General features: G+C 35.3%; 5 protein-coding genes across 5 annotated transcripts; 3 read left to right on the top strand and 2 right to left on the bottom strand.

The window, feature by feature from the left end:
* Window positions 1–4,259: 4,259 nt before the first annotated feature.
* Window positions 4,260–38,381, top strand: LOC149805970 (suppressor of SWI4 1 homolog). Its single transcript, XM_089950767.1, has 10 exons — window positions 4,260–4,361; window positions 8,757–8,927; window positions 13,995–14,318; window positions 17,726–17,802; window positions 18,584–18,694; window positions 21,449–21,559; window positions 29,104–29,247; window positions 33,508–33,665; window positions 34,822–34,890; window positions 36,671–38,381. The coding sequence occupies exons 1-10, from the start codon at window positions 4,341–4,343 to the stop codon at window positions 36,883–36,885; spliced, it is 1,401 nt and encodes a 466-aa protein (XP_089806893.1). The 5' UTR covers window positions 4,260–4,340; the 3' UTR covers window positions 36,886–38,381.
* An 8,338-nt stretch (window positions 38,382–46,719) lies between these two features.
* Window positions 46,720–57,560, bottom strand: LOC149805971 (large ribosomal subunit protein eL18-like). Its single transcript, XM_089950769.1, has 7 exons — window positions 57,488–57,560; window positions 57,276–57,362; window positions 55,119–55,226; window positions 52,544–52,642; window positions 50,808–50,931; window positions 49,302–49,371; window positions 46,720–46,846 (listed from the first exon to the last, which is right to left on the bottom strand). Exons 1-7 carry the CDS (start codon window positions 57,488–57,490, stop codon window positions 46,771–46,773), a joined length of 567 nt encoding a protein of 188 aa, XP_089806895.1. The 5' UTR covers window positions 57,491–57,560; the 3' UTR covers window positions 46,720–46,770.
* A 94-nt stretch (window positions 57,561–57,654) lies between these two features.
* Window positions 57,655–85,824, top strand: LOC149805972 (sphingosine kinase 1-like). Its single transcript, XM_089950768.1, has 6 exons — window positions 57,655–58,057; window positions 63,660–63,809; window positions 69,813–69,907; window positions 72,385–72,500; window positions 74,850–75,073; window positions 78,218–85,824. Exons 1-6 carry the CDS (start codon window positions 58,021–58,023, stop codon window positions 79,186–79,188), a joined length of 1,593 nt encoding a protein of 530 aa, XP_089806894.1. The 5' UTR covers window positions 57,655–58,020; the 3' UTR covers window positions 79,189–85,824.
* A 16,852-nt stretch (window positions 85,825–102,676) lies between these two features.
* Window positions 102,677–231,493, bottom strand: LOC149805973 (fas-binding factor 1 homolog). The gene is made up of 29 exons (XM_089950770.1): window positions 231,401–231,493; window positions 224,406–224,436; window positions 222,979–223,032; window positions 220,262–220,299; window positions 215,906–215,943; window positions 213,340–213,445; window positions 208,753–209,071; window positions 202,147–202,230; window positions 195,032–195,229; window positions 187,924–188,028; window positions 184,806–185,060; window positions 181,491–181,614; window positions 179,633–180,160; window positions 173,642–173,731; window positions 170,912–170,994; window positions 168,140–168,642; window positions 163,106–163,186; window positions 153,550–153,650; window positions 152,526–152,573; window positions 148,948–149,106; window positions 148,228–148,335; window positions 142,863–143,002; window positions 137,278–137,396; window positions 131,827–131,949; window positions 130,542–130,904; window positions 128,781–128,918; window positions 127,957–128,053; window positions 108,386–108,543; window positions 102,677–107,283 (listed from the first exon to the last, which is right to left on the bottom strand). The coding sequence occupies exons 1-29, from the start codon at window positions 231,407–231,409 to the stop codon at window positions 107,197–107,199; spliced, it is 4,287 nt and encodes a 1,428-aa protein (XP_089806896.1). The 5' UTR covers window positions 231,410–231,493; the 3' UTR covers window positions 102,677–107,196.
* Window positions 231,494–231,598: 105 nt separating this feature from the next.
* LOC149805974 (nucleoside diphosphate kinase 5-like) lies at window positions 231,599–241,070 on the top strand. Its single transcript, XM_089937163.1, has 5 exons — window positions 231,599–231,834; window positions 235,370–235,575; window positions 236,478–236,578; window positions 238,293–238,411; window positions 240,585–241,070. The coding sequence occupies exons 1-5, from the start codon at window positions 231,688–231,690 to the stop codon at window positions 240,666–240,668; spliced, it is 657 nt and encodes a 218-aa protein (XP_089793289.1). The 5' UTR covers window positions 231,599–231,687; the 3' UTR covers window positions 240,669–241,070.
* The last annotated feature ends 6,244 nt before the right edge of the window (window positions 241,071–247,314 follow it).

Raw genomic sequence — 247,314 nt, forward strand, 5'->3', positions numbered from 1 at the left:
ATTTGAGTTTTATTTGATTCTGGCAAACACTAAATAGTCTCTTTTCGAGTGAGATGGGTAACCCTGAAAAGGACCGTTGTTTTTTGGGGGTTTTTTTTGGTTTGTTTAATTTTTTTTTTTAAAAAAAGAAACTCAAGAACGGGAAGTAATGAGCTTTAAATGCCTTATCCATTTGTTACGGCCAAGGCCTACCTCTGGACCTGCTCCTGTCGATGATTTGGTAGAAATCACTAGGGATTGTATCTCAGGCGTAGTGGGAGTTGTAGACGGGATTGGATTGTTCGGCTCGAGAAGGTCTTTTTCTCTTGGGTCGTATTAAAGAAGTCTGATACATTTCTTTCAGACTCCTTAACTCAGCCAAAATGTCTAAGAGTACCGTCACCGTTTGACTTGCACTGTCATCCTTCTCCCCTAGATCATGTTTCTTCTCTGCTTTCTCTTCTTCCTGTGGTTTTCTTCTTGCCTCATCTTCTTCTCGCTGTTGCTGTTGAACGAGAAAGGCTTGTTCTGCTTCTTTCTGTTGTTGCAAAAATTTCTCCAATTCTTCTTTCTACCTCTCCACTTACGGTAAGGAAGGATAAAACGGCGATTGTGCTTGTACCGGAACAAATTCATGTGAAGAGAGAAAATCAGATAAATCCCAACTAAAATCGTTCTCTTCTGGAAATAGAATTGTGGTTGTTTCAGTAGCCGCTGCTATGCCATCATCTTCGTCTCCACAGCCGGTGCATCCCAATTCATTGTCTTCTTTGTCCCGTCATGTTCTAAAAATATCACATCGATTCACGGCCCACATACGCTAGCGCACCTATATAGGGAATGTGACGTCACAGACTCCGCATTGTGACTGAATTTTGTAACGTGTGTTAGGATTGGTGAAAGAACTCAATTCATTTCGATCTGCTCTTCCACTATAAATAACCGCGGTTCACCTCATTCCATTCACCTGTTATCGTCACAAGACGTGCACTAACGTATAATCGTCTACCCTCACGTCGTCGATGCTGTTCAACCCAGACTATGCCATGTATGTCAAATCATCAATGGGCAATTACTAATATCGTAGAGATGTCCCTTTGGAAACGAATGATCTCTGTGGAGAGACAAGGCTGTCGGAAGCGAGTCTTAATTTACGGTCCAGATGTCAGACGAAGTTTGAGGAAGAGAAGAAGATCCGTGCAATGTACTCTGTGTCAACTGAATGGTTTTAAGAAAAAACACCAAAGACCATTTTCAGGGCCCTTCCACTGTCTCGAAAAGATGCATATTCTCTCTTGCTTACAATGTTTTTAGTCGGTTGTATTTTTGTTTCTTTGATAGGTTTAAGTCCATAAATATATGTATGTCTCTATGTCTCTAACCCTGTCTCAATGTATATGTCTCTATGTCTATGTCTCTATTTGTCCCTTGTCCCTCGAGAAACGGAAATTCAGGTCAACCCCTTGCAATACTGTTCCGCCCGATTGAGGTCAGCCCCTTGCAACATTGATGCCATTGTTTCCCAGTGTCCAGTACCGTGACGTCACCCCTCTGCAATTTCCCTTGTTGCTAGATAGCCCCAATACATTGTCGCTATACATCCCTATGTTAAATTCCCCTTGTCGCCAAAGTATCCCACCCATGTTAAATTTCCGTTGTCGCTAAGGTACAAAACACACTATTTCAACATTAAGGTCCAATTGTCGCTAAAGTATCTGCATTCGCTACTCTCATACTAGCGAAAGTTTCCATTCGCGTAGCTATGTCAGTCAGTACGAAACGGCGTGGTTGCAGGCTACAAATTTCAACCACAATTCGCTTATCGTAACTAATGTAGCTAGGCGAATCTTTGCGAAATGGCCTGACTGCAGTTTTGTACGTACTGTGCTAGATCAATCAGTACTAAACGGCGTGTTTTGAGGAACACTTAACTTCAACCACTGCTCGATTTAATACGTAAATGTGTTCAAATCAATGTTTATCTTGATTATTATGAAATAATACTTAAGTGATTCTACTTTCTTTGTTCTGTGCTAGCAGTAGAAGGTCAAAATAATCCACGAGGCAGGATGAAGGTCATAATAGTCCACGAGTCAGGATGAAGGTCATAATAGTCCACAAATCAGGATGAAGATCATAATAGTCCACGAGTCAGGATGAAGATCATAATAGTCAACGGGTCATGAGAAGGTCATAATAGTCAACGAGTCAGGATGAAGGTCATTAAAGAAGTGATTTGGTGAACATTGTGATTATCTATTTTCTTTACTCAGAAACAATGTGTGCATCAATAGCAAAAATGCTACTGTACTAAATGATTGTATGTTTGTTTATGTCTATGTTTATGTTTACAACAGAAACTTAAAAACCCTTGCACCTCTTTTATGTGTGATTGCATTGTATGTTTGTGAGAGTATATTAGTGTAAATGACCCAAGTGATCGAATACTATTTATTAATCCAAGGAACGGAATGTCACATTCCAAGGAAAATATTATAATATATAAAAGAAAAAGTCATGCTCTTTTTTATTGATAATCAATATGTTAAGCATCACAGATAAATTACTTGATATACATGTGAAGATAGAAACTTTCAATGAAGTTTTACAAAATGCATTTTTTATTGATGTAACTTCAATTTATATCATTTATTTTTTAATAAAACTGTGATTGCTTCTTAACTGCAACAAAACGTATAACATTGTATCAAAATACGGCCAAAATCCTACTGTTAGCGAATTCCTTAACACGATACAAGATATGTCAGGCTGATTAAATAAATTAGAATGTTGGCTCAGCGACTGCCGATTCAGTCAATTTTTCCAGGATTTTGGCTAGACGAATTTTTGTATACTACATGACAAGAAGGAAAAAAAAAAAGACTTTGCGAAGGGTAATGAACTGTGAAGTATAGAGCTGACAAACTATAGAACCACTTATGAAAATGGAAGATGATATCGTACAAGTTCGGATGTTTCCGTAAATCTTCCGAACCGGCATTGTAATTTTTCTAAACTCAGAAGGGCAGGGACGAGTCCAGTATACCCTTACATGGGAACGAACTCACATTCCAAGCTGCCACAGATTACAATGTAAGTAAAACCACTCAAGTCTTTTGCAATAGCTTTGTTCAAGACTTCACAGCGTTCGCCTTCCTTTTCCTACAAGTAAGAAAAGTTACGTACTACATTTTAAAAAAATTCTTTTAAAGCCGCAGTCGAATAATATGAATGTTTTAAGACATTAGGTTTAATTGACTTTAGAAACAATTTAATTCTGTCGAAGCATTTGAAACATTTTATGTTATTTGTATTATATACTATTAATCATAAAATATATATTGTGTTTTGGAAAGTTAAATTGTATTTAAAATGTATATGTATTTATAACCGTATTATTGATTTATTGTAAAGAAGATTCTGCTACCAACGTCATGCTCAGTAGTAATTAATTCAGAAAATAAAATACCTTTGAAACAACAGAACATGATATATTTATATTTAAAGTCAAACATTTAATACTTCACAAATACTACAAACAATTTTGGTGTCAAGCTGAAATATTGAAACTCATTAGGATGTTTCGCTAATCGTTAACTTTTTCGATATTTAATTAGTTACATTATATTCTAAAACTAAAGAAATTCTAGAACTGTATGAAAGTTGGTATGCTTGAAGGAATATATTAATTTTATGTGTTTTTGCATCTAACAGTTATGAATATACAAGCCACATCTATGCTACCCAATAAGTTCAACTCAGAAATTCACAAATAAATAAATATTTAAGAAAGGAAGACTGACAGACAAAATAAATTAGCGGTTTGTTTTTATTCTTTAATTGCATACATCATTGAATAACCGTGTGATTATTGGGAATGAACGTTAGCAATCTGCTAATTATTGTTTAAAAATCATTTTCCTCTTTAATGAAAAATTTCAGCGGGTGATAAATTTTATTTCTTTTCATTCAAATCGACATGCATTCATTAACTTAATAAAAGTGACTTTAATTATAATTAAGTGTTGACCTTTTTTTCGGCGACTAAGCGGTGTGTTGGTATCTTCATTAATTGCATACGTTAATGAATAATTGTGTGATTAGTGGGATGACCATTGGCAATGTGTTAATTATTGTTTTAAAAATGCATGAATTGGTGTCAGTTTGCCTCCTGGCTGGGGTTGAAATGTCTTTGGGTCGAAATGTCTTGGGAATTTTCTTGTTGAGCTAAAGAAATTTCAGCGACATCGGTACATAGGCTTTTGACTGGTTTGCAGTTTTCACTTACATTATGCAACAAGCTCTCGCAATACATTCGAGATACGTTGAACACCGGAAACACGAGTGTTTCGTCAACAAAGATGGGGCGAAAGGGAAGAAAGGTTGTATTTTTCCCCTGTACTTTCTCTGTTGCCAGCAGATTACAAATAATATTCATATATATCAAAAGTCGACGCTTGTAATACATGTTTAGATTCAGTGTCTTATCTTTTAAACCCAGCAACTGGATAAACGACATTTTGATTGTGACTTGTCACATTGCTGACTAGTTTATGTCCTGTAGTCCTACTTGTAAGACTCGGGTGCTCGACACGAGCTTGATGTTGAGAAGAAGAAGAAAAAAAAACATAATCTGAAGGAAAAAGTCATACAGAGGGACAAAAAATACCTTAGATTACCCTATGACCCGTTCTGACATAGGACCTTCTCTATCATAATATATGAGAGAAGGTACCGAACTTCAAATACTTCGTCCCACCCATGACCCTCAATTTCCTTCTGCTACGTCTTTAAAGGCACACGTCCATACCATGTGGCTTGTTTTACTCCTAGATATTTTTCTATTCATCAAGCCATTATTGACATTTCTGCGTTGTACCAAACTGATGTTACGGGCTCCGAAACGTGCGATTTTTGCGAATTTTTACTCTGAGACAAGTCCGAGCTCATGTGATAATAAGTATAACCTTTTGAGCCAATCATGTTTCGGCGCTGACGTGTGTGCCGCATAGTTTACCTATTTGGAAAATAGAGTCGCATGTATGTGATGTCTGTGCAGTGAAGAAGACAATGTCTAAATCTTGCATGGAACAGGATTCCTAAAGTTGAATCGAGTTAATGGTAAGTAAAAACTTACTTTTGCATAGATCTACCACTGTTCTGTGATTCAAGAAGGGATGCATTGTAGAGTCGTAAACATGGTACTTGTAGCTCTTGTCACTGGTTTTCACATATGCATGCACTTGTCTCAGAGTAAAAGTTCGCTAAAATTGCACGTTTCTGAGCCTGTAATTTCAGTTTGGTACAACACAGAAAAGTCAATAATGGCTTGATGAATAGAAAAATATCTCAGGAGTAAAACAAGCCATATAGTATGGTCATGTATCTTTAAAGACAGAAATACCAGAAGGAAATAGAGTTCATGGGTGGAACGAAGTATTTGAAAGTAACGTAACTTCTCTCTTATATAATTATGATAGAGATGGTCCTATGTCAGAACGGGTCATGGGGTAATCTAAGGTATTTTTGTCACTCTATGATTTTTTCCTTTAGGTTATTGGTTTTTTTTTTCTCAACATCAAGCTCGTGTTGAGCACCTGTGGTAAGACCTCAACACTGATATTTATGTTGTGGGTGTCTAAAACAAAAACATGTGCTATGTCTTACATTGTAGGACTAGGCTATGTACTGTAAAGATGAGTTATAACGACATTTATTTTCTTCCATTTTTAAAAAATCGAAAATCACAATTCAGATTTGGAAACTGAATGTACGCTTATTGTTGTATTAATCAATATATTAGTTGGTATATGTGGGTTTTTCTTAACGAAATCAGCCAGTTTATTGCCCTCCTTACACGCACAAGATATGGCCTCTCACTGATTGATGCTGCTATTATTCTTGTAATATCGGTGTGATCAATCTTTCACAAAATATAGCACCCTCAAGCGGTGTTTATCATCTAGTCTGGTTGTTTACATGATAAATGCTTATTGTTGGACAAGTAATTAAATCGATGAAAATAAGCATTCTTAAATCCCTCTCAAAAGGTGACTTAAAGATTGTTTTGATGCATGCTGCTAATATGAAGGTGACTGATAGTTATTAAGCAGTTGGCTATAAGTATTCATAAGCCATTCAGTTATGAGTATCAGTAAGTCATTTATTTATGATTAGAAATAAGTCATTACATACAGTGTAGCTTTGATTATTATTGTTCATAAATCATTCAGTTTTGAGTATAAATAAGTTATTAAATACAGTCTAGCTTTGATTTATATTGATATAGTTGAAGAGATGGGTTCGGTTGAATATCTGGGCAAAGAAAAGTAAACTTAATGAAATTTCTTATGAACCAGTTTCAAAGAAAAAGACTTATCTAATTTTTCTGATTTTAGGTCTTTTACCAAAACATCTCTCTCTGTGTCTCACTCTTAAAAGTCTTAAGTTTTTCAAAACCATTATCTATTTATTTACAAACAAGCTTGAAAAATTCCATGAAAGAGCTGAGATTTGTCTTCAGTGATTTCACATATTTTGACTCAAAACTCATGTCGGCTTTTGGTTTTTAACTATATACATTCTAACCTTTTCTTCTATCCTCATCCCTTTGTCTTACCTTCAGTCATGTATTATTTTCATTTTAGTAACTTTTTTTTTACCACCATGTTGTTTTAAGTTATGAAGATAAAAAAAAGATTCTTTATTTGTAAAATAATTATGAGATTTCCTTAAAAACAGTCCATATTTTATTTTATCAAGTTTTCATCCTTATTTGTGATATTATTTTGTCATATTATGGAGCAAGCTGAGATCTCCCAAGGACATGTTCAATTTTGCAGTCAGCTGAATCTCTGTAATTTGTAAAGCCCTATCTTAGATCCATTAAGGAGTAAATTTTCATGTTGACTTTTGAAATGTTAAGGAATTAACTTTCGAGCAATTATTAAGGTGAGTAATGGAATATGCATGTCCAGTGTAAGATCTCACCTTAAAGTATACCTCAAAATGTGAACTTCGAAAAATATACAAAACTTAGCAGACCAGGAAGAATGTCCACAGGATTGAGAACCATAAACCCTAATATTATTACAGATTAGAAACACAATACACTTTTATTTTAACAGAAACTGAGCAAAATTATGCTGGTTGTAGTATGACTTTATTAGACAGACCTAGCAGTATGACTACATTAGACAGACCTAGCAGTATGACTACATTAGACAGACCTAGCAGTATGACTACATTAGACAGACCTAGCAATATGACTACATTAGACAGACTTAGCAGTATGACTACATTAGACAGACCTAGCAATATGACTACATTAGACAGACTTAGCAGTATGACTACATTAGACAGACCTAGCAGTATGACTACATTAGACAGACCTAGCAGTATGACTACATTAGACAGACCTAGCAGTATGACTACATTAGACAGACCTAGCAGTATGACTACATTAGACAGACTTAGCAGTATGACTACATTAGACAGACCTAGCAGAAATCAGCATAACTACTTGCACTATACCCATTGATTGAACTGATTAAAAAATTCTGGGTGTTTTTCTGAGAACATTCAATGATTGGAATTTATAGTCAGTTATTAATCAGAACTGCTGAATCATCAGATGGGCCTTTTTATAAACATATTATGTAGGATCAAATTATACTAAAATCATTGCCAATACTGAATAATATCATTGAGGCTTTACATCCAAACCAGTTAGCATCAAGACTTATGTAACACAATACTTCATCGTCTGACTGATAATAACATTTTGTAACCATGATGTCCATGGTTACAAGCTTTATTATACTTCTGCTTGTAGAAAATAGTTAGAAAGCAGGTAAGGCAAAAAAGTGTGAGTTCATGGTCGGTCAACCATCCCTGTTTCTCATTGCCACCTATAGCACTTTTTCCCCCTTGGTAAAAAAAAATCACAAAATGTCTTATTAAATATACATAACGTTTTTAAAAAATTAACCTGTCATCCCTAATTTTTAAAATAATGCAATAGGAAACGCATATTTTGGCCTAAAGATAAAGTATTTAAGTAGATACCAGAAACAATAGGGCTGAAATTTGTTAAGAATTGTGTTGATCAAATATATCACTAGTAATACCAGTTCAGTCCAAAGGTTCTTCATGGTGAATTAGCGATATTTTTGTTTTTAATTTGCATCAATAGTAATAGTTTGCCTTGGGTAATTTTTGTTTTTTTGTGGTTAAAGTTTACACATAGTCATGGTCCAACATTTAAAAAAAAATCATATAGTGGCCCAAAAGGGCAGCCAGGAAATTAATGCACAGCTTAAAGGTAATAAATACAGAGAAGGTATACGTACTTTCAACTTTTTTCCTTGTTGTAAGTCCTTAGTAAAATATCTTTTTTTGTGAAATATTTTGTTAGTCTTGAAAACAAAGTAACATTTTGTTATCCTGACGTAACCCATAGGACTACCCAAATTTTTAAGATACAGTAGCCCAGATACAGCATTCTGATAGCCCTTCAGTCCCAGGCACTATATGGATTACATGAATAGAACATAATAGTAGAGCAGATAAATCATTCTAGTGGGCCCTGGGTCCTTGGCACTATATCATGTAGTAGTCCAATGGGTTACTTAAATACAGTATATAGTAGCCCAGATCCAACATTCTGGTAGCCTCTGGGCTCTGAGCACAAGGTTTGTTGCACCATGATGCTATGGAAATAATATTGACTTTGGACAACATTAATTATACTGTATTATATGTTTAACACTGGACAGAGACACGCACAGAAGAAGGCACGTAAAACGCAGTTGGCAGTACAAGAGGAGGCCTTCAAAAAAGCACCTCATTCATTTGTCTTCAACCGAGGCCATGTGGGCAATAATGTAAAGCAGCTGATCATAGATATGAGGCATGTAATGGAACCATATACTGCCACACATCTTCAGGTATACCAGTTCATAATTCATAAATATCTTATTTAACTGACCACTATAATGCCGATCTGACAATACAGAATACACCAGTAGACTAGGATCTTCATTAGTCATTTGAAATTATCAGATTGGTAGAATGAACAGTGTAGACCCAGATTTATCAGCCTATTTCATGAAAACTGTTTCTGCTGTTCATACTTTTGTGAGTTATACCTCAGTAGATACAGTAATGAGGATGATAAACTCATTTTGGCAAATGTGCATTGTGGTTGATTAAGCTGTCATGGTGGGCTGTTTTACCTTAAATAGGTTGGTAAATTAATTGATTCATAATTTTTCAGGATAAACTTTCTTTAGACTACCGCATTGTTTGGTGCTTCGCTGTGTATGCCAGATGACTGAGAAAACATTCTGTTAGCTATTGTTTACCCTAAATTGAGCAATTTTGTACATGGAATGCGTGACTTTATTTTTGTTGGTTCAGTAATAGTTATTAATTATCAGCTTTTAAAGAGGTAATGTCTTCCAAAATAATCAGGAAGCAATGATATGCTATTTTGTTTTCTTCAAGAATACAAGAGTTCTTAACAGGTTATGTAATCAAACTCTTGTTTGTTTTTGGCATGAATGCTTTGCACAGGTACTACTTAAAGAAATTATTGTAAATTTTTGGAGCCACACCACTATCATGTTATACCTGAATTGATGTTGTAATGAAGTGTGTTATGGGTGGTTTTAACTGTATTATTATCCATACACTAGGTGGTTTTCAAATGTGTTATTATCGATCCTCACTACCTTTTGGCATCGATCACCATCAGTGGGCATCACAAGCTGCTGACTGTGAAAGCTGGTGACATGTAGTTCACCGGGCCACTGCCGCTTTTGAACAAAACAGACAGGCTAGCTTGGAGGAAAAACAATGGTGAAGAAAAAACTGGGAACCATTGGCAGCACTCACCACAACCCAGACATTCTCCTGCAGCCTGTCTGAACTAACGTGCCTGTCACATGTTGGGCTCATCAGCCACCAGCGCACATGCAATAGACATGGACATACCCCTTCCTAAATCTTCGCAAGCGAAGTCAAGCCAACAATTATTGATCCATTCATGATGTGGTTTTCAATGTGTGCTTTTCCATCCATACACAAGTTGGTTTTCACTGTATGATGTTCATCCTTACACAAGGTGGTTTTCAGTATGTTATTATTGATCAATACACATTGTGGTTTTCTATGTCTGATTATCCATCTATACACAAGGTGGTTTTCAATATAACTTTACATTGCTGTGATCTTGAACCTTCTGTGTGTTATGCATTAGTAGATATGGAATTTTATTGATGCTAGTGCTGTTAGGTCCAAGGTCAAGGTCACTGGAACTGAACTGTTTTTCCTTTCTGTATGATTAGTCAAGTTTACTTGGCCAGATTTTCATCAAACTTAGCACGGGTCCTTCGAAACTACTTTAGATGGTTCCAATGAAACTTTCACACATTCATCCCCAGTTTTGTTTTTTTTTAAATGAAATAGTGCTGCTTGGACGTCTTGAAACTCTTGTTATAGCTGTGTTTCTTAAACAGAAGTACATGTTGACGTGTGAATATTCTGAAGTTTTCTTATGATCCCTTGTTGGTCCTAACTGAAAATGGCGCAGATCTGACATCCAGTTTGGCACCTTTTTAATGTCATGGCATGATGACTTATGCTGGGTATGCATGAGGGAAAAGTTTCCTAAATTTATGTTGGAGTCAAAACTCCAGCTGGGGTCTCAATCTACAAGTTGCCCCACATGCCTTAGGGACCAGCAGTGGTCTCTCCAAGGTAAGGGGATGTATAAAGATATTGTGTGATAATCTTGTAATTTAGTAACACCTTGGTTACATGCGAGATTGAATGTAAGTTTGTATGCATGTTTTTCTCTTTGTTTGTTTTCAGTTATACAGTGCAACCCCGCTCTAATGCGAATTTGGATATAATGTGATCTTGGCGTAGCTCCAGAAATTTCGTATATTCATTCTATAAAATAAAAAAGTCATCAAAGTACATGAAATAGTGTATAAAAAGTTTATTATCATTATGGGGAAGAGATCGCATATGAATTCGAATTTAATATGATCATGGGATGGTTCCTGAAATTTTAAATACATGTATGTGTATTTTCCTCGTACCAGTAAAAAAAAATTTTTAAGTACGACAAATAGTGTGTAAAACGTTTATTATCATTTTGGGGAAGAGTTCGCGTATGAATTTTAATGTAATATGATAGTGACGTAGCTTCTGAAATTTAACAATATCACCAGGTTCTTGAAGTGTTATGCCAAAATAAACATTATCGGAAATGTTACTTATTACTGGTCCATGAGTAAAGCCAGTAAGTCGTCTTTGTGATTGTCTTCAATTAATTCTGTATACAATCGTTGCTCAAACAAGAGCCAACATGTGTTTCTTCTTTTACTGCATACACAAACAAGCAGCAGACAATACGGTGGTTGATAAAAGATTCTCACAATTTAATAAATATAAAAAAAACGAAAGCCGCCAACATGTTTGCTGGGCTTGGCGGTGTTATTAGACGCAATCAGTTGTCCAGTAAATAATGTCCGCTTTATTAGCTGGAAACTGAAAGGGTATGAAATTATACATGTGTTCAGCTTTAATTTTTTTTATAAAAGTGACTTGTGACCATTGCAGGCCTTCTGCACTTAGTTATCAGGTTTTACATGTGTATGGGGTTTGCTTATAAACTTGTTATTAATTTCCTTTTTTTTAAAAAAAATATTTTACCATTATGGAAATGCAAGTTCACAAACACTGTTTGTTTTCTGTACTTTGCGCAACAGCAAAAATTATCATTTTGGGGAAGAGATCATGTATGAATTTGAGTATAATACAATATAAAATATGATCGTGGCGTGGTTCCTGAAATTTTAAGTACATGTATTTGTATTTTTCTCATACCCAGGAAAATACTTTTGTTAAAGTACAAGAAATAGTGTGTTAAACATTTATTATCATTTTGGGAAGAGTTCAAGTATGAATTCGAATATAAAATGATCGTATCGTAGCTTGGCTTCTGAAAATTAACAATTTCACCAGGTTCTTGAAGTGTTATGCCAAAACAGACATTGTCAGAAATGTTACTTGTTACTGATCCATGAGTAAAGCCAGTAAGTCGTCTTTGTGATTATCTTCAATTAATTCTGTATACAATTGTTGCTCAAACAATAGTCGACATGTGTTTCTTCTTAAACTGCATACACAAAACAAGCAGCAGCCAATGCGGTGGTTGATAAAAGATTCTCATGGTTTAATAAACATCAAAAAAACAAAAGCCATCAACATGTTTGCTGGGCTTGGCAGTGTCATTAGACGCAATCAGTTGACTAGTAAATAATGTCCGCTTTATTAGCTGGAAATTGAAAAGGTATGAAATTTTACATGCATTTAGCTTTAAATTTATTTTTCTGAAAGTGACTTGTGACCATTGCAGGCCTACTGCACTTAGTTCTCGGGTTTGACATGGGTATGGTGTTTGTTTATGAACTTGTTATTAAATTCCTATTTTGTATACAAATATTTTACCGTTATGGGAAAGCAAGTTCACAAGCACCAGTTGTTCACTGCACTTTGCACAATGATTAGTATATTAGTTTTCACACGTTTCTTTTGATATTCACAAAATCTGAAGTAAAAGTTATATGCACGCTGAAAGCATGTGTTGATTGTTAATTACTCTTGTTGTAGTCATTCAAACGAATAGGCATACAAGCGTTAACTATCGGAAATTTGTAATGGATAAATGTACACGGAAACGCATATGAGAAAATTTTAACAGTATGAAATTTGTACTGACACCGTTCATAGACCCGGGAACATAATGAACCGTATGCGTGCTTCATCTTTCATAACCTAATTTTGCTGTTAACTTTTCCCATTGAATTCAGACACATAATGATGTGTGACAAGATCATTGAATAGTTTAAATATGTATGCAGTTTTTGCAAAGGAATTACATATTTTATGGTTTAATTCCAAGCCCCAACAGTACGATATCAGACAGCAAGTAAACGGTGTTGATACTCTGTTCATGCTATATATTAGACGTTGAATTCAGACACAGTGATTTGGGAAAAAATATTAAATATTGTAAATCTGTGTGCAATTTTTCAGTAGAATTACATGCATTATAGATGAACTGAATGCCACGATTACACGATAGTAAACGGTGTTGATACCCTATTCATCATTTACATTAGACATGAATACACATATATGTGCCAATGAGTTGTTCTCTGAAAAAAGTAAAATACTGTAAAACCCCACATTAATGCGACCCCGATATTAATGAGATCCAATTTTTTGGACCCCAATTATCGCATTATTTTAGAGGAAATAGGATAATAACTCTCCATAGTACTGTCTAGGCCATGTTGTGTTGTAGGTGAATTTATATTTGGAAGCATTACAGTCACTGTTTCCCTGGTCAAGTAAGCAGGTCACTGCAATCTACTTTACATACCTGAGGTGACTTTGTTTCTGAAAATGAATGTTTCGGTATATATGTATATATATATATATATATATATATATATATATATATATATATATATGTATGTGTGTGTGTGTGTGTGTGTGTGTGTGTGTGTGTGTTATCAGCAGAGCAGTCACAACTCCTCACATTATGTAACCTTCATTCACCCTGCCTATTGGCATGTAGAAGCCATGGTGGCTTAGTGGTTAATGTACAGAACTCGAACCTTTAAGGTGCGCAGGTTTGAATCCCACCATGAAATCAGCCTTGTTTGTCTGCATTGGTTTGCCCTTGTGCAAGGCAGTATACTCAGATTGCCTTGGAACGAGGTAATTGCTTTTGCTGTTGTGTATTAAAACACAAAAACTTAGCAAATCAAACCTGTTGACACTGTTAGCCTAGCTGGAATTATCAAAGAGAAATGTTATTGGCAAGGGGATTAGTGTTTTGAGAAACACTTTGTTTATATGTCATTTTGATGTATTAGCATGGTAAACAGATTCTGTTTGAAGATGTCTGCAAATGCTTTTTTTTTTTATTTCAGTCAAGGAGAAAGAACGTTCTGAAAGATTTCTTAGTAGTAGCAGGCCCATTAAATATTACACATTTTATTATCTTCACTAAGTCGGAAATATCGACTTACATGAAAATATGTCGTCTGCCAAATGGGCCAACCTTGACATTCAAAGTTAATAACTACTGTCTGGCAAAAGACGTGATTTCCTTTCTGAAGAAACCAAACTTAGAGCAGAAGCAGTTTAGTCACCATCCGCTGCTGGTAATGAATGGCTTTTCAGGGGAAGGTCCCAACCTTAAGCTAATGTCAACCATGTTCCAGAATATGTATCCTTCTATTAATGTCAACAAGGTAAGAACAAGTATTGTTGTCCAGCATTCAGGTTGCATATATTCATGTTCCATTCAAGATGATAAAATTTGTGGTAAACTGATTTCTTCATGTGCTTGCATTCCTTAGGTTGCCCATGCTGAAGATTTTCGCAGAGAATCCTATAAATTGATTCATCTGTGGACAGTGGCATTAGACATTTCATCTGAAAGATGTAAAGGCAAGATGTGAATATGAAGCAAGCATTGTATATTTTCTCATTTATCATAATGTTTCTTGGACACTTTCAGACCTGCCAGCCCTACTGAAAAAAATCGGGAGAATCCCGATTTTTTGACCTATCTCCTGATTCCCTGATTTTTAAGAAAAACTCCCGATTTTTCAGCTCCTCGAGGAAAAAAATCCGTATTTTTTTTATCCAAAAATGGCATTTTCCATTTCCCTGATTCTGTATCTGGTTTTTCTGTTTCTGGTATGTTTCTTAGTACTTTACCATATCCGGCTTGATTTGGATCATTTCTGGTTTCCATCCGCCAGCTTTTAAGCTGGATTCAGAACAGTTTTGACAGAACCAACCAAGCTCTACAGCATGACAAGCCCCTAATTCACAAGACCAGAGACATTCTACTATCTATGTACTGAAAATTCCTTTCTATTGTTATTAAGCCAAAGTACATTGTTGACAAGACAGACATCACAGCAATTGATGTAAAAGATGAAAGTTTGTACATTTGTTCTCAGGACTTGTACTTGGGTGAGACAACCAACAAACTTCTAGAGAAGATGAATAATGAAGCACAGTTATAGATAAGAATGCACTGTAGGGCATTTCTGATCAAATCACTGTCATACATGAAGGAAAAATTTCCATTAAAGAATGACTTATTCATGCAAGCAATACAGATGTGGCTAAATGATCTCTAGCATCATTTAAGGACCTGGCCTTTTTCTCTAGCCGAATGGAAGGAATCAACACTGATGATCTACATAGAGAGTTTCAGCTGTACCAAGGCTACAATTTAGACACAGAATTGAATATGGAAAGAGCAGATCATCAGTGGGTTGCTCTCGGGGGGGGGGGGGGGGGGCAAGGATGGATCTGGCCAGCTGTTGTTTCCAACCCAAGGGAGAGTAATGATATCAGTACTTTCAATACTGCACAGCAACAGCAATTGTCAGAAAAAACAGAACTAGTCAAAGAGCCAGCCTGTCAGCATCAACCCTGGAAGCTATTCTTGTTAGCAAATTTGGCACCCAAGGACAAATAAATGATGAACTTTTGCAGAAATGCAAATCTGCAACATTCAGTGGGCTGAAATAAAAAAATATACATTGTTATCATGATATATACACCTTAATCTTGTACCTCCTGATTTTATATCCTGCCACCTGAATTTTAATGGTGATTTTCCTGATTTTGAGTTTTTCAATGTTGGCAGGTCTGCACTTTCAATATTCTGTTTAAACTCATTTCTGAACTGGAATTATGAATTGATGTGATTCATAGTCTTGTGCTCCGCATCATAACCTGTTGTAACTTTCTCAGTTTATATATTAAAAAATAGTTTCTTGATCAAACATTTCTGCAATCAGTGTTACTCGTAGTTACTGTGTTTTAATGTGTCTCATGACTGCTTTACTTTTAATGTTTCTCATGGCTGTTGTACTTTGATGTCTTGCAAAGCTACTGTACTTTAATGTCTCTCATGATACTGTACTTTAATGTCTCTTGGCTACTGTACTTTGAGAATAAAACTGTCTCTGGTGTTTTGAAACAAAGAACCTGATGTTTTTGTTTTTCGTGCTTCACCATCTTGTCTTGTCTGAACCATAAACTGTTTCCTATACCAATATTACAGACCTGCCAACCCTTAGATTTTGCCAAAAGTCTTACAAAAATTAACCTTAAAATATGGACTTATGGCATAAAAGCTAATACTATGAAAAAATGATCATTGCCCCCCAAAAATATCTGGATAATTGGTTCAGCCCTGTTTGATTTAGATCAGTTTCATGTTGGAATTAGTGAAATTAGTCAGTGAACCAGACTAACCTTACAGCAGCACCTCAGACACTTTAAAGTGCACCTGTTTGTTCATGCAAAGCGTTGGCATGATGAAACTGTTCATTATAGAATTTTTTAAAAACGGCATCCAGCAAGCAATTCATATTTAAGACAAAAGGGAAAATGAGCCTCTTGAAAGTGTTAATAATCAGCACAGAAGAATAAAAAGGAATATTCAGATTCTTGTGAATAAAAGCTGCAAGGGACACAATTATGTTTATTGGACATTACATGATGCTTTGAGTACATCTTATGGCGGGAGATATGATTGCCGTCGTCATGTGAAATGGTGGATGAAGAATAGCTATGCACAAAGTATTTAGAAAAACACATTTTCAAGCTATAACATTAACTTATTTGGATTTATCATGGTCTCATTATTACATATTTATATTCACCCCCATAAACCCTAAAATATTACACCAGAAGCTGCTCAGAAATTGAAATCTAAAACTGACTGGCCATCAAACTTTTCGACTTTTGGAGTTTAAGAGTTTTTTCCTCAACAACCAAGAATTTCCAAATATGTAAAATATGGAAACATTTTTATAATACCCTAGACTAAGTAAATGTTAAGCTATTAATGAATTTATACAAGTAAATAAAAGAGATTTAAAACATGTATTCAAATTTTATTTTCTATGTACAGTAATTGGAGCAACTTGCTGCTGGTTGTGCATTTGGGATTCACATTGCTTTGATTACTCCAGAATATTAGCACACTCCAGCTGAATCAAAAATGCATTGTTTCAATTTCATTGATATATGTTCCTAAACACTGAGTAGCAAGTTAAAAATTGAGACTATACTTAACAACACTTCGACAAGATGGCAAAGGGTTAAGTAGTATTTATAACAATGTAGGTTGTTGCTGAAAATCATGAAAGTAGCAGTACTGTTCATAAACTGGTGATCAGTCCTATTAAAATTTTGTATCTAGTGTTTGAAAAGTTATGAATTTGCCATATGCTGTTCTGATTTTAGTCAAAAAGCTTATATAAATTTGCAGCATGACATCTTCGTGCCTTGAGAATGACGTCACAACGTACCGTTACCACTTCCATCATGCTCGCAGTGCATATTCCAGTTTGGATTACATGTCTGACCCACTTAATTCAGAATTTAATTTCACTCAAAGCACATCAGCTATACTTTTCAAAAAAAGTCTTAAAAAATAGTGAAGTTGTTGCTCCTTTTAGAAATGTATATCTGGAGAGCCTATTTGGCTGAATAAAAGGATAAATGGAATCTAAATACTTCATAATGCCCTTGCTCATCTTAAAACACGAGCTAAAATTAAAATAATGCCAGGTACACAAGATTTTGTTTTTTTACTATATATATTGTGTTTTTTTTCTTTTAGGTAAAGCTGAATGACATCAGAAGGTGTGTGATGTTAAACTACAACCCTCAGACAAAACTTGTGGACTTCAGACACTAGTAGGATTCCCTGTTATTACTTGTTATTGATTACATTTTAATTAAGGTATAAATAACAAATTTAATAAGTGCAGCAGGGGCATTTTGATTTGGTCTGGTCTTGTTGGTTAATCTGTCTGTCCCTGAAAGAATGATTATTTATCAACCACTGTAAGCAGAGAAAATAAATTCAGTGTAAATATACGTAGATAGCCTGGTTGTGTTTTTATTCCTTTAAATAATTTTTGTTCTATTTAAAAATTAGAATATATGGTGTTTAGATAGATCATTATCTCAAATACTGCTGCTCATGTTGGTATTTAGATGTGTTAATCTGAGGTTCAAAGGAATAAAAAGACAGAAAATCAGTAAATACTATATGAATAAAAATATATTGATAGTATTCATTATTTGCAATCTGGCCACATCACCCTTGGCAATTATCTTTTCATCTAATCTGGCAATAACTCCATTGATGGTTCTCTTGCTATCCAGTTTGTCTATAGTACCATTAGCGGTTGTCTTCATCAGAAAGTTGCCTAATATACTTGTTAATTTTGTTTAAATCACTGCTGTGTGTTAAAAAACAAAAACATTAGTTTTAAAGAAAGCTTCATGTTAATTATTGGGTGGAGAATTTTCTGAATTTCAGATGAGTCGATGTCTTCTTGCTTACTAAGAAAAATGTATAAAGTTGCCTTCTTATGTGTGGTAAATGTGTAAACGAAATTCTTTATAAGCAGCCCTGTATTACATATAAATGTTCATATAAACTGGTTTCTTGCAACCTCTTTAATTACAGTAACATACGTGTTGTTCCTGTAGGGATGAGTCGCAGCATGAAGAAGTTGATGACGACTGACAAAGTTCCAGACATGAGCAGATTTAATGACATCAGTGATTTTATGATGAGGTAAAGTCTTTATGTAGAATTAAATCACCACCTCTAGAAAGGAATCTGTTGGGTTGGTCATTGGTTATTATGGGTTAAGCACAATTTTTCAGCACAAGATAGGCAATACATGGTGGCTGGTATATTTTGGTGGAGGAAGAACCCAAGGAAACCTGTGCAGAACCACTGCCCCATGTGAAGCTACAGTCAAGCTCTCTTATGTACCTACATTGGCCAAGTCTGGGACTTGAACCCACGTGGACACAGGTGAGATGTCAGCGATCTTTAAAGTAAGCCCCTTATAGCACTTGACCTCACAGAGTCCAGAACCTGTTTGATCATAAAGTGTGAGTGTGATTTGGATTTTAACGTAGCTTTAACAATTTTTTAGTCATATTGCTACGATGTCTGCATTGTGGCAGTTTATAGTAATGTCAAGCACTGAGGCATCATGCCGCAGACATGTAGTATGATGTCCCACCCAGTCACATTATCCTGACACCACACCGATCAGTCCTAACACTAACCTCATAATGCTGAGTGCCTAGTGAGGCAGCTGTTAGTACCATTTTATTAGTCTTTGGTATGACTCGGCCAGGGCTTGAACCCGCGACCTCCCACACCCATGGTGGATGCTCTAACCACTATGCCACTGGAGCGGTCATAAAAGTGGTCTGTTTTCAAGACTGTATACACACAGAAGTCATACACAAAGTTTGTTGACATCAGTAAATTGTAACATGGAATCCACATTTCTTATCAGATTTGAGCAGGTTTGATATAAGGATATCTTTCAGCAAGAGCTCAGTTGAGTTTAATGATCATGTTACAGTTATAGCCTACTTTCTGCATATAAATTATAATACACCAAGATTGTATTCTGAGTGTTTCCCTGCTTTTTCCTATATTTTTGTCAAGACTCGCTCTTTTTTATATTCTTTATCCAAAATAGCCCAAGACCCTACTATTTTTCAATTTTAATTTGAAAATTGATTGCACACTGTGAATGGCCATAGCAAATCAAATTGAGATTTGGTCTCTCTGATGTGGTGCAGTGTATAAGACGAGAGACACAGTCTGGACTAAAAACAGAAAATATTTAAGAGCATGCTTTTTGTTTAAGTTTATAAATGTAAGTCAAATAAAGGTTTATTTTTTCAGTAAGTTTAGATAAATTTCCTGCTATTTTTCTTTTTTAAAATACCTTTTTATGTCCTACTTTTTGATTCATTTGTTTTTAAATGTAGCTCTATTTTTTTCTCTAAATTTTCAGTTTCTGGAAAGACTACATTTGATAAATTCTATGATGTACATTTTTTTCAGAAGAGAACCAAATGAATTATATGGCTATTTTAAATTATTATGTCCAAATAGTTTTAATAAAAGTCAGCATTTCATATACGTTTTTCACAGAGTTATGACCCTTCGATCAGATATATATGAAATCATGTGACAAAATTTGTCAGAAATGAATATATATGACATAATAGGTCACAAACAACTAATTATTTTTTGAGCTATGGAACCTTTTCTGAGTGGTGATTTTTTAAATAGCATGTTTAAAAGAACAAAGGTCACTGATTATCTGAAAATAATTAGTGGAAAAAATTAATGTAATTTTTCAGAATTGGTGAATTGTATGCTGTAGTAGGGTCAAGGTTAATACTGTTTTCTTTTTTATCGCTGTTACAGCACTGGTAATAGCAGATGTGAATGGGGAGTTATGACAGGGTCAGATTTGTATAGGTGGCACCTAGAAAGGAGTTATTCTCAAAAACCAGCTGCACAGCACATATTTTTCATCATTTTAAAAGATTCCTCATGGATAAATCATTAATTGGATGTAAGCTTGATTTGTCTCTCATGTGACAAAAGTATAGTGATTTAGTCAAATGTTAACATTATTGTCCATCGGAGCTGAATTAGTTGCATGTACCTTAAATAGCAGGATTTAATCTAAGATTCATCCTTATGGGACCATTGACCCATCCAGATTTTCCAAAAAGGCCACAGAGAATTTGATGTGGGCACTCCCTTTTCTTAAAATCTCAGGTTCAGGTTACATGATTAGCTAATAAATATACTATGAAAATGTGTTTAAAATATTATTTATTCCTCTAATAATGGAATACAGTATTATTTTGTACATCAATCAAAAATGAGTTACAATATATGCTGATTGTTGCAAGAATATAAACTAATAATTAGTTGTGTCTCTAAAGCAGACCTTCAGTAATCAGGCTTCGTATGCCAACTGGTGACCTCTTTCAAATGACCAAAATGTTTGGTCTCTGTGTGACCGGCTTTAAGATGTTTTACTGTAGTATGGATGTAATGATGATTTCTCCTATAGTTGGCATGCACTTTTACACCAGCACATCTTATATATTTTGGTATATATTACATTTTTGCATTTTATATATTAATTTAATCAGTTCTTCTTCATATATAATTTTTTACAAGATTCACTTTTTGAAATGAAAATCTCTTAAATGGCAGTGACTGATTAAGAAATTGAGTACTTCATTTATACCTGAAAAATATACAAATACCATTAATGCTATGTTTATTTGTTTTATCTGTTTCATTAATTTTTGTTATTGTGAGTAGGTCTATCATCTAAGATGTTACATTACTTTTCACAAACCAGATACATAGACTAATCAAGGACAGAACATGTCATTTGAAATGATTATCCTGTTTCATCGTATGTCATTTATAGCATATAAAGCTAGCCACTGAAACAAAGATTGAAATGTTTTGATTTATTTATAGGGAGGCCTATTCTTCTGAGAGCGAGGTAGAAGAGGGAGCTCAAAGTCAGGTTGTGCTTCCTCAGGATATGAGTCGCAGAGGAAATATCAAATCAGCAAAAAGCGCTGTCAGGTAACAGATACTGTGACTTAATTTCTTTTCATGTGTATAAATTTTAATAGCAGTAATACAGTACCTGCTATTGTTTTGTTGCTACTCTTTCAGGATGCTTAGTCCCAAAGGCAAGCTAATAATTCCCTCCTCAAGATAGTAACTGTAGTGTCAGAAAAGAATAGAGTAGGGTTCCCATTATGATGCCTTGGTCATATTCAACATACAGAATATCTTCCTCCTTTTATGTCAGGACATTCAGTGAATTTCATCTTGTTTGTCTTCAGATCACCTTTGGGCAAACATATCATTTTGGTTTTGTATTAGTAATTTTTGCCAGTCCTTTATCCATTCATATGTATCTCTGTCCCTTTTCTTAATTTTAAGGGTTATTACACCTTGTTCAGCAGAGTGTTGTCTCACTAAATTATATCCCTTTCGTAGGATCATTGTGAGGGTATCACCAACCCCTATTTATAATTCAGGTTCATTTTTCTTTTTCTTTCATATTTATTTTGTCACATATTGTGTGGAAGTGCTGACATAAGAAAGCCCCATGGGACATTCATCCTACCAGTTTATCATGTACAAAGTGTGCATGTACCAATGGTTGACATACTTGTTGTCTGTGGGAAGATTCTGTGTGGAGCTTGGCTGAAAATTGCTGCACTTAGAGGAATGAAGATAAATGCTTCCTCCTCTTCATCTCAAGACGACCCCCTCCATTTGTGGGAGGGGTCCAGGTCACTTCCTGTCTGAAGGATATAAACTCCCCCATATGCAGTATGGAACAGAAGCGCTTTCTGTGGTTCAAAAATCATTTAAAGGATGTTTGCTCTTGTTATGAATAGATTAATAACCATGCCCAAGGGAGGAACTGTATCTGTGCCCGATCAGTTCAAGGCATCCCTTCCCGAAGGTAGGGAAGAGATTGGCTCTTGCAGAAACAGATCTTGTGCTGATTCTGGTTCACTGGACTGTGCTCTTCAAGGAACCAGACAAAAGGTTTCGATCAGTTGTCTTGGGTCAGGGATTGGGTCAGTATGTCCATCCCACCCTTTTCTTCACTGATGGTTTGGGAACTTACTCAGAGGTTTTTTTGGAGACAGGAAGCTGCCAGATGGCAGGTGGGGTTTATAGCCCTTTTGTATGCTTCCACTTCAGGCTATAGGTTTCATCACCATGCTTAGCCTCTTATATGCCCCACCCCCTAGGCACTTCCAAAGCATGAATATTAACTGGTTCCTGGGTTCATCTTGTAGTGAAATCTTTAGAGGCCTTGAAACATATGGCTAGGACTATGGTTACAATATCCTGCATGCTTGTCTCTTATTCTCTACCTTCCTAGAGATGCTGCTTTGGAGTCTTCCAAGATTTTGCAGGATAACAGCAAAAACCAGTTGAGTTCTGCATAATTTTACGTAGAGACACTCTTTGATATTGAATCCTTTCTGTGGCATCACAAGACACTATGGACCAGCAACACCTGGCCCAGAATTAATGTTACAATATGTACCAAAGTTTATAAATTTTAACATACTTTACATTGACTGATATGATGATTTTTTATTGAAATAATTAGAAACTCACCCTTTCTCTATGCCTACCCTGTCAGACTTACTGGACCAGCTGTTATAATGTGCCTATCATGCCTCATTTATCTTGTCACTGTTTCAGTTTTTGTATGACTTCTACCACAGGATTCAGTTTGTAAGACATGTCTTTATTTGACAGGTTTAGTAAAACATCACGGGGATTGTCATGCTCTTGTTTCCCACTGTTACATATATGTATGTAATGGAACCAGATGTATTGCCAAGACATGCACATGATGTACTTTTCCAGGATATATAATGTTTTGTGGCTTATACACTTGAACGGTGTTTCTTTAAAATAAAATATTGCAGAGCAAAGGTTTTGCTAACAAACATGTTGTTGAATGGTAACTAATATGCTTTAGCATTATCAGTAAAGCAGCCTGATGTTGTGTTTGTACATGATGTATGTACATGATGACCAATATCATATCAACTTCTGCATTTACCTAGTGATACCAAGTGATGTAAATAGAAAGGAATTAACAGAAGCATCTTTCAAAACAATCCACTTTTGCAGAGACGTGAAAATATATAATTTGATTTGAAAGTGTAGTTCTGGATCAATGACATGCACAAACACGTGTAACTACATGTTTACTGGTTTTGTAAACATTTACAAGCGGTAAAGAAATTTCTTTGGGAAGGGCATTTTAAAATGGAGACTGCTGCCTTGAACAGGAACATCAATGGCTGGGCATTCTTCTTTGATCTTCACTTTCTACCTTTACATCCCCATCTTTCTGGCCTAGGAGGTATTTAAGTTTCATCTCATTCATTTGGCCTTCACTAGTGGCTCACTTCCGGTCTTAACAGGTCCCCATCCTCCACTATTTCAAACACTGTCCTCAGATATTCTCTGTCCCACATAGACGATCTTTTGGACAAGACTTTGTTTTTGTTCTTGTCTTTACTTCTCTGTCCTGGGAACTCTGAATGCAGCTGCAGAATTAGTTCCCCAAGGGAAACATGATTTGTATCCTCCCCAGTTTCTGTTCCTAACTTTCTGGGGATCACACAAGGACACTGTTGGCTTAGGTACCCCTGGGATCTGATTTTCATCACAACCTTGTTGGTGGCTTGAACACGACCAGTTTCTGGTTCACACCCTGGAAACCACTCTGTTCTGTGCATGGTTGCATCATACAAAGACCCACTGTTACCCGTGGTATCCAGTTTTTGGGGATTTAGCATCCCAGAAACTGGTAACAGTGAAGTAGTAGCAGGTAAGTAATACAAAATTAAATTAATTTTACCCCTGCTCCCTGCCACCATTTTTCAGGTCTTGTGAAAAAGTACATTGTTGCTACTTAATTGTGTGGATTGGAGTTCTGTTGTTTCCACGATCATTGATTGTTTAGTCTTTAATTTCATGGTTTGAAGCAATGACAGAATTCACTAAAATTGATATACAGCTTGAAAAATAGTGAACTAACCATAGAATTCTTTTGTAAATTTGGGTACATAAGATAGGGACCCCAAGTAGCTGAGTGGTCTGTAGTGGGTGTGTGTGATTTGGATTTTTAACGTAGATTTAACAATGTTTCAGACATATTGCTACAGTGTCTGCACTGTGGCAGTTTGTAGTGATGTCTAGCATTGGGACATTATGCCACAAACATGTAGCCTGATGTCCCACCCAGTCACGTTATTCTGACACCAGGCCGACCAGTCCTAACTTTAACCTCTTAATCCTGAGCGCCAAGCGAGGCAGCTGTTGGTACCATTTTTGTAAGTCTTTGATATGACTCGGCCAGTGATTGAACCCTTGACCTCTCGCATCCAAGGCGGATGCTCTAGCCACTAGGCCACCGGAGCGGTGTGGTCTGCAGTGCTTACCTTTACCAATCACTACCATCTCATCTCAGTCCACATGGGTTTGAGCCTTGGGCTTGGCAAATTTGAAAAAGCTGCCAGTAGCTTCCTGCGAGTCAGTGGTTCTTTCTGGTGTTTTCTAGGGTTCTTCATCCACTGGTTATACAGGTTACCATGTATAGCCTATTGTTAAAACAACAACAGCAGCATAAAAATATATACTCAGATTCCATGCCACACTAAAAGATGACTCACATGGGTCTTGAAAAACCCTTAAATTTGGTGTCAGGTCTTGAAAAACCCTTGAAAATTTGGAAGAAGTTGAAATTTATATTGACAGCTATTTAAAAACCTTTGAATTTCACTGACAGGTAAATATTAAATATTTCATTTTTACTTATTGAATTGTTTTGGATGAAAACTGAGTGTTTGTAATCATTCTAATTCATTTTAAACCACATTATATTTTATTTGAAAAGTATCATAGGAAAAAATTGTTACATATCTTGACATTTGGGAGAAAGCATTTATAGGCTATTTAAGAAAATAAGTTAAAAATTTGTTGTGTTAGATCACATTATGTACATTCGATCAATCGAAAAGGAAGTAAGAAACAAGTTTACATGGAAACGTCTGTTGGAAAACGAACGTGTATTTGTGTTTTTTTATTTGAATTTAACATAGTTTTAAAAATTTTAGTCATATCTCTATGATGTCTGCAGTGTGGCAGTTTATAGCGATACCTAGCACTGGTGCATGATGCTGCAAACATGTAGCATCATGTCCCACCCAGTCATATTATCCTGACACTAGGCTGACCAGTCCTAACACTAGCCTGTGTTGCTCTTTGTCTCATTTCACAGTTGGGTTAAATTCTAACCCTCCGCCATGGAATAGAAGTCTTTGGTATGATTTGGCCAGGGTGGATGTTCTAACACTTAGACCACTGGAAGTCCATTTTGTTGTTGTTGTTGTGGGGTTTAACGCCATTTTTCAGCACACGATAGGCTATACATGGCGGACATTATTAATGGTGGAGGAAGAACCACCGACCCACGAGAAGCTACTGGCAAGTTTTCTCACATACCCACATTGGCTGAATCATGTTGTTGTAGAAAAATTTAATTATATTAAATGAAAGTCAGATACTTTTTGTAAAAACCAGCAATCTGGCCAGACTGATTTATCAAGCAGAGAACACATGTCAATGTGGTAGTCCTGTGATACAACAAACTCCAGAAGTTGTTCTCGGAATATATTAATATGTTAATTTTGTGTTCTTCCATTTTTATATTTTTATTACAACCAGCATACAACTTTCATTTAATATTTTTGTTTCTCAACAACATTTGAAAATGTGGGTTGTTAGATTTGTGTACTCGTGCAACTAATTTATGTTCATTATGTTGTTCCCACTTTGCAACAAAATGCAGGTCAGCAAAATAAAGTTAGAATTTTTATTTTGTACATTGAAATGACTTTACACGCCAATTTATAGGAATATAATCAAATTTGTTTTGTGATTCATTTTGTGGTTTGTACATGATCATCTTTTCTGGCTTAGATGTTTTGGAGAGTCTTGAAAGAGAACCATCTTTAAATTTAGAAAATGCATGTTTTATAATCTAAAATGTTCTTTAATTCCATTCAGTAGTGATCTTATGTGAACCTTGGAAAAATTAATTTCATCCTGGAAAGGGGCCCCGAGTGGTCTAAAGCACTCACCGTTCCACATCACTGCCATCTCACCTCTTTCTGCGTGGGTTCGAGTCCAAGGCTCGGCTAGTGTGGGTACGTGGGAAAGCCTGCCAGTAGCTTCTCGTGGGTCGGTGGTTCTTCCCTGGGTTTTCCAGGGTTCTTCCTCCACCAGTTATACTGGCTGCCATGTATAGCCTATCTTGTGCTGAAAAATGGCGTTAAACCCTAGAACAACAACAACAACAAATCATCCTGGGAAAAAACCTGGAAATTTATCTTTAGAAAAGTGTTGGAACCATGCTTTTAGAAATCAAGGTTGTCGTCAGTGCCTTTGATGTCTGGAAGGATTAACTCTTAGGCAAAACAGTCCCAATTATATCCAACAACTCTGTTGTTGACCTGCCTCCACAAACAGGGGCACCAAATCAACCAACCTGTGTGTTCTGATATGACAGTTTTCTGTATTGGTGTGACAATCTCCATATCAACATACAAATCAGACACATTCCCAGCAGGCTCAATGCCTTGGCCAAACACTATCCAGGAAAGGTCAAGTCCTTCACATGAAATGGTCTCTCCATCAGTCAGTCTATTTTTAGATCTGCACACTTTGTGGGGTGTTTGATAATAGATCTCTTTGCGAAAAGATGCAGTCATAAGTTGCCCACCAGAAGTTTGGGTCTTGGCTCTGTCATTCATTTGGGAGGCGTTGTGGGCATTTGCCTACCCTCCCACAAACTTAGAACCAAAAATAACCTAGAAGTTACAGGGTTAGACATGCAAGACGATTATGATAACCCCTCTCAAATGGGACAAGCCCAGGATTATTCTAGTCAACTAGAATGTTCTCAAACAACCAATGGTCATGGGTGTTTCATCCCTGCCCAAACAGTTTAAACCTTTGATTGTGGAGAGAATCTTGACAGCAGGAAGGCCCTCCACTCTGAAGGCTTATGAGAGTTTTCAGGGTCTAGTCCCACATCATTAACATCATCCCACTGACTTTTTTCCTATCTCTTCATGGGGAAACAATTAGATGTGACATTGGACATGATAAAGATCTGTTGGATCATTTAACCAATTTTGAACTCTATCAACCAAAATCCTTCACTCTGTGTCCAAAATGGAATTTGTTCTGGGTTTTAACATGGCTCAGTTCAAATAAATTCAACTCTTTAGCCCACACTTTGTTCAGGTTAATATCATAAAAAACCTGTTTCCTGATAGCTTTAGCTTCAGCATTCAGGTTCAGTGATCTACATGCCCATTCCATCGACCTGAGCTATCTTCATCTCTGGTTCTTTTGACACATCTAGGCTTTGTAGCCAAAAACAGGTTACTGTCTGTCTGTAATCAAAGACTAATGGAGTTGTGGCTCAGTGGCTAGCATGTTGGAATCATGTCCAAAAAGTGTTGGTTAAGATCCTACCATCAGACCAACCTGAGTCAGCTACCATGGTGTCTTTGACAGGGCAATTTACTCTAAAATTTCCTTAGCATTTAGCATCAAACCAAACCAGTTTTCAGTGTCATTCACTTGCTCTCTTCCTTAGATAGGTCAAGAACAGCAACCATGTAAGATCCTGTCTTGCATTCAAAAACTACTTGAAATGCAGGGACAAGTCATGGCACATGCAAACGCCTCTTTCTTCTTATGAAAACTGGGAAACAGGATATCACCCCTCACACCGTTGCTTCGTAGCTGAAATGGGTTCTACGCTTGACGTACTTGGAAGTCTCAAAAGATCAGAGGCGCCTCATGAAGGTTACTGCTTATGAGGTTAGAGTGATCTTGGCGAGCCTCCTGTTTGAATGTAACATTCTGAGTCAACCTTCTCGAGTATTATCTAAGCAGTTTAACTTTGCAGAGGCAAACTTTGAATCTGGTATGTCTGGTGTCCACAGCCCAGATGACCACCAGACCCAATTAAAACAAACAACACTGCTTTTGCTGGATTCACCAGAGAAATTTATACATAAGAAGATTTCAATAACTATCTTCTTAACAATATGTCGGGTTCGTAGATCAATTGACCCTAGGCTGTATTGCTTATGTAATTATGAGAACAGGTTATGATTCACATGGGGAATCCAGCCATCATTCCCTAGAGTGATAGCTGTGGCAGAGGCTGGATGCATAGCATTCCCACCTATTCTCTATTCTCCTAACATAATGTGATTGGGAAACATATTTCAAGGAGAAAACAAATTTTTAAGTAAATTATGATTCTCCAAGAATACTTACACATGCACATTACTTAAAAAACATCCCATTGGCAATAGAAGGTAATGTGCAAGAGTTATTACCCTTTGTCTATATGAGATAGAAAAATACAATGGTCATCGTTTAGTAGGGCTGAATTCACGAGGTAGCAGGCTAATATTCCTAAAGTATTGTGATTTGATAAGTATTCTCAGATGAACACAATTTACTTTAATAATTGCTTTTATTTTCAGATTGACAGAGCTAGGTCCCCGTCTGACTCTTCAGTTGGTGAAGGTAGAGGATGGTGTGTGTAGTGGACAGGTTATGTTCCATGAGTTCATTCAGAAGACCAAAGAGGAACTTGGTGCCATGAAAGCCTACAGACAGCAGAAAAAGTATGTTAATGCCCATATGTTCTCTCTGAGCAGGACCTAAAAAACATAACTACCAGGCTTAGTTTTACATAATTTTTAAAAAAAGCCTCAGTGAATTTTTATGATCACATTTGAAGTATTTTGGCATAATTCCAGGTTGAAGAGCAATTGTGTATTTTTATAGTGAGAAAATTTTATAATATATCTCTGGAAATTAGTTAGTGGCTGCTATATTGTTTCTTCAAAGATGTTATGTGATCATTATTCCTTATTCCATCCACTGCTTCACAAAACCAGCCCTGCAACAAAAAAAAGATGTTTACCACGTTTTGGCTTGTTTTAATGCTGAAAGGTCATCTGCTTGCGAAGGTAGAAGTTAGATTTGACCATTGAATAGATTGGCACCAGTTCCATCAATTTCCATTTGACCATTGAATAGATTGGCACCAGTTCCATCATTTGCCAGTTGACCATTGAATAGTTTGGCACCAGTTCCATCAATTACCAATTGACCATTGAATAGATTGGCACCAGTTACATTAATTGCCAGTTTCTAATTCTGCTTTTGCTTATAAACATACTCTTTCTCATAGCCTTACAGATATCAAACATTGCATGTGCTGTTTTATTAGTTGATCATGGTGATTAATTTTCTTGGCATACCCATTCCACAGTGCAAAAGTAACCAGAACTTGTCATATTGGCACAGACTACTTAGCTGGTACGAAAATGGCTCACTTGGATCAGTTCTGAAAATTTGATCAGAGACCCTAGTACTAGCTATGGTGATTATTCACGTCATAGCTGGTGCCAGACTCAGGCAGCAGAAGTCATCTGGCCTCATACCATTATTCTGATTCTAGCAAAGTCTCAACCAACACCATCTGCTGTTAGAAAACAGTATGGTGAATTGTCTTCCCAGTACACCCAGACTCCAACCCAAATTACAGGCATCATCTGACATATGGTCATGTACTGTCCAGTACGGGACCCATGGAAATATCATGGACTAGCACTGAACAGGTCCAATACTATTCCTGGCTATTTCATGACCCAGTACAATTTACGGTCCCTCCCCCTTTCCAAACATGCAGTACCTGTCTTGAACCTTTGGTGACTCTTAGAGTGAATAATTGTAGCAAAGCTAAGATGGACTCAAGTCTTTGTTCACCTTCCCTGACACCACACTTCATCTGTTTGGCCATCACTACTTTCACAGGAGGTTTCCATGCCACTCCATTCTTATAAGTGTGAAGACAATATAACAGGTACCATCTTCCTACCTTGGCCTGATGTTGTCACCCAGCATTACATGCATCACTTGTCTTCTGGCCTCTACTTCTGCCTGCCCCATAATGGACTTCTAAAGAACTCGCACACCTGGAAGACCAGCTAGTGTCAAAAGGCCTTTTTCACAATGATGATTCCCATCAGACTTGAACCTGCCATTCTACAAGAAGGGCATGCTGGTCTTTCACTCTGGAAATATTGAAACCTTCCTCTTTTTGCATTGACAAGAACTCCATATTCACAAGCAGCAGTCATTTTTGAACATCAGAGAGTTTGGCTTTATGCTGGACCTGCTTTGAAGGCTATATTTCAACAACCTTGACCCCTTCATTGAGAACCCACACTGACATATCTGGGAGTCAGTCTTGCTTATAGCTGCATCCATTGAATAGGGTAGCTCATCACTCCCTCCTTAATGTTACATCTACATCCGTTACACTATAGCTCACAGAAGGCAATGCTTTCCTTTCCTGTCCACATTCTGAAAGGACCATAACAAGACCATTCTGAGATATTAGCCTCTATCTTCCCACAACTTATTCCATGGCTTCTAAAGAGGCAGACTTTATAGACAAACCATGTTCCCTTACATAAAATGATGCCATGCCTGTGTTGCTCTTTCTCTTGTTTCCCATTTGGGTTAGATTTTAACCCTTCACCATGGAATAGAAAACTGACTTGATGACCCTTAGCTTTCATTGGAATATACACTTTTATCTTGAAAAGTGTGGTCAAGTTCCTTCACAACATAACACTAACAGGATCTGACTCCAAACTTTTTGAAGATTATAGATATCAAACAACACCTATTTTAAGTTGAGCATGGATACACCAAAATCAGTCTCAGCACCATTTGGGAGGGTGAACTTGCAGGGCAACAAGTACATCCATTTTGTAGCAAGTTATACAGTCCTTTGTTTTGCATTTGCTTTGTCATGACCTCATTGTTAGCAAGGATGAATCCTATCTCATTCTGTCCAGCTCTTCATTATCTCTTCTGGGCTGCATTACGACAGATTACAGAAAGTGGTGACAAGTTCAAAAGACGTGCCGCCACTAATCCTTTCTGTGATCTGTTTTCTTCAAGGTGTTAATAAACAATGTCGGTAATCACTGAGCTGTGCTTACAGAGATCAAGCCACTAATCTGCTGGGATGCCTTTAGTGCTAAAAGCAAATTAGGCAGTCATGTGTAATTTAGCCAAATACAATAGTTGATACAGACCAATGACAATTATGGCTTATTAGAGACATGGGTAATTTCGGGTACTCAGTAGCCTGTTTGGAATACAATAACTTAATCTAGCCTGAATGCATCAATGGCTAATTAGATTTAAACTATGACCGTAAAATTCTAAATTAAGTAAAGTAGTTTTTTTAATGTAAAATCTTTCAGTGTATATATATATTGAAAATTATTTTTTTTATATAAATTTACATTTTTATAATTTTTACTTTGGGGTCCATTATGCTACCATGTTATATCTGGAATTGCACTGTAGTGAAGTGAGTTATAACGGTGGAGAGCTGTACTTTCTAGTCACCATAGCTACAACAGACAGGATCAGTGGTAATAGAAGCTTTGTTTGTTGACCTGATCTGCATTTCTGCTGTGATGCTTTGGTATTTCTTATTACTGTTCAAGCTAATATAGCCAAAAACAGGATTCTGCTTATGGGGAATCAGCCAGTTGTCTTTAACTGAGTTAACTTCTTCGGACACTTTGTCCCAGGGTTATCTACATATTCCTATCTGGTTTCCAAAGTGGAACCTGAAGCGAACTGAAACAATCAGAACTGAGAGATCTTGCTTGTTCATGTACCACTCAAAGAAGGAAAGGACACTATTTCTGTTGACTTGGATATAATGGGTTACATGCTTAACCTTCAATGTAACTTGCAAAATATTTTTCTAAACAAGATAGAGAGAAATGGCAAAATGTAAAGATCCAAAAAGCGCACTTCATAAATAGGAATCTGTTGTAGTACCTACCTAATTCTACTCTCTCACACTGCATTATCTGTTGTATTACATACCTAGTTATACCATACCAGACTGCATTATCTCTTGTATTACCTACCTAGTTATACCCTTATCAGACTGCCTTATATGTTGTGTTCTCAGAAACGTTGGTATGTTTAAAAACGTTGAATCTTGTTGTATAATAATGGTAAAACACATTTGATAAAACTTTCAGTCAAGTAAGTATTTCTGACACATACATGCAAAATGTACAACCATATGACATTGCTATCTCTCAACGTAAACCCCAACCCTGAACTTGCACATAATCACTGAAAATGTTAGTACAGTGGAGTGACACTTGAAACAAACCCTCATTACATCTTTGGTTGACATAGATGTGACTAATACAATGAAACAGTGAGCAGTGACACAGCTGGAAGTAACTGATTTAATGCTTGATCTTTATTTGCAGGGTATTTTTCTTATACTTATGTCATTTTCAATATCTCCATTGATATTGACAGTGCAGAGCATCATGCGAGACCAGGGGTTTTGCATGGTAATTGATGCACTAGTAACTTATTTTGATTGGGTATTGCTAAACATATTGGACTCAAAAACATTGGTATTGCTTTCTGATCAATTAATGTAAATTGCATGTACAGTGTCTAAAGCAAGACATAGCTGAACAGCATTCTTAGCTGTATTGTGACACCATCAGATAACACTAGAGTTCATAAGCTGTATTCTAATACCATCATAAACACTACAGTTCCCGAGCAGCAGTGTGAGACCATTAGATAACACTGCAGTTCCCAAGCTGTATTACAATACCATCAGTTAACACTGCACTTTCCAGGCTCTATTATAACACTATCAGTTAACACTACAGTTTGCATGCTGATTTGTTATACCATTAGATAACACTGCAGTTCCCAAGCTGTATTATAACAGCATCAGATAACATTACAGTACCCAAGCAGAATTATAACACCATCAGTTTTCTAATTTCATAATTTCCATCCAGGATTTTGAAAGAGCAGCGAAAGCAGCAGCAGCAGGAGAATGTGGAGAGGAAGAAGGCACTGAAGGAGGAGCATAAGCAGAAGAGTCTGGAGGGGATGAAAAAGAAAGGTCAGCTGAAAGTAACAGCAGGAGAGGCAGAAATTGAAAACCCTGGTCAAGGTTAGTGCCATTCACAGGAAATTGATGCCAAAAAGAATATTTCTGTTTAAGATAAAATATTGAAACTGTTTAAACCCAGAACCAGATTGTAATTAAATAATATGAAGATTGTAACCCATAAGTATTTCAAAGTTTATAAAAAGCAAGGGGGAAGGGGGCATTGGTGTTGGTGGTCTTCTGTTATTGTAAGAATTGTTGTGCCTGAAAGGGATTCAGTCATTAACCTGGGGCCTGAAAGAGATTCAGTCATTGACCTGGGACCTGAAAGGGATTCAGTTATTTACCTGGGGCCATTGATGAGATTGAAAGTGAATGCGATGACTTGCATTTTTTACTTGAAATTCTTGAATTGTGAAGATCTTTAATTTGGTACTATGCTGTTACATTGTGATTTGTTACTGTAGGAATTCACTTTAATTAATTAATTAATACCGCTCCAGTGGCCTATTGGTTAGAGCATCCATCTCGATCGCAGGTTTGAACCTCTGCAGAGTCATGCCAAAGACTTATAAAAAGTGATACTAACAGCTGCCTCACTCATTGCTCAGCAGGACTGGTCAACCTGGTGTCAGGATAATGTGACTGGTTGGGACACACACACACACACACACTTTAATTTGACTCATGTTTAGCATTGGCATGAGAGAGCCATCCCAAACATTTTTGATCCAGTCATAAATTGGTTGATGAGAATAATTAGATCATCGAGTAATAATGTTATGATAGTTGTACACAGTAGTTATGTTTGTGTTTTATCCAAATACTGTTATATCCCCATCTCTTTAGAAAAAACATGAAATTCATTAAACTTCATTTGTAGATAACATGCCAGGAGTTTTTGGGGAGTGGTGAAAACTAAGTAACAGTATATATATACCCTAATTATAAAATCAATATCATGCAGAAATTCTCAAAAATATAATTCCAATATGATCAAACTTTTCATCAGTGTTTGTGTGTTTATGCTTCATTCCTAGTTACCTTGGAGGAAACTCAGCATGCTGATGTAGAAATAAAATACATTGTTTTGTTTGACTTTTTCATATAGTAAGTTATTAAGTGGACTTATATGCCAGTTGGGTCTAGATTCAGGAAAGATGTTTTTTGAATGTTGGATTTAAGCCATAAAGCTGATTTCCTGTCCTGCTAATTTCAGATGACAGTGCAGATGAAGATGATGATGTGGAATACTACAGACAGGAAGTAGGGTTGGAGCCAGACTCTGGTAATTGCTCAGAAGGCTTGAGTGAAACCTATTAGGCAGCAATTAATTAAAACTTTTTTCTAGTTTATTGGAAAAATCTGAACATATTGGTATTATACTCTTATTTATACAGCCCCTAATCTTTTTAGGTATGTTCCCAAAATTGTTCTTGTTATCTCTTATGTACTGTCTTAAATCCCAGCATGAAACAAGAAATTATCAAATCTCGGATCATCACAAAGTTCTCGAAGTGCTGTCCTTTTGTGGTGTATTTGCTGCTTTTGACTAGCCTTAGAATTCTGTTTTTCTTTTCTTTTATAGTTTTAATTTCCGTTTTGAGCCAACAAAGTGTTTAAATTATTGTTGGATGTATTTTATAATTTGGTCAGATTGCAAAACAGTTCCAGATTATAGATTAATTATAGTCTGTCCAGCTGTATGTCTAGCATCAGCACATAACATAGACTTGCTTATTTTCTTCCACAATTGTTTGTAGAGACACAAACATTGGTATTTAGGTGTTGTGTGGAGTAGTTCACTTTTTATTTAAAAGTAGGTAACAGTGATTTGTATCACAGTCTCCAGTTATCTGTGCTGATCTTTTGCATTTAAGTAAATTTCTCGTGCACTGTTGCCTATGGAGTCAAATAATTTGTCATGTAATTGCATTATGGGTACTACAGCCATCAGTAGGGGCCCCGAGTGGCAGAGTGGTCTAAAGCACTCTCCGTTGCAGATCACTGCCATCTCACCTCTGTTTGCGTGGGTTTGAGTTTTGGATTTGGCCAATGTGGGTATGTGAGAAAGCTTGCCAGTAGCTTAAAGTAGCTTTTCATGGATCAGTGGTTCTTTCCGGGGTTTTCCCAGATTCTTCCTCCACCATTAATAGTGGCCACCATGTATAGCCTATCATGTGCTGAAAAATGGCATTAAACCCCACAACAAGAACAACAGCCATCAGTGAAAAGTTAATCACAGTAATCCATATATCATGGTCTGCAATCCAGCTTTACCTCCATTGACAGTTTTAATGCCCAAATTGTTTAGGTATTTTTGAAGTATTTGCCTGATACTGCAATAGTTGAGTCATGCATTTGTGGGATTTGGCATACGGGTGTTACTTTTCAGCTTTAACAGTAAAGGGACAAGACATGTAATTATAGTGATGACCTAATCATTACACTAATTCACATTCAGAAAGCATATTGCTACAATTATTAGAGGTGAGTAATCCTTGTCAGGTAAGTAATCCTTGTTATCTGATGTTCCTTTATAAGAACAACCAGGTGTGTTTGATGCACCTGAAAATATCTACATAAAAACATTTTTAATCTTTACAATTAAGAATTGCAACATTCATATGTCAGAGACACTCCAACTCAAATGAGTTTGAAAGTTTTCAAAAACATTTTGTGACTTTTGTGCTATGTAAATTTTATGGTCAGTAATGGATGAGAAAACACTAGGTTTTGTTTTGATGGATGTATCTTAATTCAATTTTGATATTTCCAGAGTAAAACTGAGTATTGCCCATACTTTTATCACAGCTTTTGGCATCTGAATGTATGATATATTTAAATTAAATGATGCTAATCCTGGAAACGCTTTGTGAAGAAAATAAGGGACTGTGTGATCCTAATTTGGGGTTTATGATTTGCAGGCATATATGTTAGTTTTAAGAAACCCTTATGTACCTCTTCAAATGTACTTAGGGGTGCAGATAGATGCTGCTTATTTGTTGCAGATTTTTAGTGTTTATCATCATTGTGTTGCACTGATTGTGTTCTTGTTTTTCCTGCAGACTTGCTGCTGAAGACTGGAACAAAGAGGAAATTGCCTCAAAAGGGAACAGGAGGATCCTTCAAAAAGAGGAAAATATTGACTGGAAACTCAAAAAGCAAATATAGTCAGAAACAGAAAAAAGACAAAGACAATAAATACATGAAAAAGGACATTATCAAAAAAGACAAACTCAGAGGAAAAAATAAGAAGTTCAGGAAAAATAAAGTGCGATAGAATCGGAAGTTTTAACTGTCCCAATTAAATTTTGAACATGATAGAAGAGTCTGTTTTCTATTCAATACATGATCTGTGATCCATTTACTGTAAAACTTATAAAATTAAATCACGGGTTTAAATGTGGCATATAATGAAAAATTGGGAAATGGTGTTGAAATTAGTCCAGAATCTCCATCTACTTAGGTTTTTATCTGTACTTGTTGAATACTGAAAGAGATTATGTGATCATCCAGCATCCATTTCATTCAAATTAGTTTATTTTACTTAGAAGTATGGCACACGGATCAATCCTGAGGGCTGGTTGCTCCAAAATAAAAATGGCTCCACATGGATATCCAAGATGGTTACCATGGTGTCCATCTTGAAAATCTGGTTATGGCTACTCCTCTAAACAGATAGTTGTTTTGACATGGTGTTTTTCTATAAACAAGATGACAGTTGGCACTCTAACATTGACTTCGAATTAATGGTGTTGACTCAATTTTTACCTGTAATGACCTATGGGCATATATCAGTTTTTACCTGTAATGACTTATGGGCATATATCAGTTTTTACCTGTAATGACCTATGAGCATAACAATATCAACATATATAAAAAATGTATCCAGCCTGGTTTGTGGATATGTATTAATAATAGCATGGTAATTTCAAAAATATATCATTACAGAGTATCAGAAAGGAATTCAGTGATGATCTTTCCAGTTTATCAGGTTCAAGGTGAAAGCCAGTGACAAGAATTTTGTAGTGTATTTGCATATATCTTGTTAAGTCAAACATACAAGAAAATATATTTGTTACAAAATCTGATATGTATCAGGAATATCTCGTGGGCTCTTCCAGTAAAACATACTTGGGACCCAGGGAAGGAACTTTTGATGTGAAGTAGTCAGCCATAGAGGCAATTTAGAACTTTATATCATATTCACACAAACATCTTGAGCAATCATTAAATTCCTGAAATGTCATTATTTAGGTTAAAAATAAAGTACTGCACAAAAATCTTGCACTTGCCAATTAGATTTCTGTTTCTTTCCATTATCACAAAAAAAGTAATGTAATTTCTCCCATTTGGTTGGAACAAACTTTTGATTGCCACTGTTGAGAACAACAAGCAAAAGAATGCCGACATATTGTACTAGAGATTATGAACTAGAATTCATGTGTACCTAAATTATTTTGCATAGGTTGCATTTTTTTGTATAACTCTTATGCTTGCTACAAACCACTAATTTTTAGACTGAATCGACTGTAATCATTCTGTGGATACAGAGGACCCAATAATCCCATGTCAGTAATTTGAAATACTTTCAAAAATGTGATTTTTCACCAAACCAGTTTTAATGAATTCAGCAGCATTACCAGAGTCCTTGATTTGTTTCAAGAAATCTACACTAGACTTCTATCATTTTCTGTGTCTTGTTTTCTGAAGCATTATGTCATATATTTTCTCTCAGTGGAAAAGTTAATAAATCCTCAGCACTTGAGCAAGACATTTAATAACTTCCTTTTATCATTTTCCAGTCTTTGGCTATTCAGATTGTTGTCAATGTTGGAATCATCATCTGTCCATCTGTATAAACAAGGTGCAAACATATTGGTTTCCAGTTTGTAATGATCTATTTATAACATGTAAAATTCCAGTGTGTTAATTTTATTATGAATTATGACTTTTATGTTTCAGATTGATGTGCTGAACATAAGAATGTCCTGACTTTATTGACAAAACCTACTCCTAAATATGTACCTATTTTTGGACTCATCATCATTAGGGTTTTACAGTACTCATATTTAAACAAGCTAATTCTAAGAATTGATGCCCCATGCTTTTCATTGGAAGTAGTGGAGTGCAGTTTGTAATTGGAGGAGAGTGATTGGTAGAGAAAAGATCTTGTATATTTAGTAAAGGAGTTAAGGTACGTTTGTAAGAAAAACACTACAGTGATTAGAACACTAGCACTTCCATCCACCCGAGGTCAGTATTAAGCTACCTACAAAATTTGCTTTAAATAACAACATGAGAGCCAAAAATAATGTGTCCAATAAACTGATAATCAAATCTCTCGATGTTTTATCAGTATAGAGCTGCAAATAAAAAACAATTAAATACAGTAATAATAATTCCAAGAATTATTGTGTGGAAGAAGTATTGGGGTCCATAAGCTAAATGATGCTGCAGATCAAATGCAGAGGAAGCAAAATGTGGCCATGTTGCATACCAGATTCGGTTGAAAGCCAATATAAATTAATTGCAAAGAAAGACAAGTGGTCAAATCAAACATTCAGGGGCTGTAGCTCTGCTAGAAGATTGATGTTACATGCAGAACATGTAATATATCAACACAGACAACATTGTTGAGCTGTCTACTTAATTTGTTTAAAATGCAATAAAGAAACAAGTTGTTGGGTTGGACAATCATATGCTGTAACTCAGATATATGAAATGGTGACAGTTGAACCGAGGTCTAATAATTATCAAGCTGCATACCAAATAGGGTTGAAATCCAGTGCTAATTACTGAATTTATTTTTATGAGGGTCATTCCAATTTTAAGAATGAACAAAAATATTATTTTTCACAACTGTGACAATTGTATATCCCTGAAAATAAATGAATTCACAGTAATAAAGTTATTTTACAGAATGGAATGTTATTGGATACGACAGCCTGGGGTTGTATCTCTGCTAAATAATGCTTTTAATTGTACTAAACCAACTTCTTGTGAATATGAAACTGTCAACCAAATTTAGTTGAAATCCAATCACAAGAAGGTCTGGCCACTTGCTTGTGCATCAGGCATTGCTACTAAACGTGTAACTTTACTTCATGGTCAAAAGGTGCAACTTGACTTGAAGGTCATAAGGTTGAGTAGGTATAATTGCAAAATGAATCATCAAGCTTTATAATGATTCAGCCAGAATATATAAGCAAATACTTCAAATGGTTTGGGAACTGCAATCAAATTGAAAAATGGGAACCAAAATCTTAATGCAAATTTTCTAGGACTGCTGATCTTGTTGCCCCCAAGGACAATGAGGTGAGTACGCATGTCACAGAATGACTTGTCTTAACTTTACCCCATATATGAAGAAAATCCATCATGAGGTTTGGAAATGTAAGCAAATTATACAAGTTTAACAAAAATCTAAAAGAACCTTTTCAATGACATAACTTCAACCTCGAGGTAAAATGGGCAAGCATGTGACAAAAGGATTCATTATTTTCATAATGAATCATCCCAATGAATAAGAAAATCCAATAACAGGTGTAGGAAATATTAGCAAAGAAAAATACAACTGATGCCCTAATGCAGATTTTCAAGTATTGTGACCCAGACCCCAAGGAAGGTCTTACGAGCAAGTGAATGTAACATAGAATGAATTGTCTTAGGTTCATAATGATGCCTGCCAAATGCAAATGAAAAACTTGAACCAGAGCTCTAATGCACATTTCCTATGAGGCAACCTAGACTCAAAGATCAAATGGGTAAGCATGTAATGTCAGTTTTCTACTTGTGTGAATATGACTCAAAGTTCAAAGGTCAATTTATCGTATTATAGAGTTAATGGTCTTTGACAGGATACTGTCAAATATGACATGTCTTTTAAATTTTTATGTTTTTTTTAACTGTGATCATATTTCATGGTGGATTTGCAATTTATATGCACTTGAAAGTATTTGTCCTTTGATGTTTTTTGCCAAGTTGGCTGAAATTGGTCTAGTGTGTTTTGAGAAGTTGAAAAGTACAGATGTTGAGAAATGATGGATGGGTTTTTGTTTTTAATGACCACATCTATATCTGAAGGTGGATCAGCATCATCAATACAGACTTAACTGTCTTCCTGCCAGGATACTTTCAAATTTGATAAAATTCTGGTCAGTGGAATATCTGAAATACAAAATTCAGATAGAGCTGCTTTTTAAGAAAGAAAAGAAATTAGAGCAAGAGTGCTGGAAACACATACTATGCCTGTCCCATGTTTAATTTTCCTCTTTGTAGATCATGGTTGACTTTATTTTCCAATGGGTCTGATAGACCTAGACCTTTGCTCAAGGTATGCAGTCTGAAACTAAATTTACTATGCTGAAATTATCAGTAACAATTTTCATTCCAAGACCCCAAAATCAACAAACATAAAATGCAAGCCATCCATACACTTCGGTCAATGAATATTGTCTACAACAAACATCATTCAAAAGACTTTTTTCTTCAGTCACAGTGATGTTTTGATTACCAAATTAAAAGGTTTCTTACTTACATAAGGATCAAGTCATCAACAAACTCTGGTCAAGTTACAAGAACTGAAACTTTTGTGCACAAACCACTTCTAGCTCTGCTGGTCCTGGACCAAAAGAGCTAGTGGGGTGGCCAGTTGTCCATCATTTAGTTATCACACCACTCCTCCTGAACTAAGCTGAGGTCTGCCATGAAACTACACACACATTAATCCCAAAATCTAGTTGGTCCCATGAAAATAGTGCTGCTCAAGCATCCAATATGGCTGCCATAGTAACTATCTTATTGCTGAACAGAGTCAAATTGACTTGGATTTTTCAACAAAAGACATTTTATGTCTAATGGTCCTAAAGGTACCTCTCTTACATGTAATATGGCCATGCAGAAAATCTTGTTATAGATACTTCTTTAGAATGGATGGTCAGCATGGTGGTTTCATCCAGACTTCTTGTAATGCATAGGTGGCCCTAAATGAAAAAGGTGCCAATCTTTTTTTGACTATTGCCATTACTATAGCCAGCTTGAAAATCTTATTACATGTACTACTACTTGTGAAAGAAAAGTCACAATGTCATGGGGATGGTACCAAAAAAATTATGACGGCCAGTTGGTCATAAAAAAATTGTCATTTGAAAATCCATAGAAAATTATGCAATTCTGACATCCAAGTTAGGGACATCTGGGAAATATTTTATCCCCATTTTTTTTTTTTGATGGCTGGTCTTGCGAAAATTTTCCTTTCACCACAGACTTAAGAAAGCTAGCTGGTCATGACTAGAAATGGTTCGCATCAGATATCCAGTATCGCCACCATTATGTCAAACAAAAAATGAAGAAAAAAAGAAAAGAAAAAGCAAGTCATATCACATGGGGTTTCACCAGAAGACTTCTTATAATGTCATGTTGGTCCTAAATTAAAGGTGTCATGTATATCAAATGTTGAAATCCAGTATCGCCACCATCATGTCAAACAAAAACAAAAAAATGAAGAAAAAAATAAACAGCAAGTCATATCAACATGGGGTTTCACCAGAAGACCTCTTATAATGTCATGTTAGTCCTAAATTAAAGGTGTCATGTATATCAAATGTTGAAATCCAGTATCGCCACCATCATGTCAAACAAAAACAAAAAAATGAAGAAAAAAAATAAAAGAAACAGCAAGTCATATCAACATGGGGTTCCACCAGAAGACTTCTTATAATGTCATGTTGGTCCTAAATTAAAGGTGTCATGTATATGAAATGTTGAAAAATGGCATTAAAACCGGTTTGTCTGATGTAGGGTTTTCACCAAAAAACTTGTGACATCCGGTTGGTTCTAAATGCAAATGGCGGCATCGCCAAACAATAGGGACAAAAAATGTGGTGGGGTTTTCTCCCTTAACACTGTTACATCTTTTGTAAATTTAAAACCCTTGCAAGATGCCCCTCTAGTTGTATACACACTTTGGGTGTTCTGAGCTTAATGTTCCTTTTACATGTATGAACAGTGATCTGTGCAGAGAATCACTTCCGAGAGAGGCTATCTCTGCACAAATCACTATTCATACACGTTTCTGAGCTTCATGTTCTTTTTACATGTATCATACAGTATGAATAGTGATCTGTGCAGAGAATCACCTCTCTCTCTCTCTCTATATATATATATATATATATATATGGAGAGTGTGAGAGTTGATGCAATTCTCTGCACAGATCTCTATTCATACACGTTTCTGAGCTTAATGTTCTTTTTACGTGTATGAATAGTGATCTGTGCAGAGAATCACCTATAGAGAGAGAGAGTTGATGCAGTTCTCTGCACAGATCACTATTCATGCACATGTGTGTGTGTGTAAGTTAAGCTCTTGTCTGGTTATTTTTGGAGAATTTTGCACAGTACACCTGCTCTACAATACAGTACAGCGTATCATGTTCATCAATGCCAATGCCTGCTTGTTCATCTTCACTCATATCAGGTGTCCAAGTACTAGGCAAAACACTGCATCTGATGCACCCTCCCTCCCTAAAGCCTTTGCTATATTCATTTTGTAAGCCTTCATTTAAATCTTTTTCTACTGCTTCAGATTCAAAGGATTTATAAAATTTTCCTCTTCCTGTTCCATTAAAACATACATACTGTTGACATGAGCAGATGTTTAGTGGGGGGGGGGGCTGAAAATAAATTGAAATTTCGCATACAAGTGACATTTTTAAGAGATGACCTGTACTCGGTGACTAGAATTTATGCAGAGAAAAATATATGGAAATTTTGATTACATAAAGACAACTAGTCTGAAATACACTTGTATATTGACAACTTAGATTTGTGTAGTACACTTCACAGTGTGTTAAATAATATACATGCATGTGAAAAATTTGAGTATTCGATCATGTAAGAAAATTCATATATCAGTCAAATCCCGTTAGAAAACGTATATATTAAAAGGTAGTCTACCATTGTCAACAAACACGTTTCCCGAAACAGTTCACCCTATTTATTATCCTAGTAGCCCGTGGCTATATAGTTTATATGCTACATGTACATGTAGTTAAATCAGCCTAGATTTTGGTCAGCCGGACAACTAACATGATGCCGAGGGGATGAAGCTATTCATAGGTAAATGAAAATGTGAACAAATTAAAAAGTTTCATATTCTTGCGTGATGCCCCACTTTCATTTAACTCACAACCAGATATCTACTGTTTCAAGATATTGGAACTTTAATTTAGGTTTCACACCGCCATTGGTAGCAATTGTAACAATCAGGAAACTTTCACGTCACAATAAATATGTTCTAATCACTATGAAAAATGAAACAATGCTTTAAGTTTGTTGCTGACTTCCTTTGATCAAAGGTCTTTGGCTTGCTTTGATGAAGGTTCATGTTATTAAAGGTGCCACAAAAGGCACTCTTTGAAGGACAGAACGATCGACGCTTCAAAGGAATTCAGTTTTCTTTGACGTTTCAACAATTTTTTCTGGTACATTTTTCAAAAAGAAAAAAAAAATTGCCATCACCTGGTAGATTGTATTAATTCCAGTTCCTGCCTTCAGAGGTGGTCGATTGTAGCTAGTCATGTAGCAAGACTATTTGGGTTATATTAGAGCACAGAGTACTAAGGCCATACATCAGCATAAGCAGATTATGTTATAACAATGCCTTGTTAGGGTGGTTTGTCAAAATGAACAAAGTTTTTGTTTATGTAACAATAGATTTGAGGGCAGTTTTATATCCAAGTTTGCAGCTACCTGTCATAGTGTCTTGAATTTCTCAACTCCAAACACAAGACTGTATATACAATTTTTAACAGCCAAAAATGTTGTTGCCAGAAAGATCGCCAATATATTTTGTCATCAATAAGGAGAATTTTTTTTTGCAATTTGCGACATTGGCGAAGTTCAGCATGATCCCTGCTGGTCTATAACATTTTTCATCTCCTGAGTGGTCATAGAATATCATTTACAGCAGAGGAGTAACTGTCCATGCAAACAGCATTTCAGATGTGCTCAATGTTTTGGAAAAAAAAAGAGGGTATAAACAAAAATGTAGACATTGTAGCAATCCTGTATGCATGTCATGGTTTTGCAATATTCACCTAGGCATGTTAAATATATTTTCTTTGCAGCCCTGACAACTTTTCTAAACACCAATCGCTCATATGTGCCAGTTTTTGACTCTCGACCAGAAATATTAACTCTAACAGCCAGATTTAGGTTTGTATTTTATCTTGGAACACTTTGACTATCATTTTTCTGGCAATGGGCACAGCCCTTGTACATGATGACTAACATAATGACCCAGCTGGAACTGGTCTTCTAGAGAGTCATACAAAAATTCATCAAATTTAGAACTATTATCTTGAATACAGTATTTACCAAAGTAACACAAGTGTAGTTTATAAACTTTAATTACAGTTACATATATATGTACACAGGGTTTCCACTATTTTCTGACATTATAACAAATGTCCTTGTGTACCAATCTGATTAAAATCAGATCTCCACTATCCTATGTGAAGATCTGACAGTGACTGCTTAGGGGTCAGGTTCTGGACACCTTTTAATTTGCCAATGGAGATTCAACTTTAAAATATTTGAAAGTGAATCAAAACATTGATTGATGTTCTTCAGCTGTAATGGTCGGTCTCCCAAACGTGAAGATACAAGACTTCATCTGAGTGGCTGATAAAATTACCATGACCCCTAAGCCGTCACCATAAGATCTCACTGTAGGACAGTGGAGATCCAATTTTAATCAGAATACTTAGGTATATGTTCTTGTAAAATAAGAAAAGTTATGAGTTTTAAACTTTGTAAACACTTAAGTTAACTGAAAGCAGAGAAGACAGTTGGATAAAGTGTTTTTATTGTTGTTAAAAGGTCAAAGTTTAATTTCAATGGCCAAATGCAAAAGACTTTGTTATAATGTTTCTTTGTTACCAGGTTTATTTGGTTATGAGTTTGATTTATGTGGTCAATTGAAGGAAATTACCTCAACTGTACTATATTTATCACCCGACATGCTGAAGCCAGGTAAACAAGGACAGTCATTTAAATAATAAAGGCACACTAATAACATCTTATTCATAACATTAATTTAAAATTGCAGGTTGCTGATTCAGTGCAATTCAAGCATAAATAGAAATGTTTTTGTTTTTTACTTTGGATCCAATAATTTATAAATTTACCAGTAAGTTCAATAATCAAGCAGAGATCATATTGACACCCGATTTTCATTATGAACTTCTGCCCATCATTCAAAAAAGTATGAACAATTTTGGTCCATCCAAATAAATTACTTGCAATGTTATTAAACAGACATTTCAACACGTGATTTTTACAATTCACTGGCAAGTAGATGCGTTTCCATTTACTGACCCATGTAATATATATATATATATATATATATATATATCCCCCAGATAAATTCTATTGGTGGGTGATTTTACTTTTAAATAAATTCTGAAGGTGGGTCCAGAAAGGCCTTAACATCTTAGGGTGGCTACCCAATTTAAAAACTGCCTTCCCCAAGTCTCATGCATGTTTTAATGGAACAGCCCTAATAGATTACAAGGTGATGGTCACATTGCCATCCTTGTCCTCAGGTGTTTAGTTCTGCAATTCTTGCTGAATATTTCATAATTTTCCACTCAGTCATGTTCATCAACTATTTACTATAACATTTCAAGAATTGAACCAAATTTTGTGCATATGCAAATGGCAGAAACTGCAAAACCACCATAGAAAAAGATTTCTGTTGTAAATAATTAGAAGGATTTCCAAGCATCCTTTCGAATGGATGTGTATCAGTGAAATAAGTAGCTTGCTTTTTTAATCTTTTTTTAAAAATAAACTTTCTTATTGAAAAGTAGGGAGAAATTACATGAACACTGACATGCCCACCTCCCATTCTATAACAGCCATCATGAACCTGAATTTCTTGAAAGCATCCAGTTTGAAAGTTATACTGCACCCATATCAAGAATATTATTAGAAATGGTTATTGTTAAAAACAATGTATTAATGTTCTAATGGATGCAATATTATTTTTTTTTGTAGTTTAGTGAACACTTCATCAATTCATTTAATGACAACACAAAGAAAGCAGGTCTTCCCAAGGAGACTTTATTTTCTTAAGATGGCGATAAACAGAGCAAATGGATTAAACTTTGAATCCCCTGCTTCTACGTTTGCCTCTGGCCCTCTCAAACTTCCTTCCTTTACTTCGCACATAAGGTCTGAAAAAGAATGGATGAGCTTTAGTGAACATTTTTGAAAAATTCATAAATTACAATCTGAAAAATCTCTAAAAATCCATTAACCCAATGAAACAACTACTAAACATATTTTACTTTACAAAAAATAAACTCTTCCTCAGGCAGCTATTAAATAAATATACAAGATTACCTAAATCTGACAGCCTAAAAAGTTTTCCAGTACATTTTATGATCCTTCTTACATCTAATAATTACAAAGTTACACTGGTCATCTCTCCCAATGGCAAGTATTTATTAGTGACAGAGATCAATGGGCTTGTATTTGTATGCGGGTACTAACTTTTTAATCAATGTGTGCAGGTGTATATATACACACACATACACAATTAATTCTGATTCATGAGTCGATGAAAATGTACTAGACATGTAGCCCAATGGATTGAGATATTGGACCTGTGCATCTATGAATTCACGTTTTAAATTTTCATTATAAACAGGTTTTATTACCAATGCATCTTCCCAAATTTTACATAAAATTCTTTAAATCCCATAGAACTTGATGCACCCAACCAAAAAAGAAACTTATTCTGACGACAAGTTTATCAATGTAAACATATACAACGAAATCCATTAGGGCTTGAGAAAAGTAATGTTAGTTTGCTACACAATCTATGGTTCAGTAACCAACATATTTAAAGCACAATATCAGCTTAAACAATAAACTCGACCTCTCAATATAAACAAGGACTTGGGTGTGAGAATCAAACCTTTGTTGCATGCAATCTTTATGTACCATCATCACCATGATGATTAACTAATAGCAACATACTGGTTACGACTGCACTGGCCAAAGATTTAAATTATCATGTTTACCTTGGTTCTGATTATAATTTGGTCAGAACACCATCTTACAAGTGATCAGATACAAGACTGCCTCATTAATATGCACAGATCTTGCTCACAATAAAACTGATTGGATGGCCATGATTTTTGAGTAGATATAACAAAATATATCAGAGTGAAGTGGAAAACAGTAGTCACGAGTGGCAAAGCCATGAATGACAATACAAAAGATTTCTTTTCAGTAGTGAAAAACTTCCTTGCATCTACTAAAAAAAAAAAAAAAATTATTTCCTTGTATTGTACTCTTAAGGCGACTGGCATGGATTTTTTTTTTACCTCTATTCAGAAACAAAGTGATTAATGGCTGCATTATTGCATCAATAAACAGAAGTCCCAAAATCGTAGTAATTTTATAAAAGCAACCTTTTACAAAACAGCTTGTATATATAATGCTTCAAATGGTGTATTTTGAAAAATTAATGAACATGTCAAACTAAAATGATGAACTTTTTATTTTCGTTCATAAATTTCTTGAATAAATTGATACAGTGAACACTGTTGTCAGAAAGTGGTCACATCTCAGAGATTTTGGAGTGTAACATCTTTAAACAAAAGATTGAACGATTCAGACTTGTATGGTTTTGGGTTTTTTAAGACGTTCGCTTCTGCATTAAAATGTGAATTTTTGGTCTCAGTAAGAATGCAGTCTAGATTGGTAACAAATGCTGCACCCAATTTCAATGGTCACTTAATTTCAGGTGGTAATCAACATTCATAAATGCCCTACTTCTCCATCATTATCAATCATGACAAACCGAACCAGGAGTCTTTCTTAAAAAATATGTCTGTTGTATATTGTAAAAGGCACATGATCCTGTAAGAGTGAAAAAATTGCGAGCAGCAACAGTTCATGTAAGTTCATTCACAATTTGCAGGATTCGTCCTGAAATTCATTTAAAAAGGTTTATAGCCGAAGCCTACTTTATATTGTAAGGAGTCAATTTTTAGTTGCACCTCCTTAATAAGGAAATAAATGTATACACTTAAGAGGGACTAGTCTTGATAAATTTAAAGATTTGTTCTACTTGATGAGAGAGAGCACACCAAAAAATAATATAATTACCTAAATAAAGAAATACAGATCTGAACAGCAAATATTAAGCCTGATTTCACATGGGTGAGAGAGAAACATTTCCAATGTGATATCATCACTGGCGACATATATTTTCAACATCTCATTATGATAAATAATAAATGGATAGATACTCTAAAAGTAATAATCCAACTGAACCTCAGATGGGACACAAATTCTTGACATGATGTAAATTGCACATGATGTAAATTGCACAGGTTGTTTTCATGAACAACTCTAGAGATATTAACCTGACAAGAGTTTAATGCAAAGACCATATGTAATACAAATGGACGTAACTCTTAAAATGCTGATTTCATTCCTAATAGAGCATAAGAAGGATGCATGGACAGATTACTCGAGTCACTGCTGCAATAAATAGTGCTATATAATCAGCAGTGATTTTAAACTTGTTACTTATTTGATAACAATAGTTCAAATATATTGTCCTTATGGAAAAAAAACAAAACAAAAACATTTAATTTAAATCATCAAACTTACGCAGTCTTGCTGCCAGGAACACCTGGTGCGGGTCCAAAATGTCTCTGTGCTTCACGAGACTTGCGAGGACCTGTACCAAAACAAAAAAAATAATGCATCAATGATCTGAGCAAGTTTATCAAATTCAATTACAGGTGTGTGCATGGACCAAGTACTGAAGCAAATAAGCGAATTACATGGTGTGAACATGTCTGAAAAATCCAAAAAGAGAAGAAAGTGCAAGATATTATTGACAAGCTGTTATATCCATTCAATACATATTAAATCCAATGTTCCTGAACTAAAGAAACATTCTACTAAAATATACTATGGTGACACGTAGTCATTTGCAAAATGTCATAGTGGTAATGGATGAAAAACACTATTTTCTAAATGAAAAAAGGAATACAAGTAAATTTCACTATCGCCATTATCCGTACATTGACTTTCAGTATTGGACAATGATTCCATCACAGCAGTTAGCCATACCTTGATTCCAATATAGGGGATTGCCTCCACCAAATATCTTAACCATATTTTGAATATCAATATAGGTCACTGCCTCTACATACATGCCAACCACCTGTGAGATAGAAGCATAATTACTGCTATTATAAGTGACAAAAAATAACTTGGGCATGAAAAGTTCAATCTATATATAACTTGCCAGAATTACAGCATGTATGAAAAATATACATTTATTTTTTTACGACTAACCTGGTTCTGCACCTGGTCAAGAATCCCATCTGTTTTCTTCTAAAAGGGTCAACTGCCAAAGTTGTATTGGTGGGCATGTCTACTAAGTTTGATGAATATACTGGGATTGGAAACTCTGCCAACTGTGCAAGAACCAAAACTACAATCTTATCTCCATATCTCTTGAAATTTGATGTACAAACCAACTGGGTTACTGCCACTATCTTGGTGCAGTTCAGGTCAGAAATTTGAGAACAATGGTTGCAGGAAACTTGATTAGCTTCACAGAAACCATGATCTCAATGTCAGCTATGTAGCAACTTTGACCACTGAGCCATTTCACCTTCAAATCACGATACTTAACTTTTATCATGTAAAAACCACTCATCATTAGAGCTCAACTTTACTTTCAACAGCGTAATCCTATATTAATAAGGTTCTTCCTCCTGTATTCAAGGGTAAAATGCAAAATCTCAGTATCATGTCAAACTTGCAATCTATGTGTCGTGGGTTTGAAAAGTACCCATGCCAGCCTGGGGCTGTCCTTAGGTTAAACACTCAGCTCACATTTCCTTGGCATGATACAGGCAATGAAGTGTTGCCCAAACAAACAAAAAAACTTTACTAGGTCTATCCAACTATGGATTTTAAGCAAGAAAAATGTTGACAGCAAAGTAACTGTACTGTGAGTGAAACCAGCTCATCTATGGAAGGGGCGGGGGCAGATGGATGGACATTACTATTGCTATAATGGAAGTGCTACGGGACCAAAATCATCTGTTGCTGAAGCCAGACATTAAATCCTGAAATAATAGTTTTAGCTTTCCTTACCCTGTATCAGCACTGTATTCTGTCCTTTAGGGGCTCTCAGGGCCAACTGATCAAATGTGATGATTTCTCCACCTGCTTTCAAGATGCGGACACGTGCACGCTTTGTAGCTCTCAAAGCACATACCTAGCAATGAAATAAAAACAGCATCTTCAAGTAAAGACAACAACTGTCTATGGTTGAAAGTCTCATTATCATTCCAAATAAAACCTAAATTGTACCCATCAGGTTACAAAAGATAAATATCAGCAAGGGTAATTGTTGAGGGTCAACAGAATACAAAAATTAGATCAAAAGTCCACTATTTGCTCAGAATCAAACAGATCCCTAATAACTTACTGTTATGTATATTTGATTTAATTTTTTGTTTGTTAGTTTTTATTAAAAAAATTATTTTAAATTCCATTACATGCTATTGTATTGTAATTTTATTTAATGGATTTGATATTTTCCGAAAATTCAGTTCAGTTTTTCGAAAACAATATTACAACTTTATCAAATGTTGACCTAGTTCCTGACCTTGATTCAGAATCAGTAAAGTAAACAACTTTTTAATATTTTTCTCTATTCATTCTTAGTGTGGGGTTTATAGAGTGAAATCGAGGCTGTACTGGGAAAATGTGAATTTAAACATGTAATTATTCTGAAATTCTGTTTTTACCGGAGGGTTGACCCTTATCCAGGCATCTGTTTTGCATAGCAGCCAGATTCAATAGTGAGGTTTTGAGAAATAATTTCAGTTGAGCTATAAACTATTAACACTTGGAGGTGTTTTATTGTGACCAGTTTGAGTTGAAATTCTATTTTATGGAATTATTAATTCTTTCTCCTAGAAATATTTAAGTGCTCATATAGAATTCTTGGAAAAAGACGTTTATTTAAATTTTATTTGGAATTCATCACTGGAATATTATTTTCTGTGTTTCAACAAAGTACTGTTGACACTTCATTACTATACTATGACATATATCATTGCCTTCCATTTTGATTTTCTTTGGGACTCGAACTCAAATTCATGAGAACATTTTATTACTAGGACTTCTAATTTTTAGTTCTTGGATTATTTTTGGATTTGATTCTTAAAACCATAAGTTCTTTACCTCAATTTTACCATGTTTTTCTTGGGAAATAAATTATTTGTTAAATTTAAAAAAGCTCGTTGTCTTCACTTTTTTCTTGTTACTGTTTATGAGAGCCTAAACACATAATATTACTTCTGATCAATATAACACCAACAATTCCATTATTTTGAAGATGGTGTTTGTCTAGAAATGTTCATAGTGCCCCTCAATAGTGAAGAACAACTTTTCAATGTAATTTGTAAAGGGCCTGGGCCCATTATTTTAGGTTTCAAATATGTTGGGAATAGCAGATACTGGGAATTCTGCATGATTTGAAATGCACTAAATTGGGGTAGGGGTCTATTATCATTTGCACACCCCTGCAATAATGTCCATGGGAAAAGTTTTCCATTAAAATCCAACAATTTTATACAGAAGCTGAAACATAAACGGATCTTTTTATATAAAAAAACCTTCATTAATAAATTATAAATTTAAATAAATCTTAATTAGAAGAACGTGGTCCAAGTCATGAAATGATTTTCGTGACTATGGTCATCAAGATAATTGTTTAATAAACCTTTCTAACAAAAACTACATAAAAAAACCTTTACAGTGCCAGTTGAATATATCAACACAATTTTTAAATTTTTATTTTACATATTGCTTCATTGTACCTTCAATTTAGGTATATCCAGAATCCTTAGATCATCTGTGATTGTTCCAACAACAACAGCAGTCTTGTTATCTCGTCCTTTTTTCTTCATATGTCGAACCTAAAATGAAAAATAAAAAAGAATTAGTTTTAAAATTGGTCATTAGTATCATACCCTGTCCTTGTAAATGACTCATCCGCAACATTTCCACAAGTTTTATCCTAATATTGAATGCATATTATTTAAAAACATTTAAATAACTTCTGAATGAATGCTTCAAGAACATTAAGATTTGTTACATTATTTTGAAGCTTCCATAATGAAAAACAACTTTCCATATATTAAAAACAATCTACTGAATAGTTTAGAAAAGTTTTCCACACTAAAGTTAAAGTGTGCACTGTCATCATCAAATCCTTAACCCAAGAGGTCATCAGGGCACCACGGTTGACTTTACAGCCAATTCTCTCCATCTTTCCCTGTTCTATACTGCCCTTTGGGAATCTCCAAATCACATGCATGTCTACTCCTTAATGTTGTCCTCCAACCTCTTTTTCTGTCTGCCTCTTCTTCTGCACCCTTGCACTGTGCCTTGCAAGATTGTTTTTGCCAGTCCCGATGATCTTGAGACATGACCATACCATTTAAGTTTACGCTTTTTTACAGTGGTCAAGAGGTCTTCTTAGGATCTGATGGAACGTTTTGTAGACTTCTCTGTTGATTACATGGTCAATGTATGAGATGCCCAAGATCTTGCGGTAGCATCTCATTCAAAGATTTGAATCCTCCTTTGTAGATCTGATGGGAGTGTCCATGTTTCAAAAACATACATAAAGCTGGATATGACAATCAAGTGCATCAGCCTTATTTGAAACTAAAAGCAATGTTGGTATCTTTCCATATTGGCATCAGCCTTGTTATAGCTGTTGTTGTCTGGGCAATCCTGCAAAGTAGTTCTGGTTTTAAGCCCTCATCTGTGACAACTGATCCCAAGTACTTTAAACTTTTGAGTCTTTCCAGCTTCTGTTCACTGACATTTATTTCTGCACTGATACCATTGGTGCTGTTTGTCATCAGTTTGTTTTTTTCTGGTGCTAATCTCCATACTGTATGCTGTGGTCAGAGTTTAATAACTTTCACTTTTAAAGAAAGAAATTTCCATTTATGTGATGAAATGTTTAAGTTTTGTGATGATTTATTCCAATGTTGGAAATAGTACTGCATTTTAATCATGCAGACAAAACTTTTATAGAATTGATGAAATGCCTTGTTTATCCAGGAAGAGGTATATTTAATGTCAAGTAATATTTTGGTCTTCATCTGGTATCTCATTTTCTTCATGGTTCATTTCGCTTTGTGTATGAATTCATAAAACTATTTAACCTATGCTGATAATGTTGTGGACTTGACAATTACCTCCAGTCATAATCATCACACTGCCATCAAAACTCGATGAAAATATCCTTGACACCAATTTCCTGTAAATGCCTGCTATAGTAGATAACGATGTAATATTAACTGGATTGGCACATGTAACAATGTACTTTAGCCAACATTTCTCTAAGGAACGAATACCCGACATTGAGAAAATTGCATTGGGAGAGAAAATTGGATTACTTCACCATATAAATTAAGTAATGGTTCTGAACACACATTAGATACATGGCCACCTGTGTGGGGCAATTTGACATTTTTGGCCTAAAATGCTGCTGGCATGCTGCCATGAGAGGGTGCCCACGAGGGGTACTTTTGTACAAAATTGATCTGTATTGAGAAATTTGCCATGTGAAGGAGATTACAACAAAAACTATGTGCTGATATTAGGGTGGTGACAAGCATACTTTAAAAATTCACAAAGATATTCATTTCGTGATGAAAAATTCACAATTCTAAAGATGGTGTTGTTGTTGTAGGGTTTAAAGCCATTTTCAGCACACGATAGGCTATACATGGCAGCCAGTATTAATGGTGGAGGAAGAACCAGGAAAGCCCCAGAAAGAACCACCGACCCACGAAAAGCTACTGGCAAGCTTTCTCACATACCCACATTAGTCGAATCCGAGACTCGAACCCATGCAGACAGGCGAGATGGCAGTGATCCGTAACGGAGAGCACTTTAGTCCACTCGGCCACTCTAAAGATGGAGGCCCAAGAATTGTATTGTAGGGATCATCCCTGGGAGCAAGAAGATTTTTCAAGATGGCTGCCATGACAGATATCTGACATCAATATTGGCACAATATTCATTTAGAACCTACATCATAAAAAGTATTTTGATGAAAATGCCATGTTGATATGACCATCCATTCAGAGGAATAGCAAAAACAAGATTTGCAAGATAGCTGCCAAGATGGCCATACTGGATGATTGAGATGCACCAATCTGGTTCATCTAGACCATGGGATGAATGTGCTTGTCAAGTTTTATGCCAATCCTCCAAACTGTTTGGGAGGAGTAGCGATAAAAAGTCTGTAACAGATGGAATAGACAATCACATAAGCTTACCTGGACTATAACCAGTAGAGCTAAAAATATGGAAGTAATGAGCCAGCCTTAAGCTGAATGTACTGTGAATGTCTTACTTGATGTAACTTACCAGCTTGGCCAGGGAAACGGGAGGCCTGTTGATTTTACTCATGAACAGTCTCTTCAGCACAATCTTGTTGAACTTTGCATTTGTACGACGGGCCAAGAAGCGATAAAGCTGCAAAAGATGCAAAGCAAAACAAGTTATTACACGAGTAACCCACTCCTACAGTGATTACATATATTAAGCTGCTAATGCCATCCAGTAGCCAAGTAAAAATTAATCATTATGCAGAAAACAGATTCAAGCTAAATTGATCTTAACAATGAAGTCCACAAATTTTACAGTTAGCATAAAATGTCCTCAAATGCATGTTCTTCTTTTCAGATCTGTAACACATTTATAGTCGCAAGTCTTTCTACCAGACTCCATCAGGAGGAAGTAGCTGATTCTACCACGGGATGAATAACACCTTGCAAGTAATTTCACAAAATAAAATGTTTAATTTGCTTTTTATTTCAGATTTTATCATATGATAATTTTATATAAATTTCCAGAAGAGAAATATTGTAGAAATGACACTTCAAATATTAAAGCCAAGATGGATACTGTAGTACTGAAAGACAACACAGACTCTACACCATGTTTGGTACGACTATTAGACCCTAACACTTAGTTACTGCAGGGTAGAATCTGATAGAATTGGCTACTTCAGCCTGATAGAATTCTATAGAAAGACTTTGCGACTGTAATGGTGAAAATAAAGGTTATTTCGCCAGATTAGATTCATGTGGTCTGAGAGTTATGTGTTGGTACGTTACTGTCTCTTGAATGGAGATGCATAGCTTGTTCAGTCTTTTTGTGATTGTGAAGCAATAAAAGACGTGTCACAAAAGTCGAATCGAGCAGAGGGATGGGTCAGACTTGCACTCCTTGTGTTTATTTATAGCAGCGATAAGGTGATTTCATGTTGTCAGTGATTTCATCGTACTTTATTGAAAAAAAACCTCAGACTCTTGTGACCAATGAAACAATTTGTGGAAGAGTGTTCACAACAACTGCCTAGTCCTACAATGTAAATCACAGCACATTGTTTTGTTATAGTGCAATGTCTTACTATCCAAATGACGGCCTTGCATAGTGTGTTTCGATGTCGTCGACATCTCACATTTTCATGTTCCATTGATATACATTTGACTTTGTTGCAATGCAACGGTAGTTGAGGTAAGCAAAAGTATGTTTAAGTAGGGTCATGTGACGGATAAGTTTCTTGAATGAAACGTTGCTTTACAGTTCCAATATACATATTTTTATTTGTTTCGTTAAAGAATAATATTTCAACTTAACCAGATTTTGGCATTCTCTGCTTTCATCACTTTCCAGTCAAATGATTTTTTAAATATTTTATAGAGTTTAATGCCATTTTTCAATCCGCAATAGACTATACATAGCAGCCAGTATTAATGGTGGAGGAAGAACCCGGGAAATCCCCGGAAAAAAACACCGACCCTCGAGAAGCTACTGGCAAGCTTTCTCACATACCCATATTGGCAGAATCCGAGACTCGAACCTATGCAGATAGAGGTGAGATGGCAGTGATCTGTAACAGAGCGCTTTAGACTACTCTGCCACCAAATTAAATATAGGCCAGCGAAACTTGAAAACAGTTCCAGTTCTTTTGTGAGAATTTGAATTTATTAGAGAAAAGACATCGGAGTAAGTAAAGTCTGACAAAAATATTATGACTTTACTTTGTAGAAAAGCGCCGTTATTTTAGTTGCCGTTTGTGAGATATTCCTGAAGATCTGACTTTCGTTACGATGTTAGTCGACATCAAAACGCACTACACAGCGCTGTTAGTTAGGCAGCAAGACCCTGACGCCCAAAACATAAATATCAGTGTCAAGGTCTTACATGTAGGACTAAAGAACTGCCATTTGCTAAATGAGAGAAATTAGTGAAAATTTGACCTCTTGTTCTCCTGTCCATCGACCTGGGAATTCGCTACACAAGGCAGTTGTTTAGACAAACATTGCACTCAAAACTTAAATACGTCTTGCATTGTAGGACTACACATCAATATGCATTCTAGTCCAAATTTTGCATGGTCTAAAAAGTTGATACCATTCAGTTTCTTGCACGGGCTGATTTGCCATCTTTTCCGTTATACCTTAATGTAATTAATACATTATACTTTAAAGTTTCAATTCAATCCAACATAGTTACCTTCACCAACAGACGAAGGTAGATATCTTGACTCTTGGGTTCCGTGCGGCGGACCTTCCGCTTGTGTCTGTGGCTGATGTCCACTCCCTGAAATATTTAAAATCTAGTACTTAGAACACTCTACAATAACTTACTGTACCTAATTTCATTGTTAAACAAAAGATGCAACTTAATATTTCAGATTTTATTTCACTGCCGAAAATGTGGTCTACCATTTTGCTATCGGAACAGGAAAGGGAGTCTAAAGCGGATGTTATGAATATTCGGACTGGTTTTAAGAATAAGAGAGGAGAAGAAAAATAGATCAAAATCCAGTCTATCGATAGAGTGAAACCAGTTTGTCACATGATCTGAATCACATGACCTGAAGATGGCTGCTAGCAAGGCTTCGCCAAGAGACGAGGTGCTTTTGGAGGGAGAATTCGATTTATTTCCAAAGGACAAGCCTCTTTATAAAGTTACTGTCTCTCGAGGAGGAATAACGTACTATCCAATCATTGGAAGTAACAACATAAAAAACTCAAAGTACCTTCATTTTGGGGATATTATTGGTTGTCGATGTAAGAAAGCAAAGGATGAAAAATACCAAAGCAAGGCATACTTGTCAATATTTTTATATCCGTTCAAGAAAAAACTGTTCTCCTCCAAACTAATCCGAAATCGCGAACTTGTAACATTTGGTGCAAATGCAAGCGATAAATTTGAAGAGAATCGAGTTTTGGTGGAAAACTGGAGGAGAGTAATTATGCACCTTGCCAACAATTTACCAGTGGAATTGAAAGGTACGAGTCTAAGGCACATACCTAATGAAATATGAGGACTGGGTTCATCCGTGTTTTTGTTTATATATCTTTTTTATTTACTCTTAAGGTGATAGATTCAGTTGAAATTACAATGTTAAATTTAAATTTAAGACTGAACTGAAAAATTAAAATCCAGTTGGAATATTTTCTTTCTTTTTATGTTGCTTCCAATTTGGCATTTTGGAAAATTTATTTGTGTCATCTATTGTGAGAATTCAGTATATATCTTTGAGAAAATAAGTTATTTTTCTGAGGGGTGGTAGATTTGGAGAATAGTGGTTTGTTTGTCTTTAATTGCATACCTGATCTATTTCCAGACATTGTTGGTGGGGTTTGTTTGAGACTCAAAAAGTATGCTTTGAGGTCCCAATGTGGGTTAGTGCACATGACCCAAAACGCGTTGTCACCCAGTGGAAATTCAAATCTAAAAATAAATTTTCCATCTTGTTCAGAAGAATTAAAACACTTACCCCAACAAATAGTTGTTAAGACTTAGTATTGTCAGATATCATCACCATACCCATATGTGCACATACTCACTACCACACATACATTAAATAAAAACATACATCAAGTTTCTATCTTTAAAATCAGTTGGATGGCAAAAAAATATAGGCTTAATTAGATGCAGTCTTTGCTGCTCTTAATAGCTCAGTAGGTGGTTGATTTAAAGGTAATGCAAGTGTCATTAGTGTTTGTCACTATTACTCACTAGAGACTTTATGATCCTGGTGTTCAAACTAATGCTGGATTCTCTGAGAGAATCTTGATCAGAACCAAGTTTACATATTTCAGTATGTTGTTTGCAGTATGTATAAAGAATTAATTGTTTCTCCCTGACCATTTTTGTATTTGCTGGCGTGCTTTAAAAAATAAAACTCCATCGACTAGTTCTGAAATTAATTTTTGTTGGGCTTTGCTGATACTATTGATAGCTAACTGCTTCCTAAATCAGCTTCAGAAATGAATCACACTTGAACACTATTTTGACAACTGAAGTGATCATGCTTTGCGTTTTATACATGCAGTAAAACCCAACTTCAAAGAAATGATGTCACTGTTCACAAACTTGTCAAAAACCTTTAACAACGTATGGCTTAAATATTTTCATTCACAGCAATGATAGGTAATAGCTTTTGTTTTCTTACACTCATCTAGCATCTCTTTGATTACCTACTGTATATTGGATTGTTCCATGTTCTAAGTCTTACTTAAATGACTGATGTTCAGTTACATTTCTTCTGGAGTATCTTGAGTTAATCCTGGTCTGAACTGAGCTGTTCTTAATAAATGTAACTGGCATTGCAGACCTGCCAACTTGTATGATTTTGCTCTAAGTTTTTCAGAAATGACCCTTAAAATACTGACTTATGGAATAATAGCACAAATTAATGAAATATGATTGTATACCACTTTTACCAGTGCTGAAAGATACAGACCCAGGGCTGGTGACATGAATAAACTCAAGACTCAACTGAAATTCCACAAGCCCAGACTCCAATTTCCACATGCTCCAAATTTTCCCTCTTTTAATATTGTCACAGCATTGCAGTAGCTATAATTTGAATGTACATTCAGTAGGGTTAAAAGGGGTTTGAAGGAAATGCAGTGTCATTAGTGTTCATCACTACACTCACTAGAGACTGAATGGTCCTGGTGTTAATACTTATGCTGGATTATGAGTAAATCCTGGTAAGAACCAAGTTGACGTTAGTCGATGTATTCTTTGCAGTATGTGTTATGAATTAATTGGCCTCCCCCTTATATTTGTTTTTTGTTAGCGTGCTTCACAAAGTAAAACTCCATCAACTGAGAGTTCTAAAATTTATTTTTCTTGGGTTTGCTGATAGTTCATTGCTTTCTAAATCTGCTTCAAATATGAATTATACTTGAACATTATTCTGATGACTGAAATGATTATGCTTTGCATTCCATATATGCAGTAAAAGATGGCATCCAATAAACGTTGCCGCTGTTCACAGCCTTCTCAAAAATATATTCTTATTTTACACCCATCTAGCATACCTTTGATTTACCTATAATGGATTGTTCCACTTCCTGATCATACCTTTGCAAATTACCACAGTGGGCTCACCCACTGTAGCCTTCAAAGACATCTCACTGGCTATCGTCAGCCAATTAAGCAGTATGTGAAATGGTGGTTTATACCTGACCTCTTTGCCTTTAATTGCCACTATTTATGCTGCCCAAGGGATAGTTTTACATCAGTTCCAGTCATGACTGTTTACTGTTCATACATGCTACAATAAACAGGCATATACTGAAAGTAGTGTTTGGTTGTTGTATTTTTTTCTTCAATTTTAGAAGATTACTGAAATTTATATTTTCTCAAAACACACCCATGTCAGAGGGTTTGGAAGTGCACACTTATAAACTTAGCATGATACACCATACTTAAGTTTGATTAAAATCAGATCCCAATTTCATGTAGGATAGTGGTAATCTGCTTTACACTGCACCAGTGAATTTGGCCCACAGACAATTCGGCCTAACTCGAAATATATTCAACCAAACTTAACAGTTGTTTGTACATTCTTTTTCTTCAACAAACAAGTAGATGCAATGTAAGATATGTTTTTGGAGGGAAAAAACTAAATTTAAACAAACTATTTTGTTATTCTTTGAAAGAAAATAATCATACTTTGTAACATACATATTTATGAGAGAAAACACGAACTGACATATCTTGCTTGTTCTAATTAAAATATTTATATACATTTTGTATGCTAAAATATTATATGCATCTGCACAACAACATTCTCAATTTAAGACTTCCATTCAAATTTACAATATTGATTTATAAAACAATAATACTGAATAGATAATATTCTACAGAATATATACACATTTTGCTAAGGGTGGTGTACATGAGATATTGCAACATGGTTTCTTGGAAGGACATCTGAGTAGCCTTGGAGATGGTCAGTCCTTTTTACAAGATAACTGATAAGGATCAACTGTTAATTAGTCACGTTGGCTTCCTGCTTGCTTATGGTCTAGCCTTTAGCTATTTTGCAGATTGGCCATAGCTGACCAGATAAGAAGGGGAGTGTCCTGGGGAAAATGAGGCACATCACACAGAGATGCATTATTTGGCTTAGAATACCAGCTCATAATGCATGATATATATTACTTTTTAATTAATTAATAGTTTGGTAATTGCGGCTCAAATAGTGGAAAAGTAAGGTCATAAGAAATGAATGAAGGGAAGATCTCATATACTTGAATGGAAAATAGTCAGATGGTAAATCTTCCATATTGCTACATTTTGGTTTGGATCTACTTGCATACCAATGGGTGAGATGAAGTCTGGGGGTGGGGGAGAAAGTGTAAAATTCCTAGGGCACTATTAGTCTATTATTTGTATTTTTATAGTAGCAAGAGTAGCAATTGTTTTATTTATTGTTATTTTCCAAAAGCACATGAAACAAACTGCATAGTATGAATGGCTCTTATTTATTTAGTATGCTCTGAGGAAAAAACCATAGCTTGCTCAGTAAACCTAAGTGGGTGTCGCCATATGAATTTATGTTTTCTGTCTATCCAGATAAGTGCATTTTTTATCTTCCAAGTTTACCAGTTTTGAAAACATGAAGTGTTAAGTATTCCTCCATTTATATTTGAAATATTTTTCCAGCAATGCACAGCGAATTTACTTTTGGAATGTTTCACAGTATAAATTAGGTGATGATATTTTTTAATCACGTATTTCTGCATTCATTTATTACATTATAAATATTGTTGATACAATATGTATAATTAATATGTATTGCTGCATTAATGTGTCATCATTTTTATATGTAAATCTTGCATATTAAGCATACAACCCAAATCCAAATTATGTCTTTGACATTTGAAATTAAAATAATTTGGATAGTTTCATGATTTATATAATTAAAAAAATTAATGAGTTAATCATGTTATAACTTAGGAAAATAAAGAATACTGTGTAAAAATATATGTAATTATTTTTTATATTTCATTGATAGTAAAAGAATTTGTACTTTTATGATGATGTGTACATGCTTAATATCAATGTATGACACTACCATGGGCTTACACTGATACTTTAAAATTTTCTGCCTAGATTAATGGTTCCCAACCTTTTTGGGCTATGACCCTTAAAGATATTTTTTTCTGAGCCTCGTTATCTCATTTCCACATTTTGATACGTTTTGCCACCCTAACAAAATATCCTGGTGACCCTTCAGAACATTTCTTGTGACCCTGTTTTGGGTTACTACCTGGAGGCAGGGAACCACTGATCATTGCAATTTTATGTGCACGTGTCCATGCAGAAACAACCCAAATAGTATCCTTTTGTTTTTGTCATCTGACACAAAAAGCCAAAAGGATGAACTCAATAAACATTTTATTTTTTGCTTTGGTTTTAGTGCAGCTTTTTATTGAATACAAGTAACATTTTTTGCTGGTTAGCTAATTTCAGGGGAAAAATAATTTTTTTTTTTTAGAGACTGCAATAGGCTGCAGCCATAGTTGAAATGGTTCATTGATACTTTGAAGAGATGACAAAAGTTGCATCTATATCTGTAGTAACACTAGATGCTCCAGTGTACAGTTTATATCTCAAGAGAGAGAAATTTCATGTGATGCCATAGATGACAGATGTATGGTCCAAATGCAAGGGCTCATTTGCCATACTCGTCAAATAATGCAAGATTCCTCGATAGGTTTGAGCAAAGTTGAAGACATTTCCACAAACAAATTTAAAAAAATCATAAGTAAATACCAGGTTTATTCAGTTTTGGTATTTTGTTTCAGATTTCTATTTTTTTTTAATGTCAAAATGTTTGACAGTTCCACAGGTAGTTGCTTTGAAAGTAAGATGCCCCCAGTAAGTTTAAAATGGTACTTATAATCCAACAGTAAATGAATCTAAAGATAAGTACACCTCTCGTGTTCACCTAACGTGAAATATGAGAGCTAAGCTTTATAGATCCATGGACCATTTATGTAAATATAACTCCATAGATATTATTTGCCATTACATTGTATCAAACACTTTTCAATGAAAAAAGACTTAAATTGTAGAGAATGGTGAATTTTAGAACTGGATGCCATCAGAACCAAACATTAAGTACATTCTTCATTATTGACCAGACCAGGAGCCAATATGCAGTCCTGATTATAACTCTGTAATTGTTCATGGAAGGACAGATATAATCAGAGTCTTCATCAGGCAGCATTTCTGCAGATTCAAGTAAGAATAAATGGTTCATTTTCAACATTATTTTCTTATTGTAGAACAGCAGAGCCATGCAGATCTTTCATATGTACTCACTTTATGCACTGGCAGATCTGGGTCTGTGCAGTCTGTTTGCAGTAGAATAAACAAATACTTCTGTCTTCAGGCACATTATACCATAGCAGATGAGGATCTTTGTTGTTTGCAGTTTGACTCGACTTATAAGTGAGTACATATGGTACCTCAGATTTCATGACATTAAATTAAATGGTGGGTCTCCAAGGAGTGGGTTGATCATAAAAGAAATAATGTATAATGTAAACATATTTAATGCTGAATGATTATTTCCTGTAGCTGTGGATCGATGTCCAGTTCCACCCAAGAAGAAATTATTGGTGCTCATAAACCCCAACAGTGGACCTGGCAAAGCCATGCAGATCTTTCAGAATGATGTTGTCCCAATGTTGGATGAAGCAGAGGTCAAATATGACCTTATCAAAACAGGTACAGTTCTTGTACAGATAGCAAGTTCATACATTAGTGTACCTGGCCATAATTAAATTCTCCTTGCAGAAGTTCCATTGGCCATGACAAGAGTCAGTATTTAATAACACACATCATCATACAAATCAGAATATTCACATACCAAGAGTCACCCATCATTTAGTAATATCCAAAATTATGATTTAATGTTTACAGCTTTTTCAGAAATTTAAAATTATGTGCAATAATACTTATAGAATATGTTTGGAATTTTACAAGTCAGAACTTATTTATGGCTGGTTCCTGGTGTCTGTTTAGTCAAATATCATAATACAGGATGTTTCAATATTACTGTTATTATCAGTATTATTCTAGCTGTTTCTGTAAAGGAAGTTCCTGGCAGCTATATTATTGATCAGATATGGTAATGTAATCATTTGAATGTATTTGTTTCAGGAAATGGTGACAACAGGATTCCTGCTTTGTAAGATAAAGTTTATCACTAACTTCATACTTAATTATGACAATGAAATGCATGTCTTATCATTGATATATTATTTGTATCTGTACATCTTTCGTTTATTTTCCTTTTTAGCACACCTCTACAAAGTAGTGGTTTGCTATTGTACTACACATGGCATTAACATTGGTGTCCAGATAAAAGCAGATACATATGTACACCATCACTGAATGTCAAACCATTCTTTCTTCCTATGTCCCAGAACACAGTTTGGAGAGGGTTTCAAAGCATCTACCTCAAGGGGAGAGTGCTGAGGGGTCTAACTTCATACATACATTGCAGTTGTACATTCATGATTACATTTTTTGCATTTAGCAAAGGTAATTTGCACACTATATAAATAATGTTATACCTGGAATCAGGAAACTTTCCAAGTGGGAATCATTTTGATCTGTACTAAACTCTCACCACAAAACTAGTTTATTGTGACCTATATCTCACCTATAAGTCTCAGAGTGGCCATTGTGTGAGAGCTTGCCAATAGTTTCCCATGGGTTGGTGTTTCTTCCCATGGTTCTCCTTGATTTTTACTCCATCAAATATACAGGCCATCATGTAATGGTATTAAACCTATAAAAACCAAACCAAACATCTTGATGAGCACTACTCCGTCATTTTAGTAATATGTATAATGACACAGCTTTTACATTTCACTGGTCTGGGTTAAATTTTGTTTTGAATGCCAATTTCTCGGGCATTCTTCATGTCAGAATAATAAAATTGATAATGATAATACTATTATACCTTTACATCTGTTCATGTTGTTGTATCCTTTATTTCAACTTTTACTGGTTTTGCATGAGATTTTGCATTTAGCTCTCAACCACTTGAGGTTTTGGTATTTTATATGCATACTGACAAAGAATCATGAAACTTAATTAGGATATGCATCTTGATAAGTTAGTTCTACATCCTTTTTGTACAAAGAGATATCTGTGGCCTATTTTTCATGTGTTGGAGTCATTGTTGAAGTTTTGTGTTAAAAGTTCATTTATTGGGTTCTGTTTATATTCAGCTCTTGAAATTTGATAATTGGATGCATGTCTGTTATTACTTTACCCTTTAGACCAAACAATGTCACTGTGACCTACATTTTATGCTTTATTAACATAGGTTAAATATTTTTGTTTATGATCACATCAATTCATACATGCTAGACCTATATGCATCCTTGCCTACTCAGAAGGCACTTTCTGACCAATGTGGTTGGGGGTAGAAATAAATATGTTTATTCAATAGTAAAGTTTTCATTTTAATGACCTGCCATTGTATATTGTGATATATTACCCTCAGCAGGTCAGGTGTATGTGCTATATGTGAATGAATATAGGAATTAGACCCATGGACTGCATGCTGCATGTTTTTCATGTGAAGCTAATTAAGTTAATTATTAATGCATGAACTATGTACTGCTGACTGGCATTCTAAGGTTCCTCCAAGCCTGTTCCTTTCCCCCCAGTAAAATCATACTTCTTGGTGTGGACATGATAATAGTTGCTCAAGCAGATTTTAAGATCTACAATAATCTGAGCTTTTTATCAACAGATTATGTTTCTTCTTTGATATCATTGACAGTAATACTCCTCTTTTATTGTTTTATGTCTAGTATAACCTATGACAGTAGAGTAGGTACTAGGTAGGTTGGATGTACACACAATACAGGCTGATCCAAACTTAAAATTTTACATCTTCAAGAAATTTAAAGTTTAAATGTAAAGATCAGGGATATGCACAAATATCTGCCATTACAAAAGGGGCCAAGAGTACTTTAGTCTTAATTTATTTTTATTATGATAATTTTTATAATGGTTACTGGAGACTTGTGAGTAGAGATGAGATAAAAATTATTGATTTCATTCTGTATGTTGTTGTTGTTGTAGGGTTTAACACCATTTTTCAGCACACGATAGGCTATACATGGCGGCCAGTATTAATGGTGGAGGAAAAACCCTGGAAGGAACCACCAACCCACGACAAGCTACTGGCAAGCATTCTCACATACCCACATTAGCCAAATCCGAGACTCGAACTGACGCAGACAGAGGTGAGATGGCAGTGTATGTATGTATGTAATGGCATATACCACTTTAAAATTAGTCAGCCATATAATGAATTATATTATACATGCAGTATAATTTTACTACTGAATAATTAAATGGGATCCATAACTATACCTGCTTATAACAGGAGCTGTGTTATAATGAAGGGCTTTGTTAGAGCCTGTCCTTCATTTAGTAAGGGTTAGCCAGTCATATTCTCTATGTAAGGGAAGTGGGTGTTCCAATTTTACTACACTACAGTTTTAGCATTAGCTACATGATTTCCAGATATGTTTCTCCACTCAACCAAGTTTTACTGCTTGAGTGAGTGCAACTCACTTGGTCAAACACAAGCAAAATAAGAATTAAAAACTGTAATCCATAGCTGGTACATGCAGACAAGAGACAGAAACAGAATGAGATTTGTTTGATAGAACTTTCACAGGTACTTTCAGTTTCATGCATGGAGCACAGATCTTTTCCCCTAAGTTTATCAAAACACAGACAGAACGTTGACACTCTTGACAAATTTAAGAGAATACATTTCTTCTATAAATATGTTACTCGGTCATAATACCTTAGGAGAACTACTACTACCTGGCAAATCCAGTTCTCCCAGATAAAATGTTAGTTAAAAAGAGCTAAGTTATGTGGCAGTCAGGCAAAGTGATTTTCCCTTGATATAGGGATTGGTGGCAAAACCTTTGTATATCTCAGTTACTTCTGCTCATGCAGAGACGCTTGCCTTTACAATTTTACCACTCGTTTTTGTCTTTACAATTTAAATAGTGTTTGGCATTTTCACGGGTAGCTTATGTAACTTCACAGTAAGTTCAGGCTCTACTTTTATTGTATGTTTGTGAAAGGCGCCGAGACCCATAGAAAACTCTTAATATATGTATAATTAAACAATGACATATAGGTGCCTTTTCTTCGCTAATCACAACCATTGTCCTCTAATCTACTTTCTAACAGCCAGATCAAACGATCAAACCTCCAGAGAGAAAAATTTTCCTGCCCCTCAACCACAACACCAATATAAGGACGTTCGGGAAACCAACAAAAGGAACCACCAAGGGACACATCTCGAACAAAAACGTCTGAGTTGTCCTATTGTAGTTCTTGATGTCAAAACCCCCTGTTCTTATTAACCAAAGTGGACAAAAGACAGAAGTAGTGGTGGCTTATGTCAGTATTTCTGTACAATACCACCTCCATCTCTCAAAAAAAGATCATCTCCACACTGACGTTCCCACAGATCGAATTAGGAGAAGGCTTTGATTCTTTGCTGCAGAATAGGACAAGATCGGCTGCAATGTTCACTGGACCCAGCAAGTGGTTTCGGAGGGAGTCTGCATGACTTTCTAAACACCTACTACTTTGTCCAGAGTCCCATCAGCTACAAACATTTCAACTGGCCCTTTTAAAGCCACCACCTTGCAGTAAGAAATAAATGACATTTTTCAGAAAAGGCTGGTAGAAATTATTTGAAATATAAATTTCCCAGGATTTTATTCTAGACTTTTCTTTCTCCCAAAGGCAAGTGGCATGTTCCTTGGTTCTTAGTAGAAAGACCACAGCACATTTGGAAGAGGGAGACTTAGCAATCAGCATGGGCTTAAAAGATGCTTATCTTGACATCCCTATTCACAATTCATTCAGGAAGTTCCTGCATTTCACCTACAACAACATTATCGATTTCAAGCACTCACATTTGGACTCAGTATCACTCCCAAGGTTTTCACTCATCTAATCAACTGTATTATGGCTTGTGTCAGGACTATCTATAAGGCAACAATAATAAATTAACTGGACAACGTCCTGCAAAAGCATCAGGTGAGTTATATAACACAAAATGATAACCCTTATTACAGTGCTTGCAAATCAACATGGACAAATCCGACTTAGTACAATCTCAACAATTTGTTCATCTAGGTATGCAATTCAACAATCAAGTAAACAGTATGTCTCCCTCAGGAATGGGCATTGAATCAGGATCATGGTGGCTTCATTACTATTGAGGGAATCTCTGCACAGGAATTCCTTCTCCTTCAAGGCTTGCTCATCGTCACAGTGGACCTCATCATCCTAGGTCATTTTTATTTGCACCCATAACAAATGATTCTTTTATCCTAATGGAGGCCAAAAGTTTGCCCACGGAACCAACCTCTCCCCCATTTGTATAGATATGAGGTGCCATCTACAGACTTGGAGTGATGTGACCTGGCTTACATTGGGTATACCTGTGCAAGTACAAGCACCAAAGATCATAGTCTGTACAGAAGGTTGAGAGGCACACATCACTCTGCCCACAACCACCATCTATGTGGGCAGATAACTTTGAGCTCTTTTTAGCTACAGTTTTTATCTGGAAGGTTTGGATTGTAAGGTAGTAGTTCTCCTAAGGTGTTATGAGTGGGTAAGTATTCATGAATGAAGCATATTTTGCTAATAAAGATTAGTATTGCTGGTGTTAATATAACAGACTTTGATCCAGTGCCAGTAATCAGGAAGTGGAAGGAAAATTGAAACAGACATTTGTATGAATGAAACAAAGAGAAATTTGTTGCTGTATGAATGAACTTTAAGTGAGATGATTTACCAAAGTGCAAATGTGGCAAAATCAGCAACAGAAATACTGTAGCAAATCATTGGGACAAACATATGGAATTGCATGCTATCACCTGATGAGAAATATGGAGGGCTTGAAACATTTTATGAACAGAAGATTCAGGTGTGTCTCTGAATCCATCTAAGTGTCCATTTGAACTCAGGAGAATTTAAGGATTTCTGTTTTGACAAAGTCAAGGGCAGTATGAAAGCGCTTTTTGGTGATTTTGCTTTTGTAGATTTTGCAAGGTTTTAAATTTCAAAGTAAGTTTCCTTGTTCCAATACCAAAGTGATTCTAAGAGCCAGCTAGATTAAAATTTAGATGATGATCAGTTTTCATGCACAAGTTGAGGACAAGCAAACTTTAGATGTGCTTGAATGCAAATGATAAACTTACTTTCATCTACTTAAACCATAAGGGGCCATGGGTGGCCAGATGGTCTAAAGCTCTCGTGTTTACTGATCATTCTCATCTCACTCCACATGGCCTTGACTCAGCCAATGTGGGTTTGTGAGAAAGCTTACCAGTATCATTTTTTTGCTTGGTGGTTTTTCCTGGGTTCTTCATATATCCAATATCATGACTGTCATGTAGAACCTATAATGTGCTGAAAAATGCTGTTGAATTGACGAACCAAACCACTTAACCATAAACTTGAAATTTTTGTCATGGGTAGATGATTGGATAGTATAAACAGGGCATATCATAAAACTGGAAGTAGCTTGTAAAGATTTTGAAAATAACCCAGCGGGTGGGAGTGCAACTCATTTACATAGGTAATTTACGAAGTTAATGACATTTAGAAAATTTACATATAATGTCAGATTGTTAATTTTAAGACTTTCCATTTCAGAATATGCTGGTCATGCTTCACAGTTGGTGAAAGAGAGAAACATTTATGAATGGGATGGAATTGTCATTGTATCTGGTGATGGACTTATTTATGAGGTTTGTTACATACAAAACTAGCAGTCATTGGAAACATGGTATATGTTGTTGTATTATATGTTTTCTTCAGGCTTAATTTTCTTCTTTTCAATATTTGATTGAGGTTGAAACATGATAAATATTTTGGTCATTACATGAAGATGAGCTTATCAATGAATCACTTTGCTTTTGTTGGAGTTATTCTCCATTTTGTGATGTAGCCCAATTCATTGTAAGACTCAGTCTTGGTAGCATATCTAATCCTGTAGTTTGTGTTGCAATTTTATTTTTAATGGTGAAGACCACAGGAGCTTATGCTGTTGTCTGTTTTCCTTCATGTATTAGTCATCCATCCATTCATTAGGACAAGTTTGATACTCCTTCTGCACTACTTGGAGATTTGCCTTGAAACTTTACAGACACATTCATCGCAAGGTTTAACAGTTCCTCTGTGAAAATGGAGCTGTCATCCGTTAAGATCACTATGGCAAACAGTTGTATTGACATGGGATTTTCACTATTAAAAAATGGTGCTGATGTTACATCCAATATGGACATCACCACAGTGCCCATCTTGGAAATGTTATTTCTACTCCACCTGAATGGGTACCATGTCAGTGTGAGATTTTGACTTAAGAACATCCTGTGATGTCAAATTAGTCCCAAATGAAAATGGTGCAGATCTGTAATTCACAATGACTGCTGCAATAACCATCTTGATATATCTTCTCCTCTGCAGAAAGGCTATCTAGTTTGATCTCTATCAATAAAATGCTAATATGACATCCAGAATAGACACCATGATAACCATCTTCAAAAACTTGTTACTGCTACTGTTTCTTAAAGGAAGATTGTATCAGATGACCCTATAAACTATTATAATAGTTGGTCATAAAAGTAAATGGTGCTAATCAGTGGTAAGGACCTGAAAATATTATTATCAATAATCCTCATGAAAGGATGGTGATATTGACATGATATTTTCAGTTCTCACTAAATGTAGCGGGACATAATGAAAATGATGCAATACAACCTCTCACTGTTTGTAATGTAGTTATTCCTATATTAAAATGATATTGTTGTAACATTTCCATATTGTTGTAACATGTAACATTTCCATATAGTTGTAACATTTCCATATAGTTGTAACATTTCCAAAATGGTTGCCTTGATAGCCATACTAAAAATCTTCACTAAAACACTATTTTAGCAGTATGTAGTAAATAGTTCTGGTTGAAATTGTGCTTATTTGACCTGATTGCAGATGGTACTTATTTTGACCTCAAACATTGCACCATAGTGGCTATTTCAAAATACTTCTCATTCATAAACGGTAGTATTAACTTGCAATATTTATTATTGGTTCTGAATGAAATGGTTTATATATGACCACCAGTACATATGCTTTTTTGTAAACTAGTTCTGAAAACCAGTCCTTATTGACAATGGGATTGAATCAAAGGTTGTTACTTGCATTTTTGTTCTTCTTGAACTTATAAACATGGTGACTTGTACATATAAAAACGAATTTTAGTTGCATTTCAATAAACAAGTTGATTGCATATTTTGACAGTATATTTTAGGTCAAAGGTCTTTTAGCTGTATTGCTGTATTGCTTGTGGGCATGATAACACAAACAAGTACTAATGGATATTTATTAAACCCAGTTTGTGGATATAACTGAATGCACTGAATGATGCTAATTAAAAAAAAAGATAATTAAAAAAAATATTAGGTATAAAATAGCATGTTGGCAGGTCTTAGCATTTAAATATTTTATTTCCATGGTGTTAAGTTCAAGCTTAAAGGCTATGACAAAGAATTTTCTACTGCAATTACAGGTATCTTGTGAAATTATTAACTCTGGTGTAAGGAAATATTTTGGCTCCAAAATTGTTATGTTGAAGTTTAAGAACATCAGAGATGATTTTTATACTCCTCAATTAGAATAAATGGACAGAAATAACAGACTTAGCTTGGATTCTTTTAAATTCTTTTTGGACTACAGAGAATCAGTCTTTTCATGGGACTCTTGTTTATGTTATGGATCATTTTAAAACTTGGTACATATTATCATCATCATCTACAGATATCAACCAATCTCTGTGAATCCTTGATTTTTGTAAGAGTTATTGCTGTTTTTGATCACTTTTGTACCATTTTTCGTGAATTGCTGTGAACCTTAGTATATGTTATGGTCATTATGAGAAGATATACAAGTTGATAAACCATTGTAATTGCCCTGTTTCCTGAAGAGTTGTGTGCTTTTTATTTTAAGGTATATTCATCTCATTCATGCAGTAAGGGGAGATGCAGGAGATATTTGGAGGTATATTTACACAAGCAAATTGCTTACTATTCCTCTAGTTTACATCAGCAAACTAATTCCAGCCTTTTGACACTTGGCTTTTACAATAATCCAAGTTACTATTGTCATGTAATTATGCAAACCAGTTGTGGTTTAACCCCATCTCAGGAATCAATATTATGTGTTTCAGGTTGTGAATGGTCTGATGCAGAGAGAGGACTGGCAGAAGGCAATCAAGGTGCCCATTGGCTGTCTGCCTGGTGGCTCAGGAAATGCCCTTTGCTGCTCTATCAACTATTCAGCAGGGTAGGAGATGCTGCACTGTCTGCTTGCTACTACAGTGGTACCCTCTTATGAGACCAACCCTTTTGCATTGTAAAGTTGACCTTGTAAAAGAGGGTCTCTCAAGAGAGGAACAGTATTTGAAGCTTTGAATTCATTAAAAAATATAAGCTGTAAAGCAAGTTCTGAATTCTCATATACACTTAACAGCTTAGATACTGACATGACAGGATTTTTTAAGGCTAAGGAAACTGAAGAGAACCTCCTGCATTGGATGGGCATTTAATTTCCCTTGGACATACCAGGCCATAATGGATGAGCAACTACTTTCCCTTTCACATGCCCAAACCAAGCCATATTGTACGATTTATCACTTTCCCTTGGACAGACCCAAACCAGGCCATATTAGATGGGCAATCACTTTCCCACGGACAGACCAAAACCAAACCATATTGGATGGGCAGTCATTTTACCTAGGATATGTCCAAGCCAGACCTTGTTGGATGTGCAGTCACTTTCCCCAGGACAGGACCATATCAGGCCATATTGGATGGACAATTACTTTCCCCTGGACAGACCAAGACCAGGCTATATTTGATGGGCAATCACTTATCCTGGATGGGCTCAAACCAGGCCATATTTGATGGGTAGTCATTTTTCCCTGGACAGGCTTAAACCATTCTGTATATTTTCAAAACATTATTGTGCAAGATACTCAAGCTTAGATTTAAAACCTGAAAATCAGATGAGTTTTGTAAAAGTACATCTATAACTGTATATTCATTGTGGATTATTGGTTATCCAGTCTATCCAATGGATGTGGACGTAGGGACACCCGATGAAGTGTACACGATGAATTGTGTATGCCCACTACATCGGATTTATTTATTCCAAAACCATTTGGATAGCCACTCAATCTAGTGGAACTCCATCCATCACAGATTTTATTGCTAGCATAGTGTTTTATGGCACCCCTCACTGATTTTATCACATTTGCTTCATCAACACACTAAACAAACAGGTAGTAGAAACCTCTACATCCTACTCCCAACCATGGCAATATTCAGTCGCATACCTTGACTTGTACATATTATGTAGTAGTAGCATTTCTTGTGTTATTTAGCAATGACCTAGCAAAGCGCCATAGACAAAATACTGTTTTAAATTTTTTATCTTCCATCCTTGCCCTTGGCAGAGCACACATCAGAGATTGCCTAGCAACAAGATACATTCCTATTAATAATAAACTATGTGCATTCCTGTTATGCATGCAGAAATTACATCAGGTGGCACCTTCAGTGTCCTTTCTCAATAAATTATAGTTCATAAAAGTGATTGTTATACTGGTTATTAGTTTGCCATAGTTTCCCTTTAATTTTCATACTGTTTACAAGTTTCACAAAACACCATTCTTGTCTGAAAAAGCTTGAAAGTTCCTGTTTAAGACACAAAAGATTATAAATTAATCTTTATCCATTACTCTCCAATTACTTTAAAGTGTGAATATTTTGGAGAGTTTTTATTTGGGTTAAACTGGCAGAAAATGCAAAGAGGGCAACAATTAAGCACAATGAATAATATGGTAGTTTTTAAAACATAATGTTCTTTGTGGCCCATACTTTTGTCCCAGGTAAAGAGTTCATGAGATTGAAGGCACTTGATATCGGTATGCCATGTTTGAATATGTTGTGTGATTGATGTTGAATATTTGAGTGATTTTTGTTTGTACTGTCCAATCTTGACTCATTATTAACAAACTTGTGGAACACACATTACTTTGAGAAGGAGTAGTACCAAAATTAATCTCCACCAATATGTCAATTTGCAAAAGCTGCCAAAATTTGGCATGAGAGATACAAGTGTATCATCTAAAAAGCTAGTACATGGCTGTCAAACTATTAGCTACATGTAATTCAGTACTCAAAACACTTGAAAACAATAGGTGGCCTATATTAAGCATTAAAGATTTTTGTTTGGCTTAGTTTATTTTTTAGTTCAAGTCAGTAGCAGTGCAGTCTATACTAAAATCATTATGTTAGTGGGAGTATACATGCTATTTTCAAACACATTATCTAGTTCCGATTTTGCTGTTACAAATCATGAATTGATATAGTCTAACAAAACCAGATCCACTTGTGAATAAATATGATTTCTCTTGTCGGCAAATCTCTGTAATAAAGGATTGTTTAAAACATCATGCTGTGAGAAGTAAACCAAAAACAAATCAACTAATCCACAGCCACAGGTCGTCTTTAAATATCTTTTTTATCATCCCTTTTTTAATTAGCAATCATTTAGACAATAATTAGTCCTTTCATTGAGTGTCTTTGTTCTTTGTACTGATGATAAAATTAATGTTGTTTCTTTTTTCAGGGAGTCATTTAAGTCTAACTGCGTCCTTCATTCGACCTTTATTCTGGTAAAACATAAAGTTGTACCCATGGACTTGGTACTTATCCAGCAGCCAAACCTTCCACCAGTCTACTCATTCCTTGCTGTAACCTGGGGGCTGATTGCTGACATTGACTATGAAAGCGAAAAGTATCGGGCCATTGGTGAGGCTCGCTTCACACTGCAAGGCCTGAAAAGGATCTTTAGTAAGTACATAATTTTGGCCTTTTTAATAGAAGTTTTTTGGCTTTGTATATTTTTAATAGATGTTCTTCCAGAGAGTTTTTGGCTTTGTGTATTTTTAATAGATGTTCTTCCAGAGAGTTTTTGGCTTTGTGTATTTTTAATAGATGTTCTCCCAGAGAGTTTTTGGCTTTGTTTATTTGTCATGGGTAAAAACAATTTCTGCAAGTCTCTTAAACATTTCACAAATCCTAGGTTTTTGGGGCAGTAGATCTGCCATTAATGAAAGCTCAAAACTGATTCTTAATAAGACAATAGATGCACCAAGGTAATTTCTTTGCCAAGCTAGATATTTGACTTCAGGCTGTCAAAAGGAATAAGAGTTTACACCATAATGTTGATTAGACTTTTCTCCATTAACTGTATACTGTAATGCATTTTGCCAATTAATAATGAATTGATTTGGTTGTGGTAGGATTGATGTGGTCAGCTAATAATGAACCCACATGCTTGTGGTAGAATTTCAGGATAGTTTTGGGTACCAACAAGATTTTGGTCTTGTACAATGTCATGTTGATATTAGTTATTGTTGTTCTGCTTAATGAAACTTAAGATTAGTGTCCAATCCAGAACTAAGCATCAAATTTATTTTCAGATGTTCTGTAATTGTTTACATATATGTACTTTTATAAATATTATAAGCAGAGACTCTATACAACAAAATATGGTAAATTTTTTTGTAATTATGGTATCCAGTTAAGTCTCATGCTTGTTATGTACCATATATGCTTACAAAGAGGTCCAGCTAGAAACATCATTAAAAGGAGATTTTGTCTATTTTTTACCTTTACAAGAACGGAATAGTCCATGTCTTAGCTCAGGATTTATCATCCTGGATATGATGGGTTATTCATTCTGCATACAGAGAAATAACCCAAGATCAAATTAATTTATTATGCATTATGAGATTAGGACAAGCATTACATTTGAGCATAACTATTACTTAGCTGATATTATACAAGCTGTGGAATGGAAGACGAGTTTATTTTCTCTAGTTTCTGCCTCTAAACCACATTCCAAGCTCTTTCATTTTGAAATACTTGCTTGGACCTGTAGCAGCAGTGTAGCAGGCTACCTATCCAGGTCATGTGTCAGTTTTTCATTGATGCGGCAATACAACACAGCTGGATTTGCAGCATTCCTTTTCCCTTTCTCGCAAAAGCCACATCTCAGCATACGGAGTCCATGCTTCGGCCAAGTATATCAAAGATTTAGAAGCTGCCTCACATAGTTACAGGGTCCGTAGTGGACCTTGAAAAGCCTTGAAAAATGAAGTTGTCCCTCAAGGCCTTGAAAACACCTTGAAAATTCAAAATATTGTCTGGGTACCTTGAAAAGCTTTGGTTTTCTTGAAACTGAAAGGAATTAATGAATAGTTTTTGTTTTACCAATTTAAATAAAATGAAAAAGAAAAAAGAAAATTTAAAATCCCAAAAACAAAATGATCTCTCACTTGTGCCGGAAAGGAAAATTCCACATCTGGCCTCTGTGCAGTCGTACATTTGAACTTCCGATTGTATGAAGCCCGTATGTAGCCATGGTTTAAATTTGAATCATTTGTATACTTTGAATGTCTGGCTGCTGATTCAAACTTTGGTGGCTATACTAAGAAAAATATAAAGTTTGGATTATGAGATCTTTGCAAAATGCCAATTATGCCAGAAGGATATTGACAGTGCAATGGAAGAGAGTGCTTTTCGGTTACATGCAGCTGGAAAGAAAAACAGCCATTACAGCTAATATGGCAAAACAAGAAGCCTTCAGCATGAAAACTTTTTGACAAAAAAAAATATGTCTGTGAACTCAGAGTTTCAAGTTTTAAATTAGAAACTGTTTAAAGTCTTAATTATGAAATTAGTTGAATCTGGTTCTGTTTTTGGATCGAGTGGAAATAGGACAGAAAATAATTGCAATGAACACAATAAATGTAGAATACAGCTCAGCTGAGAGAAATATTAATATGATTTGAAATAGTTTAAAATAACCATATTCTATATTTGTATAAGTGATAACATAAATAAAACAAACATCTTGGTTACTTTTTTTGTTTTTTGGGGGTGGGTGAAGAAGAAAGGCAGGTACTGAAAAAGACATTGAGACAATGACAGCTACTGCTGATGAGTATGCATTGAAAGCAGAGACTCATAGGAAAATTTCCTTTATCACGACATCAGATAGTTTTAGGAAAAGTGTTAAGGAAAAAATTGCTGAACTTGGAGTGCTTGAAAAAAACAGGTTGATGACAGGCTACAAGAACTGAAAAATTCACTCTAAAATATTTTGAACTTTGTAAATAGTGTAGCATAGACAGAGTAAAATGAACATTGTTCAGTGACTGTACATTATTCTAATGCCCAGATGTATGATGTTTAGTATTAATTGGATTGATATCAATGATCATGCTCTTGACTTATTGGGTTTTTAAAAAAAAAAAATTTGCAAGAAATGTTCCTCGTAATAAGTAATAGTAAGTATTAAGTTGTGTTTACATACAATTTCATTGATGTATCCTTTAAAATTAATGTAAGAATGCACCTTGAAGAACATGATTTTAAACTGTGAAAAACCTTGAATATTTAACCCTGTACTTAGGAGACTGTAGATGGCCTTACTCTTGTGAAAGGGGATGTAACTCCCTCCACCTCTTACTTTTGTTCCTATGGTATTATGATTGAATACTGTATTTGAAGAAACCAATTTTTGGAGTAAAATATGTTTGTTAATACTTCTCTCATAATATGGATACATCCTCTCAGCCTCCCACAGTTAATTCCTGCATGGAAAGTGTGCATTTCACTCCAGTCTTAGCTTTTTTACAGACCAGAGTTAGTACAATCCCAATGTATATAAGGGGAGATCATTCTCTCTGACTGCCACCTATGTGGGCAGACAACTCTTTGCTTCATAGCCAACAATTTTAGCTGAAGATGACTGAATTTGCACGGTAGTGGTTGTCCTGCTAAGGTATTATAACAGGGTAAGTATTATCAAAGAAACATGTATTACTCTAAAAATGGGTTTCTATTGATTACAGTTTTTTTTAAAGAAGTTATATAAATAGCATTTGTCAGTTTTAGAAGCTAAATTATTTCATCCTACATTTGCAGATCTGAGAGTCTACAAAGGAAGACTGTCATTTTTGCCCATCACATCCTATTTACCTAAGTCAGGCAAAGGGACGGATTCTTCCAAGAAGGTTCCCTCAAAACAGCGTTTCAAAAGACTTTCACTACAGAGTGTAGGAGAAAATTTTGTGGATAACGGCATGGATGATGAGGAAACAAATTCAGAAAGGAGACCTCGTACAAAGTCAGTGCCAGACTATCTTTATCAAGAAGGCAGTGACTATGCATCTGTGTCACAAATGGAAGATAATGACCTGGATATTGTTTTAGACCAGGATAGACTGCAGAGCTTGTCTCTTAACATCAGTGAACATGACATTAGTACTGGAAAACAAAATGTTGACTTGGAAAATAGTTTGATCAGTGATGGAAAAGATGCACACCACTCTTTGTCTGATTTACAAAGAAGTATGCAAAAGTCAGATTCTATGAAAGGTTATGCAGAATCAGGGAAGTATGTTGATTCTGGTTTTGTTGCAGCCAAAAGTAGTGGTTCTCTTGATTCCCTTGACTTGATAGAAAAGCTCACAGCTACCAAAGTTCCAGGAAAGCCAGCACCTTCTCCCCTCCTGTTGCCATTCAATGAACCAGTTCCAGTGGACTGGGTCACTGTTGAAGAAGACTTCATCACAGTGTGTGCTGCATACCAAACTCATCTCAACTCTGACTTTCTTGCAGCTCCTGATGCGCGGATTAATGATGGAATTATCCATCTATTCTTTGTCAGATCTGGGATTGGCAAGAGTGAGTTGTTAAAATTATTTACAGAAATGGATAAGGGCTCTCATGTTGATTCCACATCTCCTTATATAGAGGTTGTAAAAGTCCTGGCATTTCGTCTAGAACCAGCAGAAAATCAGGGAGTCATGATGGTTGATGGAGAGAAGGTGGCCAGTGCCCCAATTCAAGGTCAGGTCTTGCCAGGACTAGCCAGAATCATGGGTATTCTTTAGGGTCAAATTTTGTTATGAAAGCCGTAAAATTAACTAAGAAGTACAACAACAGCATTATGGATGACTAGCTACCCATATCCAATTGACAAATTTAATTTAACCCAGGAGTAGTCAACTTATTTACCTTAGCTTTGTGTAAATAATTTCATTTTCAGCATATATCACGAATATTTATTTCAAAAAGATAAAGATTGCATTCCAAGTATTGTAAATTATACCATATGCTATGGATACAGCTGTAGCATACTGTAAAGTGCTATAGTAAATTACACCATATGCTATAGACACAGCTGTAGCATACTATATAAATTGTTATAAATTAGATTGTGTGCTACAGATACAGCTATAGTGTTCAATAAAGTGTTGTAAATGGCTACTGATCTTATGTTCTGTAAAATATTTTAAATTACACATGTGCTCCAGATGCTGCTGGAAAAAGTTTAGCTTTAGTGAAAATGCTGCAGTAATGGGTGAGCACAGACTGTTATGTCTACTGACTGCCTGCTTCATTTCTCATATTTAAGATGCTGTAGTTGTGGGTGAGAACAGACTGTTGTGTCTACTGACTGCCTCCTTCATTTCTCATATTTAAGATGCTGTAGTGGTGGGTGAGAACAGACTTATGTCTACTGACTGCCTCCTTCATTTCTCATATTTAAGATGCTGTAGTAATGGGTGAGAACAGACTGTTAAGTCTACTGACTACCGCCTTCATTTTTCGTACTTAAGATGCTGTAGTAATGGGTGAAAACAAACTTTTTAAGTCTACTGACTGTACCTCCTTCATTTCTCATACTTAAGATTTGCTTATGTGGACCATAGTTTTATAAACTCAGAAATGTACAATTACACTGATGGAAGAAGAAACTGTAAATTCAATAAGCCATGTACTGATCATAACTTAAAAAATTTCTTCTTTTCATCTATTTTATAAACAGTTAGTCCTTAATTCTCAAAATTTGGTTAATCAGGACCAGTCATAAGACTGCTTGCAAACCACAGTGAGTCATTATTATGTTTTATTAAAATTTTATAAAGGTCATATTATTCAAACTATAAGGGATATTTTTTATTCAGTTTCTGATAAAAATGTTTGACACGATTGTTCGAACAAAACTTTATTTTAATTGATCTCCATTCAAATATCACATGTGTGCCTTTATCTTTAGGTACATTCTGGATAAAACTCAGGTCAGGACCCATTGTCAGTAAATATCTCGTATGTTTTTGTTAAATTTGAGATTTTGGATTCACATGCTTTTAAAGAATGAATTTTTTTTTTTTTTAAATTGTACACTTCAGAGTCCTTCTATCATGAAAGCCGAACTGAACAGTTCATGAAATTTGAAAATATTATAAAGTTTGTCTCAGCGAAGACTAATTTCAGGAGAATACAGGATATTATGACTTTCTGTAATCCACTAAGGCTGTTTAATTTTTGGTGTAAAAGTTGTTGCTTCAAACCAAACAATGATGCAGAAATTGAAAAATATCAATTCAGGAGAAAAACTAAATGTTAGTAGTAAATTTGGAGCCAGGCAATAGAAACAAAACTGTGTTCATGTCCACCAATAAATTCAGAGAATTGTAATTCTACATAACTAACAAAAGTAACAAATTCTAGCATTCAAAAGTTATACTTAGTAGGATGATATTAGCAATTTTCAGAGCAGAGCAATAACATTGTAAAGAATTTGCATCAGTTGTTTATGGCCCAAAATCCAGCAGATTCTTCTGATTATTTTGACAATTGCAGGGCTTGAAAATACTTAACATCCAACTCACAACACGACATTTTGGACATATTTGTTATTGCATTTTATTGAAAAGTTAGTAATGGTGATATTTCCTCTGTATTTGAATTATTAGAAGTCTGTCAGGATTTCATAATCCTTGATAAAATATTGATTATGTTTTATAGATACATGTTGCTGAATGCATTGGTGTGTACATTCATGCAAGATTTATTTTAGTAATATTTGCTTCATATTTAATGTAAAAGTTGTTAATAGTATCAAAAATAATTTTGAAATTGTCTGTCGCTAAATCAAAATTGTAAGTCATGAATGGTAAACATTGTGTCACAGGTCATAAATGGTAAACATTGTGTTACAAGTCATGAATGGTAAACATTGTGTCACAAGTCATGAATGGTAAACATTGTGTTACAAGTCATAAATGGTAAACATTGTGTTACAAGTTGTGAATGGTAAACATTGTGTCACAGGTCATAAATGGTCAACATTGTGTGACGAGTCATAAATGGTCAACATTATGTCACAAGACATAAATGGTAAACATTGTGTCACAAGTCATGAATGGTACTGTACATATTGTTTTGCCATTCAACAGGCAGTACCGTATATACGCTCTTATAAGTAAAGTCAAACTGCAAACATCAAAGAACCTGATCTGCGATAGCATAATGTGCCTGCAGATCATAGTTGTGTTGTTTGTTCGACTGATTACTCTTTACAAACTGCATATTCACAGATCTTCTGGTGCATAATACAAAGGCAGATCTGGATATTTGCAGTTATGCATATTCTTTCATTTTCTAAAGCAAAGATTTTTAATGTATGTACTTGTTTAAAAACTTTAGTTTTGGGTCTTTTGTATTTGATTTGGATTATTGCCTACATTTTAGACGATTAAAATAGAAACTAGGTGCAGTGTTAATAGTTTTGATAGAAATGTATTTTATTTTGTTCATTTTTCACATTTTTCTTTGTTTTTATGATAAATCTAGGAGCAGTTAATAAAGAGGATCTTAATTGCTAGTAGATTTTGAACATTCCATTTTTCAAGACTTTGGGGGTTATATGTATTTTTACATTAATTATTTTTACATGCGTTAATCAACTAATTTAACTGTAGCTGGTCACTGATGTGATCATAATTCAAAGTGCACAAATATGCATGTTGTAATACCTTTGGTTATGGCAAATATCCCTGTTTTCTCATTGCTTTCAGTGTGGTCTTGATTTATCATCTTAACCTGGCAAAAGTCCTCAATATGTCTCTCTTACAGAGGTGGTTGGAAAGCATTATGTACAGAGAACCTTATTTTTGTATGTAATAGGAATTTAAAAAGGAAAGAAACATTGCTCTGTATGGAGATCATTTTATCCAGTATTACAAATTTAAACATGTTGTAAAATCTGAAATATTATATATATATCCGAAATGCAAAATAAATAATTATGCATATATTTATGCTGTTTTTCATCATATTATTTTTATATTATTGAACTTTTTGGGATGTTATTCTTGTCATTCAAATATACAAATAGTCTGGTTTCCTCTTTGCTATTGTTACCTGCTTGTTTTGTTGTTGTTATTTATTTACCAAATGAAGAGCTTAATGGGCTTGAAATGTTGGAGAATCATTTTGAACAGCTCTGATACCAACTTTATTTGTCACTTTGGTGATTTAATATATTGATTTGTATACAATGAGGTCTGTACAGTGATACAATGAATTCATTTGTGTATAATGATGTCAGCACAGTGATACAATATATTGATTTGTGTATAATGAAGTCAGCACAATGATACAATGTATTGATTTAAGTATAATGAAGTCAGCACAGTGATACAATATATTGATTTGTGTATAATGAGACCAGAAGTGATTTAATATATTGATTTGTATATAATGAGGTCTGTATAGTGATATAATGAATTCATTTGTGTATAATGAGATCAGAACAGTGATGTAATATATTGATTTGTTATATAATGAGATCATATAATGAGATCAGAACAGTGATTTTATATATTGATTTGTATACAATGAGATGAGAACAGTGATTTAATATATTGATTTGTATACAGTGAGATCAGAACAGTGATTTAATATATTGATTTGTATACAGTGAGATCAGAACAGTGATTTAGTTTATTGATTTGTATACAGTGAGATCAGAACAGTGATTTAATATATTGATTTGTATACAATGAGATCAGAACAGTGATTTAATATATTGATTTGTATATAATGAGGTCTGTACAGCGATATAATGAATTCATTTGTGTATAATGAGATCAGAACTGTGATTTTATATATTGATTTGTGTATAATGAGATCAGCACAGCGATACAATGTAATTATTTGTGTATAATGAAGTCAGAACAGTGATTTAATGTATTGATTTGTCTATAGTGAGGTCTGAACAGTGGTTTAATGTATTGATTTGTGTATAATGAGGTCAGAACAGTGATTTAATGTATTGTGTATACTGGGTCAGCACAGTGATATAATATATTAATTTGTATATATTGCACACCCAGTTGCAGTGTTGACCCTGATCTGCCATTGATTAATTCATCAGGTCCTGCACTGTTTGCTTGTAACCCAAAGTAGAACATCAATATTGTCCTGATCTGCCAGTGCATTATGCAGTGGTTGATCTCATATATGTGATATCTAAGTGTGAAAAAAAATCTCATAGAATTTAGACCATCTCTCAGTCATACTTCCAGAGTTCCGGCAAAATAATAAATTTCTTATGCAAAGATTTGTTCCATCAGCCTTTACTGTGTGCATATTCCAAACAATATGCAGTTTATTAACATAGTTGCAGTCCTATTAAGGATAGTTTGTTTGCATTTTGTATCATTGCACATGTATGACCTTGGTCATTTTGTATCATTGCACTTGTATGACCTTGGTCATTTTGTATAATTTCACATGGATGACCTTTGACCTTGGTAGAGAAATGAAATCACTCAGCAGTTACTATTTTGTTAAATCTGACAATCTGGTACTCAGAAAGTATCATATGTCTCGGTCTATATTTTGTTGTTTAGCTATATATTACACAGAAGTAACTATGTTACCTTACTATTGGTAGTATATTGTACTAGTGTTTTGTGGTGCAGGACAACTGGATGTCATCATCTCTTATTGAAACTATTGTAGCTCTGTTTACATTAACCATTATTTTTTAATGTTACTAGCAAAGATGTTTAATGGAATGATTTAATGTCTTCATGATTAAATAATGAAAACTCCAATCCAACAAAAGAAGACAAATACTTTTGAATTTGAATTAACTTCTCAGCATCTATGAGGGATATATTATTCAGCACCTATGAGGGGTATGTTGGTCAGCATCTATGGGGGTATGTTGGTCAGCATCTATGGGGGTATATTGGTCAGTGTTCATAATGGTATTAGGCATGTTGAATTCAATAAATTAGGAAAGTAATCTATATTAATCTGTTATTAAGGAAACCTACAGTTAGTATTAAATACATTGTGTATTACAGACATCGAACTGATTGACTTATTTTTTTAAAGTGTATAATATTTGTCATGCCCTTGTTGTATCAAAATTTGCTTCTCATTCAGGGATAGACTGTTATTTCATCTGTTCTTTTCATCATTTATGCTCATTAATGCCACTATGAAAAGCTTATTTTTGGTTATTGCTTACTCTTGTGTCCCCTGCCACAGTTTACTGTAATCAGCAACTATGCACAGCAGTTCATCTGTACTACATGTGATCATGGATCAGTTTTCAGTCTCTTCAGATTCTGATATTAAATTGTTTTTGTTAAGCTTAAACATGGTTTACTGGTTATGACTCACAACTCCATGATCTCTTCGTATGAAACTTTTCCTTCAGTGTGACCTGATTTTGTGTGAAAATATTTTTCATATTTTCAATTTTTCACCCTCATAATATCCGAGACTTATGACTTGGCACTAATTGAGCGGTACTTGCAGGGCTCGAATTTAACACTGGAGTACCTTCTCATTGAAAGGTAATTGTGGAAACACGTGTTCAAAAATATTAGCTCAAGCTTCTTTTTGCAAGCATTAAATTTTGAAATTAATGTACTGTAAGTCATTAATAAAACTCCTGTTTTGTAAATAATTCAATCAGATTATATGAGTGATTTCTTAAACATTGGAAGCAGCCCGTTTTGGTATTGACTTCTTGATGGTTTGATCAGCTGTTTAGGTTATAGCCTTTTGCAGCTGCCAACATTTTGATGGTATAGATGTTTCATTTTTGCCTGCCCAATCATTTCATCAACCAAATATGGAAGTGTTTTTCTCATAATATCTTTAGGTATGCTCTGTTACTGTGTGCCTTAAGACTTTTAATGTATGTATTGTTATTGCCTCAGGCTGAGCTATAATATTGTCACATAATATACTGCCCACCCCCTGAAAACAAAATGGCTGTTTCCAATGCAAATATTGCCAGTGAAATAATATTATCTTTTTATTTCTTGTAACCTTCTAGATCAGAATATATAAAGTTGGACATGTGTCATTTGCCTATAACCATAAACAGGAACTACTATTTAGCATTATATGTAGCATCATGAAAAATTGAAAGTGAAACCAAAAGAAAAGTAATTTCTTATTCTACAGTTTCACAAATACTCAGGGTTCATACAGTCTTTGAAGGTCTTTGACAGTTTGGGAAAAATGAGCAGATGACTCTAAGGTCTTTAAAAGTCTTTGAAAATTGAAATAAACTCAAACATTTTAATTTCTTTCCATAATCACAAATAAAATTGTCCAAGGTTGTTAGATTTCGATGTAGTCGAGTTTTCCTGGTTTTTTCTTTTGATGACCCGTTCAGTTTCATTTTATCATTAAACAATATTGTAGTATTTTGTATTCATTGTTTTCTCATATAACATAACTTGTATACAAAATGTTAGCAAAAATAGGTCTTGGAAATCCATGTTTGTGGTCTTTGAAAGCTTGGGAAAAGTCTTTGAATTTATCATTCAGAATTCTGTATGAATCCTGATAGTGTAAAGCTAGTTACACTAGAGATAAAATAATAGGCAAAATAAATATTATAGACAATATGATTTTGCAAGTTGAGTTTTTCTCCACTTGAAAAGAGATGCAAACAAAGCTAAAGAAATTCATATTAAATCTAACATTAACTTGAGAAACTGCTAGCACTTAGATCATTTATAAAAATGAGCAGGTACTTTCAACGTGAAATTTTTTAATATAATTATAAATTATACAGACACCCTTTGAAGGCATCAAGATATATTTTGTTAGGAGCTAAGTACAAGTTGCATGTTAAATAGGTCACAATTGGATTATGCACTTGTCTTTACAGCCCTCTTTTAAAGATGTACCTTATGTGACCCAGGTGCATGTTTGTCATGAGTAAGTGATCGATCAGTGCATGAGGTGCATGAAGGGGATGATAACTTTGAGCACCATGCACTTAATAAATGCTCTAGGCGCTTGTCGTATCATCTCTGGACTAACAACGCCTTTTTCATTGTGTCTATGCCTATTATGATGAATGCAATTCGTGAGAATTGTAGTATCTGGATGTTTAGGGTCTTCGTGTCTGGTATTTTTTTTCTCCCGTTTTTCTTTTCTCTCCTATTGTTGAAGCTGTAGATGTTGTCTTGTATATAGTTTATTAATTTATGTTTTATTCATTTATTCATACCTTTGTAAATTCATTTTGAAACATTGCAGATAAATTATGTAGTTTGTATTATGCAACATTGAGTACACAAATGTATCATTGTTACTATGGTCTTGACAATTAGCACAAGTTTACAGTATATGGTGAATGGAATATGTTAATTGGTAACACTTTATACGTTAAATGTTTATTCAGTTTGAAAATGATATGTTCTTTGGGTAGAAATCTAAGTATTTCGAAACTTATATAGCAAAGCAGTGTTGTCAAGTCTCACTGCATGAATGTGATTAATTGCTTTTTCTTCTTGTGACAATTTTACCCTTTATAAGATATCATTAATTAGAGTACTGACTTTAAATTTCAAAACAAAATGCATAGAATCTCTGTAGTTACTTAAAACTTATAAATTTCATTGCAAGTTTGAAAACAAAAGAAAATGTTGCCAATATGTGAAAAATGTGTTTTTGATTAATAATGCATGGGGTCATACTAAATTGTTTTCATGCCCTGATTGAGTGCATCCACCCATTAGTCAGACATTAACATGTTTGAATTAACTTTGACTCACTGACAACTTTGCTGACGTGGTGTAAGTGTTATTTAAATTACTGCCATGCTGAAAACTTACATCCTAACTAGTCAGAGCTGTTCCAACGCTATCATGTTGTCCACTATATAACGAATACAGATTCAGATTGTCATAACACTAACATCTTTCATCCAATTTTCATCATAATTTTCAGTATAAATATGCTAGGATTTTATTTTGGTTTAAATGGAAGTTTTTGTCCTTGTGATAGAGACTGATTTTTACATAGCTGATTAGTGGGTAGAACTGTCATGATAAAGACTGATTTTTACATAGCTGATTAGTGGGTAGAACTGTCATGATAAAGACTGATTTTTACATAGCTGATTAGTGGGTAGAACTGTCATGATAAAGACTGATTTTTACATAAATAACCATGGCTAATTAGTAGGTAGAACTGACATCTTGATAAAGACTGATTTTTACATAAATTGCCATGAATAATTAGTAGGTAAAACTGTAATGATAGAGGCTGATTTTTACATAAATTGCCATGGATAATTAGTAGATTTTTACATAATTGCCATGGATATTTAGTAGATTTTTACATAAATTGCCATGAATAATTAGTAGGTAGAACTGTCATGATACAGGCTGATTTTTGCATAAATTGCCATGAATAATTAGCAGGTAGAACTGTCATGATACAAGCTGATTTCTACATAAATTGCCATGCATAATTAGTAGATTTTTTCATAAATTGCCATGGATAATTAGTAGATTTTTACATAAATTGCCATGGATATTTAGTAGATTTTTACATAAATTGCCATGAATAATTAGTAGGTAGAACTGTCATGATACAGGCTGATTTTTGCATAAATTGCCATGAATAATTAGCAGGCAGAACTGTCATGATACAGGCTGATTTCTACATAAATTGCCATGCATAATTAGTAGATTTTTTCATAAATTGCCATGGATAATTAGTAGATTTTTACATAAATTGCCATGGATAATTAGTAGATTTTTACATAAATTGCCATGAATAATTAGTAGGTAGAACTGTCATGATACAGGCTGATTTCTACATAAATTGCCATGCATAATTAGTAGATTTTTACATAAATTGCCATGGATAATTAGTAGATTTTTACATAAATTGCCATGGATAACTAGTAGATTTTTACATAGTAGATTTTTACATAACTTGCCATGGATAATTAGTAGATTTTTACATAAATTGTCATGGATAATTAGTAGGTAGAACTGTCGTGATAAAACTGATTTGTCCATAAATTGCCATCGTTAGTTAGTAGACAGAACTGTCAGGATAAAGCCCGATTTTTACATAAATTGCCTTGCTATGTAGTACGTGTAACTGTCATGATAAAAACTGAATTTTATTTTAATTGCCATGGCTAATTAGTAGGGAAAACTCATCATATAGGCTGATGTTTGCATTAATTACCATGGCTAATTATTAGGTAGAACTGTTGCTGTTCAGGTAGTCTTTCAGCTAGGGGTTATGTAGCACAAGATCTTTTGAAATAGAAAGCAAATTCAGTGTCAAGAAAATATGTTCAAATCTGAAAGCTGTATAACCTTTTGTGATTGTTATTTATCAGACCATATGTTTAGAAACTGCATTTTTAGTCCGGCCTTGTTCTCAGATTAGATTTTGGTTTCTTGAAAGAAATTCCTGCAGTATTACAGTAATAAAAGGATGCATCAGGAAGGAAATTACTATATTGATGATATCGTATATAGTTGGCTGTGTGCAGACAGTTGCTGGAGCACAAGGGAAGACTTGGGAGTCTTAGTTTTTAAGTCTTTTCTCCAGTACTCTGGAAGCATTTGTTCGAACACAAGGCAAGACTTGTAGTGTTCAATTCTTTCCTGGAGTACTCTAGAAACATTTGTTGGAACACAAAAAGAAAACTTTAAACCTGAGGATTATAAGTCTTTTCTAAACACTTTGGGAAATGTTTTTTTCAGGAGCACGAGGGAATGCTCAGGTAAACTTTTGCTGATAACAAGCTTTCTATTATGATTATACAGAAAAGAATTTTCAGTAAGAAAACCACTCTACGATGCAAGTCTTACAAAATTATTGACATAATAATTAGGTCACTTAAGTCTTACACATACACACACACACACACACATAACATTCACTAACTTTCAACCACTACCTGAATGAGACTGTCCCTGAATTGGCACAAGTAAATTAAAAAAAGGGCTACTCATGTAACACATGAAATTAGCATCATCACAAAAGGTGCTGGTTGTCCAACCAGGTGTATCATGTTAGAATTATTACAAACATATATGCTGATTATGAAGTGTTTTTTTTTTCCTAATTGGATATTATGATTTAAATAGCTCATTTCTTGGATATCTTCAGTTTGTGTAACCATGGTTAGACTTAGATGTTGAAATTCATGATGTTTTTCACCAAGCTTGACATCTGGGAAGTTGAAATACATTGGATGCAAATTTGTATCCAGTAATGTATGCTGCATATTGTAGTTCTAATGACAATTGTAAATTTATGTACCTTCTTGAAGACTTCTTCCAACACAAGTGTGCACAGTCCTCAAACCATTGCTCAGATTGTAGTTCTAATGGCATTTGTAAATTTATGTACCTTCTTGAAGACTTCCAACACAAGTGGGCTTGCTCATAGACCTAAAACCATTGCTCAGATTGTAGTTCTAATGGCAGTTGTAAATTTATGTACCTTCTTGAAGACTTCCAACACAAGTGGGCTTGCTCATAGACCTAAAACCATTGCTCAGATTGTAGTTCTAATGGCATTTGTAAATTTATGTACCTTCTTGAAGACTTCCAACACAAGTGTGCTTGCTCATAGACCTAAAACCATTGCTCAGATTGTAGTTCTAATGGCAGTTGTAAATTTATGTACCTTCTCGAAGACTTCCATCACAAGTGTGATTGCTCATAGACCTAAAACCATTGCTCAGATTGTAGTTCAAATGGCATTTGTAAATTTATGTACCTTCTTGAAGACTTCTTCCAACACAAGTGTGCACAGTCCTCAAACCATTGTTCAGATTGTAGTTCTAATGGCAGTTGTAAATTTATGTACCTTCTTGAAGACTTCTAACACAAGTGGGCTTGCTCATAGACCTAAAACCATTGTTCAGATTGTAGTTCTAATGGCATTTGTAAATTTATGTACCTTCTTGAAGACTTCCAACACAAGTGTGCTTGCTCACAGACCTAAAACCATTGCTCAGATTGTAGTTCTAATGGCAGTTGTAAATTTATGTACCTTCTTGAAGACTTCTAACACAAGTGGGCTTGCTCATAGACCTAAAACCATTGCTCAGATTGTAGTTCTAATGGCAGTTGTAAATTTATGTACCTTCTTGAAGACTTCTAACACAAGTGGGCTTGCTCATAGACCTAAAACCATTGCTCAGATTGTAGTTCTAATGGCAGTTGTAAATTTATGTACCTTCTTGAAGACTTCCAACACAAGTGTGCTTGCTCACAGACCTAAAACCATTGCTCAGATTGTAGTTCTAATGGCAGTTGTAAATTTATGTACCTTCTTGAAGACTTCTAACACAAGTGGGCTTGCTCATAGACCTAAAACCATTGCTCAGATTGTAGTTCTAATGGCATTTGTAAATTTATGTACCTTCTTGAAGACTTCTTCCAACACAAGTGTGCACAGTCCTCAAACCATTGTTCAGATTGTAGTTCTAATGGCAGTTGTAAATTTATGTACCTTCTTGAAGACTTCTAACACAAGTGGGCTTGCTCATAGACCTAAAACCATTGTTCAGATTGTAGTTCTAATGGCATTTGTAAATTTATGTACCTTCTTGAAGACTTCCAACACAAGTGTGCTTGCTCACAGACCTAAAACCATTGCTCAGATTGTAGTTCTAATGGCAGTTGTAAATTTATGTACCTTCTTGAAGACTTCTAACACAAGTGGGCTTGCTCATAGACCTAAAACCATTGCTCAGATTGTAGTTCTAATGGCAGTTGTAAATTTATGTACCTTCTTGAAGACTTCTAACACAAGTGGGCTTGCTCATAGACCTAAAACCATTGCTCAGATTGTAGTTCTAATGGCAGTTGTAAATTTATGTACCTTCTTGAAGACTTCCAACACAAGTGGGCTTGCTCACAGACCTAAAACCATTGCTCAGATTGTAGTTCTAATGGCAGTTGTAAATTTATGTACCTTTTTGAAGACTTCCAACACAAGTGTGCTTGCTCATAGACCTAAAACGATTGCTCAGATTGTAGTTCTAATGGCAGTTGTAAATTTATGTACCTTCTTGAAGACTTCTAACACAAGTGGGCTTGCTCATAGACCTAAAACCATTGCTCAGATTGTAGTTCTAATGGCAGTTGTAAATTTATGTACCTTCTTGAAGACTTCCAACACAAGTGTGCTTGCTCATAGACCTAAAACCATTGCTCAGATTGTAGTTCTAATGGCAGTTGTAAATTTATGTACTTTCTCAAAGACTTCCAACACAAGTGTGCTTGCTCATAGACCTAAAACCATTGCTCAGATTGTAGTTCTAATGGCAGTTGTAAATTTATGTACCTTCTTGAAGACTTCCAACACAAGTGTGCTTGCTCATAGACCTAAAACCATTGCTCAGATTGTAGTTCTAATGGCAGTTGTAAATTTATGTACTTTCTCAAAGACTTCCAACACAAGTGTGCTTGCTCATAGACCTAAAACCATTGCTCAGGTTGTAGTTCTAATGGCAATTGTAAATTTATGTACCTTTTTGAGGACTTCTTCCAACATAAGTGTGCACACAGTCCTAAAACTATTGCTCACATGTTTCACACTATTGATGAAAATGTCATTGACCCAGCAATGGCTGGTGGTGTGCAGTGGTGAGAAAACAAAACTACTGAGATACAATAGACCTATAGAGATCACCTTTGAGTCAGTCTGTCTCACTGTTCAATGCTTTCACACTTCATTTAAACCACCATAGCTCTGCAACTTTTGGGCTTAATTCAGTGCCACTTGGCAGGTGAATCTCCTAGGATGTGTTGATGCACATTTCAGATTTCATCTTTTTGCACACAATTTTGACACAGTTATTGCCCTTTTGTGATCAATTATAAATCTCTGCAACAGCAGATTTTTGTAACTAGAATAACTTGGGAACTGTTACGTGTGTCCTTGTCCAGTTTGGAGTGTACATTGTTTTATAGAACTAGATGTGCTTTTTACAGTTTTATTGGTTTTGATTTACAAAACAGGTTCTTCTTGAAGGTTTTGTTGAGTAAATTGTAGTGAATGGGGAACCTTAGCAATGGACTCATCTAATAGCTCTAGTTCATAGTTGAGTGCATGTGAAGTACTGTATCTCTTTGTACTGTCTTGAGGGATAATGATTTAAATTATTTTGTGCTAGTGATTTCACTTCTGTAGATAACTCAGAATTTAGTTTACCAAATGGACTCGCTTATAAGTCGAGTCCAACTGCAAAGAGAGATCCAGTGCTGCAGTTGTATAAAGTGCAATCACATCAGGGTCTGTCTTGTTTGTTCTACTGATTACTCCTAACAGACTGCCTAGACTTAGGTCTGCCATCACATTATGCAGTGTGCAGGTGCTTGTAAGAGTATATCCAGTACTGTCAAGCTAGCCTTGGTGGATGCTTCAACATGGCAATAAGTTTGGTGTCTGTGTTGGTATCTGTAACCATCCATCCATCCATCCACACCATAAATTAACATCAAGGTTTATGTTTTATATTTTCTTTTTATTTCTATACCATTTTATCCCCATTTCTTTGGACTTTGAATATAATTTTGATGTGCACTTAAATTTTTCTTGCATAATCTAGGTTCATGGGTTATCCCATAGGCTAAAGATATTTCCTTTCTTTTGCAGTTGTGGTACGTATGGATACATCTTGATGTGTACATCATTTTACCAGAAGTAATACATTGTGACCTGCATTTCAAACTTATCTGAAACCTCATTTTTTTTCCCTCTGTACTGTTGGTTAGGGGGTCGTGCAAATTAGTTTGTAGATGCATCTTGTTGGATAAAATAGCAAATCATCAAAACTAGGTCATTTTCACCTAGATCTCATGCATCAGTGATTGCTTTCATGTGTACTGATGGCCACAGTCATGATAATATATATCTCCATATGTCTTGGTAGGTACAAGACCTTTTCACCACATGTTGTAAAATATGACAGGTAGACCATGACCACCTATTTGTTTAATTATAAATACAGACAATTTTTATTTATAATTCTAATGATTATACATTGTTTCCAGTTTTATTAGATTCTAAGCTGAAGCCTATTTTCTGAATTTTATTAAAGCATATTAACAAATACAAATCTCATTGTCACTTGAACTTTTCAGCTCTTTTCTTTTTTCTTAGCTCGTCTGGCCCAAAAAAACTAAGTGAGCTTATAGTATGGTTCTTGATTCATCTTCTCGTATATAGTGTATCATTTTTTTAATGTCAGCCATCCACAATTGCTATTTACAACTTCTAAAAGAACTCTTGAAGAATTTCATCAAACTTGAAAGAAAAGCATCATGGAATGAAGTTCTTTAAAACAAATTAAAATTTTAAATATGGACACAATTACCAAGAATAGAAAAATCTTCAAATGACTTCCTTTTTAAAACCACTCAACAAAATTTGACCAAATTTGACAGAAAACATCCAGGCATAAAATGTTATTAAGATTTGTTGAAATCATGCCAATTAGCCATCAAATATGGTTACCCTCAATGTAAAAAAAATCTTCCCATGATATTTAAAAAACAAAAGACTTGAACCATATTTTGTAGACAGCATCCTGGCATGATGTTCTATTAAACTGTTCAAATGATACCAATCCACTACCAAATATGGCCACCATTAATAAAAACAGAAAAATGTTTAAAATAACTACTAGATCATCCAAGCATAGAAAGCTTTCAGTTTGTGTACTTTCTACATATGCTGAACCTCCGTAATATATAGTCACAAACAGAATAATTTCTCAACCATCATTGAAAAGAATTTGGCCAAATTTGACAGAAAATATGCTGGAATAAATGTCGCTTTGAGTTGTACAAATGATGCCAATCCACCATCAAATATGACAGAACTTAACAATGATTTCTTCTTATCAGAAATTGACCATATCTGACAGAAGGCATTCAAGTAATAAGGCCTTTCAAAATTAATACACATTATGCCAGTTTGCCATTTCTTAAGATAGAAAATTCTTTAAACTACTTCTTTTCAACTCAACAGAATTTGACTAAATTGTATACAAATCATTCTGGCATGAACAGCTTTTAAGTTCATACAAATGATACTGATCTATTACCAAATATCAATTATTGCTGCTGTTACAAAAAATTTTTTTTTCTTCTTCTAAGAAATCATTAAACAACAGATGTTTATTAAATTTGACAAAAAGTAACCTAGTTTGATCACCTTTCAGATTTCTACAAATGATGTTACCCACCATCCATATGGCTGCCAATAGTAAAAATGTTATTTACACATAAAAATGGCTTAACAGAATTTTACCAACTTGGGCACAAAGCATTGTTGTTCAGAAGCCTTTCATTATTGGACAAATTCTGCTGGTTTGCCTTCAGATACGGATATTTAAAAAAAACAACCTATGCAACCAATAGCAATGGAAGACATTTCAACAGTAAGCATCATACTGACTGATATTATTTTTCAAGTAAAACGGGGGAGTAACCAATACTAATGACCATTTAGAATCACACCTTTGGGCTATGCTGAGTTATTCCCTCTTTTGAAAAGTTGAAAACAAATATTATTTTAATGATAAAATATTCATTAATGTCAACCAAACAAGCTTTTAAAAAGATTATCAAATAATACTCATTAGGAATGATAATCAATTTGTAATTTAAACTGAACAAAATATATATTAATATAACAAGTAACACTCTCAGTTAATAATCATTTCAGAATAAAGTTATAAGACTAGTTCATTATTTGAAGTCATTTCATATATTCAGTACCTTTACTTACAGATCATTTTAAATGTATATCTTGTAATTTTTGGTATTTAATGTTAAAAGTTATAAAACCCCAATATGCTTTCCTCCTGATGCATTTACTGGTTTAATTACAAACAAAAAAAAAACAAAAAAAAAAAAAAAAAACGGGTGGCCGAGTGGTCTAAAGCGCTCTCCGTTACAGATCACTGCCATCTCACCTCTGTCTGCGTAGGTTCGAGTCTCGGATTCGGCCAATGTGGGTATGTGAGAAAGCTTGCCAGTAGCTTCTCGAGGGTCGGTGGTTCTTTCCGGGGTTTTCCCGGGTTCTTCCTCCACCATTAATGCTGGCCGCCATGTATAGCCTATCGTGTGCTGAAAAATGGCGTTAAACCCTACAACAACAACAACAACAACAAACAAAAAAGAAATCTATAATCTTAAAAGAGAATACTGGGAAACTTGCTAGTTGATCCGGCTGGTCTGATGGTGGGACTAAAATCTACAACCTTCTGGTCACATGTCCAGTGCCTTAACCATTGAGCCCCTCATGCTACATTGGGTGAAGATCTTTATGGTTACCAATGTATGACTACTAGGGCAGGGTCCAACAGGAGAACAGACCTGTGAAGCCATGCTGACTGCACAGATTAACTTCCCTGGTAATTCAAAATAGGTATTCATACTTTCAAATTAAGGGTTGGGATATGAACAGTTTCTAACTTATTAATTTGGACCAAATCCCCAGAGGATGGGATAAATCCAGGGGACAATTCAGGTTGTATAAATGACTTGTTCTTTTTATGTAGAGAAAGGTATTCCATATATCTCCCTTTGGCTCCAACCCAGGACTTGAGCAACATCTTAATGTATTTTAAGCTGAGAGATGAGTACATTCACACTGTCACATAAAAATAAGGTTTTATTAAAACAGAAGCAATTCTACAGTAATATATACCTGTTTACAGTGACAACCTGGTCAATATGACCAAAAGCTTTCATTTACATGTAGTTCATTAATACTGACTGGTATTAAGGAATCACTTGTGCAAGGCAACTGCAACTATCATCTATGCTCCATTTGACAACAAAATACTTTGTATAACAAATAATATTAACTTTTTGGATACCCACTTGCAAATACTATTACAACATAAGTAAGTATTTGTGGCATATTTTAGTTGTTTTTTAATAGTTTGCCTTGCTGTAAGTGCCAGGTAAGTTTATCTTATAGTTGTCCATCTGTTCAAATTGTCCATCAGCAATTACTATTTTCAATGTCTTCTGGCTGCCAATTATTAAATTTAAAAAAAATGATCTTAGCAAAGAGCATCCTGAATTGAAGGGCTTTCATTTTTGTACAAATGATAAAATCTACAATCAAATATGAATGCCATTACTAGCTTACACATGACTGAGAAGACAGGTTCAGTCACGCTAGTTCAGAAAATCTCCAACATTTGGTCAGGAGTTTTGACTTCCAAAGAGGGAGTATTTATATTGACCTGATTTTTAGCATGCAAATGGGCAAAAATTGCAACTATTTAACAAGTCTACATTTTTTAAATATTAAAATAAGCACATCATCTCATCAAGCCAATCTTTTCACAACAACTTGTTCTTATTCATACTCATCTTACATGTACCACAAGTTTTTTGAGCATTTTTTTTTAGGAGATCATTGCTGGATTATATTGGTGGCAGTCATCATCATTTCATAGCAAAAGATATGCCTTATATGGCAGCCAATATAACTGGTGGAGGAAGAACCCAGGAAAACCCCCGTCTGAACAACCAATCCACGGGAAACTACTGGCAGCTTTCTCACATACCCATATAGGCTGAGCCCAAGGCTCCAACCCACATGGACAGAGGTGAGATGGCACTGATCAGTAAAGATGTGTGCTTTGGACACCCAGGTCCCCTCAACACAGATGAGTGCTTTGGGCACCCAGGGCCCTATGTCATTGTTAATCTTAACACTTAACACCTAGGATATGATGGAAAGTCAGGAAGAATTTTCCTTAGAATGGAAAATTTCCTTTCAGTGTCTGCATTGGCATGTGGGAATATCAGTAAAACTCTAACAACTTCACCAAAAAGTTTAAATTATTTCTTGCCTGTGGTTAGATTGAGATTGCTGACTGTCATCCAGAAGATTGATACTGTCTAGGTGTGATGTTGTTTTAATGTCAGTATGATTCATTACATGATGCACAAACACATACATTATACCATCACACCCTTGTAACTTTAAGCCTAATTTGCAGACACCTTTGTAATCATTATCATCATTTTGCACACTCTTTAATAATTATAAGCACATCCACTAAATGATTATCACTTACTAGTATTATATTTAAAGACAGAGACTCGTTAATCCCAAGCATTATCAATTACAATGGCAGTTATTAACATGTACTTTAATCCAGTTTACAGAGGATTAAATCAAGGTCATTGGTGTTTATACTAGTTTTTGTGATGTGGACATTCATAGTGTCAAATGCATATTTTGCCTAAAAATCATGGTCACTGGTCATATTCTGCAGATGGTCACTCACAAGAGTGAGTTTATATAAGTTTTCAATCTGTCTGCATTAGAACTTTTTCTGAATATGAGTTGGGGAATGTTATTTTGACTAGAACTGGACAATGATCTGCTACCAGAAATGAAGATTATGTTCAGCTATAAAATTGGCAAATAGTGACTTGGCATGTGTAACTTTATCCACATCTGATGCAGATTCTGCTAACTTGGATTTCAGTGATGGCATATTAGTTGGCAGGGCTAACATGCTTTCATGAGATAGTGTTTCTGCATGATGTGTGATGTCATTTTTGCCACCATAACAGACTTAAAAATCAATTTCACATGAAGAAAAAAGTGCATTTTAATGTCCCCGTAAACTTGATTGTCACCACTGAAATTCCTATTTCTAACCATCATTGATATTTTGGTTGCTTGGATTTTGGTGTTTTGGCATTGGCACACTTAGATATTTTGACAAACTGATAACACCCAAGTCAGCATCAACCCACTTGAGCTACTGAGTAATCCAAGCATAATATATTAACATCTTTAATCCTGTTCATATATAGTATAGACTATAATTCATCTGAACAATTTTAAGCACCAAAGCAGAACATGCCTTACTGAGAGAATCCATGTAATGTTTCAGTATTTACTGGCTTATGCTGACTGAGTTTCTTTAGCAAGCAAGCAATAATCAATGAATGTCTTTAATCCTTTTGGAATTATGTCTGCTTATACACAGTATAATTCATCTCCACAAATTTCAAATAATGCAGCCAGCTGACCATGCTGACATGATCAAAGGGTGAAATAGCAGCTACAATATCTTGCCCTGCTTAAGCCAGTTCACAGTCACAAGATCATAGGCAATATTACCATCAGTGTACTTCACTGGAACCAAAATGTAACAAAAATGAAAAAAATGCTTGTTCACTCCTTTTGCCTTGAGGTCCAAGTCAAATGTTCTACAGTTATGCTTTGATTGTACATTAACATGGAGGTCCTATAATTCTTGTTTTATAATTCATTAATCAGTATATGCAGAAATGATACCAAAACCCACCAAACCCGAATTCTGATTGGTCAATATTTAATTGTTTTTATGATACAAGTGCATTTGTTCAGAAAAGAATTATAATTGGATATTACAAGCATGTCCGTGATCTATATATGAAAGTGTTCAAGTTTCGCAATGTTTATAAAAATTGTATCAAGCCAAAAAATTCAGAATCTGAAAAAAGTTATTGTAAGGATATAATTTCAGGTTAAAAACAGTAATAATTCTGCTAAAATCAGAATGGTTTGCAACTCTGAAAATGACATGCTAATTAGTAGGCATGATTAACTGATGAGATGATGTTGAACAATGTACACTTTGTTATGTTTATTTTATTTATATTTGTTAGTTTTTTTCCAAGATTATGTGTTATATATAATTGTATTTTGGACTTGACCGTGTCCAAAAATCATGTTCATTGTGTACCTGACCAGTAAAAAATTGTTTTTGTAAACAAATTATACATAGTTAATATTTCTCCATGAGTGTGGGTTAAATATTAGGATCAGTAGAGGTAAACATGTTTATTTGGGCTGGGTCCAGGACATTGGAATTTCCACATGAACATATTGTACTTGACATTTCCCATGTTCTTTATTATAATTTTAGTAACAGACTTTATCCTGTTGATAACTTAGAATATTCTATAAATGAACTTTTGACCCTCATCCTGGTTCTACTTTTGTGTCTTAGCTTTTTACATAATGTTGTTTACTTTTTAAGTTATTAATTCTTGCATTTAACATCTGAGGCAGTATTAGATTTGGGTGGAACTATTTATCCAAATTATTATTCAATGGATATATAAAGTGCTTGTCTTTAATATTCTTCGAGTGGAACATGAATTTGGAATTATAATGATTTCAAACAAGAACAATTTTGGATTAAATTACTGTGATACAGCAAAAGACTGTTAGCACATCACCACACTACAGACCACTGGCACATTAGCATATTCCAGATCACAGGCAAATCAAAACATTCAATAATGGAACTTATTTGGTAGGGATGAAATGATTCATTGATACATCCATGCATCAAAACTTTTTTGTACTGATATACATATCAATACAAGAGGTGGAAAACTGATATAAAATGATACTGTATGCAAGTTATTTAAATCTTCATCAGTGGTCATTGATCAATATTAGTCATTTGCTTTCTTGTTTTTTTAAACTGAGAATTCATCTGAGACAGCTGCTGCTGGCACAGTCACTCATTGTTGTTGGTAAAAACAAAAAGACTTGATAATAATAACTCACCGTCTACAAAATTAAAGCAAAGTAACAATGCCCCCTTCCCAATGCCATGCTAATTATTTTATTCCAACAGTTTTTTCAACATAAAGAAGACATTCCAGATGTGTTCCAGAGGTAAATCAAGTACTTTACTCATCATTTATTAAGTATTTTTACATGAAGTTTCTTTGTTGATTTGTATCTTGCCTACTTTGGTTTAATTTGAAAGCTACACTACTGGTGTCATGCAGTGAAACATGTTAATCTTTTATTTAACTGTCCACCCTTAAAGTGCTTTTCACAACATTAGTCATGACAGTAAATGTAGCACTTGTTGCAACATGTTTTTTGGGTAGGCAACTATGTATACATCTGGACTCTTCTTGACAAAAATGGTTGTTAAACTAAATTTGACTGCTACATTGTGCCTGGGAACAAGCATTATGTTGTGGCATGAACCTTGCATCAATGAAGTTTTACAAATACACATTTAAAATAAGGGCTACCCAGAAAACCCAAAATGGCTGACTCTCAGTGTGGTTCTTCTTCAGATGGTGATTTTGTTTGGTGAATACTTGCAGATAATAATTATGATGACAATAATTTTTAAAGTTATATCAGGTCATATCAGGTTATTAGAGTTGTGAAAGTGTATATGGATATACCACTGGGTGAATATGAGCCCTAAAATGGAGTTAAATATGAGTCTGATGTACATGCTGGATGGACAAAAATAGACGGCATGTCGGTCAATCAGCATTTCACCAAATGGCAGAATACCAATCCAAACTAAAATACTGACACTTTTAAAGCAATATGCAATTTTCATTTCTTTTCTGAAACAATTTAGTCCTGTTGGATCATATGCTACAAAACCATATATTCCTTTTGGGATTAAGATAGACTGAAAATAAAATGGAAAAAAAAATGAAATTAAGAAGTAAAGATATTTGTTTGATAAAAATAGATCTGTCCAGGGGTAAAAGTGATTCATGCATCTGATTAAATGGAGCAGACTTAAATGGCCTAGAATACTGAATACAAATCACAACAAGTAGTTTGAAAGTATTTTTGTTATCTTGTCATGGATGAGAATTGCATATAAATATGTCTGTCTGTAATCTGCATGCTGGAAATACAACCAGTAAATCACAAAAGGGCACCATCTACCACTGACTGACCTTCTAAAGATGGAAAGACCATTAAATTCATATGTGTATTGATAATATATCATATTGTGGGCTGTGTAACATTAATTGTATTGATATGCTGCACAGGTGTATTGTTTCATCCACACTATTTGGAATACCACTGGAATTAAGTAGGAAATTTATACTTTTGGACTTGTGATAAATCGTTTAGGTCTATTTGGGATTTAATTCACATTACTGTAAGTTCTTTGTAAATGTTCACTTTGTATTCCAGGGAAATAAATTATTTCTTGAATTTTACAAAACATGTTGGTTTTTGTTCTTTTCTGTTACTTAGTTTAAGACCACAGTCGTAACAACTTTGATGCAAGAACACTAAGAAAAATATGTGCACCTTATGTATTTATTTTCATTTCCAGCAAATGCAAAATCCCACGACACACAAGTACAAAGGAATGAAATATTTAACTGGTAATAAAATAAAGTCAGAGGTCTGCATGAAGATGCCATGAGACCTGAGATATTCTGATCCACAAATAAATCTTAAGTTCCACATGAAAACAATTTTTCTCATTTGTATTCAAAATATTTTCAGTATCTTCATCTCCATTTATTTAAAAATTGAATATTTTCTTTTTTTAAAATATCGGTTACTTCATTTCTGCCATGAATTTAATTGGTCCTTGGCTACAACATGTATTAATTTTCCCTGTAAAACATGTAAGCAAAGTCTTGTAAAATTTTACTGATGAAGACTGGGAAATTTATCAATTCAGAAATGAGATATTGATAGGCACCAAACAAAGGAAATATTTTTTAAATGCAATGTTTTGCCAGATATACAATAATAACAGACAAGAGAATAAAGACAAACAATACTGATACAGCAAATATCTATCTAATATAAATATATAAACATATAATTAAGTACATAAGTGTAATTCTGGTTCCAAAAGCTACTTGTCATGTTAGTACATTCAAATGTCATTGCAACAGTGCTGTATCTAAAAGTCATTGCAACAATGTTGCATCCAAATGAAATGTCATTGTAACAAGGTGATAGCCTATTATTATATTATTCCTGACAGAAATGATTCTTTATTAATCTGGTGTCATGTGATAAACCATCATGCTTGCATGGTCAAGAAATCACCAAGCTGTATAAGGCATCATAAAATTAAATTTGTGGTAACATGTCTCTAATGGCTGCTCTGCTATTCTTGACAATTTAAATTGCATTATTTCACAATCTATTATGTCATAACATAATTATAAACCTCTACTGAGGCTAATGCTAAATTTTATGAACCACTAAGCTTATCATATTGATCTCCACCTTGTGTCAGTCAAGATGAAATTTACTGATACATAAAACTTCATATTTACCCCAGTAAAGGTCTATCATTGAAATGGTGTTGTGTCCAAATACTGTAAAGGTGATATATATAGGTTATATATATATATATATATATATATATATATATATATATATATATATATATATATATATATATATATATATATATATACTTCAGAGACTGAATGTGACCAGCCATATGCATTTCTTACAATAATCAATATACTGTTTGAAGTACTGTAATAAGTAAAGTTCATTGTATTTTTAAATATATATCACAGATCGCTTTATAATTTACCAGACAAAAGGCTCTTCCACACACCCACACACAAATGCTACTTACGTAAAATATCTGTATTGGAGTCACTGATATGCTAATGTCAAAAAGAGATAATAAATGTATTTTGTTGTATCTATAATTTAAGTGATGCAATATAATACTGTCTTCTATTAGACCACACATATTTAAGTAAAGACAACCATTCCAATACTGATCAATCATCCTTGCAGGGATTATATGGGGAAGATGGTCTCAAACACCCTTAATTGGGTTAGTAATATTAAAGTTTACTTGCCCATCGGTGAATTGGAGTTGTCCAGCATATGGAATGTCATTTCTTGCACATCATCTGCACACACCTTTCTATTTACCTTATAACTTTTTTTTCTGCTGATTTATTTATAAGGCCTATAGCAATTTTTTTTATATAATTTTAGACCCAAAAGCATTTATGGGATCACAATGATGTGTAAGGTCTTTACAAATGAAGAGCAGTTTGCCATGTAAATACTATATACATACACTAACACATATTTTACAAAAGACGATGGATGCAGAATAAAAACATTTCAAAGCATGAAATTAATTTCCTTCACTGACAAATTGAACAAAATCTACACTTCCCTCAATTTCATCATTCTGAGATAAGATTTTGCATCACTGAGAAATTTTCATACTCTTGATTTTATGTCAACAAACAATAATGTATTTTAACTTTCTGATAAAATTACTTTCATTTTACAATACAAACATAAATAACGACCAAACAATCAAACAAAGTATAGACATAATGCAATCAATGTGAATTTGATATATGCCTGAGAAGTAAAAATTTTTTTTTAAAACATTTATATAAATCTTGATTGATAATATAAAATTAGTTTTCTACCTTAACAGTCCATCTTATAACACAAATCCAATGACATATGACTTGCCTGTGGAATGAAAACATCCATTCAGACAAATATTACATAAAAAATACAAAGCTATTATTATTTGGCAGTGAACAGCTTTAACATTTAAAATATTTTATACATACATAGAGACACTAGTGTAGACACTAAACTGTCTTGTACATACGTACACTAGTGTAGTGTATACACTATACTGTTTTGTACATACAGACACTAGTGTAGACATTAAAATGTATTGTACATACAGACACTAGTGTAGACATTAAAATGCTGTTTGTGTGTGATTTGGATTTTTAATGTAGCTTTAACAAAAAATTCGGTCATATTGTTAAAATGTATGCAGTGAGACAGTTTATAGTGATGTCTAGCACTGGGATATCATGCCACAGACATGTAGCATCGTGTCCCACCCAGTCACATTATCCTGACACCAGGCCTACCAGTCCTAACACTAACCTCTTAATGCTAAGTGCCTAGCAAGGCAGCTGTTAGTACCATTTTCAGAAGTCTTTGGTATGACATGGCCAGGGTTTGAACTCTCTACCTCCTGCATCCAAAGTGGATGCTCTAACCACAAAGCCACTGGAGTGGTCCATTAAATTTTTCGCACATACATACACTAGTGTAGACATTAAAATATTTTGTACATACATACACTAGTGTTGACATTAAAATGTTTTGTACATACATACACTAGTGTAGACATAAAAACATTAGTATACATTTTTACAATATGCTGCAAAACAGTTTATTCATTTTAAAAAAATTCAATTTATTTTTATCATTGTAAAGGTCAAATTCACTGAAACACATTCAACCAACTTTCATTTCTAATCTTTTCCAACTTTTAAGTCCAAAATGGTCATAAAAAGAAAGTCATTAGACATAATGTATGAAAGTAATAATAAAAGGAATTCATTAAATTTCAAACAAAAACAAAAACATTCACACCTTTTCTAAGATTTTCAGATTTACTGACTTGATTACTGGATATAAAAACATATTTTACAATAACAATACTATGTGTACAAGTGCTTGTAAAGTTGACAATATCTCAATAGTCACAATGTTAAATCTTTAAGTATAAACTAGGATAAACAGGTTTTCCTTATAAAATGTTGTTTTCAATACTATATAATACATTACCCAAATTGTGTGTGTGTGTGTGTGTGTATCTCTGATTCAAATAAATGAACCATGAGGAAAATATTATCATTTTCCCAGTGTCACCACTGAAGAATAGATATGATGATTGCTGATGAAGGAAGTATTTTAGTAAATTTTCTCACAAAATACTTAACTGATCACATTAACATTAGGAAATTATTCTCTGCTATTCCCAAACCCAGCCTTCCTTGAAAGATGAATAAAACGTATTTTTGTCTGTTTAAAATTATAATATGGACAAAAGGTAGTAACTGTTACAGTTTAACCATCAATCATTCCCGGTAGCTTGCCACCCATTTCCTTGAAGTTTACAAGTTCAATCTTGAGTGAAAGCTGTAAAAGGATGTTCGTGTTTGCGGAGATTGGTGGAAGGCATTTCTAGTAATGTTACTGGGTAAGTATTTTTGGAGAAATGTAATGTACTAATTCAGTTTCCTTTCTACATCAAATATATTACCCATTCACATTAACATTAGGTGAATAGGTATGCGGAGGAGGAATTGCTTGATCATCCAAACTCTACCCATATCACCCTGTAGGAGCATGGTGACTGCTTGATCATCCAAACTCTACCCATATCACCCTGTAGGAGCATGGTGACTGCTTGATCATCCAAACTCTACCCATATCACCCTGTAGGAGCATGGTGACTGCTCTACAGAAAGGATGAACTTCTCCTACTGTAAAGTTAAAAACTGAAGATTATGCATTTCAACACATGATAGGGCAATCCTTGTGGAGTCCTGCACTGGACTATCACCTTACATTCAAGTTTCCCAGGTAATTTCAGCAAAACTGCAAGGTCATGCCCAGCCAGGGCTGAGGCTATGCTGTCATGAAAGACGCATGGATAACTGTCTGTCCAACAACAAAATTTAGCTTTCTCCTTTCTGTGACCATGGTACACAAAAAAGCTGGAGAAAGTAGGCTGAGCATGCCAGCAAACTGACTTCGCTTGAGTCGAGGCATTACTTTTAAAGGCAGGCTCATGGAAATAGCTTATATTTTGTGAGCTGAAATCTTTATATGTCATACCGGATCTGGTGATAGTTCAGAGTTCCCCTATCTAATAACCCTTTAGCTATGCAGCCATTACTTCTCAGGTTATATTTCACTTTCTTGTCTTAACTACAAGAAAGAGCCTTTGAGGGTAAATGCAGCTGTTTTTTGTATACTTCTTTATTGTTATATAAAATTGTTTTGAGATAAATACATATAATACATTAACAAGATCTATGAATAAAAAAATAAAATACATCTGGAGTCCCAGATGAATTTTAACTGTGAAAACTGATTCTCCTAAAATGATGCATAATGAAAGACCACCTGTCTTGATAGAAATATTTGGTTGCAAAAGGGCTGGGCTCTCAAGATAGGTTTGGCTGTATTGTATATAACCTGCTGATAAGGAACCATTTGAAACATTTTTGTTCCAAACAAGCAGAATTTCAATATAAACAATAAGAAATACTGTTATACTTAAATCAATCAGTTACCTGGAGTGACATTATGATCAAGATTAGTATATGATCATTGCTTTACATACATACAAAAATATTCCTGTGTGTAATTTGACACAAACAAAGAAATTACAATAAAATCTGATAAGGCAACACTGGTCTGTAGTGCACTCAACATGAGCTTATACAAGCATCTTAACTTTTTTAGAAAACCATATCTCCAGTTTGGAAATGAATTGTCTAACCCTTCAATTTTAGCATTTTCCAATATAATGCCTACTATAAGTGACCACATCCATAATTAGAATAATTTCATTCTTTGAAATGATTAGGGTGCACAAAGATTTCCCATGGATTCTGGTAGAAAAATGTTCACATCCTGTTGCAGAGTTTGTCCCAGTAGGTGGCAGCAACAAGGCCACATCATAGCATGTGCAATGCAACCCCAATATCCCTTGGACTGTCAATCCATCAAACATGGACGAGAGTCACTGTCATGGTGGAAACAGTATAATCCTATCAAGGCAAGCTATTCCTAAATGCTACACTGCAAACAGACCATATAAATGATTTTAATCAGGTATGTAATGCTTACTGTTAATTAAAATAGGTAATGAACATAATTATCCTAGAAAAAACAACAATATCTGATTAACCATCAAAATATACAAAAGACTGCTCTGAAAAGGCCTTTAGTGAAATGCTTGTTTTCAGTCAGGAAGTACAGAAATAAATAACTGATTAGTCATAGTTTCAACTGTCTGTAATATCATTTACAACTAAATCAGTCATTCTGAACTTCTGCTCTTTGACTGTGACAGATACATTGTAGCTGACAATCCACAGAATCCAAATCCCTGCTGGTCAATTCTGAGATCAACTGCTGGATTGTGGTGACTTGTTATAAGGCATGTGCCTCAGGGCATACAGAAACAAACTCTGTTCTTCTAGGAACTGCTGGTCCTGGAAATACACATAATAAAATATATAAATCTTAATGTGGAGTGTAAAGAAAACAATACCGTATTTGCCGGCCTATAAGTCAATGCGGAGTATAAGTCAAATCAGCAAATCTGGCAAATTTTCCATACTTCATCCGTATAAAAGTTGATGCTAAGTATAAGACTAGGCCAGATCAATACCTTGGACTGCGGTTACTATAAACACCTAAATACACTGAAAAACTGAAATACACAAGTATTACACGTTCTCAGTGTATATATCAGTGTACACACAGGAGTTATGATTTTTTTTTACTGAACAGTAATAAAGAGCAAAATAAAATATGATTGGAGCAATTTTTATATGAATTATTTACTTTTTTCCTAGTTATAGCACTTGTTAATCAGTCATATTTTATTGGACAGGTATCATAAATGGCTGATCAATCATTCTGGAATCGAGGTGGTATGATAAAGATTGATTGTTCTAGAAAGGAGGTAATCCCCAGAATGGATGGTGTAAGTAGGTTTAATTCATATTAATCAAAAGTTAAAGTAAATATATAATTTTGGCAAATACTTTTGATTCTTTTCATTTTCATTCTGTGTATTTATTACTACGATTCTGTTAATCATATCTGTCGAATCAAGTACAATTTGAAATCTGTAGTCACGAAATGTATTCTAATTGATTTTCTCAGTTTTTCATATACTAGAATCAACTCTGTTCCCATTCCCTCCAAAACCGCAAGAAGGATTTTTCAATATTCTAAGACAAGTGAACACATTTATCACAGCTATCACCCATCATTTCCCTAAGTTTCAAGTTTGTATTTATAATGGTGTAGAAAGAGTTGTGTGACACAACACCTACACAATAATATAAGCATACACAAGGAGGATTTTAAAAAAGACATTTAAGAAAGAAAAAAATTTGGAAATATATGTACATAATAATATTTAAAAGAAAACATTAGCAGTTTAAAGTGCATAGTATAATTCATTAAATTTCATATTTTTTTCTGATGAATATGTGTGAACATTTAATGTGATCATGAAATAGTGGTATCACATGGTCTAAGCAGAATCTTCAAAAAGGACAGAAAGAAACCATTCTTGAATACCTTCATGGCCTCCACTTTAAACATGCGTATAGATCGATCATTCTTGATGGACTCTGTTACATTGTCCACAGTGTTAATTGACAGCTGGAGAGCAGGATCAAAAAGATGTGGGGTATATGTTGGTTGGTATGCTGGCATCAGCAGCCCTGGTGTGGTACCTGACAGAAAAGAATAAAAGATCTAGATACCAGCAAACAAGAGACCCAATTGGGCCTGATATTGCTCACCTTGTTGACATAACAGCTAATCATTTCACCAAGCAGGCTTGTGTAGTTGTAAGAACACAAACAGCAGCAGGGGGGGCGAATCCGACATTTTGTCCAAACGTCATTTGGCTTAATTAATACTTTCTGCACTCAGCGGATCCGGTGTCGTCAGCGCCTGGTAAAAAAAAAACGACGTCGTCGTCGTTGTCATCGTCGAGGGGCCAAATCGACAATTGTCCAGACGTCATTTGGTTTAATTAACACCTTCTGCGCGCCGATCCCAGCGTCGTCAGCGTCCGGTAAGCACAGCGACGACCGCGTCGATGTCATCGCCCCCCCTGCTGCTAAGTGGTTATTTACAATTTAACCGAATATTTGGTCAAGTCCGATACGATATCGTGTCCGAGGATCATGTAAATTTATCGTTACAAATCCATGTGGGGTCGACTGAGCATGACTAAAAAAGTTTCGAAAAACATTAAAGTCCATGTCACCGCCGCACCATGTCTGCCAAATATTTCGTAGCGTGTGTGTATCAACGCCGTTGAATACAGCAAGAATATTACAGTTGTCTCTGATTACTTTTGGAATCTGAGTGTATCGTTGAGTGACATATATCACGTCGGTGTTTTTATGCCTGCCTCTGGAAAATATCCTAGCTGGGTTTTTTTGATTGTCTAACATAACATCATCGTACACGACTAGATTGTTGACGTCGCCATCAATATCATCGATACCTGGTGCATCATTGATATCTGTAATAAACTCAAAAACATTTTTTTTAGCGATCGCTGATGCATTCTCGTTGAAATCTTTCAACACCTCGTAGCATCGTTGATCATCTACGCTAGGGGCGATTAAATACAACTTATCCCACTTCATCCATCTCATTATTAAATTAAGTAACAATTGCGTCTTGCCAGATCCAGATGGTCCGATGATAATCATCCGGATCGAGTTTGGTAACGCTGCAACATGCTTAACTGGTTCTCTTGTTTTAGTCGCTGAAAAGTCAATTATATTCATGTCTCTATACATAAATTATGGATCTATATTGTGTGAAGTGTAGAGTGCGTACTGGCACAAATGATATGACAACCGTTACAACAAAAAATAACAGATCGGCGCTTACTGGCAAGTGTGCACAATGCGGTAGAAAGAAATTTAGATTTATTTCTGCTAGACCCGGGGGTGTTTTAAAAAAAAGCGAGGAGGTGATATTGCAGCCAAGTTATCAAAACTCCCCGGAACCCCGTGGGCAAAGTATCCAGGAGAAAAGCACCTCCCAGGATATAGCTACTGTGGCCCCGGAACACGATTAGATATCAGACTCGATGATCAAAATCAACCCAAACCCGGTGAGTACCCAATAAATGCTATCGATAAGGCGTGTCATGCTCATGATGTTGCCTACTACAAAAGTAGCGATCTGCAACAGCGTCATATCGCGGACGTAAAATTAATTCACGCGTTAAATGCTATTCCCGATAAATCCGTCAAAAGAAAAATTGGCCTCATGGTTGGTAAAATCGGCTATGAAAGGTAAATTAATGATTGGAAGCGGAGCTTCTCGCGCTGGTAATTGAAAACGCTAGCGTTTATAATAACAATATGGAATCCATCTATTATTCTCCGAGAGGATACTGGAAGGGGAAGGCCGCAATTGGTAAGCTTGCAAGCGCTGCAAAAGTAACGAGGGCCACTGCGGCTAATTGGTTATCCAAACAGGCTATATGGCAAATTTATCTACCACCGCCTAAACAAATCAACTTCTCGCGCTTTGATGTCAGCGTACCTAATGAAGTTCATCAGGCTGATATACTATTTCTGCCGCATGACAACGGTTACAAATATGCGCTAACCGTAGTTGATGTTGCGAGTCGATACAAACAAGCGGAGCCGTTAAAAACAAAGTCAGCAACTGAAGTGGCCGATGCGTTTGCGCGGATTTATCGAAGAGGTCCTCTGCGCTGGCCAAATCTATTACAAGTTGATCCTGGTAGTGAATTTCGCGGCGCTGTTTTATCAACGCTGAAACATCATAGCGTCGCGGTACGACGAGGTCATACTGCGCTACATCGTGATCAGGCAATTGTTGAACGATTCAATCGGACTGTTGCTGAACGGTTATTTGGATATCAATACGCGAAGGAATTCATCCAAGAAAAACGATCTCGTGAATGGGTCAAAAGGTTGCCAGGCGTAATTGCCGCGTTAAATAACGAGATTACCCGAGCAATCAACATGAAGCCCAGCGACGCGATTAAAGAAAAGTATATACCCGGAAGATCAAAAAAAGATAGCGTTTCCAAGCCGATTCTCGGCGATGTCACTGTTAGATATCTGTATGAACCAGGAGAGCTTGAAGGCGGTAAAAAAAGAGCTACTGATCCTATCTGGAGTGTTACCACACATAACATATCAACGATAACACGATCAACTGGTAGACCACCGATCTATAGACTGGATTCAACTGCTCCTCAGCGGGGGTTTACACGCGAGCAACTACAAGTGATACCTGACGATACTCAATTACCCCCGCGTGGTCTTAACTAGCGCCGTTGCGTCTATTGCACTCAAGACAGGTCAACCTCACATTGTTTTTGACATGACCGAGACTGTTATCGATCCTGTCCACGGTAAATTGGCGAGCGTCTTTATCCGAATAACGCCAACTCATTATACAATTGCAACTCGCGCAGTGATTATTCTGTTGTTGTCGTAACGCAATTATTAATTCGGCATCAATATCAAAACGCCGTTGTTTTTTTTTATCCTGTTGGCGGTAACCCGAGAGTTTTCTATCAATGACGCTTGCATCGATGGTGACTCCGTCGGTGACTCCATCGGTGACTCCGTCACTGACTTCGTCAACAACAATTCTTCGAAGCTGATTTATTCTCCGTACTCGGGACACCGCAAGATAGACTAGATTGGACCATTCGATGCGATTATCAACTATCCAAACAATTGTGTCCGTGATGGTTAGTCCCTGCGAGGAATGTATTGTTGTTGCGTATCCTAGCGTCCACGGGGATTTATCAGCACGTAGCGCGTCCTCGACGACGCTGATATCAACGAGCACGATATCATTCAGCACGAGAATTTGTTTTTCTGTCCCCGACAGTGTCGGGGCCGGGATTTCAACTTCAATGTTCTGCCGCCGTGTATCCGCGGGTCTATAACATAACGGCACTGGACGCGTTGGAAACTTTTCCTTATGCAACGTAAACAACCTCCGCTGAAGTGTGTCCCTGACTATCTTTCTACTCGCTACAATCAAATCGTTTGGTTTCCATGTTTCCCAGAATTCATTTAACGGCGTTTCCGGAATCACCTCGCGGATTATTTCACACTGAATTCTATCCGGCTGTAATCTGATTAATTTTTTAACCTCACGCAGTTGTTCATCAAGTGCTCGGTAATCAGTATCGGTTTCTTCATAATAGTCCACAAAATTCTTTAACCAATCATGTGGACCCTCGCCGACAAATGGTGGTGGTTGGCCATGGTCGCCACACATGATTACCGCTGTATTCGCGAGCAGCAACCAATCAAGAAACATTCGTAAAGTATCTAACGAAACAGTACATATCTCATCCCAAATGATAACCCCAGGAATAAATTTTTCACCCATTCGATCAGGAGTCCACTCACCGCCGCTGTATCGAAAAAAGCTGTGATAAGTAACGGCATCAACATTTCGTTGTTTTATTTCTCGCGCTAGTCTATGGGTCGGTGTAAGCACGATTATACTTGCCCGCGTTCGAAATAATTCAATTGCCCGAGTCGTCTTTCCTGACCCGCCACAGCCGCTTAAATAAACCGTCTTGTGTCTACAAATTGGATCAGAACACTGTGGTGCATTAGACCATTCCGATAATTTATCGCCGCGTAGGTAATTGTTCTCAACGGTGACATCTGCTGACGGGGAATAATCGCGTCGTATTTCATTTTTAATTCTCCATGTACCCCAACTCTCGTCCGGACTAGTAAACTCGGCTACGTTTTCCTTATACGCTACGTCAACATAAAACGAATCAACGGCTACTCTAACCGCGGTGTTAGGAAATCTATTTATCATCGAGAATAAATTGATAGCGGCGTAACCCAGCATAGACGCCCTCAAATGCGGGTATGCCGGGCTGTCTCCATTGCTGTAGGTAACAACTGTACCCAACCTTGTTCCATTGGACAAGAAAGCTGTTTCGCAGTTCACGTATCTATTTTTCGCCACTGCGTCCTTGATTACGAAATCATATTCTGCGTCATCTATAATCAGCCGTGAGCAATATCGTTTGTAGTCGTGGTTTTTTCCACCTTGTGTGAACTTACCGATTATTCTTCTACCGAGATCTTTTGCCTCATGGTTTCGTTGGTTGAATATCCTCCTGGACCATTCGATGATATATTCCTCGTCGGCATCAATGTGTTTTCTGGATTCGTCAATTATGCTATCTAGACGCTCCGGTTCTGGTAACCAGACTTCAGTCTCCGCCCGGTATGATATAATCGCGTCACTGACAATCAACGAAACTAGCATGCTACAATCAATCATATACCGTAGCAGCGCTATTGGCAGCCACTTCTTTTCAGCCATGTGTCTACCGATCCAAATATAACAACAGCGATGAAGTCCTGCCGCGAATTCAAATGATACTATGCGAGCGAATCCGGTTAAATCAAAATCAGGCAGTGGTCCATTAATAGCAACACGAGTCATTTCATGTCTGGGGTGTCCAAATCGTTTGAAATACTCAGCGGCGGATCCATACCCGAGAAAACTCGCTGGATAACAGGCAACCATATCAACCGAGATCATAGCGTCGCGGTTGTATTCAGTGTTCCATAGTCCACCGTGATAGTATTCCAAACAACTGGATTGTACATCCGGTAGAAATTCCTTGCGAGTTGGACTCCACGCATTTTTCCTCGCTGCAACATGAGCCGCAACCGATGGAATCGTAAAACAATTTGTTAGCAGTTGTTCATCATGCTCTTCAAATTCCATGGCGGTTTTTTTCATCCTGTTGTGAAACGCTTCAGTGCGATATAATTCGCCGTTTGGTCTTACAAACTGATCAAAGGTATCAGCGCTGCGAAGTAACCACACTGATACAGGGTCGTTTTTACACAAATAAGCGATAGCATCAAATAGTTTCCTCTCCGCGAGAAACCCGTTCTCTTCCAGGAATTCCCCCGGGATATACTTTACCGTTCTATCCCGTGGAAACACTGTGATCGCGGGCGTCCACGCGTGTTCGTTATGATCAATAATTTTGATTGGGGATCCATTTGATTTGTACTTCGATTCGTATAATACTTCACCGGTTATCGTTGTAACGGTTATTGGAAATCTCAACGACGTTTCTAATCTCGCTATGTCGCTGATGGTTGCTCCACGCTCGTGCACTGTCTCCTCCCACCGGTTGATTTTGCTACGTCGTAAATCAGTCAACTTGTTTCCTCGACACGCATTTGTAAAATGCTCTGTTACTCGTTCTGCTACACAATTTATCCCCGTTGACTGTTTCATCGGCGCTAGTTTTCCGATATCAGGTTTCTTATTTAACGGGTATATTCCATAAACAACTGCTGTTTCAGGATACGCTCGTTCATAGTATGGTCTGTCAATTCCGGTTAACAACCCCCGCTTGGAGTCGCGGCTAACAATGACTGTTTTCTTTTCGCTGAGAACTGGTTCAAATTTATCACGTATGATCCAATCACCTGATTCCACCCGGACAATGAATTTTACTCTGAAGAAATACCTTTTACCGTCAAGTTGTGATATTATCGTTGCTGCGCGGTTGTCGTTCATGGTAGCATCAACAACGCCATCAATTCGAAATGTTGACCAACTATGAGATGCACCATCACGCTTGAATTCATCGATACAATCGCGTATTTTACTCAACAGGGTTCTATCGTTTATTAACGCTTTTGGTGTGTCCTTGAGGACTCTATCGAAATTGAACTTAATATTTTTCCGGGGCTTAATTGCTGCTAATCTCTCGAACTCATCCATATAATTAAAACAAGTATTTAAATGAAAGAATATAGTATAATGAATCACTGTAAATGGTTGATGATTGGGTCGACAACCCCGTGCAATAAATCATGTAGAGGTGAATTCTGCGGGTACCATTTACAAAGCGTTCGTAATGGTTCTCTTGGTCCCCTCCCGTGCTTGGTTTGCCACGTCGGTGTAAGAGGAAAATCGCAGTTGTGTATTAATTGTGGCGGAAAGCGATACAGGGAACTAAAACGCTATTATGACAAGCGAATTAAAAACGCCGTCATTGACCCCACCGCTGACTTCGTCATCAAAACCCCCCAAGACTACGTTGAAAGATTTATAATTAAACCAAATAATAAATTAGACAAATAGTAATATTATACAAATGGACCAAGAATTTCAGCCGCATCCTGTGCTCGTCAATTACGAGGCATCTCGCAACGGCATTGTTAGAAACCGCAAACTGAAGAAGCCGGTTGGTACCGTAAGTAATCAGGGGTATCTGGTGTTTGGTGCCGGAAAGAAGAAGTACCATGTTCATAGGGCGGTATTTGAGGTATTCAACGGATTAATCGAAAATGGACTTGTGATTGATCATATTAATAATAATAAGACTGATAATTCTCTTATAAACTTGCAAGCTGTCTCGCAGAGTCAAAATACCAAAAAAGGCCAAACCGGTAAATACCCAAAGAAAGCAAAACCCGTAAAGTCATTTGATACAACAACTCACGAGGAAAAAATATTTCAGTCGATGAATGAAGCCAGTAGATACTTTGACATTTGTATCGCCTCAATACGAAAAGTAGCAGAACGAGTATATCAAACAGCAATCTCAAAAAAGACCGGGCATAGAATTCGATTTTCATATGTAGATACGAAGTCACCGGCGCCTATGGCGCTGACGAAGTCGCCATGACAATAAATTGTCCATTCCGGAAGAAAACGAATTATTAAACACCTTCGGAATTGATACGCGGGGTTTCATTTTTTTTTATTTAAAAACAAGATGTTTTATAGGAATAATGAATATCGAAGACATCAATAATATATTAGCCGAGATTTCAAAATTAAAAAATCAAGGAATTGAATTATCTGATGGTCTCGACAGTGAAAAAATATTATCCGATTATGAAATTATTAACGAGCAATCAAAACGGGGGCGTTTTACCCTGGCCCGCGAGTACTTTTTTGTAAAACGATTACAACATACGATTAATGAAAACTTGTACCACAATGACGCAAATGCATTCATTGGACTATTTACTGCCGTTGAAATAATACGAAAAAAACTCGGACGTGTTTATGAACGACGCCGGGAGATTTCTAGCAAGATCAAAAACATTAGAAGGATTATAGATGAAAACTCCGGCGAGAAATTAGAAATTGCTTCGCAATTGCAATAATGGTAGGCGAATCACTTACTACTCGGCTAGCCAGAGAGCGGCTAGCGGCGCTTAAAAAGTTCATACCGTTACGAGACAGGGTCCGAGAGCAACTTCAAACGCGGCAGCAACTACAAACCGATTTTACTGTTGGAAGCGAACAACTCTTTGCCCCGGTAACTAAAGCGACCAAAGATGTTACGGCGGCAACTGTACCCGTCCTCGATGCGCTTGAAAAGATAGCGGCTCAGACCGAACAAACAAAAAGGTCTTTAGAAACACTCCCTGCAAAAATAGCGGCTGCTGCAACACGGAGGCCACCACCACTCGCTATAACCGAACCACAAGAACCTTATGTTACAATGGCCGACGAGGAAGAACTAGGCGCCACCGCAAGAGAACCAGAAGAAGAAATACCAGAAGAAGAAATACCGGAAGAAGAAATACCAGAAGAAGAAAAAGAGAGGAGTATACCCCGTAATGTACTTAAGAAGAGCACAAGGGATCAAATTAGAGGCTTCAGCAAGGAGGGGGAAGAATTAATTGATTTTACTGTCTCCAATTTTGCTAAGAGCATACGAGATAAGGAGCATATCAATGGCGGTTATGAGAAAAATATAAAGTCGTTAAAGGATTGGACAAGAATGGTGCATTTAGCGAGGATACACAGGGACGAAATACCACGTGGTGGTGGTCCCGATTACGACGCATTCCACAAGAAAGTTGAAAAAAGGGTAAAACAAAAAAAAGGAAAAGGATACTCTGTTGGTAAAGAATCCTACGGCGTTACCTGTCCTAACAGTGTTCTCAGTGATATATCACGGCTAGAGGTACTAATCGGAGGAAAACGAGCCGGAAATAACTCTCCGGAAATAATCAATGAGGCCGCTGATATTTGCAAGCGGTTATTTACGGGCGGTATCATGGACGTTAGTGCGTATCGAACGCTCATAGACGAACTCGTGGATGATTAAAAAAATTATCGTTTTTGTTAATTCTGGGCGTTTTTGGTCGTTTTTTGACCGTTTTTGGTCGTTTTTTGACCGTTTTTTGCCATTTTTTGACCGTTTTTGGTTGGTTTTTGAGGGCAAAAACCCCAGGAAATCATTTAGAGAAAATCGATGTTTTTGCTGAAAAATCGAAAAAAAACGACTATAGGCAACAAAAAATGACCAAAAATCAAGAAAAAACCAGAAAAAAAACGGATATTGAGGGCAAAAACCCCAGGAAATTTTGATAAAATTTATTCCGGTTTTCCACACGGCGGTGGGAAGGGGGTGATCAATCACTGGTGATCACAATCACTAATTGAAAAACCGGTGTTTTTATAATAAAGATGATCATACACTACAACCACGATAAACCAGTACTCGTCTACGTGGTAAACTCGCGATTGCCTGTTTACCGCGCGTACTATGGAGATGGTCTCGGTAGCACCATTGCGGGGTTATTTACAAGAATGGCCCCAAAAGTAGCGCCGTTAGCCAAACAATTAGGAATGAAGGCTATTGATGTTATTCGTGATAAGGGTATTAGTGCTATTGGAGATGTTGCCGGAAAGGCGCTTTCTGCAGCAAAGGACAAACTAATGTCGTTGGTGAGGAGAAAAAAACAGAAACCACCGGTGATGCCATCAACGACAGTGATGCCTGCGAATGTCAGTAAAGTAATAAATAACGCCGTGGAAGAAAAACTAGCGTCGTTGGTAAACAATAATCAAGATGACATCGCAAACATAATAGCGGGAAGTGGTTTAAAACCACGACGATGATTTAGATGCATCAGCGTATTATTAAATAAAATGTTTAAACGAACAGCTGACCCGGCATTTGATATGGACGCACCAGTGCACAAGGATGATTCTGTCCGTAATTATCAATTTTATTCCTATCATGCAGTACAACCCGACATACGATCGCGAATTGAACTTCAAGTCCATGATACCAGTAAATATTTTTTACCGTGTGAAGCGTTTATTGAAATCGAAGGAGAACTTGTAACAGAGGCCGATACTCCTGCTGTACCAGCACCGTATCCAGATGGTACCAAAGTTGGCTTAGTCAATAACGGCGTAATGGCGCTATTTGAGAGCGCAAAATATCTCATTGACGGGCGAGAGATCGAGTCTATAGAACGCGATGTTGATGTTGCTACAACAATAATCGGGCTAGCAAGATATTCCGACGATTATACAAGATCAGCGGGTCCATCTATGATGTTTGCAAAGGATACTAAAAACACTGCTGGAAACTCGCAATTTGTGGTAAGACGACCAAGAAATAATGCTAATAACGCTGATGCTGATGTTGAGAATATGATTATAAACAACGATCCTAATTTTAACATCGGAGCTGCAACACGCATATCAATGTTAACAGGGGCGCGTAGATCTTTCTCATGCGCGATTCCACTGCATCATATATTTGGATTTTGTAGGAACGTGCGAAAAGTTATCTACGGAGCAAAGCATACCGTGGTGCTTGTGCGAAAAGGTGATGATAGAAATGCAATTTGGAGAATTCCAGCGGATCTTGCGAATCCAAATAATGACCCTGGTAAAGTCGTTTTAACTAAAATATTATTGTGGATGCCAGTAATGACTCCATCCATTACCACAGAGGCACGATTGCTATCCTTTATGGAGCAGGGAGGAAAATCATTACTAAGTTGGTTAACAACAACAACAGATACTAAGCAATCAAATATCAATGGTATATTCACATGGAACCTGGCATCACAACAAGGCATTTCGGCTCCGCGTCATATATTTGTTGCGTTGCAGGATATGACGAGAGTTGATAATCAACTATCCAGCCATATGATATTTGATCGATTAGGCGTTACTGACGTCTCGCTGAGAATAAACGGCCAGCAGGAACCATCCGAGGATATACAACTTAATTACGGTCAAAACCATGTCGCACGTGTGTACCATCGGTTGCTGTCATATATGAGTCGTGATCAAAACGTCGACACTGGTTTGCAAATATCACAACATGATTTCAAAGAACTATATCCGATCTATTACTTTTCGCTGGAACATCTTGATTTAACAAGACAATCCGTCGTTGATATACACTTCCGAGCTAATGTAACTCGCGGCGCTATTGCTAATTATAGAGCTATTGCTGTCATCCTCAGCGATAAATCAATGCTGCTAGAAGGTGCTGGCGGACGAATGAGAATCGTTGATGCGCCAGTGGAAAACATGTAATTGAAAGCACAAAACGCGTTTACAATAAAATGTCGTATAGTGTCGTCAGTGTAGAGTTGACTGATGGTCAAGTCAAGAAATTACGATCAAAGTCGGCTAAACAATGCGGAACCACAATAACGCTGAAGCCGTCACAGATGGCAGGTGGTAATCATAAGATATCGTTGACGGCGCGTCAAATAAAACATTTCAATAATGCGATGAAGAATAAAAAGGGTGTTCAAATAGATTTTTCAGCCGCAGCAATCAAAAACATGGAAAAGACCGGTGGGATATTTCCGCTGTTAGCTGCGATTCCAGCGTTGATTGCCGCGGCCGCACCAGCAGTGGCTAAGGCGGCGGCGTTAGGAGCCGTTGGTACCGCGGCGGGAATGGCACTGAAAAAGGCAACCGGGAAAGGCTACAAAAAAAAACGACCCGTGGCCGGAAAGGGTCTAAGACTACCGGGAACTCCGTATTCATGGTACTCGGGAAAGGGTCTAAGACTACCGGGGACCGTTTATTAACGCAAGAGTCTATGACCCCCATGTCTAATTTTGATTTAATAGACGCCGCAAACGCGCTAGCGATAAAAAACTTCAGAGGTGTTTTTATGAGGGATCAATTACCGGCGGCACCAAGGAATATTGAAACAGGCATAATTAACCTCGATGGGTCCTCCGGAGCGGGAACTCATTGGGTTGCGTACGCGATTGATCCGCGTGCGATCGTCTATTTTGATTCATACGGGTTAGCCCCGCCAAACGAGTTCATGCGGTATATCCGGGCGTGTTCAGCCCGGGCGTTTTATTCCACGTTGCCAACACAGCGATTAAGTGACCCACCGATATGTGGCCGTGAGGCATTGAACGTACTCGCGGCGATTTCATCATCGCGAAAACCACCTCATGTAGTTGTAAACGAATACACTAGTGGGGTCGTAGGGGCCCGGCGGGTTAATTAGAAACGCCGTTTTTTTTACAATAACGATGATTGATATTTGGGGACGACCGGTTTCGGCGCTGAAAGAATCCACGGAAACGCTCGCCACCGATGACATAAAAAAACTAATCGAGGATGAAATCGCTGATACGTTGAATTTAACCAGTGTTGACCCAGGTGAAATAGTCGTATTTCAAGACCGCCAGGGTAAATTGAAATCCAGTAATGTGTCGCTGGATGACGTTTTAATACGACAGCGTGACGCCGCCGAGGGCACTATCGCGTTGTATACCGGCGACGGACGACTCAAACCGGGTGAACATATATCGGCGGTAACATTAGTCAAAGACGGTTTTATAAGGTTGGATAGATCGGTGACCGAACTCGACGCGCAGGTGAAAAAATCTGCCACCGAGGTGAAAAAATCTATCACCGATATACAGCTCACTACCGCTAGTTTTTTCGGGACCCCGACGGTAACCGAACCGAATATTACAACAATAAGGAATACTATTTTGGATTTTGCAACGCTGTCGGGCCAATTTTACACGTTGCGAAAAAATGTTAACAGGATCGATGACAACTTTGATAAATTCTTTGGTAAAAAAAATACCAAGCTGGATGAGATTACAACAACTATAAATGATATCACTGCGTATGGACAGGAAATAAAAACAATCAAACTTGATGTTGCAGAGAACAGAGATGGTGTAGTAGTACATGAGCGGGAAATAGAAATAATCGGCGCTAATGTTGCAACGATCATAAATAATGTAGACTCGCATAGACGGAAAATAGAAACAATCAAAACTGATGTTACAATGATCATAAATAATATGAGCGCGCATACACAGGAAATAGGAACAATCAAAACTGATATTGAAGCGAACAAAAAGGGTGTAGACGCGCATACACAGGAAATAGGAACAATCAAAACTGATATTGAAGCGAACAAAAAAAATATAGACGCGTATTGGCGGGGAATAGGATTAATTAAAACTGATGTTGCAGCGAACAAAAAAGGTATAGACGTGCATACATATGAAATAGGAACAATCAAACTTGATGTTGCAGCGAACAAAAAAAGTATGACCGAGAATACACGGGAAATAGAAACAATCAAAACTAATGTTGCAGCGAACAAGAATAATATAGACGCGAGTTGGCGGGGAGTAGGAATAGTTATAACTGATGTTGAAGCGATTAAAGACAGACTACCGAGAATGGCAGAGCAACTCGAAAAAATAAAAATCCCTCATGAGAACATCATCAACACAGTATACACAATTCGACATGGATCATTCAATTGGACTCCTACACAGAATACAGTAAATATCACCGCAACTGTTAAGGGCATTTATCGATTGACACTGGTTTCAATAATGCAGTTTAATATATTATCGTCGAGTTCATCCGGGTCTAACAATACAATATCAACAATTATAGACAGGAACGCAACTGAACAGTTTACAATTTATGCCGTTGATGGAAATTTAGCCGGGGCAAACATTACATGGTATGTGGAATTTGTAGCGAATCTAAGTAATTAAAAACACTAGCTCTTTTAAAATAAAAATGACCACCAGGGTAATTGAATCAGAGGTATCACCAACGTCACATCAATATCGATTCGATACCGCAAAAGAATTCTCCGCGAATTTGAAAACGCTTTCCGAACAATACCGCGCAAAAATAAAAAAATACCGCCGAAAAATAACCGCCATCGACGCGGTCGTGTACTCGGTGTCGGGTATAGTAGCCGGTACCGGTGTTATTTTATCCACGGTGACCACGATAGCCCCGATCGCTGTTCCAATCGCTATCTCCGCGATGACAACAATTGCTGGAGTCGCCAACGCAATCACTAAAAAGATATCATCGTGTTTTCAGAAAAAACTCGACGAGTATACAGTAAAACATCAAATAGTATCCGACGCGTACTCGAAATTATCCGGGTTGATCTCATTATCGATTGATAATTTGTTCATATCCGATGTTGAATTCTCCACGATGGTCCAGTTGTATAGCTCCGCGATGTCAAAAATAGAGGATTTTCAACTGGAAGCCGGAACCACTTCAATGACCTAAAAACAAGATTCGGTGTTGAAATTAAACACTAAAAACAACGAATAATAATAATGTCGCTGAACCCCGAAGGGTTTCAATTACTTCAGCGGATCGCGGAGAACACCACTCCGGTACAAACAAATATGATATCGATAACGTCAACGAAGCCAGAATTCAGTGTGAACTTCCCGTCGCCGGTTCCAGTGAAGGAAATAGCGCTGGCAAAATTGCGAATATATCACAGTTGGCCTAATATCCGAGCGGACGCATTTAACGGACAACAACCTAATAACTCGCTGGTTTTTGCATGGACAAATAAACCCGATGGAACCCCAGACTGGAAGGAGGTTACAATACCAACTGGGTCATACCAAGTAGAACAAATCAATAAAGAATTTCAACGCAGGATAAAATCGATCACAGGAAAAGAATCAAAAATCGCTATTACGGTTCATGAACCGACGTTATCGTCGACGATTGAAATAAGCACACCGGGGTATATGGTTGATATTTATAACAGTTCAATAAGAACCATACTAGGATGGCCTAAGAATCCACCCGCGGACACCCCCCCCATCAACTATCCTCAGACACGATAACGGAGATGGTGGTAGGCATATTGCTCCATACAACGTAAATATTGCATCGGTGATAGCAATCAATCTGGTGTGTGATGTTATCGAAGGGAGTTACCAGGTGGATACCAAGCAATCAAATCAGGCTCAACAGGGGTACATCCTTTATTCATTTTCACCAACAGCCCCTCCGGGATTTTTAATCGTTGAGAGCCCGATTAATCCGGTCTATATGCGATGCCATAATCGGCTTTTAACGAGAATTAATTTCAGACTTACCGATCAGTCAAATAACCTAATTGATCTGCAAGAGGAGGAGTTAGTGATCACTCTCTTTGTAAGATCATAGCAGCAGGGGGGGGCGATGACATCGACGCGGTCGTCGCTGTGCTTACCGGACGCTGACGACGCTGGGATCGGCGCGCAGAAGGTGTTAATTAAACCAAATGACGTCCGGACAATTGTCGATTTGGCCCCTCGACGATGACAACGACGACGACGTCGTTTTTTTTTTACCAGGCGCTGACGACACCGGATCCGCTGAGTGCAGAAAGTATTAATTAAGCCAAATGACGTTTGGACAAAATGTCGGATTCGCCCCCCCTGCTGCTCAAACAAAGTAACCTATCTCTTGTAAATTTAACCTATTTAACTGGGAAAAACTTTTTTCTAAAGACAATGAGTTATTTATAAGCATAATGAAACTTGTCCAAGAACTTGATTATGAAAACTCATTTACCCAGTTTTATAAACTGGATGAGAAATATAGTCTCTAGATCTAGACAGTTAACAAGTTCAGCCAATCAGATGCAAAATCATCTTATTTATACATGCCGATCTCACTTATTATAGCACATGCTGAAAATGATGACATAAGTTTATTTACCAAACTGGAGCAAAACCCAACTGAAATATGGTTTCCTGAGTTGTTGTTGTTGTTGTAGGGTTTAACACCATTTTTCAGCACACGATAGGCTATACATGGTGGCCAGTATTAATGATGGAGGAAGAACCCGTGAAAAGCCCGGAAAGAACCACCGACCCACGAGAAGCTACTGGCAAGCTTTCTCACATACCCACATTGGCTGAATCCGAGACTCGAACCCTTCCTGAGTTGTAACACACCAGCCAATTACATATATATGTAGAGACCTTGTTCATAATCAAACTCTTCCAAGGTCTCAATGGTCTAAGAAGTTTCATCAAAATTCTGACAGAAATAGAGTTACTAAAATTTTGACAAGTTCAGTCAATCCGATGCAAGATCACAAGATTAATTCATTAATATGTGTGAATTTCACTCACAATCACACTCAAACAAGATTTTGAAGATATAAGTCTATTTACCAAGTTTGATAAAATCCAATCAAACATATGATGGTAAAAAACTTGGCCTGTTAGATGCAAATTCACTTCTTAATAATTCAGAGGCCTTGCTTATTATAAAAATGTATTCCTCATCCTGAAAATATTAGCTTCTTTTTTACTATGTCTGATTAAAATTGGAAGAAGAGATACTTCTCTCAAGTGTTATGAAACTTGTTATGCATTGATCTTGCTTATAATAAAACATTATGGATATACTGATGATATAAGTCTATTTACCATGTTCAATAAAAAAAAGTCTGTTCAGAAACAGACTAGCTCAAATGTTGACCAACCAAGTCAATCAAATACAGGATCACATTGTTAATATGCATGAATCTGTCAATGAGACATTGATAATATAAGTCTATTTATTAAGTCTGATTAGAATAGGATCAAAAATACAGTCTTTAGTGTGGCAACAATCTCAGCAAATCACATGCAAGATCACTTGCAAAGTTGAATGATATTAGCCTATAATCCAAGTTCCCTCAAAACTGAATGTAAAAAATATGGCTTTCAAAGCAGTATCAAGCTAACCTAATCAGATGCAAGATCACATCAATACTAGTGTAAATCTCACTCATGATCAAAATCATCCACAACAAATATAAACCTATGTTCCAAGTTTGATCAAAATCAGAGAAGAAATGTGGACTTGAGAGTGGTAACATGCCCAGTCAATCTGATGCAAGACTGCCTCATTAAAATGTGGGAATCTTGCTCGTTATCAATAATCATCTGAGGTTTAGATTATATAGGCTTACATTCCAAGTTTGAACAAAATAGATCAGAAACATGGCATTGATGAAGGACAAATGCAGGGGTATACCATAAGCCAAGTGGCTAGTTAAGCTAAATAGTTTTGCCTATATCCTTCCCTTTTGTTATTAACTGTTGCCATAAAAGGCAAAATAACAAAGATATAATTTGTCCTTGCAATCCAAAACAAAATGTGTTTATCATAATGGGGAGTTATTCCGAGAAATTATGGGACAATCATCAAAAGACAAGCACATGAAGTGATTCAAGTAAAAATTATTAGTGTACTGTTTATAAGCAAAAATATATGAGACCAAGAAAACAAATAAATAAAAAACATCAAGAAAATACAGCAGAAACATCTTCCTTGTGTTGTATTTATTAAAGCTGACAATTGTAAATCTAAGCATCCATAAAAAAGGCTTACTCTCTCTGCTCTCAAATACACAAATACATAAAATGACTTTCTGTTTGAAACAAAACGTTTCAAATCACTCAAACTGAACACACATTTATCACTATCAAGGTGTCAGAATAAATCACACCACCATAACTGTCATATCACAGCATGTCACAGGAAATACATAAACTATCACTCCCAGATCACCTAATACAATTAGAACTTTGTATCATTTTCACATGAATTCTGAGTATTCAGAGTACTTTGACATATTTTTTTTAAAGTGCAAGTCCTAGGCTACACTTTCACAAAAAATTACAACCAGACATTACAAGCATTTCAGTGATCTAGATCTTTGCTAATTAAACAACAGTTCAGCTAAACAATTAAGATATAAAATGTTATTTATCTTGAAATTGGAATCTGACAAGAAGTGACATAATAGCAAAATATGAGGTAAATAACAGGAATGACTCTGCCAGATTAGAATTGTTAGCATCTCTGTAAACAGTGTTATTAGTCTCTAACAATACAAATCAATTACCATGGCCATTCATCAATCCTTAACAATGAGCATAAATTACCACAGCCATTCATTGGTCCTTAATAATAAGCATAAATTACCACAGCCATTCATTGGTCCTTAATAATAAGCATAAATTACCACAGCCATTCATTGGTCCTTAATAATAAGCATAAATTACCATAGTCATTCATTAGTCCTTAATAATAAGCATAAATTACCATAGTCATTCATTAGTCCTTAATAATAAGCATAAATTACTGCAGCCATTCATTAGTCCTTAATAATAAGCATAAATTACTATAGCCATTCATTAGTCCTTAACAATAAACATAAATTACCACAGCCATTCATTGGTCCTTAATAATAAGCATAAATTACCATAGTCATTCATTAGTCCTTAATAATAAGCATAAATTACTGCAGCCATTCATTAGTCCTTAATAATAAGCATAAATTACTATAGCCATTCATTAGTCCTTAACAATAAACATAAATTACCATAGCCATTCATTTGTCCTTAACAATAAGCCATTCATTAGACCTTAACAATAAGCATAAATTACCATAGCCATTCATTAGTCCTTAATAATAAGCCATTCATTAGTCCATAACAATAAGCATACATTACCATAGCCATTCATTAGTCCTTAATAATAAGCATACATTATCACAGCCATTGATTAGTTCTTAACAATAAGCATAAATTACCATAGCCATTCATTAGCCCGTAACAAATAACCATAAATTACCATACCTATTCATTAGCCCTTAAAAATAAACATAAATTACCACAGCCATTCATTAGTCCTTAATAATAAGCAAACGTTACCACAGCCATTCATCAGTCCTTAACAGTAAGCATAAATTTCCATAGCCATTCATTAGTCCTTAATAATAAGCATAAATTACCCATAACCATTCATCAGTCCTTAATAACATGTATAAATTACCATAGCCATTCATTAGTCCTTAATAATAAGCAAACATTACCACAGCCATTCATCAGTCCTTAATAACATGCATAAATTACCATAGCCACTCATCAGTCCTTAATAATAAGCATAAATTACCATAGCCATTCATTAGTCCTTAATAATAGGCATAAATTACCATAGCCATTCAATAGTCCTTAGAAATAAGCAAACGTTACCACAGCCATTCATCAGTCCTTAATAACATGCATAAATTACCATAGCCATTCAATAGTCCTTAGAAATAAGCAAACGTTACCACAGCCATTCATCAGTCCTTAATAATGAGCATAAATTACCATAGCCATTCATTATTCCTTAATAATAAGCATAAATTACCATAGACATTCATTAGTCCTTAATAATAGGCATAAAGTACCATAACCATTCATTAGTCCTTAATAATAAGCATAAATTACCATAGCCATTTATTAATCATTGACAATAAGCATAAATTAGCACAGCCATTCATTAGTCCTTAATAAAAAGCATAAATTACCATAGCCATTCATTAGTCCTTAAAAATAAGCATAAATTAGCATAGCCATTCATCAGTCCTTAATAATAAGCATAAATTACCATAGCATTCATTAGTCCTTAGCAATAAGCATAAATTAGCATAGCCATTCATTTATCCTTAATAAGCATAAATTACCATAGCCATTCATTAGTCCTTAATAATAGGCATAAATTATCATAACCATTCATTAGTCCTTAATAATAGGCATAAATTACCATAACCATTCATTAGTCCTTAACAATAAGCATAAATTACCATAGCCATTCATTAGTCCTTAACAATAAGCATAAATCAGCATAGCCATTCATTAGTCCTTAATAATAAGCAAAAATTACCATAACCATTCATTAGTCCTTAACAATAAGCATAAATTGCCATAGCCATTCATCAGTCCTTAACAATAAGCAAAAATTTCCATAGCCATTCATCAGTCCTTAACAATAAGCAAAAATTACCATAGCCATTCATTAGTCCTTAATAATAAGCATAAATTACCATAGCCATTCATTAGTCCTTAATAATAAGCAAAAATTACCATAGCCATTCATTAGTCCTTAACAATAAGTATAAATTGCCATAGCCATTGATTTGTCCTCAATGATAAGCCATTCATTAGTCCTTAACAATAAGCATAAATTACCATAGCCATTGATCTGATGTAAGTTCTCACTGCCTTCAACAGCAGATCGTCTGAACCTCTCAATTTCTCGTTTGTCCTTAGAAAGCTGCAATCTTTCCTGGAGAAAAACATACAAGTAAAAGAATTTATTAAAAAGACAATTCCACATGTACCTTCAAATAATTCAAGGAATGAACATAAAATCAAATACACTGTCATTATCTTTATTTTTATAAAATCTAAATCTAAGTCCTGATCAAAAATATGGTACTTCTTTCTCAATATTATTTTCCTGATTTCTACTTTTTGTTATATAGAGTATATTGATGTTTTAATTTACACTGCCAATGGTATTCTAACATAAATCTTTGTCCAATCAAATGTCAGAACTATATAATCACCATAATTTGCAATGATGAATGTAGTAGAGACTTTCATTTTGGCATATAATATCAGTCATCCCCCCAAAGCAGTCACACAAAAGATCTAACAACCATAAATGTTTATATGCAGTCCTTATTGAGTCCTTTCCACTACCATGCAAAGAAACACTTTCTGATACATAAACACAAAGAGATAAAAAAAAAGCTCTCAAAAGGAAAATGAATCCATAAATACTTTAGCATAACTACTTTAGACAACTTTTTGTCAAATTTGTATGATGCTGTAAATAAATTACATTTATCTTGGCATTTAATTTAGTGGAGTTATAATGATTTAAATCCTTTGTGATTACTCAAGAAAATATTGCATCTTCACATTTAATGTAATTTTCCATCATGTAACACCAAATTCATGTACATGTAATAAATAATAATCATTTTACATTATAGCCATTGACAGACCTCTGCCATTTCCTTCTCCATGGCCCTGAGGTTGTTCAGACCCTGTTGTATGGCAGCCAGCCGCTGCTTTTCCTCTGCCTCAATGATCTGTGCATCTTCCCGTGCCTGCATGCCCTCCTCATATTTATGTTGACACTCCTGCCATTGAATTATAAAATTTAAATAAGTACAGTTCAGGTCAACATCTGCTTTCAAGTGTGTTGTGAAAGGGATAGGTTCTTATGTTAGCTATTAACTTTTATGACATTTCTGAAACATGATTGGCATTATGTATATTTAATTTATACTGTGCACTTGACCTTTGCTTGTGATTGAGTGTAGAGTTCTGGCCTACCTGACTTTTGTCATTTTTTAAAAAGATGTTTACTTCAATCTTATTTACAAACTTAGAGTGTTCTAGAAGTGAACTTGTTTATAATTTGAAGGAATTTTCCATTTAAGATGATCCAAATCCTGGGCATTTTATGGTGTCTTAGGTCAAATGAAATTAGTATACATAGGATGAGGCAAACAATTATTAATTCCTGTTGTAAGCTCAGTCTGTGGAATTATTTACTCTTGTGTTCAGATAGAATTTGAGAGGAATCATTTACTTATATTATTCATTGGAATTACAAGTTGTCATTGTTTTTTGGATTAAAAGACTACTCTGGGATTATTGTGAATGCATTCAAAGACATTCTGGATTATATCACTGTGATGCATCAAGACTTGGTATATCAGCAAATTTAAGATTACTGGAATTCATTCTGTACATTCTATACTTTTGGACTTGTGATACAACATTTAAGGTTATTTGGAACTTAATTCACAATACTGTAAGTTCCTCTTAAATATTTTTTTTGTAACTTAGAGAAATAAATTATTTGTTAATTTTACTAAACTTCCTAGTTTAGCTTCTTTCTGTTACTTAGGTTAAAACCATCATGTCATAACAATTAATTTTTACACTGACAATTAACTTTTCATGACATTTCTAATACAGTATAACTTGACTTGAGCAGTCTCTCCTACGAGTGAATCACCTGTCATTTATGACCAAGATCATCATGGATAGATAATTGTTTTTATTATATATATGCACTATCATGAGCAGACACCAGCAGATTGCAACTAGTGATCATGAATTGTGAAGAAAAAAAATAAATTTCAACACTGCTAGAAATAACTGCATTGCAAGAACAGAGATAAGTATCACTTAAGTTTATTTAATTCTTTGTAACCATAACTGCTTAGGAGGGTTTCTGATGTCAAAGTAATGGCTGTTCTAAAGAATTATGCTTTGAATGATCACATCATGAAACAGAGATAAACACGATCAACCTTATTTAATCCTTTGCAGCCAAGAACACTTAGGAGGGTTTTTCTAAACAAACAAAATAAACACATTAACTCTGGCTATCTGTTCCTAAAACCTACAAGTCAAGCAAATAGCGCTTTATGCTTCTTACCATGAACCAGACTAAATATGTAACTAAACACCTTTGTGGTGCTGAAGTTGTGTAACTTCCCATTACAATTAAACATTAATTCTTCAAAAAGGAGCAGTCAAAGATGTACATACTTTAGTCAATTCAATTGTTTGAACTCTTTTGTGCAAAACCACACAACACTATTTATATCATTATGAAAAATCCTAAAGGGCTTCACTGTAGCACTCAAGTATGTCTTTTGTCTTTGGATTCAATCTCTAATGCCTGAAGTTTATGATTGTGTGCCTCAAACTCATATGCAAAGTGAGTAAAATATAAAAGCACCTACCCTGTAAAAGTCATCAAGTTCTGCTGACCTCTCCTTCAACATCTGAGCTCGGTTCATCAGTTCCTCCTCTTTATCTTTCAACAGGCTTCTCTCCTTCTGAAGCTCTGCCCACTGCTCTCTGATTTGTTGCTCATCCTTTTTAAACTCTGCCCTTTTCTCCTCAAACCGTTGTTTATCCTCTGCAATGGCTTTCATTAGAATCTCATATTCAGCACGGATCTGGACAAGCTTTGATGTGTACTGCTGGGTTTCCTCCTTTGTCATCTTCTGACTCAGCTCAAACTGCATTCGCTCCTCTGCCAATGCCTGACGTTCCTTGTGCAACTGGCTAAGAATGGATCTCTGCTCCTCAAGAAGGGCATCCTGATGAAAAAACACAGTAACAGTCTGATTCTATATCTACTAAAATGAGTTTAACTTCGCTGGCATATAAGGTAACATTCTAAGCAATAAAAAATACACAAAGAAAATGAAAATGTCAGAAAAAGATACAGACTTTACATTAATTTCCCAACACCTAATTGTAAGTGAAAATAAAGCAAACATTTCTTAAATATATCCAGTGCATTTCCTTTGATTCACAACATGCTCAATTGGACATGCGTTAATCTGACATATTTTGTATTTATTTCCTCAGACCTCAATCCATCAGTTGCTTGATTTAAGGTCTAGGAGTACTTCTCTCCAACAATCTGATTCAATGTTTTATTCTCCCATTTTCCTAATAAAGGGAGGTATTAATGATTGCTCCTTATTTTTCTTTTGACAATTCTTACAACTCATCTCAATAGTATATGAATGAACAATTGTCAGTGGAACTTAAGGCAACTGGCCAGAACAGTGACCATTAATTATTAATAAGACTGATTAGGATTCTCAGTACTGTGAAATGGTATTTTTCTGGAGTTAACATTTTCATCTATTTTGTAGTTGATACAAATGGTTTAAATGACCAGGCAAACAATGGGAAATAATATGACTCAACCATCCTTCCAGCAATCCATGTATTTATGAGTGAATAAAATGACCTTTTTCAGGGCTTTTTTGTGTGCAAAGCAATGAAAATTGAGACACAACAGTCAGTGAATTCACAGTAAGCAAATATACTGATAGTATATAGTTTTGGGGCTTTAAGATAAGTTTAATCAGGACCAGATTTTCCCAAAACTATCTGTAATAAAATGTCAAATTCTGCTAAAATGTTTAGTTAACAAACCACTTTGCTCCCATAAGTACAATCTATGTTCACAAATGAATCATGTGAATTTTCAAGTATTAATATTACCCTATTTCTCTCCAAGGAGGCCCTCTCTTTCACTTGTTGCTCAGATATCATGCGTCTCTCCTCCTCTAATGATTTCTGCATGCTCTCTATCCGAGACTCATCTTTCTTAACTTTCCATCGTTCCTGGCAAATATGAAGTGAAAAGAGAAATATTTAGCTAAACTTTATAGTTACAAAAAACATGGTACAACCAAGCATGTAGAAGCATCATTTACCTGTTATCTTGGTGGAAATCTATTCTTGTCTGATTCATTTCAAGGGATTCAAACTTTAATAACCGCTTTAACTAATATTTGCTTAATTAGTTTTCATAACAGTGATGATCATCTTGTGGGCAAAATGCAGATGACATCTAACAAGGATTGTCACTAATGAGGAAAATCATAATACATATAGCACATTTTATATATGTCTTTAAATTTTACCTGTGTTTACATATGTAAGAAAATAAGGATAAATTAAATATATACAGAATAATGTTCAAGCTGAAATATTTCATACTGATTTCAGAGTTGTTCTTTTTCAAAGTTTATTTATTTCTGAGCATGTGATATACTGCAAACATTTGGAGGATGAATGAGTGTTTTAAATATTATATTTCATAAATTCATATCATGTCAAAGTTTCCAGCTAAAATAGGTCACTTAAAAAACTTATCCAACAGGTGGTTTTATTCTCATCAAATAAATACTATGACAGTCCTAGGTAGTCCACCAACACAAAGTAAATTACCTAAACATTTTTAGTGGTGCATTCAATGATTCTGTAGTGTATGTATAAAGATCTATATGGGGAGTGAATGATTCTGTAGTGTATGTATAAAGATCTATAGGGGTAGTGAATGATTCCACAGTGTACATATAAAGACCTATAGGGGTAGTAAATGATACCATGGTGTATATATCAAGACCCATATGGGTAGTGGATGATTCCACAGAGTATATATAAAGACCTATAGGGGTAGTGAATGATTCCATAGTGATATGCATAAAAACTCATAGGGGTAGTGAATAATCCTTAGTGTATGTATAAAGACCCATATGGTTAGTGAATGATTCTGTAGTGAATGTATAAAGACCCATAGGGGTAGTGAATGATTCCTCAGTGTATCAAGACCCATATAGGTAGTGAATGATTCTGTAGTGAATGTATAAAGACCCATAGATTCCACAGTGTATGTATAAAGACATTTAGGGGTACTGAATGATTCTGTAGTGGGTAGTGAATGATTCCATAGTGTATGTATCAAGACCTATAGGGGTAGTAAGAGTGGGATATAGGTCTCTGCCATACTCAAGTTCACAAAAATCAAATTTATTTGACTACAGTCAAATCTTGATGATAACCTCTGTATATACTTACTTATAAGCTGTCCAACTGAAAACTGTATAGAATTAGGTCTGCCATTGCATAATGTCCAGCAGATCTAGGTTTGTTAGGAGTAATCAGAAGAACAAAAAGCAAAAACTAGGATGCACTGTATCATGGTATATCAGTGTATATGTTGTTTGCAATTGGATTCAGCTTATATGCAAATATAGTTGGTAAGCAATCACCTGTGTTAGCCCCTTTTCCAAGATTCTTTACACAAAAAGATAATGTATATATGTACCTCTTGAAAGCAACAAACTGTTTAACTACTCAGAGGTGACTAATTAAGGCAAATCTAACTGTACTAAGATTCAGTGATATCAATACAATGCTAAAACAAACAGCTGTGCATAGTACAGTGTGCATGTACATGGCTACAAAAGTGAATATGTCAGTGAGGATCTTGAAACATCATAGCATTCAACAGCATCTACTATTGCCTTCTGATATATTTGCCAATAGAAGATGTTGATTGTCCAGCAGAATATGAGGCAATAGAATCAGTAAGTGTCAGGAAGCTGATTCTAACTGTGGCTTCAAAACATCTTTGTGATGAAGAGCTACCCAGATTTTCATGTTTGGCACAGCTATGCCATTAAAACATATACATACAAAGATGAAATTACCTATATCTCCACCCTGCCAAAATGTCAGAAGAGACAGAAGGATTTGCTGAAAATTTCATATACAGGAAGTATGTATTATTATAAATGATAGGCATCATTAGTGTGTACTTGTTTACTTTGGGTCTGACTCAGTGCTTCATTGTGAATGGCATTATTAGTGTGCAATTATGGTCTGTCTCAGTGTTTTATTGTGATAGGCATCATTAGTGTTTAATTTGGGTTTGACTCAATGCTTTATTGTGATAGACATCATTAGTGTGTAATTTGGGTTTGACTCAATGCTTTATTGTGATAGGCATCATTAGTGTTTAATCTGGATGTGACTCAATGCTTTATTGTGATAGGCATCATTAGTGTTTAATATGGATGTGACTCAATGCTTTATTGTGATAGGCATCATTAGTGTATAATCTGGGTCAGACTAAATGCTTTATTGTGATAGACATCATTAGTGTGTAATTTGGGTCTGATTCAATGCTTTATTGTAATAAGCATCATTAGTGTGTAATCTGGGTCAGACTTAATGCTTTATTGTGATAGGCATCATTAGTGTGTAATCTGGGTCTGATTCAATGCTTTATTGTGATAGGCATCATTAGTGTATAATCTGGGTCAGACTCAATGCTTTATTGTGATAGGCATCATTAGTGTGTAATCTGGGTCAGACAATGCTTTATTGTGATAGGCATCATTAGTGTATAATCTGGATCAGACTTAATGCTTTATTGTGATAGGCATCATTAGTGTGTAATCTGGGTCAGACTCCATGCTTTATTGTGATAGGCATCATTAGTGTGTAATTTGGGTCAGACTCCATGCTTTATTGTGATAGGCATCATTAGTGTGTAATTTGGGTCTGACTCAATGCTTTATTGTGATAGGCATCATTAGTGTTGAATTTGGGTGTAACTCAATGCTTTATTGTGATAGGCATCATTTGTGTGTAGTTGTTCAATTTGGGTCTGATATACATATATATATATATATATATATATATATATATATATATATATATATATAGATATATACACACACACCTCATAGAGATAAACTGAATAATTGGGAGTTTTACTCCAAAAACAAGAGTGTGAATAATGAATGGATCGACAGACTGATGGTACACAATGTAAAAAGAAAGATTAAAACTGAAAAATTGTTACAGTAAAAGGCATATCTAGATGACTAATCTAATATGTAATTAATCTTTCATAGAGATGTCTAAACAAATTTGGAAATTTCTCAGGAAATAAAACAGGTACATCTAAACCACTAGTCTAGTATGAGTACAAATTTTTTTACATCGCTTAAAGGGTTTTGGAATTTTGCTCCATAAAAAAGTTTGGATAATGGTGGACAGAAAAACAAATAAAATCATAAAAAATATTGAAGCTCAAGAATTGGAAATAGCACAAGGAACATCTTGACCAATAGTCTAATATGAGTACCAAGGAACACTCAGACCACTAGTCTAATATGTGTACCAAGGAACATCTTGACCAATAGTCTAATATGAGTACCAAGGAACACTCAGACCACTAGTCTAATATGTGTACCAAGGAACACTTGGACCACTAGTCTAATATGTGTACCAAGGAACACTCAGACCACTAGTCTAAATGTGTACCAAGGAACACTCAGACCACTAGTCTAATATGTGTAACAAGGAACACTCAGACCACTAGTCTAATATGTGTACCAAGGAACACTCAGACCACTAGTCTAATATGTGTACCAAGGAACACTCAGACCACTAGTCTAATATGTGTACCAAGGAACACTCAGACCACTGGTCTAATATGTGTACCAAGGAACATCTGGACCACTAGTCTAATATGTGTACCAAGGAACACTCAGACCACTAGTCTCATATGTGTACCAAGGAACACTCAGACCACTAGTCTAATATGTACACCAAAGAACACTCAGACCACTAGTCTAATATGTGTACCAAGGAACGCTCAGACCACTAGTCTAATTTGTGTACCAAGGAACACTCAGACCACTGGTCTAATATGTGTACCAAGGAACATCTGGACCACTAGTCTAATATGTGTACCAAGGAACACTCAGACCACTAGTCTAATATGTGTACCAAGGAACATCTGGACCACTAGTCTAATATGTGTACCAAGGAACACTCAGACCACTAGTCTAATATGTGTACCAAGGAACATCTGGACCACTAGTCTAATATGTGTACCAAGGAACACTCAGACCACTAGTCTAATATGTGTACCAAGGAACATCTGGACCACTAGTCTAATATGTGTACCAAGGAACATCTGGACCACTAGTCTAATATGTGTACCAAGGAACACTCAGACCACTAGTCTAATATGTGTACCAAGGAACACTCAGACCACTAGTCTAATATGTGTACCAAGGAACACTCAGACCACTAGTCTAAATGTGTACCAAAGAACACTCAGACCACTAGTCTAATATGTGTACCAAGGAACACTCAGACCACTAGTCTAATATGTGTACCAAGGAACACTCAGACCACTAGTCTAATATGTGTACCAAGGAACACTCAGACCACTAGTCTAAATGTGTACCAAAGAACACTCAGACCACTAGTCTAATATGTGTACCAAGGAACACTCAGACCACTAGTCTAATATGTGTACCAAGGAACACTCAGACCACTGGTCTAATATGTGTACCAAGGAACATCTGGACCACTAGTCTAATATGTGTACCAAGGAACACTCAGACCACTAGTCTAATATGTGTACCAAGGAACATCTGGACCACTAGTCTAATATGTGTACCAAGGAACACTCAGACCACTAGTCTAATATGTGTACCAAGGAACATCTGGACCACTAGTCTAATATGTGTACCAAGGAACACTCAGACCACTAGTCTAATATGTGTACCAAGGAACATCTGGACCACTAGTCTAATATGTGTACCAAGGAACATCTGGACCACTAGTCTAATATGTGTACCAAGGAACACTCAGACCACTAGTCTAATATGTGTACCAAGGAACACTCAGACCACTAGTCTAATATGTGTACCAAGGAACACTCAGACCACTAGTCTCATATGTGTACCAAATTTCAAAAAGAAAATTGAAACACTACTCTAATATGTGCATCAAGTTTCATGCAGATATCTGCAGTCATTTTGGAGTCATGCTTTGGAAAAAATGTATAACAGATGGATAGACAGATGGACTTGTGGAATGACTGATAGAAAGAACCGTTCCAATATCCCCATCTCATTTTTACTTTGATGGGTGGGGAATAACAAATGTGTATGAATATAAATTTTGTACAACAAATTTAAGGATGTTAAATGTAACTTTATCATCAGAAGTAAGTGATGCAGTTCTATTTTGCAACTGTAAAAACACCAAAGTCGACATACGCTCAGACACAACCCTTTTATCCCATATGTTTTGACACATTATGCACGGTGTATACAATTTACAAGACTAATTTACCTCCTCTAGCATTCGGTTCTGCTCCCGAAGCTGGGTTTCTAGGCGGGCAATCAGGTCTTGCAACTTCTGTCTCTCTTTATCATTTTCCTCCTGCTGCTTGTTCAACCTCTCTGACAACACTGGAAAGAATGGAGTAAATTTCTACTGAGTGTTTACTGTGTCAAAGTAATGGACCTTAAAGGAAATAATGTCAGTCCCATTTCTAAAGAGAACAATAATGACCTAGGACATAGTGTGAGTACAATGATTGGTCTAACTGCATAGTGAGTACAATGACTGGTCAACATGCATATCTTCTGATAATGACCATAATATGTACTAAGTTTTGAGAGTAGTTGCATTCACAAATTCTGCCATATATATCTCATCCAGCCGTAAGAAACAATGGGCAATAACTCCTACAAAAATTGTAGGAGCATGAAGGTTTGTCACAAAGATGTTCACAAGATTTTTCCAAACAGGTAGGTGTGTGTGTGTGTGTCTGTGTGTGTGTGTGTGTAGAGTTTAATGATATGTAGCATAATGCTGGTTATATGGTAACCAATAAAAGATAAGTTCTAAAAATGTCGAGTGACAGAATCGCAACAAAATAAACAGAAAGAAGATTTAAGCTTCCAAAAAAATGTAACTGTGTAGCATAAAAAGATAAATGGACTGGATGGAAAGAAGAATGTATGGACAGACATGTTGACTCCTATACCTTTACTGACATAGGCAGGGGTATAAAATTACATGTTTTTTATACACTCCAGGTGAGGTCATGTGATGTAATCTCATATTATCAAAATACACACTGATACTCGTGTGACAATACTTATCTGGAATGAATAAAAGAAAGGGAGATAACCAGGTGTTTGTGTATTTGTTGGATTTTCAATGTAGCTTTAACAATTTGAGTCATATATCTACACTACCTGCTGTGTGGCAGTTTATAGTGATGTCAAGCACTGAGGCATCATGCTGCAGATATGTGGCATCATGTCCCACCCAGTCACATTATCCTGACACCAGGCTTACCAGTCCTAAAACTAACTTCTAAATGCTAAGTGTCAAGCAAGGCAGCTGTTAGTTCCATTTTTAGAAGCCTTTTGTATGACTTGGCCCAGGTTCAATCCCATGACCTCCCACATCCCAAGCAAATGCTCTAACCACTTAGACCACTGAAGCAATGCAGATAATCATGAAACCCTGGGGCAAAATAAATCAATATACAACCAACCCCTTGAACCATGAGTTTCATCAAAACCATGCCAGAACAGCAAAGATGTGAATCTCTTGAGTCACTGAATAGAAAAAATTAAAACTGACACTCCAATACATAACTGAGTACAATCTGGTTGACATTCCCGATTCCATCAACTCGACACCTATGACACTAAGGACAAGGTCTACACATTCTAAGAATTTCAGGTACTTTTCATTTAAAAATGACTGCTTAAGTACTGGTTCTTTACTGAGATACAACCCTTTTGGAGCATAGCTGTACAGATCCCTCCATGACATACAAGGGGGAGCTGTCATACAAAGCTGACACTCCATCACAGTTCCAAAGAAACAAATGTATAGAGCTGTGCCAGTGGGAACACTGTCCTTGGTACTGCCATTGATGCCAGAGTACATTATCCTATTTCTGTCTTCTTTCATCCTATTTGGATATGAGGACTCACATTCTTTGCTTCTCTCTCATTTTTTATATATATTTTTTTTCTCTCTGTCTCCTTCATTTATGACCATGTGCAAACCAAATCAATACTGATGAGTATTTCAAGCTAACTAATTCAGATATCACTAGGAATTTTAAACTTGGAGTCCTGGACTCCCAACTTGGAAAAGCTGGAGATTCCAAATGAAACAAAAAGTCAAAAGGGCCTGAGATCACTACCTCACTGCATCTGCCTAACAGACAAATTGCAAGTGAAGTTGGTCAAGAAATCTGGATCAGTAGAATACTTTCTATCAAAATTTCTCAAGCGTTGTTGATTCCATGAAAATAAAGGTTTAAAGGTTTCTAAAGCTGATGTATCCTTTATACATATTTGATTGCACAACATCATTTGTCCAATTTGTCAGGACTCCATGACAGGATGCTTTGTGCTGAAGTGAGTTAAATTCTGTTCATCATTTTTATATAATTAAAAGTTGTGTAAATGTTCTTGTACTTTTAATAATGGCTGCCATATAATATGAAAGGTGTTCAAGCTAGGACACAATCTGTCAAACTTGGTAATATTCTGTTTTTGCTGTTCATGTTTTGGGTTTAACACAAACTTCTCAGTGATAGGCTGTACATGGCTGCCAACGTAATTGGTGGAGGAAGAACCCAGGAAAACCCCAGTAAGAGCCACCAACCCATGGGATGCTTCTGGCAGCCTTCTCACATATCCTCATTGGCCAAGCCAGAGACTTGAATCCATGCAGATAGAGGTGAGATGGCAGTGATTAGTAAAGTCTAGAGCTTTAGACCACTCAGCCAAGCAGGGCTCTCTTATTCTGTTTAATGGTTATTTCGAATAAGTTATTGAAGCTTTTTAGTAACACCAACTACATCTAACTGCAGATTGATATCTGTATAAATGCAAAAAGTCCTCAGGCCAGAATGTTATTCTGTCACATTTGGTCAAATTCTGTTCAGTGGTTTTCATAAACAAACAAAAGGTTTTTCTGTTTTTAGTAACAGTGACCATATTTGATAGTAGATCAAAAATGTGCAGGACCATCATGCCAGGATGCTTTTTGTAACATCTAATCAAACTCAGTTCAGCATTTTCATTTTCAAAGTCAAATTTATTAAAATCTGTTCTGTCATTTCAGAAAAGTCATTTCAAGGTTTTCCTACTTTTAGTAATGGTAGCCAAATTTTATGACAGATCATCATCATTTGTATAAACTTGAAAGACTTGAAGCAATGATGCTCTGTGCCAATTAGGGTTGAAACTGGTCTGGTAGTTTTAAGAAGTTGAAAACAGAAATTGTTGATGGGCACTGGATGGCTGATGTATGATGCAGGACAAAAAGTTGTACCATAAGTTCACTTAAGTCTCATGGCCAGGTGAGCTAAATATTAAAAGTACCAAGAATAAATACTCCAGTCTATCATCATCATCTATCACTTGATAATTGAAATTGCTGGGATACCATTTCCAATGTCATACTATCAACAGTTCTCCAAAGAATGTAGTCCTTCATGATGCTTCCTTAAGTGTCAGGTTAGTCCATTTATTTTTCCAAACCAGTTCTTGCGTTGACATCCTCTTTTCCTTTTGCCACATACAGTGCCTTGTAGGATGGTATTGTCCATTCCTGATGATTTAGTTAAATGGCCATGTCTGCAAGCGTTCTCTTCTTCATGAATGTTTAGATTTCATCCTAGTTGCCAGTGGCTGATTGGACAGATGCCAAAGATGTATCAACAACACCAAATTTCAAGATTTCTTATTCTTCTTTGTTTAAAATCCACAGCAATAATGAAACAGAGTCAGTGCCTTTTATAGTCTAACTTTGATCTTGTTAGTGATGATTTTGTCTTTCCACTCGTTTTTCAGGCTGAAGAAGGAAATTCCGGATTTTACTTGAACTGTTGAACTACGTTCATAGGTAGATCCATGTATTTAAAGGAATGAACAACCTCCAGTTTCATGGTGTAGATGGCTGACTAATATATCATGACCGTTGTTTGTTCATCATGAATCTTGAGGAAGCTTTGCTGGTTCTCGACTCTGCTTTCTCAGTTTATAATCCTGCAAGTCCATCAATGTCATCTGTAAAATTGAGGTTTGTGATGATGTTTCCTCCAACAATGACAGTTCCTTCATGGTGTTCTAGGGCTTCTGTCATGAAGTTCTCCCAAAAGGTGTTAAACAGACAGATGTATGACCTCTGTTGCTGAGAACCACTCCCCAACTGTACTATTTATATGGACTGCATTTTCTAAGTTTCTGTAAAGTTCTTGGATGACATTTATGACATTGTTCCCTATGTTATACTTCACCATAGCCCAAAGTGCCTCATGCCACACTTGGTCAAAACAGTTGTTCATATTTTTTCATAAAAATCAAGTGTGGGTTGAATTTTCCTAATTGCTTCTTCCCAATCTGAAACATGCCCTCTCTTCAGCAATAGATTGAGCAGTAGTTTGTACCCTTCTTTGGCATAATTATGATAAGTGATTATGTCAATGGATTTGGCCAATTCCGTCTTCCAGATTTTATTGCATATTTCACTTAACAAGTCACCCATGGCATTACCTCCAACCCTGATAAGTTCTGCAGAATAATGTCCGTGTCAGCTGCTTTACCTGGCTTTATTGCCTCAACCACTTCTTTTAGACTGGGAAGACAGTATCAATCAACACAGAGTACAGTGGTTACACTTGGGTCACCTCTAGATACACAAGTGTAGAACAATGCACAATATTCCAGTCCATCTTTGTAGTACACGTCTAATTGTGTTGGATGGATTCCTGCCTTGCCGTGGATCACTTACTCTTGGTTGCTGCTTTCTTACAAAATCAAGCGTATGCATGTGTGCTTTCTTGCAAGTGTTTTGATAGTCTGGATGGCTATTTTGCTGTCATTTGCATGCAGTCTTTGTTCTATTTTTTAAATACTTTGTTTATCCATGTTTCTTGAGTTTGTCTCATCTCCTTCCTGATCTGGGCACTTACCTGACCTCATTTTTTTGTTGGCTTGCTTAAGAACTAAGTTCTTGGCTTAGAGACGGTGGATGTACTAAGCTCTTGGGCTACAGATGATGGGTGTACTCAGTTTATGGGATATAGATGATGGGTGTACTCAGTTCATGGGATATAGATTATGAGTGTAGTAAGTTCTTGGGCTATATATTATGGGTGTACTAAGTTCTTGGGCTACAGATGATGGGTGTACTCAGTTCATGGGATATAGATGATGAGTGTAGTAAGTTCTTGGACTACATATTATGGGTGTACTAAGTTCATGGGATATAGATGATGAGTGTAGTAAGCTCTTGGGCTACAGATGATGGGTGTACTCAGTTCATGGGATATAGATGATGAGTGTAGTAAGTTCTTGGACTATATATTAAGGGTGTACTAAGCTCTTGGGTTTTATATGATGGGTGTACTAGGTTCTTGGGTTACAGAGATGATGGGTGTAGTAAGATCTTGGGCTACATATTATGGGCATTCTAAGTTCTTGGGCTATAGTTGATGGGTGTACAAAGCTCTTATGCTATAGATGATGGGTGTACTAAGCTCTTGGGTTATAGATGATGGGTGTAGTAAGATCTTGGGCTACATATTATGGGCATTCTATGTTCTTGGGCAATAGTTGATGGGTGTACAAAGCTCTTATGCTATAGATGATGGGCGTAGTAAGATCTTGGGCTATAGATGATGTGTGTAGTAAGTTCTTGGGCTACATATTATGGGCATTCTAAGTTCGTGGGCTATGGTTGATGGGTGTACAAAGCTCTTATGCTATAGATGATGGGCGTAGTAAGATCATGGGCTATAGATGATATTCCCTAAATTATGCATTTGAAAATCCCCCTACCATAATGAAGAGTGTGACCAAACATAAAGTGGTGATTAAACAGTTCAAACTCACTGTTCAGCTGTTCATCCTTGGATCTAATCATAATCTCCCGTTCATCCAGTCCTTGGTTGTGCCAAGCGTCCATTTTCCTCTGTAAACTGCCAAGGTCCTTGGCATTGGACTGAATCAGGTCAACAGCTGCCATCAGAGACCTAAACAACATGCAGAGATACAAAGATACTTTCCTTTAGCAACGTCCTTCATGTGTAAAGAAAGGACAAATTACCTGTTTTCATTGAAGTTGGCAAGACTGTGTCATAAACATAGCAATACTTTCATGATAAATATTATACTTCATTTTAAGCTAGCCACAAATTACTGGATTCTGCAGAATAATTAATCTTCATTATTCACTGGAGTGCAATACCAGGAATATTTTTCACTGCCCATCAAAAGACATCAATCAATGACATTATGACCAAGAAACCTGAGCTAGTTTTAGATACTTGTGATGCCTAGTGGTAGTATGGCTGCCTCATATGTAGATGAACCAAGTTCAAATCCGACAATGTGCTTATACATTTTTTTCATTTTTATTTTATGTGCTGTTTTACTTTAAACTGGGAAGGAGAATTATGTTATTATTGATATTTTCAAATATACGCAAAACACAAAAGAATATAAATGGTAAATCACTCACATCGCGTAGGATAAAATAAGATTTCTGTTACTTCAATCTTTAATACACATTGCTAGCCGATATATTTGAGCATGAAACAAAAAGAAAATTTACTTACTCTAAGTGAATAATTAATATATTTCATCCTGTGGGTGAAAAACTGAAGCATTTTATGAGTTTTTAACTCACTCGATGAAATATATTTTTTATTCACTATTTCAAGCAAATAATATCTCTGTATAGTGGCTTAATTCAGTAGTGAATTTTTTTAGTGATTTAGTGGTCTCAGACTGAGATCACAAATACAAATTCTATAAAAATATACAATCTTCTAAACAAAAGGGTGCAAAATTTGAAAATTCTATTAAATATTGGGGGAAAGTGTCATACAACAGTTTCTATTTTGTTCAGTGAGAATGCTTCATTATAACTCATTCCAAGCATACATGGTAAAAGTAAATAAGTCCCTCAAAGTGATTGACACTCTACAAGGTGAAAAGAATTTCCAGGAAGTCATGATAAAAATATTCCTTCCTTTCAACTACTGACTGATGGAACCATCTCTGACATTCTTCAGCAATAACAATATTTTCAAATTAGCTGCTGTAGTGCATACACAGAGTCAAATTAGCACCATATTCACTTAGGACAAAGTGGACACCATTAGAAGTCTTTTGGTGAAAACCCCATGTCACTATGACCATTCAAACAGGGGTTGTAGCAACAACAAGATTTTTTTTCATGGAAGGCACACTGGATCCACAATTGGCACCATTTTCATTTAGTATCAACTTGATATTATGAGAAATCTATTGGTACAACCATATGTTAATATAGCTTTTCATATGAGAGGAGCAGCCATAATGAAAAATGTATGTCAAAATGACTTTCCATTTTAGAAGAGTAGTCAGAACATGCTTTCTATGGACTATTAGATCTGCATTATTTTAATAAACAAGACATTATAAGCCTTTTGGTGAAAACCCCATGTTGATATGATTACAATTTGGAGGAGCAAAAATAATGAGATTTTTCAACATGGCTTCCATGGTGGCCATATGCGATATCAGATGCACATTATTTCCATTTAGGACCAACTAGACATTTTAAGAAGTCAACTGGCAATTGTTGTTGTTGTGGGGTTTAACGCCATTTTTCAGCATGCGATAGGCTATACATGGCGCCTAGTATTAATGGTGGAGGAAGAATCCAGGAAAACCCAGGAAAAAACCACCCACCCACGAGAAGCTACTGGCAAGCTTTCTCACATACCCACATTGGCCGAATCCAAAACTCAAACCCTTGCTGACAGAGGTGAGATGGCAGTGATCCATAACGGAGAGCGCTGTAGACCACTCGGCCACTCGGGGCCCCTCAACTGGCAATAGCATAATGTTAATATGACCAGTCAACTAGGAGAAGTAGCAATAAGATTTTCCAGCTGGCCTTTGCAGTTAGAATCATATTAGAATTGAGATTGTCAATATTTTCATTACAACAAACCAGACATCATAAGAATTTCAGTGAAAACCATTCATGATAATATGACCATTTATTCAGAAATAGTTATAAGATTTTGATGATAGTCACTGCTCTTGCCAAACTGGATGCCAAAGGAGCAATATTTTCATTTAGGACCAACTATACATTGTAAGAAGTCTTTTCATAAAAAACCCGTGCAGATATGACCATCCAATCAAGAGGAGCCACAATTTCAAGATTTTAAAGATGGCTGCCATGGTGGCCATACTGGAGGTCTGATTGGCATCATTTTCATTTAGGACCAACTAAACATCAAAAGAAGTCTTTCAGTAATAACTCCATGTGATATGACCATCCATTTATGAGAAGTAGCGATAACAAGATTTTCAAGTGGCTGCTGTGCTGGCCATTTATTTATTCATCGTGTGCAGTGCATGCCCAGCCATTTTACAGTATCATCTTCAGCAAGATGCAGAGCCCGCAGTTCACTGGGGAACATTTGTCAGTGACATTTGTTCGCAATGTGAGACATGGTCTGTACAGCTCCACAGCTACAGGAAGAGTCAGTGGACTGGCTCCATCAGACATGGTTGACTGTTGGCCATTAAGGATATTCATTTAGGACAACTAGACCATAATAATAATAATAATAATAATAATAATGTTTATTGATAGAGGGTGACTCATTAGTCAAGGCTTTTCTCCCTTCAGGCATTCTTAAGGAGAGTATAACAATGCACATTATATGAAGATAGCAATTATTACTGTTTATTTTAACATGTTTAGTATTAAAATACTAAATTCCATTATCTATTTGAAACATATACATGCTCATGATATCTCTTCTTAAATACTCTAATATTTTCAGCAGATTTTACATGTAGTGGAAGCTTGTTCCACAGAACTGTACCAGAGTATTGGAAGCTCTTTTTAAACTGCACTGTTCTTTGTTTTGGTGGTAGAAGTTTTCCATGTGATATTGATGTCAACTGGTATTGTGTTGAAAAGGTCGAATAAGTCCTGAAGATACTCTGGTGCAGTTCCATGTAGACATTTATATAAAAGAACTGCCTTGTGAAAATCTATACTGTCATATATTGTGGACCGTTTGAGTTCTGTAAACAATGCTTTTGAGGGATGATGAATAGATGCATGCAAAATTACGCGTGCTGCTCGTTTCTGAAGTTTATAAATCCTGTCAAGCTCAGATTTAGCACAGTTTCCCCATACATTTGAACAATAGTCCAGTGTTGGAAGAATATATGACTTGTAGTACAGATTTCGAGTTTCCATAGGTAAATATTTCTTGATTCTGCTGAGTAGGGCAATTTTGGATGACAACAGTGTTTTACTAAGCTTATCAATATAGTCATTCCATAATAAATTATTATCTATGGACACACCTACACTTATGTAGCTTTTGTGATGTCCCAAAATCATACATTTTGTTTTACCTTCATTAATTACCATGATATTTAGCTGTGCCCAGTTTTGGACTCTAATAAGGTCCGAGTTTAATCTCATTTGGATAACTTCAGTATCAGAACTAGATGTATACAAGGTTGCATTGTCTGCTAACAAATATGTATTTAAGGATTCATTATTTAATGGTAGATCATTGATATAGATAAGGAAGAGGAGAGGGCCTAAAACTGAGCCTTGAGGGACCCCTGAATGAATAGTCCAAGTTTGAGAGCTAATGTTGCCAATGCTTACTTGTTGAGACCTTTGGTTTAGGTATGACCTAAACCAGTTTAAAGAAGGATTGTCAAACCTGTAACAGTTCAACTTTTGCAGCAGAATTTCATGATCAACAAGATCAAAGGCTTTCTTGACGTCAAGGAAAACAATCCCAGTCATATGTCCATTATCCATTTCCTTCAGCCAAAGATCAATTAATTTGGTAAGTTCTGTTTGACATGAGTGGTAATTTCTAAATCCTGATTGTGCTTTATGAAATAGAGAGTATGTTTCAAAAAATGTATAGACCTGAATGGCTACATGCTTTTCAAATAATTTTTGACAATACAGGTAGAATTGATATTGGTCTGTAATTCCCTGTATCCTTCTTTTCTCCTTTCTTAAAGATAGGTGTAACCTTTGCACATTCAGTGTTTCTGGAAAATTACCACTCATTATACTTAAGTTTATGATATGTGTTAATGACTTTGTTATTACTGGTGCAGCAATATTAAGAATTTGTGGACCAATACCATCCAATCCAGAGGTTTTATTAATATTCACCTTAATTAGCATACCAGAAACATCAGCTTCACTAACATTAGCTATTGAAAAGTAATTATCATCAGGAATTTTAGCTTATAAATGAAAGAACAGCATCAAGTTCAATTGGGTTGTTTGTCTTGTTCTGAATACTGTTACTGGAGATGCTTGTGAAGAAACTGCTGAACATTCCACAATGTCTTGTACAGGTGTTGCTATATCCTCATTTTGCTTAAGTCTAGGGGGAAAACAACTGTTCTTGGGTGGGTTCAGCTCTTTTAGATGCTTCCACAATGTCTTGGTACTCTTACTTTCATCAATAGCCTGTTTATAGTAGTTCTCTTTTGTCTTATCTATCAGTTGCTTAGTTTTATTCCTCCACTTTCTATAGCTTTTCATGTCTTTTTTTCTGGTGGAAATTATCTATTAGGTGCCTAGCCTCATTGATCTCAGGGGTAATCCACTTTGGTGTAATTTGGTGTTTAACCATTTCTGTTTTAATTGGGGCATAGGCTGCATGGAACATCTGATACCATTTGTCTAAGGCAGTGTTGACATCAGCTATGGGATGAATGTGTGTGTCAAGTTTCATGGCAATCCTCCAAATAGATGAGAAGAAGCAGCAATAAAAAACTTGAGCAAACAGATGGACAGACATCAGATGATGGATGAAAGACCATCTTATAAACTCTTCTGTTTACAAGGTAGCTGATGATACACATAACTATGGTTGTTCCGTTTACAAGGTGATTGATGATACACATAATGATGGTGGTTCTGTTTACAGGAAGGTTGACAATACACATATTTATGGTTGTTCTGTTTACAGGAAGGTTGAAGATACACATAACTATGGTTGTTCTGTTTACAGGATGGTTGATGATACACATAACTATGATCCTTCTGCTTTTACAGGAGGGTTGATGATACACTTAACTATGGTGCTTCTGTTTATGGGGAAGAGGGTTGATGATACACATAACTATGTTGTTCTTTTACAAGGTGGTTGATGATACACATAACTATGGTACTAAATAGTAGGAAGTGACTAACTTAGAAGTGTTATGCGACTCAGCAGCGGCCTCAATTTGTTGGTCCTTGGACCTCTTCAGTCTCCCTAGGGACTCTTCCTGATCATGTCGCATCTGGTCTAATGCTTGTCTGAAATGCACAATAGGGTGGGTAAGTGAACAGAGTGCATGGATATGTCTTACATAATAAAGTCAGAAAATAGTCAGATAAAAGACAAATTTTCTAAATTTAGGAGGAAAATTTCTTGGTTTCCCATATATGAAATAATTAAACAAAACCTCCACAAGAAAAGCCATGTTTTGTCTGCCAACCTAGCTATTACTTGCAACGTTGATGATGCCACCAACATCCCTGTAAAAGTGATTTCTACATCTTGCCATCTGCTAAACACAGGCTTAACAACAAACAAACAGCATTTGCAAATACTTTTTCTTTTTAAAATTAAAAGTTTGGAAGCTTCTAATTTGAGTCATTTGGTTCAGTTTTAATGTTATGGAGATAAAATATCTAACCATTATTTCATGTGGTTTCATTTGTATACTCTACGATAGCAAAAATTAAAACACAAGAAAAATTTCTGATATCAAGTAACATATCAAAATATATATTGAAAAGTTTGATCTGTTTGATGAAACAACCAATGTAATCACCTGATCCAATGCACATACAACTACAATGGAATATCTGTTATGTCAATAAATGTTTTGTGTAAAATATAAAGGAGTCATTAGGCAATCTGACTTGTGAATTTCCTTGAGTCGTTCTATTTCTTCTGCCTTTTCATGCTCAGCCTTCTCTAGTTTCTGGTAGTGCTTGGACATCAGTGCTGCTTTCTCCTCCTCCATTTGCCGTATTCGAGTCAGCTGTTGGTTGTGAAGCTGCTCATTCTCCTCACTCCACCTACAACAACACAACAAGAGTACCGTATTCTGTACAATAATACATTAATATCCATCATGGGTCAAATAGTATTACTATATCCCATTTATGTAAAACCTTCTTTCATTGGTCAAATACTTGACCTTGTGAATCTAAATTCAGTTGAAGTCTTCCTTGTCTTATGTGCAAGAAATCCACAAATTCTGCTCAAGGTAGGATAACTGAAGATATAACATTGAAACCATTTTTCATGTTAGAGTCACTGTGCTACAGACCTCTTATCTTTTCACTCCAAAATTAATAGGTGTCTTTCTTATCTCAAGTGCAAGCCATTTACAGTGTTTGGTCAAGTGATTTGGTACACAACACAAGTTACTGTGTGGAAACAATTTTACTTATTTTAGTTGCTGTGTCATTAACCTTGGAGATTCAGAGCCTTCTTTGCTAAAATACAAGTTTAGTAATGGTGGATGGTTGAAAAGTTGAATTATTGTGCAGAAATGAAATAGAGAATAACTAAATAGACTCTGTGTGTGTGTGTGTGTGTGTGTGTGTGTGTGTGTGTGTGTGTGTGTGTGTGTCTGTGTGTGTGTGTGTGTGTGTGTGTGTCTGTGTGTGTGTGTGTGATTTGGATTTTTAATGTAGCTTTAACAATTTTTCGGGGCCTCGAATGGCCGAGTGGTCTAAAGCGCTCTCCGTTACGGATCACTGCCATCTCACCTCTGTCTGCATGGGTTCGAGTCTCGGATTCGGCCAATGTGGATATGTGAGAAAGTTTGCCAGTAGCTTCTCAAGGGTCGGTGGTTCTTTCCGGGGATTTCCCGGGTTCTTCCTCCACCATTAATACTGGCCGCCATGTATAGCCTATCGTGTGCTGAAAAATGGCGTTAAACCCTACAACAACAACTACAAGAACAACAACAATTTTTCAGTCATATCGCTACAATGTCTGCATTGTGGCAGTTTATAGTGATGCATGAAGTCCCATCCATTCACATTATCCTGACACCAGGCCGACCAGTCCTAACACTAACTTTTAATGCTCAGCGCCAAGCTTGGCAGCTGTTAGTACCATTTTTGTTGGTATGACTCTTCCAGGGTTCAAACCATGACCTCCCGCATCTAAGGCAGACACTTTGACCTCTAGGCCACTGAAGCAGTAGCTGAACAGACAGATGGACAGACAAAACTATCATAACATGATTCTATGAACTTTATGATGGGTGTGTAAAAAATGACACAAGATAGGTAAGTTTTAAGAATTAACTTACATAACAGGGATGCTGCCTATAGTCAGAGAACAATCTATATAAATTCTCATAATGCATACACAAAAAGATCACAGGATTTATATATTATTGTGTATAACCTTAGAAGACAGGAATAAACTGTTCAAGATTCTGTCTTCGTTCAATCCCTAGATCACTGGAAACATTCAACAACCTGTAAAATTTCACTACATGTCTAACAACAGTGAACTCATACAAACAAGATATACTAAGAATTTTTTTTTTAAGGATATTTACTGTGGTTTTCAAACAAATACATTTTTGTTGATAGTTAAACTTATGTCTATGGGAGAGGTCCTACTGCTTCCAAAAAGTAATCACTGTTCATTTAGGTCTTTAAATTCATGGCTGGTAGCAACCACACAAATCCATGATAATTGGGACCACATCAAAATTAGTTAATTCAAAGCCAAATGCAAGAGCAGTTAGCAAATAAATCTGCTTTAGGAGTGAGCATTCTGTTAAAATTTCTTCAAATTCTGTTGACTTGTGGGGCAAAATGTTATCTTAAATTTTTCCATTCTTTTCAAAAGTTGTTTAAAGGTTCTCTACTATCGTCAGCCATCTCTTAAGACAGAGAAACACAATCTGTATAAACTGAATGACATTCAAGCCGGGATGTTTACTATAAAAATTTAACAATTTCCGTTGAGTCATTTCTGAAAAGCTGATTGGTGGTTTTGATATTTTAGGTAACAAAAGCCATACTGGACAGCTATTCTGGATCATTTTGTACAAATGAAGAAGGCTTCAAACAAAAGATGTTTTATGTCAAATCTGGTCCATTTTTTTTAATTATGTATGTATCATATGTACAACCTTCTTCAGCTTTTAAAACAGGATATATTCTGTAAAACTTAATCAAAGTCTGCCAAGAATTTTTTAAGAAGTCATTGCAATGGTTCTTGTTTCCAATGTTTGGTAATTGTGTCCTTATCTTATGATGGCTTGGCAGACTTGAAAGGCCTTCATACCATGATGTTTTGTGTTAAATTTGGTCAAATTCTGTTCAGCAGTTGTGAAGAACAAGTTGCTTATTTGTTTTTACTTTTTTAATAATTCAATTTGGTGGCCATATTTCATGCCTAATTAGCATCACTGCGTAAATTTGAAAGGCTTTCATTGCAGATGTTCTCTGTCAAATTTGGTCTAATTCTGTTGAGTGGTTTTTAAAAGAATTTATTTAAAGATTTTTCAACTTTTAATACTGGCAGACATTTAATGGAATATTAGCAAATGTGTAAAATCAGAAAAGGCCTTTATGTTAAGATGCTTTCTGTCAAATTTGGTCAAATTAAATTTTGCTAAGCAATTTTTTAAAACGTTATTTAAAGTTTAAAGGTGTTTTAAGTGGCAGTAAGAGCAGCCAGATTTGATGGCAGATTTGCATTATTTATACAAATCCTTAATGAAATATGCTATCAAATTTGGTCAGTTGAGTGGTTTTTGAGAAGTCACCTAAATCATTTTCTGTTTTTAGCAATGGTGACCATATTAGATATTTTTGTGCAGCCCTGAAAGAGCTTCATGTTAGGATGCTCCATGAGAAACTTGGTTTCTGAAAAGGAGCTGAAAATAGTAAATGAAGATGATCATGAACAGATGATGTGTGGAAGATACTTGATGAACAATACTGTACCATCCGAATGTCTGACCATATGGCCAGGCTACTATACTTCAAGTAATTTTTCATAACCATTAACTTTTCACACACACATGATCCATAAACATCATAATTATTTTTCTATAACAAAATTTCTGGTACACAGAATTTTGTCAACAATTTGTAATTTTTTATTATCAATGAAGTCTAGAATCTAAAAAGTGATGTGTTTGAAAATTAAAGTATATGCAAGAATTGTGCAAAAAATAAAGCAGATCTATATTAAAAATCTATTCTATGTATCACATTTTCTTAGCTCAACATTTGTATGTATAATATAAGATTTTCTTTCCAATACCAGTGTGTAAAAAGGTACTGGCTAGCTTCAACAGACTGTACATTAAGCTGAAATTATTACAATAACTTGGGCCTCTTTGTACATTTAAATCATATTTTACAGATTTTTAAGACAGACCTCACAAACTGTTTCTCTGACAATCTCATACTCATGCCAAAAATTATGATTATATAATACTTGAACAATTTACCTTTGTTCTCTCCTCTGGTTTGTTTCTTCAATTAATTCAATCCTTGTTCTACAAAAAAAAACAAAAAAAACTGTGAATTTACTGTCATAAAATAGAAATAATTTATAATTGGTAGCAATCAAGAAAACCAAAACTGTTGGAAACTAACAAATTCCACCTCATATATGGTATTATGTAATGGCAAATGTATGACCAGATGGGACAGTATCTATCTCTTCATCCATTATATGCCTAAAATGTACTTTAAAACAAAATACAGTGAAATACAGTAAAACCCTCAATACCAAAAACCCTTGTGACCAAATTTTTAAAAATATATTTAGAGGTTTTCGGTTTACTGAGGGTATGTCCTTATATATATATATATATATGTGTGTGTGTGTGTGTGTGTGTGTGTGTGGTCTTAAGACAAAATCTTGTACATTTTTAAAACCAATTCAAGTAATTTGAGAGAAACAGCAAGAGAATTTTGCTTGTGTGTGTTTGTGTGAAATAAGGAAAGCACTCATGTGACTATGAAGATGTCATTATGACAGAACAGAACATATGTGTGTGTGTACATGTAACTGTTCAAACAATTAAAAAAGTTTTGGGTTTTTTAACGTTTAAAGAAAATATTCAGCTGAATAACACATATTCCTTCTGAATGAAATTTGTCAATCTCTATAAAGAAAGTATCTAAGGCTTTGTCAAAAAATTCATGTTTGTCAATGAAATACACTTGTTGGGAAAATGAAGCACTTTTCAAGGACTAGTGAGAGCATTTACAAGTACCATTCCAGTCATTTTTGGAGCTGACCTTGATTTCAAGAATTTTCAAGGTAATTACCAAAACCAAGCAGTTTTCAAAATCATGAGAACTCTGAATTATTGTTTCAAAAAGTGTAGGAGTGATTTACTCGTTATATATATTCACTTCTTCAATGAAATTTGGTGTAAATAAACAATAAATTGAAATTTGGTGTAAATAAACAATAATTTACTACTCCTCTATGTCCACATATCAATGTGTATATATACTTACTTGTATGACTTCTCTACAGCTGCAATTTCCTCCTCATATCTCTTTTTGGTGCTGTTCAGGAGATCATGAGCATACTGAAGTTCCAACTCCATTCTCCTGACCTGAAATGGCCCAATAAGTCTTCAAATAAACAGTTTGATGTTTGTATGGGAATCTGTGATAATTATCAATTAGAGACTTTTACTCATAGTAAGTGTTCTGGGCTTATGGGATTAGTCATGTATAAATGGATATGTCTTATATACTATTTTCCATACAAATAGCTACAGAACTAACCTTTACCTTGGCCATGCATGCACAACTAATGCAAGCAGTAAAGGTTAAAAATATACAGAACATACCACTTAAAATGATACATTTTGCAATAATTCTGATCATACTACTTTTGAGCAATGTATCTGGTGATGCATGTATATGTAGTCTGCTAAAAAGACCAGAGCTTGCATCTTTCAAGTCTAGTCCGCCATCATCTAATCCAGTAGTTCCCAATCTTTTAGAGTATGAGGACACCTTCTTAACTTCCAAACATTTTGTGGTCCCCCATGTGCTAAAAGTTTAAGGCACTGTTAATTAAGAAAATACATACCCCTTGGAATAACCCCATGGCCCCTGCTGCCTCAGAGGAGTATGCAGCCCACAGGTTTGGCACATTTGATCTATCTATAATCATCCAATACATTATTCACTTATTTTAATATTTATTTATTTCATCCATCAGTCATTTGTCATATAATTCATCCATATCATATATCCATCATTTTTCTTCTTCCACATTATTTATAAAGCCCTTATCTTGATCTTGATACAGTATCTATGACTTCCACTCACTACAGTTTAAATTTCAGCAATGAATTATATTTTCCTTTTTGGACCTACCAGATATTCTTCAGAAACAGCATGTTCACTCTCAATCAAATTAAATGAGTACTCCAAGTAATACTCTATCAAGAGGGTTTGGAGTATCTGACAGACAAAGACACAGACTGATACAGATACAATAAAACTATTTCAAGATTGTTTTGGAGTATCAGGCAGATACAGATACAGACTGATAATGATATAGTATACTCTATCAAGAGGGTTTTGAGTATCATGCAGATGCAGTAATGCTCTATTAGAGAGTTTGGCATACTAGGCAGATGTAAATACAGTAATAATCTATTAAAGGGTCTGGAGTACTAGGCAGATATAAATAGAGTAATAATCTATCAAGAGGGTCTGGAGTACTAGGCAGATATAAAAAAGTGATACTCTATCAAGAGGGTCTGGAGTATCAGGCAGATACAGATATTCAGTAATATTCTATTAGAGGGTTTGGAGTACTAGGCAGATATAAATACAGTAATACTCTATCAAGAGGGTTTGGAGTATCAGGCAGATATAAATACAGTAATACTCTATTAGAGGGTTTGAAGTATCAGGCAGATACAAATAAAGTAATACTCTATCCAGAGGGTCTAGAGTATTATGCATATACAAATACAGTAATACTCTATCAAGAGGGTCTGGAGTACTAGGCATATAAAAATAAATTAATACTCGATCTAGAGGGTTTGGAGTATCAGGCAGATACAAGTACAGTAATACTCTATTAAGAGGGTTCAGAGGATCAGGCAGATATAAATACAGTAATACTCTGTCAAGAGGGTTTGGAGTACTAGGCAGATATAATTACAGTAATACTCTTATCAAAAGGGTTTAGAGTACTAAGCAGATATAAATACAGTAATACTCTATCAAGAGGGTTCAGAGTATCAGGCAGATATAAATACAGTAATACTCTATCAAATGGGTTTGGAGAATCAGGCAGATACAAATACAGTAATACTCTATCAAGAGGGTTTGGAGTATCAGGCATACACAAATACAGTAATACTCTATCAAGAGGGTTTGGAGTATCAGGCATACACAAATACTGTAATATTCTATCAAGAGGGTTTGGAGAATCAGGCAGATACAAATACAGTAATACTCAATCAAGAGGGTTCAGAGTATCAGGCAGATATAAATACAGTAATACTCTATCCAGAGGGTCTAGAGTATTATGCATATACAAATACAGTAATACTCTATCAAGAGGGTCTGGAGTACTAGGCATATACAAATAAAGTAATACTCGATCTAGAGGGTTTGGAGTATCAGGCAGATACAAGTACAGTAATACTCTATTAAGAGTGTTCGGAGTATCAGGCAGATATAAATACAGTAATATTCTATTAGAGGGTTTGGTGTACTAGGCAGATATAAATACAGTAATACTCTGTGAAGAGGGTTTGGAGTATCAAGGAGATACAAATACAGTAATTCTCTATCAAAAGGTTTGGAGTATCAGGCAGATACAATAACATTAATACACTATCAAGAGGATTTTGGAGTACTAGGTAGATATGAATACAGTAATACTCTATCAAGAGGGTTTGGAGCATCAGGCAGATACAAATACAAAAATACTCTACCAAGAGGTTTTGGAGTACTAGGCAGATATAATTACAGTAATACTCTTATCAAAAGGGTTTAGAGTACTAGGCAGATATAAATATAGTAATACTCTATCAAGAGGGTTCAGATTATCAGGCAGATATAAATACAGTAATACTCTATCAAATGGGTTTGGAGTATCAGGCAGATACAAATACAGTAATACTCTATCAAGAGGGTTTTGGAGAATCAGGCAGATACAAATACAGTAATTCTCTATCAAGAGGGTTTGGAGAATCAGGCAGATACAAATACAGTACTACTCTATCAAGAGGGTTCAGAGTATCAGGCAGATACAAATACAGTAATACTCTATCAAATGGGTTTGGAGAATCAGGCAGATACAAATACAGTAATTCTCTATCAAGAGGGTTCAGAGTATCAGGCAGATACAAATACAGTAATACTCTATCAAATGGGTTTGGAGAATCAGGCAGATACAAATACAGTAATACTCTATCAAGAGGGTTCAGAGTATCAGGCAGATACAAATACAGTAATACTCTATCAAATGGGTTTGGAGAATCAGGCAGATACAAATACAGTAATACTCTATCAAATGGGTTTGGAGAATCAGGCAGATACAAATACAGTAATTCTCTATCAAATGGGTTTGGAGAATCAGGCAGATACAAATACAGTAATTCTCTATCAAGAGGGTTTTGGAGAATCAGGCAGATACAAATACAGTAATTCTCTATCAAGAGGGTTCAGAGTATCAGGCAGATACAAATACAGTAATACTCTATCAAATGGGTTTGGAGAATCAGGCAGATACAAATACAGTAATACTCTATCAAATGGGTTTGGAGAATCAGGCAGATACAAATACAGTAATTCTCTATCAAATGGGTTTGGAGACTCAGGCAGATACAAATACAGTAATTCTCTATCAAGAGGGTTTTGGAGAATCAGGCAGATACAAATACAGTAATACTCTATCAAGAGGGTTCAGAGTATCAGGCAGACACAAATACAGTAATACTCTATCAAATGGGTTTGGAGAATCAGGCAGATACAAATACAGTAATTCTCTATCAAGAGGGTTTGGAGAATCAGGCAGATACAAATACAGTAATACTCTATCAAGAGGGTTTGGAGTATCAGGCAGATACAAATACAGTAATTCTCTATCAAGAGGGTTTGGAGTATCAGGCAGATACAAATAAAGTAACACTCTATCAAGAGGGTTCAGAGTATCAGGCAGATACAAATACAGTAATACTCTATCAAGAGGGTTTGGAGAATCAGGCAGATACAAATACAGTAATTCTCTATCAAGAGGTTTGGAGAATCAGGCAGATACAAATACAGTAATACTCTATCAAGAGGGTTTGGAGTATCAGGCAGATACAAATACAGTAATACTCTATCAAGAGGGTTCAGAGTATCAGGCAGATACAAATACAGTAATACTCTATCAAGAGGGTTTGGAGAATCAGGCAGATATAAATTCAGTAATACTCTATCAAGAGGTTTGGAGAATCAGGCAGATACAAATACAGTAATACTCTATCAAATGGGTTTGGAGAATCAGGCAGATACAAATACAGTAATTCTCTATCAAGAGGGTTTGGAGAATCAGGCAGATACAAATACAGTAATACTCTATCAAGAGGGTTTTGGAGAATCAGGCAGATACAAATACAGTAATACTCTATCAAATGGGTTTGGAGAATCAGGCAGATACAAATACAGTAATTCTCTATCAAGAGGGTTCAGAGTATCAGGCAGATACAAATACAGTAATACTCTGTCAAGAGGGTTTGGAGTATCAGGCAGATACAAATACAGTAATTCTCTATCAAGAGGGTTTGGAGTATCAGGCAGATACAAATACAGTAATACTCTATCAAACGGGTTTGGAGAATCAGGCAGATACAAATACAGTAATACTCTATCAAGAGGGTTTGGAGAATCAGGCAGATACAAATACAGTAATTCTCTATCAAGAGGGTTTGGAGTATCAGGCAGATACAAATACAGTAATACTCTATCAAATGGGTTTGGAGAATCAGGCAGATACAAATACAGTAATACTCTATCAAGAGGGTTTGGAGAATCAGGCAGATACAAATACAGTAATACTCTATCAAGAGGGTTTGGAGTATCAGGCAGATACAAATACAGTAATACTCTATCAAATGGGTTTGGAGAATCAGGCAGATACAAATACAGTAATTCTCTATCAAGAGGGTTCAGAGTATCAGGCAGATACAAATACAGTAATTCTCTATCAAGAGGGTTTGGAGTATCAGGCAGATATAAATACAGTAATACTCTATCAAGAGGGTTTTGGAGAATCAGGCAGATACAAATACAGTAATACTCTATCAAGAGGGTTCAGAGTATCAGGCAGATATAAATACAGTAATACTCTATCAAGAGGGTTTGGAGAATCAGGCAGATACAAATACAGTAATTCTCTATCAAGAGGGTTTTGGAGAATCAGGCAGATACAAATACAGTAATTCTCTATCAAATGGGTTTGGAGTATCAGGCAGATATAAATACAGTAATACTCTATCAAGAGGGTTCAGAGTATCAGGCAGATATAAATACAGTAATACTCTATCAAGAGGGTTCAGAGTATCAGGCAGATACAAATACAGTAATTCTCTATCAAGAGGGTTTGGAGAATCAGGCAGATACAAATACAGTAATACTCTATCAAATGGGTTTGGAGTATCAGGCAGATATAAATACAGTAATACTCTATCAAGAGGGTTTGGAGAATCAGGCAGATACAAATACAGTAATTCTCTATCAAGAGGGTTCAGAGTATCAGGCAGATACAAATACAGTAATTCTCTATTAAGAGGGTTTGGAGAATCAGGCAGATACAAATACAGTAATACTCTATCAAATGGGTTTGAAGTATCGGGCAGATATAAATACAGTAATACTCTATCAAGAGGGTTTGGAGAATCAGGCAGATACAAATACAGTAATACTCTATCAAGAGGGTTTTGGAGAATCAGGCAGATATAAATACAGTAATACTCTATCGAGAGGGTTCAGAGTATCAGGCAGATATAAATACAGTAATACTCTATTAGAGGGTTTGAAGTATCAGGCAGATGCAAATAAAGTAATACTCTATCCAGAGGGTATAGAGTATTATGCATACAAATATTGTAATACTCTATCAAGAGGGTCTGGAGTACTAGGCATATACAAATAAAGTAATACTCGATCTAGAGGGTTTGGAGTATCAGGCAGATACAAGTACAGTAATACTCTATTAAGAGGGTTCAGAGTATCAGGTAGATATAAATACAGTAATATTCTATTAGAGGGTTTGGTGTACTAGGCAGATATAAATACAGTAATACTCTATGAAGAGGGTATGGAGCATCAAGGAGATACAAATACAGTAATACTCTATCAAGAGGGTTTGGAGTATCAAGGAGATACAAATACAGTAATTCTCTATCAAGAGGGTTTGGAGAATCAGGCAGAAACAAATACAGTAATACTCTATCAAGAGGTTTGGAGTATCAGGCAGATACAAATACAGTAATACCCTATCAAGAGGGTTTTGGAGTACTAGGCAGATATGAATACAGTAATACTCTACCAAGAGGGTTTGGAGCATCAGGCAGATACAAATACAAAAATACTCTATCAAGAGGTTTTGGAGTACTAGGCAGATAGAATTACAGTAATACTCTTATCAAAAGGGTTTAGAGTATTAGGCAGATATAAATACAGTAATACTCTATCAAGAGGGTTCAGATTATCAGGCAGATATAAATACAGTAATACTCTATCAAATGGGTTTGGAGTATCAGGCAGATACAAATACAGTAATTCTCTATCAAGAGGGTTCAGAGTATCAGGCATACGCAAATACAGTAATTCTCTATCAAGAGGGTTTGGAGTATCAGGCAGATACAAATACAGTAATACTCTATCAAAAGGGTTTGGAGAATCAGGCAGATACAAATACAGACAGATACAGATACTGTAGTACTCTATCAAGAAGGTTGAGTATCAGATACAGTAACTTTTTATCAAGAGAGGTTAGATTATCAGGCAGATATAGATGAATTTTTTGTAAGGGTAACACTGAACGGGATATAACAATAGAGATCAGAAATAGTTCCACATGTTAGTTGTTTGTGTCCTGACTTTCAGCTTCCACAAATTGCTGATACACAATTAGACTTCAATGATTATAAATTTTATGTAAATGTGCAACATCAGTAGGACATGAATTAAACATATTTTGCATTTGGATATTTTTCTTGAACTAATAAATAATCATTCTTACTTGCATGTGTTGATGTACATCTAGCTTGTAAATGAGTATTTTATATTATGTGTTGATGTACATCTAGCTTGTAAATGAGTATTTTATATTATGTGTTGATGTACATCTAGCTTGTAAATGAGTATTTTATATTATGTGTTGATGTACATCTAGCTTGTAAATGAGTATTTTATATTATGTGTTGATGTACATCTAGCTTGTAAATGAGTATTTTATATTATGTGTTGATGTACATCTAGCTTGTAAATGAGTATTTTATATTATGTGTACCATAAATATAATGTAATTTGTCCTGTAATACGTATACAAGCATCTTTGCTGTAATTTTATACATAAATATTTGTTTACATGTTTGCTTTTGTATTGGCTATCTTGTTTCATATTTTTTCCATAAAGTATCTCCAGTAGAACTAGTGCTGTACATGTTACTTTGACTACTGACATTCTTGTATGTGAAATGTTTTTATTACATATGCATTTTATTCCTACATTGCTGAGCTGGCATTTCATACATTCAATCTGTGTTTCTGCATCACACCCCAATAACTTCCACATCATACACCCAGTAGGAACTACTTTACTAATTTAAGAAATGGAAGTCATATAGGCTTTTATTTTGTTTTGCATGTTTGTTATTTGTTGTTGATGTTTCCTGACGGTTTTTGAACAATGTATCCTTCTGTGTCATCTGCAATCATCACTGGTGAAAAAGGCAAAATGTTTCGGGCTAAACGGTGCATAATGAAAGTAGCAACAAAGAGTTTTATGGGCACTTTACAGTACCTGCCTGAGAAATTAAGAATTAGTTGTGGCTGACAGCAATATTTTGGACAGAATGTTTGATAATGAGTTCTCAGGGAAGCTGTTGTTCAGTGACACTAAACATCACAGCAAGGGAGAGACAAAGTACTTTGCAGCTACTCAGTACAGTCCGGAATCCAAAAGTATTTAAAAAATCCAACACAGCAACAAAGACAGAGTCATGTCCAAATTCAAGACATGGTTAGAAATGACCCTTATTCTGAGAAAATGGAAATTATCAACATCAGTCCTGTTGAATTAAATACTTATACTGGTGTTTGTACTTATATTGGTGTTTGTACTTATATTGGTGCCTACCTGGTCCCTTTAATGAAACAAAACAGTTCATACTTTGCTCTCAGTAGTTACCAGAGATAAAGACAATTATTTAAGGGCCAACAACTGTACTTACAACATTTTATCTTCAATTGAGTGCTGAATTCTCAGTGGAAAGAATTTTAACAAAATGGATTTAGAAAATCGAAGAGCAGAAACACCTGGGTAAACTTATGGATCATGTACTTGTTGATTCTGTTTGCAGCTGCAACACTAATAACACTCAGAGAAGGGACTTTCCACAATGTCAGTCATCGAAAATTCCAACACCATCCAGTAAACAATTTCTACTTGTACTCACGACTTTCAAAATATGACCTCTGGAACTTTTTATGGTGCAGTATAGGTGAAGGAATGTTCATTCTGTCTATTAATATTATTGAGGATTCAAATTCATTGACTAAATCAGAGGAAAAAAATTAAAAAATATCTGTAACAGAAATGTAGACTAATCATAGAGAACAGCCACTCCATTGACTCTGACTGAAATTTCAATGAATTACATCTTGCTATAATACTGTTAAGACTTTCCCATCAATGGGGCACAAGCAGGGTGTGTTAGTTTTGCTTAAATTTTACATTCTTGCTACTTTTCAATTAGAAAAAAAAGACAATAAAACAAAACAAAAACATTTAGAACTTTCTTATTAAAAATATCTAAATGTCAATACAAATCTATTTGGCATGACTGAAGGAAATTGAATCTTCATTTTTTGTTGGACTTTTTTTGCTAAATGCTTTAATAATCAAATTTAATGCATCAATAATTTCTGGAATGAAAACAAAATAGTGAGTTTGAAAGAACTGTCAATTAATGAGCTCCCTTATAACTGTATGCATTTAATTACTGTTAGTATATTAAATTTGCCTCAAAGTGAGTGTGTTTTCAGTAAATTGGGTGTAAGAAAATGGTTCACTTAAATTGTCTAAAACCTATGTTAAATTAGAGAAATAAATAAAAATCCATTCACCCATGCCTACATTTTAAAGCCATACATATGTCCCATATATGAAATTGTAAAGGTCCAAAGCTAAAGAATAAATTACCACATCAGCATGTAGACAGACCAATAAGGTACATGACAGTATCTTTTTAGCCCTAGTCCTGGTATCATATGTCTCATGAGTTTTTAATTGGGTTGTCCATTTTCTTTCATTAATCCCCAAATGCCTTAATTCCATTTTTTTACAAAGATACATTAAAGTATTTGATGAAAAAATGTTTTAAATAAAAAGGGCATATGTAACAAATAGAAAACCACCTAAGTGCTTTGTACCAAGTTAGGTGAAAGAACTCATTTAACATGGTGTAGGAATGTATGTCTCAGCCTGGTGGCCTTGATGTACCCATATTCTTTATGCCAACTTTGAGCAAAAAACATTTATCTTATCTAGTTTTGTCTATAGACAGACTGTGAAGAACAAAAACTTCCTGTATGTACATCACTGTTTTGTCCTGCTATCATTCATACACTCATTAGATTATCAAAAGCTAGACAAATTCATGTATAATGATGTCAGAGAATAAAACTCAGTGTCTGTTTTGGGACAATGTAACACAAATATCAAACTAAATATTGTCTAAAAATGTAACCACCTTGAATCCAGAAACATACCACAACCATACCCATCAAATAAATTTCATTTCTGGGCATAATTCTTTACCTGGGCTTGAGCATCCATGGAGGACAGAGTGGATCCTGCCATATACATGTCTGGAAAAAGTGGTCTGTCAAGTAGCGAGGGCTGAAATAATAATACTAACTTTTATAGTCTGTAACTGGCTTATGTAGTGTACATATTGGTACCATCAATGAGAAATACATAGCAAAGGCCATGTAACTATATGATATCCAAACTGCAGGACATTTTTGACAACAACAGAGTTCCAAATACATAGTAGCATGTAGCAAATTTCCTAAATGCTTTATGGTTTTGCTATATGTAAAAAAAATCTTCAAAGAAAACTGCTACAAAGAGTTTTGAAAAGAACTCCCTGTGACACAAAGTATGAAGTAGATGAAATAAAAATGAACCTCCATATAATTCTCCTGATGAGGACAGATGTCAAATTTATTGATATGTTTAAATATGAAACTCAAGCAAGGTTTTGGGTAATTCTTGGAATTTTCTAGCAAGTGCCTTTGCACTGATGGTGACAAGTATGAAGCAATGGAAATAGTATTACTTGAAAAGCCTCCATAACATACAGATCAGTTGAATAGGCATGCAATTCAGCATCATTTTTGCACAATGGCAGACAATGTGCTCTACATGCATGAGTGACAATATAATGGGTATCAGAAAGTTTGCTATTTCATGTTTAATTCTAATCCTGAAATCTTTGTTGTTTGCAGTTTGACTTGATTTATAAGCGAGTATACATGGTATCCAAATTCCTACCAATTTAAGGCAGAGATGTGTCCATACTATTAACTATAAAATAAATTAGCACAGATCGGAAATATACAGATATCCTTAATTTTTTAACATCTGCCATAATTCAGTATGGTATATTACAAGTAAATCATTTAATATGATGAACATATATAACCTGTCATTCATTATGCACCCTAGTCTGTCTTCCAGTTTTAATGAAATTGGAAAAATATTGATTTATGTTGGTTTTAATCAGTACTTTCAATACATTGTTGACTATACCAAAACAAGGGAATGTGAATTAAGTTCCCTTCCCAAGGCACCTGACTCTGACTGGCTGGGTGGGTGTTTAAAAAAAATACCAGGAAAATTAGATTGCAAGTCTGATGCTCTGGGAACTGATCAAAGTCATGGAACTGGAGCCCTGGATAGTAACAGCAGCTAACCTTGTAGTAATAGGAGATAACCATGAGAGACTGAACATTGCAAGTCTGATGCTCTGGGAACTGATCAAGAAAAAAAATCTTTTGGTAAATTATGTTTCTCCAGGAATACTTACCTGATAACATAACCATCAGAAAAGAAAATCTGCTACCTCTTAAATGCAATCCTCCCAGAAATAACAAAATATTGACTTTCCAGTTGTTAGGTCACATAGAGGGAAGAAACTCATGCCAATTATCTCCCCTTACTACTGCTAGGTGGCTATCTATCAAGTGGATCTTTACAAGTTTATGCTGAGTGATATCTTGATGAGGATGCTCACATTTGTAGGCAGGTATGGGAGTGCTCAATAGTAATGTGACCATATAAGTATTATTAAGAAATATAATTTAACCAAAAATTTAGCTTCTCCATTGAATACATTCTCTAATCACATTACCATTAGGGGAACAGGCAGTAGAAGAGAGTGCATGACAATCCAAACTCAACCATGGGTATGTTTTAAGGGAAATTCAGCCCAAGTCTCTATATGAAGGCCAAACCGCTTCCTTAAAATGAAAGCAACACAGCCAAAACTCATTGCAATAAATGGGTAATAAGAAATAAATTAGGTTTTCTTACAAAGACAAAATTGAGATGAATCGAGGGAAAGCACTAATATCATGTCCATGAGGAGACTATGATGACAGCAAGTGGGTATGGTTGTCATCGGGGATGTAGCCACTGTATCCACAAGATTCAATTCTCATCTCTTTAACATTAGATCTCGGAAGTAGAAACTCTGCCTTGTTGCCTGTGCATGCCAGCTTTCTCATCTCTTTAACATTAGATCTCCGAAGTAGAAACTCTGCCTTGTTGCCTATGCATGCCAGCTAACAGCTTGATACAATTTTTATCAAAACACATCATTCAAATGCAAGGCTGGCAGCTTGCAAGGCTAACAGCTTGACACAATTTTGTATCAAAACACATCATTCAAATGCAAGGCTGTCAGAGATTTGAAAAATCTCATCAGCTGATATTTTCATGAAATGTATCCAGTCCTGTGAGATCTAAGGAGTCTGCTGAGACATTAAGCTTAAGGTGTTATATCCTCCATTCCAGCATACACTAGAAGAAAGAAATGTTGTTTGGTTCTGACAACTTTTTCCATGTGTTTTAACTAGTGCTTGAGAGCTCAGTCTGGGTCATGTATCTCTGCCCCTCTCGATGTATCAACCATGGGCAGAGAGGGATGACCCTGCAGATGATAACCAGCTGTTAACTATAAAGCCTGATTGGATCATTAGAATCATGGAACCATCCAATTTGAACTAATGAATTTTAGGTCCATCAAAAGAAAAGAACATGCAACTTGCTTACCCTGCAGCATGAAGTCAGAGCTATCATAATGCAATCTTTATAAGAAAGTAGTTCAGCAAGGGTTTGGTTAAAGGCTCAAACTTATCTTAGCTGAGTTAATTCAAAACCTGTTAAAGATTCCACTATGAAAACAAGGTGAGTGATCTAGGCCTATTTATGTTAAAGATGACCAGCAAGTCTGATAGGCCCTTATCATGGCCTATATTCCCTTTACCATGATGCCTAAATTTTTTTTGGAAATCATGGAAATGGAGCCCTGGATAGTAACAGCAGTAACCTTGTTGTAATACGAGATAACCCTGAGAGATTGAAACATTCAAAGAAACAATAGCATGGCCCCTGTATCAATCCCTGAAAATCTGCCACTTTTCCTTGCAATTCTTTAAAGTGGAAGACATTCTGGTTTATGTGAGTTTCTCCTTAACCAAATTTCTTCTACCAATGCCCTCCTGACAACAGCCAGGTGTGAAGGAGTAACCTGTCTGAGCAGGGAAAAAACACCTGCAACTTGGTTGGTTCTCACTAGGATTACCCCGGAAATATATATTGCTTAATCAAGTAAAATGTCTACTCCAGACTTATCCAATATGCATGGGGCTATCATAACCACTCTGAAGGCACAGCCCCTTACTTTCTGTATTATCCTCAGTACCAGAACAGCTGGAGGGAAGGCAATCCCTACAATCAATTCAATCAACTGATAGAGCATCCATGGAACAGTCTTCTGGATCTGAGATTGAAGAGACAAACTGGATGCCCCAAAAGTTCATTAATTCTCTCAAAGCTAAGACCAACAGACGATAAGACCACTAAGTGTGAATGGTCTGGCACCTTCTTAACAGCATGTCAGCAAAGACTTTGCATATGGTGAAATGTGTTTCATCTGAGTCTGGATCTTGAGGTGGGTGCACTAGAGCAGAAAGTCCCAGACAATGATACCTTTGGTCAGGTGATTTGGTCAGACACAACACACCTCACCCCATTGGATATAATGAGAATTATCCTTCTGTGGATATCTTCTGGCCCACTTGCCAATGACTGTGGCAAAGTAGGGCAACTCCTTGATTCCCAAATATGAGAACTGGCATTCATGCTGACCACAATCTCCAGTTGGGGCTTTTCTAAAGGAATTCCTGACATAAGCCATTGTTTGTCTGTACTGATACATGAACTGTCTTGTCATGGTCAAAATCATAACTTAACTGATTTCAACCCAAGAAAAGACACTAATGAGCTAGTATGGCCATCTGGAAAAGGTAAATGAAAAGGCAGCTAAGAAAAATCAAATTTTCCACTGCAAGCAAAGGAGTTGCTAAAGCTTTCTCTAAACAAGCCCACTGCCAAATGGAAATCAACTCTGTGAGCTCTCTCTGGAAAACCCCACTGCTAGATGGAAATCAACTCTGCAAGCTGTCTCTAAAAAAAGCCCACTGCTAGAATGAAATTAACTCTGCAAGCTCCCTCTAAAAAAGTCCACTGCCAGATGGAAATCAACTCTGCGAGCTCAATAAAATCTGCACAATGCACATGGGAAAGAGCCAAATGATGTGGATATAGGTAAAAAATTATAGAAATGGACAAAATGTTGTGAGGGGGTGAAATCTGACTTCTACCAGATCACTAGAAATACCATCTGTTTCTGATCTACAACAAACGTGAACATATCATGTGCTTTGAAAAAATGTTATTCTAATTACACTGTAGTCTCTCTTAACAAGGTTGGCCTGAACAGAGAGCTGATGCAGTTGTAGGTCTTCAGAAATGTCCATGGCCTGATGGTGAGGACCAGATGGAACCCAGATGAATGAACTTGCATGAATCCAGATGAATAGGGACTTGAAAATATATGTCAGTTACATATGGACTGATCGTAAACTCATCTCTTTGGACTGAAAGTCAAACCAACATTTTGAACTTTGGTGCCACTATGTAAAAGTCAAGCATGTGCTTTCCACTGTCTTTAGGTAACAGAATATATCCAGAATAGAACTTCTGAGAGTACAGCTTGAAAACTCTCAATGCCTGCTTATTATGTAAAGGATAGATCTTCTGTAAAATTTCTGCCATCTCTGGATTGGGCAGAACCTCTGTCATGGATGAGGAAGTGAAGCATGGCCAGGAAACATAAAATAATCTGAACAACAGTTCCTTCAGTTTTCAAAGGATAGACGGAGAAGAAAATTACAGGACCACATTATAGTTGCAAAAACAAATCTCATACAAAGACCCTCCTGGGGCTAAAGGTAGGTCCCAGATCCAAATGTAGATGGGCCCCAATACCAAACTAAAATATTTCAAAGTTATGCAGACTATTCAATTTGAGCAACAAGCCTTAGTTCTGAAAATTGTGTTCCCCAATGAATCAAATATTTTTGTCAAAATGATAACCCCAGGCCCCATTCAAAATTAAACAGAGTCATCTGGTAACAATCATGAGACATAAACCATTACCTCATGCAGTACAACATCTTACTGTATTATCATAGTACTAAAGTAAATAGTAGTAATACATACTACTTGTGCAGGCAGCTTCATTTGTTGTTGTTGTTGTTGCTGTAACAGTCTCTGTTGTAATTCTCGCTGTTGTTGCAACTGCTGTTGCTGTTGTTGCAATTGCTGTTGCAGTTGTTGCTGCTGCTGCAGCTGCTTTAGTTCCTGAATTCTAGCCTGGGTCTCTCTTATCTCCTCTGTCTTGAAGGAGAAAAAGTCTGTGTGGACTTCTGGGGGATGTGACACAGCCCCTGAAGATGGAGATGGGGAGGAAGTTTTTCCTCTGATGGGAGATAGTTCTCTAGATCTAAGTGGAGATATCTCTCTGGACCTTAGTGGAGACATTTCCCTTGATGAAGGCCCTTGAAGGATAGATGTCTCTTTAGAAAGTCTTCCTCTGACAGGTTGTGCGGATGATGCTTCCTGGTCCTCCAGACTTTTCAGATGACTTATTTGCTGAGAAATAGGAATTCGAGGGCTTCCAATGTCAAAAGCATCCTCTATTTGACTCTTGGACTGGATGAGAGCTGAAAGACACAAACTGAAACCTTCATGATCACTTTATCAAAGTTAACAATTCATTGTTGAGGACCATTTAATTTCTGCATCTTTTATGGTCTAAAGTGTTAGTGGCTAAAAGATACTACCATTCATGTTTAAGTAAAATAGCATATACAATGAAGCCTGCAAGATCCCAATCATCCAATGATTGATTTAAAGAACATAGTACTTTAAAAAATCTTTACAAAACTGCTATTTGACAAAGTGAGTGCAAAACATTGTCATTTTGATCAACTTTTATATTGAATACAGCTCTGCTAGTTACAAAAATTCATTTATCAGGGACAATTGATTTTGTATTATTTTATTACCTTGATCACAGACAACAGTGATATAACCTGAAGAGTAGGGGTACATATAACATTTATATCCAAAACTCAAACTATAAATCCTAAGCCTTATCAATATTGCACTTAAAAATGTATTACAGTGAAACAATAATAGGACTTGTAGTCATACTATTTGTGTTCAACAAGTTTCAAAAAGTACTTTCAGGCACTATATATACAGTGAAACCCCACTACAGCATGCTTTGTTATAGCACAAATTCAGGTATAACATGATCATGGCATGCCTCCCAAAATTTCATTAAAAAAATTTCATACATGAAAAAATAAAAATAAATTCTCCAAAGTACAAGAAATAATGTGTAAAAGGTTCATTATCATTTGGTGATGAGATCATGTATAAATATAAATATAATACAATTATGGTGTAGCTCTCAAAATTGTAATATAATTTCACCAATTTCTTGGAAGTAAACAAACAAGAGTTTGACTTAATAATTTGGCAAGATGTGTTGTCTTCTTGAAGAAAAAAGTGTGTTATGATTGTATCTTTTTTGCATGAATAAAGTTGTTAAACATTTTTATTTGTGAATGTTCATTTCAAATGTGACAGCACTATCATCTTAGTTTATTTTTGAAAGATGTCGGCTCATAAAGTTTATTTTTGAAAGATGTCAGCTCATGAGTGTTAATCTTTTTATTACTGATCTATGAACTGTTAAAATAAAGCCAGTAAGTCTTCTTTGTGTTTGCCTTCAGTGCATTCTGTGAACAATCATTGTTCAGACAACAGCCAACAAATGTTTACTTATTAAACTGCATACTCAACCAAGCACTAAAAAATGCAGTGGTTGATAAAAGATTCTCACCTGAAAATATATATATATATATATATATATATATATATATATATATATATATATATATATATATATGCAATAAATTTAACATGCCTATTATTACTACTATAACAAAGAAATATCTGGGATATAATTTTGTGCTTACATACATTTACATAAAATAACAGATGTTGTTATGGCTCATCGATTTCTAGGTCAATAAAAATATTTTCCAGCATCCGCAACAAGTTGAAATAAACTAGTTGAAACATAATAAATTTAAAGGTTTAATTCCTGTAGAAATAGCCATGTAAAGTTTTGCAAACGCAACTGCTTTTCTGTTTTATTTGTTTGTCTTGTCTATATTTTGTATTTGCCTTTGAAAAATACTCAGTAAGAGTCTAAAGTGCTCAGGCTAGTTAGATACTAGTTTTGCACTGTTCATTGTCAGTTTATTGCATTTATCTTAATCAATCCCTGACACATGTGATCCCTTGCTGGATCAAGTGCACTTAAAAAGACTGTTATTTGCCATATGATTCATATTCTTTATATATATATATATATATATATATATATATATATATATATATATATATATATATATATATATATATATATATATCAATGAGTAGTTCTCTGATAAAAGTAAAATATTATATATATACAATCTTCACTACATGTGTATTTCTCATTTGATATGTGTTGATATAAAATGGTAACTGTGCCAATGAAACACATGGTTTTGTGCCCACTTTTATTATCCAACATGGTACATGCATCATTTTCTTCAGCTAACTCACTTGGTTGGTTATAGCACTGCTTGGTACCTAGCACGATGATATCTTATGGTCTGTGACGATTGTATTATGAAGAGGTTACTCTGTGTGTGTCTGTGTGTGTGTATGTACATACATGCACATAAACATACATACATACATATATATATATATATATATATATATATCAATGGTTTGAATTGTATATGTTCAGATGCTATTCCAAAAAAAAATACAGCACAAAAAACAACATATGAACACAATCTTCTGATAGGACAAGGTTAAAAACTAAAAGAAGAATTTGGATACTGTATAATGTGAATAAATTACCTAGTCTTGTTGTACTACCATCAGTTTTTTCCCTTGCCTGTCTGGTCTTCATTGCTCCAGTGTCAAATACAGAGCCAGATTTACTGTAATACAGACATGAGGGCAGCTTTAATAACTTTGTGGTACTAAAGGGCTGAGTTCAGAATGGCTAGCATTAAGTAGCATTTGGCAATCATCAGGCTAACAATCCTGGCAAACAGTGCTCTGTGCCAAAACTTAACAGTAAAATAGGTAATTCACCGCAAGCGAAATATAGAAATTTTATATCATGCACGGAAGTACTCGCCAATTGAGACACAAAAAAAACAGCGGCTCAGAGAACCTAGATACATGGTTAAATTAACTAGAATGTAGTACACCTGAGGTGTATTTTGACCTATTCATTTTACATTAAGTATTCAACATGAATTTTTGAAGGGCAAGTGATGTTATCTCTTAATATTTGATGAAGATGGTTTAAAGTTTAAAAATTTAACGCTGTGCCCATGAAATGTGAGTATTCATCCATCATGTTCAAAATTCATGTTAGAGGACTGGTTGTTCAGTAGTGCCAACTGCCCTCTGCATTAACAGTGCCTAACACCATCATTACTGAACTCAACCCAGTTGTACTAAGTAACCTTTACAAATCCTCCTCAATGCTAATATTGATGACATGAAATCCATAAGTTTTGGATTTACTAATAACAATTTTTATTCTTTGATAACATGATAAATTTTTTAACTAATCTGTTTTCTTTACAAAAAATTTAAATGGTAACCCACAAGACTGTCAGTACACAGATTGAAAAATAAGAATTCCATATTCATTTCACAGGCTCTTTCTTTCAGAAATATGCTCAACTGTTTTTACAAAATGAAGATAAGTGAAACTAATGTAAATAGAACTGTTTACATACAAAAAAATATGTTCTTTGTAAGACAGTGTTCCAAACTTGTTTGAATTTTTCCCAGATTAATGCTAATTGCTTAGTATGAAAGCCAACTTAAGACAAACAGAATTTCTGATCTACTGGTCACTAAATATGTTCTAAAACCCTGGACAATACAAGAGGAAAGAACATTTACTATGATCATTTGTGAGAACAATTGCCTTTGACTGGTTCTTGCTGAAAAACGTTGCTCCTTAAGGCAAACTAAAGTACTTCTTCAATGAACTACAGTGATCTGCTACTTCATATTTTAATTTATTCACTCAATATGGAGACACCAAATAGGAAAAGGTAATCTCTTTTATAAACTGGAAATATGTAGCCACTTTGTGCAAAACTGCAAAGTATTTGAACTTATATCTAGGTACATGATTGACAATCACTTTACTTTTCACAACTAGTTTTAAACAGTACACATCATCTGCATAATGTCTTAAAAGATACATCAGAATGGAAAGCTACTCCCCAGCACATTTGTTTATCTTTGGCTAAAACTTATTCAGCAAAATTTCTTTGGGAAGAAAAAGCTTTCTTCAAAAAACTGTATTACTGACTCTTCTAGTGTGTCCAAACAAACTGATAATTCTTTAGTTGTCCATTTCTAACTATCATTACTCTCCTTAAATAAATATCACTGCCTTTATGACTGTTTACTTGTGTTATGTAAATTTGAAAATCAATGCCTTTTTGACTGTAAACTTACATTTCTTTTTGTAAATTTGAACATTACTGCCTATATCTCCTTCTTTGTGTTTTTATGTAAATTTGAACATTACTACCTTTATGGCTGTTAACTCGTGTCTTTTACATAAATTTTAAAAGAATCCAAATATAATCAGGATAATTTATAGCAACACACTGAACTGATGAAAATAGGATTTTACTATCCATGGGCAAAACTTCAATAATGTTTAACATTTACTGAGGTAGTTCTCATCTGAAAATATACCTGATGTGTATCAGCTATTTACAGGAAAAATCCTATAAATCTCTATAGATTTCTTTGAAAGTCAAGTAAATTAGCCTCCACTGATCAGCAAAATTTCAAGCTAAACGTCATGAGGTAAAGGCAAGTGAAATATAAATTCTAGCCACAAGAATTACATAAAGCTCTTACAATCATGTTAAAATATCAATTCTGAACTGCCTGTAATCTTCTAGAACAAAAAAAGGATACTTAATCTGCTTTACCGTACAAGTGATCCTACACAATCTTTTCAGCATTGCATAAATGTTTGAAAAATAATTATTTGGGAAGCTGCATCTGAACCAATTATCTGCAATTTTCTCCCAGTTACTAAATCTTAATTAGAAATGGAAGAAAAAAAAAAGGAGTCACATGTGATATATTGGATGAGAAATCCCAAAATAAGGAATCACATGTGACATATTTGATCCAAAGGGAACATGAGTAAGGTTTGGCCCATAAACTCTCATCTCATGGGTGTGATCTTGTGAACCAACCCACACATATTATTTATTCTTTTAATCACTTGTTTAAATATTACAAATATGTCTACCTATCTCTTGAGAAATTAAATAAGTATAAGTATACAAGAAGCACAGAAAGTCGATAATACTATTGTAACTGAATTAATGCTTTGAAAAGAAATAATAAATAGACTATTATTTAAATGTAGCTATGAAAATGAACAGAAATAATAAATGCACTACAAAAAGCAACTGATACATTTTTGAAAATGTAAACAAGACTGGTGATAAAAAACATCACAATGCCTGTTTACTAAATTAATAGATGTATCTAATGAGAATGATTGTGACCATGCGTATCTATTACCTGGGTGGTGGAGAGGGAGGGGTAAACAGATCTTCTGCCAAATCCTGTTGACCTATTTCCCCTCCAAAGACAGGAGAGGCCTGTTTTGTCCTGTTAGTGGATCATACAGATTATTCATCAATATGAATATAAAATGAATCAATATTGAAACATTGCAAATTCTACAATTAGTATACCAAAGTTAATTTACTACATGACAGCAAAAACATGCAAGCCAAAATCTAATTCATACAATAAGTACCCAAGCTAACTGTATATTTAATAAAACCACACCATTCAGAAACTACTGATTGTAAGTAAGCATTTAATTGTTAAAATAAGAAATCCCTCTCTGAGACTAAGATTCCACTTAACACATGCAACCAAAAAAGATATCAGATATCATAAAATAATGTGTACAGCATGTCCAAACAAAAAACAATTTTGTTCCATAAAATTATTCTCAAAATCCTCAAAGGATCAATAAAACTTACTGTACATATGGCCTATGACTATGTCTTTCTTCATTAATGATGCAATGATTACTCAATGTAGAAAGACATAAATATGTCAACGGTTTTTAGTTATAGTTTGTAGTTTTCCAAGTTTTATCCTTCCCTTTACAAATTTGTACACAACATACAGTTCATTCAATAAATAGCTAAACATATGAATGATGTTATCACTTCAAATATTTTTCAAAAACATTTATCCACAAACATGTATCTGCTGGGATTTCATGATTTTGAAGTCAGACACTGTCTTGTATTTACAATACCAAGTTTCACCATTATTTTCTTAAATAAGACTCTCCATCTCTGATACCAGGTTCAACAATCCAGGGCCCAAATTAGTCAGTCTATGACCAGGTTCTGCAATTCAGGGCCCAGATTTGCTTGTCTGATACCAGGTTCTGCAATTTAGGGCCCAGATTAGGCTGTCTGATACCAGGTTCTGCAATTTAGGGCCCAGATTAGGCTGTCTGATACCAGGTTCTGCAATTCAGGGCCCAGATTAGTTTGTCTGATACCAGGTTCTGCAGTTCAGGGCCCAAATTAGTCAGTCTGCAACCAGGTTCTGCAATTTAGGGCCCAGATTAGTTTGTCTGATACCAGGTTCTGCAATTTATGGCCCAGATTAGGCTGTCTGATACCAGGTTCTGCAATTCAGGGCCCAGATTAGGTTGTCTGATACCAGGTTCTGCAATTCAGGGCCCAGATTAGGTTGTCTGATACCAGGTTCTGCAATTCAGGGCCCAGATTAGCTTGTCTGATACCAGGTTCTGCAATTCAGGGCCCAGATTAGGTTGTTTGATACCAGGTTCTGCAATTCAGGGCCAAGATTAGCTTGTCTGATACCAGGTTCTGCAATTCAGGGCCCAGATTAGCTTGTCTGATACCAGGTTCTGCAATTTAAGGCCCAGATTAGGTTGTCTGATACCAGGTTCTGCAATAATTCAGGGCCCAGATTATGTTGTCTGATACCAGGTTCTGCAATTCAGGGCCCAGATTAGCTTGTCTGATACCAGGTTCTGCAATTCAGGGCCCAGATTAGGCTGTCTGATACCAGGTTCTGCAATTTAGGGCCCAGATTAGGATGTCTGATATCAGGTTCTGCAATTCAGGGCCCAGATTAGCTTGTCTGATACCAGGTTCTGCAATTCAGGGCCCAGCTTAGCTTGTCTGATACCAGGTTCTGCAATTCAGGGCCCAGATTAGCTTGTCTGATACCAGGTTCTGCAATTCAGGGCCCAGATTAGCTTGTCTGATACCAGGTTCTGCAGTTCAGGGCCCAGATTAGGCTGTCTGATACCAGGTTCTGCAATTTAGGGCCCAGATTAGGTTGTCTGATACCAGGTTCTGCAATTCAGGGCCCAGATTAGGTTGTCTGATACCAGGTTCTGCAATTTACGGCCCAGATTAGGTTGTCTGATACCAGGTTCTGCAATTCAGGGCCCAGATTAGTTTGTCTGATACCAGGTTCTGCAATTTAGGGTCCAGATTAGGTTGTCTGATACCAGGTTCTGCAATTCAGGGCCCAGATTAGCTTGTCTGATACCAGGTTCTGCAATTTAGGGCCCAGATTAGGCTGTCTGATACTAGGTTCTGCAATTCAGGGCCCAGATTAGGCTGTCTGATACCAGGTTCTGCAATTTAGGGCCCAGATTAGGCTGTCTGATACCAGGTTCTGCAATTTAGGGCCCAGATTAGGCTGTCTGATACCAGGTTCTGCAATTCAGGGTCCAGATCAGGTTGTCTGATACCAGGTTCTGCAATTTAGGGCCCAGATTAGGCTGTCTGATACCAGGTTCTGCAATTTAGGGCCCAGATTAGGTTGTCTGATACCAGGTTCTGCAATTCAGGGCCCAGATTAGCTTGTCTGATACCAGGTTCTGCAATTTACGGCCCAGATTGGGTTGTCTGATACCAGGTTCTGCAATTCAGGGCCCAGATTAGTTTGTCTGATACCAGGTTCTGCAATTTAGGGTCCAGATTAGGTTGTCTGATACCAGGTTCTGCAATTCAGGGCCCAGATTAGGCTGTCTGATACCAGGTTCTGCAATTTAGGGCCCAGATTAGGCTGTCTGATACCAGGTTCTGCAATTCAGGGCCCAGATTAGGCTGTCTGATACCAGGTTCTGCAATTTAGGGCCCAGATTAGGCTGTCTGATACCAGGTTCTGCAATTTAGGGCCCAGATTAGGCTGTCTGATACCAGGTTCTGCAATTCAGGGTCCAGATCAGGTTGTCTGATACCAGGTTCTGCAATTTAGGGCCCAGATTAGGCTGTCTGATACCAGGTTCTGCAATTTAGGGCCCAGATTAGGTTGTCTGATACCAGGTTCTGCAATTCAGGGTCCAGATTAGGCTGTCTGATACCATGTTCTGCAATTTAGGGCCCAGATTAGGTTGTCTGATACCAGGTTCTGCAATTCAGGGCCCAGATTAGGTTGTCTGATACCGGGTTCTGCAATTCAGGGTCCATGCAAATTTTTCTCATCATATCAAGCACAGAATTGGGAATGGAAAATATGACGGAAATATAAGATTTATTTTTTAGTACAACATACAAGGTAATAATGGTTCAGATCATGTGGTTGACATGCAGTTATTGTTAATCACCAACATTCTCACTCAATATAAACCTTCCACTTAAGGTCTGTCAAGATCAAAGAACAATTCTGAAAATCGCTTTAACTAAATTAAAATTTCAACAATGTAAAGTCCTTGCACTGAACCACATTTGAAGGTCAGTAAAGTTAACAAGTATATGCAAGCATATGTTTTCTATATTAAAACTATGTATCTATAATTGAAAATGTCAATGTACAATCACGTACAATATCAAAAAAAGCTGCAAGGAAGATAAAAATGCCATCCATTCACTTTTATTCATGTTATAAATTTTGTTTTTAAATGCCATTGATGCCTTACAACATGAATTTGAAGATGTTATGACAAGTATTCTACATTTAAAGAGAACTGACACCCAGGCACATCCACTATTGAAAGTGAGAAGAAGAAAAACTTTGTTAAGTATATCTACAAATACAAGAGTACCTTAGAGGATAAATGATAATACCAACCCCATGTTTAATAATCCTCTGAGTACACACTACCTGGGCATGGTTGACTTTGGATAGCATTTACTTATGGGTCTCAGTGACCCTATCCATGACCTTTCAACAAATGGGAAACCATTTGTGATTTTGAATGAATGACAGTGGTGTGGAAAACTAGTGTTTTCATTTTTGGTTGCACTAAACACAATTAATGAAAAGATTGGCACAGCAAATCTGACCCTTCCATGACTATCGCATTTAGAGTCACACTTGTGATTTTTAACTCCATATGAACCTGTATATAACAAAATCTGAGAGATTTTAAATACAAGGTGGTGACAACTGGGTCCCAAATATTACTTTAAAAATTAAAGTGGACCATGAACAAACTGACTTAAAATGAAAATTATGGTAAAAACATGAAACCAAAACGGAGAGAAAATTGGCAGCTCAAGTTGACCATGAACAAACTGACTTAAAATGAAATTATGGTAAAAACATGAAACCAAAATAGAGAGAAAATTGGCAGCTCAAGTTGACCATGAACAAACCGACTTACAATGAAAATTATGGTAAAAACATGAAACCAAAATGGAGAGAAAATTGGCAGCTCAAGTTGACCATGAACAGACTGACTTGGGGCCCCGAGTGGCCGAGTGGTCTAAAGCGCTCTCCATTACGGATCACTGCCATCTCACCTCTGTCTGCATGTGTTCGAGTCTAGGATTCGGCCAATGTGGGTATGTGAGAAAGTTTGCCAGTAGCTTCTCATGGGTTGGTGGTTCTTTCCAGGGTTTTCCTGGGTTCTTCCTCCACCATTAATACTGGCCACCATGTATAGCCTATCGTGTGCTGAAAAATGGCGTTAAACCCCACAACAACAACAACAGCAACAACAACAGACTGACTTACAATGAAAATTATGGTAAAAACATGAAACCAAAATGGAGAGAAAATTGGCAGCTCAAGTTGACCATGAACAAACTGACTTACAATGAAAATTATGGTAAAAACATGAACCAGAATGGAGAGAAAATTGGCAGCTCAAGTTGACCATGAACAGACTGACTTGGGGCCCCGAGTGGCCGAGTGGTCTAAAGCGCTCTCCATTACGGATCACTGCCATCTCACCTCTGTCTGCATGTGTTCGAGTCTAGGATTCGGCCAATGTGGGTATGTGAGAAAGTTTGCCAGTAGCTTCTCATGGGTTGGTGGTTCTTTCCAGGGTTTTCCTGGGTTCTTCCTCCACCATTAATACTGGCCACCATGTATAGCCTATCGTGTGCTGAAAAATGGCGTTAAACCCCACAACAACAACAGCAACAACAACAGACTGACTTACAATGAAAATTATGGTAAAAACATGAAACCAAAATGGAGAGAAAATTGGCAGCTCAAGTTGACCATGAACAAACTGACTTACAATGAAAATTATGGTAAAAACATGAACCAGAATGGAGAGAAAATTGGCAGCTCAAGTTGACCATGAACAGACTGACTTATAATGAAAATTATGGTAAAAACATGAACCAGAAAGGAGATAAAATTGGCAGCTCAAGTTGACCATGAACAGACTGATTTACAATGAAAATTTCTAGTAAACACATGAATCCAGAGCAGGGAGAAAATAGGTAGTCACATTGAAGGCCAAATCTTAATCTTGAACCTCAGAGATCAAAGTTTCTTTTCTTGCCCAATGTGAAAATCATGCACAAAGTTTGGTCTACAACTAAACTTAATGTGCTGAAAAAATTGTTTTCTTACTAGGCTTACCCTGACCTTTACATCCAAAATATGATTCTTTCTTACCCAGGTGAAAGTTATCCACACAGTCTGACCAAGGAAGTTACAATAAAGCAAAAGTTAAAGTGAATAAATCATATTATTTGAAACACTTATGACCTTGACCCAAACCTTTGACTCCTTAGCTCCAAATTAAAAGTGCAAGTTATCAATAAAATTTGATTAAAGTACATGGTGTAGAACTAACTTTTGTGTGCAGAAACCATCTTTCATCATTCAGTGACATTGATCAAGACCTTGTATCTTTTGACTCCAAAACTATTAGGTTTCTTTCTTACTCTACATGCAAGCAATCCATAAAGTGTGGTTCCAGTACATGGTCTAACAATAAAGTCAATACGCAGAAACCATTTCTTTACCCTCCAGTTACAATAATATTGACCTTGTGTTTTTTAACTACAAATTGTCAAAAATCTTCTTTCTAAAATCAAGTAAAAACCATCCACAAAGTTTGAACAAGGTCTGTAATCAAAAGCTAAAATTGCTGTGTAGAAACCAAAACAGATGGATGGACTGGCCAACAGAGAGAAACAAAAAGAAAGATGGACAAAATCATACCATGATACAGCAGGATGTCTCAAGAAGAAATCTTACAAGCATGAAATTATTCCAATATCTATCATAATGTATTTAAGAATTAGAGAATACCTCAGAAGTGTGCTAGGATCTATATCTCTGCCACGGCCAAGGTAATCATCATTACTCTTTGATTCTGTTGGCTTGGCTGTCTGTGAACTGCTGACTCCTGGGTTAACAAAAATGGAGGAATCTGTCTTTGTCGGAAATGAAGGTGCTGACTGACTGGGTCTGCTTTCCATGGCTTTCTTCTGATCAATCTCCACTTGTGTTTTGACCTGGGGTTGGCTGAATAAGACAGATTCTGAGACTGTCCTCTTTTTCTCATTCTCAGCTGGAGATTTACCTCTTCCTACAGCTGGTGCTGACACTGAGCTGCTCAACAGGTAATCTGAATCATTTTTGTCACGATCTTCATCCTCTTTCAAACCAAGCCAATCAGCAGGGGATGACAGTGGTTTGGCAGGCTTGATTTCTTTTTTGGGCGGAGGTTGCTTTGCTGGGGTCTTGGGTTCAGAAATCTCAAGCCACTCCATACCTTCTGGTTTCTTAAGGCTGCCACTAGAGGGCCTGGAAAGGTCATCCTCCTCATCTTGAAATCTGAAAAATAAACACACATAGTATCACAATGTTCTACTCACAATTTATTGAAGAAAGTGGAAGACGTAAAAAAATAAAAACGTTTAGACAGAAGATGAATGCAATATGACTACGGTTTATTAATATTATTGAGATGTAAGATTAAAATTCCTTTTCCACTATTCTAACAATGTTATTTTATTGTATTAACTGATAAGGCCAAATGTATTTTTAAATATTCTTCTCATAGGCTCTTGACACCAATATAAATTGGTCAGTTCCAAATTTTACATACAATTTATCTTATGACTGTGCTTTCATGTTAAGTGATTTGCAAATGGTATTTTTAGAGCATCAGAATGGAACTTAGCAAGGAATTTTCTAATACAAACTGTTGTGCTCTAGCATTGTATTACATACAACAAAAACTGTATACATAATAAATAAATGTTATCTTCGTTAGTGTCATACTGGACTCTTAAATTAAATCCTTAATTTAATAAAAAGCTTAATTTTCCCTTCCAAAGCTATGGATAAGTATATTCATTATTGGAGACGACTCCCTAGATAAGTCTCTGACATATGACCAATACATTAACAGGATTGTCCATGTCAGTTTATATATCACTGGTAAACATTGCATTGATATGGGAAATACTCATAAAACAAGGGTTCCACAAAACATACCATTTTACGTGCACAATATGCTCTGATATATCTCCATAAATGACATGCAAAAGTTAATCAAAAACATTTTGAACACAAAATCATAAAAATGATGATGACATTACAACACTGATGATGACACTATTGCCACTGTATTGGCTGGAAAATTAACATTGATGTCTCACCATTTGCTAATGCCAGGCCAGACCAAAGAATATGGGATCCACTGTATGAATTGGATTAAAATACACCCAACTTACAGGTGGTTAAAACTTAAGTATGCAGGGTCTATTCTAGAACAGAAATTTTAGGGTGGAAATTGACATCTTGATTTGAAAAGGAAGGAGAATTATCTAACTACTGGGTAGATTTAGTGAAGGAAAGAAAATAGGGTCTGCAAAAATGATGAATGATTTTGATGATTTTTCTGCACTGTATTTTAGAAATAAGTATAAATCCTGCAATCAGGATTCCTACAATAAACCCTGAGTATGTATGTGCAAAGATGTTCTAAGACAAGCCTAAATATTTTATTTTCATTTTACACACTGTCCTGTTCTCCACACCAATGCTCAACAATGCTCAATCGACTGAGGCAAAAGTTGTTGAAAATTATTGTAAAATCTCTTAAAAATAACAAAGTACATTTTGATTTATATTATTTGAAGACTTATACTAAGATTACCTGACAGATCTTCTAGAGCCTGGTCGTGAACCAGAAGTGGAAACTGCTGAGGGCATGTACCCTCCAAACTGGAAGTCCTCTTCCTGCCCATCCTCTTTCTGTGAAGCACCACTAGCAGCATAACCTGCAAACAGTACCGAACTAGTAAATTAATCTGGAGTCAAACAGCACTTTAAGTTATATTAAATTTTGTATACATAGATCAATACGGTTCAGTCCATTATCTGCATAAATATTTCTTTTTCTTTTTGCAGTCTGCTTAAAATACTTCACAATTCATATTGCAAAAACAAACTAATTGTGCAGCAATTAACTTAACCTACTGTAAATCTAAAATAAGTTTAAGATTACTGTTAGATCCTCCTTATGCTTATATCTGGCTTTAAAGACCTTAGACTGTCTCATTTTTACATGGCATAAACCCATATGATGACTCCTGGTTAACTTTAAAGACCTTAGACTGTCTCATTTTTACATGGCATAAACCCATATGATGACTCATTTTTACATGGCATAAACCCATATGATGACTCCTGGTTAACTTTAAAGACCTTAGACTGTCTCATTTTTACATGGCATAAACCCATATGATGACTCCTGGGTAACTTTAAAGACCTTAGACTGTCTCATTTTTACATGGCATAAACCCATATGATGACTCCTGGTTAACTTTAAAGACCTTAGACTGTCTCATTTTTACATGGCATAAACCCATATGATGACTCCTGGTTAACTTTAAAGACCTTAGACTGTCTCATTTTTACATGGCATAAACCCATATGATGACTCCTGGTTAACTTTAAAGACCTTAGACTGTCTCATTTTTACATGGCATAAACCCATATGATGACTCCTGGTTAACTTGCCAAACAATGGCAAGTTAGCTCCGAGCAAATGATGGTACAGTTACACAGATCTGATGACAGGCAGCTTGAACCAAAGTCACACCAAAAAAGTAGTGGGCAGCTCTTCTATTAATGTAACAAATGCAAGCTGACACTGTATGCACATGCAGCCAAGTGCCTCAGAAAAAGCTGTGCAAATGTTGCTGGTACAAGAGATAATACTGTTCATAAGTGTATGTTATTACACTTACTTAACATACAGTTCTTGAAATCAATTTTGTAATGTAAAAGAAATACATTCTTGTTTACACACTATCCTCCCATATTTGATAACACTGGATACATTAACCTGTTGACAATAACTGTGACTTGCTCCTATCTGAAAACATTGGATTATCAGACTTGTGTATGACCCCTAAACTTATTTTTATTTGGGTTGATTGGATTATCAGACTGGTGTATGACCCCTAAACTTATTTTTATTTGGGTTGATTGGAGAAAAAACTAAGTGGTACTGTAGCAATGACTATAATGGGATTCAAACCAAAGGCTTTCTAATCTTCAATCTACAGCACCAACCTCCAGGATATGTTACATAGTGGCAATGTCATATAATAATATTCAGCTGAAAACAATGCACTGCATATAACTGCCATTCAGGAAGCCATTAAAAAGTGATCTTAATGAGGATGTGGCCTCTATATCCAGGTCAATGTGAATTAATTTATGAAACATGAAAACATGGACCTGCATGTCAAGTCCGTGATCAAAGTGTTGCTGAAAAGCTTTAACCCCAATCTTAACAAATTGTAATGACATTGGTGGAAAAGTTACTGATACACCTCAACACAAATGGGACCTAAAGCTACTGATATACCTCAACACAAATGGGACCTACAGTTTTAACTGATATACCTCAACACAAATGGGACCTACAGTTTTAACTGATATACCTCAACACAAATGGGACCTACAGTTTTAACTGATATACCTCAACACAAATGGGACCTACAGTTTTAACTGATATACCTCAACACAAATGGGACCTACAGTTTTAACTGATATACCTCAACACAAATGGGACCTAAAGTTTTAACTGATATACCTCAACACAAATGGGACCTAAAGCTACTGATATACCTCAACACAAATGGGACCTAAAGCTACTGATATACCTCAACACAAATGGGACATAAAGTTTTAACTGATATACCTCAACACAAATGGGACCTACAGTTTTAACTGATATACCTCAACACAAATGGGACCTAAAGTTTTAACTGATATACCTCAACACAAATGGGACCTAAAGCTACTGATATACCTCAACACAAATGGGACATAAAGTTTTAACTGATATACCTCAACACAAATGGGACCTAAAGCTACTGATATACCTCAACACAAATGGGACCTACAGTTACTGATACAGCCCAACACAAATGGGACCTACAGTTACTGATACAGCCCAACACAAATGGGACCTACAGTTACTGATACAGCCCAACACAAATGGGACCTACAGTTACTGATACAGCCCAACATAAATGGGACCTACAGTTACTGATACAGCCCAACATAAATAGGACCTACAGTTACTGATACAGCCCAACACAAATGGGACCTACAGTTACTGATACAGCCCAACATAAATAGGACCTACAGTTACTGATACAGCCCAACACAAATGGGACCTACAGTTACTGATACAGCCCAGTACAAATGGGACCTACAGTTACTGATACAGCCCAACACAAATGGGACCTACAGTTACTGATACAGCCCAACACAAATGGGACCTACAGTTACTGATACAGCCCAACACAAATGGGACCTACAGTTACTGATACAGCCCAACATAAATGGGACCTACAGTTACTGATACAGCCCAACATAAATAGGACCTACAGTTACTGATACAGCCCAACACAAATGGGACCTACAGTTACTGATACAGCCCAACATAAATAGGACCTACAGTTACTGATACAGCCCAACATAAATGGGACCTACAGTTACTGATACAGCCCAACATAAATAGGACCTACAGTTACTGATACAGCCCAACACAAATGGGACCTACAGTTACTGATACAGCCCAACATAAATAGGACCTACAGTTACTGATACAGCCCAACACAAATGGGACCTACAGTTACTGATACAGCCCAGTACAAATGGGACCTACAGTTACTGATACAGCCCAACACAAATGGGACCTACAGTTGCTGATAAAGCCCAACACAAATGAGACCTAAAGTTACTGATACAGTTCCACACAAATGGGACTTAAAGCTAATGATACAGCTCAACACAAATGGCACCTATTTGCTACAGATAGTTTGACAGTGCTTTTCATCCATAGCTGAAAGACTCAAAGAATAACTATGCAGGAAATCTGAACAAAACCCTTAAAATTGCTATTATATCCTTTGTTTTGAAAGACAATAAAAAACTGTGATGGATTTACCCCCTGGCTTGCTGAACTTCTGGTCTAAAACAAACTCCCTCCTTTCCTTGTTTGTCTCTAGGTGCTTAGAAACAGTGTCACGGCTCAGGAGTTTGTCAAATATTGACTTGGCAGGTTTCTCCTCATCCTCTATCTCTGTAGGTTTGGCCTTGACACTTGCCACTGCTTTGGTTCCCATGTCCTCAATTCCCAGGCCTCCCAAAAAGTCATCATCATCACTAAACACCATTTCCTCTGACTTTTTCTTTGTGATAGCTAAAAATGCCAAGTGGTTGATAAAGTATGCATATATTACGTTGATGAATTTTTTCAAAAAAAGCTTCAAATCTTTCCATAAGACAAAGATGCTCACACCAATAATATGTGAAACAGTAACAAAGTTATAAACAAAACAGGGGAAATATCTCCATAAATGTTTATCATAAAATGGTAAAAATCAAACTTAATGTATATCATTTTAATGTAAACCCAGTCTGGTTTCATCCATGAAGTCCTTCAAAAGTTATTGAGTGAAAATAAAACCTAAAGTAAAGTAAAGTAAGGTAATGTGACTGGATATATGGACAAGGGTAACACTATATTTCTCCATTCACAGATATGGCATGGTCATAAAAACAACATCCTCTGAATGATTCAGACTGGTTTACCATGCTCATTTTCATATATACGGTCTCAATAAGCAGAGGCAAGCGTATCCCATTCAATTCACAAAACTAAATTAGATCAGATTTAGAATGGCATGCAAGATATTGTTCCACTTCTTGTAAAGACAATAGTTCAATAAAAAGGGAATCAGATTAGTGAGACATCCAAAATACCACATTACTGGAAGATACCCAACAGAGAACAACACTGATACAGACCAGCATAACAGCCAACTCTTGTTATTCTGTTTATAATTTCAAGAAAACAATAAGGGCATTACATGGTGGTACATTTATGTATATTTTATTTGCAGTTGGATGTGTGTTAAACACCAGTAAATAACCTTCTCAAGGCCACAGCACATCCATACATCCAAAACCTGACTTTCTATGAGTCAATATGCCATACCAAGGCACAGCTTTAGCATAGTTTTTCAAATACATTGCCTGGACATAGCACATTGCCTGGACATAGCATACATTTTTCACTTCTTTTCAGCATTTGTATGAACATAATACAAAAAACTGCTCTGCCTTGTTAGGCAGTGGCTCTCATAAAGAATTCATGTTGTAAAAGACTTAATTTATTAAGTTTCTTAATTAAAAGAAACTGAAATAAGATGGCTTTCAAAGAACATATGTGCAAGCATGGATTTCAAGATATTTCAAGATATTTTAATTGTTTTTGCCCAGATAAACTGAAATACATATAAACTTCAGCATAGGTACCATAAGTAACAAAATAATTTTAAAAAATTAGTGCTGTAATACAGCTAAAACTGTCAATGATATTAGGTTTTACTATACTTTCCTGTTGCCAAAATGATCAGTCAATATACTGGAAAATAAAGAATGGAAAAGATAATAGTTACAAGAAGGAAACTCAGGCGAAGAGTCAGATACTCCATTGATAATGGTGCTACCAAGGCCAGCCTGCAAATCCAGTAGCAATTAAAGCTGTAAGATAAGCTAGAAAACTCTACAGAGCCCAACTTCAACCACTAGACCTGACAATATATAGAAACTATAAAGTTGAATCAAAATCACACTTCCACAACTGATATGGTACATAGGCCATGCAGATCATCTGGGAAAAGAAAGTTACTGGTGTTGTTACTGCACTAGTGGACTGTAAAACCTCATCAATCAAGCCAATTCATCCTGAATAGATAATTGTGGTTCATATGTTATTGTTGTCGGGTTTAACACCATTTTTCAGCACAAGATAGGCTATACATGGCGGCCAATATAAATTGTGGAAGAAGAATCCGGGAAAACCCCAGAAAGAACCACCAATCCACAAGAAGCTACTGGCAAGCTTTCTCACATACCCACATTGGCCAAACCCGAGATTCGAACCCACACTGACAGAGGTGAGATGGCAGTGATCCATAATGGTGAGTGCTTTAGACCATTCAGCCCCAGTTTATGTGAAAAATGTGAGAAAGAGTATACATAATTATCCATGTCTAGGAGAAAGCTGGACTTGTTTAAATTTGCAATTTCAGGAGTATTTACCTGTTAAACATATGTGTGTATCAGGGGACTTGATTGATATGATGTTGATACAGTGTATTTGTCCAAAAGTCAGTATCATATACTGTTAGTATGAACTGTGAAGCTAATTATCCAAACAATTTACTAAATATCAGAAATGTGAATTCACTTTTATTTGTGTAGGGCAAATTTTCCTGCATTTCTGGTTGGCTACAAACCATGAATTTCAAGATCAAATGAAAAATAACTGACCTATGAAGAAAATCCCCCATTCATTGACATTCCCATAAAATTAAGTATCAACGAAAATGTCGTTTTGTACAAGAACTAGTAAACTAATAATAGCAAATGGTACAGTTAATTTGTCATGAAAGTTGAGCAGGGCTTCTTACATTGTAGTCTAAATGCATATGACAAGATTCATCTATAAAAATACATTTAGAAATAAACATTTTTTTTACTTAACCATATCCATGCATTTAATTTTGTCCATTAATAATGTTTTAAAAAGGAATAAATCAATAATACTAAGCTTAATGTTGTTTTCTTTCAACCCATACTGTCATACATTTTGATAGACCAATTCAAGTACAATGGTCTAATTCTAATCATCGAGTCCAAAGCAGTATGACATTGTGTCTGGAATCACATTACCAGGACTTTATAAAGAGGGAAAGCAGAATCTGTTAAAGAATGGATATGTCTTATCTCTGTTGTCAATGATTTAAAAATATTCTTCAACAAGGAATAAAGTTTAAAAACTAGCTATAAAACTTACCTGCATATTTAACATGCAAGTTATGTTTTAGGACCATAAAAATTAACAAAGGAAAATAATTTGTTACCCCACTGTTGTTGGTCATTCAACCAAATAAACAGACTAAAGTGACTCATGTCTTTCAATCAATTCAGTAACCAGGCATTCAGAACAATTACAGATGAGAACAGATATTTTTTTGTAGTAAATTTGAACTGACCAGGTTTTGGCGTTGAAGAGTCATCTTTTTCCAACGTGGAAGTCCCATCGGTACTTCCACTTCTTGTTGGGGGTCTATCAAATAGGTTCTTCTTTCGGGGAGATTCTGTCAAAAGAACAACAAAAGTAAGTTACAAAATACACAAGGTGTGTCTCATGGTCCACATTTCTGACATTTCTTCAAGAAAGAGAACTGACATGAACAGGGAGTATCTGGATATTTGGTATACCCATAAATTGCATTTTACTGTAGATTAAAAATCCAGGTACAATTTGCACAACAGTGAACAAACTAATCAGTCAATGAGAATACTCAAAAAAATTATTTTCGAAAACAATGATACAAGTGGCACAAATTTATTCAATATACAAAGTACTTTTAGGTTTAGTCTTTTTAAAAACATTCAAATTTTAGATTCACTTTCGGTCAATATTTATTATATGTCTGTAGTTTCAATAGTCAAATTAGAGTTTACTGACAAAATGGTCTTTATTTAATTAAAACATGCTTTAAATATGCTTGCAACAAATTTTAAATTTCTACAATAATCTATCAAAAAGAACTGTCTTACCTGAATGTTTAACTCAGTACTGGGTTTTTAGCCTAAGCCATGGAGTTTTACAATAAAAGTCTTATTAACCCCCCTAGTCTCATAACTTACTTCCTTTCCTACACCCTAACAACAAGTCTTACATCAAAGTTGGATATTAAATCTGATTTAATATCCACCTTTGATGTAATACTAGTTGTTAGGAAGTTGGAAAGCAATTCAGTCATGAGACTACAGTGCAGGTAATTTCTGCTCTTTAACCACAAAACTCAATCTCTTGTGAAAGTGTGACCATTTCTTTCTGACAATTGAAGGATTTTCAAATCTATTGTTGCTGTTAGTATCCTGCACTTATTCACTGGCAGAAAGCTGCCAGCACTAAATTGTACAACAGATGGATGAATTCCACTGGTTGCTGGCTTTTGGAGACAGCCTTTTATCATGATTCATCATTATGATTTGACACAAGCAATCTGATGATGCCAGCAACTTTCTTATACTGCAATTTTATATAAGTTTAGTTTTTTGGTCTTTTTTGTTCTCAGAAAATCCTTGATTTGTACAAAATTTATAAATCGCTGATATTATTGAAGTTTACTTATGTAAGAATTATGGGCACACATGGTTGCTAAATTCAAACATGCTAATGGGTTGAAAAATCTCTAAAAGATCAATTCACTCAGGCTGTTAAGTACCAAAAATTGTACTTAACCCAGAATAAACTATTTACTCATGACAACCAGTATTATAGAACAGTACAAACTGACAATGCTAATGACCTGAATTCATTTGTGTGAAAGGCTGTTTTCTGGAACTTGTTCTTTGATCTTTCTAATACTAGTTGTAACTAATTACAAACTGAGACAAGTTTACTTTCCTTCTGGTAAACAATTATTACTATCAAAGAGTGAGACCAAAGTGCTTGCATGAGTTTGATGAAAACAAATGGAAAACAAACTTCCTTTTAAATGAATGAAACTGTCAACTGGTCAGAACTGACCTGACTGGCAAGTGATTGGAAAATTAATTCTACAAGCAGAAATTTTCACTTGCCATTTTAGGTTGGGTGATCGGTGACGATATATGGTGATTAGTTATGGTATACTCTGGAGAGAATAAAACCCTAAAACCAAACCATTGGTTCTGCATTTTGCAAGCTGTGTATGTCTCAATATATATCTGACATCTAAATTTGACAGAGATAAATAATATTTCATGTTATTCATAAAATGTGTACATTTAAAATCAAGGGTATAATTCCACTGATGAATATCACTTCCACTAAAATAAAAAATATGTACTAAAAATATCTTTATGATATACCCACCATATATATCATTTTCTCATGAACTATGTATTAGTGCTATGCATGTAACTTTATGATAATGACAAGAAGGATGATAATAATGATTATGTTTTGTATCATCATGATTATGACAATAATGGCTAGCAATGTTTTTGTTATATTTTATGTTTTACTCAGTTTTAGTATATGTTTATATTTATGACATGACTTGTACATGAGATGGATTTAAGTGAGGGACAGTTGTGCAGAGTTGCCCTTATTCTCTCTTTTTGGCCTGTTTCAATCCAGTGTCAAAACAGTGTTGAGACATCTGGAGACAGGTCTTAATGCAACAGATGGCCATCAGTTCAACTGCACCATAACTAATGCCATGCACTGTCCACACAGCTCTCTGCCATCTGCTTTCACAGCTAGTGGATAAGCATATCTGCTCAACTGCCTTATTAACTAGAAAAGATTTACCAGAGGGAATCAGGTGTAGCTGTCTACTCTGGGTCAACAGCCACAGATAGTTCATATACTGTCAACAAGAAAGGATTTACCAGAGAAAATCAGGTGTAGCTGTCTACTCTGGGTCAACAGACACAGGTAGTTCATATACTGTCAACAAGAAAGGATTTACCAGAGAAAGTCAGGTGTAGCTGTCTACTCTGGGTCAACAGCCACAGGTAGTTCATATACTGTCAACAAGAAAGGATTTACCAGAGAAAATCAGGTGTAGCTGTCTACTCTGGGTCAACAGCCACAGGTAGTTCATATACTGTCAACAAGAAAGGATTTACCAGAGGGAATCAGGTGTAGCTGTCTACTCTGGGTCAACAGCCACATGTAGTTCATATACTGTCAACAAGAAAGGATTTACCAAAGGGAATCAGGTGTAGCTGTCTACTCTGGGTCAACAGCCACAGGTAGTTCATATACTGTCAACAAGAAAGGATTTACCAGAGGGAATCAGGTGTAGCTGTCTACTCTGTGTCAACAGCCACAGGTAGTTCACATACTGTCAAAAAGAAAGGATTTACCAGAGGGAATCAGGTGTAGCTGTCTACTCCGGATCAACAGCCACAGGTAGTTCACATACTGTCACTGATGGCAGCAGGCAATGCCTGATCTGATGTCCATATTAATACTACAGTTATTATGGATTTACTTTTTTTAAAGTTTACTATCATATATGTGTCAGTCATGACTGACAGTAACAATATAGATTTCATTTATACTGTAACATGCTTGTAAGTTTAAAGGCACATAATATGCATTGAAATTTACACAGAAATATTCTAGGGTAAAATCCACCACTTTCCATTCATTTTCCACCACCATCACTTGAAATATTTTCTATTATACATTTCTTTTCCCTAAAGTATATATTCTATTAATCTTTAATTTGTATTAATCTTTAATTTATGTTATTATTTTATCTTCTACTCACTATATGACTTTGTTTTGTATAATGGAGAGGAACTTGCAAGGACTACTTGCAGCATCAAGCATTTTACTTCCAGTTATTAATTCAACTACAAGTAACAAAATAAATACAAGATATAAATAAATGTAACAAAATATGAAACAAAAATAACAAAACAATTGTAACTGCACCCAAATATTAAACACTGCTCTTTAACTGCTGTACTTTCTCCTCCAGCTGCAGCTATATTACTTTTCACTTGCTCTTCTTTTTCTCTTTCTCTTCTTCTGAGTCCAATGGACTGAGACATTAGGGTTATAGTATTTTCTCTTCTGCCAGTTTGTCTGCTGCCTGGAAAGGGCATTTGACATCCATACTATTTCAGGCTTTAGCAGATCACTGCTTTGTATGATACCTGTCATCAAAACTGCACCACCATTGTCACTCCTTGAATTTCTAGAAACTGCTGACAAAGCTGATTGACTCTTATGATTCACGACACAGATGACAAAGAATTAAATTACACTGATGGCAATGACCCTATGAATGCTGACATGAAAAAGGCAGGCTTGTTTGTTTTTATTAGCTGCAATTTCAGGCAGCAATTCCAGTTCCTGCAATACTGATGCTTGTCTTGCACACTATGCAAACCACTCTGTATTTCAAGGTCATATCTTCCCTCAGCCACTTATTTAAGTCTTTGTCTTGCAGCCAACTATTGTTGAATGTGCACTTTTTTAGTCATTTTACAATCATCTCTTGTCAAAATAACTCTGCTGCTAACAAGTTTTATGGTGAAAAGCCAATGCTTATGTGATCATCCATTCACAAGGAGTAATGGTACAGGATTTTCCATATTGCCTCCACAATAGCTATACTGGACGTCACACTGATACCATTTTCATTTAGGATCAACTAGACATAAAAAAAGTCTTCTGGTGAAAACACCACGTTGATAAGACTTCTCATTCAGGAAAGCTACTGTGGCTGTTAGGCAATGTTTATATTTTGGAGCAACCAGACATCATATGATGTATTTTAGTGAAAACCCCATGTTAATATGACCAGAAGTTGGGATACAAAAATTTCAAGATGGTCACTGTGATGCAATACTGCATTTCAGATCAGCATTATTTTCACCGAGGACCAAATAGATCAATGAGGACCAACTAGATCAATGAGAACCAACTAGACACTGAGGACCAACTAGACACTGAGGACCAAATAGATCACTGAGGAGCAACTAGATAAAAATAAGTCTTTTAGTGACAACATCATGTTGATATGACCATCCATTTAGGAGGAGTATAGATTTTCAAGATGGATATCCATGTGGTACCATTTTTGTTACGAACCAATCAGACCATGGGATGTATAAGTGCATGGAATTCTATAAGTAGTTTAGGATGAGTAGTGATGACAAACTTTTCCAACGGCAGGTCAGTTAATGGACAAGTCAACCAAAAGTTTTCTGACCTATGAACAACTTGCTAAAAAGTAAATTAAGAAGACTATAAAGAATTAATGAACATAATAAAATAATTTGCAAGAGGGATTTAACTCTGAGCAAAATCTTTTGAAGCCTTCCCCTTCACTATGCTGAGAGGTCTAAGGTCACATGTACACATTATGGCTAGTTTTTCGGTGTTATTTTGCTTTAGACTTACTTTTCACTCTGAAAAAAGTTATAAGACTTTTGAAAACTGCAACTGGTTGTTGAGCAAGAATCTTTATTGATCAAGTTTCTGCAGACATGTCCTCCATCTGAAGAGATTTATCTTTGTGATTATACACTGCGTTTGAATTCCTACCTGTGCTGGCTAACTCTATGGAACCTTCATTTTCCACTATTTTCAACCTCTGTAAATAAATTACTTCCAAATATCAGATTGCTTGTTCTTGAAATCCATTTTGATTTTACAAGTTTCAAAGCTTATTTCACAAAATAAGTTGTATTTTAACTAATTTAACTGAATATTCGTTGGTTTATCTTCAGATGACAAACTTGATGAGATGAAACAAGGTTGAAGGAATTGGCTTAAGGTGCAAGGAACCAAGCCTCCAGCCAAAAAGAATTTAACATGCTGCTAAATGCATGAACCTACTGAATTTCTATTTAGAAATGAAGGTAAATATTTAAAACTATACTTACAAAATGACATCTATTTACCAGAGAGGAGAGTGCTTATACCTTTATCTCATATTGTATGTATGGATTCATGATTATATGACATTTTTTCACACAGATTGACACCAATACCAAGAGTCCCCCAAAGAGACTGATGCTCTACTCACTGAAAACAATTATCAGGAATTCAAGATAAGACCATTTCTTCATTTTAACTGCCAAGAGCTGATATTCTTCAGCAGTTATATACTAAATGTCAACTTAGCACCATTTTTATTCAGAACCAACATGGCATCATAGAAAGTTTTCTGGAGGAAACACCATGCTGATATGACTGTTTTAGAAGAGTAACAAGATTGTAATAATAATAGCTGATGAGAGATGGCAGACGAACAATGGACAATCCCAAAAGTTCTGGTCTATGACCAGTAGAGCTAATGATTAAATGAGTTAGAGAGTTTTAATACATTCCAAGTAAAAATCAAACCTCTGTCATGAGTAATGATATCAAATGCCTAATTCTCATGCACTAGTGCTCTAATCCACTCCACTTTTTCTATAAATAAATGGAATCTAGATACATTATATATATATATATATATATATATATATATATATATATATATATATATATATATATATATATATACAATAAAATGACAACGAACTGAGTGAAACTAGTATCTAGCTAGCCTGAGTGCTCTCGATTCTTTAATGAGTGTTTTTCAAAGACAAATACAAAACATAGGCAAGACAGACAAATAAAACAGAAAAACTCTGGCCCCTGTGGTGATAAAAGGTGCAAAACCTGTCAACAAATGATAGAAACCAGGACATTTTCTAGCACAGTGACTAGAGAAAAATTAAACATACATGGTCCAAACAAAACATGCAAAACAGAGAATGTTATTTATCTCATCACATGTTAAGATCTGTAGCCTTCAGTATGTCGGAGAAAATGAAAAGCTACAAAAAAGGATCAACCTTCATAGATCTGATTGGATGACAAAGAAGCTGTACAGAAGCCCGGTCACAGAACACTTCTCCCCTGGCCACATGTGCAGTGATATAACACTTATTGCAATTGGTCACAACCCCAACTGGAGTCCCCAAATCAGGAAAGAAAAGGAATCATACTGGATACGCCGCCTTAGAACACTGAAACCAAGCGGTTTAAACCAAGAAGACTAGAAAAAGACAACCATGCACAAATAAAATTATCTCTTGCAGCCGACACATTTTCTTTTAAATAATTTTCTAAATTCGCTTAATAGCCTATGACTACTATAACAACGGGATATAATCTGTGCTTACATAAATTTACATAAAACAACAGATGTCATTATTGCTCATCAATTTCTAGGTCAATACAAATATTTTCCAGTATCAGCAACAAGCCAAAATAAACTTGTTGACACATAATAGAGTTAAAAGGTTGAATTCCTGTAGAAACAGCCATGTAAAGTTTCGCAAATATAACCATTTTTCTGTTTTGTTTGTCTAGTCTATGTTTTGTATTTGCCTTTGAAAAAGACTCATTAAAGAGTCAAAAGTACTCAGGCTAGCTAGATACTAGTTTCGCACTGTTCATTGTCAGTTTATTGCATTTATCTTAATCAATCCCTGACAGATGTGATCCCTTGCTGGATCCAGTGCACTTGAAAGCTTGGATTGTTATTCGCCATATGATTTGTATTCTTTAAATAATATACTGACCTGGCTCTTTTTTGGCTGCTACAGTTGTGGCACTTGGGGGTGGTGAAGTAATGGTTCTTGGAGGCTCCTCTTTGGGCAGCTGTTTGCTGAGAGCAGGTTTTAAGGCAGGCCTCTTTTCCTTTTCTTTTGTTTCCTTCAGTGAAAGGTCTTCATCATCAGATAGGGGGATCCCAGCTAGTGGGTCAGTCTCATCAAACTCTATCAAAGGAAATCAAAGTTATTTAGTTGTTAACCAAAAAAGGAATAAAAAACTGAACCAACCAGGATTAAATATAATCTGTGTACTTGATCTCCTTGTAATACCACAACAGGAACTAAACATTCATCATGACCCTCTTTTCTTAATAGAAAACTGAACTGTTTCACTGTTCAAAATCAATACATGTTATAGATTCTATTAGCGCCAGCTGCCAAAAAAGCTGTGATTTAATTCAAATTACTTTTCAAATACTACAGCATACAAATCTCAATAACAAATCTCAATGCGGACATTGCTGGAAAGTGATACACAACTCCTTTGGACAGTATTATGAGGGAGTACTGTCTCATGTACTTCATTATAAGGATACACAACTCCTTTGGACAGCATTATGAGGGAGTACTGTCTCATGTACTTCATTATAAGGATACACAACTCCTTTGGACAGTATTATGAGGGAGTACTGTCTCATGTACTTCATTATAAGGATACACAACTCCTTTGGACAGTATTATGAGGGAGTACTGTCTCATGTACTTCATTATAAGGATACACAACTCCTTTGGACAGTATTATGAGGGAGTACTGTCTCATGTACTTCATTATAAGGTGGTCCCATTATAAAGCATTACACTAGTACATCTCTCTCTCAATAACTGAAACACAATGGGTAAAAACAAATCAAAGACCACAGCATAAGCATGGGCACAAGTTACTGAGGTGAGGTAACTCAAAATATCAAGAAATGGCTGCACATCAAAAATGAGGGGATGTGGGTGAAGGGAATGGTTGAATACAGTTTTATAGTCTCATTTAGAATTTTGTTTGAGTGACTTTTCTATTGAAATTGTTTTGCTTTTTTGTTTACATTAATTTATTTTCAAGATAATCAATCTTTAAAAGATTAGTAAAAACATTACTGCAAGAGGTTTCAATACACATCACACATGTACCTGTGAAAATATTGTGTATTACAACCATGCTTTTTGCATATGAATGTGAATACACTCTAGTGATATTGTTGATTCAGAACAGAATTAGATTCTTTTTTCAAATAAGCTAGATGACAGTTATTTCAAGAAATATCTAAACGTGATTTTCTTTTGTTCTATCAGTAAAACAGTGATTATGTGATTACTCTACAAGTATTCATGAAAATTCTGTCCATCCTTGAGGAAACCTGTGAATGCCAAGCCAGAAATTTGAAGCTGACTATAAACTTTGGGTCTCACTTCTCCACAACGAATCCTATCTATGTAACTAAGCCCTTCATGCACCATATATGCCCTTCATTTGGTTCCCTTGCTAAGCTTGATCCCATTTGCAAATGATTAGGATAAACCACTGATCAATGTGTGATACTTAAGAGATGTCACTTACAATATTTAAAACAGAACTGAAAGAAATATTGAGCTGCAGTGATTACTAATACACACTGCAACTACTGAATAATCATTGTGAAGTAAATTCCTATTAATGTGGCAAATAAGTAACTGCATTCAATGATAGAACTGAATATTCATCGAATGTTTCTTTGTTTGATGATAACTGTCATCTGTCAAACAAATCTGGTAACCAGTTATCTTTACTCTTTGTATGATAAGTGTGTAAAAATACCATTTACATCTGGGCCAAAATTGTATGTGGTCATGCAAAAATAACAATTAAATATTGGTGCACAAAAATAATACCTAATGTAGAAATTAGAAATACATGTAATAAACCTGAAAGCCATGCCCTGAATCAATGCCTTAAGTTCAGTGCATATATTCAATTGAATGTTGCAGAAATTTTCTTTATTTGTGTCACCTTGAATATTTTATCTCAAAATCAATGGGTTTTATACTTGCCCTAAGTCAGCAATGAAGTTTTATACTTGCCCTAAGCCATCCATGGAATTTTACAGTTGCTCTAAGCCATCCATGAAGTTGTATACTTGCCCTAAGCCATCCATGAAGTTGTATACTTGCCCATAACCATCCATTAAGTTTTATACTTGCCCTAAGCTATCCATATCCATGAAGTTTGATGCAAGCAAATTTGAAGAAACAATACATCTTCTTTGACCTACATTTACTTTCACCTTTGACTTTTTATACCCAAATCCATGGGTTTCACTATTTTTCTTTTTTTTACTAAAAGTCAAAGTCATCCACAAATTATGTTCACAGTTCATGGTATAGTTGTTGTTCTAGGGTTTAACGCCATTTTTCAGCACAAGATAGGCAATACATGGCGGCCAGTATAACTGGTGGAGGAAGAACCCTGGAAAACCCAGGGAACAACCACCGACCCACAAGAAGCTACTGGCAGGCTTTCCCACGTACCCACGCTAGCCGAGCCTTGGACTCAAACCCACGCTGAAAGAGGTGAGATGGCAGTGATCCGGAATGGTGAGCGCTTTAGACCACTCGGCCACTCGGGGCCCCTTCATGGTATAGAACTTAAGTTATCTAATAGAAACCAAAAGGTACTGATAATGTAAGTAAAGTGATATAGCATGACATTCTATGCCCTGAGGCAGGTGCAGGCAATTTAAATTTGACTTAATATGTATGAATACAAATAATACAGATATAACTGTGTTTTCAGGTATGTCTAATAGAGATGAGCAGTAACAAGTTTACCATGGTATTTTTGTCGGTGTACATACCACAGTACTTTTTCACTGTACTGGTAGTTAGGTAGTTTCTGTCAATAAGGAACATACAGAAATTCCTGAATAATCTTTTGATGATTTTAATGGTATTAATGGTATGCTTTTTATGACAACATATTTAAAAAATGTATTTTTTTTAAACAACAGTTGTCTTTGTCATACAATAATTTTGAATGCTACAAATATAATTATATTTATGATTCTTTGTTCACGTTTGACACATGTCACATATGTGAACATGGTGGCTACATGGGATATTGTGAAAGGTGTTTGGTCCAAATTAAAGTTGTGGAAAAAATTTTAATTTTAAAAAAATTCATTTTAGTTTTTTACTAGCAGATGTTAAAGTATCGTTACAACTCCATGGTCTTAAATTAAGTAACAGAAAAGAGCAAAACCCATACAGTTTTGTAAAATTCAACAAATAATTTATTTCCCAAGAATACAAAGTGAAAATTCTAAAAGAACTAACAGGATTATGAATCAAATCCCCAAAAGTCATAAAAGTTCTATCACAAGTCCAAATGTATTGAGTTCCAATTGAATTACAGTGGTGTTCCAATTAAATTCCAATATTGAATGTTTAGATGTGCTAATGTGCCAGTGGACTGAGTGTGATGATGCGCTAACAGTCTTTTGATGTATCACAACAATATAATCCAAAATGTTCTTGTCTCAATGCACTATAATTCCAAATTAATGTTCCAGTCCAAGAATATTACAGAGCACTTTGTAATTCCAGTGAATAATAATTTGAATAAATAAATCTACTCAATTCAAAAACTAAACACAACAATCTGCTTCAGATGTTAAGGAGAGAATGAGTAATTCTCAGGTAAACAAGATTATATACCATCTACTTGACCTAGGTCACAATTATCATTTTCTTCAAATACTCCATCAACTTAATGGAAACTTCCATTCTAGAAGTTTCTAAGTTTAGAATCAAGACTATAAACAAGTTTACAATTAATATGAAAATCTAAATATTTAACCCATACTCATAGAGAAATATTAGCTATGAATTATGTTGTTTACAAAATAAATATTACTGGTCAGGGACACTATAACCTTGATTTTGGACATAACAGTACTAAGATGTTCAGGAAAGCAATTGTCTTCTATTTGAATTTTGCATAAATTCTCAAGTCCACTGAAATTTTGTCATTTATTGAATAACTGTGCTTTGTGTTTACTTGATCTCTTGTATATATGTCTTGCCTGGATGTTGGCATCCCACTCCAAGTTTTCCTTTCTATTATATCGATAGAGTAGCTAGTAAATTGTAGGTGTCGACACTTCCTACATTATCAACAAGTTCTCAACTGTCAGCACGATGTCTTTTACAGGATGTCATCTCACTTTAATTATAGCTTTTAGATTACAACTTATGTAACAATTAACATACATATAACAAATTCATGGACCATAAGTTCCTGCCCATTTAATTTTAAGCAGTGGGGAGTGGGTGATATTTTCCTTTCAGCTGAGGTATTATATTTTCTTTTATTTCAAGAAATTTCTTTTCAAATAATATAATGGATATAATATGGATTGATTTTGATATATCTAAGCAAGTTGTTTTTTTTTCCAGCTATTAACAGACAGATCTTTTTTAAAGTGCCAGGCCCTTGTCTCAGAACATTAAATTGTTGGTCCTTAATATAACTTCTGTATATCAAGGTATGTAATGCAGTATATTCAGAAATACAGCAGAATACCAACCAAAGTATAAAATGTTTTGTGGTAGCCAGCTCTAATGTCTAATGAATATTAAGATTCAATGAAATATTTGTGGAATACTCCAGCAGAAGATATATATATATATATATATATAACCACACATACACACACACACCACTCTCTTGATAACTCACCGTTATCTCATGCACATGCCTATAATGCAGGGTCAGTTATGGATCCCTTTATTTTACTAGAAAGTACCAAAAATTTGACTCTATATTTGTTGAACATGAAGACAATTGTGATCAAAATTGGTAACTGAAACCTTGAAATATCGCTCATTTTATCATCAAAAACAGTTGATATGACCTGGAAATCTGAATCAACATTATGAAATTATCAACTTTTAATAAGAAGTCATGTATTTTGTTAAAATTTCTTTCCAAACAACATTCTTGGTACACCGTAAATAACAGTATGCAACAAAATTTCAATCAATGAAATTGTCACTAACGCCTAGTTGAGGCAGCACTTTACAAAAATAAAAATTAATTACATCTTTTTATCAAGTGAAATGCATATTTTAGTTATATCTTTTAGTTCAGTTTAAGTTTAATGATCATAAATACAATGTTGTATTCAAGCGTGAAATTTGTCAATCTAGTGCAGCTATGTCTGCGAGCATTTCTGTGAGAATCTAAGTGCTGACTGTGTTTTGATGCCTAATTTGGATAAGTATTTTTGAATTAACAGCTGACCTCTCTGTATTAGCACGTTAATTGCATCTTTTGTATCAAATAAAAAGGGTGGACTAAGCGAAAGGCTAAAAGGCATGCAAATTCAACCTGCATAAGAGCTAGCAGCCCCAGTCTAGTGTCCGGTCAACTCATTTCAAGCAAACAATCAATCACTGTTAAAATTTTTGAGGTGAATGTAATATAATTAAACTATATGTACCTTAATTTAGCATACTCATTAACAAATGTGATCGATGATAGCAAGACAACCAAGTGAAATGAATACTTGATGACATAAAATTCTGTTTATAGATTTTTTAATGAACAGCTAGTTTCAGAGTTTGTAGTTAATTTATAATTCCTGTATTGCACTAATAGTTTTCCTCATGGATGATATGAAGTTTCACTATCACATGCAATAAAATCATGACATCAATATTTTAGTAGAGAACAATTTTAAAAAACTGACTTTTGACGATGATGGCTACAAAATTAAATGATACTTTTTATGTTAAATAAAAGGAATCTTGTTTGATTGTGCATTCGAATCAATAACTAGTCTGGTTCCCTGCTTAGTATGCTCATTGCATTGCATTCCACAAGAGTACAGAGCAGACGGATTTGGGAACCAGATTACTCAACAAAAACATAATGCAGTGATGTAATACACAATGTGTTCACGTACACGTGAAGGCTGTCGAAACCATTTGGAGTAATGTTAACAATCTCTTAGCTGTTGGATATCTTGAAAATAGTCATTTTTGCATAAAAATGAATAACTTCGTTAGAAAAAGCACTTTATTGACAATTATTCCCAACAGAATTTTAAAACGAGTATTCAGCTATTTAACAGACCAGTTTGCCACCCACCTCACCTAGTGATTTTCTTGATGTCCAGCAAGGATGGTATAATTTCATATTGCTATGGAAATCCTTCGATAACATGTGCCCTCACTTATAGCGAGGTCTGTTTTTGGACCCCGTTGTGCATGAGTTATCATGGGAGATGTAAATAGTGATATAGTGTGTGTGTGTATATATATATATATATATATATATATATATATATATATATATATATATACACACACACACACACACACACACACACGCACACACATCTCCTTCGATAACTCGTGCACAACAGGGTCTAAAAACAGGCACCTTTATTTGATGGTCATCTAGTCTCAATGACCATTCTTATTGACCCCCAGTGGAATTTCCTCTATAAAAGTAATGTAGTGAAGTTGTCACCTGCTTCCCATTGTGAATGGCAGAGTGTTTCCTAATCAAACAATGGTTTCTTACTAATTTAAACAGCCACTCAAGCATACAGACCATGACTGATCTAGATATGCAAATCAATGATTTGTTTTCACTTCAAAGTTTAGGTATAGAAGAACATGTCATCTGTTGCTTATATTCACTGTACACAAGTCAATCTGTCGGTGTTAATTTATATTGGTTAATCTCTCCATTGTTATTTTAATAATTTGACTTAAAAATCAGTGTGTGTGTGTGTTTGTGTGTGTGTGTGTGTGCAATCATGTGTAAATCTAAAATTCAATTACAGTCATGCTTCTCTCTCACAAGTTTGTGCTGAATTTTAATTAACCTCCAAAGTCATACTTCCTGGCCTTCGGTGTTGTTTTGGGCCTTTCTTTACAGTACATAACTCAATCTGTCACTGTTCATTTATACTGATTAATCTCTCCCTTGTTATTTTAATAATTTGACTTAAAAATCATTGTGTGTGTGTGTGCAATCATGTGTAAATCTAAAAATGCAATTACAGTCATGCTTCTCTCTCGTAAGTTTGTGCTGAATTTTAATTTACCTCCAAAGTCATACTTCCTGGCCTTTGGTGTTGTTCTAGGCCTTTCTTCATTCATCTGGCCAGGCTTTACAGTTTCTGATATATCTGAAAGTTAATCAATTATTTGAAAACCAATTCTTACAATGATTGTAAGCAGGTGATACCTTTAAGCTACACGTGTGTTATTGATTTATGCAACCTTTGTGCATGAAAGTCTATTATTATATTTCATGGACAGAAAACCTGAGTATTTTCTACATGCATGGCAATGAAATTTTCAGGAAATTGAACAAAAGTTCCCATTTTTTCTCTTATTTTGTATGGAAAAACAAAGGATTCATCCCCTGTCATGGAAGGGCATAAAAGTGCTTCCCCACAACAGCAAGTCTCATGAAAGAAAATTTTGTAAAAGACTATTCTCCAATAATACTTAACTAATCATATTAATCAGAGATAACTTTTTCTGCTACCTCTGAATCCAGCCCTCTCAAAAAGATGGGAAAAAAATCTTTTCTATAATAAATTTGTATAGACAAAGGGAAGCAACTCTTACTCTTCCAACCCAATAGGAAACCAATTATTCTTGGATGAATCAGTTTTCACCTGAACGAAACCATAAAGGATGCTCACATTGCAGAGAAGATTGTGATGGATTATTTGTAAAGTGATCTGGACAGTAAAATCAAAGAAACATAATTTACTAAAATATTTGCTGTCTCCGTTAAATAATTTAGTTGACATTATATTAGGAGAATACATAAGAGGATGAGGAAATGCTGAGCATCCTTTCTCTACCTGTGTCACCCTTTTGGAGCATGACTGCTCTACTAAGGTGAGGAACTCCTAATGCTAATTTAGCACAATGACAGACAATTTATTTATAAACCTGTGGCAGAGATCCCAATGGGACTCTGCACTTGATTATTGTCTCACCATCAAAAGTTTCCCAGGCAAATCTAACAAAAGTAGCAAATTCATGTCTGGATCAAAGGTTGTGTTTTCATGAATGGTGAGTGGTCCTGTCTGTGCAGCTACCACTAAACCAATGAGATTCAGTTCTCTCCTTTGTTAGGCCATATCATGCAAATGGAAGCTAGAGAAGTTAGACTAGGCATGCCAGCCACTGATTCCCAAACTGAGACATTACATTCAAGGCCATTCTGACATTAAGTCACTTATATTTTGTGAGCTGTAATCTTCATTAGTGTACTTGATCCAGTTAGAGTTAGAATACACTGGTTTAATACCCATGTGGCCATTCTTTTGTGGGGTTATGTTTCGTATTAGTGCCTTTGGTAGGAATAGTCTTGTACATTTGATACAGATAGCATCCATGCATCTCGGGTAATAACTAAGGGTAAGCACAGGGTCATGCAGCTTGGCTTCTCTCAACAGATCATTCAAGGAGAGAGAACAAATAGTTATTGTTGGCTGACTAGTGACAGCAACCTGTTCTTAGGAAGGAACCAGGTTCTTTCATTACAACAAATGAACCATCAGAATGGAACTGCATGTAGTTTGGATCTATGGATATCATTTGCATCATGCTCACTCGTCTTGCTGAAGTTAGCATTATCCTTAATTGTAAGTCATGTTGGATAGCTACTTCTGTGAAGGGGAAGATGCTTGCTCCAACTTGGATGAGTAAGACTATGTCAAAACCCAGAAGAGATTCCATTTGTGAATGTGAGTGAGCATGGTCTATATGTCAGAATTGGATTGCAGGTTGGAAATTACCTTTCTTGCAGCCAAAATCATCTCTTCCATGAAGCCTGCATGTGTCTGAGATCATGGAACAATTTCCTTGATTGTACTTGGGGCTAACAGCTGGTCATCGAAGTCAAAAAGAAAATAGTCTGCATTATTAATGGGTGCTGAGATGGTGCAATGTCACTGATGTGACATCAGTCACTAACAATACGTGATTTCTCTTTGTATGTATTCAAAGTGGAGGATCTTCAGCTATGGCAATCCTCTCCATGATTGAAGCCCCAACTCTTTTTCAAAAAGGACATCCCTGGAACCAGCCAGCAGTGAAGCAGGATCTTTTATGGACATGGATTGATTAGTTGCAATCTTGATTACCAAAGAAAAGTGGAAGTTGCTGTGACTTGTATGGGCATGTCTGTCACTAATCGAGCAGATCATTGATCCAGGATGACTCAACATTGTCAGGTAATCAGTGCTACTGCTGACTGTGCACAGGAATTCTTAATTATTATCTTCATAATCAAAACTCATGGAAAGAAGGTGTAAGCTCATGTTATCTCCCAACTGATTAAAACAGCATTACAGCCCATGCTTCCAGGGTTTGGGAAAAATGAAAAAGAAATGTCAAGCATCATAAAGCCCCACAAGTCACAGACCTGTTGGGAGGCTCCTGGACAAACAACTCTGTATAAATTAGTTGTACCCGCTTGATAATGAGTCAGCCAGCACAGTGAGCCACTACGAAAGTGTTGGACTTGAATAAAATTACCTGATATCTGGAATATTTTATTTTACCTATGAAGGTATTCCCCTATCACAAGGCAAAGGCCTGATGATTGTTCCCACCTTACAAAGATACCTCACCACAACCAATTTCTCCAACATTATCTGGACCCTGCTCCATCATGTTCCACCCATATAAGGAAGGCATTGAGTAAGGCTTTTGTTTCCATGAGACTGATATGAAGAACCTTCTCTTGAAGCATCCACATGCCAGAGATCATCACAGGTCCAGTAGTAACCTGGCACTGTAACAGGTCCATCCCCACAGTGAGTAGACATAGGAGCTGTAAGAAACTTCCTTACCAAATCACCGTCTTGTTTGATTCTTTCTCTGACATGAGCTATACTTCTGATGCATTTGCAAGAAAGATAAAGAGTTAATATTTTTAAGAGTTCCATATCTAGACGGACAACTTCACTACATTGATTATCCACCCTGAACTGTGAATGAGGGGAGTAAGATCATTCATGTCTTTAACCAAAAATCATACTTACAGAATAATGCTGCCTTCTCTTTGGATGATGTCCTGAACTGGGATATGACTTGGTCTAATGTCTTGCTGAAGGTCCAACCAGAATATCTTGATTCATGCCTTCTTTGATGAATGAATGATTATTTCCATGCATTTGGGAGGAAGAAACTAAGATGATATGTGTTAAGGGTTACATTAACTAGATGGACCAAAATAATGATAAGGGAAAAGGTCCAACTTCTTTACAGTAATTATCCACCACACAATGAGGGAAGTAAAGCTGTTCATTTCATGAACCAAAATCCAAACTTACCAAGCATTCTTGCAATGTGTCATGCAGTACATCACTGTCTCTTTGGTGGATGTCCTGAACTTTTAGTGAATGCCATTCTGTATATGGGAGTATGCATTGGGCATTCAAGACTGATCAGGTACTCATCACATCTCTATCACTGGCCTTAGTTGCCATTAGACTTCATGACCAGAAATGTTCTGGAGTAGAAGCCCTGTTGTGTGCAGTTTTGATAATATCTACTCCACTCTTTACCAACAGAAAAAACTAGATTTTCTTGTGTAAAGACATCCCCTTTATGCAATTACTTCAGAGCTCCTTCATGAATGTTGAATGAAGAAAGTGGAGGGGTTTAGAAACCCTCTGACATGGTTTGTATTTCTCATCATATTGTAAATATGGTTTATCCAAATCTAGCAAAAGAGGATTAGTCTGGTGCCTCAGATCGGTCACCAGACAGAATAGGTGACAATGTATCACCAACGATTGATGGAAGGAGAAACTGTGTTCCTTTGTTTCCACTTCCTACCTGACTGTGGAAATAGAGGCCAAACATTTGCTTGGCCAGGAAAAAAAACCTGTCATTGTTAAGAACTGCCAGTGTGAATTCTCTGATGACCATTACCTCTTCTCATGTGCATTCTCTAACAGGCTTGTATTTAGATAGGAGACTAAGCAGAAAGTTAATGCCCAAACAAAAGTGAAGAACTGAAAAGAAAGGAGTGAACAGAAACACAGCAATATCAGTAACCTTGTCAGCTAGATTTAAAAATTGTCATATGCATAAAGTCAAGTAAGAAAAAAAGTCAACTCAACTATCTTGTACTAACTTTGACATGGCATTAAAGACTTGTCTGCACACTTTGTCAACATCTAGACAAGGTACAGGCTGAGAAAGTACCTATGTACATAAACATTTTACATGTGTGGTGAGAAAGCTGCAAGCAAATGACTCACCATAAAGAAGCTTTACATTACCAGGATGCAAATGCCCCAAGAGATGCTATTTCAAATCTTTAACAATTGTGGTAAGATTATGAATGATGAACTGTTGTCGACCAAGGCTTTGACCTTGTGGCAGAATTTATTTAATGGTTGAGTAGGACATTCTGACAGAAGCAAAATCTGATAGATTGGCTCTATCACTGCCATAAACTAAGTTCTGTCTGTTCCATGTCAGATAGGCATGTTCTGGCATTTTCATTTGATCAACTTCATTCATTAATTGGAAGTGACGATAAAGTATCATCATGCATCATCATTTTGCACATTAGATATGCCATCAATAGTGATTGCATTATGGAATACTGGTCCAGTGTGTCCAGTTTAACTTGGTCAGCAGGCTCCATAAGTAATGCTGGTTCACTAGAAATTTTATAGGAACAGTCAGTCCAGTTGATCAGTCAAATGACTTGCTAGTACAAAGGTCATTCATATCCCTGGACTGGTTGATCTGCAGTTAGAAGTGTACCAAAAGACAGTATATGCCATACTGTCCATCCAGCTGGTGAGGTGTGGTTGTTATGGCCAAGCAGATTGGATTGCCTGTGCCAATCTATTCAAGGATATAGTATGTTCTGGCACCATTCTGTATCTGCAAGGGGAGTGGAAGGGACATCTGGAATTCATCCATGAGACTAATCAATGATTCCACTACATTCACAGATATAGTATGTTCTGGCACTATCCTGCATCTCCATGGGGGCAGGAGAGAGGGCATCTTGATGTCATCCATGAGACTAATCAATAATTTGGATATGACATGCATATTGTATTGGGGCATGCCTGTTTTTGTGGCCCTTGAGCTGTCTTTTCAAAATGATGGACCAAGTATTTTTGTACCAAATTATTAGCAAATCTATGTGTAGACATGGTGCATATTGCTACAAACAACTGTGTGTTTAGAAACATCTCATGTCCATCCTCTACAACACTAGATCATTAACATTTCTTGCACTTGTTTTTCATCTCTGTAATGAAGAGGAACATATATATATGTATATGTATATACATGTATACTGAAATGATGTAAACTGCATTATTGAAATGTACAGAACTGTAATTGCTGATAAGTTCAGTACCAGAAAATATCTCCAGTGAATCTGAATTCTACAGACTGAAATCACATATAACAATAATGAATGGCATGATAATTGCAATAAATATGAATAAAATGTTGCATGCAAAAAAATATTCTGACTTCCTATACCACTGAAAATAAAAGATAGATGATCTGAAGCTTAATTATGGGATTAAATGGGGAAATCTTTACAGCCTGATAAAAAAAGTAAAGCTGGTACATACATGTGTAACACAGAAGGTAGAAAGGCAAGTAAACCTGTAAAAGTTGCTTCCCTTTGTCTATATAATATATAGAATGAATGACATACTTTCATCCTTAATATAATGTGATGATGTACTGTATTTTACAGAGAAACAACTTTTCATAATAAAGCTTGCTGAGATTTATTCCCTGTTAAGAGTGAGTCACAACAGAGAGAATGCTGTAATGTTGTGTCCCATTTATGAGTCAAACACTATATTTTACATCAAGACAGATTGAAGACCTCAATACGAACAATATGTAATAGTCTGATCAGTGCAAAGATATATAAAATAATCATCTTGCCTGCAACAATGTTGGTACAGCTCTAGTAGAATATGACTTTAAAAAACTCATGACTGACCTCTGACCTTTGAACCACCCATTCCTCCTGCGAACAGGTGACAAATCTAAGAACAATATTATATACTGAAACTGATGATGTAGATCTTAACAATTTGAAATGAAAAACTAAACAATTCAACATGTGACCTTGACTTTGATAGCTGGACTATCCCCAAGAATGTTCCATGTACACCAGTGAATCTGGCGAACCTTTCCACATCACAAGAGTAGTGATATTTACATACGGTGATAAGCATCTTCACCTTTATCTGATGTCATTAAAAGACGGTACCACCAGATCCAAACACTGTAACTATTTACCATTATGTAAAATTTCAACAACTGCTTTTTGTGACTCTGATTTTTTACCTCCTTAGCCTTGATCTCAAGAGATAATCCTTTCCCCTCATGCATTTGTAAAAAAAGTCTAATGATGATCTCATGACGAAAACAGGAGATGTTACTGTCCATTAAAAAAACGAAAAGCTGACACCAGATAGATTAACAGATGGATGAATATTATCATTGCTATGTCTTGCCATCTGTAACATTCATCTCCAGGCAAGACATAAAGTTCATAGCAAAGCCAAGATGTAAATAATCAACCATAATGATGGACAGACATTTAGTTAAATTAAAGTCTGTTATTATTTAACTCTTGTGGGTTAAAATAAAAACTCAGCCAATTTGAATCAACTGACCTGTATGTCGAGCAGGTGCTGTACTGGGCTTTTGTGCAGGAGTCATCCCTTTCCCAGTAGGACTAGTTGAAGTTTCCCTGCCTGGTGGAGAGGTAGGCTTTGTAACAGAGGAGGTAACCATGTGGGTTGGGGAGGTGACTTTGTTGACAGGTGTTGCTCTGTGCTGGGGGGAACTAGCATTGGGAGTGGTGCTACGAGATCGTGGTGTGCCTGTTCGCCGAGGTGTTATAGATTTCCCACTTTTATCTTTCAAGCTTCCTTTTTTAGGAGTTTTACCAGTGCTACCACCAAACAAATCTGCATCCAGATCTTCCAAGTCCTAGCATATGTGAAAACATTAAAGTTCATAATCTTTATGTTCATTTTGCTGATCATTTATTTAGATTACAATGATACAACAGAACCCTATCTTGCCCACATACTATAATGTAACTCTAGTGTAACCTGCAAACCATACTCTAATGTAACCTGCAAACAAAACATGTAACTCAAATGTAAATTGTAATCCATGCTATAATGTTAATCTTGTGTCAATGACACGAAAATAAACTTTAACATAATTCTTATACAAAAATACATTGCTGATTCCCTCAATGGTTTCACAAAATGACAGAAAAAGACTCAACTTTGAATCAATATCCATATCTCTTATCTGCTCTTGGTTGCCAAGAAAGAACACTTGCACACAATTGTTTCAATTTTCATTTACAAATAAAGAATTCTGATTGCAGTTCTGGTGTTTGTTTTTCTGTTTGTTTCTAAAACAATGACAGTCTGTTCATCATGTACCCGTACTGCCATTGGTAGTAAGTTTGTAGAAACTGTGCATATGAACAGGGCCCAGATCTAACCTCAATATTATTTTATAATGCAAAGGTTGTTTTTCACAACAGTATCTATATCAAAATAATATACATCTATTACACTTGAAGATATCATGACATGAAAACTCCAGATACGGTGATCATTGCCCTTAACATCTCATGGAGCCAAGTAACTCAGACTAGTTCAGGAACTCAAGCGCAGAATACCATTATTTGAACTCTGATCACAGGTATGAGATCCAACTACATTGTCATATGTATGAGATCCATCTACAGCGTCATATGTATGAGATCCATCTACAGTGAAACCTGTCATTTTGGTTTTGGTTTTTAGAAGTTTTTGTTTTACTGGGAGTTTTGCAGATATGATGACATATGTCCTTTTCTAAGCACTTATGTAATGAGAGAGAGACTCAAGGTATGTCATATCACTGATAGTTGGCACATTCTCATCGTTGTATTCATCATTGCCTGATTGTATACATGTAAACAGTGAATAGCATCATTCACAAGTAGATACTAAGCAGATAAACATAATCTTTCTTAAATGGCTTATCTACCTACAAGCATTTAGTTGTTAATAAATCACCTCAAAAGATGTCTCTTTCTCCTCATGCAAAGACTTTAGATTAGCCTATTGTCTGCCCTAATCTGTGTTAGCACATGTGTCAAAAACTGTTTTAATCTCATCTATCTGTGAGGCATTTTCCAGGTGTTTGTCTCATTGATAAGCCTTCTACTGCATTAGTTAACTGTAATTAGTAAGTTCCAATGTGTGTCAGGAATTTTGCTGGCAAAATACATTTCCATATTTGAAGTGAGTTTTGATTTTACAGAAGTTTTTTAAGCATAAATTTAATATTTTGTATATAAATTTGTTTCTGTATACAGAGTAGAGGGATTTTATTTTGCTGGTAAAAATGATGATATTAAAAGAGGTAAAATTTGGGACTACAAGAACAAATTTTGTCTTGAGGTGATTTATACTGAGAAATCAGCTTTGTGGAGGTTCATAGTACATGTACATCCAAAATGAGGTTATCAAAAGAAAATATGCCTTTCAATAATAGTGAGTTAACAAAAACTTAAATGTTTGATATGTTGACTGCTTTATCAGAAAAAAATGTAAACCCAATTTAGTTTACTGGCGAATTGAAAACAAAGATAACACACACACACACACACAGAGTTAAACCACCTGAATGAGAAAAAGAACTGTTATGCACAAATGTCTGGCTCCATGCTTTGCAGTTGTAAATATAAAAGAAATCTGCAATTATATGTTGTCTAAATGTAACACTGATGCCCACTGACTTACAGTTACCCAAGTGATTCATTAATTTAGTTTTGCCAACTGTCTCAAGAGTAAAGGTTAATTTTCCTTTCCCATTACCTTTAACAACTGTGTGCCTCTCTTTGTATAGAGATCTGCATGATCACAGGATGTAAAGCATATCAGCTGCTATTATTGTTGCCTATTGACAATATCAATTAATCTGACCTATAATTAGGGTAATCAAAGACTATTTGGGTTAATTAATTTATGTTCCTTATCTAGAATTCTCTAAGTGAAAACTCATGAAGTAGTTAATGAAATGGTACATTTCTGTATGCATTTCACATTTTACAATTAATAACTTGTTTTTCATCAATTAGGGTTTAATTCTATATTTTGGACTACACAGGTAATGAGATTTGAAAACAGCACTTAACTATTCTCTCATAGTAGGTTATTATGAAAAAATGAGGCCAGAGATTGCAGGGTTCATATTCTACTTCAAGGACTCGAAAACAAGTGCACCAAAATGTATTTCAATTATCTATTTAAAAGTTTTATTCAGTACCTGAAATGTATGCATCTATGTACAAGCATTTAATGGCATGTCAGCACAATAATGACTACATCATGCCATTTATAAGCAAAGTTCAACAATCTAAAACTAAAGAAATGCATAAGAAACTTTAGGAAGATAAAACCCTTCTAAATGTGTATAAACATGATGAACAATATATACAAGACAATACATAAAAAAACAAATTTCTTGTATATAATGCTTTAAAAAAGTATAAGCTCTTAAAACAGAGGATCAAATTTTTTTATATCAATCACAGTCCCAACAAATGTCAAGGATTTTCCCATGTGGTACAACATTAAAATATTTGTTAACTGAGTTCTCTGGGAAAAACATTCTTTCTCACAGGGTGAAAGTGGATGTACACAACAAGAGTGTGTTCCACTCTCAGTGGACATCGGCAGGGCATGCACTCAGGTTAAGGTTCACCCTTCAGAAGGTATGTGTAAATCAGGTATGTGTGTCCTATATATGACATAATACCATCTCAGCTCTGTGATTTGTTCTATATGAGAACTGCCACAGTCCATTAGTAAAGTACATGTCAATCATTAACAAGACCAGGTTCCTAAATTACCAAAAACTACAACCCTTCACTTCCTGCTGATTATTTTATTTAAAATACCACTATGATGAATTCTAAATGTGTGTAAACATGAATAACAAAATATACAAGACAATACATAAAATAAAACATTTCTTGAACATAATGCTTTTAAAAAAAAGTATAAGTTCTTAAAATTGAAGATTAATTTTTTTTTATATCAATCACATTCCCAAAAAATGTCAAGGATTTTCTCTTGTGGTACAGCATTAAAATATTCGTTAATTGAGTTCTCTGGGAAAAACATTCCGTCTCACAGGGTGAAAGCAGATGCATGCAACAAGAATGTGTTCCACTCTCAGTGGACATTGGCAGGTTAAGGTTCACCCTTCAGAAGGTATGTGTAAATCAGGTATGTGTGTCATATATATGACATAATACGATCTCAACTCTGTGATTTGTTCCACATGAGAACTGCCACATTCCAATCATACAGTACATATCATTAACAAGACCAGGTTCCTAAATTACCAAAAACTACAACCCTTCACTGCCTGCTGATTATTTTATCTAAAATACCACTTATGATGAATTGGGATTTAGTGGTGTCACATATAAAAGTGTATTAAGTTCTAATGATGATTTAATTGATGCATTTGGTTTTGATTTTAACAACTTAAATTTATTAAAAAATATCACTGGTGCCTTGAGTTTTTTCATTCAATCTCATCACCCTTCAACATGAGCATGTGGGTAGAATGGCTAAACAGTGCCTAGTAAGGTTAGGGAATCCATAAAAGGCATGTAAAATAAAATAAAGGCAATAAAGGTAAAACCTTTAAATAAAGAGTCACATTTTTTAAATACAATCTGGACTTTTTTCACAAACAAATTAAGACGTTCTCTGCTGGATTAATATCACTTGATGCATCCTGGATAAAAAATTGTTGACTCCATTTGTCACCTGTTCTAACATGCAGAAGAGCACATCTGGCATATTAGTAATTCCAAAGCCCACTTGGAGCAGTGACTTTATATATTAACCATTTGCAACAGCTGGTCCAACTGTATGAAGAATATAATCTGTTCAGATAAGAAAAAAAGCCAATATAACTGGCTACTATTGAATTGTCTTTGATGCACTATACTGTTTTCATGAAAACTACGTGTAAAAATTTGCTTCAGGCTCGATGCCATCTTGCAAAATATGTTTGTATCAAGGTAAGCTTTTGCCTTATTCTGCTAAAAGATATGTTTTTCAAACACTTTAACTACATGTTTCAAACAGCAAAAAATTTAAAGCTAATGCATTCCATATTATGGTGAGGTTGTATTAAAGTAGCATTATGAAAAATTGCATACAAACCTTTATGCTCTGTGCCACCTGATTGACATCTGCTTCTGACACATCTGACGACAGGTCATCCTCAGCTGCCTGAGCCAGACTGCTGTAGAAATCCCCCTCCTTTGACCTGGCAAAGTCACATACAAAATTTAAATTATATAGCTTTTTTGACATAGTTATATTTATGAAGCCTGGAGACAAATCAAAATATAAACTATTCAACAATAATAAAATGTATCATCCTAATTTTCTTCCCAGGTTTCTAAATATAAATCACTCAAGTATGCTTCAATGTTTCAATATCACATATCTTACAAAATCTTTTTTTTCTTGCTACACCTCTCCCCCAATAATTCACTCACAGAAAACTTGCAAACATACTTCCAAAACAGGGTCAGGTGTGGATCCCATTTTCTTGATATATTGCTCATAATTTCCAAAAAAGGTGGTTAGTACCCAGAAATTTGATTCAAAATTGTGAATTTCATAGCTTTTAATTAGTTCCAGATTTTGCTAAAGTTTCTTTAAAAAGAGGCAATTTTCCATACACTAAAAACAACATTATTTCATGAAAATTTAAATGTCAGTAATGCCTACTGGTCACAATACTTTTACAAGTTGTTACGTATATTTAATCTATCCTGTGTTCATGATTGAGGATAGAGCCTTGGAGTGTACCAACTCTTTGTCTTGTTAGTAAGCCATGAAGAGGCTGTTTACTTAGGTATAAGTTCAAGACCTAGCCTTACTTATGACCTTAGAAAGTTCTAGAAAATAAACCTGTTACAATCTGAGATAATTTTCCATTAAGATGATTGAGTTACTGTGAAGTAGACCAGGTGGGGTAGTACTGCAACAGGTGAGGATATGTTGAAACAGAGGTCAAGTAATAAGAGTCGTAGGTATGTATATAAAGAATTACTCATTCCTATTCCTATTTTAATTTCAGTCTGCATAAGTACTTACTGTTGTGTTTAAATTAAATTTGAGAGGAATCATTTATTTAAATTATTTATTGGAAATACAAAGTGTACACAAACTGGGCTAAAATACTTTTTTAGGATTACTTCTGAATTTATTCAAAGATGTTCTGGATTACATCAATGTGATAAAGCAAGACTGTTGACATATCAACACACTCATGGCTATTGGTACATCAGTAAATTCAACACTCAGAATTCATTCAGAACACTTTATGATTTTGGGCTTGTGATAGAACGTTTAGGATTATTTGGGATTTAATTCACAATACTGCAAGTTCCTCTTAAATGTTCATTTTATAACAAAAGAGAATTAAAATATTTTTTTTTTATTTTGCTAAACTTCATGGTTTTTTCTTTTTTTCTTGCTAAGTTTAATACTATAGAGTCATACCAATATAAATACCAATTAAATAAGTCTTGTCAACTGAAATTTATGGTATCTTTTAATTTGATTTCAGTGTAACCATCTTAAATGCAATTTGCTCTCTTGTATTCAAAAATGAAAAGTGTCCACTGACCAATCTCAGTAATGTCCACAAGCATTTCTGTGAGAACCTAATTAAGCACTGACTGTTTTTTGATCTCTGACTTTCAGACGTACTTATTACAGTGTTACAATCAATTAAACGTTTACCTGCATTGTATTATCGCATTAGCCTTATGTATGAAATCAAGTAAAAGGGACAGAATAAAAAAATTAAAAGGGATGCAAATCCAACCTGCATATGTTATTGTGTTTAAGTCGACTCATTTCAAATGACTAACTGAACACTCAGAACACTGTAAGTACATGCAACTTAATTAAAGTATCTAACATTAATCAGTGGTTTATCATGCTCATTCCCAAATGTAATAAATGATAGCAAATGAATGAAGGGAAGGGCATACTATATGTGTATTACAGGCTTAGTTTGACATAAAGGGTTCATTGAGGAGAAGCTGGTTCAAAGTTTATAATAAACTTAAATTTCCCAAACTATAGCTCAGAGGTTTGCTTAATGATTGGCAAAGAAAAGACAGAATCAGTATTTTACTAATAATTGCTTACAAATTTGAGTTTAGACATTTTTATTTCTCTAAATTAATGTCATTCTCTTTTTAAATAAAGAATATTGTCTTATTCTGAATAGTATAGTAACAACAGAAATTCATTCACATGCAAAAAGTGGTGACAAAATACACAATACTTTTGCTGGTGTGATGTGTGCTGAAACCACCTGAGGCAATGTTTCCAATGTTCTGAGATTGGATATATTTAAAATTAAGGTAATCTACAAAGAACAAATGAAGAAATTCATTAGTAAAAAGCTACTTATCGACATTTATTCCCAATGTGATTATCAAGAGAGTATTCAAATACTTAATCTGCCCCCCCTTAACTGTTGATATCTATCCTTTTCTTATGTTTTCAGAGGTCCCTCAGTAACTCACGCCCTCACTTATACTGTGGTCTATAATTATGGACCCCACTGTGCACGAGTAATCGAGGGAGAGGTGTATAACAACTTTCTATGGGCATAACTCAACATTACATTTCTGGAATGGATCAGTAAGATAATAGCAATGTTAAATCGCACATCAATGAGGACAAAGAAGTAACTTACCCAGATTTCCTACCAGGGCCTCCATTTTTACCTGTTGTCTTCAAAACAAAAAAGAAAAGAAATCTGATCAACATCCAACATTTGTTTATATGAGTGGAACTTAACATGCCAATATTGTACCTAATAAAGGCAGTCTAGCATGTCAACTAATTAAATATGTCTTTAATAGGTATATCTATATTGTCCTATCAAGTGATGCAATCATAAAATGCATTCCCCAAACTATATTAACATAACCAAAGACCAAGTTAAATGCTTCTTTAGGTTTTATTCCACATAAACATAGCAAATTTGTTATAAAATAATGTTACACTGAGAATACTTGCCCAATCACATTAATTTTAGGAAAAAGCTCTGTGACTTCTTAAAGCCATTGATTGCATAACTATGAAAAATGTTCATTTTTAACATCTATACATGATATAATCAAAGAAACTCCTCCCAAGCCTTCCCATTACCTCCCCTTAACACTGCTAGATGGCTATAGTTGTTTACTCACTCTTAGCTTTAGCAATATCTTGATGAAAGTGCCTTCATTTGCAGGGACATGTGGGTGAGTTTTATAGTAATGTAATCAGTTAAGTATTCCTTGAGAAACAAAAGTTACTAAAAAATTTGCTATCTCATTTCAGTACATTCCAATCACATCCATCCTTAACCTCAGTCACCCTTCAATGGAAGAATGGCTGGACCTCCGATAGGAAAGATATCCTGTTACACTTGCATGACAGCAACACAACCAAACAGTCATGTAACCTGTGATGACCATAAATGAATATGAAGAAAATAATGAATTCTTACTACTTTATTTACAATTTTGACTGAATCCAGTGAAAGTGCTAAACTCAAACCCAAGGGCACAATGTGCTAACATCAACTAGGACTGGTGTCATCTGTTCCACAGCCACTAGACCCACTAGATTCCATTCTTGTCTAGCTAGGTTATGGGGATGAAATCTTAACAGCTTCTATGTCTTAGATTAAAATGATAAGTTTTAACATGAGGCTTCCAGCAATTAATCTAATCTCATGACCTGAAGTCTTCATGAGGCAGATCTGGTCTTCTGAGAGTTCATAGTATGCACGGTATATTACCACTTCAGCCATGATGCTTGTGCAATTATATCCTCAGCAATGTCCTTATGACTTTTCTCCATGCACTTCATGTAATGTTTGCGAGCATGGATAGGGTCCCACATTGCCACATCTCTTAATATATCAACTGAGGGAAGAAAGAGTATGACCATTCTTTGATTTCCTGCTGACAGATAACTATTCTTAGCTACAAAGCCTGGTTGTGCCATTGGGACAACCAAACCATCCAATCTAAACTGAAGACAATTTTGGCCATTGAAAGTTCATGCAACACATTTAATCTGCATGCAGAAGCTCAACTATCAGAAAGCATGACAGCAGCTTTAGTAACATACTATAAGGCTTGAAAGGATCATGAAATATTCAATTTAGGATGCAGTTTCTGGCTATTAAAGCCAAAACTGGTTAGCAGGTTTGATGGCTCTTAATCATAGCCAATGTCTCACTTGCATGTTGCCTGAAAGTGTAGAATATCATGCAATGGTTGCTTTTGATATTAATCAGGGATAACTTTTTCTCCTTAAGAAGCCTATGAAAGAAATCAGCCAGCTGAGGGGTTGAGGTACTCAAAGAGATGATGCTGTTGACCTTGCACCAGTCCCTGAAAATGTGCCACTTTCCATAATAAGCCCTCAAAGTGGAGGGCATTCTTAGCTTGTGAGAGTCTCTTCACAAATGAAGGTTGAAATTTCTTTCCTCACAAAGTTCTCCTGACAAGAATCAGAATGTGTCTGGGCAGGGATGAAACACATCTAACCACAACTCTTTGTGCTGGTCCAGCCTTGCCATAAGTTTCCTGGGAATGTCTATTGATAGATTGAATAGATCATTCAAAAAGGATTTGCCCCATCTAAGAGGGGATATCAGAATCACTCTGCAGCTCTGACCCTTCAACGTCTGTATTATTTGTAGTACTAAAACCAGGGAGGGGGATAGGTATTGGTCTAAAATCCCCCCTTACTGACTGATGTTGTCTCCCAGGCCTGGGTCCAGAAATGGAGAAACAAAGGTTGACAATTTGTGATTCTACCTTGAAAGATAAAACATGAAAGATGTTGCCACAATATTATGCAAGAGCTTAGAGATACATGGAGAACATTCTTATCTCCCCCTCAATCCAAACCATCGCAGGAAGTCTGCAAAAAAAGTGCAGACAAAAATGGTCCCAAGGCCAGTATCTGCATCACTGATTCCTGTATCAGTGTAAACATCAGCAACTCTGTCATCCTTTGGGAAGAATGCGTAATGACTCCATAGTGCTTGTTCCTCCAATTCACTGGCTGTAAAGATCATGGTTGACCTCTTTTGCATTACACTGTGGTTCACCATGAATTCACATATATGTCCAGAGTCTGGCTTGGTTTGTTTTGTTGTGTTTAATGCCATTTTTCAGTACATAATAGGCTATGGTGGCCAGTCTATCTGGTCGAGCAAAAGCCTATGAAAATCCATGGAAGAACCAATGACTCAGGAATTAAAAACAAACTTTTTAGATACCCACAATGGCCAAGCCTGAGACTAAAAAAACACATGGACAGAAATGAGATGTCAGTGATCAGTAAAGGCAAGCCCACTGGGCTATCAAATTATGGGAGAATACTCTCCCTTTTTAATCCAAGCCACTACTGGACATTATGCAACTTTCCATTGCCTGACATTTGGCCCTTCTCTTAAGTTTATACTCAAAACCATGGTCCAAATTCATTCTGAACACTCTGCAGAAATGCTGCAGCTAGAAGTTGATGAACATTTTGTGTAAGTGAGATACATGTGTCCTCTTTTACTTTGGCACATAACATCCTTATTATAAAACCTGAAATAACAAGAACACCAAATAAATCAGAAATAATGACCTGAAAGTGTTCACATAAAAGAAAAACCACATTGTTAGAAAACTTTGTGCAAGAGAGACAAGAATCAAGTCTTCATTGACTTTGGAACATAATGTCATCATTATTTAAAGTGAAATGGCACAAATGACCAAATATCAGAATAATGACCCCAAAGTGCTCACATCTAACAACAGAAATAGTGGAAAAAACACTTTGTGCAAGAGAGAAACATATCATAAGTGTCCTTGTCAATACTTTGTATTGCACATAGCACATTTTGCAATACATGTTCATCTGAGACCAAAAAAACAAAACATCAGAAAAGAGCATCCTGAAAGTGTTCAAATATGACAATAACCAAACTTGCTACTTAAAGAAGAAAAACTACATGCAGTGTGCAGAATGATAGAAATCAATCACAAGCACCAACAAGACCATGTTGGAGAGCACAAGGTCAGAAAAACAATAAAGTCCACAACTTCAAAAACTTCCCATAAATATCAACAATTTTTAAAAAATAATGATTGCAAGATGTAGCAAATATCTTTACACTCAGTATTACACCAACTATGTCGATGGATGGTCAATAATCTGCAAGATTAACTTAGATTATGTGGGAGGTATGAGTTACAATGTATGCAGTATCGAGTGAAAGCTAAAACCAAAGTAAAGAACCATAACCACCTATTAGTGGTAATGGGAGGTAATAAGTGTTGGTAAGAGTTTTTTTCCCTTAATCTATATTGTATATAGACAGACCTTTCCACAACTGCATGAATTGTAAAGTAGTGGAGCATCTTCCTAGCATTAATGTGATTGGAGAAAGTATTCCTGATACCTATTACTGAGATATGTGTGTTAGGAAAATTTCATAATCTACCACAAACAAAGACTTAAAGAAATATAGAAAGATAGAAAAAAAATGAATTAATGAATGAAACCTATGACTGTTTGATGATAAAAATCTAAACTGTTGTCATAATAGCAGATCTCTTGCAAAAGAAATTTCCTAAAATCAATTAAATGAAAGAAACATAAATGCACATGTACAGCAATAACCAAAATATCATTTTATATGATGTCATGTACAAAATTCATTAAAATTCCATTAGTTCTTTTCAAACGTTTTACTTATAAATATATGAATTACATTTTACACATTTATAGTACATTCTTCATCAATAGATTTAAGATTTTAAAATATTTTTGTCTTCAATACTGAAATTTCATACAAATAAACATTGTTAGCACCATCTGAAATGATTAGTCATTAGCTGAACAGATGATAATGGATATATAACATTTTGTGACACATAATGATTAATCTATTATTACTTTAATTAAAACTAAATCAAAATATATCTTGTATTTTGATATTGCTCCACTCTTGAACACCAAATATGCATCATGGGTCTTTGAGAACACTTACTGGTCCTACTGTACTCTTTTTCTTTTGAGGAACTGGATCTAAAACAGACAAATGACAACAGGCAACTCAGTAAGCTTTTCTGGTCTAAATTATATTGCAGAACAAAAATTTAAATCATTAAAATTATGAGAATTATGTTAAAAGTAGACCTTGAATTGTCTGATCATTTTATTCATCAAATGCAATGACATGAGAGATAATTACCTAAAGACATCATACATGACATGATGCTGTCATGTAGGGCAAAGGTGAACTCACCAAATATACTTCCAAGTCATCTGAGGAATTATTCAACAACAAAAGGTTATTTCACATAATAAAAAGGCTCTCTTATTACTTAGGTGTCATAATTATTGGTGAAATATTTTCCAAATTATTTTCACTCCTATATTTTCATATGTGAAATAGAGAGCTTTATATTTACTTGTGAAAACACAAGACTTTGCTATGCAATTGTTGATTGTGTGTAGCCCACAAAAGTTATACTTGCAGAAAGAAACCCAAGCAATAAATGGTAACTACATTACAATTCCAGCATAGGAATCTTTTTTATTGGCAAAGATATACAATTCACTACTGTCTGCTTTTCTTAGTTATGTCTGTGTTACTAACTTGTGTCAAGAATGTTAAAAACCTAGTATGCTACATCACTTAATTGAATTTGTCTTGTTGTTACATATGGGAAAATAGTTTGAAAATGCAAAATATTTAATTTATTGCAGCAGATTAGATCTTAGTATTCTCTTAAATCTCTTATATTTTTATGATCAGCCAGTGAATACAACTGAAAATGTGGTGAACTTTCTTATTGAAGGGTGCCAAATAAAGAGAATTTGTTACAAAGTGAGTTCAAACTTTTAAACTTCAAATCAGAAGCAATTTTGGTATATAATAAAAAATATTTCCTGCAAAACTGCTGGAGGTATTTCATCTTGTAGGTCAAGAGACTACATATTTTAACTCCTAGCTTTGCCACTCATTAAAATATGATGTCTTTTATTCAAATATGATGTATTTTGTACCACATGATGAAATATCTAATATTAACAAAGGATTTTACAACAATTTCCTCAATTTGTTTGAGCCCATTTCAAATTAAATTTTTGCTCACTAAATTTAATTTTAGCTGAGATCCTCTATATATCTCATGATATGTAATAAATTATATACAACTTTCCAGCAATTAAAAATCAAACTATTAGCAAATAATCCATATTCAGTATGGTGCATTCATCTAAAAAAATATTTTTGATTATTCTTCTTTTCTAAAATAACTGTATCTGATGGCAAACAAATGCAATTTTGTAAAAACAACTTTAACTTTTATAGTGTAAATACATGCCACTATCAAGTAGTGTAAATGCATACCACTATCAAGTAGTGTAAATACATACCACTATCAAGTAGTGTAAATACATACCACTATCAAGTAGTGTAAATACATACCACTATCAAGTAGTGTAAATACATACCACTATCAAGTAGTGTAAATACATACCACTATCAAGTAGTGTAAATATATGCCATCATCAAGTAGTGTAAATACATGCCATCATCAAGTAGTGAAAATTCATAACATCATCAAGTAGTGTAAGTACATACCATCATCAAGTAGTGTAAATACATGCCATCATCAAGTAGTGTAAATACATACCATCATCAAGTAGTGTAAATTCAAACCATCATCAAGTAGTGTAAATACATACCATCATCAAGTAGTGTAAATTCGTACCATCATCTAGTAGTGTAAATACATACCATCATCAAGTAGTGTACATACATACCATCATCAAGTAGTGTAAATACATGCCATCATCAAGTAGTGTAAATACATGCCATCATCAAGTAGTGTAAATTCATAACATCATCAAGTAGTGTAAACACATACCATCATCAAGTAGTGTAAATACATACCATCATCAAGTAGTGTAAATACATGCCAACATCAAGTAGTGTAAATACATGCCAACATCAAGTAGTGTAAATACATACCATCATCAAGTAGTGTAAATACATGCCATCGTCAAGTAGTGTAAATACATACCATTATCAAGTAGTGTAAATACATGCCAGCATCAAGTAGTGTAAATACATGCCATCATCAAGCAGTGTAAATACATACCATTATCAAGTAGTGTAAATACATACCATCATCAAGTAGTGTAAATACATACCATCATCAAGTAGTGTAAATACATACCAACATCAAGTAGTGTAAATACATGCCAACATCAAGTAGTGTAAATACATGCTAACATCAAGTAGTGTAAATACATACCATCATCAAGTAGTGAAAATTCATATCATCAAGTAGTGTAAATATATCCTACCATCAATTAGTGTAAATTCATACCATCATCTAGTAGTGTAAATACATACCATCATCAAGTAGTGTAAATACATGCCATCATCAAGTAGTGTAAATACATACCACTATCAAGTAGTGTAAATACATGCCATCATCAAGTAGTGTAAATACATACCATCATCAAGTAGTGTAAATTCAAACCATCATCAAGTAGTGTAAATTCAAACCATCATCAAGTAGTGTAAATTCAAACCATCATCAAGTAGTGTAAATTCAAACCATCATCAAGTAGTGTAAATACATACCTTCATCAAGTAGAATAAATACATACCATTACCAAGTAGTGTAAATATATCCTATCATCAAATAGTGTAAATTCGTACCATCATCTAGCAATATAAATACATACCATCATCAAGTAGATCTCCAATAAAATCATCCAAAGTATCTTTAGGAGTAGACCCTGTATAAAAAAGACATGACACAGGAAGTAAGATACCAAAGTGGCAATACTCAGACACTAGGAATAGACCATATACAAAGAACACATAACAAAAAAAGCAAGATACCAAAGTGGCAATACTCAGACACTAGGAATAGACCATATACAAAGAACACATGACACAGAAAGCAAGATACCAAAGTGGCAATATGCAGACACTAGGAATAGACCATATAAAAAGAACACATGACAAAGAAAGCAAGATACCAAAGTGGCAATACTCAGACAGTAGGAATAAACCATGTACAAAGAAGACATGAAGTACAATATTAAAGTGGTAATACAGGGAGATATGGGAATAGACCATGTACAAAGAAGACATGATTTAGGAAGTAAGATACCAAAGATGTAATACTCAGACACTTGGAATAGACCATGTATGAAGAAGACATGACGTAGGAAGTAAGATGCTAAAGTTGTAATACACTGTACTGGGATGGAAGGAAAAATAAAACAAAACCTGCAAATTGGTTTATCTGAACCAAAGTCATTAAATACTGTCATCTCAGGATGGACTGGACATACATTAAGATCTCCGTCATTCTGCTTAACAAGGAAAAAAATGCAAAATACAGTGGATCCTGTCTTGAAAAACCACCACTTCTGCCAAAACATAATGGTCTCTCATGACAGGTAATCTCTCATGACAGGTCATAGCACTATATAATCAAACAATCTGTACATGGATGACCTGGTCTGTTAAGACAGGTGGTCTCTCATGGCAGTGGTCTCTCAAGACAGGTTTCACTGTAATGAAAATAAAAGATCTGGTTCTCATAAAAGCTCTATTTGTCAGTGATTGTCCAAGATTACAAACTCCAACAAATAATAAAAGTACACTCAGTGGCTCAGACATTGGTGCAGTGGATGGTCATTGGAAAAGTTCAAAATACAGTAAGACATAAGTTACATCTAAACTTATTAATAATGCCAACAACTTGGACATGATTTATTCAATCAAGTGACTGTTTTTTGGACTTGCAGCAATAATGAAATAGAAAAACCAATCATCCTGTAAGAATAAATATTCTGTAAAAATGATCGACACTTAGCTGAAATGAACCAGGAGCAACAAATTATTTTACCTTAATCTGAAAATTTAAATTTTCAGAAACCATTGAGTAATTTAATCTTTATACTGCATCATAATTTGTATATTCTTTGTCAAAGCCACCAAAGGAAATCATAAACAAATCTTACTAATGTGACTTTAAATATTGTACCCTAATACAATTATTGATATGTAACTTAACTCACATGATCGTTTGGCATGAAATTGTATTGAAATTCATTGTATCAGTAAATATATCAATTACTCCCTGAATTCTACTTACGCTGCTTTTGTTTTCCACCAGGTGTCCATCCCTGAAACAAAAATAAATCAGCAAAAATACATGCATGAATTTACAGGAAATTTTGCATCAACAGACCATCAGCTCTATTTCTGCATGTGATAAATGTGAAAAAAAACATCACTATTTTGTAACTTAAGTCTTAAAAGATGTAAAGGAAATAAAGCATAAGTATACACACTTCTTCGATACTCATACTGCCATCACAGCAACATGCTGCAGAAGCATGATTCACAGACCACTCCAGAATCTGGAATCAAAATCATAACTCATATAGTGTATCTTTTGCTCAGTAGTATATTAATTAAGCTATGGAGTCAAATTTACCACATTGTCTGAGCATTACTGGTGAATCTAAATCAAGCAATGTCTAAAAATGAGAGGTGGGGTGCAAGAGAGATTGAAAGGGGAGTGGGAAGGTTGAGGGAGGAATTACAGGATCATTTGTAGTTTTGCATGCAAGCTTTACCTTATTTTCCAAGCATAATCAAGACATATTGTTAAAATGCTTATTTGATATGATACTCTTTCAAAAAAGTGGAAACCTGAGAGCACTGCATCTCTTTCCATGAGCTGTAATTGACTGCTGCCATCATGGAATTGTCCAGTACGTGTAATGATGCCCCATTCAGTACACATGCATTCATTAAACAGATTTTCTACGTAGGCATAATTGTAGACAAAGACAGACTGTTTTCTAAAAATTGCCATCGATACCAATTCCAGCAAAGAATCTTTATTAACAACTTTCTGGACCAACTGTGGCACAGTGTTGAAGTGTTTCAGAGCCATCCTTAATGTCTGATGAAGGATTTGACATTCCCATGCCTGCTATACCTTTGTAGATGGCTGTAACATGTGTATGAAAATGATGCATATGTATCTTCTAGTATGTTTTATTCACACTGTATAAGCAGTCGTTGTTGTGAAAAGGAAGGTCTATCAATACTTGGATCCTGTAGTTGCCTTTCTAGACAATGTAGTAACAGAGATCTCAGAAACGCTTAATTACGAGTATTTGGATGCCAATTTTTGATCTGGGACATAGAAAATCACTGAGGCGGGAGTCCTCCGTATGCATGTAATAGGTGTGTGGCAAAATTCAAAGACTTGCCAGTAGTCCTGCTTCAGCCACCTGCTTTGTGGGAAAATGTGTTGATCAATTAGCTGTGCTGATACTTACAATGACAGAATTCAGTGACTGAAAGACCCCTTGATGTACATACATGTTGCTGTTATAAGAGTACATAAAAAGAACATGATGCAATAGCTGGGTGGCAAGTTCAAAGGCTTTGAATGGCGACCAGGTGGTAAATTGTACTGATATTTACAGTGATTGAATTCAGAGTCAGAAAGACCCAGAGATGTACATGTGGTCATTTGTAAAAGTACATCAAATAAACAACTTTAGCTTTCATTATTGTGTTCATATCCGAATGTATCAGGATAAGTAGTGCACGAGAATCAAGATATGTTGAGAGTTAGACAAAATGCCATTCATAAATTTGATAAGTATTTTGGGGTTAAACGGCAAACTTACTAAGATTATAATGAGATTCAGAAGAGTGCTAAAGCTGCTAGAATTGATAGTTTGGATGAGACAGTAGCCAAGTGTAAGAAAGTGTGTGATGCCTAGCTTAGTGTTTGGAATAAGTACTTGCTTGGATTGACAAAATTCAGTATCACTCTGATGGACGAACAAGAGCTATTTAAGAGGTACATTGACTGACCATACTTTTTTCAAATGCCCATTGCCTTAGCCCGGTTAGTTCTAGTGTTGTAGCAAAATGTATTCATCAATACATCAGTAGCTAGGCCTAGTTTTGATATCAATTACGTTGACAAACAAACTCTTGCCCATTCACAAGCATATGTTTTGATAGCTGATTGACCATTAACCCTTTTCCGAGTAAGGTAGCAACTATCAATTTCCTGCATGATATTCTTTGATAATAAAACATACAAACATGTGTTTTAAGATCAGAATCGGTGATCTGGATATATATTAACTGCCTCTTGTACACTATTTCATCATAAAATTAGTTTAAAACTGTAAGTGAACCAGTAGGCCTAACAGGAAATAATGGCGGACTTCGCTAAGTCTGGGATGTACCAGTTTCTTAGATTGTCATAAACCATAAATTTGAAATCCTGTCAATGGACTGTTGTAATGAAGCTGTATTAAAGTGAGTGATTATATTATGAAAACCTCTCCATCTAAAAACAGATGCACTCACGTCTGTGTTGATTCTGTAGGAAAGAAGGGACTGCAACTTTTGATGGTGGGACTCCTATTTTTACCAAAATGGGAGTCCTGGACCACTAGTTTTAAAATCCTAGTGAGACCTCTGTAGTATGTCAGCCACTCAACCCAGCTGTGATAACTATTTAAACACCAACTGGTCTTCTTCACTACTAAGTAACAGATGCTAGAACTCTGAACAAAGCGTTTGACAGCAGGAATAGGTGGACAAAATTCTGGTGGTAATAGGTGAAACACCTCTTCAACTGATGCACAGAAACCAGAGTTTTCTCTTGTCATCACTGGATCCAGCAAAGGTGAAAACACATGTTAGCATGATTCACTGTCTATTTGAAGACTACTGATCTAGATACCTCTTGTGAAATGTGAGATAGTGTTGGTTTGCCAAGAGTGATGGCTAACCATATTTGAAGTCTATCCCAACTGAGATAAGTAACTTCAAGGCAATAATTAAGTCAGTCATCCATAGTCCCCACATCCAGAATAATAAAAATCAGACTTGACAGGCTATCCTGGAACTGTTACATAGTGGTTGTGGGGTTGTTTTAGTTTGATTGTTTCTTTGTAGCCTAGTAATGTGACAAGACTGTAGAGGTACCAGGCCTACTTGGCTCCATAAAAGGTATGAACTGGTTCATGCCACATAGTTGGAATTGGTCCACATCAACTGTGTACTGTAGCATTATGCTGGCCATTGAGTGAGATGGAGGATTATGGCACTATAATGGGTAGACTTTTCCTTAACAGTGCCAATGCTGTGATGTCAAGACAGCATGCAAAATATTGATCAGGTATTTTTAGAAAAATGGGCAGGGATGGGGGATAATGATAGTTCTGAATCTTATGTAAGATTCTGTTTTAGCCACCCTGACAGAGTGTTATGTTTCAGTGCAAATTTTTCACAAAATCTTTGCAAAATGCCTCACATTAAATTTCCTTAATGGCCAGATATTTAGTATCAGGAGAATGTAAATTTCAGTTGTGTTTTACGTTGCCATTGGTAACTATCATAAGCATGAGGCCAACAAAAAAATGTGTGTTTCCTATTGTACTGGTTTTAAAATAAGGGTAGGTAGGTATTTTTCTTAAAATAAACATTATAGGCTTCTATTGACTTGTACATATAATTTTATCTTGAGGTCAATATCTACATGACAAATTTGAGAAGTGAGAGTAGTTCTGAAGATAAATCATTAAAATGCTTATAAAGTCTCATTTATTGTGTTTGTTCTTGTCAACCAGGCTTTTCTTTTCCAGTTGGCAACCAAATGTTTCAAATGGCGACTATATTTTTTAGTTGGTAGCCATTCTGTGGCCAATACATTAGACCAGACTGGACCCCTGTTTAGACTGGTAATTATTTTTTGAAATAGTGATCTGAAATTCGGAGAAAATATGCTATATAACATAACAAATTTATGACTTCCTTTTATGATTAAGAAGAATAAAAAATAAATTCCACATCTGTTTCAGTAATAAAAATCAGTAGTTTGGTGAAATTATATTTTACTTAGAATTATCACAAGGTCAGCAATGTAGCATGAGATGAGCATTTTTAGTAGTCTGCAAAGTATTGACATAAGCGGACTGGTTAGTACTTTAGCAAAAAAAACTTTCTATTTCTTAATCTAGGTGACCATGATGTCAACATTTCCTTTAGATTATGCTCCAGTTTTCACAAAATTTAACATTCTAACATGTTATTTGTTCAATATTTAATTGCTGCAACAAAAATTGCCAAAAGATAAACTTTTTCATCTAATATGGTCCAAAATAAAAGCACAGGAGTCTGACATTTTATCAATAAAGTACGGTGAAATCTCTGAAAACATGAAATCGCCTTATCAGTAATATGAATGAACACAAGAAGTGCAAGCATGATCCCGACCATCCACTTGATTCGACTTTCCTAACGTGTCTTGTATTGCTTCAGAATTACAAGAAGACTGAAAAACTACACATATACCTTCAAAAGACAGTGATGTACCAATGCATAACTCTTGGACGACCATAGCATAAATCCAATCCGGCTAATTAACCTTTATTTTCACCATTACAGTCACAAACCCTTTCTATTAGAACCTACCAGATGGAAGTAGCCCATTCTAACAGTTCCTACCCTGCAGTAAATATGCGTTAGGGTCTAATAATCATACTGAACATGGCACAGAATCTGTCATCCTTAAATAAATGAAAATTGAATAGTATGGTATCAATAGATTAGTTGAATTTGCTCAGAATAATGAATGCATCATGAAAATGTTATTTACAATATTATATTACTACTTTTTTCAAGAGCTGAAAATAAAATTCCATCCATCCATCCATCCATCTCCATCCATCCATCCATACGTCACTGTCTTTTGAATGTATATGTGTAGTTTTTCAGTCTTCTTGTGATTCTGAAGTGATAAAAGATAACATACATACATACATACATACATACATACATACATACATACATACATACATGTGTGTATTTGAGAAAGATAGAGAGGAAGTGGGTAGTTTTGAAGATTGAATATTGTTACCTTCCCGGACCTTTGAAAGAAATTCTTTAGGTATTAGATGAACTATTACAATTTAGGTACAAATCTTTATATCTGACACGAGCAAGGTATTAAACAGCGAAACATGCTTCTCCTCTCTCACCTTTTTCACTGTCGTAATCATTATTAACGATGATAAATCTCTAGCAAACAATATTGTATTCATAAGTGTTTCTTCATTCTCATCGTCATACGTGATAAGTGTATCATTCACAGTCCTTCTTTTTTATCCTTCACCACCACCACATTTTTCACTTCATCATCAATGGTATAATTATCACATAAAGTATCATTTGTTCCTCTCTAACATCAGTATTACCATAAATGTTAAATATAAATTATTTTTTCATTCATCATCTGCCTTTGCTCTCTCTCCCATCGTTGGTAAATCATACAAGAATCATTTTGTTCTCTCCCACATCATCATTAATTGTAATGTTGTTGTTGTGGGGTTTAACACCATTTTTCAGCACAAATTAGGCTATACATGGCGGTCAGTAATAATGGTGGAGGAAGAACACGGGAAAACTCCGGAAAGAACCACCGACCCAAGAGAAGCTACTGGCACGCTTTCTCACATACTTACATTGGCTGAATCCAAGATTCAAACCCTCGCAGATAGAGGTGAGATGGCAGTGATCCATAACAGAGAGTGCTTGAGACCACTTGGCCACTCGAGGCCCCACTAATTGTAATGTATTATATTACGTATTGATTTTATCTAGCACAACAATTTTCTCTCTATTTCTCTCTCTCACACACACACACACACATTACCATCATCATCAATGGTTAATCAGTGGTATAAAATATCTGCTTTTCTCCTTTCCTACTGTTTTTTCTCTCTGTCATTATCATCATCATCATAATAAATAATACATCTCTCATACGTTCTTCTTCACTTATTTTCTGTCATGAAAAAACAATCAGTACAAACAACAGATGATCTTACCAGATGGCAACCTCTAGAAAGTCAATCAAACACATTTTTAAATCTACCAGGTCCAGCATCCGTCTTTAATATTTTAATTATGATGATGTCATCAACCGTTATTTCTATTATCCAAATTTTAACTACATATTTCTGTTCTGGAAATTTATATAAAATGATAAAATGATATAATCTGAAGAAAAAAAGCAAGCTAAACATTTTATCTTGTGAAATTACTTTCATCATGTTATTCAGCTGTGGTAGAATGGGCTACTTCTTTCTGGTCGATTCTAATAGAAAGGGTTTGTAACTGTAATGGTGAAAATAAAGGTTAATTCGCCGGATTGGATTTATGCTATGGTTGTCCAAGAGTTATGCATTGGTACGTCACTGTCTTTTGAATGTATATGTGTAGTTTTTCAGTCTTCTTGTGATTCTGAAGTGATAACTGACACATGAGGAAAGTCGAATCAAGTGGATGGTTGGGATCATGCTTGCACTCCTTGTGTTCATTTATATTACCGATAAGGTGATTCCATGTTGTCAGAGATTTTGCCATACTTTATTAATAAAACATCAGACTCCTGTGAATAAACGACTCTATCAGTGTTGCTAGTGGTTTTTTTAAATTATAATTCAAGTCATGCTTCTTCTGGCAAGTTCTGTACATGTTTAAATCCAGCTTGTAAACAAGCAAACATGTATCATAAATAAAATCTGAAAATAATATATCAGCTAAGCTTTTAATTTCCTATACAAAATTGGTAATTCATGTTTGATTTCTATACTTATGTGTCCACTCTAAATGCACAGTTTTTCATTAGAAACCTGTGAGAAGAACAGAGCTTGCTGCCTACCACATCATGTATATATGGAATACTTAAAGAAAACTGATTCATGCCAGTATAAACATTCCAGTTTTTCTTTAAATAACATATCAGCCCATAGATCAAATTACTGGCATTTCCTTTATAAATGTAACTCTGCAAAATATATTAGGGATGAAAACTAATTTGCATTACTGCGAACATTTTGACTGATCATTAAACATCAAGGGGTAGAAACTAATTCGCATGACGGTATAAATAACGGGTTAATGCCAAGCATATTGTTTACTTCACCTGAAACCACAACTTGTGCCAACATGTTCTAGGCTATCAAGTAACCATAACGATTGCAAATTTACTGGTGCAAAGTGGAGAATGTTTGTATCATTATGATAAAAATCACTTACAGTATCCATCTTTGAAAAACTGTACCCTTTATACGCTGAAATCGATTTAAAATTAAACAAAATATCCTCTTAAATGTCAAAATTCACTCACTACGTCGCCATTTTCTAAACAGTTTTGGATGACATCGGTATTATTCCTTGTACTTTTTTAATCAAATTCGAAACATATCGAATTCTGTACGAGACCCTATTTCGCGAGAGTTAGGCGAGAAACAGGATGACATAGCAACCGCGGAAGCTATTTTCAATCATCAGTTGGGCAGATCAACTTTACCTAAGCCTTTAAGATGACTGGGGACACTACGGAGGACATAACAATGGAACCTCCTCACATATATGTTGAGAGAACTTTAGCTATCATTAAACCGGACGCAATTAACAGAGCTGACGAAGTAGAAGATATTATTTTAAAATCTGGTTTTGCCATTCTTCAGGTTTGTATGCCTATTTTCGATGACCCAATACTCGTGCAGTTATTATATAAACTTTGGGCTCACCGAAAAATAACAACATCATACATTAATTTCATGAAATGTTGTAGTTCATTAATTTTACTTGTCATGTCATCAAGTCACAAAAATTTAGGTTATACTTTGGATCAGTGTTAATGTGGAGAAACAATAACAAATAGTATTGTGAAGAAAGTGAATAATAAGTATTAGGGTTTTTTATTGACAAGGTAATTTTTTTCATTAAAACTTTAAACAATGTCTGTGCTCTGTCTTGATTCTATATAATTTTGATTATTCTTGTTCATCACTATTTTTTTAACTTAGAGAGAAACAAATTCAGATTTCTTAAAATAAAGCCATTCAGTTTATGTTTTATTGCCTTTTATTTCAGCAAATACTACCACTTTTTTCCTTCAGCAGATGAATTTTTTATGCTGTTTCTAACCCAAAGAACACACTGATCATCTTCCACCGTTTAGTTCTTTTCATCCGGTTGAATTTGTGTTTCTTGTTTAATTTGATTGTCAATAAATTATGTTTCTATGGTTTGTAATCTTTCAAGTATGATGTTATTGTAATCTGCTGTTTCTTTTTCTCTTATATATTTTAGAGTTTATTGCTCTATATCTTGAACCACAAATAAGACCCCTCTAGAAATATGCACCCATAAAGACTGTACGGATAATTCTATGTTCATTCGACATGTCTTGTTTTATTGGTATAATGTTTACATCTTTAGTATAATGTGTTAGTGTGTAATATTGTAAATGCATTAGTCAAATGTCATCTGTGCCTTTCATAAAAATGTTTATTGCTCTAATTGTATGTTTTATGTCTGTGTGTATTACATGTTGATTTTATCAAATAAATAATACTACTACTGTATTTAAAGTGTGTATTTAGCAACCCAATAACAATGTTTATATTTAACTGTGCATGTAATTTTAGATTAAAATCTTTTCAAGTAAATTAATTTCTTTCATACACTGGAAATTAAATTTTCATTACTTGTTAGCTTAGAAACATTTGAAAAAAGTACTAACATAAAAATTGAATTAGTATCTTTGCATGTATGTATGAATGTTTATGCATTTTTGTAAAAGTTAATGTTATTTTAATGTTAAGAGCTGATAAAAGCAAGAACATAAACAGTGAAAGGTTGATTGTTATTAAGTAAATTTTAAACCAACTTGAAATAAAATTTGCTGTCCATATTGATACTGCATACTCAAGATTATGTCATTCCATGATTTATGCAATGTCATTTGGATCCATATTAATAAAGACTTTATACTTATTTCTTTTATAATACAGCTCTTAATAATGATGGGAATCAATCAGAACTTCATAATCGATAATCGGTTCTACTTAAGCAACTGATAATCAATTAAAATCGGTTACTAATAGCAAATTTTAATTTTTGTTTGTTATGCAGTTATGTCTTTGATCAAAGGTTCAAAATATTAATAAATGTACAGGAGTAATCTCTTTTAATGACATATATACTTTAACCTGATAATATTATTACATTTTTTTCTCTTGTGTTTTGTGTTATTTTTGTTCTAAAACTTTATAAATGAAAGCAACTTTTTATGGCTGATTGGTCATATGTAACTGAAATACTGTTGAAATCCCCCAAAATCCTTTCGTTCATGTGTGATGTATCTATAGTTTAAAGTATAGAAGGACATGGGTTTTTTTGTTTGTCATTGTTTACAAATACTACAAAGGATATTACATTTAAACTGAAATATATCATCAAAATGTGTTTAAATTTATTACATCAACAATTTAACAGCTTAATCATGTAATCATTAATATATGTTCCTAATTATGAAATTTTGCACCTATGGAATATCTTATGGTTTTATAATTATTGTTGTGAATAATTCAGATCAACTTTAGTGACTTGAAGTTTTAGTAACTTTTTTGCTTTGCATACAACTAATTAGAAGTAGTCTCCCTTTACACTAAATCAATTATGGAGTTAACAGTTGATTTTCTTATTGGTTCTCTCAACCAGCTGATGATTGATTATTATTGGAACAACACTAGCTCTTAATATTTTTTTTTCATTTTAAGTTCTTCTCAAAATGTTTCTTTTTCTGTTGAATTTTAAATGTTTTCTTTCCTTTGTGTTAGTAAGTTGCATTTTCCACTCATTCTCTGAATACTCTGTACTCAGTCACTTACCTAGAGATACAACCTTTGAAACATGAGTTACTTTAGTAACCAAACAATAATTGACCATGATCAGTTAAATGATGGTACTGGTAATACCATCACCATAGTACATGTACTGGTAATACCAACACTGCAATCAGCTAAACATTTTTTAATTTGTCATAAAGTCTTCTTTTAGTTATTACCTTACCTAGCCATACATCATGGTGAGTTTATTGTATGGCCCTGCATCCATCATGTGTCATCCATTCATCAACAATTGCTTGTTTCCATTTTGGAGGCTATATTTCCCATCTAATTTTGATAAAACCTGGAATATTGACTTGTGTCATCAAGATCTCTGATGGGTTAAGAAATGAGCGAGATCCACAGATAACTGATTGACTGAACTTGTTACTATGATTTTATGGATCAAACTTACAAAATAGACTTAAATCATGACAGTCTTGAATGTATACAAGTATAAGCAAGATCCTTAGATATGAATGAGGTGATTTCGAATTGTATTAATTGAGCTTGTTAACACGTTTGTGACTGTGATTTTGGTAAGTTTTTAATCAGACTTGGTAAATAGGCTTATATCAAGATATCTCATTATTGTTGTAATGAACAAGACCTGTGTTATAAATAATATGATCTTGCTTCTGACTGGTAGAGCTTTTCAACACTCAAGCAACTATACATGTATTTCTGCTCAGATTTTTATCAGGCTTGATAAATGGTCTTATATCATTGAGCTGTTGGAAGAGTTTGATTACAAGCAAGGTGAACTCATAATTATGAGGTAACCTTTATGTCCAATTTGCTGTGTTTTTTTCAACTCTGAGACATAATTGTCATTGGATTTTCCTCCAGTTTAGTTAAGTAAGCTTGTATTATCATTTTCTTTTGCATGTTTTTTTACATGTTTTGAGATGTTTTGAGACAGTATTGATTTGAGCTTCTTACCACTCTAGTGTTAGAGACTATATTTTCGTCCAGTTTCAATAAAACTTCGTAAATTGATTTGCATCATCAAGATCTTGGATTAGTTTGAATATGAACATGAGACTGTGCATATTAATTATGCCATTATTGTTGAAATAAACTGTTGTCAGATTCAAATAAAATAAGTAAAATTGACATCATATAAAGTTTGCAAGATAATTTACAGAGGGACATGCTGTTACACTTCCAAAGCTCAGTTTGTGAAATGGTCAACTATTAAGTTATGTAAGTCACATGAATAACATCAGGCTCATTTGGGCCCCTTGATTTTCATATGTGTCCTTAAAGGTAATACTAAACACCTTGCCTATCAGTTTGATATATATTTATACCATAATAATTACAGAAAAGACGTGTCACCCTTACACCAGAACAAGCTAGTGACTTCTATGTGGAGCACTATGGCAAGCTGTTTTTCCCCAGTCTTGTTGCCTACATGTCTAGTGGTCCAGTCATTGCCTTAGTGTTGGCCAGAGATCATGCTATTTCATACTGGAGGGAACTTATTGGTCCAACAAACACACTTAAAGCCAGACAGACACATCCAGATTGGTAAGTAGTTTAGGAATTATAAGCATCCTTTCAGTTATTCTAAATATCCCTGCACTTTCTGATAAAAGTTTAGGATTTCATTATGCTGCCTTCTAGGCACATGTGCCTACATGCATACATGTGTGCATGTGTGTGCAACTTTTTATACACTGCTGAAGGTAGAGGCTTTGATTGAGTCACATTGTTTTTAGATGTGTAAAACAGTAGCGATTTGTGTTTCATAATATTTCAGTTTATTATGTACACAAGGTAAATTTACAGCAAAATTTCTCACTTCCATTGCTGTTAATTCCGCCTAGTGAAAATTAATGAAATATTTCACTAATGAATTATCAGTCATGTGATGGCTGCCAAGACTACCTCCAGTCACTCTCAAAATAACCTATAGGTTTAAGTCAAGTTTAGCCCAACTAGTATTACAGATGGAATGCAGGAACTGTTGGGGATTGCTCAATGGTGGATAAACTAGGATGATTTGAATTTCCATTTGAGAGAAGATGCCTCATCTAATTCATCCCTAAAAAATACAAAGACCATGATCAAATTAGTAAACAAAATGGTTAACTCACTTGACTGAAGCTCGAATGATCTGATGGTATGACAACCCTGCATTTATTGTTTGTTGGGTATGATGTGTTAGCTATTGTGGGTTCTCCATCAGGGTCAGCAATGGCTTATTTTAATTTTGGAGTCTGTATTTCTGAAAAGATTTTGATCAAATCATTTTTTTGGCTTGGAAAAATATTTTGAATTAATAAAAAATTTAATAAAAAAGAAGAACCAAAGTTGAATGGTGACAAAAAACATTTTTCATCAAAATTTTCATGTAAGATCTATAGCACTTGTAGTGGCCAGGCAGTATTTTGTGTTCTTATACCAGTAATTGTTATTATAAATTTCAGTTTGAGAGCACTATATGGAACAGATGATCAAAGAAATGCGCTCCATGGCAGTGACAGCTTCACTGCCTCAGAAAGAGAAATCAGATTCTTTTTTCCTGACAGTGAGTAATCATTGGTTCACATTTTGATTTTCTTCTAGCATTCATTTGCATGGCTGTTTAACCCCAGCCCCACCCACAAAAATCAAGTCAGCAGATATTCTAATCAGTGTAGTAAAATCTCCAGTTTTCTGTGTGAATAATGCCTGTGAAAAAAAATATTTATCAGTCTGTTTTGCTTTAAACTGACCTTTGAAACATTTTGCATAACACTTGTGGATGGTATTCATACCATTATGAAACTAGTATTACTTCCTGTACACTTTTATGACAAACAGTGTTTGCCTTCTTGCTGAAGTTTTGGACTGTATGACAGGAATACCAGTAATGCAGGGCTGAGCAAATCCCATAGCCCGACGTCCCGGACTAGTCATTTTTGAAGTCGGACAAGTAAAATTTTCCAAGTCGTTAGTCCGGGACAAGTGCTTCTTAAAACGGTCGGGCTTGTCCTTATTTTTGTGCTTTAATCACTATATCTGCCTTTATTTGGCCAATCATGCCCTCTGGGTGTACTGAATACTTGATTCTACCCCTCTTCATGTATATCGGCAAACCAAAACACGTCAAACAAAAGAAAGCCAGTATGATCAATTAGCAGTGTTGTAAGTGGTTTTGTTGCAATGAGTTTACTCAATCTAGATCATAACGAGCGGCTCACTATGATTTTAATCCAACGAATTAAATTAATGAAAGGCACTTTACCGACATCAGTGTTGGTTTCCTTTATGAACTGATTAAATGACAGTAATGATTCTTTATTTTATAACTGAATATACAGATGATTAACTTCCACGTGCGATATTGTGTTTGAAACTAAACAATTACGCTAATTAATGAGCTGTTTCAGTTTGTATTTAAAAGAGAAAATTGATCTTATGATCACTTTAGAAAGTAGTTGTCAAGCAAGCTGATAGTTACTCTGTGGATAAAATGAGTTTGCTAAATTATTTTCGCAAGGAAGGTAATAACGGTGATTAGGCAAAGGTAAATTTGTTTGAAAATGGAGGGATAAAAATTAAGACGGATACTGAGTGTGCGGTAGTTATTTCTGAGTGTGAACGAGGATTTAGTTCAATGAACTTAATCAAGACTTCTTTAAGGAATTCCTTAAACCAAAAGAGTTTACAAATGCTAATGAACATTTCTGCAAATGGACCAGAGCTTGCTGACTTTAACCCAGACACAGCTATCAACTGCTGGCTTAGTGCTGGTGCAGGTGGCAGAAATAAACATGGACATATTTTCAAATCCATCAGCTAAAACATATATACATGAACCTGAAGAGGCCAAATGTATAACAACCAATGTTTTTGAAAAATTAAATTCTTTTAAGAAATAATTATGTTGTGTATTATTTCGTTTGTTTTTTTCTATGGATTAATTACATACGTCTCATCAAATCTCGGCAAATGATTACCATTTTGGGACCAGTGAAAAGTAAGGTGGGACTAGTGAAGAGTAAGGTGGGACTAGTGAATTTTCTGAAACCACTTGTCCTGCACTAGTGGCTAAAAAAAAATTTGCTCAGCCCTGTAATGGTATACAATCTCACATTCTGTTTACACTGCACATAATGAAATTAAAAGTTCATTCAAATCAGCTTCAAAATTGTATATTATCTCTTTGACAAACTGTTGTAGAAGTTGATTTTTACTTGTAACTTACATTTCAAAAATCAGATTTATAGCCATTATATTCTGTTGTTTTTCTTAAACAGGTATCATTGAGCCTGTTCCAGTAGGTCAGGCAGCCAAGGATTACTTGTCCAAGGCAATCAATCCCACCCTATTGAAAGGGCTCACCGAGCTCTGCAAGCAAAAGCCAAATGATCCTGTTGTAAGTAACACCAAGCTTTTGATTGACTGCATATCAGCAACAGTTATTGAAAATGATATTTTTAAATCAAATTTATGGAATGTGGTATAGTTAAATATGCCAGCAAGATTTGTTTGATTTCTTTTTTCATGAGAAGAGTAGGTTGTATATGGTTGAAATAATAAACAATACACAAATCTCCTTGCTAGCTGTACTGTTCTTTGTAAATTAAAGCTAGGCTAGCACAGATGTCAGTAGGAGTAATAATGCAGGTTATATGATGTCACTTTGAACAATGATGAGTATGGAGTACATAGTGCGGTACTGCAGAAAATGCATCTCAATATAAAGTTTTATGTAAGCTGGAAACATTGTTAGAGATATAACTTGAAAATTCATTTTAGGGACAAGTTGACTAATTTTGAAACAAAGAAAAGTAAAGGTTCCTAAATTCTGCATCAGTGTAAGGTGCCTGTAAAGATGACTCAATATATAAAGTTTGATTGATGCAGAGCTTCTAGTGTTGAAGATATTTGGTACAGTACAATATGGTAAAAAAAATTGAGGCACAAAAATAGGTCACATTGAGCTATTTTTGGTGTGATTTAGTTTGTCATTATAAGATGGTTTTACATTCCAACTTTAATGGGTGTTAAGTGAGCTAGGGTACAACTTTAAAGGAGACCATAACAAACAAACCTCCAAAAGTATGAAAATCACTAAAGAATGGACAGATAGGTCTCAGTTTCCCTTGTTTGGTATGGTTGATTTCCTCATACTGAAATGCATCTGCCAACTAATCTGGATGAGAGTTTGTGAAATAGGATTCAAAATATTGAGATTGTTACAAATGAACCTCTAAAAATACTCATGCAAATAGTAGGGCACAGTGATCTATAAGCAATATGATTGTATTACTTTTCCAAAGATTCATCCATTTTCATGAGTTTAAGTGAACTTTGGTCCAAGATGATAGAGAGTATTACATCAAAAGTACAAAAGTAACTAAGATAGAAAATGGGTATATTGACACACTTTTTGAAATGGCAATTACAGAGATGTATCCACTTTGATTTCATTTGGTGCTTTACAGCACAGGAACACAAGTTAGCTATTTGGTGCTGAGACAATCTGAATACAGTTTCTTGCTCATGGCCACACCATTGTAGCCAGTCAGATTCTATAGGAGTATTCAAACCTATACCTTTCAGTCCCGAGTCCTAGATTAACCAATGAGCCACACAGTTCTGATGCATCCACATACCAGTTTTGACGAGTGTAGGAGAAATAGGGTTCATAATCTGGACAATGATGCCAACACACCTTGAACATGAAAATTAAGTCACAGTAACCCACTTTTGATAGGGTTGAAGTTAAATTTTATAAGATACACCCATGTATCAGTTTTGGTGCCTGTCTGTGACATAGGGTTTAAAATATGAAGGGCTTGAAAGCCTTTTACAAACAAATACATGCACGTTGGACAAAGAAACCATTGAATAATTAGGCAAGATGCTATATTCCCAAGCAACTCCAAGGTCTGTTGTAGAACCAAAAATTGGGGGGTGAGGGATTTCTTTTAACCATGAGAAAAAAAAATGTATTGTTCTAAATATATAGGAAAGATTCCATAAATAAATATGGACAGGGTGTGCAAATATAAAGCCCATTTTTTGTATATTTAGTTGATTTGTTTACCTGGTTTTTTTAATAGAATTTCTTGCAAATACCACAATTGCAAGTCAGTGAATAAACCCAGCTATTCTGCTGTTAAGGGGAGAAAATAAAGTTGGTATTACCAGAGATTATTTATTGAAGTTCAGTAAGGTTTAATTTATTTTGAAGTGAAGGTGTGATGACCAAAAGAATTTTAGTCTGAGAGAATAGGAGAGTTTTCAGCTGCATTACTGAATAAAATTATGGTGACTCTTCAACCTTTATTAAAGAAAATGTGTAAAATCTATTGAATTTAGGTCATGTGAAAATCATGTTCATGGAATTTTTCTGATTAAATTCATGTGCTTCTTTTGAATAGCTGAAAGTTTAGAATACTTGCAATCAAAAATTACATTGTGATTTGATTTTGTTCTCTCAGTATAAACAAAACCTTAACTAGCATTCTAATTATCATAAATGAAAATAGCATATGACAAAACACATGTATCTCTTAGTACTTTATGTTTTAATTTTTCAGATCTGGTTAGCTGACTGGCTGCTAGAAAACAATCCTAATAAACCCAAGATCAGAGAACACATTGTACAGGAGCCAAAAGATTGAAGATCAATGGGTGAATCTGAATTCTGACATATAAACTACTTCAACATTTAACTATTCCATAAACCTGCATAAGCACAATAGTTGATGTAAATAGTTGAAAACAAACTGAAATCAAACAAGATTTTGTGCTACTTACATAAATTTGATGATGCCTGGATATTATTCTCAAGGATATGTTGTCTTGAAGATAGAAGCAAGAAGAGTAATCAAGTTTAACATCATGTGTCACCTTGACAAGAAGATGTCTACACTGCAAATCCTGTTTAATTAATTTTGTGTTGTGTTAAATTCATTTTACTTGTTCAAGAATGAAAATATACTTTCATATTGCTGAAATAAATCATTCGTAAAAATTTAAGACTAAGATGATACATTATAAAATAAATTACTGAAAGCACTTAATAGGAATTGTCATTTTTTCAGACACCCCTTACCTGTACCAAAAGTAGGATTACAAACAGATTTTAGTAATGTAATTTTAAGTGTTACTGAGAAACAATTGAGCACCCAAAGTTTAGGTGAGAACTGATTGGGATATGACAAAAATAATATTCTGTAAAGATGAATATATCCAGGGCTACTCTAGAATTAAAGTGTGGGTTGGGGTGTTGGAAGATACATAATATTTTTTAAAATGAGGCTTGGTATATCTAAAACCTAGTTTATCACAGGACTTTTGTTAATAGACATTTGGGAGTATTCACAGATTCTTCTCCAGGACATCCACAATTCTGACATATGGACTTCTCTTTTTTATATCTAGTATCAAACTCAAGTTGTTCCAACTGTTATGAAATGCAACATTTCTCTACAACCAAAGCATGGGTGTTCACCAGGGGGATGGGGGTGACATTTAAAAAATCCATTGTGTAGTATATAAATAAATCCCTTTATTTTGCCTCTCCCTACCCAAAACAATTCGAGCAGATGTCCATGCACCAAAGATAGTTAATTATGCCTTTTAATGGATTTACAATACACGATTAAGAAATTAATGCTAACTCACATGTCATTTCAAGCTTGGACACAGTCATCATATGAACCTGGAGGGAATATCTGAATCAAAAATGTTATCATTTATTTCCAGCCACCCTTACTAAGTCCACTAGTGGTCAAAAGGACTTCTGCCACCTTGTTATTAGTACATGTGTACTGAAACTCAGACCTCCAAGTAACAGTGTAGCTAATATTGAGTGAAGACAACTAAAGATTTATATTTCACAACCTTTCTGGGTGGCCGACTTCAAAGGCTACATGTACTAGTCACATTAAATTTTGCTGAGACTGTTGCTCTTTGGACTGTTGAATACCATACATACTACGTAAGACAACTTCACCAATTTTAAGCAAAAAGTAGAAAACTGTACAAGACTGTGTTAGTAATAGTGTTGGAAAATACAAAATTACAGAGACTTATGATGAACAGATTAAATAGACCTTGCAAAATAGTCCTGAAACTAATGTACCGGTAAGCATTCATAACAATTCATGATGTATGTGCTACCATTACTGAAGACCTGTTTATTGAGAATCACTTCCTCAAATTGAGATGTTGAATAACTTTCTTAATTGCTTGGTAGGTAACAATGATTTATTTGCAAGATATTCAGCAGGTACAAGAGACTAAAATGCAGTCATAAAATCTTGAATTTTTCTAAAATGGAGTCTTGGCTTATCTCTGAGGAGAAGCTTAGTTCCCTCAAATTTGAGGAAATCCTCAGGTCATTTATCTAGATTTAAAAAGGTTTCTATGTTTAAAAGTAAAAGTGATTTTGAATCCTTTCTTCTATCTCTATCTCTCACTATCTCTCACCAAAATAATACTATCTCAAGTATTATAATTCAAATAATGTAAAATTATATTTTGTAGAGAAATTTTGAGAATCTTAGTGAAACTGGGTCCAGCTTATTAAGGGACTTTATTAGGTGTCTTGTTGACTTGTCAGATTTTTTGACATCAGAACTCTTTAAATCCTTATAGAGGACAATATCTCTGTATTCAATCAATGTTTAAAGGTAAAGTGCTATTCTAAGTAGACAATCATAGGATAAATGAATCAATACAATTATTGGTTTGGTGTTCTGTTACAAATAAGATTTTTACAGGCTCTCCAAATATTTTATATAAAAAAATAAGGAGACTTCCATTCTTGAGGTTTAGGACTTCCAAGATTCAAACCAAGGAAGTCCAGGACTTACAGAAATTAAAAATAAATGGAATCCTTGTATTATATGATCTCCATGGACTAAATATTTCAACTTTTGTTATGGTCTACATTTCCAAATTTTGCATAAGGTTAGATTTTTCAAGAAAAATAATTTTTCAGGTTTCCTTACTGGTTTTCCTGGCCAGTTTTTAAAAATTGTATGTCTAAGATGTTATTAGAAGAAATTTTAATTCCCTTTATTTTGGTATATAATTAATGGGTGTAATTGGGGTTATAGAGTATACTGCTTGACCTTACTTAAGATGTGCACCCATCAAAAAACTGTTAGCTCTTAGCTCCACATGGTAATTTTCACATAATGGATTTTAATGGTAAATTGTAAAAGGAAGACCTGATAACATTTTTTTAATACTTTTTATTTATCTTGTAATTCATTCATTGAACTTTTAGAAGCTGGTACCAGTATTGTATACTCCAGCAAAACTGATTTCCCTATTTTAATAACTGATAAAAACAGTGTACTTTAGACTAATTCAGGCTGATTTTTTGAGTGCATGGGAGCAGTAATTTTGGTTAGCTGTGTTCTTAGATCATGTGCAATTTCCACAAGTACATTATCCAAAGATATTTTAACCTCTGTACATGAAAGTAACATCTGAGGTATGCCAACATTTCCCCACTGTACATGTTGCAAATGCAAACAACTTTACCTTGCACCTTTCACTCTTTCAGAAGAACATATCAAAGCACCCCATATAGTTCACCTCTACAATAAAAAACATGTGTACTATCCCCAGCAGTAGCACCAGTGTTGGCATCAACACATATAAAAGTATATACAAACAAACTTAAGACCTAATAATGTTTCCTACCTTAAATATTCTCAGCATGTTTTTTAATGTTTTCTTATTTCATGATGTTTGTTTTTGTAATCATATCATTATATGTTTTTTATCTTATAGGTGTTGTCTAATGTTGTAAAGCGCTTAGAGCTTCTAAAGATTAGGCGCTATACAAAGTCCTCATTATTATTATTACCTATGTACAGTTTCACTGCATCTCAAGCATTCTTTCTTTCTAGATCTTGTTCAGCAGTTTGGAGTTGTTTTCATAATTAAGTGCTCAGGCTGTGGTCACAATATACTGTTATATATGGAATCAGGAAATTACTGAGGGGATATGTCTTGATGAGTACTACACTCTCATCAGAAAAGTTGTTCATTATGAGCCATAATTTATGCTTCATTGCAGTTAAAGTTTATCTTTTGGTTTAATCCCTTGTTAGTACCACACTCTTGCAAAAATGGTCACTATAACCTGCATTTCACAGTCTTTTTGCTTAGGTTCAGTTTTGTTCAACTGCCATATGTTTTAAATCCATCTGTACATATGTTACCAGTTTGGTTTCCACACAATAACTTTAGTTGTCCACCATCTACAGTTACCAAAGTTTATAGATGGACTGACCCTGGAATAAGAAGAATTCAATTGATTTGGGGCTAAGACAATGGCTCAGTGACTCTTAGAAGGATAGCAGTTTCTTAACAATGACTCATGTCCTCCACCATCTACAGTTATCAGACTTTGTGGATAGCTTGCAATTGGGATAAGGAAAAACACCAACTGATTTCATGGCTAAAAGGTCAGAGGTCAAGAGCATTCTGAATGAAGAAAATAGTTTCTGCACAATAACTTTAATTCAACATTATATATCTCAACCAAATTTTCCAGATGGTTTGAGCTTGGGATAAATTGCTGTTGATTTGGGGGTCAAAAGTTCAAAAGTCGAGATTGCTGGATGAAAGAAAAAACATTATTTCTGCACAATAATTTTAGTTTTATATCAAAGCTGGGCCCAAACTTAGTGGATAGCTTCTACATAGGGTAAGGTGTGTGTGTGTGATTTGGATTTTTAATGTAGCTTTAACAATTTTTCAGTCATATCGCTACAATGTCTGCAGTGTGACAGTTTTATAGTGATGTCTAGCACTGGGGCATCATGCTGCAGACATGTAGCATTATTTCCCACCCAGTCACATTATCCTGACACCGGCCGACCAGTCCTAACACTAACCTCTTAATGTTGAGCGCCAAGCGAGGCAGCTGTTAGTACCATATTTGTAAGTCTTTGGCATGACTCGGCCGGGGATCAAACCCTCCCGCATCTGAGGCAGACGCTCTAACCACTAGGCCACTGGAGTGGTCCATAGGGTAAGGATGAAGCCTATTGATTTTGGAGGCAAATAGGCAAAGGTCAAGGTCAGTCTAAATGAAGGAACTGATTTCTGCGCAAAAGTTTGTTATCTACAAAGAAGACTATTAAACATGTGACAGGCATATAATGTGCCATATTTCCAACACTATTCTGTTTAACTAAAGATCAAATGGGTTTTGTTTGCATGCTATGTATGAAAATATACATAGAATCATGATACAAGGTAAGCCTAAAGGGGATGCATCTCGATGAGTACCACACCCTCATCACACATATAATTCACTGTAATGTGTTTCATACTTCAAAGACTATGATAACATTTTGTTTTAAGGTTATTTCTCAAGTTCTCTTCATGGTAGAATAAACAAATTATATGAGTATAATCCAACTCTATTAGTTTCCTGACAAAATATCACTGTGACCTAGAATCATTAAATCTGGCAAGGGGATGCATCTTGATGAGTACTACACAATCATTAAAAAAAATAGGTAATTGTGACTCATTTTATGCCTCACTGACTTGTTATGTTTGTGTTTTCAGGTTTTTTCTCAAATTCTCTTCATGTCATGATCATCAAACTAGATGAATGTAAGCATCTTTATTAGTACTAGAACCTTTTACTTCAAAAGAAGGTTACCAATCCCTACATTTCAAAATTTACTGGCTTAGGTTTAGTTTTAAGCTTATGACCACTTTCTTTTTTTTGCATTCATTATAAATAGTGCAATACACAGAATCAGGTGACTTGGTAAAGGGATGCATCATGAGAAGGGCTACTTCCTCTTCGGAAAGTAGGTCACTATGAAAACTATTATTTGCTTTACTTTAGTTAAATTTTGTTTTTCAAGTTTATTGTTCAAGCTCTGTTTATGCTAGAATCATGAAACTTGATGACTATATGCATCTTTGTTAGTGCTACACCCTTACAACAAAAGGTCATGGTGACCTTTATGGGATATCACACTTCAATACTGGTTACATTGTTGTATTTGATGTTAATTTCTCAGACACTGTTCATTCTGGAATTGTGAAAATGATGATTATATGCATACATGTTCGTACCACAACCTTGCAACTAAAGAAGCTCATCATGACCTATATTTCATCTTTTACTGGCATTGGTTAAGCTTTTGCATTTAGCTCATAACCAAACACATGTTTGTCAAGCTATATGTATACTATCCTATCTAGAATGATCATGAAAATTGTTGAGGGAATGGGTCTTGTTGAAATTGACAGTTTTACATTTCATTTTTGGGGTGTTGTTTACATACCAATCATGAAATTGTTTGTCATGAATGCAACTCTCTAGAACCTTGCATCCACAGAACATAGATTCTTTCAATACACACACACACACACACACACACACACATATATATATATATATATATATATATATATATATATATATATGCAGCCTAGCCTAATCAGATGGCCCTTTTCGACCAGTGCAGTTGGAAGTAGAAATAAATCTGTATTCATTGGTAAACTTTCCTATTTATGACTACACTGTGCATATTGTTATAGGTTGTAAGTTGAGTGTGTGTAGTATATGTGAATGAGTATATAGATAAATGGACTGAATGCTTTCCATGCAGGCCTCACCTGTAGTGGCTAATCAAAGCAATTGTTCATGCATGAACTAAGAGTGTTTAAACAATTGGGAAAACAATAATGACCAAACAAATTGAGTCAAAACAATTCTATTGATTGTCTGATAAAGAAATAATATGTAAACTAGACCTATACACCTTTGAATTAAACCGAGTTGGTGAAATCTTCATTTTCTGAGAAAGAACCACTCTGTAAAGCAGACCTAACAACCTTTTGATTTTACTTCGCTACATTGTTTATTTGGCACTTTAATGGATAAACAAATGAAATAAAATGTGGTACAATGATATTTGAGTAATCATATGGCTAATGTCTGTTTTTTCATTCAAAAGTTAGTCCTGAGAAAATTTACATTGCTATGGCCATGGTAAAATTTAATGAAAATATATTTTTCTACTTCAAAAGCTATAGATCAGGATTCTTAGTGACTGACAGTATTGATTCATTCTAGGTATAATGTAACTACAGTCATGGAGTTACATTTTCCTTTGCATGACCTTGATGTTGTGGTAATGGGTATAATCAAGTCATGATGTACATCAAAGAAATATATATTTGTGGCTCAAAAAATTACAACATGGAAATACCTTTAAGTTAATGTAAGAAGTATGCAAAACACCATATTATGTAGTTGTGATGCACAGT

The sequence above is a fragment of the Sinohyriopsis cumingii genome, chromosome 2 (assembly GCF_028554795.1).
Source record: "Sinohyriopsis cumingii isolate HCF-2022 chromosome 2, ASM2855479v2, whole genome shotgun sequence".
In the NCBI taxonomy this organism is placed as follows: domain Eukaryota; kingdom Metazoa; phylum Mollusca; class Bivalvia; order Unionida; family Unionidae; genus Sinohyriopsis; species Sinohyriopsis cumingii.

Excerpts from the sequence above, each read along its gene's own strand:
- LOC149805973 (XM_089950770.1), bottom strand. Across the intron at positions 223,033-224,405 it reads TGGTGGAAAACAAAAGCAGC|GGTCTACTCCTAAAGATACT; the intron begins GTAAGTAGAATT and ends TTTTTTATACAG. Across the intron at positions 185,061-187,923 it reads CTCTTCAACGCCAAAACCTG|CTATCACAAAGAAAAAGTCA; the intron begins GTCAGTTCAAAT and ends TGGCATTTTTAG.
- LOC149805974 (XM_089937163.1), top strand. The coding sequence starts at position 231,688 with ATGACTGGGGACACTACGGAGGACATAACAATGGAACCTCCTCACATA. Across the intron at positions 235,576-236,477 it reads AGACAGACACATCCAGATTG|TTTGAGAGCACTATATGGAA; the intron begins GTAAGTAGTTTA and ends TATAAATTTCAG. Across the intron at positions 236,579-238,292 it reads CAGATTCTTTTTTCCTGACA|GTATCATTGAGCCTGTTCCA; the intron begins GTGAGTAATCAT and ends TTTCTTAAACAG.
- LOC149805971 (XM_089950769.1), bottom strand. Across the intron at positions 52,643-55,118 it reads CCGTTTCCCTGGCCAAGCTG|GTTCGACATATGAAGAAAAA; the intron begins GTAAGTTACATC and ends TTTTCATTTTAG. Across the intron at positions 50,932-52,543 it reads TGGATATACCTAAATTGAAG|GTATGTGCTTTGAGAGCTAC; the intron begins GTACAATGAAGC and ends TTTCATTGCTAG.
- LOC149805970 (XM_089950767.1), top strand. The coding sequence starts at position 4,341 with ATGGGGCGAAAGGGAAGAAAG. Across the intron at positions 4,362-8,756 it reads TGGGGCGAAAGGGAAGAAAG|AGACACGCACAGAAGAAGGC; the intron begins GTTGTATTTTTC and ends AACACTGGACAG. Across the intron at positions 34,891-36,670 it reads AGGGTTGGAGCCAGACTCTG|ACTTGCTGCTGAAGACTGGA; the intron begins GTAATTGCTCAG and ends TTTTTCCTGCAG.
- LOC149805972 (XM_089950768.1), top strand. The coding sequence starts at position 58,021 with ATGCACCTTGCCAACAATTTACCAGTGGAATTGAAAG. Across the intron at positions 69,908-72,384 it reads GTGATGGACTTATTTATGAG|GTTGTGAATGGTCTGATGCA; the intron begins GTTTGTTACATA and ends TATGTGTTTCAG. Across the intron at positions 72,501-74,849 it reads TCTATCAACTATTCAGCAGG|GGAGTCATTTAAGTCTAACT; the intron begins GTAGGAGATGCT and ends TTCTTTTTTCAG.